This window comes from Rhinolophus ferrumequinum, chromosome 9 (assembly GCF_004115265.2).
Source record: "Rhinolophus ferrumequinum isolate MPI-CBG mRhiFer1 chromosome 9, mRhiFer1_v1.p, whole genome shotgun sequence".
NCBI lineage: Eukaryota > Metazoa > Chordata > Mammalia > Chiroptera > Rhinolophidae > Rhinolophus > Rhinolophus ferrumequinum.
The window spans coordinates 2,367,403-2,655,760 of record NC_046292.1 but is presented as its reverse complement, the minus strand read 5'-3'; positions in this window follow the sequence as shown (position 1 = coordinate 2,655,760).

Below are 288,358 nucleotides of genomic sequence, written 5' to 3'. Positions count from 1 at the left end.
GTTTACTGCCCCCAGTTGGGTACCTGACACTGTGTGCCTCCTTATAGCACGCCAAACCCCCAACCCCCCTCCCCGCCCGCCCCCCCCCCCCGCCACCTGGGAGCAGCACTCCCTCCCTGTTACTTATAGGAGAGACCTTCCAGAGAATGGAGCCCTCACGGAGCAGGAATGAAAGCCATGCCACACAGCCCACGTTCTGTCATTCTGTGGCTCAGTCTGTGGCTCACGCTGGGGCCCCGAGGGCACTTCAGAGCATCCTGGGGTGGGGAGAGGGCCGGAAGCATCCGGAGGCCAGTGGGACAGACCCTTCTGGGGGTGGCCCAGCATCAGCTCCTGCTGAGGCCCAGCACCTAGACCCTGCGGGACCCCGGACGGAGATGTTGCATCTGGGTGACGGGCTCCCCCTGCACAAATGGGAGAGACCTCCATACGGCCTTGTTCTCTGCTCTGCTCAGGGGCTCCCCCAACACTCTTAGGAGGGAGTCTGATCCCATCCCCCACGCAGGTCCTCGGCCCGTGACCGGAGGGCCCAGGGACCCTGCTGCTGCAGCCCTGAGAAGACTTTGACCTTGGTTGTCAAAGCGGCTGTCACTGTGTGCTGATCCCACAGACTGATTAACAAGAGTGGAGAGGGAAACAAGGACAGGGCACTGAGGTCGGAGGGCAGGGCTGCCGTCGGGGAGGGAGGAAGGAGGGCAAGGCAGGGGCTGGGGCCATGAGAACTTCAATCCCGGGCCTCAGACCACCTGGCTACCAGGTCTCACCGTGCCTGGGCTGTCTCTGGTTCTCTACCCACCTGTCCTGGGCACAGGGACCCCCACAGTGAACAGTGACGGGAGGCTGCCCTCCCCCAGCTCTGTGCTGGCAATTGTCCACCATCAGGGTTCTCTCTCCTAATTGAATGCAGCTGAAATGACAGCTCCTCGCCTTGTGTTTTATCTATTGGAAAAGGAAGGAAAACACTTCAGATTGTGAGGGGAACAAAGGAGAGTTAATAATCAGGGAGCTGCCTGGAGGCCCATTGAAAGACAAAGCTGGTCCCTGATTAGCCCCTGGAGTTGAGGGGAGAGAGGCCCACGGGATCTGGAGTGTCATTTTGTTGTCTCTGCTGGCAGGGCTCCTCCGAATTGCTATTTAAATTATTCAGCATGTTTAAGCACAATTTGACTCGGGTTTTGGGTATTGTCAGGCTGGGTGATTCAGCTGAGGGGCCACCTATGTGGCCCTGGGGCTGGACAGAGCTCACCCCGTTGTCCCTAAGGGGTGTCACTCTCCCTGTCTCCAGCAGTATCTGTATTTTGCTGCCCACCATCCGTTCTCCTCTTTTGGGAAGGCACACCCACACTTCCTTCCAGAATTCCCACCCCCTACTCTCCCAGGGGTCTCAGCCAATCAGCAGTTCCGCTCTCCCTGGCCACAGGAAGTCTTCACAGGCTGCGCTAGACTGAAGCCAGACCGACCTGAGTGACCTTCTGGCCATCTTCTGGGTAGGGTAGGAAGGAGACCAGACGAGTCTCCCTGGGGACAGGGCACAGGAAGGGCACAGGCCTGGACACCAGTGGCTCAACAGTCATTTTGTAATTGCAAGAGGAAAATTGGGCCTCAGAATGAATTCCCCTGAAAGCAGTGAGGAGAGACCAAGAGAAATCAGGCATAGGAGGGAGGGTGTTGTGGGCTGACGTGTGTCCCCCCAAATTCATGCCCACATGCACGCAGAATGCGTGGTCTTTGCAGACGTAATTAGTTAAGGGCGGTCACACTGGAGTGGAGTAATCCCTAAGCCCAATGTCACTGGTGTCCTTATAAGAAGAGAGAAGGACACACAGAGACACACAGAGGGAAGAAACACATATGACGACAGAACCAGAGATTGGAGTGATGTGTCTACAAGCCCAGCATTGCCGGAAGCCACCAGAAGCCAGGAGAGCAGGAAGGACCCTCCCCTAGAGCCTCCAGAGGGAGCACGGCCCTGCTGACACCTGGATTTCAGACAAGGTCAGGCATCTAGCTGCCGGGGCTATGAGACAATAAACACTTGTGACCTTAAGTCAGCCCCTTTGAGGCGCTTTATTACCACAGTCCCAGGGAACTGGGAGGGTCTCGATGAGTCATTGAGTGTTGGGGCTTTTCCACCTGAGGACCATGGGGGTCAGGACAGTTCATAAACACTCTGCCAGGGTTTGGCCAATTTGCAGTGAGGTTTTGGTGATCTGTAACCAAAGGATTCCTAGTTGACACACTCTCCCAAATAAGGGAAGAGATATGTCTGGTTGGAGCAGAGAAACACGTGCTCCAGCCACACAATGAGCACGCCCCAGGCATCCCTCCCCCGAGGTGCCTTCTTGGCCCCAAATGATGACTAAAGAAGACCTTCCTTCAAGGAGTTCAGTGCTACAGGAGAAGGAGAAGGATGTAGCCACAGAACTAAAACACAGGCCACCACAGAAAAGCTGCTGCAGGAATTCACAGATGGTTCAACCCCTTCGGGCTGGTCTGATCATCGAAGCCTGTACTTAGCAAGTAATGTGTAAAATGAGTCATTTTGATGCCTCATCCTAACTGATTGGGGAAAATATATTATTTCTGGGCAACATTTTAATGTCCCACACATTCCTTCAGCTTGCATTACTAAAGTTCGTAAAAATGGAGTTCCTGGTGATAGAGAAGAAAACACTGACTCCCTCTTGCTAAGGCCCTTTTCTCAAAGGATGGAGCTGAGCTTGGCGGTTCACTTCTCAGTTTTACTCAGTAAAGGAGGAAAGACCACCATGTTGGGGTACCCACGTGCAGGAGTCTGGACTGTGTGTTTTCAGATTCAATGTTTATAACAACCTGACGAGAAACATATTACCTGTGTGTTTCAGCTCAGGAAATAATAGACTTCAAGTAGTTCAATGTTTGCCAAGATGACACAACTGGGCAGTAATTGAGTGCAGCTCTGTCTGTTTCTAAAATGCATGCTTGTGGTCTTCTTTAAAACAAAAACAAAATCATGCTTCATCTCTAGAAGTTTTCAAAGAAAAGAAGCCCAGCGTGCTGGTGGCCTGACGTAAAGTCACATGGAAGGTCTGGGGCAGAACTAAAGGTACACAGAGGGCTCACCTGGCTGAGTCCCAGCTCCCCATCTGTGCTGCCTTTTTCTTCCCTGTATTTTCTAAAACGTTCCACAAAAATCTCAACACCGGGAGGCCATTCTCAGAAGACGTATTTGCATCTTGCTTTTCTAGCAATAAAAGAAACTGAGTGTTCACTTTCTCCCACTTCAAGAAGGAACAGAATAGAAATGCGTTCGAATTGCCGAGAGCCTGGTCCTTCTCACTCCTGGGCAGGATAAACAGACTTTCATTTTCAATCTCTCTCATCTGAGCTTTTCCCCCATGACAATCTGTGCACACCACAGCTGGAGGAAGCATTACGGAAGGTAAACGGGCTTCTGGGTCCCCAGGGGCTGGACACTGAGCCACATACTGACACACATGCCAGGGAGAGAGCAGCCAGGATGGCCAGGGACTGACCTGGGAGGACCACGGGGCACCCATCCCCTGCCCCTTTCCTCAGCAGCCCCCCTCCAGAGGGACTGGAGGCATTTGTCATTGGAGGTGGGTGTGACAATCAAGTCAGTGCACCCCTCTGCAGAAGAAGGGAGAGAGGGCCCATGGCTGCATCTCCTGGCTGGGGAAACGCCATGGTTTCAATCTGGGGGCTGCTTGCTGGTCTCCATGCCCTCCTCCTCAAATCCCCTGGCACAGCCTCCCAGCTGGCCTTCCCATCCAGCAGCTGTGCCTCCGCAGGGTGTCTGCCACCCCCTCCTCCTGAGCACAGGGCTGCCCTGGAAGACGGAAGTGCTATTTTTCTAGACCATCACCAAGGTCCTACCTTTACATATTGCGAGTATCCCTGCCACCAGCTCCCGCGGACGCCATGCTGCTGCGAGGGGTGGTCTGACCAGCCTGTAAGGCACGCACGGGCCCTCCCTTTATCCACACTGGGAAGTGTCTCGGGTCTAGAAAACTCACAAGGCCACATGAAGTGTGCTGAATGGTGGCCCAAAGGCATGAACGTGTCCCAATCCGTCAACCTGGGAATGTGAGCTTCTGTGGCAGCAGGATCCTGAGAGGAGGAGCTGATCCTGACTTAGCCAGGTAGACCCTGCCCAAAACCGTGTGTGTCTCTACGAGAGCGAGGCGAAGGGAGTTTTGAGACAGATGCACAGAGAGCAGAAGCCGTGGGAGATGAGGCTGAGATAGAAGTGATGATGCGGCCAGAAGCCCAGGGTCGCCTGCGGCTGGGAGAGGCAGAAAGAGCAACGTGAGACTCTCAGGCAACCAGCAAAAAGAGAGACATTCCCTGAGAGTTGGTCGGAGGGAGGCAGCTCTGTGGAGGGCGAGCGGAACTCCTCAGGGAAAGGAAATGTCCGGGACAAACTCCCTCCCTGGGGAAGGAGCGGGGCCCAGTCCACGTAGGGTCATGGTGGCCAGGCCACCGGGGTAGGTTTTATTCTAAGCACTCAGAGTCTTTTGGGGAGGACAGTGATGGATATGATTGACATTAAAAACAAACAAGTTAAGCACAGCCTGCTCTGGAGGTGGCTGATAGAAAATAGACTCTGGGACATGTGGCAGGCCCGCAGAGGGACAATCCTAGGGCTGGGGCAGGAAACAGGGCCTGTCTGGGCCAGTTGAGCTGACGCACTTGATGTATTTCCAGTGGGGAAGGGAAGCACGCAGCTGGATGTGCAGTCTGGAGCCCCCACGGGGCAGGGATCCTGTGGCCCGGCAGCTCCTGGGCATCATTTAAAGGCAGGGATGGACAATAAACTTAGGATGGTAGAGACAGAGACAGGAAGATGTAAGGGGGACACCTGGGTGCTCCAACTTGTAAAGACTGGGCCCAGGAAGAGAAGCCAGCAGAGCAGGTAGGGAGGGAGCGGTGGTGAGGGAGCCAGGAGCCGGGGGGCGGTGGAAGCGAGAGCTGGGAGAGTTTCAAGGAGGGAAGGCCCGCTGTGCTAAATGCTGCTGAAAGCTCCAATATTACGAGGGCACTCGAGTCCCTTCTATTCAGCCACGTGGAAGTCCTTGGCGACCTTGAGAAGGTTGGTTTTCAGTTGTGAGGATGGAATTGACCAGGTGCCAGACAGGTGGTGGCTGCTGATGAGAAGCAAGAATTCCTGGAAGCAACTTGCCCCAAAGCTTGGCCGAGTGCCCCTCGTGCCAGCTACCCTTTCCGAGAGAAGTTATTCCACGGTCACACCCGAGGTCTTCCAGCCCTGACATCTGTTGTAAGTCCTGGCATGTCTGTGAGGAGCTCGTTCCCAGGTGCATCGTACAGCCTCGGTTTTCCCCGCTCCGTAAAGCGCTGGGTCGCCCGGGAGCTACAGAAATAACATCCTATTTGTTCCTTTCCAGAGGCCTCGTCAGCACCTGAGCCAGCTGCGGGCACCAATCGTGGGGTCTCATCGTGTTGTGAAGACGCCCTGAGAAGGACAGTGATCCAAGATGTGCAGACAACACCCCAATTAAAACACGGGCCAAAGACCTGTGCAGACCCCTCACCATGAAAGACATACAGATGGTGAGTAAGCGTGTGAAAAGATGTCATCTTATGTCATCAGAGAAATGCAAATTACAACAACAAGGAGAGACCACCACACAGCTACTGGAACAGCTAAAATCCGGACACCGACACCAGCAAACGCGGGTGAGGACCTGGAGCAGCAGGAATCTCGTCATTGCTGGTGGGGACGCACGTGGTGCGGCATGTTGGAAGACCATCTGGCATTCCCTTAGAAAACTAAACACGGTCTCACCGTGTGATCCAGCGCCCTTGGCATGTGCCTAAAGGAGCTGAACACTCACGTCCACACAAAAACACACACACCGATGTTTACAGCAGCTCTATTCACAACCACCCACACTTGGAAATAAGCAACATGTCCGTCGGTAGGTGATGGATAAATAAATGTGCAACCAGACGATGGGCTATCATTCGGCGCTAAAACGAAATGAGCTACCAAGCCATGAAACAGGAAGGAACCTTACATGCATGTGACTAAGTGACAGAAGCCAGTCTGAAAAGGGTGTAGGAGTCCAACTCTGTAACATTCTGCAAAAGGCAACACTATGGAGACGCTGAAAAGATCCGTGCTTGCCAGAGGTTGGCGGCGGGGAGGGGTGCATACACAGAGCACAGAGCCTGCTTAGGGCAGTGAAAACACTCTGTGCGACACTGCAATGGTGCGTACACATCATGACACATTTGTCCTAACCTCCAGAATTCCAGCAGCAACAGGGAACCGTGATGTGAACTGTGGACCCTGGGTGACGACGACGTGCCAATGAAGGTTAATTGATTATAACGGACGTGCCATCTGCTGCTGCGGGATTTGCCGGGGTGGGGGGGAGGCAGTGTGTGTGCGGGGGCTGCGGGCACCTGGGACATCTCTTTACCTTCTGCTCAATTTTGCTGTGAACCTCAAAGTGCTCGAGGAAATCAATTCTATATATAACAAGAAAGACACCCGAATGTGTCCGGATGGCTGGATGGGCCCTGCAACGCCATGAGTGGTATCAGGTCACGGGTACAAACCACAGGCTGGGAGCAGGAGCCCAAAATTCCGAAGTTCCTTTGCCAGACGTCATTACACTAAGACTAGAAGGGAGGCCACCTGGTCAAGCATTTCCTACTCGTTGCTTCAATGCAGTTATGAGACACTACGTATGATGCATCCCGTTCACACACATATATATGCGTCGGTGCACAGACTCTTGTTTCTGTCCGTGTGCAGTAAATAACTGCAAACCCACAGCTACTTCATGTTTTCCTATGTGACTCCCCTATGTCTGAAAATCTTCTCAGACTCATTCCAAGGGGATGCCCCCAAAATGCAGCTGGACTTGAACAATAAGTTCTGACATTTTCCTGTCGATGGCAGATGATAGAGATTACAAAAACGTGAAAGCAAACCCCTTTGGGGGGGGTGATGCCAGTGTGGCCCCCAGTGGGTACTGGGAACGTGGGAGCTCTGCATGGTGAAAGCCTGGGCATCCCCTCCCTGCAGCCAAACCCCCTTCCCCCAGGGATGCCCCAGGGTCTCCTGGGTTCATGTAACATCAAGCAAGGCTGGGAACTGTTCCCAAAACAATAAGAAGCCTCTTTGCACCTGGAAGACAGAGGCCCACACTTCTACTTCTGCCCCCCCGCCCCCCGCCGAGAACGCACCCTCCCCTAATCGCGCCGATCGGCCTGAGCCTCCTGGTACCCCCTCACTAGATCTGCCATCGGGGGCCCAGCCTTTCACACCAACCCCTCCAGCCGTGGGTCTTGCCTTGGCACTCGTGGCCTTCACGTCCTCTGCCCGGCTGAGCTCCAGCCCCTACAGCACTGTAGACATAAAGAATAACACGGGAAGTGGAAATCTGAGGTTCTTTGCCAAAACCTCCCTCTGGAGACAAGTCTGGCTCCTGTAAGACACGGTGCTGACTGCTTTGTCCCCCCACCTTTTCTGGTTGAAGGCTGCCAGGGCTTCTCCGCCAGTGCCTCCGTGGCTCCACCCCAGCTGTGCTCTGCCCACGCGGGGCTCCCACTTCACCTGAGGTCCCCACTACTTGCCTAGAAACTCACATGCAAGAGGCCCTTGGTAGCCATTGTTAGATGGCCCGATTACTTAAAATAAAATTTGCTAAGCGAACCGATCTGGCCTGCTCAGGGCTTAGCCATTCGTCACAACACAGGGGCCATTAACAATGAAATGTCCTTTTCTAAGGTTTTCCAGGGAAGGTGCTCCTTCACCTCAGTTATAGGATTAGTTTTTCTGCACAGCCCACGGGAAGGTCAGCTCTGGCCATCCTCATTTCCCCACGTCCACATTCAGTCTTTTTCATTACACAAATCTCTCTCTTGCTGCCTGCGTCTGCATGCTGTTATCTGTGATGCTTCGGCCATGAGCCATCCAGAAAATCTTAATTCTCAGGCTTTCAAAGGGATGGTGTTTTGCCAGCTGATAATGCAGGTTTTTATGACACCGTGGGGTGCAGTCCCTTTTCTTGCAAACAGAAGATTGCTAAAAAACAATTGGCAGCCTACCAGGTGGACAAGTGTGAACAAATAAAGCAGAGGCAATGCCAGCAGGAGGATGAAGTGGTCAAGGAGACGGCATGGGCCTGGGGTGGTGCCAAGGGCAAGTCCAGGTACGTGGCCTGGCCTCTGGTGCCACGCGGCCTGGCTCCCGTCGTCGGGCCCTCAGCTCAGGTGTCTGCCCGGTGGAGCCAGTCCATTCTCAGGAGAGCTCTTTTCAGGAGCCTGGGCTCATCCAGGACAAAGCCTAGTTATGCTGCGGGTGGGGGCGGGGTGCTGCCTGCTCCTCGGTTTGCTCTTGCTGTGAAGGAGGTAGGAGTGGGAGGGCGCGTGTGCTGCCTGGGAAGGCTGCCCCTTTGTGACCCAGCTTTATAGCCTCTTTGTCCCATAGAAAGTCTGCTATTTGGCAAAATGGAAATGAATGCCCGTTGGGGGGGTTATCACGGAGGTCACCTGGGAGCCCTTGTCGTCAGTGTGTGGGTGAGACCACTCGGGGTTCTAGAACTCTCTGGGAGAGAATAATGTGTGCCCATCAGGGTCCAGGGGCCTAGAGGACCCCTGCCTCTCGATAGGACAACGTGAGGCTGTGGCTCAGGGGCCCCCCTCATTCAGGTGGGGGTGCGTTACTTGGCCTGCCAGGACAAAGCAGCCCCCATAGGGATTCTGTCCTGACGCAGGGGACCAGGGAGGCCGCACGGCCCGCACACGCCACCCTGGGCTGTACAGCTGGTAGTGAGAACTCTGGATCGCCAGGTAGACTGGGGGGAGCCTCTCCCACAAACAACGCCCGCTGCCTCCTCTTGCTCCTGCTCACAAGCCCGAAGGTGCTGACACCTGACTCTCTGGCTTTCTCAGTGGCAATGGTGACGTCCGTCCCAGAGCACCTCACCTGACAGTAACAGGATGAACGGGAACCGACTAGAAATCACCCCCTTAGCTTGGGGCATCAGGTGGCTCATGAGGCAGCCAGTGTGATTTCATTCATTTCAAGACAGAAAGGAAGAGGCAGGGAGAGGGTGAGCTGACTTCCCAGGACAGCCGCGTCCGGAGGGAGGCGATGACCCTGAGGTCCAGTGCTTTGTTTCCACTCACTGGTAGGACAGGAGGGTGGCAGCGGGGCCGGAGGTACTGGGTCGAATTGCAGGGGTGCTGACCTGTGGGGCACCCCGGGCACAGACTCCCCCTTTCACAGTTCAAAAGTGACTTAGGAACCTGTCTTGGGGCCTGAAGGTGATGACTGGGGCAACAGTAAAAATGGACAGTTTAAAAAACAATTTTTTTTCTTTGTGCTTTCTCAACGTCATTTGACCACAGAGGGCTGATATTTCAGGCCACGTCCTGGGGTGGCCCTGGAAAGGTTGTGAAAATCCCGGTCCCAGTTTTCAAGGGCTCCCCTACCCAGGACAGCAAGTCCCCGGCAACACATGCTCGAATGTCTGAAATGGGTAGAAATCTTTCTGGAGAGGGAGGGAGGGAGGGGACAGCAGACATGAGGCCTGGAAGGGCAGTGGAACAGAGAGCCACACAACTGGGGCACAGAGGAAGCTCTCCTTGGGGCAGCGGGGCCGGTGGGGCAGAGTCCAGGGTTCATGCATCTGGTGTAGAGCCTGTGGCCTAGGGCGCAAGGGGTCTACAGGCCACAGAATCAGGCGGACTGGGTTTCGTGGTTGCTCTGAGTTCCTGGGCGCCTTGTTCAAGCCCTCCGAGTTTCAGTTCCCTTTGGATTTTGTCAGTGCTGAAAGAATTAGTGTATATACAGGACCTAGTGAGCCTTGGCACCAAGTGTGGCCTTGGTCACCACAGGGTGTCACGTGGGGTCTCTGGTCCCGCTCCTGAGCTACTTCATTAAACGTGACTTCCATGTTATGACACAACGCGGTGAGGAACATCCAGCCCACACGGCCGGCTGTAGCCTTCGCCTCCTCCTGCAACCGCTCAGCCAGAGCCTGCAGGGCCCTCTCCACGCTGGCCGGAGAGCCATCCATGTCCTCCCACCCCTCCTTGGGGGTCCAACTCCTGAGAACAGTGGCCACCGGACACCACACACTGTGTGGGGGCCACACGTCCTCCTGCCCAGAGTCAGACTCCATTCCTACCTGGTCGGAATCCTGCTCGCCGCGCCAGGTGCCTGAGGGGGTGGAGGCCTCCGTGTAAGATGTCCACAACCCCTGGAGCCTAAGGCCGCAGCACATCACCAAAAGGAAGGCGACACCCTCCATGGCCAAGAGGGTGGTGTGCCAGCTGGAGACTCAAGTCTCCCAGGCTGACCGGCCTACCGTTCCTGGCGCCGCTCCTCACGGGCCTCCCGAAGCTGAGCTTTCATACGTATAAACTGCTCCATTACCCCTCTGGGCATTCTGGCCGGTGCCGTACTCTGCTCCCTGCGCCATTTGTCACGCGGGGTGTCATGCAGGGTCTCTGGTCCCGCTCCCCACATAAGAACGCAGGACATGGTGAGGCCAAAAAGGAACACCCACGGAGCCATAGATAGGGGAGTCACACCACTATATTCTCCCTGGCGGCTGGGTTGGAGACACAGGGAGCAGGAGCCACACGATCCGCAGCCTGCCATTTTCTTCTCTGCCAACCACCCCCCTTGCTGACTGCAATCCCCGCTTGCTAGCTCAGCCACGGCAGTTATATCAGTGGCCAACGGCTCACTGGTTACAGCTGACGGCCAACTAGTCACAGCTGATGGCCATTTACTACCTGAGCCAGCACCTTTCCACGTGAGGCCGAGAGCCTGGAAGCCGCTCTCTGGGACTCTGTCCCCACAGTCACCGTGCATGCAGGCTCCAGGCCTGTGTCACCAGACAGCACACAGCATCCCAGGGGTGGCCCAGGGCTCCGCTCGTGGGGGAGGAGAAGTTATCTCTTGCTGTCTGTCAGAATCCTCAAGATGTGTCCCCAGGATCCATTTAATCAGAAACCCCCTTGCGTGGACAGCTTCACTCAGCAGCACACGTAACTGGCACCGGCTGTGAGCCAGGCCCTGTGACAGGTTCTAGGCTGCACTGGGCTGTTCCAGAACCCGCAGGATGGGGCGTCGCCGTGACTGAGCTTCAGAGCTGTCTCTGATCGAGTGACGTGGCCTGGACACTGCCCTTCCGTGGCCCCCGTCTCACATGTCTGGGGGCCAGCCTCGGCTGCGGAAGACCATCCAGGTGTGGGCATTCCCAGGTCCGCCTCTATGGAAATGTGGGGCCAGGGGCGGGGCGGAGGCCGGAATTCGGGCTGTTCTGCGGCTCCCAGGTCTCACGGCTGTTCCCTGCATCCCCAAACCTCGGTCCCTCGGGTGCGGGCTTTGTGTGGACTGGGGCCCTCTGCCCTGTGCATCTGTGGACCCCTGCAAGCGGGCACCTGGTCTGTGTGTCCGGGTTGCCTGGCCCCGAGCTGGAGACGGTGCAGTCATCACGGAGTCGATAAAGACTTGCTGCAAGCTTTCCTTAAGTCGTCCGTCTCCTGGGCAACTCAACCATGATTTTATTTACAAACATTGTGAGGATATTAAGCAGCCCAAGAACTTTATTAGCTGAAATGAGGTTCTCTTCTGTGTGTCACAGTGAATTCTCCTGGGGTCTAAATTGCTCTGGATCATGGCCGGTTTCTCGTCTGCTAGACTCGATGGCCACCTGCCGCAAAAGGAAAAGGGAGGCCCACGGCCTGTCCGTGTGCCTGCGTTTGGGGTGCAACACGCTATGCACGTACACACACATACGCACACTCACGTGTGGTTTCAGCACCCACTGGGGCTTTTCCCCAGGGCACTGATGAGAACGCACGTGAGCCTCTGGGAGATGCAGATGACGTCATCCTCAGAAAGTCCTGCTTCTCGCCTCAGGACACTGGTGGGCGCGTCTGGCTTCCCACGCTCCCAGAGCCAGCTCTGTGCCCATCTGGCTTGTCTGGGGTGAGGTCTGTGGGCTCCGATACCCCCGAGAGAAGAGAGGAGCCCTCGGGGCGCCCACTATATCCCTGTCCAGGGACCTAGCACCCCTCTCTGGGAGGGGAAATGCCAGGACTGGCTGAGGGGCTGCAGGGGAACCTGCCTGCTTGGTGCCGGGCGAGGGGCAGATTCAAAGGTCAGGAGACGGAGCTGGGGACAGTGGAGGGGCTGTGATGAATGGCTCTGGGAGCTGAGGTTCCCTCATAAGGTCAGTTAACACCTGCGGGGGAGCTTCTTTGTAACATAAATCTGGGCCGACTCAAGGTTGTCCTGTGACCATCTCATGGATTCCACCTCACCCACCTCCTCTGAGCCTGGGACACTGGCCACGACACCGGCTCGCAGGCCTGGCTCAGCCTCTGGTGGACAGCTGAGAAGCCCAGTGGTGGAGGTGACTGGTTGGCAACACTCACCACTGATCACATGCCTTGAGGTGGGAGGACGCCCCAGACCCCTGCTGCAGGCGGTGGGGGCCGGGATGAAGCATCGGTCTCACCACGTCGGTCCCCAAGCCCTGCAAGGGTGGCCCCAAGTCTTGATCATAACACAGCCTCCGACATTCCTAGGATTTGGAGTTCCAGCAGGTGGCACGGAGGGAGAGGTGACAGCTGCCTCTACTCCCCTTATGGACCCACTTTGTCCTTGCAGGGAACGCCCTTGGCCAACTCCTCTAGGCTGGTGATTTTGGAGCGCTTCACTTGTTATCCTCCGAATTGTAAACTAAGCAGTTGGCCCCATGTGTACCAGCTTGGGTTTTTTTGGAGTATTTTATTTTATTTTGTTTTATTCTGAATGAATATCTTGCCATCCAGTGAGACTGTGCCCTCAGGTGTCCTCTGGCCCTGCCAGTCAGGTCAGGACAGGAGAGAGTCTTGGGGCACAGGCCACACTGTTTTGGGGTGTGCCCAGGCCGTGGTCTGTGCGAGCAGGGTGGCAGCCTGGGACACATCTGTGCATTGGTGCCTGATGTGAGTTCTGGGATTGCAGGATGGGGTGAGCCCTTGTCTCCCCAGAAGATGCCAGAGCTGTATCTGCCCCAGGCATGGGGCCTGGGCCCAGGGGACGCCCCAGGAGCAGGGCAGCTGACAGCAGCAGGAGGGCCCAGGTGCACTGGGGACTCTGATGGCCACAGTTTCCACTAGGGGGCTCAGGCACACAGCCGTCCCCAGCTCCTGCAGGAGGCGAGGTCACCCGGCGGCACAGCTGTGCTCCCTCAGGGGGACTGCCCAGGGTCCTGGCCAGCCTGCGTGCTCGTCTCCAGAGGGACTGGCACACCTAAGGGCACGCTCGGTGTCAGCACACGTGTCCACGTGCGTCCCCTCCCAGCTGCTCTAATGCTCCTTTGTCTGTTTGTGTTTTCCTTCTTCTAATGCCGGGGGTGTTGTAACTCCCAGAGCTGCTTCTGGGGCTCTCTGCCTGCTTTCGTCCCACTGGGGCGGGGTGGGAGGGTCGGGGGTGAGGAGCAGAGACAGCGGAGGCTGTGCACAGCCCCCATGCCCGACTCTGGGCACCAGGGCCTCTACGGCCACCTCGTCAAAGGCTCACAAACTCATCCGGTGGTGGCATCAGCTAATCTATCCATGGTAGACGCTCAGCACTCTGCTAATTTAACTGAATGGTTAGGCTTCTGAAATAAGCCCTCCCTCAGGAGCCAGCGGGGCGGAAGGAGGCCTTCTCTGACCCCGGGGGATACAGGGAACCGGTGATTCCTCTCCCGGGATCACTTGGCTGCAGATGACTTGGTCCCACGGGGCAACAATCCCTCTATTTTATCATCTGCACCTTTAGCTTAAAGAATCTGATCCTGTATTTCTTTGCTAATGGGAAAATCTGTCGCAGTTTTTCTTCCCCCCAGAAAAAGAATCCTAATAATCTTACCGCATCTTAAAGCAGCACACACAACCAATCCTTGCCTTGGTCCAGCGTCTCAGGCAGAACCAGCCTCAGGGCCGAGCCTGTGTCTGACCCTGGTCTGGCCAGGGCCTGCCTTTGGGGACTCCCCAGAGGAAGTCCCAGCTGCAGAGACAGGAGGAGGTGGGCCTGTGACTTGGGGGGCAGAGTACTTTTCTGGGCTGGACCAGCCGGATGAGGTACAGAGGGACAGGAGACCAGGCACGTCCCACAGACACAGAGAAGAAGCTGCGTGGCCATCTGTGGCTGAGTCTTCAGGTCCCTGTTACTCTATGCAGTGACACGTCCCATCCTAACACGCAGTGGGCACCGCTGTCTGCCTCCGCCTCGGGCTAGGTCTTCCCTCCTGGCCAACTCCAGGCCCACAGGACAAGACAACGTCATGTCCTCCAAGGGCTCCTTGGAGGGCAACCTCCCGCTCCCCGAAATAAATAGATGAATCTTCAAATTATATTCTTCACACTGGCAAATTACATGTTAAGTCTCTCTCCATCCTCTGATCCTCACGTTGTTTCTTGGAGATGTGTTTGGGGAAGCGGGGACGGTCCAGAGGAGTCGTTTGTCTCAGCCCAAATTGTAGAATTGGTGAAAACAAAATATTTATGTTCTTTGTACCCAGCTTGTTTTTCCTGTTTTCCTGCAAGACAAGAGGTCAGAGCCCCCGTGAGCGAGCAGATTGTTGACTTCCATGTCTGAAAACACCCAACATATTTCCCATTAAGGCCCCCTGCTCCACTCCCTTTGTTCTGCCTGGTGGAAGGAACTGTCTGTGTTCCAGAAACTGAATTTCAAATTAGATTATTTGAGTGAAATCAGCAGCTGTTGATTCAGAAGAAATGAGGGGCCGGTGTCATCAAATCCTTGTCAAGAAGAGATCTCAGGAGAACATCTGTCCCCATCGCCTGGGTGCCCAGGCGAAACCCAGCAGGACAGATGTTTCATTCTCCTACTGCAGGCCCCTGCAGACAGATGCTGCCTCTTCTCAGGCCACCTACTGCTGGCTGGCCATTTATAGAAGAATTTGTTTGAGTTGAGCTCCTGCGTGTGGGGAATAATGGCTTTCAGGGCAAATTATTTGGGTGGAGAGAGCGATAGTATTTGTTCGTTTCCTGGAAATGGCTCGTGAGCCACAGCAAAGCACTACTAGCATATGGGACGTAGGAGTCAGCCAAGAAACCTGCAGATGTCCATTCACAGGTGTTCGCAGGGAAGCTTTCAGATGCAGCCCTGTGATGTTAAATTTGCATCAACTTGCTTGAGCCGCAGTGCTCAGGTATGTGGTCAAACATTGCTCTGGATGTGTTCTGTGAGGGTGTTTTGGGATGAGACTGACGTTTAAATCAGTGGACTTGAGTGAAGCAGATTGCCCTCCCCAGTGGGGTGGGCCTCATCCAATCAGTTGAAGGCCTGCCTAGAACAAAAGGCTGACTTTCTTCTGAGCAAGAGAGAATTCTGCCAGCAAACTGGCTTCGGACTTCGTTTGCAACGTCAGCCCTTCCTGGTTCACCAGCAACGGCCTGTGGACTCAAGCTCTCCAAGGGCCTCATCACCATCATGGTCCAAAAAACTCAGCATCTTCCCACTAAACTTCAGTGCTTGCTTCCCCCCCATTGGAACGTGAGAGCTAATTTTCACTAGCCAGAGAAGGGAACGCAATCAATTTCACGAGGAGGTCGTAAACATTTTTCATTCCTTTTCAGTTGCCTTGCAACTGAAACTTTTTCCTGTGTGTGGGGGAGGTGGGGGGACATTGTGGGAGGAGGTGGAATTGTCCATCTTTATGGAACTTGATGGAAAGCAGAGTTACTTCCCATCAGAAAAGCTGAAAATGCCAGCTATTCACGTCCCCTGGACTCCACCAATCAGATGTCCTCACCCGACCTTCAATGTGATGCAGGGGAAGGACCCCGCGAGGGCTTCCTGTGGCCGTGGCATTGTGGCAAACGTGAGTTCCTGGAGCGGTACAAGTGACCATGCTATCGGTGACAACTTTGACGATGCAAACTGTAGCATGTGGCCCTTCACAGCAGCGTTGTCACTGGAGCCGTGCACTGGAAGGAGACGCAGAGGGGGTCTGATGACTCGTGGAACCCTCGCCCTCTGAACCCCACTGAAAGTCCCTGCCAGCTGAGCAGCACCATCTCCCCGCTCTGACAAAGTGGTCCCCACCGTGTGCGAAGCTTCCCTCACGGCCCTGCCTGATGAGCACAGCGAGGAGAAGCCATGCCCACACACACCATCCCGTTCTCCGGGCCTTCCAACCTGTACATCCACGACAGGAACAAATATAAACTGAAATGCCCGAAGAATCACAAGGTTGCGTTCCTTTATATCAGGGAAAAAATATTGCAACTCTAATCTTGTCCAATAAAACCAAGGCCCACAAAAAGTCATAAAGCATAAAACCAATTATGTGTTAGGTTGAAAGCATACAAATATTCAGTATATTGTCTGGTGATTTTTAAAACATGAAAAAATCTCTAAAGAATAGTAAGCAATCAATAACCACAAAATTAAGGACAGGAATTATGTCTGGGGGTAACGGAGGGGGGCACTCGATCCCAAGGTGCTAGTCCAAGCAAGAAAGAACATAATATCGAACAGGCTAGTGTGTCCCTAACATGGGTGCACACATCAGAGACTTCGATCGCAGCGTGCTGGGTCAGACCTCTGGAAATGGTACTGATTACTTGCTGAGCAGGTTGAATAAAACCTGGACCAACATTTCACCAGAGGCTTGCCCTAACGAAGCTGGCGTGTCAGCCTTGTTTTGATTACTGTGGAGGAAGGAACCCAAGATGAGGAAGGTTAAAATACTGGAGTGGGTTTATCACCCACACTCCTTCTCCTTAATTTGCTCTACAACAAGGGCTCAGAGAACTCCCTTCACTAAAGCGTTAAGAAACATTTTGTTGACAGCAGTGCCCGGAACTTGAAGAAGAACCTCGGTGCTGTTGTCTGAGGCTGGGGATGTGGAGATGCTGCAGCAGAATGGGCCTCCCTGATTTAAATAGGAAGTTCAGGATCCTGGGTGGCAGGACAGGGCGACACTTCACCATTCAGGGGACGTGGTTACGTCCTAGGCACCAAAGGGACTGATTGGAATCGTCTGGAATGGGACGTAAGTTATTGGAGGGAGCTCCCTGATGGTGGATTCCCAGGGAACAAATAGGTAGACGGCACCTGAGATCCATATGCACGGGCCTGATGGAGAGACCGTAAACTGAGCCGTGAGAGGCGGAGTCTCGGCCCTCCCTAAACCCCCTGAGTCCCGTCAGCTATCTTGAATGAGGAGTGGGCTACCCACGCTGGAGGACGCATCTGGGAATAATAACCTTACAAATAAGAACTGTACATTTTCTTCCTAACTCTATCCCGAAAGGCCGGCAGCCTCTTAACACGTCGGCTCTGCCCTGGGGGAAGGGAAATGCTCTGATCTCAGGCTGCTGTCGGACCTGGGCCCAGGGCACACTCATCGTGGTTAGAGTGTCATGGAAATCAAGGGACACCGGGAGAGTTACCTGTACCCCCACTCTGGTGTGTCCAGGGGAACCTCGGAGCAGCTGGTTTCTGAGTGTCTAATGGGAAGAAATACATCAGGAAGAGGTGAAAGGCCCACGTCCGTACTGATCCACGAAGTCAGAGCTGTAGCTGCAGGGAGGGCGGCGGGAAAGCAGTGACTGTTCGTGCGGACATTTTGTGATTCTCAAGCCACAAGGGGGAAAGCTGAATAAAAGGGTATGATGCTGGCTTAAGTGACACACGTTGACCATGAAGGGGACAGAGGTTGTTACCAAACGGTGGGAGGATGGAGGGGTGTGGAATCTAGGGGACCCCCTGGGTGGCTCCTGGGGCTGCCAAGGCTAGTGGTGAGAGTTAATGAAACACCAGGCAGGCAGCTCCAGCAAAGGCTCAGCTGCCTCGGGAACAGAGGGCTGAAACACGCCACCAAGTAAAGCGCCTGACCAGCTGAAATAGCGGCCGGAAGCAGAGGGGACGGGTGGTGGACGAGGGGAGTCATGAGTGAATCCAGGGTCTCCACACCACGTACGGGCATGAGGACCCTAGCAGCATATACTCGGATATTCTGACTTCCAGAGTCATGTATATACTTTTGGTAATTTCCTTTCTTTTTTTTTTTTATATTTTGTTTTACTAATTTCCCTCTTCTTTTCTTTCCATTTGTTTCATGGTTATCTATAGGGTCTGATGGTTGCTTTTATGGTTTAGACCTCAGGTTACAGAGCATCCAGATTAGGTTATGATCAAACGTGGACACAAGGAATGATTAACAGGACTTGGCCATCCGTTTTTTAAAAAAGGAGCGAGTTTTCATTATACCAGAGAGAAGAATGTGGGGTGGGAGCGTTGTTTAAGAAGTACACGGGTGGAATGAAGGGTAGGTGCTCAGATTGAGAGGCCAATTGGTGGGCTGTAGTAGGTGTTGCCGTTTTTCTTCTTCTGTCCATCTTTTTAACTTCCTTCCTACATGTGGGCGTTTCCCTTACCGGTCTTGGTAGGAGGCAGAGACACCTTTCATACAGAAGCAGACGCGGCGGATAGTCACAACTTTAGCCTTCCTTGTGGCACGCGTCCCTGACCTACAGTCTGCCAACTGGATGCATTTGCCCAGACATGGAGTCAGGAGCAGACGACATAAGGAAGGGGTACAGACAGGGGACCGTCTGTGGGAGGAGAGAGTTTCCAGAGCTTTCCTGGGGCACCAGGGCTGCCGTGCTTGTGGCGGCAGTGTCCTGCCTCTAACACTGGTGGTTGCTGGCAGCACAAACGTCAACAGCTGAGTGCCAGTGCCAGGGGCAGTGGTGCCCCAGGGGCCCTGCGGCAGGGGTCTGCGTGCCGTCCATGGCTATCGGGTGCTGAGCCTGGTTCCGCTCCCAACAACGTCATGAGCTGTCCAGCCTCCTGAGCAAACTCCTTTTCTGCTTGAAGAATCACGACCTTGGTTTCTGTTGCTTGCAACTAAGAACCTTGGATACTACCAGAGGAGAGAGGCAGGTGAACCCCCTTTCTGCAAACAGAAACTTGCATTCCCTAATGATACACCCGCAGGCTGAAGACATCAATGTCATTAATATTGAAATTGGCAATGAGGACCTCAAGGTCTGAGGTCACGAATTCACTATTTTTTTTTTTTTCTGATCAAAAGTTAACATTTCTCTCCAGCAATCTGGCATAGACTTGGAGTGGATGTTCAAATCGTTCTTATATTTTTTCTTAAACTCTTTCTTTGCAATAAATATCAGCTGATAAATGCAACTAGACAGTAAGAGTGATGATGGGAAGCTTAACGCACGATGTGCGCTTGGTCAGTGGCCAGGGCTGACTCCTCCCAGGTGCAGTGGGGCTGTCGCTGTGGGGTCTCAGGGCAGCGTCACTCACACCAATGGCACGGCTGAGCGTCACAGCAATGGTCCAGGAGCATGACATTCACCCTGCAGGCCACACACAGAGCACAGAAGGGCTTGGTCCTTTCAGGAAATCCCAGCGGCAACCAGTAGCAGGAATTAGTCTATGAACGCATCCGAGAGTTCCCACAGACGGAGCACGGAGAACGTTGGAAAGCAGAGTGGGGTTTTGTTTGTGTGGTTATTAGAAAACAAGGTACAAACTGAGCTTGGAGTCTTCCAGCAGAATTTCCCAAACTGGCTTTTGCAGCACACCACGTCCGGGGGATGTTAACCATTACTGCAAGAATAAAAGCTCTGTGATCAAAGTTCGGAAACCTCCTCTGTGCAAACAAAACAATGGGCAGGTTCCTCTACACAGTTTCTCCTTTCATCGCTGTGACGGTTGATTTTAGGTGTCACCCTGGCTGGGTCACAAGACCCAGATATTTTTTTCTTCTTTACATTAAAGTTTATTGGGGTGACAATTGTTAGTAAAGTTACATAGATTTCAGGTGTACAATTCTGTATTACATCATCTATAAATCCCATTGTGTGCTCACCACCCAGAGTCAGTTCTCCTTCCATCACCATATATTTGATCCCCCTTACCCTCATCTCCCACCCCCTCCACCCTTACCCTCTGGTAACCACTAAACTACTGTGTCTATGAGTTTTTGTTTACTCATTTGTTTGTCTTGTTCTTTTGTTGTTTTTGGTTTATATACCACATATCAGTGAAATCAAATAGCTCTCTGCTTTTTCTGTCTGACTTATTTCGCTTAGCATTATAATCTCAAGATCCATCCATGTTGTCACAAATGGTCTTATTTCATCTTTTCTTACCGCCGAATAGTATTCCATTGTGTATATATATCACAATTTCTTCATCCATTCATCTATCGAAGGACATTTTGGTTGTTTCCATGTCTTGGCCACTGTAAATAAAGCTGCAATGAACATTGGAGCACACGTGTCTTTATGGATAAATGTTTTCAGATTTTTTGGGTAGATACCCAGGAGAGGGATTGCTGGGTCATATGGTAATTCTATTCGTAATTTTTTGAGGAACCTCACGACCGAGATATTTGGCCAGACACTATTCTAGATGTTTCTGTGAAGGCATTTTTTGGGGGAGAGGTTTAGCATTTAGATTAGTAGACATTCAGTGAAGCAGATTACCCTCGGGTGGGTCTCGTCCAATCAGTTGAAGGCCTTAGGAGAAAAAAACCGATGTCCCCAGGCTGTCCCCAGGCTGCTTTTCATTCAAGGTGCAACATCAACTCTTCCTTGGGTTTCCAGCCTGCCGCCTGCCCTGCAAATTTTGGACATGCCAGCTCTGCAAGAGAGGGACTCACACACATAGTGTTGGTCCTGTGTCTCTGGAGAACCCTGACTAATACAACCCCTCACACGCTTTCCTCAGCCCTCTGCCTAGGGCATCCATTCCTATCCTTCTACTGAGCCTGCCCTTGTTAAGGTCACCAATGGCCTCCATGAAACAGTGGCACCTTCTATGCTTTTATCTTATTTGAACTTTCAGCAGAATTGGACTCATTCAACACTACTTCCTTCTTGAAACCTGTCTCTTCTTGACGTTAGTGACCCCACAGACTTCTAGGTTTTCTCCCACGTCGTGGGAAATTCTTACTCAGTCTCCTGTGTCACTTCCTAACCCTTTGATTGACCTCCAAATACTGTAAGGTCTCAGATCTCCGCTACATGGTCTTTCTATCTGATGCTATCCTTTGTGAAGACTGACTGTTGCTCTTTCTTTGCTGCTGGTTCTCTCCTCTTGCTTTCAGCACAGCTCGCGCTGTGGGTTTTTCTCCTACATCGGTGGCTTTTCCTTCTCTTGTGCTTTGAGGTCCCTCCTGTTCCCCCACAGCTTCCTAAAGTTGGAGTGCCAAAGAGCGTAGACCTTGGCATTCTCCTCTTCTCATGCATATTTACTCCCTGCGTGATCAATTTCATGGTTTTGAAAAACATCTCTATGTCAATACCTCCATATTCACATCTTCAGGCAAGACCTTCTCCAAAAGTCCAAATTCCTGTATCCAACTGCCTTCTCAATGACAGCACATCTGCAACTTGACCAGAATCTTTCCCCCAGACTTCTGTAGCGAAACGCTCAGTCAACATCTTTACCTAGACAGCTAATATTTCAAATTCAACATGTCAAAACTTAACTCCTAATCTCTTTCCAACTTCCCCCCAAAGACGTCAATTCCATCCTTCCAGTTTCTCAGGCCACAGACCTTGGAGTCACCCACGAAGGCTCTCCCTGCCCCCACCTACGGTCTCTCAGGGCACCTTGTTGGCTCTCCTTTAAAACATCTGTCACACAGTAGGTTGTGACAGATGAGCTTATTTGGCATGATCTCTTTTGTATAGAACAACTTCTGTGTAGACAATTTTGCATACAACATTTCTTTTGTGTAAAAAAATCAGGAAAAATAGCTTTAAATAAAACAGCTGTTTGAAGACAACTGAGTGCAATAAAGGTAGCAGGGACATGTGGACAATTCCAGAGAGAAGGCCGGCTCGGGGAGGAGAGCCAAGAATTTGGCATGGCTTTTTTTACTTGAAGCATCTGCTAATGTGATGCAAGGAGGCTGAGAAGCTAAGACGCTGAGCAGAGCTCTTTTCCAGTCTCACGGGGCTGGGCCCGGGAAGCATGCTCAAAGCTGTCAAGTCGGACGCGTTCCAGTAAACACCTGGACATCAGGGGAAGGCCCAGGAAGGGCCTGGAACCTGGCAATGAGAGCAGACCGGAAACAGACTGGCCTCTCCCCTCCCCCGTCTAATAATAAAGAGGAAGAAGTAACAGCAACAGCAAAACCATGAACCTTCATGTCAAACCATGAAACAAACTTCAAACTGGATGCAGTGATCTTCCCACACTCCAGAGAGAAGAGAGCACGGAGAAGAGGACCCAATGTGGGCTGCTTTCCCTCTGGAGGCATTTGCCAATTTATTCGCCGAAGTCTTAAGGTTGAAAAACCAGGAAGAAAATAGTGGTTAAGAAGTTGAGGAGCTAAGCACAGCGTTTGGTAACTTCTCCGTGTCAGGAAGATAAAATTAAAGCTCATGACCCACCAAATGCGAGAGGCTCTGCTAAACACATCTGGCTTTCGATGTCTTATTGCTGAAGAAGGCACAAGACCTAAATAAAAATCAAGAGACAAACAGACAACAGAAACAAACCCACAGTGATTTACAGATGCTGAGATTTCAGACACGGACCTTAACGCAATTATGATTAATATGTTCAGGAAGCGTAAGAACAAGATAATAGAAGTTTGGCAGCCAACTGGAAACTATAAAAATAAATCAACAGGCAATTGTAGAACTTAGAAATAAACATCCACAAATTATGCACCTAAGACAAATGCGATGGAAAATGGGCAAATGGTTTAAACAGGCGCTTCACAGGCGAGGATATCCAGATTGGCCCGTAGAACATGAAAATGTGCTCATTCTCATCAATCATCAAGGGAACAAAACCTGAAGTCCCAGGAGGAGGGTACCACTACAGACATTAAAAAGCCTGCCCATAGCAGGTGGGGAGAAACAGAACCCCTCTTAGCCCGAGGAAGGGAGAATAACACAGTCCCAGCACTTTGGAAAAGTGCTAGGTAGTATCTACTGAAGGTGAGGGGACACAGTATTCCGACCCAGAAGCTCCAGTCCTGGGTGTATGCACAGCAGAAACGCACACAGAAAATGTTGGGACCGCGTTACTCATAATGGTGAACCCCGAAGCCCATCCACTACGGAATGCGCAAATGACTGCGGTGTATTCTGCACAGCGGCACAGAGTGAACTCGTGCTGCAACCAACCACCGATGACCCTTCTGTGACGTCGAACAAATGCAGCCATATGCAGGGGAATACACGATACCGAACTCTGGTGCATAAATTCAAAACCAGACACATGTACTCTATGGCTTTAGCAGTCAGGATGCCAGGTGCCTTTGGGAAGTGGGTGGTGGGGTTGGTGAGGGGAGACGGTGCTAGGGAGACCTTCTAGAACCAGATGGAAAATACACGGATGACGTGTTCAGCTTCTGATGATTCATTGAGTTGTATACTCACGGTTTTCTGCACAGTCCTATATGCATAAACATTTAGGTGTATGATGCTTTTCAAAGGAACAGGAACATAGATGCAGCAGGCACCCGCCCCTCATAACCCCCACTATTGTCACTCTGTCTGGGTCCTTGCTGCCTTTCTGACCCCATGTCACATGGCTCTGTCCTTCACCGACTCCACTCCATTGTTCAGTTTCTTTCTGTTCCTTGAACCCATCATTCTCATTCTTCCCCGGAGTCTGCACTTGCAATGGCAGCCTCTGCACCTGGAAGGGTCCTGCCCCTCATTGTCCCTTGGCTGAACTCTGCTGGGTTCCTGCCTTGACCTCCCCTTGTACAGTAACCAGCCTGTGACTCTGGGTCATTTTTATCCTCTGCACCGCAGCTCACTCACCGGTGTTGTTCTCCTTCCTTCGTTCCCGTCTCTCCCTCAGATGGACCTCCAGGACACCACACGTTGTCTCATTCCTACGGCGTTCTGCCTACATATGAACATAATTGGGTGTGAAATGAATACGTTTAGAAGATGCCGCCCACAGTGTCCCTGTCTTGGGAGCCCTAACCTACGTCAGCACGTTACTATTTGTAAGAAGCCCGAAAGCAGCAGAAGAAACACACTGAGCTTTCACCTGGGATTTCCCAGCCATTTGGAACACAGGACACCATTTTCACGTCACACCTCGTGACGCCCTCGTCAGGACACACTGCCTCCACGGGTTGTCAGCCTTCCTCGCTGAGTGTTACCCTCACGCGAGCTCGTGTCCATGACAACCCTGGAGGCTGAGCCTTTGTTACCCCAGTTTTAAACATGAAGGGACCTGGGTGTGCCAGGTGCTCCCCATGTGATGCGGGGAGCTCCTCATGGAGCTGGGACACCACTGCTTCCATCTGGCTCCAGACCCTGCCTCGACCCCTCAGTTGGGTGACCCCATGGGAAATCCCAACCGCACACAGAGGCTGACGTCCCCCATCAGCTCCCCCTGCTTGGGTGGACAGTTGAAATGAGGGCTCCCCCGTGAAGGTGAACCACAGCCTCGCCTTGCACTTCTCCATCCCCGTCACGCTCCAGGTCATGGCTGAGGGCAGGGGGACACATCCCCAGCTCATTGTCACAGCCTCAGAATTGCACTTTATGAAACTCTTGGCCAAACAGACATGAAAAGGTGGCAAGTCTTAACCAATCCCCAGTCTGCCCAAGGGGATAATTTATTAAGCCGACAAACTGACCACCAAAGTCTGCTTCAAGCCATTAATTAGCAGGCATTCCGGAAGCTTCTCTCCCACTTGGGCTTTAATCCTTGCATTGCACCAACTCTTGCTCTGTGTCTGCTGCACCCAGGGTGCGTGCAGGAGAGGGAGCGCGGCTCTGAACAGCGCCAATGGTTGTTCTCAGGGACCAACTCCCCGGGAAACCCCTCCCCCACAGTGGCACAAATGACATTTCTCACTGGACACATGAATTCACTGACGGTGAAGGTTGTCCCTTCCCTTCCATTTTCAAACCTGTTCAACTGTAAAATAACAGTGATGAATAGGCTTTCCTCAGCTTTTACTGTCTCCTGGGTTCCCTCAAGTCTGAAATGATGGACAGGAAGCCGAAATGCCCAAATCCTTCAAGAGCCACAGTGAAAACCATAGAAATCCGAACACAGGCTCACAGTCCAGCTTCCCTTGCCCGGAGGAACTGAGAAGAGGGCTCCCCAGGCCAGGGCTTCCTGACTCCCGAAAACACTGTGCTGTGGGGGCCTGGCCTCTACCCACCTGCCCCCCAGCCCAAGGTCTTGGGGGAAAGGGGTGCAAAATTTCTCCCAGTTGCGAACCGGTGGTCTAGATTAGTGAACATTCTGAAACAGAATATTTGAAAGGAAATGGGGACGAATTCATCAGATGACATTGAATCACCGAAACTTTCCCCTTAGGTGCTCGCTCATTTTGATAAGAATATTCGTCTCCTCGGTCAGCAGGTAACTTTGAGGACTAAGCCTCACGAGAGTCCCAGATTACGTCCAGTCCCGCCTCACAGTCCAGGAGAAAGCCAGATGAGGTAGGCTGGTGACTGGCCAATCAGTTATAGGCAAAATTAAGGCTGTGTGTTTCCAGTCTTCGCAAACAGGCCGCCGACTAGAGGGAGCTACACCTCCCTTCCGCAATCTTGTTTGCATTATAAATTGGTTTGGCCAAAGCTTCCCTTCACCGTAGCCCCTTTCTATCTAAATTACCATAAATTTCAAATGAGTGGCGTACACACCAATAAGTCTTCCCCTCGTTTCCAGTTCGCTGGCAAAACAAGCTGGGAATGGAGTCTGGGCAGCAGTGGCTCACGTCACTGCCAATGTGGCTTCATACGGGTCGCCTGGGGGGAGTGAAGGCTGCCCTGGGGGGCGACTGAAAACAGCTTTTCGGGACTCCGAAGTTTAAAATCAAAATGGTTCGAGGGGCTTGGCATTTCGAGCCAGCATCAACCTCTTTGCCCTCTGTGAGGTTTATTAACAAGGCAGCATGTCCTACTTTTGAAAACAATTTCAAAAGGAGTCCAGCGGCTTGTACATTAGGGAAGGGCACGTAAGGCGATGGACGTAGAGGTATTTTCCCAATAAAATGTGTTTTACTGGAAAATAAGGTAATTTTGTTGTGTGCACTTAAGAAAGAAAATTACGCCCCATGAATCCGGACCGCAGTTCCACATCCCATCTCCAAATGGAACTGGGGTCATCCGTGAGAAGAAAGGTTTCCACTCACTTCTCTCTCCCCACGTTTTTGGTTCAGAGACATGAGCTTTCCACAGAGTGAGTCTCTGAGGCGTGCTGTCATCGGTCACTCCCAGCTGACTTGTTTTCAGCTGTGATGATTGTACGGCCCCCACCTCCCAGTGCCCTTTAAAACTTTCTCCAGCGGCAGGTCAAATCTAAAAGCATCAAATAGCAGCAGAGACAAACCTCAGTATTGTTGGTTAAAACATGGACAGTGTCCACGGATCAGAAGGCTTGGTGTAGGTGTGTGCACACGATGCTTTCTTTCCATACTCTGCCATTTCTTATGAAATGTCCTTGGGATGCCCTTCACCCAAAGGAAAGGGCATCCAAATGCAAACGATTGAAAAGTAGAAGAGAACATTCTGGAAGTCTTGCCTGCCTGCCTTTCCAAATGGGTCCTGTCTGTGATCTTGTCCTATGGAAGGAAGGCGCCATGGACGCTGTCATCTCCCACTAGCATGGAGATAAAATGGACGTTCACAAGAACAAGGCCCCATGGAAAATAGGAAGTGAGGGGAAAAGCAGGAAATGTCATCATTCCTATTGGTTTTCCCACTATTGGGTTATCAAGCAGGGGCGGGGTGGGACGCACCCAAATCTCCAAGAAGTGGTGAGGGGTGAGGGGACATTTGTTATGCAAGTCTTCCTACCCCAAGTCCTGAGATGGCCCTACAGGGATGCCTGCCCTCCTCCTCGACGGCCTGAGAATCACGGCAGAATTCAGCACAGTTATTACCGCTGAGGGAATCGTGCTTATGGCAGGGGTGGGGGTGGGGGGCAGAAGTGAGGGGGGCTCCTTCTGCCCCTGTGAGGTCCCTTCCCCTCCTGGAAAGGTCCCTCCGATGTTCTGCAGGTCCCCTGCAGTTGTGACAAGCACAGCTCACAGCTCTCTCTTCCTCCAGTGACCTAATTTGCTTTGTTCTTTCACTTTTCACTTAGAGTTCTTTCTGAGCATGAATTGGACATAAAGGGTGTAAAATAAATGTTTTTAGGCACCAAAGTTGTCTCCCAAATGGAGCGTGATACGAATAACTAACATCCCCACTGCCTGTAAAACCGCACTGTTCCAAGTGCTTCTTCTTCTTCTTTTTTTCTTTTAATTTATTGGGGTGACAATTGTTAGTAAAATTACATGGATTTCAGGTGTACAATTCTGTATTACATCATCTATAAATCCCATTGTGTGCTCACCACCCGGAGTCAGTTCTCCTTCCATCACCATATATTTGATCCCCCTGACCCTCACCTCCCACCCCCCACCCCCTTACTTTGATATTATAAATGAACAACAGCCCTGGCCGTCCCATCTGCACCACTTCCCCAAAAGCACGAGAATAGTCCGTTGAGCAAGCAGAGCCTGTTACCTCGGACAGAAAGGCAGACATCAAAGGAAGGCAAAGGTCAGTGTTGGTAAGGTTTGGGGTCTGGGTTTGAGTGGTGTAAGGTGGCTTTTTCAATGCATAGATCCAGCTGGCAGGTCCCTGATATAATAGTTTAGGACTGGCAGACACAGCCAGGCCAGCGTCTTGGGCTAAATTTTGATGAATAAACAATTGTTTAGTAAATCAACGGGTTTGCCCAGACGAGCAAACATTGTTCAGCTAAATAGATTTTCAGGCCATCACTGAAGCATTTTCAGCTATACCTTCCTGGGCAAGAACATTGCAGGACTACTAGTATAGCTTCCTTTGGGACAAGTCCCTTAGTTAGGTGTTGGTAACGAAGCCATGGGGTCTGCAAGTGTCTCAGGTCTCAACCGTTTCAACAGCCTTTTGTGGTATCGCAGGTACGATTATTGCCCACTGTTCTACCACTGAACAAAGTAAGGCACAGAGATGTTCAGTAACTTGCCCAAAGGAACACAGTTAGTAAGTGGCTGAGCAGAGATTTGAACCTGCGCTGTCCGTGTTCTTGATCCTTATATTATTCGACCCTGTGCAAAAACAAGTCCAAACAATGTACACGAGAAGCAGAAGTCAGAGAAATCTCTAGAGAAAGGTGAGCTTTCCACGAAGCCCACAGTTTCATTAGAAGTGACAGGAGTGTAACTTCAGGTAACAGGAGATTTCTCCTTTCTGCACCCGTGTGAGACAGCCCTGCACCGAGGGGGACACGAGAGAGGATGAGAATGCCTCTGTCCTGTGTTCTTTAACGGAACAGAAAGGAGCCACCCCGAGGGGAAAAGCCTGCGGACTGAAATATGTGGGGCTCCCAGATAAGTAAGTCACGCCTTTATTTCTACCCCAGGGTTGGTAAGGAGAGCAGCGCGTGGCCTGACAACACGTTCTCGTTTGCCCAAGCCCAGCCCCTCAGACGGGTCCGAGCCCGTCCTCCATTGTCCCCCACCTCCGGCCATTGCAGAGAAACGAGGCTGGTGCACAAGAAGCAAACGCACTCCTCAGAGAGTCACAGCGCTCTGAATTCCTGGTCAGGCTACAAGAGCTGTAGGGATGAGGGAAGGAGGTCACCAGAAGAGCACCGCAGGCTGGGACAGTGTGGCGGCCAGAGAAGAAAGTTATGGTTTGCAGGTAGGAAACACACACACAGGGGCAGAAGTTTGGACCGGACCACAGAGGCCTTGGGGAGCCACTGAAGTTTCTAGAACAAGGGAGCACTTAGCAAGGAAGATTGAAATGCACATCAGAAAGGCAGTGACGCGAACGACTCTTGATTTCTAGGACTCGCAGGATGGTGTGGACGGACAGCGGGTCCTTGGTAAACGATTAGAGAAAGAGCGTTTTTACTCAGATGCATCGGGGCGAGAGGTGAGCATTCTATCTGGTCCGCGGTCACCTCCTCTGGAAGCAAGTGCATGTGTGATCGCCCCGGGAGGAGGGACCCCCTGAGCCAGGGGCTGTCAGCAAGCGTGACCTCATGCTGGCACAGGCAAAGAGGCTACCTCTCCCATATATAAAATCGATTCTGCTCTATATTCAAAAGCTCTCAAACGTGAGAGGAGCAATCTGTCTTAGTTTACGGCTGCGGGAGGTGGAAAGGAAAGCTGCCGTGTGAAACAACCCAGCGGTGAGGAGCCGAAGGTCATTTCCATAAGGTGCATCAGCGTCCTGTGCCCAGTCAGCTGCGGGAGCTGCGGCAGGACAGACAGCGCGGCTGGTCACAGCGCGGCGGGATCTGTCCCAGGCGCAGGCCGTCTGGCCCCTCGCTGAGGCTGTGCCTCGTGGCAGGATGCTGTGTTGCTCTTTGCTGGTGTCCCCCCCACACATACACACACAAATTCCTCTATTGAAATCCTGAGCTCCCAGGACCTCAGAATGTGACTCTACTTGGAGGTAAGGCCTTTCTAAAGGTCATCGAGTTAAAACGAGGTCACTGTGTGGGTCCTAACCCAGTCTGACTGGTGTCCTCACAAGAAGAGATTAGGACACAGAGAGAACCACGTGAGAACACACTGAAAAGGCCGCCCAGCGTTTACACGTCAAGGAGAGGCCTCAGGAGAAGTCAACCCTGTTATCACCTTGATCTTGAACTTCTGGCCTCCAGAACCAAGAGAATGAATTTCCATTGTTGAAGTCACCCAACCTATGGTACTTTGTCACGGTGGCCCCAGCGAATTCATACTGGTGGTTGACGTGTAGGTCCCCGTTCCCTAGCGGAAGTCCGCAGTCAGTCACGCAGCTGGTGACAAATGAGCTGCTCACAGCATGGACAATCAAACTTCATAAAACCTCACACCTTCAAAAATTACTTCCTGGAAAAGGGTGAAATACGAGACTTTGTATATGAATAAATCAGAGTCCTTGGTAGAAATCGCCATCGGGCCTCAACAACATGTGTCATGGCCCGTCCGTGTCTTGCTGTGCATTCTGAAGGGGTCTTCCTGTCCTGTCTTCCTCCCTGGGCTTCTCCTTACCCTCCCCACTGATTCTGCCCAGCGCTGGGAGGCCCTTGGAGTGGCCGGCTCGTAGACCTGTTTATCCATCGAGAGGGTGGAAGCAGACGGGGAGTCACAGGAAGACGGACAGTCACGAGGACACTTCAGCCAGAGTCCGCTTCATATTCTGCCTATAAATCAACTACTCGGTCATATTTGATGGCCGAGGTCCCGAGGACCTGAGTGATTTTGTTTAGGCGACTGCCCCCTGCCCCAACCCTGTCCCACCTGGAAAGGGCCGGTGAGTCAGAACGCTCAGGACAGTCCCGCATCCACTCACCAGAAACCAATGACAGGATCACCGCACCGTGCTCTCCCTTTGCTCTCTAGCTCCTAAGACGCAGGTTCTCCCTGCAGCTTAATTAGCCCGCCTGGGCCCTGTGCTCCTGTCTAGGGTCTTCACTCACTTCCAGGGCTGCAGTGGGCAGGCGGAAAAGGGCGGTTATCGCGGAGTCGGGGAAAGCTGAAGAAGTCAGCAGAAACTCTGCTTGCCCAGGTAGCGAGAGGGTTAATTGGCTCCTGGCCACTCGGAAAAGGAGCGCCTGGGTCACCCTGGAGGCGTGTGCTTCAGAACAGAAACTGACCGACCAGGGAGAGCAACTGCCCATAACCCCACTTACCCACGAATAATAAGACTCAGCAGACACCTTCAAGGTGTGGGTCATATTTGTACCCGCTCAGCAGTTTCCTCGAAAAGTCAGCTATTTCTATCCATCATCACCACCCTGGACTTGATGGAAACCAGATGCGGTTGTTCTCCTCAGCCAGGGTCTCCTGGAACCGCGTCCCTTTTATGAACACAGGTGTTAAATCCTGAGAGGAAAACAGTTCATTCAGTGCTCACTGAAGGAGACAGGGCGCTGGGAGGTACCCACCGGGCGTCATCTTGTGAAGACCCTCCAGCTGCTCTTGGGCACCAGAGAGCCCGGGTGGCAGTGGTGTCACCTGGTGATCATAAATGGTGGCCCAGTTGGGATTTGGTTAGTGCATAACTCACATTCTCTTGGGGTCCCCATCACTGTCCCCACACGGGTTCTGCTGCTTCTTTCATGTGTCCCCTCTTCCCTGTCCAGGGCCTTGTGGGACGGGGCAACTACCCTTATGAAAGGTATTTTTGCAGAGTCCCAACCTCTGGGACCTGTGTTTTGTCTGCCCGGGCCGACCTGCGCATCCCATCCAGGTGGTTTCCAGGATAAGTCGACCTGCCACCTCTCCTGGGAATGTGTTTGCACGTGCTCTTGGCCTCCTGGAACCCAAGTGCTTGTCCCCTCCTTGCAGGCATTGAAAAGACTACGAGAGGGCCCCATATCAAACAGCCAAGTTAGACGCTGGAGAGCCAGGACAAGAACTGGCTCGGCTTTGAAGTGTCCCATGAGTTTCTCAGGTGCATCTGGGGCTGAGAACAGTCATCCTACCCTAAGTGTCTAGACGGTCAGCTGTCCCCATAACTTGGCCAGCTGGGAGGAAAAGCCAGGGGCATCCAGTCCCTTGGGCCTGCTGCTGGTGGGATACCTCGGCATGGAGAGGCCGAGGCAAGGATGAGGGGTGAAAAGAGAAGGAAGCAGGGTTTTACTGAGTGCCTGTTTGTGTCAGGGGCTCAGCAAGGTGTTTACAGATGTCCCGACATTGAATCCTTTCAGTGGCCCTTGCATATTAAGTATCATTTTCTCAGTATGGATGAGGATTAGAGGTGGCCAGAAAGATTCTTTGCCACTCCTCCCCTGGAGAGATGGAGTCCTCGCTGCCACACTTGAATCTGAGTAGACTCGGTGATGGCTTGTCTCGTGCACGACGGCAGAATTCACCGTGTATCTCTCTGAGACAGGCCCTTTGGGCATCTTCCGTTTCCTTCATCTTAGAATGTTCGGTCTTTGGAAAGCCACTCGCCATGTCACAGTCAAGTGCTCTAGACAGCCATGCTGCAGGGATGTTGAAGCCAGCCATTTGCAAGGCCACGTGGAGACAGAGGTGCGCCCCGCCCACACCCCAGCCCCAGTCCTGCCAGCCGTCCCCACTTAGGTGTCCAAGTGAAGAGGCCAGTTTGACCTCCCGACCCAGCCAAGCCTTGGGGTGACTCTAGACAGAGCCATACCACCCCGAGAGATACTCAGTAAAAACCACCACACTGAGCCCAGCCAACCGACAGAACGACGGGAAGCATTATTAATTTTTTGGGGGGTGGCTTGATGAGAACACTGACTTATACCGATTGTCCTAATACAGAGAGGGAGGCGCAAAAAGATTAAGTAACGTATCGGAGGCCCCGAGATTATTAAAAGGCTAGGTTCAGATTGAAATGGGGATTTGCCTGACTTCGAAGTTCACTTCTCTTGCCAAACTGTAACCCTGTCTAATACAATAGCCACGCTAGAGTCAGAATTTACTGCTCAGTCTACATTGGGGAAAGGTCTGTAAATCACCCCGAATGCCTGCTGCCACCACCACTGTCTAACTCCAGTCGGGCTCACTGAGCCCCTTTTGCTCCTCCGTTTGTACCCGCACACTCCGAAGTTGTCCCCGCCCTGCCCCCGAGAATGGCGCTCTGGCACCCTCTCTGGCTCCGCAGCTGCCCCTGGAGCGACGTCCCTGACCGCTGTGCATGGGCTGGAGCCCCGTTGATGAGGAATATTAATCAGGCTGCGGCAGGAGGCTTCTGCCTGCTGTTCCGATGAGCGTGTACTCTCAGATATGCCATTACGCCCTAATGAGCTGCTCCAAAGCATCAACTTCCCAGCGACCCAGCTGCTGCAAGGGTCGTTATGGCTTCACTGCAGAGATAAAAAACACCCAGAAAATTCCTGAAACTGATCTTACACTATGCTTTCCTACGAAGCAATCTGGCTCTCTGCTGCCAACTGATTAAACCGTGAAGGTCATTTTCACGGGGAGAGCAGAGCAGCAAGGGCAGGGCGATGACTGGGAGCCCCTCCTTCTTCTGACCTGGGGCTGATGGGTGATGCCGGCCGCAGTCAGGGCTCCGGGCGTCTGTAGAGGCACAGAGCTTTGGCCTGAACTGCCCAGCCCCAGCTCTCCCGTTCCCCGACGCCCCAGACTTGGTCAACACATTACCTTCTCTGCTTGCTGTTGGGAGTCACAGACCCAGGGGCATCTGAACTGCCAATGGGTAAGAAACAATGGCACTGAAAGGCAGGAGCCCATCCTGCAAAATGGTGCCAGCCTCCAACACCACCGGTGGAAATCCATCCAAGAGACGGATCAGCCACATGGCTTTGTTTGGGCCAAAGAAAAGGCATCAAGTTCCGGGGTCAAAGGCACCTTAGACATGGGGATGCCTCCTCTCTGGTCTTACTGACGACGATGGTGACGATGACGGTGGTGATGACACTGGCAACAGTGATAAGAACCAGGAGGAATAATACTTATTGAAGGCACTTACCTGCACCCGGTACTTACTGAAAAGGAATTATTCCTGGTAGTCCTCACACTTCCCAAAGTGGGAGGTGCCATGGTGTCCCCAGGGTGAGCGACCTCCCCGAAGCCACACAGCCAGGAGCGATGGCTCGGGGACTCAGGCACCCGACTATCCCTGAGCACAAACCCTCCATCAGCAGAATCCCCTGGACTTTCTCTGTGTTCCTCCCGGCCTCGCGTGGCTTCTTCCTCCGGGTTTTACGAGAGTTACAAGGGACCTAGATAAGGATACAGCTTGGGAAAGAGCGTCCTCTTTACAGCACATTTTGAACCACATGTTGTTTTTCCCAAGGTTGGCAGAACTGTCTGAATCTTTGAAAGTTGTTTTGCAACATGGAACAATCACACAATATCAACAAAAAGCCCTTCCTTGGCCCAGGTACGGCTGAGAATCTGGGAAACAGGCCCACGCCGTACATAATTCTATATACTTTTACTGCTGTGTGTCAAGACCACCACTTTGCCTGTGTGTGTGAGGATACGGGGAGACCCAATGTCACCCACCCGACACAACGTTAAAAACATTTCCCCACAAATATAGCCTGATGCATTATTAACATACTGTTAAATACACTTACATGGTTGTAGAAAAAAATGAGTTCTATCCACATGCAAAATTATTTTATTATGTGCATATATTAGAAGATTAAGTAGTCAAATAACCAAATACAGCAACAATAACTTGCTAGGCTTTTTTCAGACGATTTTGCTTGTGATATGTTGATTAAACTCAAGTTCATTATTCCAGATAATATTGACCTACTTTGCTCCATTTAATTTCACCCAAACAGCACTTCCATATATTCTCATAACCATCAAAACTGTCCCGTCCTTGATAGATGGGTGTCTCGCGTGAAACTGCAGCTTTCAGGCCAACGGCTCGTGTAGCAAGGAATTTGCAGATGACAAAGCTCCCTCCCTTCAAAACAGAGCCACAAGGTCAAAAGCCCCACCCCTGGCCATGCCGGCTACCGTGATATGTCGTGTCCGCTGATTTCGGGACATCAGTGGGAGACAAGTTGGAAATGTCTCGCTCTGGGGAGATTGCTCAGGAAACTCATGGAGGTAGGAGGGTTTTCATTCACCCCTGCCCACCATTCCCTCGCACGCCGCATTGCTTCAGAGATCAGACGCACGCCAGCAGGGTTGCTTAGTAGTCATCCACTAAACCGGACAGAAAGCACAACAGTCCAGCCAATCTGGGTCCTTGAACATGGACGGTGCTTGCCTGTCACTGAACCCACGCCGTTCCCACCTCCCTGGACAGTCCCTTCCCTCCATCCCTCCTCGATAACTTGGACGTCTGCTGGAACATCTCCCCAAGGCCAGGCCAGCTATTCCGTGTGGTCCCATCAACCCCCACAATACTCGGGCCATGAAATCACCATTGCCTGCTCCTCTGTCCCAACAAGACTCCGAGCTCTGTGCTCAGGGACCTCGCCTGCTTAACTGTGACGCCTCCACATTGACAGAGAGTCTGGACTACTGCAGCTGCCCGATATACATGGATGAATGAAGTGGATTTAGGACACAGACTCCTGGAACTTACGACCTGAGAGAACCTTTCAGTTCCTGTTCCCCATGCCCTCAGTCAGCGAACGCCTAAAGCCCTGAGGACAGTCTGCCCTGTTCGGCAAGTTTTCACAAGAATTGACAAAACTGGGGAGTACTGTAGTCTCCCCTTATGCACGGTTTTGCTTTCTGCAGTTTCAGTTACCGCGGTCAGCTGTAGTCCCAAAATTCCAGAACTAAACAATTCATGTTTTAAATCACATGCCGTTCTGAGCAGCGTCGTGAAATCTCGTGCTGTCCCACTACTTTCCACCCGGCACATGAAGCATCCCCAGCATATCGACACTGTATGTTCTCTTGGCCCAGGAATTACTGAGTAGCCATCTTATTGTCTGATTGACTATTGTTGTATTGCAGTGCTTGGGTTCAAATAACCCTTATTTTGCTTAATGATACCACATTCACAAAACTTTTATTACAGTACATTGTTATAATGGTTCTTTTTTATTAGTTGTTGTTAAGCTCTTACTGTGACTAATTGATAAATTAAACCTCATCATGGTACGTACATATAGGAAAATGCATAGTAAGGCTAGGTACTGATTCCATGGTCTCAGGAATCCACTGGGCGTCTTGGGATGTATCCCATGTGGATAAGGGAGGACTACTGTATGCCATCTATCATGAAGGGAAAGTCTCTCTCGGATAGGCTCGAAAGTTGTTTTGGTGTTCATTAAGAAATGTGTTAGCCACGCCTTCCTACCATCAAGTTACTCATTCATTTGTTCATTCAATAAACATGTATGAAGAATCAACGCCAAAAGTTGGAAAACAAAGATTATACTGGAGATAGAGTTTAAATCCTTCCCAGGCCAATAAGAAAACAAGGGAGTAAGCCAGTCGGTTTAATGCAGGGTCCACACTCTGGGATGGAAGTTTGACCAGGCAGAGGGCATGAGCTGTGAGAATCAGCCTTGCTAGAACCCATCACGCAGTGGCATGCACCTACCCAGTCATCGGATGCTTGCCCACACAGGCTCAGAGCCCCCAGGCCCTCTCAGGACCCACCAGGCACCCTCCCTGAGCTGTGGTGGCTGGAGACCTTGGCGGGGGAGTGCTGGGACCAAGCTGATTGCCAGGAACCTGCAAGCTCTAACCTTCCTTTGGCCTTGAGATGCTTTAGGTGGCAATCGGCTTGGCCAAAAACAAGAGACTTATTTTGTTTTTCTCTGAGCTACTTAAAATCTCATCGCCAATACAGTTGCATCAGTCTTCACAGACCCGCTGGAAGCAACAAAGTGGCCGGTCATTTACACGGGCCATGTGGCTGCGTCTTCACTGAGGTCAAACCGTGTGACCGAGACTCCTCCTCATCTCTGTGGAACATGTGGCCTTTGCCCCAAGAAGGATGGTTTTCACCAGAAGCTCAAAAGCTGACGTGATTCTTTCAGGCCAGAACGAACAGAGCAAAGCCTGCATCCTGATTTTCTATTTACCAAATTGAAGGTGGAGAAAGCAAAACGTAACATTTCTAGACTGTGTTTCTGTTCAGCGCTGGGCTTTCCCCGGTTTGGGATGAGTCTTCACAAAAGCTCACAAACGTTTTTTTTTTAACAGAAAAAGGAAGAGGTTGATCCTTGTTAAGATTTCCCTGCATTCTCACGAGACACGAAAGCCAAATGAGATGCAGTCCAGATACGTCTCTTCATCTTCCCCTCAAAACGCAGGTTCAAAGTTTGCTTTCTGTAGGCTGGTAGCTTAACTAATCCTTGGTGTGTTGAACAGAAGTGAAAGCCCAAAGAGCCTGCACGTTTCATTTGCTTAAACGAAGGTCTACACCAGTGGTTCTCCAACTTCTTGGTCTCTAAAACTCTTTGTGTTCTAAAAAAATATTGAGGACCCCAAAGAGCTTTGATTTATATGTACTCATATGTATCCTATTAGAAATTAAACCTGAGAAAAAACTGAAGTATTTATTATTTCATTAAAAATAATAAGCCTATTACATAGTAAATATTTTAATAAAATAACTATATTTTATAAAACAAAAACATTAGGAAGAAGAGTAGCATTATTTCACAATTGTTGCAATTCTTTTTCATCTCTGGCTTAATGGAAGACAGCTGAACTCTCCCGCCTGCTTTTTCATTCATCTAATTCAATACTACATGTCATGTAACTTCTGGAAAACTCTGCTGTACACCCATGCTAGAATGAGAGTGAATAGGGCTAATGGCATCTCAGCGTCCTGATGAAAATGGTTTTGACCCCGACGACCCCCCACGAAGGGTCTGCTGGATTCCTAGGAGTCCTTGGACCACCTTTTGTGGATCGTGACTCTGCACACTTTTCAGGTATAAGCACCTCAGCAGTGGAAAGGCTTAAGACTTTGAAACCCTGCGTGTGAATGCCTATCCTACCACTTACTAGCTGTGTGACCTTGGGCAAGTCATAAACCCTTCTGACCATACCGACCTCTTCATCTCTAACATGGGACTGATTGTGCCGACTTCTGGTTGTTATGAAGGTTGACAAGATGCAGGTATACTGATAACACAGCACTCGGCTCACAGCTGGCTTCATAACTCTTCTTTACCAGGATGCTTCCTTCCATGTGCAGTGACCTTCTTACCCACCCCTGCCCTCTCTTCCCCAGGGAGACAAGTGACTTATCTGATTGGTAAATTGGGAGATAAAACACTGAGACTGCTCCTAAAAGAACACGTGTTCTCCTCTGCTCCTCTCAGGCCCCATGAGGGGAGTCCTGGGCTGGGTGGGCAGCTCTGCCCAGCACTGCCAGCTTATCAGGCTCCCAGTTGGAGCTGCGTCATCCTACCTGACCTCTACCAGTAAGACGGGTCCAATGTTAGCCTCCATGGGCTACTGTTTCTTTGTTTTGTTTCTCAATTTGGTCAGAACCAGGGTTGGGGCAGGAAATAAAGTCATGATGGGGCATCAGAAGACCCCAACATCTATTATCATCACATCATCACCTCCATCATCACCATCACCATCACCATCACCATCATCACCACCACCATCCTCACCATCACCACCATCATCACCATCATCACCATCACCATCCTCACCATCATCACCACCATCCTCACCATCACCATCATCACCACCATCATCACCATCACCACCATCACCACCACCATCACCATCCTCACCATCATCACCATCATCATCACCATCACCATCATCACCATCATCACCACCATCATCACCATCCTCATCCTCATCCATAACACTAGAGCCACTTAATTTTGTAAAAATACTTGAGAAGCAAGTACCTCCCACCCTGCAATGTCTACATACCAACCTTTTAAGTCTGCTTCAAGTTGTACAAAAATAAAACACTTTAAAATGCTTTCATAATCTAGGAATATCAATTAGACTCGGGATTAAGGGGTTATTGATAAATTGAATCTTGGGATTTCAATAACCACTTACACGATGGAAAAATTAATGTCAGTTAATTATTTCACAGGCAACATCAGCAGCCATAGCTAGGATGAAATGAATTCTTGCCCATGTACGAGAAATTTAAGAACAGGAATTGGAGAACGTGGCTGAATTTCAGTAATCCTCTTGCTCATTTTCTGTGGTCATTGTATTCCTTCAAAGGCTCACACATAGTTCTCCTAAAGCAGAGCTGAAAGGATGACTCGGTGCCCTGCCCTGGAGAACAGCCAACCTTGAAAATGCCCAGAAAGCTTGGTTCTGGACTAGGATGCCAGGATGGCCATCTGTACACTGGCTGCCAGGGTTTTATGGGCCTCATTTCTGGGTCATGACCCTCTGCCTTCTCTCATCTCTGAGAACACTTCACATTGGTTTATGATGTTGGATGAGGTTCCAAATTCATTTCTAATTCAGTTGAGGAGGTATTTGAGCTTCTTAATGTAGGCAATTGGCTCCCAAGGTCGCAGTTTTAGGAAACTTTTCCTCCCCGGCCCCCAGGGCCAGTTAGTCATTGTTATATTAACACAGTTGGGCCACCACGAGGGGTCAGTTGGGTCCCAGAGGCCGGGGACAGCTCAGAGCGCCCTCATTAGCAACTATCACAGGAACCCGGTTGGGGCATAAACCGCTAGATCCACTTAATCAAATGGAGCCAACTAACTTCCACTTTATGACCAGGAAGTGGCTCCTGCTGTGGTCAGACTCTGCGCTGGGAAGGAACTCTGCCCGGACCTCAGGAGCAGGGAGCCCGCAGCCTGGTTTCTGTGTGGGGTTCTTCCCGGCAACCCTTCATAGCGCCTCTTCAACAGCACTAAACCTAAACCCATCTGGGGGTGCCTGACAACTCCAGCCCCCCAGAAGCATCCATCTTTCACATATTGTCCAGCAAATGCTTCTGGTGCAGGCCCCCTCCCCTAGTTTGCCTTGTAGGAGAGGAGCCACTGCGTAGGGTGACAAAGGGCACGTGTGGTTATATCCTCTGTGCACCGTGTGTCTGCAGATTCCTGAAGACCTGAGCCAGGAGGGTGAGGGGGCAACTCCAGCATGGCCTGTGCTGTTCCCAGTTACAGCCTCTCCTCCCCCTACTCCGAGCCCCACCCCAGAGCCACCTGCCGCAGGTCTCTCCCAAGAGCCTGGCTCTCCCTTGGTTGGTCCCCAGCCAAGGACAAATGCATTCGCCCTGGGAGGGGCTTTGGCCGGTGGGCGGATGACCTCTGGTGACTTAAATTCAGTCGTGCTCCAGGACAGTCTCCCCTGACAGTGAAATCCTTGGGCATTAAGAGGGGCTGGAGAAATTTGGGCCCCGAGTCCTCGGCCTTATCCACATGCTTCCTGTCCTGGTTTATAAGATTAGTTGTACCAGTGAGAGGAAACTCCCCAGAAATGCCTAGCTCTATCTGAGCTCTCTTCAGAACAATGAGGCAGCTGGCCCAGGTGCCTCCTCCAAGGGTCTTCAAATGCTGATTTTAGCCTAGTGTTTTTTTGTTCGGGTAACAAACATAGGCCAGGGATCACTCTAGGTGAGGGAGTACAGAGATGAAAAGGGCATGGCCGTAGGTGGGTTCAATACAGGTGCCCGAATAGCCTGATATCAAGTTCTCAGGACATGTGGCCAGAGCAGAGACGATGGGTTTGGAGGAGGAGAAGGTTCGGGGGGCAGTGGGGAGTCAGGGAAGGCCTCACGGAGGAGGTGCCCTTTCTGAAGGGTTTTCAACGAATGACTTAGGGTAGACTAGATACACAACGTAACAACCAGCAGGGGGCAGGAGAGAGCAAAGGTAGTAGTTTGCAGTCACCTGGGGGTGAGTAAGAATGGGAGGAACCAATGGAAGAGAGACCTGGGCATACAGTTGGCTTCCTCTGTGATTGGCTGGATATGCAGGATGAGTGAGAGGAGAAGACAGAGACAACACCCAGGTTTCTGGTTCTGGCGGCTGAGTCAATGGTGGCAGTACATTCATTACGTGTTGAGTTCAGGCATGTGTCGTTGTGAAGGGAGCGGGGCATGCAAGTGGAGAGGCCTATTCAAAGAAGGGAAGGAAGTGTCATTGGCAGATGGTGCAGCGACCTTTCGAAATGTGACCAACCAGAAGGCAAGTGGCTGGGATGAAGGCGGGTCTTATGGGTTCGTGGCCAGACCTCACCTAGCCCTGGCGGTTGCCATCTCACAGAATCGTCAAAGGGAACATGTAGTTGTTTGAAGGAATGAAAAAAGGATTGAGACCTCAGTCTTCCTCGCTCTCGGAGCCTGCTCCTATGCCCTGGTTTGTGAACCTCCATGGGAGGGGGTGGAGGAGTTCAGTGTGTGTAGATCAAAGCTGGGCCCCCCCCCAAAAGGACTGATACGTCCCCAGAGTTCACAGCCTGTGGAAACAACATCCCAGTTGCCACATTTTCTTCTCTTTATTCTCAGATGGACAAGTCCTTTTAAAAATGTAAATTCCCACAAGAAAGTTCCCTTTTTTTTTTACCTCTCATCCATCACTTACACCTCCCCGTACACACCGAGCCTAAGAAATGTTATGATCAGAGAGAGGTCTAGGAGGGCACGGATTTCTTACAGAAACAAGAAAGGAGCGTCAGAGAAGAAAAACAGCAAACGACACCAAACCTAGAGCACAGAGGCACAAATCCCCAACTTGCAAATGTTGCCTGAGGCTTTGGGTAGAAACACCAACGCAGAGAACTTGAAGACGTCAGATGCATAGAGTTTGGGTTGTTTGGGTCTCACTACCAAGTCTGGACTCAGAGGTTACAGTGCTTAATGCCAAGGAAAAGGCTGGCTGATGTCATTTAGGATCCTGTTTGGATTTTTCTGAGCTCTACACAATAATTGAATCCCCAGACACTTAGCAGAAGCTGACCACACATGGCGAAATTATTTCTTGGTCATAAACTGAAAAGTTAATTGGCTTCATTTCTTTATATAGATTCAATTATTTAAGCAACAGTGAATCTTGCAGAGGTACTTACAAATCGGGGATGACTACGGGAGATGAAGGTTTGAAGCACGCTACCCAGAGGCCTTGCAAATGGCCACCAAGGAGCTTGCAGATTGGGAAGGGATTTATTTGTGCTTATAAAATATAAAAACTGCCCTCCGTGGTGTGATTAGATTTGATGCAACCAGCTTATTAAAAATTAATGCGGCCAAGAAATGATGCCCGCTTGTACGGTGCAATTCAGAATTGTTGGGGACAACAGGGGCAGTTGATTTGAGAGAGCAGGTCCAGAGCCCACCATTGACTCCGCCGCTCAGAGAAAGCAGCTAAACCCCAGACCGAGGCCATCTTTGCCTCCAATTACTGCTCAGTGACATTTTCCCCTTCAACACGGCTCACTGTTGGGCTCTAAATGAAAAGGTTAATTCCTAAATCACAGAGGAAACAGTGTCATGGCTGGATTCATCCCTAAGCTGCGGGCTTCCTTGTACACAGTAGACATCTGTGGGTTTAGTTCAAAGACTGCCTCCTACCATGTCCTTTCTCCCCTCCCGCTTTGGCCCTGACTCTCAATGTTAATCATTCCCAGAACAAAGCGTCAGTAATTAGCTGAGCGTACGACCCAACCTCTAACCCTCTTCCTGTTGCTTTAATAAAAGTTACTTCAAATTGCCCTGTGGCGCGGGCATGTTATGCCCTTGCATGCTTCCTCTAGTACGTGCGAATCTCCTTCTGAAAGAACATGCTTAGAAGTAGAATGAGTCATTAACCTTAACCCACAATTTCTCTAAAGCGAAGATATTTAAAACTGCAGAGTGAGGTGGGTTAATTAGGAGCCAATGTCTATCTTTTCTTCCAGCAAATGAAGATAAGCCCTGAGATCAACGAGGTGAGGGTCACAGGCACGCTTAAGGGGTGGGGTGGGGGTATCCACCTTTGCAGGTTGGATTTTTCTCTGATGAAAGCAGAAAAAGACACACACCCCATCATTTGGTCCTGCAGAGACTCACTCTGAGAATAAGGGAGAAGGTCACAGAATCAGATTTGGGGGTGGGTGTTGTCTGTCCTCAGAGAGAAACATTTATGCCGGTGTGGAGCTGTCCCAAGGACCCAGTGCTGAAAGCATTGAGGTAAAATGACACCGGGTACATCTTGACACACCGACACATATTACCCTTGTTTTTCCCCCAGCGTCCAGAGCGGGCCATGTTGAAGAGCAGATAATTTGAGACAATATATCGAATGCCTGTCTGAGCAAAAAACTACAGGTTCACTTCAACTTTTACTGTTAATATTGTGAATCACTGTTTGGCCACTAGTTCCACCATCCAGTATGTGGCACATCTAGGCCTGAGGCTTATGGACAAAATGTCAAGAGACATCTTACAGGATGATGCGTTTCCCAATGTTTTAAATGAACGAAGGGCCTAGAAGGCAGGCAAACCACTGACACCTAATCTTCCATGCCAGGACCCTTCCGTTGCCCGAGTGTCACACACCATTTCCAGAGCCGTGTGTGGAGAGCTGTGTCTCCCTCTGATGTCAGCCTCTATCACGGAGCTCCTCTCCACACGATTGCAGGATGACATGGTGACTCTCCCGTTTATACAACATGTCTATACCCTCCTTGACTTTTCAAAAAAAAAATCATTTGACGTGAAAAGCACATAATCTACTGGAAACGTGGAATTAATTCGATTTATCTATGCTTCAGCCTTTCCAGAATTAACTTATGAAATGTTTGCCAGTAAAATTATGAACATGTAACTCTGAAGATAATGAGTCAGTTGAGGATATTTAATTACTGGCAGAACTACACTATTTACACTAACGTCGTGTCTGCAGCTCTATTCTCACGTGCGAGGTGTCACTGAGGGTTTTCACGTCTAGCCCCTTCTGATGGTTCAGATAATTATTTTCACCTGAAAGGACAAAACGTTTGGAACACATGGAGTCGTTGGCTCTTGACCGGATGGGCATTTTTGGATTCTACGCCTGTATTGACAGAGAAGTCACCAGTGAGGGCTGATTGATGGCCATCCTCTATGTGCTGTGAAGTAGACATGACTCAGAGCAAGCCTTGAAAACTTCGCCCGGCTCCCTTCCTGTGAAGGGTAACTCGGGTGAGGCTCCATTAGCAACGCCAGTTCTCTGTGGAACCTATGAGAGCCCCGTGAGGAGCGAGAACTCCACAGCAGAGAGCCCCAGTGACCTCTGAGTTCTTGCTAGAGAGTACAACCTAGTCCAACGAGTGGCGTTTGCTGTATGTTTACTCAACCATTCAGTGCTGGTGTGGACTGAGAGAACTCCCCATCTGTGGGTCACCGCTGAGCAGTAAATACTCCGCCAACTTTCTCCCAACAAATTCTACTCCCCTGCAGGAAATCTAGACAGGGTTTGGAGCAGTTTGCCGGGAGCAGGCTTTCACGTTCTAATCTCTCAAAGAGGACTGTATGCAACCAAACATGGCAGCGCCGTCCACCAGGCTCTTGATAATGCTTCTTCTCTAGCCAGACTGGAAATAAATGATTTTCATCTCATGATAGCGGAGGTTAGAAGACTGCCTGAGCAGCAGGGTGGCCCTGGGGAGAGGCAGAGCCTCTGAGGGGACGCCTTAGCAAGGACACCCCTCAGCGTGGCTGCTTTCTTCTTGAATGGAGCAGCTTATAGGGGCAGAGCTGACCTGGTCTGAGAGAGCTAAACGTCACAGATTTAGATAAGTGTTAATTTCATGACATCCACCCTGAGCTCCTACAGGATGCCAGCCCGGACGAGCCATGGTGGTGGTGGTGTGTGCGTGTGTAAGGAAGTGTAGGCTATATTGCCCGAATCCCTGGAGCTTACTACTTGGGGAAACAAATTTCACATATATTATCAACTAGAAGAGAATATGAGACAGAATGTGAGGGCAAAACTAAGTGGTCCACGCTCACTTAGGGGTTTCGGATCCAGAGAAAGTCTCCCCCGCTCCGTGCCCCCCTTTTGCAGTAACATGAGACGCTGAGGGAGGGACTCGGTCCAGTTAGAGAAAACGGGAGGAGGAGGCCTGGGGGAAACTTCTATTGGGAGTTAAGAGTCTAAGCTCAGTCCCTGTAAACGCTGTGGGAAGCACAGGTGCTTTTAACCATGGGGTGGCCCCGCTCAGACCTCTGGGCAGTGCGGCTTGTGCAGCTTTACCTCTGGTGGGACAAAATGCCCCCCAGTTCCTTCTGGACAGCGTCACTGGGCAAAGGAATGCTGAGCGCACACAGCCCTCCCAATTCTAACCTTTCAGGGTCTTCCCAGGAGATCATTGGTGCCCTGCCCTCTTCTGGGAGCCAAGTTGCAGCCATGCGGTGACTGCCCCCGACCAGCAGCTTCTGGTCTGTCAGCAGCTGTGCCTCCTTACAGAGGAGCCCATGTGATCGGGAGCCATGCACTGATTGCCGGGCTCTCGTGGAAGTGAGGTGACCTTGTGGCCCCTCAGAACGTGTGAACTCTCATACAGTCGTCCCCTCTCATCCATAGGAGACATGTTCCAAGACCTCCAGCGGATGCCTGAAACCTCAGATAGTACAAAGCCCTATTGACGCTATGTTTTTTCCTGTCCCTACGTACACTTTATGGCTTCTCTCTGTCATATCCAAATTGCCAGCATCACTACTCTTGCACTTTGGGGGCCATTATGAAGTCAGATACGGGTGACTTGAACACATCACTGGGATAGCGTGACAGTCGATCTGTTCACTGAGACGTCTACTCAGTGACCACCGGGCAGGGAGGTGTGGGACAAAGGGATGGTTCACGTCCTGAGGGGGATGCAGTGGGATGGCATGAGATTTCATCACACTACTAAGAATAGCATGCAATTAAAAACTTATGAATTATTTATTTCTGGAATTTTCCATTTAATATTTTTGGACTGCCGTTGACCACCGGTAACTGAAACCGCAGAGAGCAAACCCGCAGATAAAGGGGGACTACTGTATACATGGAAACACAGATGTAATGAGGTCAGCATCCTTAGGCTGCCTGGATGCATTCAGCAAAGTTGGACAAAGTTCCTGTATTTACTCTCCTGTCCTGGCTACAGCCAACCTTGGGTCTCACAAACCAACATCTGGTTCTCCTGCATTTTCTCCACCATGGCTGGGGTATGGGTCAGAGTAGCAACCAGCGCATGTCTGCCTAACGGAAGAGTCTACCGGTGGCATGGCCCTCTGTCTCCATTTCCCTGGGATGCTCCAAGCTCTCCAAGACCAGGCGGAAGAGAGACAAAGCTGTGAAACAGGAAGACTGTCATTTTTTTTTTTTTAAAGGAAGAAATAGAGCTCCATCGCTCTGAGCCAGACTGTGGGATTCCCAAATCTAATGCAAAATGCTGAGATTTGAAATGCAGCTAATGTTTTTCCAGGAAGGTCTATAGTTCTTCACGCTCAGAAACAAGGAAGCCAATTTCATGCTTCAGAGAATGGGCAGACGGTCTGTGAGGTCAGGAAAGGACGCCTTCACCTGGGTGGGTGACAAACGTGAGAAGCTGCAAGCTTTGCCTCCCTGGAGACCTGCAGAGTGGCCAGAAACAGACGCTGGAATCGTGGGACACGGAGGAAATGCAACCACTAAAACCAAGTCCTGCAAAAGATGGGGAAGGGGAAATTGATGGTTTTAATACCCCACCCTCCCGTTCACTTTTAATAACAATGCTGCCTTTGCAATATTAGTTCTGTTAATCCTTACCTCATTCCATTTGCTTTTGTTTTCACACACTTGTGCTGTAATTTTCAATTTAATTAGTTGCAGCTCGGCTCGGTGGCAACAGGTCCTGGTTTATCTTTGCAGCTAATACTGCTAATTGTTTATCCAGCCTTCAGTAATATCTCATTAACTTTATAGGCTATCGTTTCCACATCATCTACAGAATTAATTTTCTGCAAAACTAGAGACATTGGTACTTGCGAACATTTTAAAAAACAACAAAACCAAACAGACAAAAATGAGCGGCGGGGAGAGAGAGAGAAGAGAAAGTACCTGGCAAGTTGGAGAAGCCAGGGATCACATTGTGCGGAGGTACCCCTGAGGGAAATCATGTCTGATCATGGCCTTTCCTTTAATTTTTTTAAAAAGGCGCCACCGAAGCCATCCATCATTTTTATAACAGCCATTATCTGTAAGGCGTTTCTGGATACACAGAGAAAAGATGAAATGTGCATGTAAAATATTTAGGGTGGCAACACAAGGTGAGGCCCTTCGATCACTGGCCTGAATACAATGAAGTTGTTATCCAGATGATTTTTATGGCTTCCATCTTGATATCTCAGAACATTTCATAACGACACCCCCTTCCTCCAGAGAATGAGAAATTCAGACCATAACAGCGTCTGATTTACCTCTAATCCACCGTAATCTCGTCTAAGAGTTTGACGCCTGGTTCTGCCCTCCTTCCTCACCCCTCCCCTGCCATTTATGAACCAACATGCAAAATGTTTGCCGTTCATGTACTCCTCCCCCACCTTGCTCCAGAGAGCTGGCCTCTTTGTGGCCTTTCTGGTCCCTGGTCTTCAAGACCAAAAAGATACCTTGTGCCTCTGCACACTCCCTGCCACCACCCTTGGACCACATGGATTGAATGTCCCCTTCTTCTGAGTTGCAGAGAGCAAGAAATGACCTCCATTCTTTGTCAGAAGCACAAGGGAGCTTTGCTAATACAATGTCCCCACAGACTAGCCGGCCTGGTAACAGCAGTCGTGGCTCCCTTTGCCTGATTTCCGGGGACACAATAGCTCACGGTTCTGTATGTGTCTGTTTTCTAAGGGGCCCGAGGATCCGTCCTTCTCTTTGGAGGGATGTGTGGATCCCCACCAGGGATGTGTTTCACTATGGCCGTGCTGGGAGCCCGGATGGCTGAGGCACACTGGTGAGTCCTGCTGCAGCCAGCCCTGCTCACGGTGTCCCACCCTGGAAGCTTCTCCTCAGACCATCGCATCCTTTGCCTGGTAGCTTGTTCTGCTGGTCGTTGATTGCAAACCCCCCTCGGGGGGACAGGAGAAGCACAGGAATGAGAAATGCATTTATTCCAAATGCATCCAAATTGTTGAGGTTTCAGGCTACTTGTGAGATCATAAAGAGTCACAGCATCCCAGCCCCATATGTATGAAGTCCCAAATGGCCAGGAAATCAGCAAAAGTCTTCGAGACGCTTTGGTGACATGATGAGGCAAGACACTCATTGATGACCCATGGTGCTAAGAAAATAGCTTGATAAATAAGCATCTGTTCCCTCATTTATATTGTCTTTGGGGACAGCAAGTGCGATTCTCCTCTCCTCTCTCTCTCCTCTCATCTTCTCTTCACTTCTCTCCTCTTCTCTTCTCTCCTCTTCTCTCTCTCTCTCTCTCTCTCTCTCCCCCTCCTCTCTTGGTTTGCTCCCTCTCAGTTTCTCTTGCTTTCTCTCTTTCCGTAGAGGGTTTCCTCTATGGGGGGAGGAGGAAATTAAAAAGTCAGCAGAGGAAGCAGGACCAGCACTCTCTAGGTCTCTGTGCTGTCGGTTCACCACCCAAAACAAGGAGGCTGTGTGTCTTTTTCTTATTGGACTATGAACTGAAGGGATATGAGCCTAATTTAACAGGTTGCTCTGGCTCCTATTTTCATAAGGACTGGAGGGGTCAAGGTCAAACCAGGGACGCAGTAAACATTCAGGTCAGAGACGATAGCATCCTGGACCTGGCTGGTGAGCAGTGGAGGTCGTAGGAGTGGCCAAATCTGTGTGTTCTCAAGATACAGACAACAGGAAGCCCTTACAGGAGAGATGCGGGACACGGGAGAGAAGAGAAGAACTAGAAATGGTGCCATATTCATTTGGCCAAGGAACGACAGTGTGACATTTCTATCAACTTTGTATGAACACTTAACTTTATAGGGATTGTATTATACTGTGTGTGTGTGTGCGTCACTTCGCAACTGCCTTTTTATCACTCAACAATTTGTTTTGAGATCCCTCCATCAATAGATTAGATAGATAGATAGATAGATAGATAGATAGATAGATAGATAGATAGACAGACAGACAGACAGACAGACAGACAGACAGACAGACAGACAGATCGATAGATAGATAGATAGATAGATAGATAGATAGATAGATAAAGTAGATGCAGAGGCTGACATACAAGAGGTTGGACAATTAAGTTCAAGAACTTTGCTGTAATAATGTTGCTAACCTTTTTTTATATCAGAGGGATTATTCATTATGAATTTGTACCAACTGGACAACAGTTAATCAAATTTACTATGTGGAAGTGCTCAAAAGGCTGCATGAGAAAGTTAGACGACCTGAACTTTCGCCAACAATCCATGGCTCTTGCATCACGACAATGCACCAGTTCACACCACACTGTCTGTGAGGGAGTTTATAGCCAGTAAACAAAAATTATATTGGAACACCCTCCCTACTCGCCTTATCTGGCCCCCAATGACTTCTTTCTTTACTTGAAGATAAAGGAAATATTGAAAGGAAGACATTTTGATGACATTCAGGACATCAAGGTTAATACAAGGTTAATGACAGCTCTGATGGCCATTCCAGAAAAAGAGTTCCAAAATTGCTTTGAAGGGTGGACTAGGCGCTGCCATCAGTGCATAGCTTCCCAAGGGAAGTACTTCAAAGGTGACCTAGTGATATTCAGCAATGAGGTGTGTAGGACTTTCTCTAGGATGAGTTTGCGAACTTAAGTGTCAGACCTTGTAGATACAAATACAAATATAGGCGTAGGTGTGTGTATACAGATGGATAGACACAGATTTATTAAAGGTGTAGACACAGGTACAGGTATCGGTATTGACATAGATAGATGTTACTGTAGATATAGATAGATACAGGCGTAACGTATTTCATTAATTATGTTTTCTGTAATGTTTTAAAATAAATATTTTGTAATTTTCTCCATAAAATTCCTGTACATCTATTAGATACATCCTCCCCTTTTTTTTTTTTTTTAGTTTCCATTTACAAAAGCAACAAAAGTGTAAATGACATCTGATTTTCCTTGCTGATGTATGGTATGAAATTGTTTTTTCTACAGTGTTCTGATATTTGTCCGTTTGTCAAGAAATAGTATTGACTTGTACTATATGTTAGATACCATTCCAAGAGCTGGGACTACACAAATATCCAAAACAGACTCAGTGCTGTCCCTCATGGAGCTGACCCTGCTCTGGGGTAAGGGGGACAGTACACAAACCAGTAAATACAGTCGCATGCTAGTTCAGATGGTGGGCAATGCCACAGAGAAAATAACGCCGGCGCCGGGAACGGGGAATGGCTGTCTGGGACTGTCCGCTGAAAGCCTGCTCCAGGGACGTGGCCGGGAGGGAGCTGGCAGAAGCACTGGCCTCAGGGGAGCCCTGCACATGCTAAGGGTCCTCAAGAACCACTGGGGGCGACCCCATGGCTGGAGCCCAGCGAGCCAAGCGGAGCGTGGTAGGAGCCGGATCCGAGCGCAGCCAGGGCCTTCCACCGTCTTTGCAGGGCTGGCTCCTGTGTTTGCTCAGAGACAAGAATCCCTTCCTCACCGGGGCCTTCCAGGACCACAGGCACGGCCATCGCCAGGTCTGTGCTCTTATCTTGGACCCACACATCACTAACTGGTGATATTCTATGCTTATCCCAACTACTCTACTGGCTGGAATGTCTCCTTACAAAGACGCTCCCTGTCATCAGAAGGGTAGTCCACATAACGCCTGATTATTTTCTTTTATTAACAGTTCTCAAATAAGGAGTTGGTTCGCTAACATTTTCCAAAAGTGACAATGAGTTTTAGATTTTTTTTTTGGTTTTTTTATTTTATTTATTTTATTTTGTGTTTGTTCCTTGTATCACTATGACGTCATGAATTTAAATACTTTTTAATGTGTTTCAGTTGATTACTGTTGTTATTCTTAATAGTAATTAAATTGTTTCCATCTGTGGCCAATGGAAATCTCTTCAAGTTGGTTCCTGAAATTTGTTGGAGGAGGAGGAGGATAATTCCGGTTATTATTACACGACCATGCTCGCCTTTGATAGCTTCGTTCTGATATGACAAGGTGATCTGAACACATCTTGTCCCTTTCTTCCCTCATATTTGAAATAAGCCATTTATCTAAGGAGCCGAGTCACTCACCTGGGTGCCAGGAGTGCTTCCTGGTACTAGATGTGTCATTATGTCTAGTTCTTTAGTGGACACAGTTAAGAAAAATTTAATGAGAAAGTGCATCACTAATTTTTATGGATATTTTAGTTTAGTCAGAACTGTGCAATATTTACTAAGCGCCATCAATTCTACATCTGTATCTTATTTCTCCCGCAATGAAAATCTCCATTTTCACGACACCAACATAATTGCTTATTCTCCTTATCCTAGAATACACACATGAGCGTCTCAGAAAAATAGCAACAACTGTACCACCAAAAATATGACTCTGAGAACAGCATTTCTACGTGTATTTTACCTAGGATATATCCTACCAGGGATCATAGTCTAATTAATTTGAAGTCATTTAAAATAGCTAATTTCCATGGTTATGCAATGCAACTCAGTATACGGTTAAGTTCATTCATTTCGTTTTGCTTTAGGCGTCCACAGATTGCTTTGGGTCTTTGATCCGTTTTTAATTAATTTTTGTCTATGGTGTGAGTTAGGGGTCCAACTTCATTTTTTACATGTAAATATCCAGTTGAGTTGCATTTTTATTTAATTTTATTTTACATTGCATCAAATATTTACGTAGCTCCGAAGTCAAATCTATGAAATAATTTATGTTCAGACATCCGATACTATCCCTCTAGTCTCTCCCCATAGGTCACCTTTTCTTTTATAGTTTATGTTTTATCCTTCCACTAATTTTTAATAAAATAAACAAACACATATCTGTTTTGAACATGTTCTGTTTTGGAATAATTTTAGATTTATAGACAAGTTGCTCAGAGAACACAGAGAGTTCCCCTGTTTCTCACCCAGCTTTCCCTAATGTCAACATGTTCGTAAGCAGGGTACGTAAGACTGGTTCATACTAATAAGTACATTACAGACTTGATGTAGATTTTGCCAATGTGTTTACTAATCCCCATTTCCTGTTTTAGGATCCAGTCCAGCACAGCACTCCGCATTTAGCTGCCCTTATAGGAGCTTTCATCCTATAATCCGTGGTCGTTCCTCAGTCTTCCTTGCATGTCGTGACTTGCCCTTCTGACATGGTCAGGAATCTCCTAGAATCCCCCTCCTTTCGTGTTTCTTGTTTTTTCTCATGATTAGACGGAGGGTTATGGGTTTAGGGAAAAAGACCACAGAAGTGAAGCACCCTTCTTTTCACATCATATTGGAGCTACCTGATGGGTGTCGACAGGACTTATCATGGGAACAGTCACCTTGACCACTTGGCTAAGGGCGGTCTAGCAGATTTGTCCCCTGCGAAGTTACCCTTCTATCCTTTCCACACTCTATGCTTTGGAAATGAGTCACCAAGTCCAGCCCACGCTCACGGAGAGGGAAATTTAAGCTCCACCTGCAGGAGAAGGGCTCCCAATATTTATTCGTTGGGATTCTTTGGTAAGGAAGATTTGTCCCATTTATTTATTTATTTATTCAGTTATTATTTCTAGCAGCAGGAACTCAGGGCTTATTGATTTCATTCTTTAGGTTATAATCTAGTATTGTCAGTATTTTGTGGTGTGGATTGTCCCAGCTATAGCCATCTTTCAGGCTGGCTCCTGCATGCTTTTGACGTGCAAATGTACGTTTTTAATACAAGCAAACATCCATCTTCTTGTTTTCACTTATCTCCACATCCTAGAGACGGCTTCACTGCCAACAAAGACACAGTCCTCATTCCTCTTACAGCTGCAAATAATCCAGTGTGTGGATGAACCATGGTGCGTTCTGTCATTCTGCAGCGACAGACACATGGATTGTGACCGACCTCTGCTTTCAGATGCTGTGTGATGAGTCAGCCCAGGCCTGTGTCTTTTCGTGTTTCCCCTGGTGCATCTTCGGGGATAGATCCTAGAGGTGGATTCCTCAGACACAGGGTACTTGTGTGCAAGACTTGACTACATTTTGCCAAATCCCCCTTCAAAGGAGTTACACTCATACTATTTAGAGTTTCCACCAGCAATGTTTTCCCAACAGTGGAACCAACAAAGTGCGTTGCCAACTTCTTCCTTCTGCCAACCTGCTGGGAGACCATACACACCTGTGCAAAGCTGGTTACACCTGTGTGAGCTCAGCCGCAGTCGAGTGGGCCACAAAATCTGACATGAAAGATAGACAATGGGAGAATAATTCATGGTGGGGGAGCTTTAACAACTCCCCCCACACACACACCCAGGCAATCTCTGAATAAACCTTAGCGCAGCATGAGGCCGGGCTCAAAACCACCGGATTAGACAGAGTATTGCTATGCTTGCCTTTAATATGCGAACGTCTGCTCACATAGGCAGGTGACAGGCAGGTCTGGCAGGGGATGTGCCTGGCAGTCCCCAGGGGGTTCCTGCTGACCCTCAGACACCCTGATGGGGAATCAGCACCTGCTGGTTGTTCCAGAAGAAGAAAAGGAGGCTCAGAAAAGCCCAGGGTGAGCCCTGGGCTCACAACACACCGATATTTGACCTCAAGGTTTCTAACTTTCAGGAACATTGTTCTTGAGCTGGTAAATGAAACCAGTATCAGAAGCATCTACCTGTGTGTCTTAGACCAGCTCGGGCTGCTGCGACAAGGTCCCATAGGCGGGTGGCTTATGAACAACAGACATTCTCTGCTCACAGTTCTGGGGGCTGGAAGTCCAAGATGAAGGTCCCGGCAGGTTCAGTGTCGGGTGAGGCCCCGCCTACTGGTCCACAGATGGCGTCTTCTCGCTGTGTCCTCACAGGGCAGAATGGGGAGGGAGCTCTCTGGGGCCCCTTCTGTAAGGCGCTGATCCCCTTCCTGGGGGCCCCACCCACGTGACCTCATCACCTCCCAGAGGCCCCAGATCCTAACACCATCACCTTGGGCGTTAGGATTTTAACACACGATTTTGTGAACACAAATGTTCAGTCCGTCACACTTTGCTTGGGATGTGGCCTTTTGGATCCCAAATCTGCTTAAATGTCCTTTGAATGTTGCACCTGGTCTCTGAATCTGGGACGGCCTCTGGCTGACACGCACACTCTGTTGCCAGGAGCTCTGGCCACAGCCTCGCCCCACCCCCACCCAGCTTGTGTTTTCTGGCTTCTCCCATTTCTCCACGGTCAGCTGAACAGAAGGAAGAGGCCCTGTATTCTGCCGTCTGTCTCCTGCTTCCGTCCCAGACGAGGTATTAAACGTATCTTGAACACACTGCATTTCCAGCACTGCTCATCACTCCACTGGTGAGTGTGTGTTCACACACGAGACTCTTCTGGCTGAAGAAAGAACACGTACCACCTGCAGTGAGTTCTATGGGCTTCTCTCTCCCGGCCCCATGAATGGTTGCGAAGAAGCTGTCAGAGATGGAGTTGGAACTTGTAGGTTTGACTTTGCACTGAAAGATGGAATAGCTCATCGCTGTCTGTGAGCTTCTCTACTCTCCTTTCTCACATCCACCCTTTTTTCCCGGTTTGATTTCTATCACCAGTGCCTTTGGCACCTCCGTGTTCCAGGCAGAGACCTGGAAGTTTCTAAATGAGTGCCTTCCCCAGGGCGAGGCCCATTTAGGACGCCGATGACAGCACCAACACCCAGACTTTCTGGCCTCTGCACAGCCATGCAGCCCCCAGGCAACGCCTGCAGAGACGTCACCCTAAAAGGACCTCTTTCTGATTTTAAACAAAATCTCTGAAATGGCACACTGCAATCAAGCTGATTAGGCATCAGCGAGGTAATCGAATAGCACCCAACGAAACAACAACATCACTACTACGTGGGTTACGGAGCACATGCTGTGCCCAGGGACTGTGAGCGAACATCACAGGGCCTGTGGGGGACGCCTTGGCATCCTGCCCTGTGCTCAAGGAGACCGAGGCTGAGTGAGGTTGGACAACGTACCCAGGACCAGCCAGCCCGTGAGGACTGCTGCTGCCACCCCCCACTGGTGGGAGGTCCTGAGGCTGAACTCAAGCCCTTGCCCAGCGATGAAGCTGCCTGGGCTGACACTGGGCCCTCACGGAAGAGACCCCGGTCTCAGCTCTCAAGGGAGATGGAAATGTGTCCACTTGTGCGTGACTCACAGGAAGGAGGGCGCACAACGGCACATGTCCTCTTAAGGGGTTTGTGTGTACAGCTCAAACCCCATAAACCTTAGGACGATGCCAGTCAGGGTTCTCCTGAGAAACAGAACCAATAGGATAAATAAATATGTACATAAAGAGAGGCTTATCTTAAGGATTTGGCTCTTAGCATCGTGGAGACTGGAAAGTCCAAAAGCTGCAGAGCAGGCCATGTGACGGAGACCCAGGGAAGAGCTGCAGCCCGGGCTTTCCTCTCCCTTGGGTCTGAGTCGTTTTCTTCAGGCCTTCGACGGATTGGACGAGGCCCACCTCGTCATGAAGGATAATCTGCTTTGCTGAGTAGCTACTGAGTCCGTGGCAATTCCACCCAAAAAATGTGTTTGCGAAAACATCTAGAATAGTGTGTGACCAAATACCTGGGGACCATGGCTGAGCCAGGTGGACACATGAATTAGCCATCGCAGGGACTTTGTCTACCTCTGCCATTACCCTTGACCGACTGGGACGCCTGGTTCCCAGGGGCCTGGACAGGAAACCCCGGGCAGCATCCTTGAGCATCCGCAGGTAAGACCACACAGCTGCCCCATGCCAACCAACGATGGTACAACCATCGTTTGTACCATCAACCAACGATTGGTCTCCAGTTGATTAATCTCAGATCGATAACGTATTCTCTGCTTAGAACTGGCCTGTCATCACCAGACCTTTTGAAGCTTCTTTGGGCCGAGACCCGGAGCCGGCTTCTGCTTCTAAATGTCTATCTTCTGTGGGATTTGGCCACGGGCAGAGGCCCGGGAATGGAACGGGTAGGGTCAGTCCCTCCCCAGGGAATTAGCTGAATTTGGAGACACCATCGGAAAGCTCGAGGTTCGTGAGACTGTTCCATGTATTGCTTTAAATGTCACCCTGTTTCCGCTCACCCTCCTGTTTTGGGGGAACAGATCCGTTTAGACACGCGAGATGCCTTCCAATTAGTCAGCAGAACCTTTCACCTCGACTCAGCCAGTCGAGGGTGGTATCGACTCCACCAGGATTAGATTTTACAAACTTCTCACTAAGCGCTGGATTTAGCATCACCCCTGGACCAAAGGCTGGTTCTGCTAGCCAACAAACTTGTGAGCACAAAGGGTATTTTTAAAAATAGCTTCCAGATATGCAGTGAGCTAATAAAAGCCTGAGGACGTCTGGTGGAGATGGGTCATTTCTGTTCAGCGTTACCCCATTTCTGTTCAGCTCTTGTCGGAAATGCTCTACAGATGCCCGTTTTCAACTGTTGCTTACACATTTCACAGCAACTGCTTCTAAGCCGCCTTGATCTTTCTATGCGGGATGTAACCCTCCACCTTTCCCGCTGCCTTTGATGCCGCTCGCTGTGTGCAGGCAGCTCTCCACAGCGGCCCTTGTGACAGAATCGACAGCAGAAGCCATCGCCTGTGGATTCCCAACCAGCAGACGTACAGACACTTGCACGTGTCAACGTGGCTGCTCGTCTCATGGGTCTCCACGCCCTGCAAGAACCGCACTTCCCCACCACGGAAGAATTATTGCATCTCCCTTAAAAGCCTAACAAGAGCGAAGTCTAACGAGATGGAACCGCGGTAGAAATTTAGCAGAGATTCCCTCTGCTCCAGCCTCTGAGCTTTTGAACGTACCTTTGAGGTCCCTGGGGGGCTGAGAGCTTCAGAGTCCGATGGTGCCGGGCTGCCCACGTGTAACAGCTGTGCCGTCCTGGCTGGGCGAGGGAAGACCGCCCTGCCACCTCTGTCCCTCCACGGTCAAATCACACAGCAGTGGGCTTTCATGGGTCCTGCAAGCATCGGAGACCCAGGGCAACTTTGGTGACCTTGCATACAGAGTCCCAGAATCTTGAAACAAACCAAAAAGTGACAGCATGTGCGGGCGATGGCATCTTCCGCCTCCTGGGCTCCATTGAGGAGTGGTCGGTCCACCAGCTCACGTGCAGGGGGCAGTCCCATCTTCTCCTGCACCACCAGCAGGCTCGGCTGGCCGGCAGGGCGTGCCTTCCCACAGCTTCCTGTTTTTCCAGGGCTCTTTCCATCCTGTGCTCTTTCTTCTTCCGGCTTTCCCAGCTGAAAACCCTGGGGCTTTTCCTTACCCAGGAATCCTCACTGAGACGTGGGGTCCTGCAGTAGGAAATAAGGTCACCAGTGAGAATGACCTGGAGGGGACTCAGGCAGCTGCTAAGCACAAGAAGACAGACACAGGCATCCAGCTGGGGCGCGAGCTGCCAGGATACAGCCCATTCTAGGCCCAGGTGTCCTGCTGTTTTACCAAGAGGAGAAGAGACCTGAGCTCTGCCTCCTGCAAAGACCACTGGCAGGAATGGCGTCCACCCCACGGAGAAGCAGGAGAGCCATGGGGTCCCCAGGACCCCTCCTGCTGATCCCCCTCTGCCTCTTGGAGGAAATTGACTCCTGTTCTCTCTGTCACACCCTCTGGTGGCATCTCCTTGTCCCCGAGACCCCTGAACTTGGCCTGATCCAGAACCAGCTTTACTTAGCTCTCCTGAGGCTGGTCACGGTGGGGCCAGCAGAGCCATGTGACTTTGGTTGGCAACAATTTAATCACATTTCCCAGTCTCCCTACAACCTTGTTCTGATAAAATGAGGGAAGGGGGTCTTGTGTTAATTCTGGATTCCTCACCTTCCACGCCCCTGTCCCCAGCCCTCCACCACCCCCACCCCCACCCCCAAGGGCTTAGGAAACGTTTCTTCCAATAGGAGACAACTTTAGAAAAGGAAATAAAATGCAGGAGTGGCCCCTCATTTCCATTCAATGCACGAGGCATAACTGGCACCAGCTTTCTGGGGTGTGGAAACCAGAGCTCACGCACGAACTGAGAACCCTGGGTGTGCGGGCACCGGGTGGAGTTCTAAGTATGTGACACCGACAGAGGCGGAAGGAGCGTGAGACCCTCTGGCCGGGGTACTAGGGGCCGGCCCCAACTTTAAGGGACTGCTCTGGGGCGGGAGAGGGCTGTCCTTGAGGCCAGCTGCGCACGCTCCCCCTGGAGACGCCTCTGCTGGCCGCATTTCTGCGCAGACATATCAGTCAGGGGGAGAGCTGGCTCCTGATTTGGGAAATAATCAGGGGCATTGTCTGCAAAGGGCCTGCAAATGGCGGTAAACCAGCCGGCCAGCTTATTAAACAAGATAAATGAGCCACTGCGAGAAACGAGCCACTGCTCGCTCAGAGACGGCAGGCGGAAAGGGCACAGCAGTTTTAATTAACTTGTTAACTTCCCAGTCTTTGCTGTCAGCCCATTTCAGAGTATGAGGCAGATAGACCCGCATCCCAGCCTGCAGTCAGGTCTAAAACGTTCCCCTTTTGTCCTCTTTCTATCGTCACATGCAAGCAGGTGTCTCAGGTGTGACAGGGAGAGAAGACACCTGTCCTGCTCTTATCTCGTGCTCCTTGGACGCCTTTCCCCGGGTCCCGTGAACCTGCAGTGTCCCTCCCTATCCTCTCTCAAGGAGAGGTGGGCCAGACCCCAGCACGGGGAGCCCCCTGAGACCCCAGGGAGAGCACACTCTTCCCGGACATGGAACCATTGAAATCTGGGCATTGCTTTATACTTTTTGTCTTGTGCACGAGGCAGAATTGTTCTGCCTTGAGTTCCCCCTTGAGTTGATGTGAAAGGCAGCGTACAGAGATTTTCGTTTGAGCATTCCTTCGTCTACAATAAGCCGCATATCCCGGAAATCACCCGATTAGTTTGCAGGCGTCTTCTTTATTCTTCTCACAGTTGCCTGTCACTGCGTGCTGTGGGTGTCCCATAGTTTACTCGACTGTCCTCTCTGTGAGCATTTAGGCTGTCCCAATTACCCACAGTGCTGTCACAAAGAACCTGGTGCGTATTTATTTTACATCACTGAGTACATCTTCAGGGTAAGTTTCTAGAAGAGGTTCCTAGGTCAAAGAGGAACCGCGTACGGGCGTTTGTTAGGTCTTGCTGAATTTCCCCGCATGAGCCACTTTGGGCACTGCTCTAATTTGCTCCTAGAGCTGGTCCCCGGGGGTAGATTTGGGGCTAGAGTCTGTGAACACTGAACAACTGAATCACGCGACATAATAAGAGCAAGAACCAGAAATTAATGGTTTTCTCCTGCAACGTAGGGATTTGGCGACCTTCCAAGCTCTCCAGGGTATTGTAACACTAACAGCGGGGACTGTGACCTTTACTTTGCAATAACTTTGCAGTAACTTTGTTATTTCTGAACACTGTCACTGGTGAGTAAGCCACCCGATCCCTAACCGTGCTTCACCCCCATTTTGTCAGATGAGATGCACTTTCAATGCGAAGCCTAGAAATTTCCCCCAAAGGCAAAGCGCAGACTTGTGGTTAGCACAGAAAATAGGTGTTTCCACTTGATTTGGACCTTGAACGGGGAGGGTGCCTTGTTACAGGCAATTAAAAGTGAGATTGATACGAAAGCATCAAGTCGTGCAAGCAAGTCCAACACAGTTTGCACTTTTCTTTGCAGTGCCTTGTTTGATGCTTAAAACATACGGAGTCGGTCCTCATTATTGGTGGATGCCGTATGTGCAAACGCCCCTTCTCTCTAAACTGTGGCTGGAACCCCCAAATCGGTCAGTGGGGCATTGCAGTCATTCTCAGACACGTGCGGAGTGGCCCAGCGAGCACGTTCCCAGGGGAGGTCCAACAAGGTGAGGCTCCACCGTGGTTTAGCTCAGACTACAAGGGGCCTTTCTAGGCTCTATTTAGTGCCACGTGTTTCTGCAGTTTTGTACTTTTGATTGGCGGCTTTGCTATTTAAAATGGAGCCCACGCACAGCACAGGTGTCCTACGCACAAGATGGAGAAGAGACGTGTGTTCGATAAGCCTCATTCAGGTTCTCGTTACCAATGCTGTTGGTCACGAGGTCAATTTTAAGGCGTCAAAACTAGATATGAAACAATGTGTCTTTCAACAGAAACACACAGAGAACTGGGATCTGTATCATATGTTGATGGAAGCATTGTGACCAGAAGCTGGCAGGAATCCTAACCCCGTGTGTCCTCTTGGAGTGAAGGGTCAGTGCTCACTAATTCAGGGTCTGTTGTGGCCTTATCATCCATATCTGCTGCAAATAACAAGAAGTGACTGTAAAGTCAGCGTTCTCCTCTTTGGTTTCCTTGCCAACGCTCAAGGCATATGTATGGCACACCTAACACGTGGTCTGTCAGCAGATTCTTGGGTGAAGGGACTGGCCCAACTTCTCCACTCACCCCAACTCTTGTGATCACACGGCTTCCGGGTGATGGTCTCATTCAGACTCCAATATCAAACAGGACGGAATCCTTCCAGTAGTGGCTGTGTGTCTCAGAGCCACACAGTAGGGCTGACTTGGCAGAGAACGTCTGTAGTGTCGGACAATTTATCAGGAAGACAATAGTTTCTCCCGGTGCCATGAGGCACAGAGCATGGGGGGGGGGGGGCTATTGGTGTTCCAAGCTTCAATTCGGAAAACAGTTGGCAAGGTCTTCTGGACGCCCAGCACTGAAGGGGCATGAGGGATAAAAGACAAGCAAGCCACGCTCCCTGCTCCAAGGACGTGGAGCCCCGTGGGAGAGGAAGGCAGCTGCGCCAGGAATCACACAGCACGGCGTGGGTGCTAAGATAGCGTCGTCTGAGACGCAGAGGAACACACATCCTGTAAAGGGCCACAGAGCTGTCACCCATGACCCACACTGAGGAGGGAGGGGCTAGAGCCCTGCCCCCCCCCCACCTGTGCATTCCTCTTGCCGCCTTGTCCGTCATCGCCAGCGCACTCCACACCCAGCCCGTTAGATTGACACAGCATTTCCCTGTCTGGGCTGAGTTCCTTCCATTTCCCACCATGTTCTCACGGTGGTGGAGGAGATGGGGTGGGGGTGGGCAGCACAAAGACTGTCCCTCTCCGGGGATGAGGACACTGGCCCAGAAAGTTGCAACCGCGTAGCCACGGCCTCGCAGGAAGTGAGCACCGGCCAAGACACCACGACTAAAAGTGGGAATGGCCTCGGCGTGCTTTTCTCCCTCCATGTCTGAGCAAAGCCCCCTTAAGTGGCACGCGCCTCCGGTCACCTTCCTGCTGGCTCAGGCAGTTCCAGTTGAAGCCATCGGGAGCTCCTTGTAGCGTGAGCCCCCAAATAATGGTGCTTGGGTGCCATTTTAAATAGCAAAGCCACTTTGGGGGTCCCTGTGCAGCCCCGTCAGCAGGTGAGGCCCCCTTTGCTTTCACAGCCCATCCAGTCACCCCTCCTGTGACCAAGAAGCAGATAAATCAGGGGCTTGTTTTGAAATTCGTCATTTTCGTTGTGAGAACATTTGGCAAACTCTGCCCCATGGGTTCGGGACCAATCAGAATACACATCGTAGACCCGTCCTCAGAGCCCCGGGATGCTTGTGCCAACCTGTTTTAATTTGTGTTCTCATTGTCATCACCATCACCACCATCATTGTCCTAAATTTCAATCCACAGTGGACGGCATGTGGAGCTCCATCCTCTGCCCACCACCAAAATGCTGCCCACCCCCCACCCCCCGCAGGGTCCCTGAGTCCCACCTGTGCCCCTGACAGCTGCTCTTTATGAGGACTGCATTCTATTCCAGGATGTTGACAGTCGTGGGATGGGGACTAGAAGCAGAGGAGAACGGGGAAATGGTTTGGAAGGGTAAATATTGGACTCATTTCGCCGGCTCTGTGTTTCCATCTTAATGAAGGACCAGGGCAAAGGGAATCGCTGATCAGTTTCTGAACATGCCAGGAGATGGAAGAGTCAGAAAAGACACTAAAAGCTCAGTGTGAATTTCTACATGGTCTTTCACCTCTACACGGGCAGATCCTTCTAGAAGCTTCAGTCCGTCCTTATAATGGGCTAACGTGGACCCACTCCCCAGGTGATGGCTTTTGCCCAGTTTCTCTGAAGGACTTGTGAGTCCCAGACCCGTGGTTCTTAGGGCAGGGTCTGGGATCAGCGGCCTCAGCATCATCCAGGAACTCATTACAAATGCAAATTATTGGGCTGCACGCGACCTCCTGACTGATCTTCAGGGGAAGGTGCCCAGGCCACCTGCTTTCACAAACCTTCAGGCGATTCTGATGTGTGCTCAAGTTTGGGAACCTCGGTTCTAGACAGAATGGACGAGACCCGTTGCCCTGCCAACTACTTTTGGCCCTACTTTTGTACCCTTCCCAGAACAGGTAAACGACCAACATGGGGAAGCCTCACTAACCAAAAGGTTGTAAATTCCTTCTGGTTGAGTTGAAATTCACATTTTCCATTATCGGTGAACAAAGGGGCTTAGTAAGGAAATGAAATAGATGAATAAAATTACAAGAGAGCTATTCAAAGGGAAAAAAACTGTTTTGGGGGCACTTTATTACATTAATTGTCTACATGCAAATCATTTCTTCTAATTACAAATGAGTCTTCATTATGGAAGCAGATACACTGAAACACTTTGAATACTCAAGTCAGCTCATTACTCGGGCTTGAATGTGATCAAACCAAAAATACCCTCTGATCTGGACCTCAATTATTCAGGCCATTTCACTCTCAAAGCAGCAAGTAATCTCCTAGAATGAGCATCTGAGGAAAGAACACTTTGTTTTTATTGATAAATTGCTAATAAAATGTCCACGCTGTTAGCCCTTCCAACTTCAGATGTATAGTTGCAACGGCACCTGAAAAATAACAAATGAAGAAAGACTTGCAATCAAGTGTGCCCTGGCCAATAGTCTCATCAGACAAAGTGACAGAAAGTCTCAGGAGATCGGAGCATGCAAATAGGAGAACTTTTCCCTACCCTTGTATTGACTCTGGCTTCCAAAATCAATTTTCTTTATTAGCTGATGTATCTCTGCAAAAGACTTTGTGCATGGAATCCGGATAAATTATTTAAGCAGTAAATTGTTTCCATTCTAACCGGTAATAGCAGGAAGATTTAATAGGATATAGTAGAAGCTAAGGGCTTGGGACAAGGTCACCCTGGAAGGGAAAATATGATCTTAATGAACCCAGAAAGGTATACTTTGAGGTCAGAACCAGACAGGACGTTTCCCCTGCACACCTGCAGGGGGCGCTGCTGTCTTGTACTGTCCGTGTGGTTCGGCAGTCTATGAGTGGCCTTCTATACCCTGCAACCGGGTAATTAAGTCTCACAACGTGTTGTGTCCAATCAAAAGCACCAGAATGTGGGTGACAAGGCATGTTTCTTCATATCCCCAAGTCCTTTGTTGGGTGTCAGAATTCTCCAGAGTCACAGAACCGATAGGTTGCGTGTGTAGATATAGATGATATACATACAGACATAGGCGTAGAGCTATCTCAGAGAGATTTACTCAACGGCACTGGCTGACATGGTTGTGGGGGTTGGCAAGCCTGGCAGAGTAGAGACTCAGGGAAGAGTCGATATTGCAGTCCTGAGTCCAAAGGCAGCCTGTCGGCAGAGTGCCTTCCTCTTTGGGGAATCTCATCTTTTCTTCTTCAGGCCTTCAACTGATGAGATGAGGCCCAACCCCATTGTGGAGATAACCTGCTTTACCCAAAGTCTACTGATTGAAATGTTCATTTCATCTAAAAAATATCTCCATAGCAACATCCATCCAGACTGGTGTTTGACCGAGCAACGGGGCACCATATCCTAGCCAAGTTGACATAAAATTAAGCATCACAGGGGACATCTGCTACTTCTGTGTGCTGGCCTCCTTTCCTCCTTTTGTGGGTAACCCCACCCACATTTTCCTTGAGGAGCCTACTCTCCCTCCACTCAATCCTTGGATCCCTGTGTTTGGGTAGATAGACTCAACATTTAGTGCCAGGCGTACACATCTGAGCCAGCCTGACCAATCATCTTACTCCTTCGGCATCCCCGCCCTCACCACCTGCAAGCCGTGGGGATTGGTTTTGGGGTAGAAACATGACCCAGGCTGGCCAATCAGAGCATTTCCCCCCCTCCCCCCACTACCCGCCATTGTTGTGGATCCAGGGTTGGGCTGTAACCCAAGTCGTCCCAATGAAACCCCAGTCCAGTGAGTTTGTGTGAACTATGAGGACGAAAGGAAAACTTCAAGAGCTCCGACATCATTTGAACCCCTGACCCAATGCAATGGGTCTGGATTTTTCCATTAGGAGACTGTAAGCTTGCCTGCTAGCTTGAGGAGGGCAGGGCCCGGGTGAGTTCACATCTCCATCTGCTGTGCTTAGAACTATACCTGGCACATAGTAGAAGCTCAGTGACCCTCTGCTTAATGAATGAAGCACCGATGCCCCTTTCTTGGTTAACTCAGCTGGGTGTCTGTCCCTGGTAGACAAGCCTCATTACCACATGTCTGCCTGAACCACACTGCAGCCTGGGACAATGGACCATGGTCTCCACCGAGATGGCCATCTTAAAACCCAAAGGCAACTCTAGTTTTCGATCCAAGTCATAGTTTAGCTCACTCAAACGTAAGCTGATTGGCAAAAACAAGCTCAGAGGTTTTTCTCCCTCCATAAGTGACACTGATATACTCCTGAAGCTTGTCCTTCCAAAAACCTGCCAATGTTTCAGTGCAAATCAGTTCCTAACAAAAGAGAGGCTTGGCTGATGCTCCAGAATAAAATACTCCCTCAATTCAAACCTCTGGTGTTCAGGTTTGATCAAGAGATTCACAACTGAATTTAAAGTTCTCACAACAAATGAGTTTCAGAACTCACGTTGTCTTTGCATAAAGAATCGGAGTTCCCTCGTGTCCGACAACCGACGGAATTTATTGGCAGAAACCGGCAGAAGATGGCTGCATAGATGAGACACCAAACCTTGAGAGTGTTGGGTGAGCAGGGCTTATGGGCATGGTGGGGACAGAGGGGGCTGTGTGGTGGTGGGGGGTGGAGGGATCCATGCAGGTGAGAGAAGGGGGGGGTCCGTGCAAGGTGAGAAATTGAGGGGTTCATGCATAGTGACAGGTGGAAGATCTTGGCGTGGGAGACCTCCTCCTTGGCGGGGGGACCAAACACCCTGTTTGCTCAGTCCTGAGGGTTACCTGGATGTAGGACTTTCGGTGCTGTGACTGGGACAGTCCCGGGCCACCTGGGCTTTGTGCTGATGGGTCCCTCAGTCCAAGGCGACACACACACGCCCCTCTCCCTGCACTCTGAAGTTTCACTGCTCCAGCAGGAGGAAAACACCCACTAACACTACTGATGGACATTGCATTCAGGAAAAGGTGGCCGTGTCAGCAATGACTGGTCCATGGTCATCTGACTGAGGTCACCTCACAGGAAAGCGTGGAAGTGGAAGGGCGGTGACAGGTATCTGGAGGTGAGAAGTGCCAAATTTAAATTTAGTAGTGGTTGGTGATTTCATTTTTCAGTGTGACTCACAGTCGGTCTCTGAGGTGGCGCCGCTCACACTCTGCGCCTCCGAGTTTCACTCCTTCGCCGGCACAGCCTCGCGAGCTGCCCGAGTGTCCGGATCAACAGCCAGTGAGAACTGGGGGCCGTTCGGCCATTCGCGGCCTCGGGGTTATTTAGGACAAGCATCATTTGGCCCCCAGGGTGCCAGCACAGGTTCACCGGTGATCCTGGACCACGCTCATTCCCACGTCGCTCAGCCCACACTGTTTCCCGTCGGCCATGGCGCCTGGAGCAGCCGTGGACAGAGGGACCCCGCTTCTGTGCACCGAGGCCAGCCCCGGGTGTCGTCCCCTGAGCCACCTCACCCCCAGTCCTCATCAGAGACCCTCCACCATCCAGAACATTTGCTTCTCAGCTGTCTGGGTTTTCCCCACCTCCCGGATTGTTGTTTAGGGCTGGAGCCTGATCAGCCCCTGTAGCCCGATCTGGATTCGTTTCTTGTGGCTGTCGTAACAAAATACCACAAACTGAGAAGTTCCAAGCAACTGAAGTTTATTCTCTCTGAGTTCCAGAGGCCAGAACTCTGAAATCAGGGTGTCATGCAGGGTGTCACGCGGGAGGTTCCAGGAGAGGCGCCTTCCTGCCTCCTGCAGCTCCTGGCGTTCCTCGGCGGGCAGACCCATCACTCCAGTCACATGGCCACCTTTTCCCCGTGTCTCATCATCTGGCCTCGTGCGTGTATCCAGATTTCCCCCTTTCATAAAGACAGCCATGGTACCAGATTAGGGCCCACCAGAATGCCCCTTTCCATCTTGGTCGCCTCTGTGAAGACCTTATTTCCAAACAGAGTCATATTGTGAGCAGTGGGGGTGGAGGCTCCAACATGCCTTTCGGGAGACAATTCATCTCATAGCCCCTTCGGTTCCCACACAGACGCGTCTGCTCAGCACTAGAGAGCGATCAGAACGTCAGCCAGACGAGTGCCTGTGCAGGTAGACCGTGTGGTGGGGCTTGTCAGGCTGATGGTCTGGCTGTGTCCCCGTCATTCACGCCAGTGGCCGTTATTGGGCAGCCAGGTTGAGAAGGCTGTGACCGGCCACCTGGACACTTGTCTTTCGACCCACCTCCAACGCTGTAATGACGCCGGCAGCACCAGGCCACCCAACCACTCAGAACTGCCCATTTTGAAGGGCCCATGTGGAGAAACGTAAGTGGGCACCGCCGACCAGAACAAATGGGGTGCTGATTGGCCCCCCACAGCCACCTGCCAAATCACAGAGGATGCCTCATGCTTGCAGGTGACGTTGGTGGAGCTTGTCACATGCTGCCCTTTTTATTCCCACCTCTCTACCTGGGATGATTCTTTGAGGGGCTTCCAACTCTAGGGGTGCAGCTGATCTCAGACTCAGAAGCGAGGGTCGCCCGAGAGAGCCCTCTGATGTAAGCAAGCTGTGAAATGCTCCCCATCCTGAGGACGACTTATCTGGGCAGCCCGACCCATCTCCTTGAATGTGAGGGAGCCGAGGGGCCACCTGTGGCCTGATGCAGAGCTGCGGAGGCCTGCCAGGGGTGCTGGGCTATGGCAAGCCATGCTCCTTCCAGCTGCCCACCTCCAGGCGGCAGGGACAGGCCTTGTATTTCCTATGGCACCCGGGCGGAGCAGTCAGGGTGCAGCTGTGCTCCGTCCAGCCCTGGCTCCTGCAGACAGCTCAGCGACAGGGCTCAGAGTTTGGGCTAAGAAGCCCAAAGTGGACGACGGTTTAAGGGAACCACAAGTGGGCAGCTTGCATGAATAAACCTCACGCTCCATGCATGCTTGATCAACCTTTTGTTCCTTGTTTAGGAATTGATGCAAAGGTATCGAACTGTCCAGAGCAAGGCTGCCTGTCGTCCGCACTTGGTAGAGGCCGGAGGTTTGATTTATTAATGCATTTTGGGCAGACGTGCACTTGGCATTGACAGAGTCCCTGTGTTTTTCTCAGGATGAATGATTAATGCCTTATTGGCTAAATGGTTTAGCATATTTACCGGAGTCCTTCCTGCTTCTCAGATTCACCCTATCCTGCTGCACTGTGTATCGGTATTGCTTTCCTCGTGTATCAAGCGCTGTCTCTAACCCATGCGGTCTAGACCAGCTGACTTGCTGCGCTCAGAGCTGCACGTGCCTCACGTTCTGCAATTCAGTTTCACTTTTGTAACTAACTTTTGCAAATAAAAAGCTGTAGTGTGACAGACACACACAGGCCCCTGCTTCCGATGGCTTTGTGCTTTGCTGGACAAACAGTATGTTTGCTCAGGGCTGTTCCCTGGAATGTCGCCCTCGGACCAGCAGCCCCAGCTCCCACCTCCTGTGTGCTCCACCCCCAGCATCTCACCACCCATCATGCACCACTGCCCATGGGCTTCCTGCCGTCTCCCTTCACCTGGGTCAGAGCCAAGAGAGTGCTCACTGCCTCCCACCTCTCCAGGTAAACCACCGCCCTCCGGGCCCCCAGATATGTGCCTGCAGCAGAAACATGCACGGGGCAGGCAGTGCGGGGACCCCCGAGGAGCCTAGAGCAACCAGCTGGCACCTCACTGCTAGCCATCAGACCGTGGACTCAGGGAAGGAATGGCAGCCTTCCTTGGGAAAAACACTGAACATGTCAAAACATCAAGGCTTTTGACTGTGAATGGAGAAAAGGGCGGCTCACGGTGGTGGCGATTAATATGCCCAATTTTTCCGCACAAAGCTGTTTCAAATCTGTCTCAAGCTGTTCCTTATTAAGCTCTTTAACATTAAAAATGTTCCATATTTAAAGCTGAGGTGGGTGCAAACACTGGCGGGGGCGGTGGGTGGGGGGAGGGGGCACTGATGCTCGCCCACCAGTAAAAGCCGGGTTTTTTCAGGAGGGGCAGCTGGCCTCAGCCACCAGGCACCTGGCACTGTCCCCTGCCCAGGCGAGGTGGGTGACACGAGGCGTTACACCTGAGCCCTGCCCACAGTCACGTCCCCACTCCTCTCTCTGCGCTCACTCTCCTTTTGTGATTTTTCTGGCTCAGGGGTCTGCAAACCAGGGCTGCTGCCCACTCCAACCCACCGCCTGGCTCTGTACAGCCTGCGAGCTAAGAATGGCATTTACATTTCCAAATGGTTGGAGAAAAAGAAAATCAGAAAAAGATAATGTTTTGTGACATGTGAAAATGATACGAGATTCAAGTTTCAGCATCCACGAATAAAGTTTTATTGGCACACAGCCACGCTCACTCATTTACATATTGTCTCAGGCCACGGTCCCCACCCCCACAACTCAGAGCTAAGCAGCTGGGAGAGGCGCCACAGCCCACAGAGGCTAACCATGTACTATCTGGCCCTTTCCAGAAAAAATGTGCCGAGCCCTGCCTTAGAGAAATAGTGGGACCGGAAGGAAGAGGGGTGAGGCTGGGGTGTGCAGCAGGCTTCAGCCACAGTTTGATTGGAATAAGGGTTTGAGGATGGTTTTGGACTACGTGTTTGTGTCCCTCCAAATTCATATATTGAGCCCCAACCCCCCAAGGTGATGGTGTTAGAAGGTGGGGCCTCTGGGAGGTGCTGAGGTCATGAGGGTGGAGCCCTCGTGAGTGGGGTTATAAGTGGGACTATAAAAGGCTCCCCCGGAAGCTCCCTCACCCTACCTGCCGTGTGAGGAAACAGCGAGAAGGGCCACCTGCTGAGAAAGCCCCAGTCCACTTTCTCTCAGGTCCAGACACCTCTAACTGGACCAACAAACCTGACACCAGCAGCCACACCTGTAGAGCCGGAGGCGTGGGAAGCAGCTCCTTTCTAAGCGGCTCACTCACAGCCCTGGTGGTGTCGCCGCCTGCCTGCAACATGGGAAGGCACATCCTTCTGGGGACTTGCCCGCTAACGGACGCTGACTCCCGACCAGTGTCCAAACACTGCCAACATCGCCTGCACCTCTGCTGTGCCTGCCACAGGCATTGGAGGCATTGGAGTGGACCCGGAAGTCAGCCCGGACAAAGCTGGAGAGAGTCTGGAGCCCTGAGCTGCCTCCCAGACCCTGGCACTGCCCCTACATGGCCTGGCAACTGCTTACCCCTTCGTCTGGAGAGCAGAAGGTATAATCTGGAATATCGTGGAGATCCTGGCTTCAGACCCACCCCCAAAGGCAACGAGCACCCAGGACGGACGCTTGGGCTCACTGAACACCCAAAGAGGAGACCACAGGCTCCAGGAAGTGGAGACGGGGCCTGCTTTGTCCTCTCTTCAAGAATGGCCACCGCCCCGACCCACGAGGCCGGCTGCTACCATCAGGCAGCCACGCCGCCGTGGGGAGTTCCTTCCAGCAAACTCATCAAGCCCCAGCTGCTTTCCCCCAACGAGGGCTGTGCCTTTCCCTCCAGAGGCCGTTTTGCTGGGACGGAGCTCATTTGTCGACGGGGTAAAGGAACTCTGCCCTCTCCACTTGGTGGCTTTACACGCACGTTGTACTTAGACAGTCCATCTTGCCTCATTCACCCAGCCAAGCACGAATAGAAGTCGGTTCAATTAACAGGACGGAACCAAACAGGGCACACGTGGGAAAGAAGGGCCATCCTTCAGGTTCCTGGGCCCTTGTACCTAGATCCTGAGGGAGAAAGCAGGGCGGTGGGGGCTGCTTGGGTGTCCCCCACCCCCACCCAAGTTGAGTGGATGAGGCTGATCCCAGTGCAGCCTCCGTGACCCCCCGGAATAGTTCTCGTCCCCCAGCTGGTCGCACAGAAGTCTTGATCAGAACCGCATCCATAGGCACGGCCCCTGTGCCATGTCAGGGCTTTTCCGGAGACAGTAATCGTGCCGGAATATCGGGGGTTGTGAGGCCCTCACCCTGACGTAGGCACAGGCTGCTCGCCCCAGAACCAACTCCCCCGCCACCAGCTCGTCCCAGGCTCCCTGAGCGAGAGGTCTCCAAGTCCTCAGGGAGCCCACACACCCTCTGCTGTCCCCACAACACAGAGGGCTCTCCAGCAAGAGCCGTCCATGGGTGCCGAAGGCCTGTTGGCTAGTGTTACGGTTTTTCTTGCACTGCTCCTTGTCGGTGCCATGAGAATATCAGGATGACCCCGTCGGCCATTGATGAGGAAGTATGTGAGAATTCGAGGCTGCCCTCTGAAATCAATATGAAATCTTACTACTGCTGCAGACTGGGCATGGATGCCCAACCCCAAATGCTCTTGTTGAAATTCTAATGCCTGAGGTGATGGCATTGGGAGGTGACGAGGCCATGCGGGTGGAGTCCTGGTGATGGAAGTAGTGCCCTTCTAAAAGGGACCCCAGAGAGCTCTCCTGCCCCTTCCACCTCATGAGGACACAGCGAGAAGCTGCAGTCTGTCAACCAGGAAGCGGGGCCTCACCAGACGCCGAATCTGCCCGAGACTTGATCGCAGACTCCAGCCTCCAGAGCTGTGCGAGATGAGTCGTACTGTGTCTATGCCAACTTATCTGTGGTTTTCTGTTACAACAGTCCCCAGGCCCCCTCCTCATCCCACCGCATTGGGCGTTAGAACCCCACCACGAATGCCGGGGACACAGCATGCCGTCTGTGACCCCACGCAAGCAGCCCCACTGACTGGCCAGTGACCAACACAGCTCTCTCTCAAGAGCCCTGGCTAAGAGACACCCAGGAGGCAGCTGGTTGGCTGCAGAAGCTGAGGTGAAAGGCCAGTGGATTGCCAGCAAAGCTGCAGGTGATCAGTACAAATGGCGGAGATGGGGGAGGACACAGGTGTGTGGGGGCAGCAGACAGGGAACCAGGAGGCCGGGAGAGAGAGCCAGGGGGACCTCAGGCGAGTACACGCCCCATGCCTCTGTCTGCTCCCAGCCCCCAGTTCTGGTCCTCCCCACTCCCAGCTGCAGGGTGACCTCCAGACCCCGAGTATAACTTTCCTGATTTGAGTCAGTTCCAGGGAGTTCCTTTTCCTTGCAACTGATAGAAATTTGGACCCACAGTGTCTCGTCCAGAGCTGACTCCCAGGTCAAAGCACAGGCAGGTGGCAGCTGCTAGAGCTTTCTGTCTCAATGAAAGGTGCCCTGGTCCTCAAGGACTGCAGCTGGCATGGTCAGAAAGTAGAGGCACGCAGACGTGGCTCCTGGGCCAGTCCTGCCTCCTATGGGCTGTGTGGCACTGGGGTGATCCCGTGACATCTCTGAGCCTTGGAGCCCTCTGTCATGATGCCCTCCCTCTCCAGAGCCCACTGTGAGAAGTGAATGAGATAACATGGGTGGGTACTGGGTGCAGTGTCTGACACACCTGATTTCACAGGTGTGCTCCAGCGAAGGTGTCAAGAAGCCGGAAGTGATTCTTGCAAGTGCTGGGCACGGACAGGGGAGGATGAGACTGAGGAGGCAGAGAAAGTTGGGAGTGCAGGAGGAGGGGGGGGACCTGGCAGAGGACGGCCTGAGGGAGGGAGGGAAGCAAGAGGGGCCTGGGGTCCCCAAGCAGCCTGGGTCTCACACCTGCCTCTGGTGTCACCAGCTTGCCTCCCTCCAGGCTCCTCCCAGCAAATCTATTTGGCCTGAGCTGGTGTGGGCCGGGCTTCTGCCTCTGACAGCCCTGACCCCGGACAATGTTGGGTGCACAGCAGATTGCAAAGCCCCGACCTTGGACGATTTGACCCTGGAGGGGTGGGCCTGGGGGTAGCTTTAAGACTTGGATTTGGAGGGAGCAGGCGGTGGTCCCAGGGGCTGCTCCTTGTGAAATGGGGGTGACAAAGCATAGACCACCTTCGTGCTCTGTTTGGAGGAGATACCACTTGTGAACCATCACAAGTTTTCTCAAAGAAAGGGTGTTCTTATCACTGTGACCAAGGCCTGCCCACCTCCATTCATAACTCGCCTTGAGTCAACACCCGTCCACCCGCCCCCGCCACTGTGTCGCTTCAGCACCGAGAGCTGGAAGCAGACAGTTTGCTGAATGGTGGTTTTTTCCCTCTTTTATTTTTTGTCTGGGAGAAAATGTCCTGCCAGCACGTTTTACGGATGCCCGTGACTTTCATTTCAGCCACATCACAAAAAGAACAGGATGCCCTGGTGTCACCTTCCGCTGCTCCCCACCTGGAATGTAAATATCTTTCTGTCACCTCCTGTGAGGCGTGACAAGGCTGCAGCTCCCCGTCCCCCCCATCTCCCCCAGGAGACAGTTGTCAGCCGCTCACGGGTGCTGCAGATGTACTGCAGGAGTCAGAACAGCCCTTCCACCTCTCTGGCCTCCTTCCTGCCATCCTACAGCCCAACGCCTGTCCTCCCCGCCCCCCAGCAGGTGGCCCAGCTGGAGGCCACTCAGCCTGGACCTGGGAGAAGGCTCTTCCTGGGAGGAAGATCTGAGCTGAGTTTGCAGGACGTGACAGAGTGTCCTGGAGACTCCGGGGGACGGTCTCTCACTGTGTCCTAGACAGTCGACATCCTGAGGCCTCTTCCTTCTCCTTATGCTAAGATGTGCTTGCGACACCAGTAGGGGGATAAGCTCAGCCTTTTGGGGACCAGGCAGGACCCACGGGGCTGCTCTCTGCAAACCACCAGAAGTGTGGGTTTCCCACACCAAGCGATTCTGCGACCCGGCCGCCACCCTCCAGTTCAGTTCAGGTCCGACGGTGTCCCCCTGGGGTTAGTGTCAGGCCCGCAGGTGGAGGGCTCCGTCCCACGGGACTGCCCCCACTTCAGACGCCCATCGAAAGTTCAAGGCTGACACCCGTGCTTCTGACCGACCAGTTACAAGGCAGGGGCTCCACAAACCCCTCCTCGGGTTGGATGATTTGCCATGACAGCTCACAGAACTCAGGGAAACACTTCATGTTACCGATTTATGACAGCGGATTTAAAAGGATACAGATGAACGTCTGGATGAAAAGGTACGCAGGGCGGGTCTGGCAGGGCCCGAGCACAGGAGCTTCTGACCCGACGAGTTGGGGTGCGTCACCCTCTTGGCATGTGGATGTGTTCACCAACCTGGAGTCTCCCCAAACCTCAGGCCTTAGGCATTTCCATGGAGGCGGCTTCCTCACTGCAGCCCCTTCCCGTCTCCGGAAGACGGGGGTGGGGGCGAGCTGACCGCGCCAAGCTTCGAATAATTAGGACTTGGTTTTTCTGGTGACCATCCAGGAGCCCACACAGAGTCACCTCATTAGAACAAAAGATGCTCCTATCACCCAGGAAATTCCGAAGGGTTTAGACTGTCTGTGCCAGGAGCCGGTGGCGGGGACCAGTACACATCCCTTTGCTGTTATTTCACAGTCGGAGGCTGCAGGTGGAACCCCCCACACAGGCGGAATCCTGCAGCTCCTGATTTGTATCTGGCTCATTTCACTTAATATTCGGTCCTCCAGGTCCGCCACGTCGTAACACAGGGCAGGGCTCTCTTCCTTATCTCAGGCTGAATTACATTCCGTTGTATGGATCCCCCCCTTTTTTTTTTTTATCCATCCATCTATTGATGGGCATGTAGGCGGTTCCCACATCTTGGGTATTGCGATACGGGGTATCCAAAATCCTCAAACTCACTGAAGCAAAGAACGGACTGGTGGCTTTGTAGGGGTCGGGGGTCGGGGCTGGAGAGTTCTTCTTCAGTGGATGTGACGCTTCGGGGATGCCAGCTGACTCAGCTGTCGCTACAGCAGTGCCACGCTTAGCCCGTGTGGTGCAGGTAACATCTGCTAAGAGGGCAGATCTCAGGGTACGTGCTCTGACCCGATAAATAAAACATCCATGGGCTCCTCCAGCTCCCAGCAGGAAAGCCGTGGGCACCGACTCCCCCACCCTACGCGGACCCAGGCCTGGAGCCTTGGGCCTGCACGTTTACCTCTAACTCACACTGGAAACTCCAGCCTCAACAGTGTTCCCTCTTTGATCCGAATCGCACTCCCGTGCCTGGCTGCCTTGACTGTGTCCATCTGTGTCTAGGATACTGGCTCCAGCAGGAGCAAATCTGTGAAGCACAAAAAAACCTTACCCTTGGGGGTCCTACAATGACCACTTTGTCTGTATCGGAGCCCCTGACGAGCAGACCTGCCCCCGCTCATTGAAGAAAATGTTCCTTTCCTCACAGAAATGAACGGCCACCTATCAGCGACGGTAATGTCTCAGCTATCGTCTTGTGACCCACCGTCCAGCCCAGAGAGCCTGCACCTGGGGACATCCCACCTCGGAAAGTACAGACCCTCCTTATCCGTGGGTTCACCTGGAACCAATCATAGACTGAAAGTATTTGGGGGAAAAAAAAAAAGTTACATTGTTGCTGCCCTATATGAACAGACTTTTTGTTTGTCATTATTCCCTAAACAATACAGCACAACCACAGCATAAAACAATTAAGAGTCTCACTGGCGTAGGTATTGTAAGTAATCTGTACGTGGGAGGACGTCGTGGGTTTTCGGCAAATACTCTACCCCGTTCCATACAAGGGACCAGAACAGCCTGGGACGTGGGTATCCCGGGGGGTCCTGGAAGCCACCCCACTAGTGAGCTCTGAGTGCGGGGAAGCGTGGCACTCATTTCCTCTGGTCTAGAGCAACATTCAGGCTGGGGAGGCGGGCAGAGAGCTCTGAATATTCATGACATGCAAATCGCAGGCAATGTGACGACCATCAGCCATTCACCTGCTCCCTCTCCTCCCAGGCCCCTGCCTTCCTCATAAGGTCCTGCTTCCCCCACTGCTGAAGCTGTTCCAGGTGACCAAGCTCTAGATGTGACAAGGCACTCGGAGAGCTGTCGTGGAGGCGTGTCTCGTCTTCCTTGCGGGCACTGCAGCTAACACCACGTTCAGGGCAGAGGGGCAGCTGGTATTGCTTTCGGGAGGTTCTGATGGTCCCCGAGCAGCAGCTGTTAGGGCATGAGTGGCTTTCCTCTGTCTCCTGCCACTTGTCACCTGGTTTTCTTTATCGTATTTCAGATCTTGAAAGTCAGAAAGGTGGAGAGGCACCGGAGCTGGGGATTCTCCCCGCTTGTCTGCGTCACGCTCATCTCGTGGAGATTTGGGGAAAAGCCAAGAGATCCCAGCCATGCGATTTGGGTGGACTCATCCCAAGAAGGCCGTGCAGTCAGAAGGGGCCCCGCGCTCGCAGGGGCTGAGCCCACATGTGGCTTTAATGCTCTGCTGTTGCCACCTTGAAATTCTTCAGGATTTTTGGGTGAGGGGCCCTGCATTGTCCTGTTGCACTGGGCCCTGCAAATTAGGGAGCTGGTCCTGGACCGCAGCGTGGACGGTGAAAGGAAAACCCTGCACCGCGGCATAAGGCAACCGAGTGTCCGCTCCAGGCAGGGCCGGGTAGCTGACTTCAGCTGTGATGACCCCACAGGGGAAACTGAGGAAGCCCTGAGCGAGGACCCATCCTCACCCTGGTGATCAGCCCTCGTACCGTCCATCCCCAAGGACACTGTGGGACATGAACAGTGGCAGTTCTCACCTCTGTCCCCTTAGGTGGATAGAACCTAAAATAAATGGTAATGTCACTAACACATATGCAAATGTCACCTGCTCAGAATTCAATGAGCCGGTTTCTGCACAGATATATCTGTTCCACGCCAGATCTTATATGAGGTCTGACAATTAAGTTTGCAACCTTGTTGCAATGATGTTGCTAACCTGTTTTGATATCAGAGGGATTATTCATTATGAATTTGTTCCAACTGGACAAACAGGTAACCAGGTTTACTATTTGGAAGTGCTGGAAAGGCTGCATGAAAAAGTTAGACGACCTGAATTTTTCACCAACAATTCATGGCTCTTGCATCACGACAATGCACCAGCTCACACAGCACTGTCTGGGAAGGAGTTTTTAGCCAGTAAACAAATAACTGTATTGGAACACCCTCCCTACTCACCTGATCTGGCCCCCAGTAACTTCTGTCTTTACCCAAAGATAAAGGAAACATTGAAAGGAAGACATTTTGATGACATTCAGGACATCAAGGATAATACGACGACGGCTCTGATGGCCATTCCAGAAAAAGAGTTCCAAAATAGCTTTGAAGGGTGGACTAGGCGCTGGCATCGGTGCATAGCTTCCCAAGGGGAGGACTTCGAAGGTGACCGTAGTGATATTCAGCAATGAGGTATGCAGCACTTTTTCTAGGATGAGTTCACGAACTTAAGTGTCAGAACTCATATAAGGTTCTCATTTAAGTTTTCTCAGTGGTTCCCTAATGCCTTTTGCAGCCAATTTTTAAAACTCAGCATCTGATCATATATCAGGCGTTGCATTTAGTTGACGTGACTCTTTTCTAATTAAGTCTAGAAGAGCTCCCCTGGTTCATTATCTGTGTATTTATCTTTGTTGTCGTGACGTATACAAAGCATTGTTAAATGTACCAGTTGAACTATTTTAAGTGAACAGTTCGGTGGCATTAAGTACAAATGCTTTGTTGTGCAGGCGTCACCACCGTCATCTCTAGAACTCTTGTTGTCTTCTCCACATGAAACTCTGTCCTCATTAAATACTCACTCCTCATCCCCCTCCCACAGCCCCTGGCACCACCATCTTCTCTTTGTCTTTGTGGGTCTGACTCCTCTAAGTAACTCATGAGAGTGGAATCACACAGTGTTTGTCTTTTTGTGTCTGGCTCATTTCGCCGAGCATAATGTCATCCAGGTCCATCCACGTTGCAGAGTGTCAGGTCCTCCTTCCTTTTCCAGGCTGAGTAATATTCCACTGTGCAGAGGGACCACACGTCGCTTACCCATCCAGCTGCCCGTGGACACGGGGTGGCCTCCCCCTTTTGGCGATTGTGAATCATGGTCTGTGTGCATGTGTTGCCAAGTCTCTGTTGAAGCCCCTGCTGTTCGTTCCTTTGGGTCTGCCCCCAGAAGTGGGATTGCTGGGCCACGTGGTAATTCCATGGTCACTGCTCACAGTGGCTGCTCTGTGACACCCCACAGCAGTGTGCAGGGCTCCGGCTCCCCACACCTTTGCCAACACTTGTGATGTTCTTTTCCTGGTTTTTTGTGTGTTTTAGAATGACCTTCTTACTGGGTGTGAAGTGGTATCTCCTTGCGGTATTTTTTTTAATGACTGACATGTTGAAGCATCCAGGACCACTGTTTTGTGGCGGGCCCCACTGCCGGGGTTTTTCTGCCTGTTTCCTCAAAGCTGAATTCAGTCGAAGCATTTTTGTCCCGAGGCTGCGGACCTCTCAGTACACACGATATTGGTCTGCCCCGTTACTGGTCCAAAGGTGCCACCAGATGTCTTCAGTGAAAGCCCCTCGCCACCATCGGGGTCACCGGGGGGCTGTGAGTGGATGCTCCGTGATGGGACAAGTGTCGGGCTCACCACAGCTCCTGCCAGAGCCAGCCTCAGGGGGTGGCCCTTGTTCTCCCCAGTGGTACAACAGTGGCTGCAGAACAGCAAGGTTCTAATTTCATCCTTCCTGAAACACCTATTACCTATTCGCTGTCTCTTTCTACAAAATACTTTTTCGCCACAACCTTATTTTGAGCATCCGTAGGGGCTCGTGGAGTTTTAATTTCAGTGTCTTATAATGCGCTAGTCCATCATTCTTCCAGTTGTCCGACAGGAGCCCTGCAAGCCGGTCCTGTGTCCTTCCGACACCTCATTGCCTTGCTCTCTGGGGACCCCCGAGCTCAGCTGTTTTCCAAGGAGCCCTGGCTCCCTTAGTGGGGAGCAGTATTTTGACACGGACATGGCAGTGGGCACGGGGCTATTCTTTGCTTTCCAGACCTTTCAGGAAAGGTTTCTGAAGAAATCAATGGACGGTGTGTAGATTTTTCGGAGTTCTTTTAACCAAGTTTTGTAACAAGGCTGTTACAAAGGAATTAAAGTGTCCTCGAGGCAAACAACATTTTGTCCCACCTAGAGAACGGCAGTAGAGGCAAAAGAATAGTAGACAGTCTTTATATGAAGTGACAAGACGGAGTCTCCCAGGAATCAGTGCTGAGATCAGACGCATGTGAAATGTTGCCGGTTTTCCAAAAGCGTCACTGTGCAGTCATTTCTTCACATTGGGAAGTGACACTACACATTTGTCTCAGGTAAAAGCTGCAAGCCCACAGGACGCATGGGGAGCAGGTTTCACAAGGTGATAAAATGGGCAGAATGGCAGTATGGGGGCTCTGGTGCCAGCAAGCGCGAAGCAACACTTTGGGGGAAAACAACCCAAGCTCCCCTTTGAAGGGACGGTGCTGAGCCATCAGTTATAACCCCAGAATGAGACGTCACCTTTGATAAAAGTGGTGGTGTCATCTCCACCAGCACTCCTGAGACAGAGTTATCCTCCCGCCGTGTCCCCCTGGAATGTGGCCGACAGCAGCACAGTCGGGCTGTGCATGTCACCAGCAGCACCACCGACTATGAGCCCTGTGGGGACAGAGTCCCAGAGAGCGGCTTCCAGGCTCTTGGCCTCACGTGGAAAGGTGCTGGCTCAGGTAGTAAATGGCCATCAGCTGTGACTAGTTGGCCATTAGCTGTAACCAGTTAGCCGTTGGCCACTGATATAACTGCCGTGGCTGAGCTAGCAAGGGCGGATTGCAGCTAGCAAGTGGGGTTGGTGGGCAGAGAAGAAAATGGCAGGCTGCGGATCGTGTGGATCCTGCTTCCTGTCTACAACCCAGCCGCCAGCGAGAATATAGTGGTACGACTCCCCTGTCGGTGACTCCGTGGGTGTTCCTTTTTGGCCTCACCATGTCCTTTGTTCTTGTGCAGGGAGTGGGAGCTGAGACCCCGCATGACAAGCCCTTCGAGGGTTATTTGTTGGGCATCTACGCTGGGCCAGCCCTGGAGGAACAATGAAGAGCAACTGCAGACGAAGCAAACAAACCCCACGTGGCCTCCATGGAGCTTGGAGTCCAGGGCAGGAGGCAGGCACCCGGCGATCACAGCAGATGCCCGGGCTCGCGGATGCCAACGCAGGTGCTGCAGAGGAGAGGCTTCCTGTGCTAGTGGGCGCTGACGGTCCCCGAGGCCAAGTCTGGGTGCTACACGAAGGCAGGATTATGCCGAGACCTGAAAGATGAGAGGGGATGGACAGTGCTCCAGGCCGGACAACAGCATGTGCAAAGGCCCTGAGGCGGTTGTGGAGAATATAGAGCAGGAGAGACAGAAAGAGTCACATGAGGAGAACAGAGAGTGGCGGGAGATGAGCAGAAAAAGGAAGCAGGGGTTGGTTTAGTAAAATTAAATTGAATTCAGGGGGCACATGGTGTTGTTTTAAGTATATTTAAGAAGGTAACCGAGTGCTGGGTGGATACTTATTTCCCCCTTCTAATGTTTACTCTTATTTGGGGGGTGTCTCTATTTCATACAACACCGTGACCTCCTGCAATGGACTGAATTGTGTGCCCCAGATTCCTATGTGGGAGTCCTCGGTGTGAGGTTATTTGGAGGTGGGGCCTGCGGGAGGTGTTAGGGTTGTCGGGAGTCACGAGGGCGGGGCCCACGATGGGGTTAGTATCCTGATAAGAAGAAGAAAAGACTAGAGCTCCGCACCACAGGAGGACACAGCGAGAAGGCGGCCGTCTGCAAGCCTGGAAGAGAGGCCTCGCCAGGAAGCACATCTGCTGGCCCCTTGATGTGAGATGTCCCCGCCCCCAGCACGGCAAGAGATAAATATCTGTTTAAGCCACCCGGTCTAGGGTATTTGCTATGACAACCCGAGTTGATGGAGAAGCCTTCAATTTTGGGAGGGCAGGTTCTGCCCCAAGACAGAGGCCTGTCGACGTTCAGGCCCCTGTGAGTTGTAAGTCAGGCCATGGGATTTGGGGTCCACACAGGGAGTTCATGTCTGCCCTTCCCCTGAGACTTCGTCTCTGTCACGACCATGCGTGATAAAGCTGGCGTTTTGTTCTCCATCCGCCTGAGCCCTTTGTTTGTCCCAGAATTGTTTCTCAACCTGGCTGGGGAAAGGAGTGTCATTTGCGGCTCCTCTAGTATCCCATGCTGGGGGCAGATGTGTAACTTGGCTATTTTGTGCAGGAGGCCAGAAGTTAGGAAAGCAATAAGGGAGATCTCAGCGTCACCCCGGTAATGGATGGGGGACTTGGAGTTCAGCGATGGTGGTGGAGACAGAGTTTGGGTGGGTCAGAGCACAACCCAGGAGGCCAACGGGAGGATTTGACGCTGTTAGTGGTGGGTCAGACCCATCCGAGGCGTCTGGATAAACGGGAGAAGGCTCTGGAGGGTGACCCCAGCCAGGTGGGGCATGGAGCTGCTCCTCCCTCTACTGGACAATATGTCCTGTGTTTCTACCTTGTCCCTGGAGGGGTTCTAGAAGCTGGGACCACAGTGACAAATGAGCTCAAGCAGCTATACTCTTGGGGGTGGTGGTGGGTGGAGAACAGACTATAAACGAACAAGTCAGTAAGCGACCCAATCTCTGGCGGTGATTCCTGCTTTGGAGGAGAGTCAAGATCCTGAGTTTGGAATTGCACCCTTGAGCCTGAGGCATCTTAGAAATATTTAAGGGGGACGCCGAGGGCCACCAGCAGCGTCTCCTTCTTTATCCGGGCACCCACCCAGCTCCTGCGGCTGGTGAATGGGTTTATGTTTATTGAATTAAGTTGTATTCAGGAGGCAAGGGGTGTTGTTTTAAGTAAATAAAGGTCAAGGGTGAAGTCTCCCTGGAAATGAGAACCAGCCCTGAGGAGGTGATGACCTTGACGTGTCCTTGGGCACTTGTCTGGTTGGGATTGGACTAGTTAGAACAACATAGCTTAAAGAGAGACGTGCTTCTTTGCGTAATCACCACAACTGGGGAGGGGTTGGCCCCAGACTCCGTTGCACAAGACAACAAAGGAACTTTGGTTTACGTTGTTCTTCGTCCATATTTTCCCTGAAAGACGTTTCAGGTAAAGAAGAAGCATCAGGGTAGGTTTTGGGTCCCCCACTCTCCCCTTGCCACAAATTCTCCTAAGGCACAACTCACATCGAGGGCTGAGTTTGCTCTAAGTGCTTGGCATGAACTATATAATTAAAATGTAATATAAGGTAAGCATAACAATTACTCCTATTTCCACGTGGAGAAACTGAGGCACAATGGGAGAAGCAGCTTGCCCAAGTTGGCACAGCTAGTGAGTGGTAGGACCTGAGTTTGAACGCAGGTTCAAATTCTGGCTGCAGAATGAACACTGTGTCACTTGTCTAAGTACCAAGTGGCCCCCAGCGATCACACCTCCCTGAGGACCGAGCTTCACAGCCGCCCACTGAGAAGCATGTTGGTTCCCTTACAACATCTCCAGTCATCGTCACTGCATTGACTCTACCTCACTGCCCAGGAAAGCTCAAGGTTTTCCGTAACTTTGGAAATTCGTGTTCACTTCCTCTTCCAGGTCTGTGATGAAGGAGAGCAATCATGCATGTCTTAGCAAAGACGTCTGGGAATCTTACTTTGGGTATTTTACATCTTGGGGTTCCCAAGTTTTGGGGAATTTTCCCAAGTTTTTCTTGTTGTGTTCAGTGGGTGACATCTTCAATTTTCCCTGATCTGGGTACACCCTTCCAAAGAAGTCCAATGAAGTCATAAAACTGGCACCTGAGAGTCCCAGCACACGACATCCGGACTTCCCGTGGGTTAAAATTAAGAATAAAGCTCTTAATATGTGCTCCCAGCCCCTCAGGGACGGAGGGGACGCACACAGCAAAACAGGACCTGATTTAAGAATTTCTCCGGGAACGTCACAGGAAGCCCTCCTCCCGTCTCTGCCCATCGCCCGTCCTGGAGGAGACACTCAGAGCATATTTGTCCCACACGAAGTGACAAATGTTTTCTGAGCAGCATTGTGATATTGTGGTTTATAAGAAATATACACTTGAAGAAGAGAGGGTCTTCTTCCCCTCTCTGCACAGAGCTCCTAAACCCCTGGTTTCCTAAGCAATGAAAGTCATGAGTGTCTTTTGTTATGTTAGTGAGGTGACTGGAACCACAGCTGGTGATGGCGGCTGGATGCCACTTGGAGCCCACCATGTGGTTAGAGGGTTGAAACTTTCTGTTCCCCCCTTCCCCCCAACCCCCACGCTCCAGGAGGGGAAGGGGCTGGAGGTTGAATGAATCTCCAATGGCCAATGAATTAATCCCTCATGTCTGTGTAGTGAAGCTTCCATAGAAACCCAACAGGGCCAAGAGCTTCCGGGTTGGAGAACACATCCACGCAGGGAGGGGGACGCACCCCAACTCCACAGGACAGAAGCTCCTGTGCTCGGGACCCTCCCTGACTTCGAACTGTGTCTCTTCGTCTGGCTGTTCATCTGTGTCCTTCATCACAGCCCTTAATAAACTGACAAATGTAACTAAGTGTTTCCCTGAGTTCTGAGAGCCACTCGAACAAATGAATGGAACCCGAGGAGGGGGTCGCGGGCACCTCTGACTTACAGCCAATGGGTGAGAAGCACAGGTGACAACCTGGACTTGCAATCGGCCCCCGAGGTGGGGGAGGGGCAGTCACGTGGGCACGGAGCCCTTCACCTGTGGGATCTGACGCTGCCTCCAGGTAGACAGTGCCAGAATTGAGTTAAATGGTAGGACACCCAGCTGGCGTCGCAGAGAACTGCTTGGTGGGGAGGAAACCCTCACACATATCTGGTGGCAAAAATGTAATGTTCTACGTGAGAGTAAAGAAAGACTCACGGGGAAGAAACACATAGTAGAAAGGAAGTGGCTTTTTCCCTACTTAGGAAAGGGAAAAAGCTGAGTTTTCTTTTTCCTTTATGAGCACATATGCACATGAGCTGCAGGAGACACTGGGGTAAAGAAAACAAGCAGAGGAAGCTCGCACGCAGCTTATGCCTTGATACAGGAGGCGGAGAATACATTAAAGAGAACACAGATTGGGTACCAAGTGGTAATGATGCTTCAAGACAGAATAAGGTGGGAGGAGGGTGGGAGAGAACAGAACAGCTCCCTGTGGACCGGAGGGTTTGGGGAGGGGGGCTGAGGAAATGGCCTTTCAGGGGAGAGCTCAGACTTCAGGGCAAACCCCCGCCCATCTCCAGGGACAGGAGGGGGCATTGTGGGGGCAGGGAAGGTGTTCCTTCTTCATCTGCATTTGGTAGACGGCTTTAACATGCTTTTATGTTCAGGCAGGTCGTGGCTTTTTCTGGCTCTGCTTTTTACAGCAGTTCTCGTTAACACTGAGAAAAACCATCATAGATTTGGGAAAAGGTCAAAGAGCATGAAAAACAAATGGCAGAGGGGACGTGAGGGCTTCCATGGGAATATATAAATATTTAAAGAGGAGGCAGCCAAGTACAAATAGTTCCAGCACGCTCTGTCTCAGCGTCCTTACCATGGTCGTGGTAACTATGGCCCTCCTTAAATATTCCTTGATATCAAATCTTGCAGATATTCACCAAATCTTAAGACATTCTCTAGGGAAAAGTAGCTTCCAATCAACCTCAGCTCGTTAACCAACAGAAGTGGTCCTACTAAAACTAAGTGGCCCAGAGGCATTTGGACTGACGAATGGAGCCCTACCAGGCTGTTAGAGGGAAAATGGGGTCCTACCCCGCCATCCGGGGCGATGACGTAGAGAAAGCAACTGGCAAAGCACGTTTCCTTCCGCTGTTAAGAGACAGGACCTCAGGCTGGATGCAAAATTCCTTCGATTCAACGTAGCCGCGTGCTGTCTTCTAAAGCTATTTCCACATTCAGTCATTTTGAATAATTTTTTTCTTTAGCCATGTTTCTAACAAGGAGTTACATGACAAAGAGTCGGGCAGGGAGGAAGCCGGAATCCTTGGAATTTCCGCAGTTACCAGAGCGTCTTTGTTATTCATGGGCCTCTGGGGTCACCCCTGGGTTTATGCTGGACAGGTGACCTGGCTCAGGACGGGGGCTGATCACAGGACGCTCAACGTGACTGGAAGATGAGGGGAGCTGCCGTGAGGTGATGTCAGCCCGACCTCCGGAAGGGGAGGTGAGGGGAGGTGGATGAAGGCTGAGTCGGAGGGCCACCGTGCACAAGACGAAACCCCATAAAGACTTTGGACAGCATGGTGGCGTGATGCTTCCCGGTCACTGGGCTCCTTGATGTGCCAGGAGGTGACACGTACTGATCCCACGGGACAAGGCTTGGAAGTTCCATGTTTACAGACTCCTCAGGCCTCTCCCTCTGTCCTTCGTCTGTCTGTTCCTGAGTTGTAGCCTTTATGATACAACGACAATCATACATATGGCACCCTTTGGTTCTCCGGGTCATTGTAGTAGACAGTCTAATCCAAGGGGGTCCTGGGAACCCCCACATTTGTAGACAGTTGGCTAGGTGTGTGGGCAACCTGGGGATCCCCAAAGTGCGGCTGGGCTGAAGTGGGGCCTTCTTAGGAAGGACTGGGCCCTTCGCCGGTGGGGTCTGCACTAACTCCAGGTGGTCAGTGCCAGGCTGACCGCAGCACACCAGCTGGGGCGGGCACAGAATCAAGGTGATGACGTTCAAGCGTGTCCCCACCGGGTGCATGTCCCCGCTGGGTGCAGCACGTGACTCAGTGTGCCAACTTAATCACAATGGCTGGACGGGCTCCAGAAGCCATGATGGGGAAATGATATGGAGCTGGGCCCGCAAATTGAGCAATTAATTATCTCCCAATCAGGACCAATTCATCTTGTCATCACAAAGGCCTGCATGGGAAAGGGCACTTTTAGCAGGCTGGCAACTTCCCGGGACACCAGGGACACGTCTGGGGCGTCATGTTCACTGGTCATGGGAGGGAAAACGCTCTCCGTCAGGGGACTGAGCCCCCAGCCCACCTGGTTTCCGCACGCGTGGCTCAGGATGAGTTCGTGTTCCCGCAGCGTCAGCATTTCTGGCTCCCTTTGGTACGTGGACGAGGAGGCCAGCAGGTCAGCCAGCGGAAACAGTTCTTTCCTGGTCCCTCTCTGCTTGTTAAGTCTTGTCTTATGAGCGTTTCCACGCTCCACACCTGACCACATCTCCAGTGGGCGTGCGTGCGTGCCCACACACATGCTGGCCTCACTCCCACGGGGCCGGCAGCCTTCACGCAGCCCTCAGGTACACCCAGGGCCGCCCAGGGCATGTCTGCTCTGCTGGGACGTGGAACAACAGTTCCAAATGACTGAAGGTGGCAAGTGATTCCGCGTGGTGGGTAACACATGCAGTCTGACGGTGGGGAAAGTTGTCTACGTCCAAGAAGACCTTGCCGTCCATTTTTCCGCTTTGTCAGTGAAGGGGGCTGGGAGGCAGGAGCCCCCAGTGGGGGTCGGGGAGCCTCACTTAGGAAGAACCTCACCTCCTCGGGTGTCAAGGTGACTTTTCAAGCGTTTTACATTCTCCTTACTTCCCGAGCAGGTGCCACGTCGGGACCAGGTGAGTGACAAGTCCCAGCAATTTATCACGCGTCCTGCAACCTCTAGAGCAATCCATCAGCGACAGGAAATCAACAGAGCGGCGGCAATCTCGCTGTTTCCCCACAGTGACTGTTTTGTCAACTTCCCAGCGTCTGGGCCCAATATCAATATCTGCTTTTATTCACTCGTCCCCTTCCAAAGGCGCTCACTGGATCTCACGCACATAAACACTATAATTTTATGTACTTACCATGATATATGGTTCCTTTACTATACTCCCTGTCTTCTAATAGACACTGTATATTATATATTTTACGTATGTACATAAGAAGTCTGACAATTAAGTTCGCGAACGTGTTGCAACGCTGTTGCTGACCTTTTTTGATATCAGAGGGATTATTCATTATGAATTTGTACCAACTAGACAAACAGTTAACCAGGTTTACTATTTGGAAGTGCTGAAAAGGCTGCATGAAAAAGTTAGACGACCTGAGCTTTTCGCCAACAGTTCGTAGCTCTTGCATCACGACAATGCAGCAGCTCAAACGGCACTGTCTGTGAGGGAGTTTTTAGCCAGTAAACAAATAACTGTATTGGAACACCCTCCCTACTCACCTGATCTGGCCCCCAATGACTTCTTTCTTTACTTGAAGATAAAAGAAATATTGAAAGGAAGACATTTTGATGACATTCAGGACATCAAGGGTAATACGACGACAGCTCTGATGGCCATTCCAGAAAAAGAGTTCCAAAATTGCTCTGAAGAGTGGACTAGGCGCTGGCGTCGGTGCATAGCTTCCCAAGGAGAGTACTTCAAAGGTGACCATAGTGATATTCAGCAATGACGTATGTAGCACTTTTTCTAGATGAGTTCGCAAAGTTAACTGTCAGAGCCTTGTACATACACACACACAAATGTAATAGGCCTGCGTTGGTTAGTTCTGTTCATGTCTGTCATTTGACGCATTGCTTGTTGGTTTGTATTTTTGTTTGTTTGTTTCTCCAATCTCCACCCAAAGCAATGCCTGACCTGCCACTGCCCCCATTATAAAATGTTTGGCTAAGAACCGGATGAGACAAAGGTGACTAAGGCCCAGTAACACCCTCAGCTCAAGGAGTTCTGGGGTCTGGTGGGAAAGGAAGGCAAGGGTGTTCGAGGTCTGTCTGGACTTTGTACAGGGACCACTGTTCAGTCTTGAAAATCTGCAGAAACACTCAAACTGGGGAGGCAGGAAAGATTCGTGTCAGCCCAGAGACTGCAAAGGATCAAGATGCGCAAAAGCGAGGTCGCCCCGAGTCAGGAATACGAGACGGAAATTCTAAATGGAGAAAAGAGCGTGAAGCAAGACAGCTCGCCCCCCTCCCTGTCCCCACCCCTCCTCCTTCCGTCCTTGGAACTGAAATAATCTTAGACACTAGAAACCATGGAATCATTTGTCTCCGTGTCACATCCACCATCTCTCCAAGCCCCAAATGGCAGTGGCACGAGGCGCTGAGGAGGAATGCAGATGGGGCATTCGGTCTGCCCAGCTCCTGGGGAGACCTCCAAGCGGGAGTCCAGGGAAGTGTTCCCCCACTTTGGGTGTGGATGTGAATTGTTGGGGCGCAAATGGGGAAGGAAGACCAGAACTCCAGCCTTGGGATTTCAGTCTCTCGACCCAGAGAGGGGACAGCAGGGGGCCGCCATGGGGGCCAGAGGGAGGAAAGCGGTCACCAGTTGAACACTGCTGTGCTGTCCCGTGAGACGAGGACAGACGTGCAACCATGGTCTCAGGCCATGTGGCATCGTGCTCTCCTCCAACCATCGGGAAGTGATGTGGGAACAGAAGGTTCCGGAGCAGGTGGGAGGTCGGGAGGCAGAACAGTGTGCCAGGACCAGTCTGCAGAGAAGGCTGGCTGGGAATGGAAGCAGAGAGAAGGGGAGACGTGGACGGGACGGTGGGCCAGGGAAGAGGGGCGGCTCCAAAACGTGGCTGAGTGTCGATGTAACCGACACATTGGACAGAGAAAGGATGGATGCAGGAGAGAAAGGATGTAGCATCAGGACAAGTCTGTCCTAGGGGGGTGTCACCTGGAGCTGGGGCTGCCAACTCTCGCAAATAAAAATACACGAAGCACAGACAAATTTGAGTTTTCGATAAACAACAAATTATTTTTTCGCATAAGCGTGTCCCATGCGCTAGTTGGGGTATACTTATGCTGCAGTATATTAGTCATTGCTTCTCTAAAACCCACATTTAGCTGGTGCCCTGTGTTTTGTCCAGCAACCTTATCACATTCAGAGTTCGCCTGTGTAGGAGGCATGGTGCGTCTTCCATCAGACATTCATTTATTCATTCAACTGCTATTTAGTGTGCACCTACTATGCACCAGACCTTGATCTGGGGATACAGCCATGGTAAGACCAGCAAAGCCTCTGCCTACAAGGGGAGACAGACGGGGAACACACAAACACATTCAGAAAATTAAAGCAAGTTAAACGAAGTAAAATGGAACATACGAGGTCTGAGGATTAAGTTCATGAGCTCATCCTAGAACAACTGCTCCATACCTCATTGCTGAATATCACTATGATCACCTTCGAAGTCCTCCCCTTGGGAAGCTATGCACCGACGCCAGCGCCTAGTCCACCCTTTAAAGCCATTTTAGAACTCTTTTTCTGGGATGGCCATCAGAGCTGTCATTAACCTTGTATTAACCTTGATGTCCCGAATGTCATCAAAATGTCTTCCTTTCAGTATTTCCTTTATCTTTGGGTAAAGAAAGAAGTCACTGGGGGCCAGATCAGGTGAGTAGGGAGGGTGTTCCAATACAGTTATTTGTTTACTGGCTAAAAACTCCCTCACAGACAGTGTCGTGTGAGCTGGTGCATTGTCGTGATGCAAGAGCCATGAATTGTTGGCGAAAAGTTCAGGTCGTCTAACTTGTTCATGCAGCCTTTTCAGCACTTCCACATAGTAAATTTGGTTAACTGTTTGTCCAGTTGGTACAAATTCATAATGAATAATCCCTCTGATATCAAAACAGGTTAGCAACATCGTTGCAAACAAGTTCGTGTGAACTTAATTGTCAGACCTTGTTTCCCAAGGAAGTGGAACCAGGACCGTAAAGGAGCTCTCACTTCTGCGTGGGATCTGAAAGTGTCAAACTCACAGAAGCAGAGAGCAGACTTGTTGCCGGGGGCTGGCGGAGGCGGAATGAGGAGAGCTGGTCAGTGGGTCCGGGCCTTCAGTCACTAGGTGAGTAAGTTCTGGAGACCTCACGGACCAGCATCGTGACCACCGTTACCATATTGCAAACCTGAAATCTGCTGAGGCCGTCGAAGTAGGTGGTCTCGCCACACACCGTGTGTCGGAACAATGTGAGGTGACGTGCCCAGCATGTTCGCTGCGGTAACCGTCTCACAGTGTGCACGTCTGTTAGAACCTCCGGCTGCACACTCTAAGTATAAGCGATAGGCATTTGTCAATTACGTCTCAGTAAAGCTGGAAAAAACAAACGAAAGACGAGAAGTGACAGTACGGGTGGGGCGGGCATTGCATGCCAGGGGTTTGCGGACTGAAAGTGAAAGATGCCACAGCCGTCAGCCATCACACACAGTGCATCCCAAAGGTCTCCCCGGCTTTAAAACCACCTCGAGGACACAGGAACCTCGCCGTGGAGTGCGCATGGCCTCTCCGAACCAACTCAGAGGAAGAGCACGCATGTGTCTCATGACAGTTCACTCACCCTCCATCCTGCCTTCCGTGCTCTACCCGCCAGCTGGGGACAATATGACCACCCACCCTGGTACCTGGTTATCCCGGTCACCTGCTAGTAGGGGGCCAGGAACAAGACCCCCAAATCCTCTGCTGCAGGCAGCAGCCCAGGGACTAGACTTGGGGAGGGGACAGAGGCAGCCAGGGTCCCCGAGCCAGGGAGACATGTCCAACGTTCACTGAGTGGGCTTTGGGCCACAGAGCCAGCGCAGCACCCATGCCAACCGCCCCCTCCACGTGCTTCCCGCCCAAGTCCCGTCCCCCCGGGAATAACCTAATTATGCTGCTGGCGCCCAACGAGGGGAGTGGACAAGGATTCACGTGCAGCCCTCTACACTCCCGTTAGTGGGTTTTCCTAACTCGCTGCTGTGTTGCTTCTGATCGATGAGCATGAACGGATCTTTACGGGAAGATGAAGGGAAAAGGTCTCAGGGTAGCTGGGCTGCTTCGGGCACCACCTGGGCAGACACTTGGAAGGCACGGGGGGCCTGGCTTTCGGCATTTGTTTGCGTCTGCAAAGTCCTCACTGAAGCTTAGGCGCAGGCCTCTGCAGGGCGTGAGCCCTCCTTGCCTGGCTCCTGGACACACCAAAGCCTTGGAGGCTGTTTAACTGTCAGGTGGAGGCAGGAGCTGGAGTGTTTACCTCCCCACACACCCCCACCCAGAAGAGGCCACTACAGCCTGCACTGGGGGCTGCTCACCTCTTACCAGATTCTGTCCCCTTCGTGTCCCTGGGGAGGCGAGGCTGGATAGGGGCTAGTGGTGGTTTTGAGTTAAATGCACTACAAACATGTTTTTGGGCTGCGTTCTGGGAGGCCCCAGGAGCCCAGGAGGGCAGGGGGGTGGCCATCCAGCAGCTTCAGCCCAGAGGAAGGAGACAGGGATCCCAAGAGCTTCCTCAGCGGCCTGAGCCTGAGCACCCCAAAGCTGGGCCCTTCACTGACGCCTCTCAGGTCCCCCCCCCCCCCCCCGACCAGGCTCCTTCAGGTCCCACAATCCTGACTCAGGAAAAGGCTCTGCCTTCCCCTCTCCCCCTTCTCCTCCTTTTCCTCCTCCTCCCTCGCCCTTCCCTCTGGCCCCCGCCCCAGGCTCTCCTTCAGAAGAGACGCCAAATCCCAGCCAGGAGCCCCGGTGTCGGTGTCGTCTGAGACCCTTCTTCCTCCCCTTCAGCCTGTGCTCTGAGTCCTGTGGCCTCGCCACTGAAGAGCTGTCACATCTCTGTCCTCTCGACCTCTGCTGTGGACCAGGCTGGCATCTCTCTCCCTGCACTGCAGCAGTGGCCTCTTAGATGGTCTCCCCGCATCCGTTCTGGGGCCCACCCTTCACCCTCCCAATCTTTGTCTCCAAACAGCCACCAAAGTGACCTTTCCGAATGACCAGCTGGTTATCTCTGTGTCCCCACCCCCACCCCTCGTCACCCCTCTGCCTTCAGCCCTCAGTGACTGTGTGGGGACTGCCGGCTCCCCCTATACTCGCTCCCCCTTCCCTTGGGCAACCGGACTGTGCACGAGTTACTGGGCACGTGGCCACTTTCCAGGCGGCTTTCCAGTCGGGCAGCTCAGCTCTGGACGGTGGAAGGACAGGAGAGGGACCTGAGCAAGTGCAGCTCAGTCCTCAAAGGGAACTGCATGCCCACTGCTCCCTCTCTCCGTGCGGCCAGCTGGAGCTGCTGGGTGCGGTTGGCCAGCATTCACCAAGCCCCCCCGGACAGCACCACCCTTCAGGGGTCACTGGACAGCAGCCGGAAGGAAACTGGGGCTGCAGATGACTCATGGAGCACAGCTTCCCACACCCCTGGGCACCTGCCTGCCAGAACTGTTCCATCAAAGACAAATGGACCTTCTCTCAGGTCTAGAGTTCTGTTGGTCAGCCTCTATTACGGCAGCTGACCCGACGGCACACACGCCTGCCCATTTTTCTTAAGACCGATGCCCAAACCCCAGCCCTGCTTGGCTGGGCCCCACCTCCGTCGGCAGCCTCCAGCCTCAGTTGTGCCTCCCTCACCTTCTGCCCCTTGGACTTGCTCAGATCTGCGACCGCCGCCCTTCCTCCTGCCCAGGCCTTTGCACGGGTCCTCCTGTCACCCTGCCCCCCACATGGTCAGCTGATGCTGGTCCTTTGGGGCTCATCTCACATGCCGTTCCTCGGGGAGCCCTCTGAGCCCCCTCAGTGGGGCCTGAAACTGTCATTGAGTCCGTTAGTCTCCCAGCAGCCATGTGCTCTTCTCACTTCTCTCAATCGGGAACGGGCATTTGTTATTAATGTTTTGATTATTTCATCAAGACTTGCGTTACGGGTTGAACTGTGTCTCCACAAAGATATATTCAAGTCCCAACCCCCAGGACCTGTGGGTGTCACCTGCTTTAGAAATCGGGTCTTTGCAGATGTAAGTTAGTGAAGATGAGGTCAGTAGGGTGGGCACTGCTCCAATGGCTGGTGTCCTCATAAGAAGACAGAGGCACGCAGAGAGTACCGTCCCCGGGACGACATGGACCCAGAGACACAGGGAGCGGGCCATGGGACAGAGGCAGAGACAGGAGTGACGCAGCCACAAGCTGAGGAACGCCAAGGGGTGCCGGCCACCACTGGCAGCTGGCGAGGGGCCTGGAACGGCGTCTCCCTGAGTCCCCAGGGGGAACCGACCCTGCTGAGACCTGGGTCTCAGACTTCCGGCCTCCAGTACTGTGAGCAATACATTTGTGCTGTTTCAGCCCCTGCTTCTGGCACTTAGTCGGCAACCCCAGGACACTTGCACGGCCTGTCGTCTTTACCAGGTGGCCAGCGTGAGGAGGGCAGGGCTGGGTCTCCAGCTCCTGGGGCAAGAGGGACGCCTTCCCTAGATAATGAGGCAAAGTGTAGTAACACTTAGTGACTTCACAGGGTAGCTATGAAACGGACGAGGACGAGGAGACGCAGTGGGGCCGGGGGGCCGGGAGCCTCACAGATGCACCCAAGTCCGGCCGGGCCGTCCTGCAGGGACCTGCCAACGCCGCTACCACCACGTGTCCTTCCTTTTGCTTCTGCCTCAGCTCTCTTCCCCTCTGTCCTTCCCTTTTGCTTTGGGATTCTCTTTCTTTCCTCCTTTCTCTGTCCCCTGGACGCTGGAGGCTGGTAAGTGCCCCCAGGCCGTTGCTCCCTGATGGCCCAGGTGTCCCACAGTCAGGCTGCTGGACGGTCTGTCTGTGGCACCCTCGTGACTGGACTGACTCTACCCCCAGGCAGAGCTGCGGCCAGACCAGGCCAGGAAGCAAAGTCTACTTCCCAAGTGTGCGTGACGCTCGGTAGGAAGGGCGGCCTGGTGGGACTGCCTTCCCTAGTGTGAGCACGGGAACGGGCTGCCCTCCGCCTTGGGTCTGGTGGCCTCATCCGTTAGGGAAAGCACTGGGCGGACTCTGGAGGTCAGCTGCCCAGGCGAATGCCGCCTCCTTCCCGGATGTGAGCTCTCGGCTGTCGCTTAACCTGCGAGCGCCGGAGGATGGAGGTGGTACTGGTGATTAATGAGCCAATCCATTACAGTGTTTGGCGCGGTGAGGCTGGCACGGCCGAAGTGCCAGTTAAGATTCAGAGATTCTCGTGGTCTTGAGGACGCAACGGGATGTGGGGCCCAGGGGACACGGGGGGGGGTCCCATGGGTGGGGTGGGCTCCGGGGAAGACAGGCCAGGACAGCAGGAGGGCGGGGGTTCTGCATGCCCCCAGCAGCCCAGTGTGGCAGGAAGTGCAAGGGCTTTTCGTTTTCGTTTTTATTTTGAGGTGCAACTCATATAACAGAAAGTGAACTTTTTAAAATGCACAGATTCAGTGGCGTTTAGCACCTTCACAGTTGTACAACCACCACCTCTATCTAGTTCCAAAGCATTGTCGCCACCCCGAAAGGAAATCCTGTACCCAATAAACACGCAAAGCCTTGATTCATTCAACGCTCTCATTCATGCCACAGGCAGGGAGGGAGGGTCACTGTGTCGTCTTTTTCTTTTCTTAGGCAGCCAGAAGGTGCCGGCCCGTGGAGTCAGGCGGAGGATGGGACTCAGCGCCAACCAGGGCACAGCACTGCCTCCGGCATCCCCTCCTTCACCCCAGGAACTTGGAGCAGAACACTTGGGGTCTGGGTGTGAGCCTAGGGGCAAGGTCCCCCCAACCCAGGCCTCTAAAAAGTGTTGCTGTCAATACTCAACTCTCTCAACCCATCAGCTGTTCCAGCCGAAATGCAAACAAGCTGGTTCTGTCTGGTTGAGCGTTTCTGAAATAGCACCCTCTGCAGCCCCTCTTGCTTCGCTGGGGCTGAGCCTCTCCAGAGTCAGAGCAATTTGTTGCCATGACAACCCTCCCTCCCACTCCAGGACATTTAAATACCAGTCTTCTTCCGCCTGCTTCTCCTCAGGGGACTCTGCAAAGTGGCTTCAGTGAGGCAGAGAGGGTGGCAGGTCCTGTCTTCTGATTCTGGAAACGCAGGGTCACTCTTCCACCTGGTCTGGGGACTCGCTCAGCTGGGTCTCTCAGAGGCCTGCGTCCTTTCTCGTTTGGCTTTATGTTGTTCCGTCACAAAGACACGAAACAAACTATGGAAGAGTGGGAAGTGAGCGTAGGGTTGTTTTCCCACTGGGAAAACCGAGACCCCGAGGGAGAGTGCCATGGCTGTCATGCAGGAGTAGTGCCCAAATGAGGGGCCAGTCCAGAGTCTGTGCTTTATGCCACTCCCGCCCCAGGCCCGAAGTGTGTCCAGATGTGATCCATTTCCCAATCAGCAGGCGACTCCCCAGAACCCAGGGCCTGGCTCAGTGGAGGAAAAGGCTCTGTTTCCGAGTCTGCAGCACCCCAGGCTCAGGAAGCGGCCTCGGGATAGTGGGCGAGGCTCGGCTTAAGGCACCAGAGACCCCACGGCCTTGCTTGGTGGAGAACCACGTGAATGGGGGGATTAATTCTGGAAAACCCACTAAGAAGAAAGCTCTGTGTCCTCCCAGCTTCTACTGAAAGTGTGCTTTTCCTCTAAGTATCGACACAGCCCCGGTGATATATTTATTCTGGGAAATCCTTTTGCCCAAGCCGGGGTCTTACCTTTAAGTCCATTCTGACTAACACAGTGGTTGTCACATGCGAATAACTTTGATTTTATATTAAAATCAAGCTGAAGGCTTTCCCAACTCATGAGAGAAGACCTCTGTCTGAGGCCATACCTGCCCCTTCAACCTGTTTCTTTCAGGACCTTTTTTAAAAGCAGTACCACCACTTTTGAATCCAGTCCCTGGCCTCCCTTTTTCGGTTGTGTGACCTTGTTATGTTAACATACCAATTAAACACGAGAGATGAATCAGCTAAGCTGGACTCATTTATACAGATCAAAAGGCTGCAGGCTACCAGGTGGGAAAACGGCCATAAATAGAGTCGTGGGAGGGCTAGGCCTCTTTTTCCCAGCTGTATTTGCAGAAGGAAGAGGAAAGGGGTCTTGCTCATGATTTGGTTGGTCAGACGTTCGGGAAGGGCCGAGCTGTGGGGCTGTCTCTGGTCCACGTGGAGTCCCTGGGGCGCTTCCGCCCATGCACGGGTCCCGGGCGTTCCTGGGTGTTGCTCCCTCTCCACGGTGCCTGCATCTCCACGTGGCTCATGATGCTTGCAGCACCAAGTGCCAGGGCCGTCAACTGGACTCCCTGCGGCTGGAGCCTCGCACTTCAGAGCTGTTTACAGAACAGAAGAGGAGCCTGGACTCCAGGTGTGCAAGGGGACTCAGAAGAATTAGAGGGAAAATCCCAACAATGAGGATGGTGAGGAGTGACATGCCCTGGGTTCCCCCTCCTCCTACGTCTTTTTCCCATAAATGTCATGCTTCCGGGGAGTATAACCAAGAAAGTTCAAGATCATAATATTAGAAATCGACTTCCTTTTTTTCCTTTTGACATTTTGATATAAAACTGGAAGAGGATGAAGGTTCTCACAGGAGTGCTGAGGTCCTGTCGTGGGTGAGTGTTCCCCAGGTAGCTTTTGGCAGCTCCCCTTGGCATCAAGTTGCCAATGTTTAAGCTGAGTCACACTATGGCCGTGTGACGCATCCATCGCCAGGGCCAGTATCTCAGTAACGGGTCTCATGTCACAAACCCCACAACTTAGCCCAATGGGAAGCACAAGTGAGGTAGATACAAATAACAAGAAGTGAAATAAAGCGAAAAAAATGGCGCAGAAGTGGTGACACAGGGTGCCCCAGGGTGTGGGGAAAGACTGTTGGATGAGGTCACAGAAAGTTTCACGGAGGAGGTGACACCAAGTCCTGAGTGACGAATAGGAAGCAGCCATACCGTGGTACGGGAACCCAGAAATCCAGACATAGGGAATAGCAGGTGCAAAGTTCACTACGCAAGAATGAACTTGCGCCTGTTTGAGCAACGGCAAGGCCAGCGTGGCTGGGGCAGCGCAAACGGTGGGAGATGGAGGAGCCATCTTTCATCTCTCGAGGTTCAGCTCAGCTGTCTCCATAGATCAGCTTTCCCTGAGCATCCGGGGCAAAGATGTCCCTGCCCCCAGCCCGGCCCCCTGGTCACTCTCCGTCTGACCCCTGCCTCAGTCCATTCAGGCAGCAGGACCAGAACACCAGAGACCAGGTGGCTTATAAACAACAGACATTCATTTCTCACAGTTCTGGAGGCTGGAGGTCCCAGGGCAAGGAGCCCAGAGATTCGGTGTCTGGTGAGGACCCTTCAAGCTGACAATGTTTGTTCCGTGCCAGATCAACGTCTGAGTTTCTCCGCTGACCCCAATCGTCTCCTACTGGCTCGTGGACTTATTCGGATTCATCGGCCAACAGCGCCAACCATAATAATAATAGCTGGCCGTACCTGAGTACTTTCTAGAGCAGTGCTAGCCGCCAGGCTAACTTAATACGCGTGAGTTCACTTAGTCTTCCCAGCATGCTCCGTGGAAGATTCTATCACAATCCCCTTCTACTGATAAAGGCACTGAGGCACAGAGAAGTCAAATGACTTGTCCATGGTCACAGTTTCCAAGTAGTGGCTTGGGACCAGTTTCCCTGCTCTTCACTCTTGTACTAAAATGCCTTTGCAAAAAGCTAGAAAGTTCTGGATAACCAGCAGACATTGTGCCTCCACGGGGACCAAGGTTGTCTGAGAACAGACTCAGAAGAGAGGGTAGCGGAGCTGAGCGGGGCCAGGGTTCTGATGACATCACTGATGACATCACTGATCCTTGAAGCCCGTCCCGCTGGACTTTTAAGATGCACGAGCCAATGAGTTGACCTTTCTTGCTTAAGCCACTTCGAGTTAGACTTTCACTCCCCTGTGACGTCCTAGTTACTCTCAGAAGGGCTCCGGCCTGGAGGAGGATGTGGCAGTGGCTGTCTCATGGCTCCTCAGATGGAGACAGATGGAGACAGAATCTGCCTGGACAGCGAGGGGAGGACCTGCCGTGGGATACCTATTGGTACTGAGGGAAGCAACTGTATTTCTTATGAGATCACCTTTCACCCCACGGAGAACCTGGGGTCTGAACCAACCCTAAATAAACCCTCAAAAATCTGCCTGCCTTTATCCTGTGACTTTTAACATCAATGACCGTGTCACCATGTTGCATTGAGTGTGTAAATCATGAGTGGAACGAGGTTGTGTCTTCCAGCCAGATGGCCCCGGGGGTTCGGCCACGAGACAGTTATTGACTCCTTCAGATTCCCTACGATCGTTCAGACCCCTCTTAGCCCCAAACCTCAGGAGCTCGGTTGTTTCCACCTGGTTGCTTCAATGAACAGCTCACCTTGGACCAAGACTGTGTGTCTTCCCTCTCTTAGGAAACGTAATGAATTTCCCATCCCCGATTTTGAACCAAACTCAACTTCCAAACTCTCTCCGGTGACTTCCATCTGGGTTAGTCGTTTGGCCTCTTGGTATCAGGTCTCCTCTTTGAAAGAGAGACATAAACGTTCCCCCGTACTTCCCAGGAGGACTGATGGAATGAATTAATGTTTGTAAAGGGTTTTGCCATCCTATGTGTCTTTGATATCAGAGGATGAAAGGGTATGAGCGACAGTGAGAAACACCAGATTCAGCAGGGGAAAAGAGAAAACAATTCTCTGTTTGCTAACATCTGTGCACAGCGACTTCATTCTGACATTTAACAAAGTTCTTTTAAGTTTTTCCAAGTTCAATGCACGTATGTCAGTGTCGTCCCTTTGAGGGAGCCATCCAAAATAAATTTTTAACAAACTTTTATCCAAACCAAGGATGGAGTAGAAGTCTCTTTCTTGTCAATCAGACACTTAACTGTTGTTGGAGGCCCTGCTTTGTGGTGAGACTCCACTGGCTCCCCACCCAGCTGGCGGGCCCCCCACCCTAGACTGTGAGTCCCCTTTCTGTTCTAAGGAAAGCAGGGTGCAGTGGTTACTAATTTGCTTTTCCTGAAGAGGAGACAGTGTCTGCTCCCTCCACACAATTTCACCTCTTGAAGTCCTAACCCCCAAAACGCCACAACATGACCGTATTTGGAGAGAGAGTCTTTACAGTGGTGATTAAGGTGAGATGAGGTCAAACCTGACTGGTATCCTTATAAGAAGAGGAGATGAAGACACAGGCACCCACAGAGGGTCGACCACGTGCAGACAGAGGGAGAGGATGGTACACGCCTAGGAGAGAGGCCTCAGGAGAGACCAAGCTGCCCACACCTTGGTCTTGGACCCCCAGCCTCCAGGATGCGAGACCATAATCCCTGCTGTTTAAGTCGCCCCATTTGTGGTCCTTTGTTACAGCAGCCTCAGGAGAGTTAGGCAGTGTCTGAGCCCAAGCACTTTCTTCCCCAAATTTCTTTGTGATTAGTGAACGCAGGAGGGAACCTCAGGGCAAAAGATTCAAGTGTGTGGCTGAGAACTATGTCACAAGTGCCTGAGGGGTCTGTCCTCTGTGGTCACTCGGTACTATTTGGGGCAGTAATTTGGGTAACAACTGACATGGAGGCTCATTTCTTGCAGGAAGGACTAGTTTTTTCTTCTAAGTCATTTCATTCAAATCTTTGTTTCAAACCCGCATGCTCTGGTGTATTCGAAAACAGAGCCAAATTCCTGTCCATGTTGCTCTAGAAGAGGCACCTGGGTAAATGTCTTCAATATCTTTTCTCTCTTGCACCCCTCCCCATCCCCAGAGAAATTCTCTTACCCCCGGGCGTCAACAATCTTTAGTGATTGTTTTTTTTTATATAATAAGTAAGGCCACAAGTTCTTTGCTGCTCCTCCAGTCAAGAGTTGGAGTCTGTTTCCCATCCCTTGACCCTGAGGCTGGGGTGGGGGTGGGACGTGTGACTTGTTTTAACCAACAGAATGTGGTGATGACATGTGTGAGTTTAGGAGTAATATTAGCCAGGGCTCGCAAAGAAATAGAACCAATAGGAGACGGACGAGAGATAGATGGATAGACGGATGGATGGATGGATAGATAGATGATAGACAGACGAGAGATAGACGGACGGATGGATGGATAGATAGATAGATAGATAGATAGATAGATAGATAGATAGATAGATATAGACATTCACTACAAGGAATTGGCCCACATAATTATGGAAGCTGAGTCCCATTGTCTGTCATCTGCAAGCTGGAGACCCAGGAAGGCCATGTAATTACAAATTCAAAAGCCCCAGCACCACAGAGCTGACGGCAGAAGTCCAGGTCTGGAAACCCGAGAACCAGGAGAACCGACGGTGCCAGTTCTAGTCTGAGTTCCAAGGTCTGAGAAGCAGGAGTGCCGGTGGCGTGCTTCCAGTCCACGGGCAGGAGGAGACCGATGTCCGCTCGGTCAGTCAGGCAGAGCTCGTGGCCCTTCCTCCATTTTTCTGTTCTATTCAAGTCCTCAACGGATTGGACAAGGCCCACCCACGCGGTATGCCCCACTCACTCAGTCCACACTTCAAATGTTATTCTCTCCTGGAAACACCCTCAGCGGCACACCCAGAAGTAAGGTGCTACCTACTGTCTGGACCTTCTGTGACACAGTCAGCTTGACACATACAGTTAACCACCATAGGATGCTTTGCTTCTTTCACCTTCACCTCTTAAAATGCTTCCTGAGACCACCACACCAGGAAGAAGCCTGGGACGAAAAGACACATGAAGTTGTCCCCACTGAGGCCGGCCCCACGTGAGCCCTGAGCTGGGTCCCGCTCCAAAGCGTGCCCAGACGAACGCAGCCACTCTGCTGCTCCCTGGGCTAGGACAATCATGGGGACTCTCAAATCACTGTTGGTTTAAGCCACTAATTTTGGACTGGTTTGCGGTAACTGGAGCACTGCCCCTCCACTCGGTCTATGAAAAAAGAAAGCCAATCTGAATTTGATGAAAAATGGACTTTCAGGAATTTTTTAAAAAATCTGGTTATATAATCTTTTTCAGACTAATGAAACCAAGACGCTGTTCAATAAAATTGTTAGGGGACATGGGGCCCTACAGCAATCATTTAAAATAATTTGTAATATTATGTAAATTGCATGCAAACAACGCTTCCCAAACACTGGGAAACAATTGATTCTTTCAATAATTCAAACAATGCCCCTGAAATCCTTTGCAGCGTGATTTGCTTAGCAAAGTAGGTTGTCATAACTCGGTCCAAGGAGGCTTTGACTGGCCTTGTGGTGCCACCAGGAACTCTGCACCACCGGGCCTGGCGGGGCTGACACAGGGATGTCTGCTGTGCGTCCTCCTTTATCTCCCCCTAGGGGGCCTTTTTGTTCCGAAGTAATTTGTTAACTTAGCATATTTCCCAGAAACGCTCACATTGGACTTTGAAATTTGTCTCAGCACACACCAGAGATGTTTGTAGCAATTTCCTAAGATACTCTCAGGGTAAGGAATTCCACGGTGTGTGTCTGCGTGCATGTGTGTGTACGTGAGTGTGAGTGTGTCTGCATTTGTGTGTCTGTGTCTTTATGTGTGTGACTGTGTGCAATATGTCTGCATGTGTCTTGTGTGCAAGTGTGTACGAGGACGTCTGTGTGTGTGTGTGCCTATGTCTGTGTGTGTCTGTGTGCACATTTGTGTACATCTGTGTGCACAGACATACAATTGTCCTGAGCTCCGTCTAACTGGGAAGGTGCCTTAGTTGTGTGTGTGGGGACACCATGCAAAGGTCATGTTACTGTCCCTAACCAGCAGTGTGGCTTCAGGTCCCTCCTGCCTAGTTGGTTGTTTGCTCTGTGTCACTGTCCCACTTCAGGAATGCAGCTCGCTGGAGTGGGATGGATGGCGCTGATTTAAAAGGTAAAGTAACCACTGCCAGCCCTGGAAAACAAAGACCAAAACCTCCCGTGAAGCCTCTGGTGTCCTTCACCCATAGCTGGACAGCCTGTAGCCGTCGGGGGAGATCCACAAAAGCCGGGAGACCTTCCAGGAAGTACAAAGCGGCGCGATACATCCACGGGACTTGATAAAAGAGAAACGGCAAATAATTGAAGACGAAAGGACTGCTGTCATCAGAATGGCCTGTTTGAACGTGTGTGGAGTTGCGAGGTTCGCGTCTGCCAGCTCGGAGGACACCCCTTCTCCTAATTAGCCTGGGAGGTTATCTCCTTTGTGGTTGAATGGCAACAGCCCCTCCGTCGGTTCTAGGGAGAACGATCAAAGAGGGATTTAATTAAATTTTCCCATTTAATTTTCTTCTTTCATTTTTACTGTCTCTTTTTGCTCAAAACATGCTATTCTCAGGGAGCTGAAAAGTTGCTCAAGAGAGCAGAACGCACTAGAAGGGGAGAGAAATGGGAGCTCTACGGGTTTTCTTTAAAGGGCCCAAATCGCTCCATCTTCACTCAGCTCAAAACGTGTAATTTAGGGCAGCGACTGGATTATGAATGGACTGCCCCAGCCGTGAATTAAACGTGCGGCCAAGGGCTTGGATCCCACGCGTCCCCAGCACGTACCCTGGCACGGAGGCAGACGGGGGAGCGCAGAGCGCAGGCCAGCGCCACCTGTGCCACCTGCTTCCCTGACTGAGTGTGAGCCGTGGTGTCACAAAAGGCACAGCCCTCATGCAGGTGACACCTTCCATTCCCACAACACACGGTCAGTGTGCGTGATGCTGTACAGGAAATGCCCACAGGTAATGTCCGAGTGAAATAGGATCTTTGTGAGGTTTGTTATTTGGGGGCGGAAAGGCGACAGGTCTTCGGGCTTCTTCCTCTCTGCCCTGAGGCCAGTGACCGTCACCCATCCTGCCCTTGGAGAGAAACACCCCGTTATTTGTGTGGGTGGAGTCAGTGGGAGGATGCGGCTCTGAGCTGGTGCCCAGCGAAGCCTGCTGGCTGGGGTTAGTGAAATGCGGCACCTGGACCTCCCTGGGGGGCCACATCTGTCCACGGGCTAAGGGCTGCGTGTGGGGTGCGCCCCCTGCACACTCTGTGACCAGCGTCCTCCCGAGCCAGTGGCCTCACTGGACAGATCGGCGTAACGTCTCCTTAAGGGACAGAGATCCCTTTCCTCCTGGAGCACCACTGCCATACTCCTCACCCAGCTGTTTGTTACCCACTCGTGGGAGCAGACCCTCCCCAAGGAGATCTCCCAGAAGACGTGTAACAGCCTGATTGGAACTGAATTCGAATCCAGGCAGAGCCTCATGTCTGACCGGCAAGGTAGTCAGACACGTCCCCCAATTCCAGCAGCCCACCCCCCACTCCAGACGTCACTGAGTGGGGGTGAGTTCTGGCTGACATGTCCCAGGGGAGCTGAGTCCTGGGTTATGGAGCAAGGTGTCTTCTTACTCCAGAGTGCTGGCGAGGGCACCTGGCACTTTTTAGGGAGTGACTTGTGTTTCCCAAAAGATATGAAGAGGTGAAGTCCTAACCCTTGGTACCTGTGAATGTGACCTGACTTGGGCAAAGGATCTTCGTTGGTGGAAGTGGGTTAAGACGCGGTCGTAATGGGTTCGGGTGAGTCCTATTTCAATCTCTGAAGCCCTTACAAGAAGAAAACAGTCACACACAGAGGGAAGAGACCAGGTGAAGACGGAGGCAGAAACTGCAGGGGCGTATCCACAAGCCACGGAATACTAGAGATGTCGGGAGTCATTAATCAGTGTTACAAGGACACACGTCTTCATTTCTCCCGGGCGTATATGTAGGAGCGGAAAGTCCGGTCGGTTTTCCTCTGAACGTCAAGGCCAGGCACGGCTAAGGGCCTGTCCCCCAACAGAGGTGAGTGATCCCAGGGCTTCACCTGTAATTCTCAAGCCTCTTTTGGTCACGAGGCACCCTGCATCTTTTCTTTGGCCCAAACAGGAGAAAAGCTTGGGTACCCCGCCCCCCATTTCATTTCCATATATATGCGGCTTGTTCTTACAAGGGGAAATGCCAACTGTTGATTAGTAGAAAAGCCCACTTTCCTGAAAGTCACCTCTCACTCCGCGGTAACTACTGTTTCATCCAGCCTGCGTCTCAGAGTGGACGCACGGACTCCACCGCCACGCCCTCACCTGCCCGCCTGTTCCTGGGAGTTGACACTAACTAAGTAAGGAGTCATCCTGAGGTTTCAGTGATAAGCCAGACCTCCCATCTCCCCTTCCTCAGGCCAGGCTATGTCCCCGGCCCCCCCAGGGACTTTGCGTGGGTATTTGTGAAAGATAATGGTGAGCTGGAAAAAAAGGCTTCACCAAACCTTCTGGCCTATTCTACTGTTTATTTTTTCAGTGACTTCAACCTTTTCCCAGAGACCAAGGTGGTGGATGTTTTATTTCCTGTCGCTCTTTTCACACCCTGGCCGGCAGAGACCCGCATTGGGATTTCCGGGAAGCGGTGCCGGAACCATCAAATCATTTCCAGAAGACTTCAAGGAGGAAATGAGGGGGAGCTGGGAGGTCCCCCGCGGCAGAGATGCACAGGAGACAGTCCCGTAGGCTGGGGGTCCCCAGCGCCACAAACACTGTTTATGGCTGATAAAGCAGCAGCAGCACCGGACACATACACAAAACTCGAGTCTCACCGTTCCAGGTTCAAAATCACCTCCCTGGGTTTTTCTGTTTTGTTGGCGTGTTGGTTTGTTTGTTTTACCATTTCTGTTCTTCAGATGAGGACAATGGCGCATTGGAAAAGTCAAAATACTTCACTACCTCTTTTATTTATATCATGTCCAAGAGCCAAACGTCTTGACCGGAGCCCAAAGCTCCTTTCAGCCAAGACGGCTCTTACTCTCTGTGGCTCCAGTCTGCGGCTTCGGATATCCGAGCTGCATTTATCGGGCCTGCGTTTTGCTTTGCACATTTTAACTTGGCTTTGAAAGTATTATAATATTGATTTTACAGTCTTCTTGGTCTGCTCGGGAGTCATCCATTTTTCTCCCAGGTCTCCGACAGGTCTGCCGACCCCCGGCTGGTCAGCTGTCCTGGCTGCACCCACTGTGCCCTGGACCCCGCGCCCACAGCCTCCTTCACTTCTTCTTCTCATTCCTCCTGCAGGCCAGATCTGGCGTGGCTCTCGGCACCAGAACTTCCTGGCATCTGCTCCTGCCCTCCGGAACATTTTGCCCTTCCTGGGAACACGCCTTGGAGCGTGCCGACGTCTGGGCTTCCTCCTACGCGTGCATCCTGCAAACCGCCCCTCAGTGCCCAGGCCTCGCAGCACCTTCCCCTGCACCCAGGTTAGCTGTGAGCGTCGGTGTCACACAGGCAAGCAGCTTCTTTGCACGGGAACTAAAAATAACTCCTGCCACCCGGTCAGCTCTAAAATTGTTCTGTAACTGTCCCTGTCCCCACTTTCATTTTCTTAAGCATTCAATTAAATTAAGCTGCTAGCAGCACGCACATTTTAATTTTCCTGTTTTATGCCTGATAATAAATAGTGACAAGGTAACAGGATGCCCTCCTCTGGGCCTTCTCCTCTCCCTCTCACCCCCCATGTCTCTGCATCTTGTTCCCTGAGTGTGTCTGAGTGTCCTGAGGTCCTCGAGCCCCAAGGACAAGGCAGGACCCGGTGGGCGGGAGGGGCCTTGACTTTGCACCGCTTTCTTCCCGGGCTGGCGGGATGGGTTGGGAGCTCAAGGACAGCAGTGCCTCTCCTGGATGAAAACCACGGGCAGATGCACGCAGGCCGGGCTCCTGGACTCGGCTCGTCTCCAGCGGGCAGAGGACAGAGGCCAGAGCACAGAGAGGGCAGCCCCGGGTCCGAGGTTCCAGCCGGGAGCCGATGCCTCTGCGCAGGTTAGCTCAGGCTTCACATGTCCCCACGGCAGGGCAACCCAGCGAGCCAAGTGTCCCTTGGCAGGGGCTGAGGTACTCTTGTCACGTGGGGAGTGCCCAGGGACGGGCATCTGGTTTGATGGAAAAGTAACACTGGTGGAAAGAAAAGCACCAATTATGGAATGATTTCTCTAGGTCAGGTTTTGTTCTAAACCCGTTAGCTACATTATTTTATTTAATCTTCAGAATTCCAAGACAGGTGTCAGTGTTGCCTTTGGAAAGGAGGAAATCTGATGACGTTCTGAGGAGCCCAATAATGTCCCCAGGTGAGGGGTGGCACCAGAACTCAAACACAGATTGAAGTCCCGTTTTTGTTTTGTTTTTTCGGTCAAACCATCTGTCCCTGTTTTTTCTTCCCCAAGGAGGCCTCACTGGTATTTATGGAATAACTGTTTCAAACTGGTGAGAATTTGGCCAGTCCTCCCACTGATGTCTCTGGAGGCGTGACTCGCTGAGATCAGTAGGTTTAGGGCACCAGTTTAAGGAAACCCCAAAAGGGCAACGTCGGGGGAATGACTATTTTAGTTTAATCCCCTTCCCAAATCTTATTAGCTATGGGTTCTTTGCCCAGCCTCAGTATTTCATCTTTAAAATGGGTTCAGCTGCTCTAACAAGAAGACCCCAGACAGCAGTGGCTTCCAGAAGACGGACGCTCGCTCTTTGCTCACATAACAATCACAGGTAGGTGGCCTGGTTCTACGAGCTCATTCCTCCTACCTCTCAATTGTCTGCTGGGGAATTGTCCTCCGTGAGGTTGAAGCGGGCCCACCATTCCTTGTCACAGTCCAGCTGATGGGAAGAGAGGGGGAAACAAGTGGAGAGCAAGCCGCATCCTTTAGCAGAAATGACAGGGATTTGCCCTCCTCACTTCCTTCTGGTCAATTTCTGATGGTGACAATATAGTCCAGTGGCCAAGTCTAGCTGCAAGGAACACTTGGAATAGAGTCTCTCGCCGGGCAGCTGTGTGTCCTGTTAAACCTCAGAGGAGGCAGATCCAGTGTGTTTTTCCAACCTCACCAAATGATTCTCCAATTCTTAGTGGACACTGCCTGGGTGTCCTACAAATTGAACGCGATTTTAACACCATGTACCCAAAGGGAGCATCAAATCCCACAGGTGAAGGGCTCAGTCCCACAAGACTGGGCCACCTTCAAATGCCAATCATATGTCCAGGTTGTCACCTGTGCTTCTGACTGACCTATAAACCAGAGGACCCCGTGACACCCTCTTCAGGGTTGATTAATTTCCTAGAGCAGCTCAGAGAACTCAGAGAAACACTTACAGGTACCACTTTATGAAGGAATACGATAAAGGACACAGATGAGCAGCCAGATGGAGATGTACGTAGGGTGTGGTCGGGTCCGGTCCCGGCAGCAGGAGCTTCTGTCCCATGGAGTTGGTATACAGCACCCTCCCGGCATGTGGGTGTTTTCACCCCGAAGCTCCCCAAACCCCGTTTTTTTCAGGGGTGGGCATGGAGGCTTCATGATATAGGCGTGATTGATTCGCTCGTGGCCACCTGCCATCCATTCAACCTCCCCCCTTCCCTCCCAGGACATGCAGAGGTGGGACTGAAAGTTCCAACTCTCTCCTTAGGGTCGGTTCCCCTGGCAACCAGCCCCCATCCTTAGGTAACCTAGTGGCTCTCAGAAACCTACTTCACTAACATAACAAAGGACACCTTTATTGTTCTCATCACTTAGGAAATTCCTAGGGTTTTAAGAGCTCTGTGCCAGGAACTGGGATGAAGGCAAATTATATATTTCTTATTATACATCAAAATGTAACAGCAGACGTCTATTGCTAAAAGGAAAAGGGGAAAATGGATGCTGGGGATAATTAGCAATCTCTGCCCAAAGCAGTAATCCTGGACCCATAGGCTTTCTGGGAAGATTAAATGAGACATGCATAGGAAGCTCTGAGTATAAAAACGGACATTTTCTAAGCCTCCTGAGAAGGTTTTATTACTATCATCACCATCGTCATCACCACCATTACCACCATCACCACCATCACCACCATCACCACCATCGTCATCACCACCATCATCACCATCGTCATCACCACCATCACCACCATCATCACCACCATCATCACCATCATCATCACCACCATCACCACCATCACCACCATCACCACCACCACCATCACCATCATCACCATCATCATCACCACCATCACCCCCACCACCATCACCACCATCACCACCATCATCACCACCATCATCACCATCATCATCACCACCATTACCACCATCACCACCATCACCACCATCACCACCATCGTCATCACCACCATCATCACCATCGTCATCACCACCATCACCACCATCATCACCATCACCATCATCATCATCACCACCATCACCACCATCACCACCACCACCATCACCACCACCATCACCATCATCACCATCATCATCACCACCATCACCCCCACCACCATCACCACCATCACCACCATCGTCATCACCACCATCATCACCATCACCATCATCATCATCACCACCATCACCACCATCACCACCACCATCACCATCATCACCATCATCATCACCACCATCACCCCCACCACCATCACCACCATCACCACCATCATCACCATCGTCATCACCACCATCACCACCATCACCACCATCATCACCATCGTCATCACCACCATCACCACCATCACCACCATCATCACCATCGTCATCACCACCATCACCACCATCACCACCACCATCACCATCACCACCATCATAATCTTATTCATCATCTCAGGTAACACCTATCAACCACCAGCAAAGGTAATAACTGGGCTGGTATTAACACTCCTGTTCTCTAGTCACTGGTGTATCTTCCTAATCACTGTTGCCTCCATTTGCCTTCAAAATTCAAGTGTAAACCGAAGCCTCCTTGTCCTTACGTCAGGTTCAGTAAATGCTAGTTTGATACACTAATTCTTGCAGGTTTTAAAAACAGTTTTGATTATAAGAAATTCACAGCAAGCCTTGTAAATATGTGTCTAGTTTTTAAATGGCATACTCTTTGACCTAGCAACTTCACTTTTGAGATTTTTTTACGTGAAGGAAATAACCACAGAGAAGCTGACATTTATCTACCGAGATGTTTCTCCCAGCAATATTTATAACCTCTGAAAAATTGGAAACTAACCAAATGTTGGATAATAGAAGCATGGTAAAATGAATTATATCACACCCATATGATGAAATACTACATTGCTTTTAAAAATTATGTTGTCAGAGAATGTTGAAATATATGGAAAATAACCATGATACATTTGTTAAATGAAAAAGCAGATTTCAAAACAGTATGTGAAATTATCATCTCAGTCTGTGGGGGAAAAGCAATTATCAGTGAAGAATGTGGGTTCTGGAAACTGAAAGATGTTAACCCTCCCATTCTGCCATGCCCCGAAAGTAGGACCTTGGGCAACTCACATAAACTTTGTGCTTCAGTTTCCTCATTTGCAAACTGAGATTATAATAATACCCTCGTCAGAGGTACCGGGTAGAACCCTTTCCCCCTCCCTCAATGCAGCACCCCTGGCAGGTGGCTTCTGTTTGGAGGCCGGTGAAGGGGGCCCTCACCGCCCCCTCCTGCCCCCCCCCCCCGCCCCGTACTATCTATAATAATAGCCAATCTAAGTGCAAATGACACTGTCAGTGAAAGGAACCCACCTGGAGACTTTCATTCTTAAGGACCAGTGTCCTTAAGACACTTTCATTCTTAAGGACCAGTTTGATAGGTACGCGCATTTGCTGTATCTTTTCTGGATCCCCAGAAAATGCTCCTTAATTGTTCCTGGAGCCATTTGCAGACTAACCCAGGAGTGAGATGTTGACATTCAGTCACCCTGGGTTCCTGGTCAGGGATTGAGGACAGACTGTGGCACAGCTTAGTTATGGAAAGGGAACCGAACAGACTCCCAAGAACAGGTTCCACATGGGGTAACTTAAGAAAACGTCAGGTGCAGGGTCTGGCGTCAAGCTGGAGATGGAGAAACGCTCAGAAAATCAGCTTCAGCTCTGCCACCAAAGAATCAGGTGACCTTGAGCAAGTCACTGAGCTCAAGCTGTCAGCTCCCTTGGCTGAGAAAGGAGAGATGGAGAGCAGTGAGTGTCTTAAGCATTTTTTTAAGGCAGGGTGGCCCTTTATTTACATGCCTTCTGATGCCAAAGGACAGACAAGGTGCCAAACAAACAAGGGAAGATGCTGTAAGGGAGGTAACGGGGAGGGGACCCAAAGCACCCCCCTCCTTGACTGCACCCCGGGTCAGGAGGGTCTGTGGGAACTAGCTGAGTCTCTGCCTTCCTCTTTATTGCACCATAAAATTCATGCTGCAGAATTCTGCATGACGACCAAAGGTGGGAGCAACCCGAACGCCCATCAGCGGGCGATCGCACAGACAAGCTGGGGAATGTTTATCCATGAAATATTAGTCGTAAAAGGAGCGAAGCCCAGGTACGCCCTACAATGGGGATAAACCCGGAAACATCACACCAAAGAAAAGGAGCCAGTTACCAAAGGCCACACACACGCTGTGTGACCGTATTTATACGAAACGTCCAGAACAGTAAGTCCTTAGAGACAAAAACTAGATTGGTGGTTGCCAGAGACTGGGGCCAGGAGAATGGGGCAGTGACAGCTAACGGGTACAGGTTTCCTTTTGGGGTGAAGAAAATGTTCTGGAACCAGATAGACATGCTGGCTGCACAGAAGCGGGGATACACTAAACGAAACTGTGCCATTTGAATGCAGAATTGTTCACTTTCAAATGGTTAATTATATTTGACATGAATTGGAGTGCAATAAGAAAATCCAAAACAAAATAATAGCAACATCTATGCCCCAAAGGGGACGGACGCTCTGCTAACATCCAGGGAGTGACGAGCCGAGCACTGAATGTTCCTCTGCTTGCTTCAGCCTCTCTCGGGGGAAAGCGCCCTGTCTCTGGGGTCACCTGCCAGGACAGCCCCGTCCCTGGGCTCCTGGTCTGATGCTTTTCCCTTCCTCACGCTGGGGCACATGGCTGCTCAGGGCTCTGCCGAAGGACACTGGGCATGTGCCCATGGCCAGGGCGGGGTAGTGACCTCCCAAGACGCTGCTTGAAGGAGGAGTGGCAGTCACTGTCCATGTGACCCACACCCAGACAGGTGGGGGAGGGGCATTGCAGGGAGCCCTGTCTCCTCCCCCAACCACCCCTCCTCCGTGCAGGTGAGGCTCCTAAGCCAGGAGTGGGGGGCCCCTGAGAGGGCTGATGTACTAAACGTGGCCGAGACAAGACAGTAACATGATCAGGTTTGCACTTTTGGGGGGGCGCCCCATTTGTAGTTGGGAGGCGAGGTTGGAGCAGGGGTTTGAGTAGGGCAGGGACACCGGGGTGGCCAGGTGAGGGGATATCAGGTTCCAAGGGAAGGTGAAGCCAGGGAGTGCGGAGAGAGGGTGGGGTCAGGAGCCAGGAGCGGGAGGAGTGACTGAAGCGCTTCAGTGTCACCAAGTTCATTGCGCCAGGTTTGGGGGGGACAGGGATCCATGCAGCCCAGCCCCTGCTCAATGCCTCCCATCATGAAGGTGGAGGGTCAGTGGAATCAGATGAGGAGGAAAATGAGCTTGGCACGTGGGGAGTCTTAGGTCTCTTCTGTGGGGCGTCTGCTGAACCCTCACAACTAACAACCTTATACCATGTGACCTGTCACCATGTACAAAGGAGGCAACTGAGGCACGGAGGGGCTGGCTCACGGCCGCAGTCTGTTTGGGCTGCTCTCACAGAGTATCATAGGTGGGGGCTTCAACAGCAAACATTTCTCTCTCCCGGTTCTGGAAGCTGCCGTCCAAGAGCAAGGCTGGGGCTGATTCGGTGTCTGGGGAGGCCCCGCTTCCTGGTCCACAGATGGCGTCTTCTCGCTGTGTCCTCACAGGGCAGAAGGGGGAGGGAGCTCTCTGGGGCCCCTTCTGTAAGGGCGCTGATCCCCTTCCTGAGGGCCCCACCCGCGTGACCTCATCACCTCCCAGAGGCCCCACCTCCTAACACCATCACATTAGGGGTTAGGGCTTCAGCATATGGATTTGGGGGGAGCATCAACATTCAGTCTACAGTAGTCACACGACCAGGAACTGGGTTCAAATCCACACATCACACCCCATCATTTGCATGTCGCCAGTTGACTCCACTGCACTCTGGGGCCAGCCTTCAAGAGAGAAAGTGTAATAAAACATAGTTTGGGGGGAATTTCTCTGAGCTGTCGTCGACATGTAGCACTGGGCACGTTGAAGGTGTCCCACGTGCTGATCTGACGCACTGACAGATTACGAAGTGGTCACCATCATGCTGGCCGACACCCCCACCACGTCACATAGTCACCGTTTCCTTTGGGCTGAGAACATCTGAGATCTACTCTCATAGCCACTTTCAAGCAGACAACCCCGTTTTGTTGACTGTAATCATCCTGCTGAAATGAGGTCCCCACAACTTGTACATCGTACAACTGGAATTTGTACTTTTTGATGACATCTCCCCACTGCCCCCCACCTCCCAGTTCCTGGTAACCACCACTCAGCTGTCTGTTTCTCCAAGTTCAGCTTTTTTAGATTCCACATAGAAGTGAGATCATACGGTATTTGTCTTCCGCTGTCTGACTCATCTCACTGAACATAATGCCCTCAAGGTCCATTTATATTGTCGCAAATCACAGGATGTCCTTTTCTCTTGGGGCTGAGTAACATTCCAGTATATAATACACCAAATCTTCTTTATCTATTCGTCCATTGATGGGCCCTTAGGGTGTTTCCATATCTTGGCTCTTGTAAATAATGCTGCAGTGAACATGGGAGTACAGATATCTCTTCAAGATCCTAATTTCATTTCCTTTGACTAAACACCCGGAAATGGGATTGCTGGGTTGTAGGGCAACTCCATTTTTAATTTTTTGAGGAACCTCCATACCATTTTCCATTTTCATCCATTTACATTCCCACCAACAGTGCACAAGAGTTCCCTTTTCTCCACATCCTCGCCAGCACTTGTCATTATCTGACTTTCTGGTAACAGCCATTCTAACAGACGTGAGGCGATATCTCAGTGTGGTTTTGATTTGCATTTTCCTTAGTGACATTGAGCGTCTTTTCATGTGCCTGAGGGCCGTTTGTATGTCTTCCTCGGAAAAGTATCTATTCAGTTCCTCTGCTCATTTTTAAACCAGATTTTTTGGTTGTTTTGCTATTCAGTTGCATGAGTTCTTAATATATTTTGGATATTAATGCCTTATTTACAAATATTTTCTCATACATAATTTTAAAACATCTATAAATACTCATTTTAATTTTCCTTTTGTGGGAAAGTTGACACCCATGGTTCGGGACAATAGATGAAACCTCATCCGCAGCTACTATTGCATTCCAATGTTCAGATGTTTGATACTGAAAAAATATTTAGCGATTTTTTTAAAAAATTCAAATAAATTGACTAAGGCTTAATCAAGCAATTCATTTAAGCATCTCTGGAAGTGGAATGCATAAAAAGTATGCAAATCCCCCAGTAATCCACACCCTTGCAAACGGCCTCTGGGGAGCTGGTTCTTACGCCAATATGACCAGAGTGAAAGGAGCCAGTGACTACTTTTGTGGGTGGACCTTGTTTTTCTTCATAAGTTGATTTTCACCTCAAAGACAGAAGTCTTCACAAATGGTCCGTACGCGCCCAACAACACAGCTTTCTTGTAAGTCTGGATTTCTTTCTCCCGTTTCTGAACAAAGAGTTCGCTTTAGACCCACTCATGAGTGCAGACTGCTGGAGACAGTTCCTCCCACCCGTGGGCAGGGAGCACCACAGGGTGGGAAATTCCTGGAGACTGCGCCCAGAGCCCAGAAGTCTGCCAAGCAGCCCCCAGACATTCACAGTCAGTGGGGCTGTGCGTTCCCAGCGAGACTCCCGCCTCATTCATTTAACTGAACTGGTAACTCCAAAGCCATTTCACAATTAGTCGTATTTCCGGCAGGGGAATTCAGCCATTGGTAAATTCCAACCCTGGGCTTGAACGAAGAACCCCTGAAAACCTTCCTTTTAATGGCAGTTGTACTGAGCGGGCAGTTGTGCAGTGAGCGGTTTCCCATTTGGGCTGAACCCTCAGAGGCCGTTTGGGCTGAACCCTCAGAGGCCATTTGGGCTGAACCCTCAGAGGCCGTTTGGGCTGAACCCTCAGAGGCCGTCAACGCCCCCGATCGGGGTGCCACTCAGACCCAGTGTTCCACTGCATTTGAGTCACGCATCACATTTCGCAGAGTGATTTCCAGCATCACGTGTGACTGCCACAGCTGGCTTCCTGGTAGATGGGGAGGCTGGTGGTATCTGTGTTCGCAGATGAAGAAACTGAGGCAGGTAATTGCCTTCGGTCATTGTGGTCAGTCGCACCTACTGTAGCCAGTAAGCGGTAGGACAAAGGGGATCAGAACACTCCACCCAAAAATATACTGCTTTGGCGAAAAGGTTACTTGGGGTGCAAAGCAATTGAGAAACAGCCGATGGGGGCAGACTCTCTGCCCCCCATTTCCCTGTGTGGTGCCCCCTCTCTGCCAGGAGGGGAAACACAACCTTTACCATTGAAGATGAAGATGGGCTGAGGTGGGTCTACACACACCAACCTTCCGGAAACATCCTTATATTTCATTACTTTTCCCCATACATTTACCTAACTGCTACTTGCCTCCCCCCCAGAAGCCCAAACCCCTTTTGCGTTGCCTTGTCACATCTCCACATTTTATCACCCTTTGTTGGATGGTGAATAAGTCCCTGGGCCTAACCAACCACCTACTTGGGTCCTCACTTCATCTTCCTTGAGGCCTTTGTGTGCAGGTGTAATAGACCTTTGCTCCTGTGAATCTGTCCTAGCAGTTTGACTCACGGGCCCCAGCCACTGAAAGTAAAAGGACAGAGGGAAAGTGTCCCCTCTGTAAGGGCCATCACCGGCCACCTGGAGATTGGGCAGCATAGGCTGCCATGATACGAAACGCGTGTGTTTTATGTTTCAGAGGTTGGTACCGTCAGCAACCTTCCATGTAAAAGGGTCAGATAATAGACAGTTTGGGTTTGGGTGCCACACAGGTCTCTGTCACCACAACTCAGCTGTCATTGTGATTTCAAAGCAGTCATAGATAATATGTAACCAAATGAGCATCAGTGTGTGCCAATAAAACTTTATTTACAAAACTGGCAGCGGGGCCAGATGACAGATTTGGCCGATGGGCAGTCGTTTGCTGACCCTTGATCTATGGGGTGACACTAAAATACGGATTCCTGTTCCCATGAGTGTAACCAAATCATGAAAGCCTTCCCAAAGGTGTGCTCTTCCGCCAAATGCCATCGCTCTGTTCCACACAGAGTAACTGTCATCTTGAAACAGGATGGCTGCCGAGTGACCGCTGACCTCTGTCCCATATCTGACTCCTGCCAGCCAGCACGACCTTGGTGGCCCCACACCAGGCCCTCACCTCTCCCTCCTGCTGAGCCTCTCATCTTTAGGTAGGGTGCCATGCACCTCAGTTTACGGGGAACAGCCTCAGGACAGGCCTGTGGTCCCAGCAGGGTTATGACAGCATCTGTTCGCTCTCGCAGCAGGCCTGGTGGGGATGTCAAGTCACACATCCACTCCATCAGTACGTGTCATGGGCCTGTGTGGACTGAGAGCTTCTGTGTGCCAGGCACGGTACCAGGCTCTGGACAGACAAAGACCAATGAGATAAAGGGGTATTGTATGTACATTGTATACATGTGTCTGTGTATAATGTATGCACACCATTGCATATACACACAATGTATATACACACAATGTATACACAATAGTGTGCACACATACAGGCACACAAGGTAGACACAATATTATTTATATGCACACGTGCACATGCAGTGTATATACACTATTTCTATAGTCACACAGGGCACATACACCACTATATAGGTGACTTCTCAGCATGTATATATAACCCTTGTGTCAAGTAGCCCTGGCGTAGTGGAGGACACAAACACCATGATGGCAGGGACATTCCAGTGCCATGAGAGCAAGCAGAGGAGGCTTCCTGGAGGAAGGGGCATCTGGACAGAATCCTACAGGATGCAGAAGAGTTAGTCAAGCAAAGGAAGAATCCGGAGTTTGACCCGCCAGCGCAGGGACAGCGCTCCTAAGGTTCCAGCTCGTTTGTGGGAAGTACTTCCTTCCAGAGTCTGGGGTAGTTGGGAAGCAGGATTCCCTCTGTGCTGGGGGTAGCGGGGATGTCTACTTACTTCCTTAGTATAAAACACTTCGTTCACGCTAGCCTGCATTTTTCTTTATTAATACTAGGCCTCATAATTTACATTTAATTTGTAGTGGTTTAATATCTAACTATGAACCTCTAATTAACTCTTCCTCTCGTAGCGAATAGGCTCACTCTTGCTGAACAGGCAAAGACCAGCCCCCATGTAATCGAGTAACGCAGCGCCTGGCTCCTCCAAACAGCCTCTCACAACAGAGCAGGAAGCAGACCACACCCCCTCCGTCTCCTGTTGGGGACAACCTGCTTAGTCGTGTTATTTGAAGAGACCTGGTGGAGGACCCTGTCTGGTGTCCACAAACACTCTCTATGTGCAGCCCATACAGCTGCCCTTTGTCACCACGTGTCCCCACGACCCTGCAGCCAGAGCCACAATGACTCGAAAGACATGGAGGGGACCAGGTGGTGGAGTTAATATTTGCGCAGCACAAATGTGTGTAAATAATTCGGTACATGGTAAATGCTCTCTCTACAATACATAACGCATGACATCTAGCACACAACTATAACAGAAAACTCACATCAATATGTGTATGTATTAGTTTTCTGTTGCTGCTGTGACAAATGATCACATACTTTGTGACCCAAAACGACACCGTCCGCTGTCTTAGAGTTCAGTGGGACCCTCTACTGAAATCAAGGTGTCCGCCAAGCCCAACTCTTGTCTGGACAATGGGAGGAAGGGTCTTTGGGGAAGGTACTGCTTCCAAGTTGATTCAAATCATTGACCGAACTCAGTCCCTTGTGATTAGAAGACTGAGGTCCCGTTTCCTTGCTGGCTCAGCTGGGGGCTGGTCTTTGCACCTAGAAGCCACCAAAATCCCTCCTCACGCTTTCCTCGTGACCCTCCAGCAATGGTAGGTGGGTCGAGGGCCTCTCACACTTGGACTCTCTGAATCCTTCATCTGCTTTGAAGGGTTCATGTGGCTACGTTAGCTCTCCTGGTTAATTCAGCGTAATATCCCTGTTTAAAGTCAGCTGATGAGTCACCTTTGTTCCATCTACAGGTTCCCTCACAGCAGTACCCAGACCAGTGTGTGAATTAGCAGGGTGTGGAAACCGTCAGGAATCTGCCCAGCCCGATTTCTAGCCACATACACATAATCTAGTGAGGTCTGCTAACACCAGCCACGAAATAGGTGGACCTCATGCAAGCCCCACGAGAAAGGGAGCTAAAATAGGCCCTGATTTAAGGAAAGCACATGACAAACATATGATTACATGATTACAAAGGGAGAAATGTGTACTTATCCACTTAGCAGAGTTTTATTACTCAATTTGAATGTCAGTTTTCTGAACGTCTGCTTTCTCATGGCCGTGACAGACAGCTGTCAAAAACTAGGGTCTAAAGCCATACGTTGTTCCAAGAGAATGTACCAAACGGGGTGAGACATTCCTGTGGGAACCACCCCAGAAGAGGGTAAAGTGTGGGCAGCGACTGAGTGGACGGGTTCAGAATCCAACTCACAGCTTCCCGCAGCACTGCTCACCGTCCACCGCAGCACTGCTCACCGTAGCCCCAACGTGGAAAAAACCCCAACGGCCTCTGCTGGGTGGCAAACACAGTGTGGTCTACCCATGCAATGGGCCATTATTCATCCGCAAAAAGGAATGCAATTTGATTCATGTTACAACATGGATGTACTTTGCAAACATTATCCTAAGTGAAAAAAAATCCGAACACAAAACACCATATGTCATAAGATTCCATTCATACGAAAGGTCCAGAACTGGCAAACCTATAGGAATAGAAAGTACACCGGTGGTTGCTGGGAGAATGGGAATGATTGCTAAGGGGTAGGTATAGTGATCTAGTCAGGGGTGGGAGTGAGGGAAGCATTTTAAATGTAAATAGTGGGGATGGTAGTACAACTGTTTAAATACACTAAAAATCACTGGATATCCTAAAACCCACATTAAAAGGGACTGTTTTATGTTACGTGAATTACTGTCTGCCTCAGTGAAGCTTTGACCCACCCTCCACGTTGAATGTTTTGGGCTTGGTCCTCTCCACGATGATGCAGGTTTTATGCAAGAAAAAGACACGCTCAGCTTTGCATTTTATACTCATTTCTTCGTGCACAGGCACATGCATTCAACGTGTTGCCAATCTGTGGAGTTCCAGCCAGAGCGCCAGGCGCAGGGATCCAGCAAAGAGTGAGGCGCCCCCATCCTGAACCTGGCGGGGGGAGCCGACAGCAACCCACTGATGACCACAGACTGTCACAGACAGATGCTAAGACACGAATTGCTGCCCCTATAAATTTTTATTAAATAATGATTTGTGTAAGTGCTCTGGGAAAAGCACGGGGTGTGCTGCAAGAATAAACGGGAGAGACGGGAACCACACTGGTCTGGGAGGATGTGCACGGCTTTCCTGAGACAATGACTCTCAGCTGTGATCCACAGAATGAACAGGCTGCAGCAGTGAAGGAACAGGAGGTAAGGCAGAGCTGGGGGTGGAGGGCAGAGCTGGGGGTGGAGGGCAGAGCTGGGGGTGGAGGGCAGAGCTGGGGGTGGAGGGCAGAGCAGGTACACAGGGCTGGAGGCGAGAAGGGTCATGGACATTCAGACAGTCGAAGGTCTTGGGAGGCAGACGAACAAGAAGGTTGAACGGGGCGGGGGAGGATAGCACTGGACCCCAGGGCCGTGGAGGGTCCACGTAAGGATCTGGGACTTTAAACTAAGAGCAAAGGGAGAAGCCAAAAAAGTTTTAAGCAAGGTCATGGTGTAGTCATGTTTGTGTTTAGAAAGTGATTCTGGAGGACCTGTGATTCTGGCAAGATGAGAGACCAAATCCGTCTTCGTCTGTTGGGGCAGCTGTAACAGAACACCACTACAGGTGGGGGGCGAATAAACCACACAGACGGAGTGTGTACGATTCTGGAGGCTGTGAAGGCAAGAGCAGGGCCCCAGTGAACTGGGTCTAGTGAGGCTGGCTTCCGGGTTCACAGACGGCCTTCTTGCTGGCCTCACGTGGAGGAAGGGGTGACAGAGCTCCCTGGGGCCCCTTCTGTAAGGGCACTGGTCCCATTCACAAGGGCTCCACCCACACGACCTCAGCACCGCCCACAGGCCCCACCTCCGACCGCCATCACGTTGGGGGTGAGGCGTCAACATATGAAATGTAGGGGAATGCAACCATTCGGACCATAGTAAAACAATCAATAATAACCCCAGATATGCTGGATGAAATATAACAAAACGTATTTTACATGCATATTTGAGCTTCCAAGAAAAAAACAAACCACCACCACCACCAGCACCACCACCGGTCTCAGGCATGACAAGGGGAGTGAAAGCCAGAGTGACAAGCTAAGGCTGGTGCTCCTTCGTAAAATAGATGTATGAGAGGGCAGGTGAAGTGAGCAGGTGCGGTCGATGTGTGAGGGGTCAGGTGAGGGGGCAGGTGAGGTCAGGGGAAGGGGTCAGGTGAGCGGGCAGGTGGGGTGAGCAGGTGAGGCGGAGGTGAGTGGGGGCCGGTAGGCTTGCAAATATAAGCCTCAGCTTTAACAAGTGAGTGTCAACAGCAGGTAAGGCTGAGAGCCCAGCCAAACTGGAGAGTTGGAAGCAAGACCCCCAAATAAAAATGCACCCCTTAACTGTTGTAACCTCAGTGACGGTGTGAACACCATTCGTACAGGGACACATGAGAAAGTTCAAATGTCTCTGTCTGCCTTTCAGGATTTAAAAAAAAAAAAAATCTGTCTGAACAAAAATAGCCTGGAGCTGTGCCAGTGGCAGGTGATCAGGGCTATATTATCAACCTGGTCTAGGATTCCTCCAGAATGTGTGACAGCAGCAGAGAATCGCTCCCGAGGGACCCTCCCCCACCCTCACAAGTGAATACAGTGCTGTGATAAAGACGAGTGTCCAGTCAACCACCCAAACCCGTCAGGACTCATCCTGCCCTGAGGGGTCAGAACAGACCCCCTCCTCCAGGCCCCCTCCTCCATCCAGCTGCATCTCCACCTCCTGCCAGCACAGTCTCTCCCTGTGCTCATCTCAGGAGGTGACAAGGCCACGTTTCCAGGGACTCGCGAAGAGATCCCTGGAGTCGTCCTTACCAGCCCCTCCCACCACCCTTCACACCTAACCCCATTCCTAGTTAAACAACAGAACAAAATAAACCCCCGACATGTGGAAGAGAATTTCCTGATCTTGTAAACCTCCAAAAGCAAAGTCACTGCTGTTTACAAACTGCGGGCCGCTGTGTATTTTAGGGCTGTGAAATCATTTTGGGTGAAAGAAAACATCCTAGATGTTAAATTATTAAATGTAGCATATTTAATGAAAGAATGAAATAGAACAGGATGGAACAGGCTAAAATATGGCAGGGAAAGATAGGACACGGTGGGGTGGGGTGGGGTAGAGCAGAGCAGGGCAGGGCAGAATAGTCAGAATTAGTCGCATGTAGTCAAAAGATGTCTCATCCGTTGTAGTTTTATGTGTGTTTATACATGTGTATGGGTCACAGACTCACAGTGTGCATGTGTGTCTGAGTGTGTGTGTGAATGTGTGAGTGTGTGTGTGTGAGAGTGTGTGTGTGTGTCTGAGTGTGTGTGTGAATGTGTGAGTGTGTGTGTGTGAGAGTGTGTGTGAGTGTGTGTGAATGTGTGAGTGTGAGTGTGTGTGAGTGTGTGTGTGTGTGTGAATGTGTGAGTGTGTGTGTGAGAGTGTGTGTGAGTGTGTGTGAATGTGTGAGTGTGTGTGTGTGAGAGTGTGTGTGTGTGTCTGAGTGTGTGTGAATGTGTGAGTGTGTGTGTGTGAGAGTGTGTATGAGTGTGTGTGAATGTGTGAGTGTGAGTGTGTGTGTGAGTGTGTGTGTGTGTGAGTGTGTGTGTGTGTGAGTGTGTGTGTGTGTGTGTGTGTGTGTGTGTTCGCTCAGGGCCGTGAGAGCCTCTGTGATCCAGCCTGTGCATCAGAACACGGGTGGCAAACGTTAACACTTTACAGAGACGTGCCGGCAACAGTCACTTTAAAATCAGCACGGAGACGACGATGGGCATTTGTATTCAGCACTGAGCTGGAGGTCCTGGCCGGCACAGTAAGACAAGAAAACGAAGTGAACGTTACAAGGATTGAAGAGGAAGAAACAGAACTCATCGTTATTTGCAGGGGTGACTGGCACACAGAAAGCCCCGGAGAAGAGACTCCTCGGCTTGTAATGTCCGTGCAGCGGCTGGTACAAGGCCCCACACTCACACTTGGCAATGTGCCTGCAGGCCAGCAACAAACAAGAACAAAAAATAATACTTTTTAAAAATGCCATTTACAGGAGGGAAAAACACAAGGGATGGAGAATAAATCCCACAAAACATATGCAAGATTTCACAAAGATAACTACTTTTGGTGAAGGCAGTGAAAGCAAACCTAAATAAATAAAGAAGATATAACACCTTACACTGAAGGGTTCTATTCCCCCAAGATTCTCATGCTAAAAACTCGCCCCCAGGGTGATGGTGGCAGGAGGTGTGGCCTCTGGGAGGTCATGAGGGTGGGCCCTCGTGAATGGGATTAGTGCCGTAATAAGAGGGAACCCAGAGACTTCCCTTTGGCCTTCTCTTCCGCCGTCTGAGGATACAACATGAGAACGGCTACCTATGAACCCGGTAAGCCGGTCCTCACCAGACATTGGATCTGCCGGCACCTTGACCTTGGACCTCCAGTCTCCACAACCACGAGAAATAAATGTCTGTTGTTTGTAAGTCACTCAGTCTGTGATAGTCTGTCGTAGCTTCCGGAACGGACTATAAAAATCTGATCATGAAACTAATATCAGATTACACACAAACTTCTGCAAATCAAGAAAGAACACAAACCACCCAGTGGAAAAGGGGGCGCGGATGGCAGCTGTCCCCCAATAGGGCTGAGATCTCAGTCGTTTGACCACAGATTGACCCTTGGATTAATAGAAAGCCTGCGGTTGAGAAGCTGTCTGTGGTAGTGGGATTTGGAAGCTAACCGGCCATCCATCACGAGAGGGATGGACCCGTGGAGGGTGATGGGCAACGGGAGAGAGATGCACGGGGCAGAGAAAGATTGAACAATAGAAACCGGGGGCTCAGAAAAAAGCAAGGCACAAAGGGACACGATCAATGATGTCAACTTTGCAAGGATTTATGCCTACTGAATGACAAATGCCAAACTCGTTCCCGTGGGTGGCTGTGACGATGGAGAGATATGAAAATATCACAGAAACGTAACTGGAGGCAAAGTCAACAAGACCTGAAGATGGCTCAGGTGTGTGGGAGAGATATAAGAGATAAAGGGACAAGGGTGACGTCCCAGGTTTCTGAACAAGCCCCTGGTTGGGTGATGATGTCATTTCTCATCATGGAACCTCCTGGAAAAGGAGAAGATGGTGGACGTCCCATGAGGACATGGTGGGAAGTGTGACTTCTGTTTTGGACGTGGTGAGGGGTAGACAAGTTGTGCCGTGTGTGGTCCACATGGAAATATCCAGTGTGACATTAAAGACATTGGAATTCTAGAGCTGGCAGTGTGCTCTGGAGTGGGGATCTGGTTTAGGGAATGGTGGGCTTCCGGGCACACGCGATTATCCAGGGAGGGGTGTGGAATGAGTCTGTCGTCAGGCTGCTGGCACGGAAGACCAATGGGACAACGGTGCATTCCCGTGGGCAACTGGCTTCCTGATGAAAACCTGTTTGGGTCAAACCCTGGGCTCCTGCTCAGTGAGCTTCCCCAAACCTCCACGTTCCAGGCGTGTCCTCCCTGGGAGGCAGCCCGTTATGGCTTCTCTCTGGACGACACCTGTCCCACCTGCCTTTCCGCTTTGCTCACCTGTCCCATGGAGCCTCTGCTGAGCCTGCAGTGGAAGCTGGGAAGAACAGTTGTATCTAGCTCAGTCTCTCTTCGAGCAACATCCAATGGGGAGCCAAGCCTGCTGTGGAGACGACCGTGCTCTCACATGGCTGTCCCTCTGTGTGTGTCTATGCCCTGGTCTGTTTTCATAAGGACACCATACTGTGCTTTGTCCATGTTGTCCTACTGGATTAGGGCCCACCCATACGACCTCTGTAAAGGCCGTACCTCCTAATAACGTCAATGTATAAATTTGGGGGGGTGGAGGGCACAGTCAGCCACACCCTCTAGAATCTCAATGGAGGAACGGTTCCCAGAATCCCCTCACTACCCGTTGGGCCAACTCACCCCACGGTGAGCCATGACACAGGGCCCCAGGCCAGAGCTGTGTCTGGTGGGTAAATAAGATATCATCTCGTTTTGTCGTTTGCTGTATTTGTCAGCATTTTAACATTGTAATCTTTTCCCAATTTATTTTCTCATTCTACAGAAACATACATGTTCAAATATGTGTTTTCTTAAAGAGGGCATTTAAAATTGAACAACTTTCAGGCCTCAGCAAATCCATATCTGCTCTTCATCTGCCTACCTGGTGTTTTCAGGGGTAAAGGTGCTGAAGCAAAAAAATAAAATAAAACATAATATTCACATGAAAGCACCCAGTCCAAGAGAGCAGATGGTGAAAAGTTGGCTTGGCTGACAGTTTGACATGCCCTTCAGATGCCCGGCGTATCTTACAAGCCCACTTAAGACCCAAACCTTCTATTAAGGAGTCTGTTTATGTCAGAGGTCAGACACGTTTTCTGGAAAGAGCAAGATGGTAAATATTTGGGGTTTGGTGGCCAAGTGGTCTCTGAGGCAACTACTCAACTCTGCTGTTCTTGCATGAAAGCAGCTACAGACAACACAGAAATGAATGGGCGTCGCTATGTTTCCATAAAACTTTATTTACAAAAATAGGGCAAGGGCCGGATTTGTCCTGGAGGCTAAAGTTGCCAACCTCTGGTTTTTGTATCTGTTACACACTCCTTTGTGGGCTAGTGAGCCAGACAGTTATCTGGTCCGCATTTTCATTTCCTTAGTTAGGTTTCTCCCCCTTCAAAGAGCACGATCTACAATTTGGTGAACAACCCACCCATATTCATTTATTTCAGATCCTTCCCGGGAAATATCAGGAGTGCCAAAAAACTGTAGACAAGTGGACACTTTGGTCACCGTTGCTCAAGCAGGAGTTCGCCGTCATCAGGAGAGTCTGGACGCTGACGGGAACCACTTTGAGCACCTCTTGTAACTGCAGACGTCAAATGTGACTTGTATTCATCTTTTGTTATCGGTATATACTGAGTAGTACAATTTTAATACAGTTTTCCTTTCTTAAAATGTGTACACCTTTTTTGGGACTCTCTGCATATCCAGAGAGGGTTAGACTTACCCCAGGTGCCTCTTATTAAGAAAGAACAAATTCCTTTGGAAGGAAAGGCAAAAACAAGAAACAACAAGCCTTGTGAAGGCTCCTTGTCACAAGAACCTTCACTTGATTCTGTGTGGTGCTTGACACCCCTCACTCCCTCGCACACACACTTTCTTATTCTCTCTGGGCCCTGTCCGTCACGTCTCAAAAGGGGACAAATGAGGACAAGGAGCGGCCAGCTGGCTGTGCTCACATTACACAGTCGTTTTCTGGACACGTGACTGGTCTCCCGACCCCTCTCCAGCACCCTCGCTGTTGGTGGCAGGATTAACCCTCCTTCCTCGTTAAGGGCTGGGAGAAATGGCAGCGAGACCTGTCCTCTTCCTCCTCGGTCTCCCAAGCCAACCTGCCATTCTCCAAAGCCTGGGAACAAGGCAAGTCTGACGGTGCTCAGAATGGTTTAAAAATGAGCCGAAGCCGAAGGGAAGAAACCGCCAGGGGAGTCATAGCATGAATGGATCACAGATTTTAGATAGGTCACCCTTCATGTGTTCTGAGTTAGCGAGGCTTCTTCCACGATTTCTTAGCCTGGAAAAGTAAGAAAACACTTCGTTTTCCTGGACGAGGACTTTCCCATAAATCTGGGACTGCCTGGTGGAGTCGCACCAGGATGGGGGCACTGTCTGCCATTGCTGGTGACCTGCCCCCTGCTGGCCGTCCTAACACCACCTCCTGGCAGATTTGCAGCGGGAACATATGAGGGGGCACTGGGAGAGGTGGCAGGAGGTGACCCATCCCCCAATGTCCCCAAAGTAAGCAACGGTGCTAACGACACCTCGCCCACCAGGACCTGTGCCATCGGACGCCAGCAAGCTGAGAAGCCCTCAAAACATTTCGCGCCAAGCCCAGCGGGTCCCTTCTGGAACAAGCTGGGGCCTCTCCCTCACGGAACTGCAGGTTACACTGCGCTGGAAACTGGTCTCTTTTTCATCCAAATTGAGAATCGGAGAAAAAGCCCCAAGGCTGTGGACACAACCAGGTTCCTTCTCCTGCTACTCTTGGGTTTGTCACTTGGGAAGGTCTTACATTAAGACGCTCTCATTTCAGGAATGGGAATTTGTGTCTCAAAGAACAGGCCCCAAGGCCACCACCAGAGCCCAGGGTCTCTGATTCTCAATGGAGATAGGCCTCAGGACCACTCTTATAGGCTCAACATTCCACAGGGACAGAGGGTTTGATAAATGCTACTCGTGCACCGTGGCTCTGAGGCACAGTGACCCTGAGGGGGTCCTCTCAGCTCTAGGACCATGCTGACCTCCTTCCCGGCCAGGTCACGACCTCACACACACACATCTCGGCCATCACGGGTCACCATTGCGCTCAGACCGAGAAAGTGTCCTCAGTGGCTCTCCTCTGGCACTCTCTCCTTCTTTGTGAAAATGGCAGAGGTGACTTTTTAAAGACATAATAAGGCCAGGGGCTCACATGTACCTACCACACGGACACATGGCTAGGATCACATGCCCCTGCCCCCGCCGGGCCACTGTTAACTGTGGACGCCTCCCCTGAGCTCTGAGCAGGTTTTCTGGCAGAGCCCCGGGTGGATTGCAGGATTCCCCCCAAGCCTGTTCTGCAACCACTCAATGAACAAAGGTTTCTATGTCAAAAAAGAGGGAATCACTGCACACATGTCAGCTGCCATCGTAAGAATGCTGCGTGGGCCACCGCCTCAGTCGCTCAGTGGCGTCCACGGCCCACATGTCTGCAGCTCAGCCAGAGTTTGGCCGGTCCAGGCTGGCCTCAGCTGGGCCGGGCTCCCAGCTGTGGGTTCCCCGTCGGGGCCACCTGGCTTGTACCCACTTGCATTAGTGGCTACCCCGAGGTATTTTTCTTGTGGTGAAAGAGGGCAAAGCCAATCCCACATTGCACTTCAAACCCTACTTGGTCACATCCTCGAACATCTTATGGGGCATAGAAAGTGGTTCGGCCACAACCGAGTGAGCAGCGATCGGGCATGGCAGCCGGCCCACTGAGCGAGGACACTGCGGTGGGGGGGAGCAGGGCTGAGACCCAAATCCCGTGGGACAGTCTCAGACCTGCTTTGAGACTCACGATACACAACACACAGAAGTGCTGAGACGCCCCTGAGTGACCAAACTTGTCACCAGCATTCCCCGTATTTTTAAACGTGTCCTGTATTCAGAGAGTATCCTTTATAACCTATGTAAGCAGCTCCCCGCAGGACACATATGGAGAACATAACCTAATAATATATAGAGAATAGGGAATTTCTCACCGGCAAGCCCAGTTCCAGCAGAGTTCCATCGTCTCCTGCATTGAAGAAGCCACTTACCCTCCCACATTTCCGGTCGCTCGTGTCTAAAATGGGGAGGAGATGTGTCCTGCAGCCTGCTGGGCTGTGAGGAAAACAGGTGACATGACAGGTGACAGCTCCATGGTTTAGGCACAGCTGTCAGTGCAGTCAGCGGTGAGCTACGCGGATGTTTGAACTACGAGGTGTAGGACTGGACTGGTCCCAAGAACTCTCCAGAAAGAATGCCAGTGACTGGGGTTGTGTCTCTGTGTGGTTTCTGATCACTCTGTTCTGCCAACATTCCAACCCATATGCCACGGGTTGTGACAGTTTCTTTATAGGGTGTGTGACACTCCATAAATATTTCAGACTGAGAAAAGTACTTTGGGCACCTAATTATTGGAGCTGTCCCCATCTCAGCAAAGAGCACGGCTGTCACTGTCATGACATGTAAGGTCCGGTCATTGTTTCTCTGTGCAAACCTCCACAGCTCAGATCCTCACAACTCCAGCGTGTCTTCTCCAGTGGATTTGCAGACTTCCTGCCCCAAATGAGGACTGGGGACGAGAGGGTGACATAAACCAGCTTTCACTTGGAAAGGCTGCATAGCACACAAGCCCCGGGGCTCGGGGGCTTTCCTTCTCTTTCGGGGCCAGCATGGCTCTGCTTCACGTGTCTCCATTCCCTGGTGGGGCCCCATGGCCCTGGGAAGGAGCAGGACAGGCGTTGGGAGCGTGAGTTCCTTCTCAGAAGCTTCTCTGATAAGACAACCCCATGTCTGCTCATATTCCCGTCAGCCACCAGGGCTCCCTGTTTAGACGGCGGAGGTTAAGTCTGCTGGTTAGGAAACTTCTGTGATGGAGGCACTGCTTTCCTAGTCCTCCAGGGCTATAAACGACATATGTGAGATCGCGACTCCAGGGCAGCTGGCTCAGACCCTCTCCTGCTGGGAGCCCCAGCGCAGTGAACAGCTGAGGGCCCCACTCCCCACCAGACTGCACAGCACGGGGTCTCCAGGCTCCCTCCCCGTCCACGCCTTTGTCACAGCCTGTGGCAGAGCGCCCCTCCCCTCTGCCCAGCTGAGGTCCAGACCTCTGACCTGTGCTGAAGGGGTGGGGGGTGCAGACATGGGCAGAGATGGCTGTGTCTCGTCGAGCCGAGACAGGCCCACGTGTGGTTTCCACAGAAGCATAAACATGTTCGAGGCACAGCCACCTGTTGTACAACAGAAACATCTGAGAGGAGAAGTGATGAAGCTGAACCTGATCTATCTGGCAGCGTCTTCAACAAAAAGGCCGGGTTTCCTCCAAGCCATCAGGACAGTGACGGCCATGGCGAGTTCACTCGGCGGACAGCTGAGCTGCTGTTTCTACTGTGAAATGCCATATATGCAAAAGCAGAAAGCAGGGAGCTGAACCGGGCAGTTATCGTAAAACTCAGGAGGTCAGCAGTCTAGGTGACATGTGCTGTGTACCGCCGTCCAAAGCCACCGCCTGGCTCTGACTGCCCCAGAGGTGGACACTGCTCTGGGTTCATCCCCGTGGTCTCCAGTCACGTGGGTTTTCTGTGATGGGCCACGTCCACTCTGATGGAGAATCCCAGCTGTTACTGTAACTGTGCACTGACCACCAGCCCCACGCACACAGACGGGCACACACTCACACACCCTCAAACACACACTCAATGGATGGCTGGGTGATGGGACATACGAGTGCCAGATTGTTCTGCGTTGAAATCAGGGGCCCCGCAAATGTCAGATGCGTCTCTCTGAGCAAATCACTGAAACCCTCTGGCCTTTGGCTCAGAGCGGATGGTGACATCAGCCTCATGGGGCCAGAGGCCCTGAGGCTGACCCATTTGTCAGTGACCCCGAAGCACAGAGCCCCTTGCCCTCGCCCCAGAGCTGGTGAGGGGACAGACCCGGGAGCAGTATGCACACCAGCCATTGCCTGACATCACGGACAACTGGGCACCTTCCCGCAGACACTGAAAGGTGTTTTCTCAGAAGCAAGTCTTCCTAAAGAAGTGTGTTTTCATCACTGTAACAAACATTTGTAAGGCAATACACTGCCTACGGCTGTGGCTCTGGCACACAAGTCATTCAACGCAGACACCTGCAATGGGCCATGCCTGCCGTGTGCCAGCCCTGTCCTCGCCCTGGGCACAGAGTGGCAAGGAATTAAATGCATAAGAAATTAGTACAAGGCATCTCCGTGCTGATCAACTACAGGAAGAAAGCTAGAGCAAGGAAGGGAGAGAGGACAGGGAGCAGCTTGGAGGAGCTGCCAGACAAGACCTATCCATAAGTGACATTTGGGCGCTCATGTAGAAGACCAAGGAACCAGCCAAGAAGTTCTAAGGGGACAGAGCTCCCGGAGGAGGCAACAGAAGAGGCGATGGCTCAGAGCCTGGCCTGTGGGAGGACACGCAGAGCAAGCAGAGGCCTAGGAGGCGAGGGAAGGCTTGCCTGTACTTCTAGGGGAGTCTAGAAACCACGAGAAGCTGAGGAGCGTCGTGAGAGGACTCATCTTTGACAGCACGACCCACACTGCTTTGTAGGAAGATGTCCCCGGAGAAGCCCGGGCAGGTTTGGGACGACTCAGGGAGGACACACCACAAAGGGACAGGTGACAGGAGGCAAACGGACAGTTTGCGGGCGGAACACAGACAGGAAACAAGGCTCCCAAGAAATGATGAAATCTTCTAACTAAAGAGGATACTTTCCTGGGAAAACAAAATTAGTGAAGGGAGCGGGGGGATCTGAGTGCCGTCAGTGCAGGCACACGGAACCATTTCTCCAGGATCTGGTTCAGACTCCCCTTTAAGACTTGCTGTGAGCCGCGGCCAGAGACCCAGGTCTGCGTCTCCTACACATGTCGACGGAATTGGCTTCGAGCCAAACAGCCTGTTCTGTTCACTTTGGCCCAATCTCAGGGCCAACAACGTGGAAAGAATTCCCCACGCAGAGATAAAATACTGAAACACAGAAGGAAGGAAGGGGCAGCAGGCTGTGTGAAAACGGCTCCATCATCCTGAATCGGCGCCTTCCGTCGCTGGTTTGTCATTCACCCTGATAGATATAAAATTATCATCTGAAGAAAGAATGTTAACAAAGCTGACATTTCCCCATCAGTCAACTTAATTCACGATATAATGTTTTCTCGATCCAATTATGTTTGGCTCTGACTGACAAGCCATTGAAATCTGTTGTCCATGTGGAAAAATGCATTAAAAGGGCTTGTGATCACTTATCCCACCGAGAGCTGCCGCTTCCGACTGGGAAGCGTGTTCATGCGACATCTAGCCGGGAAGATGGTCCTCGCAGACCGAGGGGGCTCCGACGTCCCGGAGGTGCCGGAGTCGCTGGGTTGTGACAGCTCAGTGGGCAAGGCCCTTTTTAAAGGTGTTAAAGAAAAAAACTCTTCTGACACTTGTCAAAACGGTAAAGAAGACATGATTCGAGATGCTTGGATGGGGGGAGAGAGATTGACTTGAGCGCCAAAGACGCTGAGGATTTGCAGCCAAGGAGCAGAACAAGGGGGTCGGCGGATGGAAAATCACTGAGATGGGACCCAGGGAAGAGGAGTCTCACGAAAATAACTTGGCAGGATCCTTGCCATTACCAGTCTGGGCAACGCAAAAATAGGACCAGGACCAAAAAGGGGGCTCCACGGGCCTCACTCAAGTTTGGGCAAGGAGAGTCTTTGTCAGAAGACACCAGTCCCATTGGATTAGGGCCACCCCAGTGACCCCATCTCAGCCCGATCATCTGCAAAGACCCAACCTCCAGATAAGGTCAGTCACAGGTACCGGGACGTAGGACCTCAACATCTTTTGGGGGGACACAATTCACCCCATAACAGAAGGTATTCTTCATTCCTCACCTTAAAAAAACTCCGACAAGGAGGGGGGGGTCAGCAGGTCAGTTTCCCCAGAAACAGAGCCTGAGACAGATCGGTTCCTGGGTGACTGTGCTCAGGACAAACTCTGAAAGGGGGTGAAAAAAGGGGCAGGAGGCGGGAAGAGCCGCGCAGGGCGGCGGTCTCAGGCAGAGAGGTCTCGTCCCGCGTCAGTTGGTCCCAGAGAGTGTGTAACCTCCCCTGTATGAGGCCTCCTGCCACTGAGGGCAGTTCTCCTGGAGAGGGGACAGCTGAGCCCCCGAGACAGCTCAGCACTGGCGGTTGGTCGCCGGCCTGTGGGGTCGGGCAGAAGAAATCGTGCTCAGAGGCCCCCGCCTGCGCCAGCCGGGTGCCCGCGGGAGCTGCTGGGCCCCCATGCAAACCACCAAGAGCGAATGGCCTTTGATGAAATCAAGTGACAGTGACAAAAGCCCTGGTATGTCTTTTCTATTCCCCAGCTGCAGCAGCGATGTCCTAAAGAGGTTTCTGTTGACCAAGTGTGATTTATCTAACCCGGGGGAAGGGGCAGAAAGTGGCAGCCCCGACTCAGGACTCTGCTCGGTCAAAATCCGTATTTGCTGCAGACGTCCCCATGGGACGTCATCTCCGTCCGCTTGGAGGCAGTGACCAAGTTTGTTCCAAATTGCTTTAAAATGAAGCAATAATCTTTCCCCCGTTCTGAGATTGGGGACAAACAACTTTGTTTCAAAAGGATTTTTTTTTTTCCAAACCTTCAAGGGTTATACTGCAAGTGGCACAAAACAGACCCTTTTTGGGGGGTACTTATTTAAAAAAAAAAAAAAAAAAAGTAGTTTGAATGTGTGTGACAGGATGGGAGACAGGTGAACAGATTTGATTAATTTCTTGAAAATCTTAAAAAGAAAAGTGTTTTCCCAAACCGTAAGCAGAATGACCCCAAATCTTGGGAAGATGAAATTTTTGGTCAACTTAAAAAGAAAAAAAAATCATTCTTCACATATTTATACTGCTTGGTTTCCATGGGAACCTATCGAGGAACTCTCTGATGCGTAGAGAACTTCTATTTTTATATTAACCCTTCATGTTACAAACAAAGGAAACAGAGGGGGCCAGGGAGGGGCCAGTTTAAGGACCCCACGTTTTGTTTCCAGACCTCGGACAGTGCTGGGGTTGGAGAAGCAGCACGCCAACACTTGTCTGAAAGCAGAAAGCAAACGGAGTGTGTGGTCCCCCTAGAATCAGAGAAAGTAACTACCGTGAGTACCTCTCACTCAGTCCACTTCCATCTGTACTGTGGGGACTTCTAGCCACGGACCAGCTTTTCGTGCCGGGATCTGCGGGGCCCTGGGCTGGGAGACACGAGGGCGAAGCAGGGAGAGAACGTGAGGAAGTGGGTATCGTCCTGGGTGTGCCATCTGGCTCATCCACGGCCTAGGCCCCCAGCCTGGGTTTCCTGCAGCCTGGGCACCCCGGGAGGACGTGGGAGCCATCGGACTGTGGACGAGGACACGTCAGGCCACGTCGGGGCCTAACCAGTTTCACAGACTCCTGGTACGTTTAAATGTAGTCTCCTTTCCTACAGGTGCAAGAAAGGAAAGGCTTGCCTTAGAAGAAACAAAGATTTCATCAACAGGGAACGTGACACAGAATATGGCTTCATTTATGCTTCTAGACCCGCGCGGTGGTGGTGGGAGGGAAACACCATCCCCAAAACAAAAACAAAGCAGCAACACCGGTGAGTAAACACGAGTGGGTTGTTTCAGGTCACATTTCCCCCCAAAATAAACCTATTTTAAAAATAATATGTGAATCAAACAGCCACAGGAAGCTGATGAACCCAAATGGAAGCACCTGCTTTTCCTACACAAGAAACTAAAATAAACTCACTGTAATGAAAATCAAGTTCAAAACTGATTGCCTGATTAATGAAATGCTTACTGATTGGTTGTGCTCAGAAATGTGTCCGCTGTCTTTTCCATTGATTGATTGCAGAAGAAAGACAGGAGGTCCCCTGCCTGGCCAGCCCGGGAGGCGCCTGGGGGAGAGGGCTCCGAGGACAACTGTCACACGCGTCACTGTAATGGAGCGGTGTCCTAGCTCAGCTCCCCAGGGCCTTGGGACAAGGCGGCCTTCTCGGCCCAGCTCTGGCCCTGCCTTTCTTTGATTCTTAGAGGCGCAGATACCTGGCTGGGGGTCAACAGGGTGGTCGCAGGGTGATTTTCTGACAGATTGCTAAGTTGCTGGGACCATGGAAGGCAGCCCTGTCCTGCGTGGCCCTCGTCACTGTTGTAATTTCACATCTATTTCACTGGCATTGTCTCCCCAGCCAGACTGTAAGCTCCATGAGGCCAGGGACCCAACGACCTGGTTTTCTCTCCCACCAAACATTTTATATTGAGCACCTATTCAGAGGCTGGCATATAATAATAACTCAATAAAGATTTGTTGAATAAAATTAATCCTTAAGAAGAAGAGAGCAATTACTAATATTGGGTTAGTTTTATATCGTTATTGGGACAAATTACACCAAATAGTGGCGTAAATAAAACAACACAGATATATTGCCCTACAATCCTGGAGCTCAGAAGTCTGAGGGGTCTCACGGGGTAGAGTCAAGGTGTGGGCAGGACCGGTTCCTTTCTGGAGAATCCAGGGGAGAATCCACTGCCTTGTGTTCCCCAGTTTCTAGAAGCCTCCTGCACTCCTTGGCTGGTGGCCTGGTCTCCCATCTTACAAACCAGCAATATCAGGCCAAGTCTGCCTCACGCTGTCCTCTGTCTGACCCTCTCTGCTTCCATCGTCCACTTGTAAGGATGCTTTTGATGACGTGGGACCCACCCAGACAATCCAGGATGACCTCCCGTCTCCAGGTCAGCCAATGAGCAAACTTAATCCCACCTACAACCTTCATTCTCCTTTTCCACAGAAGGTCATTCGTGCACAGGTACCGGGGACCAGGACATGGACATATCTGGCAGGCATTATTCTACCTACCACAAATATCATCAGACAAAGTAGAACTTTCTGGAAGCAAAAAGGAGGAGACTCTATCAAGATGGTGTTTCATTTGTCCCTAGCGCCAAGCAGAGGGGATCTATAGTAGGTGTTCAATTAATAAATGTTTGTGGAATAGATTCATGTCCTATGACCGTCTGCCCCAAAATGACCACCTGTTCTGTGCTGCTAATAGCACATCGTTGGACTAGAAAGGAAACAAACTAGAACCACAGTTCGAGCCTTAAACTGTGGACTCCTTGGTGACGGTAACAGGCGCACAGCCGTCACAACTCCCTGACATTCCGGCAGCATTTTCAAATCCACCAAGTCTTTTGGAACTGAGTCCCTGAGGGTGCTAATTACTCTTTCCATTTTGCAGAATGACAAATGCAAGTTCAACGCCGAGTAACTTGGCCAAGACCAAATGGCAGGGCCACGTCTTTGTAATCCCTGTCGAGAGCCCGTCCCCTTCCACCACTCTGCCTCACTCTGAACAAGTAGATACAGTGGCCAATTTCTGGTCGTGTGACAGAGACTAAAAACGCTGGAGGTGAGACCAGTATGTCCAGGCGTCAGGAAAATGTCTGTGGTGGGCAGAGACATGGAGAAGGGGAGCAGGTCTGACTGGCTACACGAGGGGACGCTAGGAACAAACTGATGCTGTGTCCTTGGAACGCAAGGACGCCCTACACTTGGATCACAACCAGCCCTTTCTACATCATTGTTCCCCGTTCCCGCCCCTGCCCCGGCCCCAGTTACTTCATCCTCCATCTCACTCTCCACCTGCTAAGACTGTTCATCCCCGAGACCAGCTGACCTACCTCAGAAATCCAACATGGACTAGAAGCCACATCAGTGTGTGGGGAACCCACCTAACATCGTTCTCCTGGTTTATCCTGCTTGAAACTGACAGTCTCCAAGAGAACGGGGGGGGGGGGGGTGAAGAGGGACGGGAGGGCAGGAGGGAGGGAGGGGGAAGGGAGAGCAGAAGGAGGGGGGCGGGAGGGAGGGGAAGGGAGAGCAGAAGGAGGGAGGGAGGGAGGGGAAGGGAGAGCAGAAGGGGGAAGACGAGCAGGGACAGAACACATTCTTGACCGCCTTGGGTTCTGTCGTTGGCTTTTCCTGTGACTGATGAGAACAACCTCTTGACTTCTAAAGAAAAACCCCTGGAGAATCTTTCTTTACCTCCCTATTTCTCGGTGGCCCACGCATTGCCTTTTTCAGATTTTCTGAAAGAATATTCATAAGGAACCGCAAGCTATAAAACCCCAGGAAACGCGAGTCGAACTGCCTTCGCCCAGCCTCTGTCATGTCTGAGACGGGGGATTTCCAGGTGTCCGGCTGCCCGACCCTCGTGAGAGTGGCACTGTCACTAACCAAGGAGGGAACGCGCTACATTCTAAGGCTCTGGCAGGTCTGCATGGCACACAGAGCTCGACCCAGACCTGAGGAGTCCAGACGCCTGGCTCGGGCAGAGTGACAAAGAAACTGAGGACAGAGCCCTGCCCGTGTGAAACGATTTCCTTGAGGAAAAGGTTCCGAGCGACCCATGAAGTGAGCAGAGGCCATTAACACTCATTCCCCAACGTGTAATTGTCACATCACTGTGCACAACCGAACGGCGGGAATGATGGAAAGGATAGAATTTACGTAATCCCATCAGGAAGCAGGGCCAGTCAGCCGAGGTCCCCACTGATGTGACGATGGATTCAATCCAGCATATTCACTGCTCCCGGCCAGGCTTGAGGTCGGGCTCAGAGACTGACCGAGTGAATGCGATCGAGAGAATGAGACGGGGGACAATCCTGCAGCACGGGGACACACCAATTGTCATGAGCGTCAGGAATGAGAAGAACAGGAGGTCCCAGGAGACAAAAACACCGGGGGAACCTGCCATAGGGACCCCCCCCACCCCCTGTACCTCTTGGTCCTTTTGTATTTTCTTCCCAGCAGTTCTCACTGTCTGAAATTATTTCCTTGGTTGAATTATTTTTTTTTTTAAGCAATGCAACTTTTTAAAAAACATGTTACCATGGAAAATTTTAAATACATATATAAGTAGACAGAACAATCTAATGAATCTCTTTCTGGCCACCCCTGCCTGCCACGTGTTTGGAGCAAATCCGAGATCCCGCCTCTGGAGAGATTTCAATATGTACTTCTAAAAGATAGGAAACTGTTTTTAAAGTATATAACCATATGAAAAGGGCTCAACATCACTAATCACCAGGGAAATACTAATTAAAACCACAGTGAGGTACCAGCTCACTCCTGTCAGAATGGCCATCATCAATAAATCAACAGATAACAAGTGTTGGCGAGGACGTGGAGAACAGGGAACCCTCGTGCCCTGTTGGTGGGCTTGCAGATTGGTGCAGCCACTATGGAAACCAGTATGGCGGTTCCTCAACAAATTAAACATAGACTTACCTTATGACCCAGCAATTCCACCTCTGGGTATTTATCCGAAGAAAACAAAAACACTCATTCCAAAAGATATACACGTATGCGTCTCTATGTTCACTGCAGCGTTACTTAAACAGCCAAGCTGTGGAAGCAATCTAGGTGACGATCGATGGATGAGTGGAAACAGAAGACATGGTACGTATACAAAAGGGAGCATTCCTCAGCCATAAAAAAGAATGAAATCTTGCCATTTGCGACACTATAGATGGACCGAGAGGGCATTATGCTGAGTGAAAGAAGTCACGTACCATGTGATCTCACTTCGATGTGGAATCCAAACAAACAAATGAACAAACAAAACAAACTGGAAACTGGCCCATTGATACAGGGAGCAAGCTGATGGTTGCCAAAGGCGAGGAAGGCGGGAGGATGAGAAGAAGCCAAATAAAGCGAGTACCCGCAATACTGTTAGTTTACAAACTAACAAAAATTCTTTAAAACGATCAAGTATCAAGCCAGTCAGTGTTCAAATTTCCAGTTGTCCCCATACGAAGGGCCACACGCGGCAGGTGACCCGTGTCTTAAGTCTGTTAACCCACCAGATGCCCTATGGTACTCTCTCTCCCTTCCTTCTGTTTATTGAAGAAACCAGCTCTGTTGTCCGACAGTTTCCCTGGCCTGGATTTGGTGGATGCAGCCCCCGCTGCCATAAAGCACGTCCACGTGTCTTCTGTAGTTCCTGGAATTAACTGCTTCCTGAGCGAATTAACTGCTTCCTGAGCAGCACCAGCCCCTCATTAGAACGCAAATTAAACGAGGGTCGATGGTCCTCTACTGCCTCCCTACTTCCAACACAGTTTAAAACCCTCTCTCCATGCTCGAAATTATTTGCTGAATGAGCAAACGTGTGAACTACGAGACGCATAATAAATGCTAGGTCTTTCCAATCCACAGAGGCCCCATGCACTGAAAGACGTGTCGACACGGATGACCTCTGGGTGGTAAGGTTGTTTGGTGGGACTTTGGCTATTGGGGGCCCCCACCCCTTTTGTAATCGTTCCCGCAGTCTAACACCATGCCGTTTTTCACACCATGTTTCTGGGACAGACTTGGTGCTACGTTAAAATGAGATCAGACAGCTGGATTTTCAGGAAGAAACGTGACCACTCATGGCTTCGACACAAGCCGTGTGGCATGTCACAGTTCTTGCAATGCCCTTTAGCTCACAGAAGACGCGCTCCACTGTGGCTGAGCAGATTCTGGGGATGCAAGATGACAGTGACACTCTGTGTTTCTCCCATTTCCTCGTGGCCTCGCGGGAAGGGTGCACTGAAACGAAACATCTCTATTGCCTTGTACTCCAAAAGCACCCACGGGGTGTTCACCAGGGGCTTTGAACACAAGCATTGTCAGAGAGTAGTTGGATTACTTGTATTTGAGTCGATAGGGCAAATTGATCTCTAAGCCACTGGCTTGAATAATTACATGCAATACTCCAGGTTTTCACAGGTTCATCTCTCTTCCCCTGAAGGATGTGATACCTTCACCAACCGAATCCCTTCTTGGCAACGTGTTGGCTGTAAGCTGTGCGAAGTCAGTGCAATTACAAACTCAGGGTCAGTGGCCTCCCTGAGCTCCCAGACCTGCTGCAAGAGATTCGGACACACTCAGGGCAGGAGCCAGAAATGCCCAGAGGGGTCAGCTCGGGAAAGGCACGCGTTCGTTCTCTCCCCCTCTCACGGGCACCCACGTACCCACACAGAACCACTGGTTTGACAAGCGCACCGTCACTAATTCAGCTCCGACTTTTCCAGTTGTTTATCATGTCAGGCAGTGGCTAAGAAGTAGAACTGGAGATGGGGATTGTTGATCACCTTTTCCCACATCCATGGGCCTGTGTCTGCCGTGACTTCGTTCAACGTTTCGTTAGAACCGGCGGCGCCAACAGCCCACCCAGGAGCAGCCTCGATACCTCCCTGTACAGTGCCTGCCTCGCCCACTGGCAGAGCTGGCACTCGATTTGCATGAGGCTGCCCTGCTGGCTCCACCCACTCCTGTTCGGCAGCCCCCTCTCCAAACCCTGACGAGGAGCCCTCTGTGTGGCTCTGGTAGCCTTCTGCCACCAGCAGCCTTGCTCCTTCCAGCACTGGACAGCTCCCTCTCTACCCTGGGGGAGGAGACACATAGTCCCCTAAAACACAAGAGATGGAGAAACTGACTCCCTGGACTAACCCTCCACTGACCCAGGGCAGTGGGGGGCCTGGGACTGAACTTCTGGGCAACTGTGCACCTCAGTTCAAACTTGAACTGTGCTCCCTGTCCCAATACCACAAAGGTCAATTAGATGTGTATTTTGAGGTGCTTTTCTATGCTCCAAAAAAAAGGATTTCACTCTCCGTGAAGCCATGGCAGAAACATGTAGCGGGAAGGGACAAAAGCTGTGGGCAGGCTGGGCTCTGGGGCCAAGAGTCCGTCAGAAGTGGTTGGGGTTTGACACCTAAGATTGACAGAGACCCAGACATCCCCGTGTGGTGGGACCCCCCAGCCAGGTTCACAGATGAAACCAGGAGCCAGTGGCAGGAGGACAGGGAGAGCTGGGAAGCAGAGCGGCCACGTGGTGAGGACGTGGGGATTTGGGCTAATGGCCCTTCAGCTCCACGATTCCGTCTTTCCCCTCCCGGACTTCATCACGGGCTGCGGACCGGGGGCCTACAACACAGCGCTGGTCTGGACCAGGATTCTCAGGGACCAAGAAAAAGCAACTGTGACACCCATAAGAGTGAGAGAGAGAAAGGAGAGACCCCCCCCCCCCCCCCCGCTTAGTACCAGATTCCAGCGAGCTGAGGACGACGACACTGACACACAATCAGCTTAAGGCATCCAGCACCAAAGAAACGCAAACATTAGGAAAACCTCAGAACTGACTCTAAAATACCTTTAAGAGCCCCAGAGAGGTTAAAAAAAAAAAAAGAAAAGGAATGAAATCCAAAAAGGAACAAAAGGTTATGAATCCGATTCACAGGAATTAAAAACAGAACTTTTTTTAAATGCCCAAATAAAGATCCTAGAATTGAAAAATACAGTCATTGGAAAAAAAGTCTGAAAACCACAAATGGATGTGAACCTGGTCAGAGACAGATGTGTGAACTGGAAGATAGTATCGTGAAGCTCATTCTGAAGGTAGCACATGGACATAAAACGTGAAGACAGATGGAAGAAAAAGAAATACAAGGAGAAAAACTGAGGTCCCATCACACATGAAGGAGAGAATAAGGAAATGGCAAAGAAACAATATATGAAAAAAGCATGGCTGGAAAAATTTCAAGATTCGATAAAAAAAAAAAAGCCATGGGCTTTCAGTTAATGAGCACACTGGGTGTGAGCAGGAAAAATATAAACAAATTATAATGAAATTTTCTTACAGAACAGAAAAATAAATTGGAGCTACCAAAAAGGAAAAACAAAAACACATATTATTACAAAGGCATGACGACTAACTGACAACATAACGTCTCCTTGGCAACAGCAGATGCCAAAAGACAATGAATAAATGGTCTCCGAGGGGTAAGGAAACTAACAGTGAGTAACATTCGAGGCACCCTGTGAAATTTTTGTCCAAGAATGAGGGAAATGAAATGAAAAACATGCTTTGTCACCCTCAGATCAGTACAGAGAAAACTACTAAAGGATGCATTTCAGCAAGAAAAATGAATATTAGAGGAGAAAGAGTGGCCTGCCAGAGACAATTTTGAGCAAAGAAACTCATAAAAATATTTCAGTACATCTATTTAATCACTAATTAGAATTTTTATATAAGAATATTGAATTAAAATTCCAGACAGGAATGTAAAGTTAGAACAACTGGAGAAGGAGAAATACGTCAAATAACTTAGACTGTTAGAAAAATAAACAGTTACTATGGTAACAATATAAAGTATACTAGTTTAAATATACAGAGAGATATCATACCTTCCAAACTAGAAGTGGAAAAGGATATAAGAAAACTTCATCAAAACAACCAAAATCAGGAAAGGAGAAAAAAATGGAAGCAATATAAATATAAAACAAAATTAAGTGGACAGAGATAAATATAAATATATCGCTATAATAAATGCGACTATCAAAATTACCTATAAAAAGCAGAGACTATCTGACTGGATAATAAAAATCCGGTTACGTGCATTTAAGACAGACCAAAAGCCAAATACAAGAAATATGTATGATAAACAAATGGAAAAATATGTGCTAAGATACATACATAGCGTAACTGATGGTTAAAGAACAAATCACAATAGAATAAACTATTTAGAACTGATTGCAAGATAGGCCACGAAATATCGAACTTACGAGACATAGCTAGAGCTCTCCCTAAAAGGAAATTTATAACTTTCAATAGATTTTTTAAAGTTATAAAATAAATGAGCTGATCATTAATTCAAGAACCTACGAAAATAAGAGGAGAGGAGAAGGAACAACTAGATAGAACAGAAAATAAGCGAACACAAAAGACAAACAAAATATGAATGATCCATAAAACCTATACCTGTTTCCTTGAAAGAAACTATTTAATAGTTAACTGAGTGCAAAGGTAAAGGGTAAAAAATAAAAAAGTCATAAATAAATAGAAAAGTTAAAAAGAGTTTGCAACTCCAGATAAACAAGAATGTTAAAATCATAAGAATATTACGAATAGCTTTTGCCAATAGTTTGAAAACCTTAAGGAGATAGACAGTTTTCTAGGTGAAAATTATAAAACCATTCAGACACAGGTTCTGGGGAGTCTCAAAGGAGAGTTTTACAAAAGCTACAAGGAACAGAAAGTTCTATTATACAAATTGTTCCAGAGAACAGAAGAAGTAAATAAAATACCTGACTCATTTTTGACACCACTATAATTGGATATCAAAACTGGACCAGGACATTATGAGAACAGAAAATTACAGGCCAGTCTCACAAAGAACATAGATGCAAGAGTCCCAGATAAAATACTTCAAAATTGAATCTCACCATGTATTAACAAATGGTACGTCGTGGGTTTATTTATCCTGGGAAGTAAGAGGCTGTTCGTTCAGGCAAGAGTCTAGCACTGTCACTGGTAGACCTGCCTCTCCAGGAAAAAGGGTGGCCAGAGCCAGGACGGTACCTGCCACCTCCACCCCGCCCTGCGGCATTCACCATCCAATGCAAGTATAAAAACAAACAAACAAAACAACCACAAGAACCAGAGTCCTCCTAGCAAATCCAGGAGGGAAGAAACAAACATCCTCTGTTTGATAAAGAGTAACAAACCTCAGTTTTATGTCTAACTAGTACATCGTTTTGTACACCTGAAACTAATAAAAAAAAAAAAGTTACTACAACCACCACCTATTTAACTTGTGAATCAGGCAGCAGAAATGGAGACTAAAAAGATACAGAAATAAACCAGGTATCATGTCTGATTTAAGACTACAACTAATACCGATTACCTCCAATTTTTACTATCTTTGCATTCATAAAATAATTTTACTGTTTTCACTGGTTTTTCTTTTAATAATCAATGCAATACTATAGATTTCAGTTAAAAATAAATTTTGTTACTGTCAAAAAAAAAAAAAAAGCAGGGGGTTGGGGGAGGAGGAGAAAGGAAAAGGAGAAGATGGAAACATCAAATTTCCAGTGAAACTTGAGCGTGTGCTTACCGGTAGCAGAACTTCTGAGGTGGCTGTTGTCACCGTCCTTCCGACAGTTCCTGGAGGTGCTGGCCTTGCCTTAGAGAAACAGAATGAACAAGAGGCATGAGGATTGGGACAAAAGAGACTCAGCTGCCATTGTTCGTAGAGGAGTTGACTGTCTACAGAGGACATTCCGACAGGCTCTACCGGCAACCTATTAGAATAAGTGAATTCATTCTGGATCAATCAATATACAAAAACCAAAAATAGTTCTGTACGTTAGAAAAGCCCATCAGAAAGTGTAACAGAAAAGAATTTACCAAAACTACAAGTTACCTTGGAATAAATCTAAGTAAAGATGAGCTAGGAAAGATATTTATGAAATTTTATGGAAGGACCTAAAAGAAGACCTGAATAAATGAGGCAACACACTGTGGCACAGTTAGAAAGGGTGATGTCATAAAGAAATTGGCACTTCCTAAAATTAATCTATAATTTCAAAAGAAATCCCAATAAAAATTCACAATCAGAAGTTTTGTCATACTCGCTACACCAATTCTTGCTAAAATGCATATAGAAGAATAAATTCAAAGAATAATTGTAAATATGCTGGGGAAAAAGAAAGAAAATGGTGTATGCCTGGCCCCACCAGATATCAAGCTTCTCCACAGCAAGTAAGTGGCTATTGTGTTTGGGTAGGAACGAGATCTATAGAACAGAACAAAAAGCTCAGAAATACACCTATGTGAAACTTTGGCATAAGGTACATAGGACACCCACCCTAACATCCAGCTACCCCATCTTACAACATCCAGATTTTGTCTGGGTACTTGGCTACTTGGCATTCTCAAACTCCTGACGTCTGGCCAAGGGCTGAAGCAGAAATTCTGCATGGTGGCTTAGAATACCGGGACACTGTCCTTACCCACTTTCCCCACTTGCTCCCACCATGCTGCTTGGAGCCTACATGGATGGTGGGCTTCATCACAAACCACGAGGGCCAGGGCCATGCCCTGGGGACACAGGAGCTGAAGTCCTGGAGCAGAACTCCGCCCAGCCCAGGAAAGTCTGGCTCCAGACGCAACACAAGAGAGAAACACAGGCCTGTCCTGTGTCAGCCATGGATCTTGCGGTGTGTATGTCTCAGAGTAGATTTTCATCGTAACTGATACAGAAGGCTTTACAAACGAGTGAGGCCACTCACTAAACGTACAGGGACAATCCTCTACCCGCGTGGAAAGAAAACAGTTAGAGGCTCGCATCAGGTACAGAAACAAAGTCCAGACGGAGTTCAAAACCCACATGGAAAATAAAACTGGAAGACAAGTTGCAGACGTTACAGGCTACCTTTAGCACACCAGCGGAGGAGAGGGGATCTTCAACAGGAACACAGCGGAAATTATCCAGGGAAAAGTTAACACGTTTGACTACATCCACTTATTACTTCTCTAGAACAGGCAACCACGGGCGGAAGACAGAAATGAATGAAGCAGCCATGAGGAGACAATATGGTGATTATAAGACGATCCACAAAGGATCGTCTTCATAATACATGAAGGACGTCTACAAACCCTAAGAAAAAGACACGCACCCACAGAACGGGCAAAGGCTGTCCACAGATGAGCTGCCGTGGAGGAGCCGGGTCTGCTGAACACAGACGCAGACTCTAGCGGCACTAGGCATCGGGGGACAGGAGTGAAAAACAACATGAGGCGCCGGCAGGTCCCACACAAGTCGCGTACAAAGCCTGCTGTGACAGACAGCAACGGGAAGGTGGTACCCAGGCCGGGTGGGCAGGGAAGTCTTTATTGAGACCTGAAAAACAGGAAGGTGCGGCCTCGTAAGAGCTGGGCAAAGAACATTCTGGGCAGGACACCGCAAGGGCGCAGCCCTGGGTCAGCAAGACTGGGCTCCACGGGGAGGTCTGTGCGTGAGTCTCCCGGTGAGCGAAGGGCAGAGCAGTGGGAATTGGGACCCGGGGGTCCCGGCCACCTGCAGGGGCTCCAGCCTCGTCTGTCACTCTGTAGCCCTGAGCCCTGCCTCGGTCTTACCTGCATTCCCAGCCTGGATGGATGGCTGGGTGCAAGCAGCTGTCTGCTGGGCCACGGCCGCTCCCCAGAGGGCACCAGGCCCTGCTGGCCCATCCCTCGTACACTCTGCCTCTCCCCCCACGTGTGGGGTGGACTCCAGGCCACTTGCTGTTCCTCAACAACCACAGGCAACACTTCTCCCGACTGAGCTCATTGGTTCTTGCCCTTCTACCCACCGGCAGTTCCCTTCCCACTTGATTTCCCCTGGGGAAGGAGTCCTCTCTGTGCAGGCTCACACCCTCCCTGCAGCGGGAAGGCCCAGCTCCAGGTGCTCTTTCGTCCTGCCCGCATCCTGAAGCGCAGGTGTGTGTGTGCACGGCAGCTCCACAGAACCAGAGGGAGGGCCCAAGTCCGACAGCCGGGGATCGAGCCCACATGGTGGCTATCGCTGCAGATCTCAGAGCTTCGCATCCCTACCCGGTCAGTGGGAAGCAAGTAACACTGAGCCCACAGAGAGGAGGCCCACGTCCTCGACGGGGAGCTGCCTGCACCATGTCAGGGGACAGCAAGGTCAGGGGTTGAGTCTGTCTGATGGCCTTCTCCCGTTCTGCCGGCTCGATCTAAAGCGGGACATGGTCTGTTTGAATCTCCTTACGTGTGTGCAACAGTAGCTAGAGATTTAAAGTAAACCGGGAAACGTTACCAAGATACGCACACATTTGTTGAATGAGTGAATTTGTTGTGAATGAGTGAATGAGAGAATGAATGAATGAATGAAGAAAAGGAGGCAGCAGAGCCCACAGCACAAACAGGAGTCTGGGAGAACCGCCGGGCGGTCCCAGGGCTAACACTGCCAGCTCCGCCCCCACGACTCTGGCCCATCCTCACTACACATGACGGGTGCGGGCCCCCCATGGTTGTGTGGATGTGCAGACTTTCGAGATCACCTAGATGAAAGCAGGTGACCGACGCTGTCAGCTGTTTTCACTGCTTTAACCTCGTTTTATGGTCACAATCGTTCTGCTATTCTGAGCTAGGGCAATCTAGGTGGCCTGACACCTGTCTAAAAGTCCAGCTTTAAGGTGTGTTAGAGATTTCCAGGTTCTCCTCACACCCGTGAGGCCACGTGACAGTGGCTCCACCTTGATGTTTTTCCCCTGCCTTCTCTCTGGGGCAACTTGGAATAACACCTCCCTCAACAAGATGCCTGGGTTTGGGGGGCCCGGTGAAGGGGGTTCCTAGTAGCTGAATTACCAGGAATATCTTCTTTGAATTGTAAATATCCCGGTCCCTCTCCTGACTTAGCTGGTTATGTTACCAGGACGGCAGCAGCTGCCACCACGTGGGGCTCGCAGCACAGATGGCCACACACCTGGGCAAAAGGGAGGCAGAAGGCGCAGGCAGGACAGAACTGTGGCTGTAACTCCCTCAGGAGTAGCTGCTGGGGTTTCTCTTCTGGGTTTGGTTAGGTTTGCCTCTGCCCCCTTGAGGCCCGCTGGGTCCCCTCCTGCAGCCCTAGCCCCTTAGGAGCCTGCTGGGGTGGACATAAACTATCCTTCAGGCAGTCCCCTGGGAAGCTGGACTTGTCCGGACTTCAGCCCTGATGCATGAGACACAGCCGTAAATGCGAGCGCTGGCAGGAGTGATGGGCTACGACAAGGTCACCCTGAAGGTACAAAAGTGACGGTTCAGTCACCGTGCTCAGGGATGATGGACGCGCCTGCAGCCCATGGAAGATGAGATTCTGGGGAGCACACATTGTGGCAGAGGCAGCCAAGGCATCTGGGCTTCCCGTGATCCTTTGGGGCTGATGCGGGGTCCTAGCTGGAACACCTCCCCCACCTGCTTTTCCACCAAAGGACTGGAGGGGAGTCCTCCAGCACCAACGTCATTCAGCAAAAGCATTTGGGGAATAGTCAAACGCAAAATATCGTTCACAGTTAAAAAGAGCCACGGTGGCCCACTTGATATTCACACACACTCCTGGGCTCTCAAACGCCGTGCCTGTGTCTTGCTGATCCCACCACCCAGCTGAGCTCTGGGTGCACAGCCTTTCAGACCCTCACCAAGGCGGTCTGTCATTTGAAGCTTCCTCTGCTCTGCCCGGCGAACACCAGCTTTGTAGACTGACTGTTCCTGCATCTCCCTCCAGCATCCACTCATGCTCGATCGTGGACCCAGCTCCCACCCCGGTGTGCTCTGCAGAGTTGGGGAGGAACCTGGGTTCGTGCTGCCATCTGGTCCCTCCTCCACGCCAAGGGGGGTGACAACAGTAGCACACAGGGCGGACGTGGGAGTGGTGAGGAGGTGCCTGGCTCACAGCGGCTAGAAACTAAACTGTACAGGTAGCGCTCACCGGGAAACATTCACTGCTTTCTGCTGTCCCTCTCCTCTCTGGGTAAGCAGACAAGGCCACATGTTCCCATGCTAGGGGGACAATGACGGAGGACAGAGACCCAGGATGGGGAGTGGCCAGCTGGGCAGCATTGTGGAGAACAGAGAATCGCAAGTGTTACTGCTTCCACTGGTGTGGGGCTTGCTGACTCTGGAGACCCGGGCTGCATATTGGAGGCACCTGCATTCTAAAGGCACAGAGGCGAAGATCCCCCAAACCGACTAACTCAGAATCTCTGGGCCCTGGGGCCCGGGACGGGGTTCCCGTTACCATTCCACGGGAAAGACTAGGGGCTGGCCACTCCTAATACTCACGGGATTCGCAGATCAGCGGGGAGTGCTTCTCAAGGCTTCTAAAAAGCGGCAGAAAACAGCATCCCACCTACCTGAAGTTCAGAACAATGACGTTGTCATTCGTACAACACAGCTGTGTCACCATGTGCCATTCGCCATCACACTAACGGGAGCTTTCTGATGGCTCCCAGTGCGTTCAGAGACCCCGGGAATGGCCCCACTAGCCTGCCCCTCCGCGGCCTCCCGGGAAAGCCCTGCCTCTCCCTCATTGAAATGCTCCTTTTAATGAGAGTTATTTGTTTAAAAAAAGGCAAAGGATCTCATCTGATCCTCAGATGCAGACAATATCTTAGGACTTTAAGGCTCTTTGGGGAACAATTTGCGTGTCAGGTTTGCTTTTTATTGCTTTTTATTGGCTGTGGGGACTGTTGGAAAGAAAATGAGGACTATTTATCATGCACAGAGGAAAGTCTGCCACAGAACACAGTGGATGGCTGTCACCTGGAGGGAAAGGCAGCCAGGGGACGTTATCGGGAGCCAATAAGTCACCGGGTGAAAGCAGTGAAGGACAAGTGTGTTGGAAGGGTGCCCAGCATGCAAGCCCAGTGAGCCTCCACACGTCCATCAAGGTAACAGCCATTCACGGACGTGGTAGGTCAGACATCCCCATGTGTGTTAACACAGGATGCTTTCGATCGAGGGCAGAGAGCCACACACCTGGATGCACCTTCTGACATGGGGTCTAAACTGTGAAACACGGCCTGAGCTGCTCACCTCCAGGCTGAAATCCTCAAGGGTGTTGAGGACCCAGAGAAGTTGGGGCAGAGACACGTGGCCAACTCATGTTTCACAAGACAATGCGCAAGAGAAGCCCCGCCCTTCCCCATGAAGCCCTGTCATGCAGGGTGTCAGGCGGGGTCCCTAGTTCCACTCCCCACATAAGAACGCAGGATATGGTGAGGCCAAAAAGGGACACTCACGGAGCCATAGATAGGGGAGTCACACCACTGTATTCCCGCTGGCGGCTGGGTTGGAGCACAGGAAGCAGGAGCCACACTATCCGCAACCTGCCGTCCACTTCTCTCTGCCAACCAACCCCACTTGCTAACTGCAATCCGCGCTTGCTGGCTTAGCCACCACCATCTTCTTGCCAGCCCCCATTTTTTTGCTAGCGTAGCCACGGCAGTTATATTAGTGGCCAATGGCTCACTGGTTACAGGTGATGGCCAACTAGCCACAGCTGATGGCCATCCAGTCACAGTTGATGGCCATTTACTACCCGAGTGAGCACCTTTCCACGTGAGGCCGAGAGCCTGGAAACTGTACTCCTGTCCCCGCAACCCCAAGAAAAGGCATTTCCTGGAGGAACTAGGGTACAAAAAAGTCAGCATCCTCCATCCTGTTTGTGTGTGAGGTCCGAGCCTCACTCCCTGTGATGTGAAGATGACTGGTCAGTATGACTGTTATCAGGACAACCATGAAGCTTCCCAGAATGTCTGGCTTCTGTCCGCACCTGCCTTCCAGTTGTCATGAAGCAGGAGCGGGCGCCCAGTGGCTTCATGTACAATTGCCATTACCACGTGCTAAAGGCCCCCACCTGACGGCTAGCTGGCACTCAGGGGTTGCCCAGGCACAAACCCGGCTGTACCAGCCCTTCTGCTTTCCGTCCAGACGCCTTTGCTGGACCCACCTGCTCCCAGACCCAAAGCAGGAAGTAGAGAAGGCGCATGTGCAAATATATGCAAACCCAGGGGCCCACTGGCACTTGCTATGTGCCAAAGACCCGTGGATTTAACCCAGGGCTCCTACTCCTAGAGCCACGTTCTCCAATGTGCTCACCGCTACCCCACCCGTGGCTGTTTACGTGACTTCAATGAGTTCAAATTAAAGACAATTAGAAGGTGCGATTCTCAGCTGCGCCAGCCATATTGAGCGTTGGTGGCCACGTGTGGCTGGTGGCTACCGGGTAGGCCAGCGAAGCGGTGGGAAGTCCCCCAGCACGCACTGCGCTGAGCAGCCCGGGGTGCACCGGGGAGACACAGGACCCAGCAGAAGGGCCGCCCGGGGGCAGCCCTCCAGGGGGACGTCCGCTGCTCTCACCAGCTCCTCAGAGGCATTTGGGTTCAACAGACCAAGGGACCAAGCAATCGCAGGGCGTCCTAGGACCCAGCGGAAGGGGTCTCCTCCCTTGCCTGGGGCCACCCAGTGACCAGGCCCAGGAGCTAATCCGGTTTTCTGGCTCTTTTGCTGTGTTCCCTGGCCCTGGAGAATGAGTCCAAGGCTCGGGAAAAGGCTTGTCTCCTGGCAAAGATGTGAGATTCCTGACGAAAGGCCAGAGGACCCACCTGGAGGGGCTGCCCCGGGGTCCCTCATGAACGGTGCCCTTTGCCGCCGACTTTGGAGCAGCAATTCCAGGTCTCACGGCCCGTCTTGGAGAAAGCTGCCGGACTTGGAGTGCTGTTCGTTTTTCTGCAGGGTGGGCGCTCGCCTATTTTCCCCTCCACTGGGAGAGAACTCTGGAAGCCATGAACAATTGCTCGTTAAGCGCTTCGCGGGTCCTCCGTGTGATATGCTCCATGGAACAGGCGCAGCTGCTGAACTGAACTCACGGTCAGGTGACACGGTAACCAGAGCCGACGTTTTTGTCCCTAACCAAAGCGGGCAAAGGGGGAAAGTCACACTTGGGCTAACACTGGGGTGCTGGAGCCTTCAGGGTAATCCATCCACAGGGACGGTCCTTCTCAACCAGTGAGGCTGGAGGAGGAGGGAAGGTGCCCAGAGCTCAGGCAGGCGTGGGCGGGCGGACCTCCAAGGACAGAACCGGAAAGGCACCGGTGCCTCATGCAAGCCCCGCCCGCACCACGCCTGCAACACGGAGTTATGTAGTCATCTGTTCAGTGGTTGCCAATAACAACCTGGTTCCTGGAAAATAAGACTGAAAAAAGGTGCATAAGACTTTCCCAAGCTTGCTCAGCACCATCGGAGCTGCTCAGTCACCGGAGCAGTGTCTGAACCCCCCTCCACCTCGTCAGAACCTTTGAGGGGCCCATCGCTGCCCAGCCTCGCTCTGGGACGTGGGGCACACCACCCCTGGACACCTTCTGGCGTAGCCCTCGCTGCTCCGGCATCCTCACTTACACGCGTCCCTTTCTTGGGACTGTCCTCCGTCATTGCTGAAGAATTTGGAAGTCAGGCCACATTAACAGGAAGGAGGCTGAGCTGGCCCCGAACTAATACCTGCACCTGTAATTGAGAGGCCACTCCAACCTTGCCTGGTCACGTCACCAGGGGGGTTATTTAAATTGTGAATGACCAATAACTGATCACATTGACTCAGTTGCCCTTCCCCCAGGCCTGACTGCTGGCGATTTCGGGCCCAAGGTCTCAGAAGTTATTAATTGAATGCAGCCCACCCCTCAGCGTGTGCGTGGAAACACTGGTGTTCTATACCATTTCACGTACTTCATAAATGCAGTGATCGACCTCACGTGTCTTAATCCGTGTCAGTCACAGAACCAGGATTGGCCGCGTTTAACTCATAAAATTAGTTCTGGGAAGTCTGCGTTTGGACCAAGGGAGAGAGGGAGGAGAGAAGACTTTTGCAGCTTTCCCAGGGTGGGGGGAGAGACCACAGACCCCGACATGAAATTAAGGCTGTCTGTGACCCTCTCTCGGGAAGCTTTTGATGCATAACATCCAAGCCTCACTCTGTTTTTAAAAAGAGGAAAAAGAGAACGTTTAGAAGCAGGACAAAATTCCGACCTGCACCAAAAATATCGGCATCAGGTCCATATTCATGACTCAGTTGGTGTGAAAAGAAGGCATTCTTGTTATCACAGCTCAGTCCTATGAGCTCAGTAACCAAAATAGGATGTTTGGCAACCAGTCAAGTGCAATCAGTCACTGCACAGAAATCGAATTGAGGACTCAGCCCAGAGCGGCTGAGCTGGCTGTGATGCTTGCAGCTTCTGCCTGCCCCGGCCTGGTTCCAGGGCTCAGAATAAAACCTGAGCTTTTACTGGAATTGGGACACTGGAGGGTAAAGGTGCAGGGGCAGGGGGGCTCGTCTGGACCCCCATCGAGATATGCTCTCGGCTTGTTGTCACCGCTTGGCTGTGCACACGGCGGGAATCACTTTTCCCTCTCCCATCGCCACTGATGACAACACTCAGTGTTTGTGCTTCTGGGGAGATCAGCCCCGACTGTGCCCGGGAAAGCCAGGAGCTATTGTCGGACACTTAACACGCTGCTCGGCCAGGTCTGCCGGTCGCTGCTTTTCAGGCCACTCACTGATTTCAGAAAAGCTGGTTCCTCTCTGGGGTGGCCACTTGTCACTGGAAGGAAAGAAGTGTGTTCACTCACGCAGCCCCCGCAAGCTGTCCGTCCTCAGGTCTCCTCATGCCCACACCTGGACCAGGAGTCACAAAGGGACCGGTACACAAAGGGGCTTGGATTGATGTCCCGACCTTGCTCCTGTGTGACCTGAGTTGTCCCCTGACCTTGTGGATGCACAGCTTCCTCATCGGGGACAAATCAGACAATACGCACAGCTCTCAGTGGGCGGGAACATCCGGGAACGTTGCAGACTCATGTTAGGACTCAGCCACCAGCACCCCTGCAGCCAGCCCCAGGACCCGCCCTGCTGGGCACCCACATCCTGATGGTAAGAGACTCACCCCACTGGGGATTCATTCCTCACCTGGTGCAGGTATGTGTGGGCAAGGGGACAGGGCAATGGGAGGGGTGTGACATAACCAGGCTGCGTCTGCCTGCTTTCCTGCAGCACAAACACAGCTCAGGACAGCTCCCTGGTGCGGGGGGGGGTGTCTTACAGAAACGGGGCCACACAGGCCATAATGTCCTCAGGGCATGTGAACCTCCCTCGAGAGACTCGCGGGATCTCTGTCCAGAGCTGCCTCAGAACAGTCAGGAATCACCTGCCCCCAGGTGGGCCTGCAGGAATGGCACAGGGGCTGTGGGCTCAGCTGGGCACAGCTGGCCAGCAGGTCTCACACATGGGTCTGCAGTGCACACCGTCCCACCCAAGGTGGCCTAGGGACGTCCTGAGGCTGGGAGCTGCCTTGGGCCTATGTTCTCCTCCCTCCCCATTCCCTGTCTCCCTTCCTTCCTTCTTTCCTTCCTCTGTTTTCTCTTTTATTTTTTGCTCTTTAAAGTGTAATTTACATACAGTGAAATTGAAATGCAAAGGTTCTGAGGGCAGTTTTATACATCAAGACAAACACACGCACCCACGTAAACACGTGCACCCCCATCAAGACACGGACCATTCCATTCCCAGGCCCCCAGAAAGTACCCACGTCATCTTTCCACTCGGCGCCCCTACCCCCTGCCCCAGGCGCCCGCTGCCCTGCTTCCTGCCCACAAACTGGTTTCCTCTCTTCTAGAATGTCATGAAGATGGAACCGCACGGTGAACAGTCTTCTACGTCAGCATCTGCAGCTCATCGAGCTTCCACGATCCACTCTGGTCCCGCGAGCTGCCGACTGTTCCCTTATCTCTGAGGAATATCCCAGGTGATCATGTGCCAGGCTCGGTCTATCCCCTCCCATCTTGATGGGCGTTAGAGAAGACAGTGAATGAAGTCACTGCGCAACTTCCCACGCACCTTTGGGAGAACGTGTGTTTCGTTCTCTCAGGTGGAAACAGGGTTGCTGGTCAGAGAGGAGATGCAGGTTGCACTTTATAAAACTCAGCGATGGTTTTCCAGAGTCGCAGCACCTTCTGCCCCGCTCCCAGCAGCACTGAGAGGCCCCCCTGCTCCGACACCCACCTTAGTCCCCGTAGCTCACTGTGTGGCACCAATAAGCCCTAGTGACGGGAACACTGCAGCCATCACACTAGGAAACTTGTGGGATGAAATGCCCCGTCAGGGTCCTGTTGTCTTAAAGGCTGCCGCCGGGGGCAAGAAACAACCCACAGACCGACACGCTGACAGATTCTTACTGAAAGGTGAGCCATGGATGTGGCCTCCATGCTGTCAGCTCCCTGTCAGGACCAGGCCCATCCTCCAGCCAAGACTAATGAAAGCCCACAGCCATAGACACGCCACCCTCTGAGAACGTGTCGGGAATGAAAGCACAGCTGGAGCTGAGGTCGCACATGGGTCCCCACCCACCTCACTGCACCCACCCAACCCAGAGGATGGGCCCCACTGCCTGGCCTGCACTGGCTTCTCTTTTTACTGGCTGGGTGACCTTGGGCAAGTCTCTTAAGCTGTTGGTGCTTCTGTTTCCTTGACTGTAAAATAAGGATGATAAAGTGCCACCTCATGGGACACAGGGAAGATTCACAGACAGAGAGAGAGAGAGAGAGAGAACCCAATGCGTAGGACAGCCCCTGCCACACAGGAAGTGGACGTTGGCCATGATGGGAGCGACCACGGTGAAGATGGGGAAGTCGGTGGTGACAGTGGCCTGGATTACTGCCTGCCTAACCCCTCCACTCCAGCCCTGTTTCCAATGATGAGAAGCTCATCCAGGGTGATCTTCTCATGACTCAACTCTGATCATGATGTCCCCTTCACGAAGTCTGCCACCCGCCCCCCACCATCTTGAGCACAAGGTCCAGACACAGGACATGGCTCTTTGTGACCTGACACATGCTGCTTTTCCAGTTCATCACCCCTGTGAGTTCACACAAGCCCTGTGGTCCAGCCATGCAGCCAAATCCTGCAACCCCAACCCCTGGGCCATGGCGTCCCAGTGCATTTGTAAATCTTCTGCCTGAAGTGTCTGCCTGGCTAACTGTCACGCTCCTTTCTAGGTTAAATCTCCTCCAAGAAGCTTTCCCTGACTTTCCCGCATTGAACCACCACGCCCTCTCGGCTACAGTAACGCCTTGTGCACACGCTGCTTCGGCATTTTGCATGTTGCTGTGATCTTCTGAGTAGAAGTGGGCCCTTCCTGAGCAGGGAAGTGGCTTAGGATTCCTGTTTCTGCCCAGCACACAGAAAGGGCTCAGTAATCATTGCTGAATGGATACCTGGGTGGATGGGTGGATGCGGGAGCGTGTAGGTGGATGCATGTGGCAGGGGATGGATGGATGGATGGTGGGTGGGTGGATGGTGGATAGATAGGGGCTAGATGGGTACATGGAGGGATGGTTGCAGTGGACGGATGGGCAAGTGTGTGTGAGTAGATGAATGGACAGGTAGCAGTGGTGAGACTGGATTAAATATCAGTGCATGTGCCACACAGGACATGGTGACATTCTCATCTCACATCCACCCTTGATATGGTCCCTTTGTAGTGAGAGTCCTCAGATACAGCGTGGTCTCAACCAAATCGTTTTTTAAATAGTTAGACAGGAGCAGAAGGATGACGAGCCTCCTGCTTCTTTCTCTTCCTGTATGAACCCATCCTGACCTCCACCATTAGACTAGCCTTTCCGAGATATCTCTCCCTGTTTGATCCTTTTCCAGCCACTACTTCCTACCTTCCCCGCCACTGCCCGTAACCAGGGGCTCTGGAATCCTAGTAACAGCTGCACTGAGACTGAGGCCATTGGCTACAGAATGTTTGGAAACTGTGTGTGCTGACAAATGGCCCATCTCGAGCCATTGGAGTGAGGTGATGAACACACGTCGTAGCAGCAACAAGTGTATGCTGAGCACCGATCACGTGCCAGACGCCTCACTGAGGGCTTCGCAACTCACACCGGATGCCACACAAGACGCAGCCTCCCAACTGCTTGTTTTCACTGGAGACTTTGTCCAGGGTACAGCTCTCCCTTTGGATCAGTTCAATCTTGCGACCCTGGATTCTGCAAGTGTCAGGGGCCGCCTGTGAGGAAGGTCACCTAAGGCCCTTCTCGCCTTAACTGAAGGTGAATCTAGCAACATCTCCTGGCTGGGGGCCACTCACCATCCTCTAGCAGAGAGCAGACACACACCCACAATGTGGGAAGGAGGGCGGGAGCAGGGACTTCTTTAAAAGTGTGCAGGAGCTCCTGTCTTCTTATTGGAGCTGCTGCCATGGTGTCCGTGGTCAATTTATTGTGCTGGATGAGCAAACCCACCAACAGCCCTGCCAGGGACTTGTGAGGAGCCAAGGCACAGCGACGTGGTGATTAGCACAGCTTGTCCTAAAAGCCAAATTTATGATTAGGGGATTAGCAGGGAACAGAGCCCATCTGCAGGTTCCCTTGTGGCAGAGCCAAGAGCTCTATGGCCTTGAGATCAGGCCAGACCAACAGCCCAAGGCCTGGAGCCATTAGAGCTGCTTAGATGTCGTGTCCACCAGGGACTAAAACCAGGAATGACACAGCCAATCTCTCTGCCTCTCTCTCCAGGGCCATTCCCACTGGCTCACCAGTCTTCAAAAACCTGCCTGTAACACCTCACAAAGACTCCTCCATTGACCAAACTTTAGTTAGGCTCCTCTGAGCCCTCTTCTCGATGAGACTTTGATGTTGGCCCGCCTTTAGCAAGAATCCACACAGGCCAGTATAGCAAGAAACGACCCTTGATGTCTCCTCTTAGTAATTTTCCGTTCACTGGCCCCTGACTCTGCCCATTAGCTAGAAATCCTCACTTGGCCCTGCTGCATTCAGAGTTGAGTGCACGCTCTCTCCCCTACTGCAATAGTCTTGAATAAAGTCTCCCTTACCTTGTGAACAAGTGTCAGAACAGTTTTTCGCACACCACACGCTTCCCTCCATTTACTACCCCTTTGTTTAGCAACTTTCATCGCAAAGCTTCACCGACCCTCTCTAGGCCCCACTGACCAGTATTTCTTAAACTTATGGGAAATGTGCTTCTATCTTTGCTGTCCTGTTGAACGGGCATCTGTCTAGTCACCCCGGACTCCATGTCACCAACTCCAATGGCCACTTCTGTGTTTTCATCGACTTATCCTCTCAGCAGCACTCAGCATGGTGGTCCACTCGCTCCTTTCAACACTTTATTTACTCAGTTCCTAGGACATGTCCCTATCCATGTCCTTCCTCCAGCTCCCTGACCACTCCTCCTCAGTCTCCCCGGCTTGTTGCTCATCGTCTCCCTGAATTCTGAGTATTTGACTATCCAGAGCTCTTCCCCAGCCTCTCTTCTTTTCTCTGTTTACCCTCATGCCTTAGGAGACCTCAGACAGTCCCATGCCTTTAAATACCAAAACACGCTGATAACGCATGAGATTTACCTCCTTGCTTCCCAGGAGTTCAAGACTTGTATATTTAACGGACAACTCCATATTTGCATTGGGATGTCCAATAAATCTCAAACGTTCTCTGTGTAAAGCAAAAACACTGATTCCCCGCCTCCACACGCACACACAAAAACTTTCATTCCTCAGCCTCCTCTTTCAATCATTCATTCATTCATCAAGAACCCATTGAGTACCCACTGTGAGCAAGCACTGTACTAGGTGCTGAGGACACTGCAGTGAATAGAAGAGAGAAAAATCTCTTTCTAGTAAATGGCAGCGACACGATGTACCCAGTTCCTCAAGACAAAGGCCTAAAGCTATCATTGGTTATTTTCTTTCCATACATTAGTTGTTCTTAATTGGGTGATTTTTCCCGCAAGGGACATTAGGCAAGGTCTAGAGACAATTTGGTTGTCATAATTGGGGAAGGGGTGCTATTGGCATCTAGTGTGTAGAGGTCAGGGATTCTGCTAAAATCTGACAGAATACACGATAGTCCCCACACACAATAAAAAATGACCTAGTCCAAAATGTTGTAGTGCCAAGTTTGGAAAACGCTGTCCTACACTCAACCCACCAACACACACCATGCCTTTACTTCCAACATATGTCCCAATCTTACTTCTTTCCACATCCGTGGCCACCAACCTGCTACACACTGCCACTGTGTCTCACGTGGTCATTGCAACAGGCTATTTGGACATTGAATTTTCTGTGTTTTTTCGCTAGGCCTTATCGCTTTGTCATTAGGGGTTGTGTTTTCATTTTCTGTATCCCAAGCAACTATCAGAGAATTTGGAATTTCTTCATGTATATTATCATTATTATCACAATCTTCACCACCATCATCATCACTCTTCACCATCATCACCATCATCATCATCACTGTCACTTACCATCACCACCACCATCACCACCATCACCATCATCACCACCATCGTCACCATCACTACCACCACCATCACCACCATCACCACCATCACCACCATCATCACCATCACCATCCCTGCAACTTATTGAGTTTGAACCTGTTATCGGCCCTGTGCTGGGTTCTTTACACACACCATCTCATATAATCCCTCAACATCTGTCTAGGGTAGACATTATTGCCCTAATTTCACTGACAATGCTTTATTAGCTAAGAGATTAAATGCCCAAACTCTGGAATCAGGCTGCCTGGTTCTGTCAAATTACCCCTGTGTGTCTTTAGGGTAAGTTATTTAACCTCAGTCTTCCTCAGTTCCTAACCTATAAAATGGGTAAATGGTAGGGCCCACATCACAGAGCTACTGGAAGGGTTCCAAGAGATGGTCCATGGGAAGCAATTAGCCTGGTGCTTGGTAAGCAGTGAGTACTCAAAATTGTCAGCCAGTCTATCAGGTAATTTTAAAAAACTAATGATACGGAGACTTGCAGGGGTTAAGTGCTGTGCTTAAAGTCATATTGGAAGTGATTGACCCATAAGTCACACAGCCACACAAGGCCTCCTGCTAGGACCAGGAAATGCCCGCTGGAAAACGATTTAGTGAACCGGTAAGTGGCCACCAAGACAGACCACCTGGCCCCTTTGCTCAAGGGAGTCCAGGGAGGCAGGGCCCTTCCTCCTTCATTTCTAGACAATGTTCTAGGAACAGCAAAAGCCCTGACTTAGGTTCTCACTGTTTCTACAGCAGTGACCTTCAGACATCTCTCTGCTGTCTTCTCTGTGCCTGACATCACCATTTTAGAGGAAACATGAGACGGAATTCCCTCCTCCCTCCTCTCGTTCTGCCAGACGCCACCCTAATCCTCCTCTTCCTCACCCTGCTGACTCCTGTGCAGCTGCTCCTAAAGCCCCACCTCCAGCCTTCTAAGAACAGAGACGAGAAGGCTGTGATGTGTCAATGACATTTGCTCCACTGTAAATTAGCTTGTCTGCACGGCTGGAGAAATTACTCTGAAGGAAAGTTGCTTAAAGTTCATTTTTGATTACAGTGATACAGCAGCCATTGTACGGGCCCTTTGCCAGCTGAGCAGATGAAAAAGAAAAGGCACCATTAGCTCCAAGCCACGGGCACTGCCTCAGCCCAAAGAGGAATCTGTACTTGACCTGGGGGAGGCACGTGCCGTGGGAACTCTGAGCTGGGCCCAGGGATGGCCTCTGAGATCCACTCAGAAGCTCCTTCCCTCACAAAGGCCGCCGAGAATTGCACGCAGGGTGGAATAGGCGCCATCTCTCGTTGCCTTCCCCCCTACAAACAGGCCATGCTATTTGTTCAGTGTTCCACCTGAGTGACATGCTGTTCCCTCCTTTCCAACTTTTACACATCTGGCAAACGGAGCTTGGGAGTCACGTCCTCCAGAAGCCTTCCATGAATCCCTTCTATGTGCATATTTTTAACCACTCCCATCCCCTCACGCGGCTTGCTGAGGGTCCCACGAGGCATGTCTGTGGAAGCTCCACCTAATAATATCTCTGCTCCTTGGAACATCCCTGAAGAACCCCCAGAAGGACAGGTAAATTCGTCGGCACCCTGGCTCCCACCTGATGACCCTCAGCTCTCCCTGGCCCCCCTGGAAAGCCACCTGAGGCTGACCCAGGATTGAAGGAGGAATTTGACACCAGAGAACCCAGTCTAGGCTGCAGAGGCAGACAGGGCCGGTCGTGCTGGCCTCCCGGTCCCGGCTCTCTCTCGCTTCCCTACCTGCCAAGGACCTCAGCCAGACACCAGGGGCCACCGTCAGCTCCCCGCTGCGCCCATCCCACGTCCGGCCCTAGGACCGCAGGCTCATTCGCGATTCTCTCATTGCCCCCACATCTCCACCCGCACCTGGCTCGGGATTGCATCACTTCCCATCTGTGCTCTCATTATAGCCCAGTGGGTCTCTCACGTTCTTCTCCTTAAATTATTTCTCAACATGGCAAAACCAGAGCGTTGTGTCAGAGGCTCCAACCTGACCACACCACTCCCTGGGCAGGCCCCTTCCATCCTGGTGCAATGCCTTGGGCCAGAACATTCCTTGACCTGGTGTGAAAAGTCCTTGCGTTGTCCCCGGTGGCCTTGAGCTTCCAGGGTGCCGTGTGGCCAAGAATTGCCAATCAACTTCTAACTGGGTTCAAGCAGCTGCAACCCCGCTTTACAAGTGTTTGCAATCTCAACCCTCATCTGCAGAGCGTGTTGGGCCGCTGACCATCGAGGCAGCAGCCCCTCCGGGGCCCTTCCTGGCAGCCCTTTCTCGATGGGTGGAGGATCATTCCGGAACTCAGTCTGCAGCAACCGCAGCCTGAGCAGCTTTCCCAGCTACGTGTGAATGTGAAAAGCATCAGGAGGCCTGGGCTACACTTCAAGCACCACAGCTGGGTTCACAGCGCCTGGCTCTCCCCAGGCCACCTGTTAACAGGCCTGGGCAGCGAGTGGCACGCCAGTCCCTGGGAAAGCTGCCTGGCCCATGAGGGCTCTGGGATGTCTTGGCAGACGTGCCACCTTACAAACTACCATATGCCGGAAGGAAGGAAGATGTGCTTTCTGTCTGGTAGGCATTTGAGGTGACGTCTCATGTGCTCGGGACAAGAGAGGCAACAAGAGTGTCCCCCACGGGTCTGCACGTCCTGCCAGCAGCACAGATGTCCGTACACGATGAGCACAGGAGCTCGAGTTGGGGACGGGACACCCAGCAGTATCGAGCACCACTGCAGCTTCAGATCGATCGTACCAGGTCATTCAACTGCACTGTGGGTTCACCTCGCAACAAGTCCCCTTGCAGAGCAGTGACAGCAGAGAAAGGCCAGTGATATGCAGCATCCTTTCATGGCTCAGAAGCTCACTGGGGTCCCCAGGCTGGCTGCAGAGCAGAGCCCACTGAGGCAGCTGTACTAGAGTCTTGGGGTGGCAGTGACGAAGTGCCACAGCCTGGAGGCTTAACCAACAGAAATGTAATGTCGCCCAGATCTGGAGACTGGAAGTCCCAGATGGAGATGCCGTTAGGTGAGGACTCTCTTGCTGGTCCTCACATGGCCACCTTCTCGCGGGGGTCCTCACACGGCTGCCTTTTCATGGGGTCCACATGTGGCCACCTTCTCACGGGGTCCACACACGGCTGCCTTCTCACGGGGTCCTCATGTGGCCGCCTTCTCATGTGGCCGCCTTTTCACAGGGTCCTCACACGGCCACCTTCTCACGGGGTCCTCACGTGGCAGAGACAGCGCTCCAATGTCTCTTCGTAGAAGGACACTCTCTTACCAGATCGAGGCCCCACCCACAGGACCTCATTTAACCTAAATGACCTTCTTATTGGCGCCCACCTCCTAATGGAGTCACGTAAGGGATTAGAGCATCGACATATGAGTTTGGGGGGACACAAGTCAATCCATAGCAACGAGCGACACTCACCGGGAAGGTGTCCGTGAACTAAAAGAGAAGATGACGCAGGGCTGAGAGCTGACCCCGAGGGACACGGGGCCGGGCTGGGGACCCAGCTCAGGAAAGCAGTGGGAGGCACACAGCAGGGAGCTGCCTCCCAGTGGGAGAGACAGACAGACAGATAGACAGACAGAGAAGGCAGGAACCAGGACACCGGCTTAGAGCTGGAGACAGAACGTCCCCGAGAGCTGGAGCCCCAACTCATTCAACTGCCTGACTTGGGGCTTCCTGAAGAGACCCCATGCCAGGCCCCCCACAGCCGAGTAGGAACCAGCCGAGTGACCACTTAATATGCCTCACTGCGATCCCAGCGACCTATTGAAATTTCCACGGGCAATGAAGTTGGGGAAATGTAATTATTTAAAATTGACACTGTGCTCTGACAAAAGCAAGTCTGAATAGACAGGGCTAAGCCACATGATTAATCCAATTAAGTAAAATGACTAAATGAACTTGAGCTGGGATTCAACAGAAAGGAAGGCTGGCTTGAGGAGCTCCAGGTGGCACATGCTGCCGGGGTAGAGAGGGTCCAGCCAGCAGCAAGGTCACTCAGGGACAAGGCCTGACTCCTTCGTCCTGGGTCCTGGAAATCCCATCCAGCCCAGAGGACCTTGTGCTACTCGTTCGGATAGGGCATCTGTGCGCCTTGAGTGACATGTGTGTCTGAGAACAGCTCTGGGGAATGCCCCCATCTGTCATGCATTCAACACTTGTCCAGCGTTTCTAATGCCAGAAACTTGTGAGGTTGATAAAAGGGGGAGTAAGACACCCCCACCGCCATGACGGCTTTCCACAGTGCCTGGACCGAGCTGCACAGATCACAGACACTCCACCTGCTTTGTCCAGTGAGTGAGCGAGCGAGCGAGCGAGCGATAAGAAGGAATCACCAGGGGGAGGGGCGCGTTCCAGACACAGGGCCACACAGTAAATAAAAGGGCCAGAGGCTGGACAAAGCCGGGCACGTTCCCAGGGTGGCTTAACGGAGGCGAGTGTGGGTGGAGATGGCGAGAGGCAGGCTGTGCACTCCTGAAACGTCCTCTGGGGTCCCCTGGGAACTTGTGACAGCCCAGGCTCTGACTTCCTTTCCGGTCTGCAGGCGCAGAAGCCTCTTCCATCCAGTCTGCACCAACTCCCTGGATCTGCCCTTGTCCCCACAAGTCCTTTGTCCTAGGTGACAAGCTGTCCAGTCAGGACAGACTTTGTCCTAGGTGACAAGCTGTCCAGTGAGGACAGACTCTAACCTGACAATGAAAAGGTTTTACTCTCCTCTAATCTTTGCGTTTCAGCTCATCGTTGGACACAGACAGCCTGGGATGGAGAAGGAGCCAGGCAGACGGTCAGGCAGAAGCTCCACTCTCTCCGCCTGATCCTTACCAGGGAGCATCGCTCCCTCCACAGACTTCTCATTAGAACGAAGACCCGTCTAATCACCAAGTACACAACACCATTTCCGTGATGCTTACAGGCCTCTTGGCAGGCGGCAGAGCTCACACTCCTGGAGAGGTGGGTGCTGTTTAAATGCTCAGGGGAGGGGGGAGGAGGGAGCAGCTCCCCCCACCCCAGATGCCTCCCACCCGCCTCGGGGTAAAAAAACACCCACCGCAACGTGAACTGTAATTCAGGATCATGCTATCCGATCTACGTGAGCATTTCTATTTAAAGCAAAGCCCGAGCCCAGCGCACCCGTCGGCTCTGCCCGGTCTGTTCTCTGACAATGGAGAGACTCACCAGCAGTGAGTCTAGACAGATGGGGTGGAACAGCCCTCCTTCAGAAACAGCCTCTTGACCTGAGTCAAGCTGTGTGACCTGGAGCCAACCTCCCAGCCTCTCTGAGCCTCTTCAGGCCCATTTTCAGATGAAGTAATAGGTACCCCCTGGACTACACTCACAGAATCCAGCATAAATCCGACTGGATGAGAACATGAAAGCGCCTTTGGGGAAAGTGACAGGACCTCCTTACAGGGTGATTGTGAAAATCAAGTGGTTCCCCGATTAGCTTCCGGGACTGCTGTGACACACGCTGGGGGCTGAAACAACAGACCTTTCTTCCCTCCCAGTTCTGGAGGGCAGAAAGATCGAGGTGTCACAGGTCTGTGCTCCCTCTGAGAGTCTGGCTAGAAAACTCCCTTGCCTTTGTGGCTTCGGGTGGTGGCTGGCAATCCTTGGCTGGCAGATGCATCACTGGTCTCTGCCCGGTCTTCTGACGGCCTTCTCTACGTGTCCCTGCTCTCCCTTCTTATAAGGACCCCAGTCATTTCTTTAGGGCCACTGTAACCCAGAACAACCTTAACCGATAACATCTGCAAAGACCCAATTTCCAAATAAGGGTCGTTCTGAGGTTCAGGTGGACATGGATCTTTGGGGAACACTCTATTCCACTCACGACAGTTACTTTCTGCGAAGCACTTGGAAGAGTGCCTGGCATTTAACAAGAACTCTGCAAGTGCTGGCCATTACGATTTTTTAAATAACTACATGAACGCAAGCTGATTTAGTGATTTTTCTTACTCATACAAAATGCTGACTACGTATTTCCTTACTGGTGCTGTCCTGTGGTCCGCGGGAGCCCATCTCTGTGTGCCGTGGACAGAACACAAACGACTCAGGCGCGGCTCCACTTGCCCAGGGCACCCAGTCCTGCCCTCTGACGGGCTCAGCTGCTCTCCATCTCCCCACCATCGTGGTGTGGTTAGATAACCATCCATGGGAGACCCTGCATAATGATTTAAACTGTCCCATGGAGAAAAGGCAGAGAGGGGTTTTCCCTATTCTCAGCCTCAGTTTCCCCATCGAACGCCTCCAGTCTGAGCCCTCTCCCTCCCGTTGTTTTGGCAGATTAATGAAATAATAGCTATGGTGTGTGTTTTTAAGGATTTCACATACGTATTGGACTTATTGTTCTTACTGCTTTTTCCATATCCTGGCAATAGTGGGCACACGCGCCCAAGCTCCCCACTACCCCTCACCCTCGTGTGCTGATTCAATACGATTTACCCATAAAAGCCAGTAACCAGACCCCACCTAACTGCACCTAGTTAATTACACTTGGCAGAGGCTGAAGAAAACACCCCATGGCTGGCTGCGTAGTTTGGGAGCAAAAATACTCCGGATGTCTGCTCCGTGTGAATGCGGGGTGTCTGAAGCATGCCATGCACTAAAGGGACGTTACCCTACCATTCTGAGAGCTCCCAATTTCTCCCAAATGAGTAAAACTGTGGTGGGCGGAACAGGGCACCCTCGTTTCCCCAGAGCAGAAGGAGGGGGGCTGATTACCCAGCCCTTCAACAAACCCCACGCTCCTCACACACAGCTCAGGACACCCCCTTCTCGGCAGCAAGCCTGTGTACCTCATATCTGAATATCAGCAACCCCCCCGCAGGTGATCCTGAGGACTCATTTTCCACTGGCGCCAGGTTTCAGAAAGCTCCTGACTAAAGTTGAAAGCTACATAATGGGTGCCCGGTGGGTCCTTTCGCAAACGGAGGAGATTTTTCCCCTCGACCTCTTGTCCGCATAATCGAAATGAAGTGCTCTGTGTAAACGGATGCACAATAAACGTTTGAAAGGATAAGTCACGTTTGAAAACTCTGCGAACGTTGGAGAAAATACAGCCGCCCTGCTGTGAGAGCTGGCTCCCCTGCACAGATGTGTAAGACTCCCCGGTCCTTTGTTCCTGGGGGCCCGGTGAGCCTGAGCAGGACAGAGGGGACCCGCCCTGCACTCCCAGGAGCTGCAGGGACACACAGCCGACTCCCTCGGACACCAGTGACTCCCACACTGCAGGTGTTCAGTAAACATCACATCATTTGGGAGCCTCTTCGTCCTGACTGAACCAGACCCTCCAAGTACAGGAATACAACAGCTGCTGTGCTGTGTGACAGCAGAGGGTTTCGTCTGCTTTCCCGTGGCTGCTGCGGCCACCCTGGCTCTAGGCTGACTGTTACAACAGCCTGCGGCTGGATATTCTGACCTCTGTGTCACCCTGAAAGCACAGCTCTGACCTTCCCTCTCTCCTGCTCAGTGACCTCCTATAGCTCCCTATCACCTCTAGACTGGCCACGGGCACTAGGTCTCCTTGCTCCCTTGGAAACTGTTAACAAACAAGCCTGCTTCTGTGCCTTCCCCCAGCTCTGCCCTCTACCTGGGACGTCTTTGTCCCCTTCTCCATTCATTCGTTCAACTAATATTTCTTGAGCTCCCACCTAGGCACTGTCCTGGGTGCTGATCGCAGAGCCGCTGAAATCCCGTGGAGTTCTGAGAGCCAAGACCTCCTCCCGGGCAAGCTCCGCCCAAAGACCCCTCTTGGCCCAGGATGGTTGTGCCCAGTGCTGCCGGACACCCATCTTCTCTTCTGCCGCATGTGCCGTCGGTCCGTGCCGCACACGCATATGCGTCTCTTGTCTTGGACCCCAAGCTCCGGCGGGAGGGGACTTGGTCCTATTCATCCCTGTCTCCGCAGCTGCTTAGACTGGAGCCCAAACCCAGTGGGAGTTTGACAAATATGTTTTGAAAGAATGACGGGTCCTTTAATGGACCCGTTCTCACTGAGCTCAAGGGAGCCCCAGGGAAATGGAACACATGACAAGGATATGTTTACAGACAAATGAGAGCGAGGAAGGGAGTGAAACCAAACCGCTGGGACTAGGGGACAGTAGGGCTGGCCAATCAGAGGAGAGGCGAGAGCACAGAGCCCAGAGTCACAGGTCTACAGGCTCCAGGAAGACAGACCACGTCCCAGTCCTGTCTAACTTTCCAGATGACCTTACACGATATGGGTCTCTCTTTTCCTCTCCTCTCCTGTCCTTTTCTTCTATTTCTATCTCTAGCTCCCGATCTCCAGCTCACATTCCCTCCCTCTCCCTTCCTTCTCAAAAGCTGGGCCACCAGCAAAAGGACCCAGGAAAAGAGGCAAATACGTGGCATGTGCCGTGAGTCCCCCTGTGCAGGAGTACGTTCAGACACAGACACACACTCAGCGAGAAGGGCCATGTTCAGACACAGACACACAGTCAGCGAGAAGGGCCATGTTCAGACACAGACACACACTCAGCGAGAAGGGCCGTGATGAACCGGGCAGAGACAGGAGGGACCCGGCCACAAGCCCAGGAGCTGGGAGAGGCGGGAGGAGGAGGGCGTGCGGCCCTGCCACACCTGGATTTCACACTCTGGCCTCCAGCCTGTGCGAGAATAAAGTTCTGTGCTTTTCAGCCCCCAATGTGCGGTAAGTTGGGGAGGCCCCCCCTGAATCTCACACCACGTGTGTAACCTGAGCACCCCTTGGCGGGGAGAATAAACTTTAAAACACACAGACCTTCCCCTCCACCTCTTCTGTGGTTTCCCATTTCAATGAACATGAAATAAAAGTCCTTAACACGCACGGTCAGGGTCCAGGCCCCCGTGCGGCCCCCTGCCGCCTGCCCACCTCCTCTCCCACTGCCCCGACACGGCCACAGAAGCAGACGGCGCCCCCCTCCCCGCGGAGCCCAGGGAACTCCGCATTCTCTTCCCCACACAGTCTTGGTTCTGCAAGGCTGGAGAGCAGGACCAAAGAGCAACCTGAAGACACTCGTGCACCCGCACCCCACGGGAAACCCGGGCCCAAGCTTTGTTCCATGTACATCAGGCCTTTTGTTAAAACTAACGTGTTACCGATGGAGCTGGATGTGCCCCCCACCAAGGTGGCGTTTTCTTCCTGGCCAAGTTTTTATTCTCTTTCTGTCTCCCTTTCTCTTTCTCTCTCAATCTCACTCTTGTTTATCTTTTTTTTTTTTTTATTTATTGGGGTGACAATTGTTAGAAAAATTACATAGATTTCAGGTGTGCACTTCTGTATCACATCATCTATAAATCCCATTGTGTGTTCACCACTTCTTTATCTTGTTCTAGCTCTCTCCCTCTCTAAGTACATAAAAATACATATAAATATAAATAAATATATCTGCGTACACGTACAGAGAGTGCCAAAAAATGTATACGCATTTTAAGAAAGGAAAAAACTATTAAAATTGTAATACTCAATATATACCGATAACAACAGATGAGTACAAGTCACATTTGACTTCTGCGATGACAAGAGCTGCTCAAAGTGGTTCCCATCAGCGTCCAGACACTTCTGACGACAGTGAACTACTGCCTGAGCAACGCTGACCATACATTTGTTTGGCACTCCCGGTATATTCAATATATACCTATATGATAGCATTAACAGTACTTTATAAGTTCACAGAAATAACATAATACGCAAATCCTTTTACAACCTGCTTTTCTTTTATAGTTGAATTCTGAGCTCCATCCGTGTTGGGAAACAGCCGTGTAATTTATGTCTTAACTGCGCATGGCACTTGCCGTGGGTTGAGTCACCATTTACTTCTCCAAACTTCTCCCCATTCACGGACATTTAGGTTGGTCCCATCTCACAACAGCACATATCGGTACAACATTCAAAAAGTATCTTGAATATTCTTCTACGTGTCTCTAAGCTTGTGTGCAAATGTTTTCCCCGGTTTTATCCCCAAGAGGGATGTTACGGCCTGTTGAACATGTCTTTTCAATTTTACTGGATATTCTCAAATTGTTCTCTGTAAGGGTTGCTACAGTTTACACTCCCAGCAGCAGTGAACTCTCTCATGCATTCACACCCTCATTCATCCAACAGGTGATTACTGAACACCCACTATGTGGGCACAGCTCTGGGGAGACAGCCGTGGATGAATTATCCACGCTGTGGAGCAGCACTCGACAAACACCAGCCGTGGGGCCAGACTGGGATTCACAGCTCACAAATGGAGGGGGGCCTTGGGTGAGTTGTGTGACACCTTTGGGCCTCGGTTTCCTCATCTGCAATAGCTGGTAAAGTTGAAAATACATAAGCAGACACAGATACACACATAGATATAAATATACACAAGTGGATGGAGACGGCACAGGCAGAGGTAGAGATGGAGACAGAGAAATAAGAGATGAGATGGAGACGGAGATGGAGGCGGACATTGACATAGAGACAGACACAGACAGACAGACACAGAGATACATACAACCAGATATAAATATAGATACACACATGGGTATAGATAGGTACGAACAGATGTAAGCACAGACAGATACACAGACACAGATATGCACAATCAGATATAGCTATAAATACACACATAAGTATAGCTACGCTCAAGCAAAAAGCAGTGTCTTCTGTGCCTCAGTTTCCCCCATTGTGGTAACTGCCCCAAGGCTTGACGTGGAGGAAATGGAGATAAAATTCGTTCAGCACACTCAGTGCCAGGCACAAAGTCATGCCCACACTGGTGGCTACACTTATTTCCCGTGTGAATGGCTTGCCCCCAAAGGTCACAGGGTGGCACCCACTGTTGAACAAAGTTGGGGTTCTTGTCTCCCCACATGAGGGAAGCCACACTCCTCAGGGAGAGGGGGTTAGAGAGAACTTACCACAGATTTGGGCTGGTACTGGCTGACGTGGGGAAGGGATTTGGGCTTGGCTCTGGCCTGGATGCTGTCGGGGTGCGGGGTAACCGAGTGACATGGCGTCGGTAGTTCTTAGCTAGCGGGTGGGACCACACAGTGAGGTTATAGCCGGGGGTGACCGGGCATTGTGAGGCTCGGGCATTTCTGACTGTGCTCACAGGGGGGTCCCCTCTGACGCTGCTATGTCATGAAACCTTCGGTGATCAGCAGGAGAACGAATGCCAGGGAGTACCCGGCAGGACCAAGCCAGACCCCCACTGTCAGGGGCCCCTTCGCCCTCCTGCCAGACACACTGTCTGGTTTCGGTTCTTGTTCAAGTCACTCTTGGTGCTTCCAACAGCGGCTGGCCACCGTTTTCTTGTTTGCCCACCTGCCTATTTCTCCTCCCCACCAGTCAGGCCCCGCCTCGCAGGCTCAGCTCTGTGATTTGCAGGCAAGTCTCCACAGAGGAGGCTCTCCAGCCTCCCATGCTAGGAAATAGCTCAGGTCTTCCTTCCTGTAAAGCCGCAGGACTCCACAGCGCCCTTCCTCCGCTGGGTTCCCCAACACAGGGCACGTGCAGCAAACTGCTGCGTCCGTCTGGCCAGGGCTGGGGTCCAGCGAACAGAGTGAGCGGCTGAGAGACCTGCCGCCTGCAGGACAGGGTGTCGGCTCACGGTCAGGGACCTGGAGTAAATCCTGACTCAACCACTGCCCTGGGTTGAATAGTGACCCCAAAACTCATGTCCCCCCCCCGAGAACCTGTGAATGGGACCTTATTTGAAATAGGGTCTTTGCAGGCGTCAATAAGTTAAGATGAGGTGCCACTGGGTCAGGGTGGCCCTTAATCCAATGACAGGGGCCCTTGTAAGATGAGGAGGAACACACAGAAGAAGAGACGAGGCCATGTGACGAGGGAGGCAGAGGTCAGAGGACGGGTCTACAAGCAAGGAAGGGGGGCGGGGGCTGCAGCCAACAGAGCCTGGGGGGCGACCTGGAACGGGTTTTCTCCCAGAGTTCGGACGGAACGGACCCTGCCCACCTCTGGATTTTGAACTTCTGGTCTCCAGAACTGTGAGACTTCATTTCTGTCACTGTAGGCCCCCGTTGGCGGTATTTTGATATGACACCACAGGAAGCTCACGGTGACCCTGAAGCACGGTCCCATCACCTGCACCCCGGCTCTGGCCTCGCAGAGGACACCCTCACGGTGTGGTCACCCTGCCCTGGTGGGACCACAGCCCAGGAAGGGCAGCGCCGAGGCGCCCGGGCCTCCTCCATCGGGGGCTGCCGCTCGGGCGCCTGTCGCTGGCCCTGCAGGATGGCCGGCCCCGCTGCTCAGCCCATCGGCAGCCACTGGGTAATGACTGTCATTATGTGATTGTGGTGTCGCAGGGCCCGGTGATTTGTCATTGTTAACATTTATGAAGGGTTCCGTCCATCTGCAGAAAATGACGATAATAAAAAACTAGAGAAGCTCCCCTGTGATTGTCACGGGGCAGCTCAGTGCGAAGATTCCCAGAGTGGGGGCGGGGCTTCGACGATGAGAGACGGGCGGCGGTCAGAACGCCTTCAAACAAGCCTAAAGCCCTGGAAGATGTTTGACTGATGTGGACTGGCAAGTTCTACTTGAGAAACCAGAGAAGGTTAAGTCACTGTTCAGGACTTGTTACCAACGCATAGGGCACCGGGTCAGGCGGCGAGGGGCGTGGGGGAGGGGCGTGGGGAGGGGTGGGGTGTGGGGGAGGGGCGTGGGGTGGTGTGTGGGGGCGGGGCGTGGGGGAGGGGCGTGGGGGAGGAGCGTGGGGGCGGGGCGTGGGGAGGGGTAAAACGAAGGAATGGACTCATTCCTTGTGTCTGGCCTCAGGGACAAGATGACAGGACCAGTGTCCCGGGAACCAGTCGGTTTAGTCTTCCTTTGTTTTTAATCACTAAAACAAGAGGGAAGACAGCACGAGATGCGTGTCGCGCCGTCCGGCCCCTGCAGAATGTGGAAAGGCCCATCTTCCCTTGTGAGCCACAGCGAGGGCCAAACAGGAAGCTTCCACCTGTCAGGTGTCATCACATCCACCCGGGACGACACAGGAGCGCGAGCCCCGATGCAGTGCTTATAAGTAACAGACATCAGGCCATCGGGTCATCGGTGAGGCAGCCTCTGCGGCTCCCGGGCTCTGGCGAGCGCCTCTCTCAGCTGCTCTCTGTGGGTTTCCGGAGGTCACACCCCATCAACCCGCAGGGATGCTGCAAGTGTTGCCAGGTGACAGGGCGATAAATCTCCTCCAGATCCATGATTGAACCCACGCAGACCGGGTTTCCTGCCTGAAGTCGGTGGTTCAAGACAGGACACGGGATGCGTGGGGGGACATGAGCGGATGGAAACGGCCTTGCTGTGCCTCTTCTGAGAAATGACATTCCCCGAAATGAGCCCTCCCCAGGACCCACCAGATGGGCCTGATTCCAGAAGGAAAGGTTTTTCCAGCGTCTTCGTTCAGGACTCAGAGTTTCTGCAGTAAATAGGGTACCTGTAGGGCCAGGTCCTGAGTAAGACCCTAGCGTTCACGTCTGCGATCCATGCCACCAGCGCACAGGAGGCTCGGACCCCCATCATGGAGAGCCCTGGGCTTCCTCCTCCTTTCCTTCCCCTCATCCCAATCACTGCCTCCACCATGCACCCCACCGGTGAGCCAGGGCCGCTAAGGGACGGGACCCCAGCTCGCCAAGCTCCACACCTGCAGGTGCAAAAGTGACCCGACCACCAGATGCAGGAGCTGTCGGAGCTCCCTGGGACTCCGTGGCACATACCTGGTGTCAGATAAAAACACACTCCAAACATAGGTAAGGAGAGATTTGATTCTAAAGGACCATTGCAAAAGAGCAAAAGGGCTTATTGTTATGGGGGTGGGGCCTAAGGCAATGGGGGAGGAGCCTGATATAATAGGGGAGAGGCCTGTTATAATGGGGGCGGGGCCTATTATAATGAGGGCGGGTTACTGCAAAGTTGGGTGGTGGATATTGCCATGGAGGGAGTTCCAACCATGAGATGTACCAGCATCTGGAAGGTCCGGCTGAAAAGGCCTTTTCTTTTTAGAGAAGAGCAAAACAGGTGGTGGACAGCACAGGATATGGGAGGTGGGATAAAGGGTGTAGGTGCTGTGATGGAACCGAAAATAACTCACCCTGGGGCCAGCTGCCTGAGGCTCAGGGTGGACCAGCTTCAGGGGCCTGGGGGAAGGAGAGAATCTTAACCCAGCTTCACCAACACGTATTTTATTCCCATGGAGCAGTGGGGACGAAGCAGTCCATTGATGAGGCAAGATGGGAATTTGGGGACTTTGTGTCTGGCTTCCCCCCAGGTAACCGTGGGTCCCGGTAAGCCCTACTCAGGTGGGGAAGAGGGTTTGGCAGAGCCAATTGCAGGAGCACGACAGGGTGGGGGCGGAGCTCTTTTGCAGTCACTGTGGACCAGGATCACCAGGCTCAGGAAAAGGTCAACATGGATATTGGCCTGTGAGGCAGTCTGGACCCTGCATCACAAAACCAGCAGTTTTCTGTGTCTTGATAAATAGGTCAGAAGAGTCTGAGAACGGCGTCCACTGCCTCCAAAATCCAAAGGGGCCAACCAAGGCTCCTGCATCTTTCTCAGTCATGAGAAGCTCAAGGTGGCATGACCTATGCTTTATTGTGGAGGGGACGTCCCGGCAGGCCCCCAGGGCAGAGAAGCCTTCGCTGGACCTCTGACGCTCCACTGAGAAGCCGGCTGTGGAGTCTCACCTACAGCTTTGTTTCCGCCTTGTATGACCCTCCCCCCGGCCCCCGGCCGCCGGCCACTGGCTGAGGGCAGCGTCCTGATGGCGGGTGCGGCCATGACCTACCACAGGGCGCGGTGGCCCCCGCCGATGGAGAGCAAGTCTGCAGGCAGGGACAGCTCTGGGGCAGGGCCTGCCTCTCTAGACATGAGCAGCTATACAGAAACAGCATTTTCCTGCCGGCTTAGCACAGGACCCCAGGGGGCCGCGACTGCCAACCAACCACAGGACAGCAGCTGCGGGATGTGTGGCCGCTTCCAGGCTGGACCACTCCTGGCAGTGGCCAGCGTCTGTGCTGAACCGTATCACCTCCCGCATAGGGCCATCGAAGACAGGTCCCCAGAGGCCGGCCAGCTGCCAGCTGGTGGGTACGGGAAGGTAACAGACAGGATTGATATGTTTAATCTAACGCTGGGACTTCTCCAGTGGGAAGGACACTGCTCGTTTATCAGGATCAGACAGCTCCCCGGCCGACAGCTGTCCAGCCTCACCTTTCCTCTGTGGAGGGTTACGTTAGTAAACGCAGCCCCTGCAGTGGACAGGGCACTGAAGGGAAAACGCAGACCTTTGTCAAAGGTCTTAGATCACAGCGGGGGACCCCCAAGTGCAAACAAGGGGCTCCACGGGGTGCCCCGCCGGCCGGCTCTCCCCCGCCCCCTTCCACTGAGTAAAGAGAGTCGCCAGGGCCCAGCTTTCTCTGCCCGCTCGGCCTGCTGACCACACAGCCCGTGCAGGCAGCCTTCACCCTTACACGGCACCGTCCCCATAAACACAGCAAGGGGGGCGCACAGGTTTGAGGGTGAGGTTTGGGAGGCAGCAGTGATGTTAGGGCCACGCAGGGGAAGAACCCGTGTCAACAGCCTTTACACCTAAGGGGCATCAGAGGCAGCTGACTGTGCCCCCGTTGGCCCCCAGGCCTTTCCCCTCGAGGTCCGTGTCTCAGGGTCTCCCAGGACTGCGTTTTAAACGGGCTCCTGACATGGTGCTGCTGCACTCCAAAGTCTGAGAGCCGCTTGCCTGGCCAGTGTGGATGGGGAGGGATGGGTACCAGTGTCGCCCAAGACTTCCTGGCACCCCCTTGGCCTGGGGCACTGGGCACTGGGTCCTGACTCAGTCCCAGGTCTGCAGCCTTTTCAGCTGGAAGCAGGAGCCTGGGACCCCTACGCCCCATCACACAGCCAGCTGCCTCCGTGGAGAATGTATGAGTTGGTGGCACTGCTGTAACAACGTACAAAGATGGGCAGCTTACACAAAACAGACGTTTATCGTCTCCCATCCGGAGGCTGGATGTGGAGATCAAGGTGGGGGCAGGGTTAGTCTGTCCTGAGGCCTCTCTCCTCGGCGTGTACACAGCCGTCCTCTCCCTGTGTCCTCACAGGGTCATCCCTCTGTGTGTGCCTGTGTCCTCATCGCTTCTTAAAAGGACACCAGTCGCATTGGATTTGGGCCACCCTAACGACCTCATCTTAACTCACCTCTGTAGACGCTCTCTCCAGCCACAGAAGTCACACCCTGAGGTCCTGGGGTCAGGACTTCTGGCTGTGAACTGGGGACGGGGGACACGACGACTCAGCCTATGACAAGAGCTGAGGAGAAGCAAAGCAGCAGCAGCCGCAAAGCGACGTCTGCTGTGTGGTTTCCGGTCCTGCCCTAACTAAGTCACAGAGATGCAAAGCCACACCCTGGGGCGCAGGATGGTGGGTTCGGTTGACAGTGGCACAGAGCTGACAAACAGGAGAACAAAACTGGGAAGTCTGGGTCTGTGCGGGAGGCAGGGAGAAGGAAGGACGCAGTCGTGCTCGCTCCACGGCTCTCCCTCTAATCTCAGGGACGTTTCGTCCTACAGCTCACAGAGTAATTTCTAGAATAGAAGCCCCTTCTTCCGAATATGACTAGGGTACTTTTCCTGCTGCTCTATGAATGAAACCACTTCCTGTGCCCGTGAACTCTCACCCCAGCTATCTGTGCCCTGCATCCCTCCCCGGGGGGACGGGGTCCACCACAGAGGCACAAAGGTCCCTGGCCCTGCTTACTCACCCCGCGGGCAGTGGGGGGAGCGGTGCTCGGGACTTGGGGCTAACCTACTAAAAGTTCGGGCCTGGGTGTCCTCTATTCCTCTGCCCTGCCAAGCAGGGGAGGGTCTGTTCTGCCACCACAATTTATCCCAGGTGGACACCCAAGTTCTAAGCTGCAGAACCTGTGACCCCCAAACCACAGCCGTGCACTCCGACTGGGGCTCTTCCGGTGAAAGCTGACGTTTCATCTCCATCTGTAAGTTTCCTCTGGGTAGGCTGCTGGGACAACAGGAGATGGGGGGAGCTTCGAAGCCCCTTTGGCCCCAAGGTCACCCCTTTCAATGAAGGCACTGAGGCCTTCTCTGGACACACACTCTACGCTCCGCCACCCCCTCGGCCACGTATTAGAGACAATGCATCCAGGTTTCCTAGAACCTGAAGTTTATCCATGGTGTTCCAGGCTGAACCAACCCACCCCAGGCAGAAGCTACTAGCACTGGGGAGCGGGGGAAGGACCTCATTGTCTCTGGGCGGTTCCAGGTCCCCACTTGAGCCTCAGGTCCTTTGAAAGTCAGACGGAACCAATAAGGCCAAAGTCACAGGCCACTGGAGGATGACCTCCTGAGGACGTGGCCAAGTGGGAGGAACCACGCTGAGCATTTTACAGGAGATTCTGTTTAACTCTTGAACTTATCCAATGGGACAGGTGCTGCTATCGGCTCCATTTTAAAGATTCTCGTCCTTCCATCCCTCATCTCTGTGCGATGGACCCTCCCAGACACGCCGCTCCCCCATCGTGCCCAGGGCACCCCAGCCTGAGCCCCCATTTTTGACCACCCACGCTGCCCACGCCCTGCACACATGCTCTACAAGCCTCTGCAGGAGGGATTGAGTCTGTGTGTTCCATCCTTGTCACAGCCTGCAGTCAGCCTGGGGACCCTCTTCATCCCAGGACAGGAAGTGTCCACAAGGTAGACGGTGGAGATGGAAGGAGAGAAGGCAGGGCGTGCCACACGGCTCAAGAGAACCACAGTCCTTTCCTGCACGGACCTGACCAAGGAGTTCAGATTAACAGAATGTAAAGCTAGAAGGAGCCTGGCGGCCCCCAAACCAGATGCCTTGGGGTTCATACAGCTGCCCCCCGGGGGGCCTGGTCTGCAGGCTGTGAGGCTGGAGGAAGAGCAGGGGTCTCTGGAGGTCGGTCAGGAGCGGACCCCGCCCACCCCTCTCCACCTGTCGCACCTGAGCAAACCCCCTGAGCCCTGTCTTCACTTCCAAGAGAAAACTGCAGGCCCCACCCCTCTGCCCGTCTCTGGTCTGGCCTGAGCGAACTCTTGTCTAATTAGCCAGTGGCCCTGCCATCATTGGGGTAAGAGGAGCCAGGCTGGCCGACCTTCCCGGCATCGGCCCTCACCCAAATGCACATTTCTCTGGGCGTTTCACTGCATTTTCAAGCATTCCCCGCCCCCCCATATGCCTGGATTTAAAAGATTAAGCTTAAATCTTAAAGATTAAGCTTAAAGCATATCTGAAATAATTGAAATACATCCCAGACGCTGAGTAGCGTGCGGGAGCCTGAGGCAGGAGCCCGAGTGCCCAGACGCTGGAGGCAAAGCCAGCTCTGCCCCTTGACAGCTTTGTGGCCTGGGAGCCAGTCGGCTCCCTGGGCCCGGTGTCTCTTTCCGCAACAGGGAGGTGGTATGAGTGTCTTCCTCATAGGCTTGTATGAGGATGAAGCGAGTTGATGGGAAGAGTGACGTGTCATTAAGTGCCATTTAAGTGTGTGGGAATAAATAGAAATGAGTGTTTTGTCTGCTCACCAGTTCCAAGAGATCTCTACCTGCAGCCGCGGGAAGCTACCACCCGCCTCCCTAGAGAAAGCCCCCTACACCCTCTCCCCGCCGGGCATCCCGACTCCTTCAGCACAATGATGCTTAACTAGACACATCCTGTCTGCTTGGGCATAAAAAGCTGCCCGGGGCATTTAGGCAGGGAAAACAAATGGTTCTTTCCCGTCTCTCTCTGAAGTCCCAGTGTCCCCCAGGGATGAGACACTGAAGTATTTCACCATAGCTCTCCCCTGACGTGGCAGGAAGATAAACACAAACACTCTTCATGTGTCTGTGCAGCTGCGAGGCTGGCAGGGTGGCAGAGGCTCCAGCTCCAAAGGCAGGCAGGAGGCCTTTCTCCTGGGGGCAAAGGTTCAGAACTGCTGTCACCACACAGCCCCCCAGGAGCAACCCCAGCACCCAGGCTGCCCTTACCCTGTGCTTACCCCACTCCCCACTCCTGCCCCAGTCTACACCTTCTAAATCCTGGCAGGGCAGCTAAAGCTGCATACACAATCGGTTGTCACTTCTGTGCCCTATGGCTGAATTACCGTTGAATGTTTTGTGCAGGAAAGCACCTGGGCAGCATAGTGGCATCTGCAGGAGTGGATGGGGCACCGAGAGCTCAGGTGGGGGGACAGGCAGACAAATGGGAAGCTAACAGTCACAGAAGATGAAAGCCACACTTCTAGGTATCACAGTGGGGAAGAGGACCGCACATGAGAAAGTGCCCGATAGACGACAGGTCATCAGAGTAGGGAGTCAGGTGAATACGGACACTCGCCTCTACGTACCTCAATTTTTTTACCTAATTGGAATGATAATAATCCCTATAACACAGGGTTGTTATGAGGATTAAATGAGTTAATACACATACTGCCTGGAAAGAATAGTATTAGGTACAGCAGGTGCTATCTTTACCATCTCCATCATCACCGCCAACATCACCATCATCACCATCACCACCGTCACCACCATCATCACCATCAACAACATTATCATAATTATATCCTAGAAGGGAGAAACGAAGCTGGGCTCTAAAAGATGGGTTATTCTGAGATAGGAGAGAGGGTGAGGGAAGCAGGTCAGACAGGTGAAATGAGAGAGGTAAGGAATGGAGTCTGTGAAAGTGGAAGATTCTTGGGGCGAGGTTTATTGAAGGGCCAGCAGCAGGACCTGGTGACAAAGGTAGGCTACGGTCAACTGGCAGCAGTCTCATAGGAACCCAGAGTGTCCTGCTCCCCTGACTAGGAAAAGAGGGCCAGCTCTGCCCTTCTTTTCCTAGGAGCCAAATGTGGCACCCATGCTTGGGTGGTAAGCCCCACTCCATCACTGGAGCCCCACACTCACTTCCAGCAATGTGTGTAGACACAACATGCGGTCCAGAGTGTGTCTCCTTAGGCCCCCCTGTTTTACAGGAGCATGTCCCCCGCCCCCCGCAACTGTCTGCCGAGTGCTCTGGGCTTAACGGAGAGGCGCCCTGGGTTTCTTCTTAGAGGCTGATTGAAAAGTCTTCCTGGGTTGGGAATGAGAATGGCGTGATAATTAGCTGGCAGGCTGCGGTGACCAGGCCTCCAGCTCTGGACCGCTGTAATCGGGATAATGTGGGAGTTGATTTGTTCTCTCCAAAATGTACCATTATTGTTAGATTTCCCACTGGCTAGCTTTGGCAATAGTCATTTATGTCTCCTTCCCACCTGGGGGGACTCCTGATCCTTTCTCATGAAGGGACATGCATCCTCTGGCTGGGCTGTAAAAGCCTCATTACGGCTCTCAGCTGCATACTTGGTCTTTTTTCTCACTCTGGGTCACATTTCATTTTGGTTTAAATAATGAAACCAGCAGACCGGAGATTAGAGCCGTTAAATGATTTTTGCTCCCAGGAAACAGATGCCTGTCCAAGATACAAACTCACCCACAGCTCCGTGGACTCTGCACCAGCAGGACTGGAACAAGTGGACTGAACAGGGATGGGTGTGGCTTAGACAGTCGGAGCCTGGACTGCAAGAGAGATTGACAGAGCAAACACCAGGCCACACAGGGCGGACACTGGGCCATGGCCTGATGTGGGTTCCTCACCCACCACCAGGGTGAGCTCTGTCTGGAGGCAGGTAGGAGGTCCCAGGGGTGGAGGTGGACACCTTTGACCTTCATGGGGTGGCAAGATGACCCCCGGCCCGTTACGCTTTTTCCGTCTTCACATGGTCTACCTATCACAATGTGGAGGTCTACCTTCACAGTGGTCTTCCTGGGACCATTTTGCTGCTTCCATCGTGCAGACGAGGAAAAGGTTTGGAGATTCTTGACTCGACCAAGACATCCAAACCTCCTGTGGCCGGCCACACTACAGCCCTGTGCTCTTTGCCCCTCGCCAGCACACCGTCCTCACGGGGAGACCAGAGTCCCCATGGCCGATGACAAGCCCCAGGTGACATGTCAGCAGAAGCCCAACTCAGACTGTTCACTGCATGCTGTTCGATGTGACTTAACTCCAGTTCCCTTGTCCACAGAGGGACCTGCTCACTGGGAAGCAACAGCGTGATCTTGGGATCATTCTGAACTCTCGCTGCCTCAATTTCCTAATCTGTGAAGTGGGAGCAATAATGCCAGCACTGCAGGACAACTATTGAGATTAGTGTGTGTGTGTATATGTCCCTAAATCATTCTGACGACTAGGATTCCAGCAAGAAGAGCGGGCCACAGGTGAGCCACGCCCGCCCTCCCCTCTCTCGTTCAGACAAGTGTCCTGAGCAGCTCAGGGTACAGAGCGCTGGAGGAACGAGTGAATGTTATGCTAGGAGAGAGGGCTCATATTGGGAGGGGCCGGCACTCCCCAGAGACAGGAAGCTGCGCCCAGTGACCTCCTCAGGCTGTGACGTGGAGCAGACTGCAGGTCCCATTAAGCCGACTACAATTACCGTGTGTCCAGTGGCTAAAACGGGCTGGCTGAGCCAGGCAATTGTGCCCCCGAGGCAGGGGCCGGGTGCCCACTTCCTGAGTGGTCAGCCCTGCTTCAGCCATTCAAGGTGCCCAGCTCACTTGGGCCACAGACCCCAAAGGCCACAAGAAAGAGGACGTCACAGCTGCCCATCGGGGCTGGCCCAGGGCAGAAGTTCTCATTCTCCCTCCTCCTTCTCCTCCTCCATCAACACGGCAATTACTGGGTCCCAGTCCCCTTCTAAGCAGACCCCTGCCTTGCCATCCCCCGCTTCCTTTAGGCTCGGGGCCGTGGCCTGGCCTCTGCGGTCTCAGAACACGCCTTGCCTGCAGGTTCGGCTCAGCTGCCTTTGTCTCCAGTGATGTCCCCTTCAGCTCAGTCCTTGTGGCACAGAGTTAATTCTGGTGCTTGGCGGGTCCATCCCAGGTGGCCTTGAGCTCGAGAGCACAGCACCCAGCTCCACGGCTGGCACATCAGGGCGCCTTGTTGCTGGGTGATCTCTGCTACTGCGGCTGAAGCATACGTTCGTTCTCCATGTGTGTGATGCAGTGTCACGTGTGTGTCACGTGTGCGTGTGCATTTATGCTGGATCCCAGGCTGCTTGCGGGACAGGGTTCCGGCCTGACATCGCTGAGGCCACCAGATGCTGACGGTGGGGTCTGCAGGGGCCAGTGTGAGGGGCGGAATGCCTGTCTAGGGAAGGATGACGAAGGGAGGGAGAGGCCACAGAACAGGCCACCGTCCCACGAGCTCCAGCTCCTCTGTGGGTCCTGATCACCGACTGAGAAGCACTTTCATTTTCCTCTTAATAAAAAATAATGATTGAGACCCAATTCCCATTTTGTTTTTAAATTTATACTGAAAAGAGTATTAGAAATGAAACATTAATGGAATGTGAAAAATGAACTCTGCATTTCTCTCCCACTTACCAAATTGCTCGAGCTCACTGCGAGGCAAGAGAGCCCAGAAACGGAGCATTTCTACCCTGCACGCGTGGCTGGCTGCCGAGAAGCCAAGTACGTTTTATAGACTTTTTAATTTCCCGTGTATGTGCTTGATGTTCTGAGTCATTGTTTGCTTTCTTTTCCTACTTCCAAAGTGCTAAAAGCACGTATTCTTTTCCCTCAGAACAAAGTTCCTGGTTCCCATGCTGTGGCTCTCCCTGGAACCCAGCGGGCAAAGATGCTACCACCTGTGACTGCTTCCTGGGTGGGGGAGGGGGGCGCTGCCTTTTCCAGCCTCCTGTAGGAGTCAGGGTCCTCCAGAGAAACAGAACAGTCACATGCCTACGAGATGACTGTGAGGACAGCTGGGGACCCAGGGGAGCCGATGGTGTCGTTCCATTTTGAATCTGAAGGCAGGAAAAAGCTGACGCCCCAGCTGGAAGGCAGTCAGGAAGGAGGAGCTCCCCGTTGCTCGTGGAGGCTCAGCCTTCTCTTCTCTTCAGTCCTTCAACTGATCGGATGAGGCCCACCCACGTTCGGGAGGGCAACCTGCTTTACTCAGTTCGCCCATTTTGATGTCAGTCTCATCCAGAGACTCCCCCAGACACTCCCACGACAATGTTTGACCAAATGTCTGGGCCCCGTGGCCCAGCTGAGTCAACACATGAAATGAACCATCACACCTTCCCTCTGCCTTTCTCTTCCTTCTCATCTCAGCTGTCTTCTCCTCAGGCTGGACACTGAGGAACACAGCCCCTTTTCATGTGTATTTGTCTCCCTGGACCCTGCTGGCTCTTGCAGTGTGGTGGCCTGGCTTCTCCTTACTTGTTTTATTTTTCCTCTCTCTCTCATCGCCATTCCCACCTCGTCCTCACCTCCGTTTCCTCCTCAGATGTGGGACTCCTCAGGACGAGTGACGTGCCCTCACAAACAGCCCACCACTCTTTACTTGCCACCCCCCACCTTCCCTTGGCTTCACTGTTTCCCACCATTCAGAAGCCCTTCCCCGATGAACGAGGTCCCTGCCTACAGTGACACATGGCGGCAGCTTCCCGTTCACACCCAAGTGGGCTGCCATCTGTTCCCATCCCAAGACAAGAGTTTGGCGGCCGCATGGATAAGGCCCGGATGGAGCCTTGGGGAGGCTTGGCAAAGGATTTCACCCAAACGACCTTTATAAAGGGCTGTCTTACTCCAGCCCTGGATCTGCTTTGTTTGGCAGAAGAGCTACGTGGCCGTAACACGATCTTTTACTTTCACATGTCAAAAACAATCACTGAGGAAACAACGAAGAGGCACCAGGACAGAAATGTTAGGGACGTGAGAGCCCTGGCACAGCTACTGTTTTCACTTGGAGCAATCAGGTCTTCACTGAAAATCTCCCCATTAGCTACACGCATAAGCACTAAAGGAAAATGAAATGTGGGTGCAGCTAAGCAGAATATATTCAGGCCCCACGTGACCCCAGCGCTCAGCCAAGCAGAAACTCCCTGCAGCCCCGGAGCGGGGTCACGTGTGCGGGGGACTGTCCCAAACGGAAGGAGAAGCCAGTTGGGGTCCCTGCTGTCTTCATGCCGAGACTAGAAGCGGGTCATCCTTTGGGAGAAGGTGTCTGATAACACTGGAGGGGAAACAGGCGCCATGACGTCCCGGGAGCAGGACCCCGGACCCCATCCATAGCCCTCTCCTGGTTTGAGCTGTAGGGCTCCCTGGAGGATTGACACCGGAGGAGCCTCGGCCAACTTCTCGGGCTCAACTTTCGTCGCCGCTCGTGTCCCATGTCCTCAGCCCCAGACTCTGAGATGGAGTCTCCCCAAGGCTTCATTCTTCCCGAACCCGCATCCCCGACTAGTGTCACCTGTGGCCAGCCTAACGTCTTCAGTGACCTCAGATGGCGCCCCCTTCAATCCCAGAGTTATCCAACCCTGACAGTGCCCCCCGGCCTCGGCCTCCCGAGGGAGCGTGTGACAGGGGGCATTCACACCAGGATACGCTCCGGCGTGCGCTCAGGTTCGAGGCACAGATGAGACAGGCGGGGCACACAGAGGCACGTGGAAGTCAAATGAAGACGTGCTGGGAGAGTCTCCAGCAGACACAGCGGTCACCCACGTCCGACCTCTGAAAACACTCCCGTGCCCTCTCACCCGGCAGAGCCCTGTCTCCTCAGCTGAGCTGCCTCCTCTGCGGGGCGCTCCACCGGCTCTGGTGGCACCAACCCAGGTGCCCTCCCCACGTGCCCAGGCCTGCTTCTCTCACTGTGCCTCCACCTAAGCTCTCCGTCCTCCCTGGAATCCCCCTGGAAACGCTGACTCCCCAGCTCAGGTGTCCCCTCCTCCAGGAAGCTGGGCACGGTTGGGCATGTATCACCCTCACCTCTGTCCCCACAGCGTCTGGTGCACCTGTCCTATTGCCTGGCAATGATATATTCTGGGGCCTGCTCCCTAAGAGTGCCCAGTGCCCAGCAGGGTTTCTGGGACACAGCAGCTGCTCCTTCAATGTCTGTTGTACTGAATCAAACTGAGAAGGGTCAGGTCCCTCCTCCTGACACGGGCAGATCTGCTGTAAGAGAAGAGGGAGCCACAGGTGGGACATGGCAGAATGTGGCAGCTACACCCTTGGGCTTTGGGGTCAGCAGACCAGGCTCCACCCTGAGCTGGCTGGGTGATCGTGGGCCAGAGACCCAAAGTGTCTGCCTCAGAGGTCAGGCTGGCATCTGCCACCTCTGGGTGCTGAGCACGACAGGATACGGCAGGTGAAGCGCTGACCACAATGCCTGGTGCTGACACGTTGGCTGCTCGTGGCTAATTCCAACCTCACGCCTCCAATCCACGTCACTCTTAATCCCCAATCTGCTGGGAGGATGCAGCCATCATTGTCTCCTGGTCCCATGGAGGGTGTAAGGAGTGTGCAGGGACAAGCCCTGCCTGTCCCTTGGAAACATGGGGAACCACTCCACCCCATGAATGAAGCCACAGCCCCAAGGTGGGAGTGCAGAAAGGAGTTCTCATGGGGAGGGCAGCCAGGGTGCTCACATCGGGAGACCAGACCTTGGGGAGAGGCCAGAGGGAACGCAGTGGTCTGCCAAGGCCCTTCTCTGCTGCGGTCACTGGATGCTCTGCCCTGATCCGCTGGGTCCCTGGCACGTTCTGTGTGCACATCCCAGCACCCATGAGCTTTGCTCTTGCAGCCCCGGACCTGCAGCTCTCCCGAGGACTGAGCGTGGCCTGTGTTCTCATCGCCTCCTCCACTCTGTGGGGAGGAAAAGCCTCCAACTGAGGGTCATGGGATGGCTGGACACGAGACTGCCGACCCTGGACAGATGAGACGGACAGCAGAGTATTATTTACTCACAGCCCAGGGGAGAGACCTCGCCGCACACGGCTGCCCTCAGGCACAGAGCAAAACAGCAGGTGTGTGTGGGTGGGGGGGCAGGCTTCACAGGGACAGGGCGTTGGGGTGACTCCTGGCTCCCACCGGGGTGCATGATGGGCTCGCTTGAATAATTCCTAGGGCTGGTGGGGAGCGGAAGCCCACCACTCGGGGATCAGCAGCCTCTGTGCCTGGTCCCCGCCATAAGGAGGGTCATTTGGCTGGGGGACCGTATGCAGGGGAGCAGCATGGGGGAGGGGAGCTAGCTAACGGTTAGACCATTCCAGGCCCCTCTGGTCTCAGAGTTCAGCGGAGCACGTACAGTTGACTTCAGGCCTTTCCACACAGGCTGGTGGGGGCTGCGTCCCCTGCGAGATGGGACTGGACTCTCTTCCTCCCAAACCCCTCCCGCCGCCGCGGCCCCGGGGACGGCTGACTCGTGTAGGAAGCTAACTGCACAGCCTCCTGCGCCCAGCGGCACACAGGCGGCTCCCGCTCTCCAGAGCTCCCAGCAGGGCCAGGCTGAGGCTGGGCTTGGCCGAAAATGCTGCCTCTGCCTCACTTCTTTCTTTCCTCTATCACGTGCCCCCACCCAACGCCCTCACTGCTTTGTCCTGGAAGACCCAGTTCCTTGTCTCAGGGCCTGCTCTGGGGGGACTGACCCAGGACCAACGTCGTCCTTTGGGGACAACTTGACACCTGCAGAGCACGTCACACACGCCTCTGATCTGCTTCTCAGAATTAAGCCAACAACGCTCGTTAACCTCACTTTCTCCATGAGAAGACAGAGGCCCAGGGAGAGGCTGGGCTTCCCACGGCCGCACAGTGAATGGGGGAGGATGGGACCCACTCAGGCCTGAACTGTGCCTCCAACGTGGAGAGCCGGGTGCCCCGGGCGGCTTCTCATGAAGATGTCACCCTCAGCGGGAGACCCAGAGTCTCACCGGCCAGCTCCATCTTCCCACCCAAGTCTCCCCCGAACGCCTCTGCTCCCTAAGCTCTTCCCTGATCCCCACCATCGAAAGCCGTTCCTACTCAACCTCATCCTGTTTCGCTTCTTCTCTGCAGTTGCCGTGCTGATGTCTTCTCGTTGATTCATTTTCGGCTCATCTCCTACCACGAGGCCGTGAGCTCCAGGGCGGAGGCACAACTCTGATTGACTCACCAAGAGTTTGAGTCATGGGGTGGGCGTGCGATGCGTATTTGTTGAATAAGTGAAATAATTCATCTCATGCCGCCAGCTACTCCTGCCTGAGGAAACTGTTGCTAAGGATCTGACCACACTGACAGCATAACCGTCCGGGGGCCTTCTCCGGGGTCCACATGGAGAGATGCATGGCCCTCGGGGCGGAGAGGAACACACTCCATAGCAGAGTCATCAAACATCACCGTCACCTCCTTCCAAGAGGCCAGGGCCAGTGGTTGGCAGCGTGGGGCTCTTGTTCAGACGCCGAGAAAGGTTCGTGAGCAGCCTGGAAGGTGGGCACCGTGGGAGCCGGGAGGGGGATGGGTGTTTGGGGGCGGCGGTCCCAGCAGCCTTCGCCTTGGGAATGACAAAGGTAATCATACTTCAAAGGTGTTTGTCACCCTTCTTCCAAGAAGGGCGAAGCTGGAGAGGAAATGGTCCACGTGCAGCGGAATAATGAAGAGAACGCTGGGGAGGTCCCTGCGGTCATAAATGTTCATGTCCCACGAGACACATGAACGTGGCAACAGGGTCCCCGTTAGCCACTGCTCCCCCGGGAGTGACCAGTCACCCCTCGTGGGTCTCAGGCGTCTTCTGGGCAAGTCCCCTGGATTCGGCCTGAGTCAGTCTCAGTCAACGCCTATCGTCCCCTCACACACTTGGCTTAATCTATTCGTTTTCATCGTCTCACTGAAAACGTCCTGAGTAACTGCGTTTAGAAACAATATACTCTGGCCCCTCTCTAATTAGATCATTTGAAATCAGGCCAAATTGGGACGTAACTCTTTTTACATGCCTCGTCTTTATTCTTTGCTTGAAAAATTATTAACTAGTAAGTACCTTGGTGGTGAAAGGCGGTATTTATTCCCCCGTTAAATCCATAACAATTTACGTTGCTAAAAATAGAAGAGAAAATGAAGAGACTTAGAAAGCTCATTTCCCTTTCTCAGGTAACTAATACTCACATGGAGATAAATGCAGGATCAGCAGCCGGGGCTGAGTCATCACCTTGGACCCCCCTACGTGTCCTCCCTCCTCCCTCCAAGCCAATGCAACCCCTCGCCCAGCTCATGCCCGGGGTCCATCGCGATTTCCCAAGACGCACATTGCCTGTGGCATTTCACACTCCTGTCTCTAGCTAACGAGCATGTCTAAAATGTTGGCTAATATTTAGATATCAGCTCCACAGTCGCGTTCCTTCCAAGAACCCACCCGAAGCAAAATTTGGGGCAAGTCTTGGGGACACAAAGATGAAAACGCGTGGTCCAGGCCTGAGAACGCCAATAGCCTGATGGGCGGGCTTTATCATCCTAAAACAGAGGCTTGGATGTTGCACGGACTCCTCTGGAAGGGCGTCCCCCGCAGGAAGACCTTCCTTGGTCTTGGTCTGTTGGAGACTTGCTCTGAGCCACAGAGCCAGAGCCATAGGTAGTGTTTGGTTGTTTGTCAGGGGACGAGTGGACAGGTTCTGAGATCTGAAGACAGAATAGGCAGAGCTGGTAGACGACGGGTGGCCGGAGATGGGCCCACGGGTCCCCAGGGCTGTACAAAGGAGCCTGGTCTTTGTCCCTCAGGTAGCAAAGAGGGCTGGACACACAGGAGAAATCCCACATTTCACTGCAGGCGCCTGTGTCTCTGCCGCTTGCCTGCCTCACTGCCCATTTCCTGATTTGCTCTCACCCTGGCTTTACCGCCAGTGCCTGACACACAGCCCGGCCCCACATGGATGGGGCAGGCCCAGGCACAGAGCGGTCACGGCCAGGAAACTGCTCATGGAGCCAAAAGAGCACCTGCCCCGACTGTGCCTCTGTCCCCCTCAGCCGCCCCGGTCCCCCGCTCCAGTTCTTCCACACCCCTGCTCCCTGCCGCCACCAAATCCCCTGCTGATTGACAGGCTATGCTCATCGGGTCAAAGGTCCTTGGTCTGTGTTGCTCATCACTTTATCCCGCATGCCCAGAACAGTGCCTGGGACATGACTGGTTTTCCATCAAGTTTCCCTGAATGAATCAATGCCAAAGATGACCAGCGAGCCAGCGGTACACAGAGGACCAACACTGAGCACTGTCCTACGTGCTAAAAATGTACACTGTGCAAAGGCCCACTCTCCCCTCCAAGTAGGTGCTGGCCCTGGGCCCTGGGACCCGAGCAGAGGCCCTTAGTCATTTCTGGCGGGGAGAGAGAAGCAGGAGGGCATCCCGGCGGAGGTGATGGGATGGCTGGCGAATCCTGAGGGTCCATTGCTACACTGTGTTATTTTTGTATTGTGGTTTCCCGTGTCCACCGGAGGGGCCTGTGCCTTCTGTGCCTTTCGTTCTTCCTCTCTGAAACCCCTTCGCCTGGTGGCAGTTGATGATGGGGGAGATGGATGACAGCCGGGGGTGCACAAATCAATGGATGAGCTCCTATGACTGGTTATATTTTCAAACTGTCCCTGCCCATTCTTTCTCTCGCCTATGGCCACCGTCAGGTGCAAACCTAGTGACTGCCCCCTAGAAATTCAGGAGGAAGTCTGGTTCAGGTACTGGGTTCAGGGGGAAACAGTCATCCCCAGGACGGGCCTCCAAGGGAGGGGCCTTAGGGTCTGACCCTGAGACAGCTCCATGCCTGGAGCCTTCGGAAGAGGAAGGGGTGTACGGGTCACCACCCCCAGCCCCGCTCCCACTCAGAATACCACACCCACCCTGCTGCAGGGTGCTACACAGGGTCCACCTGGAGGGCTGGGGACCAGCACCCTCTCCGTCCTTGTCCTTCCAGCGAACAGCAGAAATGATGAGGGAGAGGGAGAGCTTTGTATGTCTTCAAAGAACGAATGATCAGATACCAGAAGAATAATTCAAAAGTTCATCACAGGCCTCCTACGTGTCAGAAACGGTTGGCGCAGGGGAGGCGATGATGTTCCCCCGTGGTCCCCGCCTTCCAGGAGCTCAGGAGTCAGGAGTCAGGCAGGAAGGAGGACATTACGTTCGTGAGGCCACCTGCCCGAGGACCCTACACGCAGCTGCAGGCTGGGGATAAGACACAGAGTGTCCCTCGCTGAGGCCTGCATCTTGGGTTTTTGTTTCTTGCCCCTGTGAGAGCTTTAAGAGGCCAATAGATCAACTCCTTTCCCTGACCCAGAGTTTGAATGAAGTCAATAGACAGAGACAGGAAGGATGCAGATTGTCACTGGTAAACGTTGGACAATGGAGCTCCCTGCGGGGCACAGTGGGGAGTCACCAGCTCTGCAGGGTGACTGCAGCACCCCCCACAAGTTCCCCCAGCACAGCGGGAGGGAAGACCAGGGCTCGCCCTGTAGGCCCCCCGCAGAGGGTCAGGTGGAGCCCACACACTGCTCTGCTCCTCTTCCCCTTTCAGGGCAGAGCAATGAAACCCTCACCTCTGCAGAAGCGAGAAGACATGCGCGCGCGCACGAATCCCGGGCACTGTTGGAGCCCTGACTGCGGACCAGTGGGAAACCTCTGAGCCCCGAGTGGGACAGGTGCGGGTCACATGGTCTCCTTGCAAACCGACTTGTCTTTGGTGGCTCGGACCACAACTGTAACCACCAACTACTTTTATTCCTTCTCCGTAGACCAGGAGCTGCGTGAAGGAGGGCAGGGCATCCTGCCTCCCGACCACTGCAGCCCCAGAACCCGGCACAGTGGCAGGTCTTCCAGGCTGGGCTACCTGCCCAGGCTTCTCGAGCATCAGCACTAAAAGTCCCACGTCCCGGGAAAGCCCTCCGTTCCAGGCCCACCGGGGTGATTACCCTTCCATGAGCACTCGTTGGCTGGGCCAATTCCCGGCTCACAGGGTTGGCCCCTCCTCCAGGGTGGCTGAGAAACAAACGTGAGCAGGCCACCAGCCACACCCGGGAGGACAGTCCCTGCTCACTTAACCCCCATGGCAGAGACCCATGCTTTGCACAGTGGGGTCTGCAGGTCCTCTCTTTTCACTTGGTGGCAGAAGGGTAGGTGGGGGGGTCATTGTCCCAAACACAGTTGTATTGGGGGGGAGGGGCTGCAGACCAGAGCCCTGAGGTTGCAGAAAATTCCCTGGGAACAGAACACCATCCATCCTTCATCCTCAGCAGACGCGAGAGCAATTCCAGAGAAAGATGCTGTGGACAGCACCTGTCCCGTGGCTCTCGTCAGCGACCAGGTCTGTGTGGTGTGCTGATCACTACACCAGCCTGAACGTGTAGTTATTTCTAATTCAGTGTCAGGAAGTGGATTTGCCTGTATGCAAAGCTCTCTACATTGTCAGGACGCTGACACATGGAATTCTCGAGAAAAGGCAGACGCGTCAGCACTTACGGGCATTTACGGGCGTCCACAGACCCTGGTGGGTGCCCACGGCACACAGACATGGCAGAGGCAGTTCCTGGGGGGCCTAAGGGATTCTGAGCCACAGTTCAGTCCTTGGGGATCTCGGTGATTACAGGCAAAAGAACTGGCTGGAAAGTCTTTCCCAAGTGTGCCACTAGCAAACGTGACAGCAAGGACAGGTGGGTGACCACGCCCGGGGGCGGGCCGGGTGCAGGTACACAGAAAGGACACCCAGGACAAGCGGGAATGCAGTGGGGCTTTAAGGAAAGGAAGTGCATGTGGAGTGAAAAGTAGGGGTTCCTGGGGTGCGGGCGTGGGGAGACAGCTGGAGGAGAACCCAGAGACTGGAAGCCGGTGTGGGTTGAGGATGGGGAGAGGACAGCAGCTGAGAGGACAAAGGATGGAAGGGGGAGGGGTCCAGTCCATTCTGAGCCACCTTCACCGTCGCCCCCCAGGTGGTCCCGTCACCAGAGCTTCCCTCCCTTTATGCTGGGGTTTGGGGGACCAGTTGTGAAACAAGGCACCGGGTGAGAGGGTGAGGCTGAGTAGATCCAGCAGGCTGGGAGCGAAGCTCAGACATGGGCCAAAGGGGGGCTCAGAATCCCCGGAATTCCTGGGGCCACAGGAGCAGGGTCTGCCCAGCACAGCCTCTGCGTGGTGGGGCAGCTGCAGGGCCTCCAGAAAGACAGGGGCCTGGACCCTGGCTCTCAGCCCCTGTCTCGCTCCCCAAGGACACAGGGGGAGGCGTGAGTGAGGGCAGAAGGGCAGCCTCCAGCCACAACTGTCCCCCGTCCCGTGCAGATTATGGCCGGAGAGAGTCGCCCCTGGCAGTCTAAGAAGTCACCACACACCAGGGGCCAGAACATCGGCCATTCCTTCTCTCCCGTGGCCCAGACAGGAGGCCAGGATCCAGGTAGCAGCAGGGCGGGCTCCTCCCGGAGGCTCTGAGGAGGGCCTGTCCCCGGCCGTCAGCGCCGGGTGCTGCTGACACCCTGCTGTCCTTGGCTTGCATCACCCCCGTTTGGGCCTCCAGGGTCACATGGCCTCGTCTCTGTCCTCTCCTCTCCTTATCACAATGTCAGTCATTGGCTTTGGGATCTACCCTAAATCCAGTACTATTTCATCTTGAGATCCTTAACTAATTATTTTAAATAATTACATATAATCACATATAGATACACGTGAGACCGTATTTCCAAATAAGGTCACATTCTGGGGTGCCAGGTAAACATGAACTTGTGGGGGACACAATTCTACCCACTTCAGAGTCCCCCCACCCTGGATCCCACACGGGGCAGCCTCGCAACTCGCTGGCTGTAGTTACATCAGCAGGGTCCCCCTCCCTGGGGCTCTTTCCCACCGGCCTACAAAGCTGCCGTGAGATCATAGAAATACAAAAACGATCACAGAAATACAAAATCCCAAGACCGCGTGGCCCCATCTCTCTACAGCCCCCTCTTGCCCCTCTTTGCAGCAAACTCCCCCGTTTCCTGTGTTCCTGTCTCCACATCCTTCCCTATCCCCCCAAGTGGGCTCACATCAACATGCCCCCCAGAAAGCCTCCCAGTGGGCCCAGCGACCACCCACATGTCGCCACTGCCCTTTTCTCCCCTGACTCAACCTCTCAGCACCGTTTGACACAGCTGAGGGGCTGGATGTGAAAAGGGACAAGGGGAGAGCACACAGGACCACAGAACTCTGACCCGGAAGCCAAAGCACACCCTCCAGCAATCGCCCAGAGCAGCCAGGACTCGGTCGGTCAAGGGCTACAGCCTCCCTGCCTTCACCTCTCTGCCAACCCACAGCCAAACACAGACGGACGAATGCGTCCCTAACCGATCGCACCAGACACTGCCCCTTTGCTACAGCAAGCTCCGTTTGTTCTCATTGGTGGTCTTCGTGTATTTCCACACAGCCAATTGCTTCTCTATGAAATGACCCCTTCTTTAAGCATCAAAGCTTCACGTGCCTCTTTCCCCATAATCCCCCTGCTTTCCCTGGGAGGTCTCCTTTGCTGAGTCTCCCTCATGTTCCCGCCCTGTAGGGCTGTGAATCCAGGCGTCTCTCTGTGCACGCTCTGCATGAGGGTCTCCCCCACGAATTCACACGCTGACGACTCTGATTTCTGTGCATCCAGCCTGACCTGCCCTGAGCTCCAGGTCCATACAGCTCCCCTCACCCAGAACGCATGCCTTTGGACAGCTGACACAAGTCTCACACCTGGCATGGCTATATTAGTCAGCAAGGTCCACAGCAATGCTGAGTAACAAACGACCCTGACTCAAAGGCTTCCGGCCATCAGCATGCACTCTCCTGCTCACGGTGCCTGGGGCCGACTGGCTTGTCTAGAATCAGGTGGGGGGTCCTGCTCCTCTGCTTCCTGCAGGCACATGGACCCCAGGCTACAAGGTAGGTACAAGTTCAACTACATGTGTTCACCACAAGCTGCAGGCTTAGGGGAAGCTCTTCCCGTGGGGATCCCTGGAACACATGAGGACAAAGTGCACTGGTGCACATAAGCCCTCAGCTTGTACGGTGTCAACCACATTCCTTTAGCCAAAGCAGGCCTCCTGGCCAAGGCAGGACAGCAAGGTCCCCTCCACTCACAGTGAGGGAACAAATATTTGCCAAACAGTAATCCGGAAAACAGAGGCATAATGATTGGCCCCGACAATACGACTATATATCCAGAATCCAAATTCACATACTAGTTACGAAATTAATCGGTGAATGCAGCAAAGTTGCAGGATACACGATTAGCACACAAAAGTAAATATTTCTGTGAACCTACCACAAACAATTGGAAAATAAAATTAAAATACCTATATCCATAGCATTAAAATTAACACGAGTGGAACTTGTACATTTCAAACCACGAAACATTGCTGAGAGAAACCAAAGGTCTAAATAAATGGAGAGAGCTCAGGGATGGGAAGAATTCATACCACAGTCAATTCTCCCCAAATTTAACTGTGGATTCACTGTGTTTCCTATCAAAATCCCAGCAGGCACTGGGAAATTGAGAAACTGGTTTTAAATTTTATATGGAAATAATAAAGGCCAAGAATAAATAGTTAAGACATTCTTGGGGGGAAAAAGAGTAAATTTGAAGGACTTACTCTACCTCATTTCAAGACACACTGTAAAGCTACAGTTATTAAGGTAACGTGGTGTTGGTAAAGAATAGGCAAACAGATCAACGGAACGAAGCAGTGACTCCAGAAATGTGTGTGTGTGTGTGTGTGTGCGCACATATAGATACACGTGGGAACTAATTTTTTTAAAAGGCACCAACACAATTCAATAGTCAAAGGAAAGTGTTTTCAATAAATGGCACCCAAATGACTGAAATCCACATAGAAATACAAAACCATGGACCCCTACCTTACACCACACACAAAAGTTAATCCAGGTGGGTCCTAAACCGAAACATGAAAGGCTGAGTCATAAAGCTTCCAGGAGAAAGCAGGGGAGGGGATCTTTGGGTGCACAAAAACACGTTGGGACACAAAAATTACACTCTCCATTACCAGCCAAAAAAATACTGTTTTTTCTGAATTTACGCATTTCATTCATCAAAAGACACAACTAAGAAAACGGAAATATGAGCTATAGTCTCAGAGAAAATATTTTCAACACATATGTCAGACAAAGAACTCACTCCCCGGATTTGTAAAGGACTCCCACAAATCATTAAGGAAAAAAGAGAGACGGCTGTCCTCCAAATGTGCCAGAGACTGGAACACACACTGAGCAAAACCACAGAATGGTCTACACACAGGAACGGACCCTACACACTTCCTCCACTTCACCAGCCATTAGGGCAACACAAACTACAACCAAAGAAAGGGTCTCTGCACACCCACCAGACTGGCAAAATCATAAACCCTGTTAGCCACCAGTGTCGGTGCAGGTGTGTGTCAACTGGAAAATATACCCATTGCCCGGGGTGTGTAGCGAGTTCAGACCACGTTGGAAAACTCTTTGATGGTTTCTTATGCTACTCAAGGTACATTTACCCTGAGACCCAGCAGTTCTGTTCTTGGGTATATGTCCAAGGTCAGTGAGTGCATATGTCCATCCCAAGACTGAATGTGTGTCCATTGCAGCTTGGTTCATAACACCAAAAACCTGGAAACAACCCAAATGACACCCATCAACAGAGATTAGATAAGTGCACCGTAGTCTACAGTCGATGGAATTTAACTCAGGAAGAAAAAAAGGAAAAAAAAGAACAAACTGCTAACACACACAGCAACCTGGATGAATCTCAAAACCGTTACGTGGAATAAGGAAATCAGACACAACACAGCCCAAACTGTGATCTCCTTTCTATGACGTTCAAGAGCAGACGAAACGCGTCTGTGGTGACGGGGATGAGCTCAGTGGTTGTCGGCACGGGTGGGCGCGGGCAGGCTGACCGCAAAGGGGGCGATGAAAATGTTCCGTATCCTGAGCTGGGTAAGATACAGCTGCCGACATCCAACGAGCGGCTCATTTAAAATTGTGCATCTTGCAGTATGTAGATTACGCCGCAATAAAGCACTGTTAAAATAACATTCTAAAAAAAACCCTGAGTGATCTGTTTAAAAAGAGCACACGAGAAGGAATCACTATGGAAGCTACTCCCTCTTGAGCCCGTTAGCTGGTGTGGCGCTCGGGGCCTTCCGTGCGTCGTCTCATTAGTGCAGTGGAAGTTTTTCTGGGGCCTGGAGAGATTTGGTGACGTTCCTAAGATCAGCCAGGCTGTGCAAAGCGGCCGAGCCAAAAGTACCAGGCAGGCATCCTGCATGTGGGACTTGGGCTCCACACTCCCTCTAAACCCCACGACACCAACGCACGGCACCACTGTGGTCCCATGCTAAAAGCAGGACGACAGACTCAGAAAGTCCAGCAGGCAGTGAGGAGAGAACCCAAGGCCGTGGGAGGGCAAAGCCTGGCCCCTCCCTGCCACCACCCGAGTGGCTTCAGCCTCGCAGGATGGGGCTGCTTGTTGCCCAGCTCCTGGCTGCCACCCCGAAAAACCGTGCAGCTGGGCCCGTCCTCAGCTGCCAGATGCAAACAGAAAAGGCCTCCGCACTTGGGAGGTGGCAGCAAGGATCAGAGATTCTGACATAGAAAAGGCTGTTTTCCGTGCGGACTCCTTGCAAACTCCCCGCTTCGCAGGAGCACCAGAGGCTCCCAGGGAACGCAGGTGTTTCTAGAATCATCGATCGACTAACTCAATGTTGGGAGTTAGAGAGCGTGCGGGACTTTGTGAGTTTCACTCTTCCTCCAGACTGGGAGCTCCAGCACCCAGCGCCATGGGGCACACGGGCGGCCCCCAGAAAATGCCCCCGGCGTGAATGAGTGAGCACGAGCGTTAGGCTCGTTGGCCAACGCTCTCCCCTCAGGTGGACCACCGACTCCGAGCTCCCCACCGGAGTGGCCAGCTGCCACCTGCTCATGCGGCTGAGGCAGAGGGGCCAGAGGGGGCCCCTGGGAGGGGCTTCGGAAGGCAGCCAGCAGTGGGTGTAGCCACAATGGCGAACCCAGGCCAAGCGCAGCAGGGACCTCATGGAGGAAAAGAAACATGTTTGTTCTTGTTGGGACATGTCATCCAGGGGACTGGCTGTGTGCTGGGCTCCGTCCAGCAGCTGTTGGAGATCCTGCCAGACAGAGCCAACGTCTCTTTCTCCCTCTGCTATGGTCATAGCGCAAGGCTGACACCCTGGTTCCTTGAACCCCTGCAGCCCAAGTCTATTGAGGCAAAATGTCCCAGCCTGTGAGGGCCCAAGGGACACTCCTCCTGTCCCTTGTCCGGGCTGGCTCTAACACGCAGGCCCCCGGGGACACCCAGGGACAGTAGACGGAGTCACTACTCGTCCTTAAGGGACCTCTGAATCTTGGCTTGGACACGAGAGGACAGCAGCGCTGGCCGAGTCCTGTCAATCAGGAGAGGAGGCTGGATTAGGGAAGCAGGGCTTCCTGAGAACGCCCGGCGGATGCACATGTTCTGTGACATGGCTGCCGAGCGCTTCACATGCGACCGGGGCTGGGGAACTTAACTTTCAATTGTATTTCATTGATCTAATTGTAAATTGATATGGTCGCTTGTGGCTACTGGCTGCCGAGTCTGACAGCAGAGCACAGGACCCTGGAGCCTCACCAACAGCTGGGTGAGCCTCCCGCCGAGGGCGCTGGCTTTGCCCTAATGCCCGGGGATAAAGGGGCTGGTTTTGATCTTCAAGGACGAGAACCAGCTCTGATCCCCTCCCGAGGATGGTGTCTGGGCCTGAAGTCCAAACCCCTCTGAGAAGACGCTAAGCCCTGTCCCGTGGGAGGAGGGAGGTGCCCAGGGGGTGTGCTGCTCTAGAGGGGACAGTCCTCCTGCCCAGCCCCCTCCCAGGGCACTCTGTGCAGGCCTGGAGCCCAGCGGGCCCAGAGGGACTGTGACGTCCCTCGGATCTGTACTGAAAATGGGAATAAAACGCTGGACACGAATCTCCCCAGCCCCTCCCAGCTGAGGCTCAGGAGGTGGCCGTGAGGGCTGCCGCAAGCTTTAGATCCTTCGTGTGGGACCTTTAAAACGATTCCCCCGAGAGCGGGAAGGTGGGCTGGCCCCCTGAACCGTCCCCATGCTGGGTGTGGACCGAGACTGCAGCAGTGCTGGCTGAGGCGGGGGTGGGGCTGTCCCCGAGGGAGCCCACCTTGTGGCACACACTTCACCAGGGCGCAGGTGGCCTCGCCAAGGGAACTGCGCCTGTTCTTCCCACCCAAAGCCCCGTAGCGCAAGGACATGGCATCTGCAGAAGGTGACCTGCGCTCTTCCTCACCAAATCCTGTCCCCACCCCTGCGGGCCGTGACAGCTGGAACAGGCCCCATTCTCAGGAACCCTTTTTTCAACTACATTTTTCAATGGCCTGTAAGTGGCTCTGTGTTCTCGCTGACATCCCTCCCTCCCGGCAGACACTGACTCAGGAAAGGAAACATATCGCTATGTCTCCTCCCCCGCTGTCTTTTTCTCAGGCACCAGTCTCCTTGTCAACAGGGAAAAGGGACTATTTTTTGATCTCAGGAAAGTCACCAAAGCCAAACGTTGTTCCCGTTGGGAAGCCAGGCGGGCCCCCTCCAAGTTCACCCAATGCCGCTGGCCGTCTGTCTGTCTACGCATCCTGCCTCTGTCAAAAGGGGTGCCAGGGAGAAGAGACTTTGATCCGTTATTCATACACCAAAGACGGGCCTCAGCTGTCGGGAGAAAGCTCCGCTGCGTGAGCCGAGTCACACTGGGAGAAAAGAATGTCAAGGCGGCTGCCAGCCTAGGGAGGGGACATGACCGCTTTGGTGACAGTGGGGAGGGTTCTGGGTTCCGCTGACTTTCCTTCTCTGTGCCTCTCAATGTCCAAATTACGGCCATTCCCACAAGAGAAACACCAGCTGCGTCTCTGCAGATTCCCTCCCTGACACACTGCTTTTGACGCGTCACTTTTATTCCAGCTCCTTTTCCCGCCCCTTTCACATCCAAAGTCAGATCCTGATTCCAGCTCCGAGCCAGCGTTTAGCTTCCATTAAGGGCAATCTGCACACATATGTATTTGTTTCCTTTTACCCCAAAAAACACCCCTCGCCCACAACACCCCCTCAGTCCCAAGGGCCCCGTGCTGGCTTTGCTGGGATGTCTTTATCTCCGCTGTGGGGACAGGACAGCAGCCCCGATGATGGAGGCCCTGGGGTTCTGGCAGAGGCTCAGCTCAGGCACAGACCACAAAGCAATGAGCGAGCAGTCCAGCGACACCCAGGGCTCCGTGTTTGCAGAGCCCATCAGGCGAGAGGGGAAAGCAACAGGCTGTCCTCCCAGAGGACGGCGTGGCGTCCAAGAAGACCTGCATGCAACCAGCATCACTGCCCCCTACAGCCTTGTTAAACGGCGCTACCATCCCCACTTTGGAGATGAGCAGACGGAGGGAAAGACGGAGCCGGAAACAGACCCCTCACCCCGTCCCTGTTGGAGCACAGCCTCAGTACCAGGCGGGTTAACTCACAGATCTGCCAGTCTGCTGCCGACCTGCCTGCCTGCCTTTCCACCCGTTCCCTCCGAGGTGGGAACGTGAGTCGGCAGCGCGTGGACACACACACACACACACACACACACACACGTGCGTGGGATTTGGCAATGCACCAACAGGAAGCAACCACAGGCAGACAGCCCAGTGTTTAGGTAAAAATCCATCTAGATCGGGAATTCTTAATCAGGGCTAAGGTCTTAGACGGACCTCAGGGTTTAACGGGGCGTCTGAAATCTTTGCACACTTGGTTGTGTGTGTCTGAGTAGCTTGGGGGGAGCTGAATCCTTTGATTAGAACTTCAGCGAGGCCTTGAGAGTTTCCATCCCCCCACGGGGAGGGGCGTGCTGAATGAGACCCCATCCTGGGGGAGGACCCTGAGCTCTCTGCGGTGCTCAGAGGTCCCCACCAGCCAGCAGCTCACTGAGGTCAGTCCCTACGTGGGGGGTGCCTTGGAGAAGGGGGCAGGGCACGCAGCAGCCCAGTGAACTTGGAGAAGCAAAGCCTCCCACGCCTTCAATGCCACACCGTGCAGCTGCCCCCATTTCTTGGGAACCCAGGCTCGTCCCCACTGGGCACTGATGCTGACGGGTTAAGCAGTAAGGTAGGGGGAGGCTATTGAAGCACTGAGCTGAGAATGTGTGATCACGCCCCCTGAGAGAAGAATGGAAGAAAGGTACCACACTTGAGGGCAGAAACTGGTCACTGGTCTTGAATTGCAATGCCGAGCTAGTTTGTGAAAGGGAAGGAGAGCGAGGGAAAGGTCAGGTAAGAATTAATGGAATACGAGAGGCCCAGCGAAGCCTGTGCATGAAAAACAAGTCGGGGTGCCGCCCTGGGATTCAATGGACACCAGCAGCAGCAGGCAGGGGGGCAGGGCAGACGTGTGCGTGCCCATGTCGGGCACAGTCTCCCCAGCCAGGCAGCAGCCTCGGCGGCTGGTGGGCCACGTCTGCCACACTACCTTCTGCAAAGAGCAGAGGGAGGCAGCCCTCCCGGGCTAGGAACTGGCTTCAGTAAGTAGCACGTGCTACAAATGCTGCACTCGTCCCTCATTTCCGAAGGGGACCGGAACGGCCAGCCCAAAAATGCTGCTTTGGCCGAGGGATCATTTTGAGTTAAAGACGATTAAGAAAACGCCGATACCAGGAAAGCTTTCTGCCTTCCCCTGCCTGCCTAAAACGACGTAAATGTGTCCTTCCTCTCCACCAGGAAGAACAGAAGTCACTGGACACAGCTCTAGACCCTAAAAGCCCAGATGTGGCAGCGGAGGAATTTACACAACAGCCTTACTAACTGGCCCTTGTCCTGGAGACGGTGGCTCTCCTCCTGAGAGGAATGGGGGCCACGTCAGACGTAGCACACAGAGCATGTCGGATGTGTGGGTGCCATCTGTCACTGAGGCCAGAGCTGCTGACCTGTCCCTACGGTCCAGTCATCTGCACCCTGGGCTGTGCCAAGTTGGGGGCATTCGGGGGCACGAGCCATCGTGTTCAGAATGGAGGAGCTGTGGTCTCTGACCCACAAACCTCGGCCCCAGTGGAGACAGGTGGATTCTGGGAAGCTGCTCCTGATGGCCTGAGTGGCCACAGCCAGCAGGCAGAGGACCCCGTCCACACACACACTGTCCCTCTGTGTGGTGACAAGGGTGCTGCAGCCAGGACACAGCAAGGACCACAGCTGACCCCAGGGTGTAGCCCCTTTGGCCTCATCCCCAACACACCTGCTGCTGGGACGAGATGCCTGGGTGCCTTTGCCCCACCCGCCGGGCACTGCTAACGAGGCCAACAAGTCAGTGGGGTGTGGGGGAGCAGAGGTGTGGAGCTCGTGCCAAGGAGTTTTCCTGGATCCTGCGTGGCCAGACGCCTTCACCCTTGATCTCGCCCAGGTGCCAGCCTCTGCATCCCCATCTTTGCCCTGTACCTGTGCCCTTTCAGGGGCTCGCTGGCCCTCAGCTGCAACACTCCAGCAGCTGACTGGTCTCCACACCCCAGGAACTCCCGTCTGGGTTCACACTGATGCTGGAACATGGATGCTCAGCCACCTGCCAGCCCACGAAAGTCCAAACACCCTCACCTGGCATCCAGGGGCCTGCACAACCAGGTCCTAGCGTCGTCTCACTCACTCACTCACTCACTCATTCGCTGCCTCACTCATTCATTATTGAAGTATTTACAGAGGACATGGTGGGCACCCAGGCCAGGAGCCGTGCCCAGAAGGATGGGCAGCCAGATAGCATCCAGGACCCCTGAGATGTCACAAGCTAGTAACAAAACAGGTACTTTGTCAACAGTTACAGGTCTGGCGGAACAAGCCTCAGTAGGGTTCTGGGTGAAGGAAATGACAGGAGCCTGGGGATGAAGGTGGGCTTGGGGACGGGGAGGCCTTGGGAGGCGGAGATGAGAGGACGTCTGGAGTGGAGAAGAAAGGCCAGTGTCCCGAGAGAGCCCGGCTCACAACAGACCTGCGCATCCACTCATGTACCATGTCTGCAGGGCTGGAGGGGAGGTCTGTGCACGTTTCCTCTGCCCACAGCCGCCACACACAAGAGGGACGAAGAGGACAGCAGGCTCCCACGCGCCCCGCGCTGGGCTCTTGAGGGTCCTTTCCCTCCCCAGGTCAGTGCGCGGCTCACCAAGCCTGAAATGCTGCCTGTGATCACAACCCAGAGCCCTGTCCTTTCTGGCTCCACCTTGCCCGTCGCAGGAAGGAGGCCATGGAAGGGCCCCCGAGGGAAGCAAAGAGGAGGCCCAGGCAGACACTTTGGCATGGGGAACGTCAGGCCTACGGGCTGCATCCTTTCTCTCTTCCCCCCCGGACCCCCGCCCCCACCTTACTCTCTAACTTTGTTCATGCAATTTCACAGGGCAGTTGGCCGTTCCCCTTGCAGAGAACACCAGTCAGGGCGATGATTTTCAGTGAAACGTTTTCGTTTTCCTCTGCGCCCTGGGACTGGACACTCCAGAGACAAACAAGGGGCCACTTTAAGAAACACACTAACATGCAGGTGTGACATTCAGGGACCATCACACCTCACAGCTGCTTCAGAGCCACTGAATTCCCGAAAGGTCTCAAAACAGAGCTCTGCCATATTTCTTCTGAAAGCAATTATTTGGGCAGAGCAGAGTGACCAGTCTCTGACCGCATCACCGTGGACAGCTAAGAGCAGGCAAACTGGCCCCACGGCCCCGGTCCCTAGGTCACCTCCCCCCCACGCCCCTGCTTCCCCGTGAAGAGGGCTGCAGTGTCCAGGGGGGACTCGGTCCAGGGCTGGGCTCTGTCTCCTGTCCAGACCATGATACTGAGCTGGAGACTGCACACACCACTCGTGCCCACATGGCCGCGGCCAGCGGTCAGGGCGCTGCTCTTGCTGTCCCAGCCTCCCTGAGGGTGCGATAAGCACACAGACGGCACACCAGGAGACTGGGAGTAACCTGGGGGGCGGCGCTCAGGGGCAGGTGCCTCGGACACCCTCCCATGCCTTCTGTCCCCACAGCCGATGGATCTGTGTGACACCAAAGTACGGAAACCCACCCCAGCCAGCGAGACATGGCATCACTTCCACACCCCACTTCCCATGAGCTGCAAACCCCGTTCCCTTCCCCTTCAAAGTGCACCTGGTAACAAATCCCTTGTGTGTTTCCGCAGACGCCTTGCCTGCTACCTCCTATCTCTTGCAGCCGAGTCCCTGCCGGCACCGAGGGCATCAGACTCTATTTCTTCTGCAAACAGTCGGTTATGCTTCCCCAGCCTGACCGCGATCTGTGCTGGGCCTCGGGAGCCATTCAGCGTCTCTGTGTGGAATGGATAAATGAATCAATCAATTTAGGGCAATTTAGTCCCTGGCGGGTGGGGCAGGGCCCTGAGCGGGAGGCTGGATTTCCTGCCCAGGATTCAAAGCTCACCGAAGGATAAGACAACAAGGCAGGAGGGGGTTGTGGGGGAGGTCACAGGTTGGGGGTTGGTGGGGTTTCCAAGACCTGGTGTGGACCCCAAGGGGCCACTTCGTAGTTGTGTGAACACAGACAATTCATTGCAGCTTTCTGAGCCTCAGTCTCTTCCTCTACAAAGTGGGTGTAATAACCCCCACCCCGCAGGCTTGCAGCCCAGAATGAGTGCCCTCGTGGGACGGACACTCCTGCTCTGTGATGAACACCCCGTACCAGGGAGACCAACATTCTGCTCCCTCAGCCCTGAGGTGCCGCCGCCCGTCCTGTATTAACCAAGCCTTTTATTTTCTCTCTTTCTGATGCTCTGACCCCTGGGGCCTGATGACCCTGGAGAGAGCACCCCTCTGGGCAGCTGACTCCTAGAGATAGGAAACGCCTTCATTATGCAAACTGATCGAGGCATAGCTCACACCCACCCACCTCCTGTCTCAGCTCCCACACCCAGGGCCACTGTCCCCCTGCCCCAATCACCCAGGCCAGGTGCAGGCAGTGAGGGGCAGCCCTATGCCCAGAGCCAGCTGAGGTTATTCTAACCGGCCAATCCTAGGCCTGCTCCTCCTGCCTCGCTGGTTCCTTTCCACAGAACCCACCGTCAAGCCCCTTGCCCGTGTGCCCCCCACCCTCCGTCCTGAGGTGCCCAGGGGCTTCCTGTGTGGCCCTGCAGGCATGCGTGCCTCCTGTTCCTGGGATCTGTGAGCATAAAACCCTCCTCCTTCCTGGCGGTCATTTCCACGTCTGTGCGTCTTACCATACCAGATTCGAACTCCTGGGGTTCGTTACAACTCCTGCCCCAGCTTCCTCCCCCACACGTGCAGACGCAGACGGACCCCTTGCAGGAAGGTCTGGGTGGAGCAAATGGACTAGGGGTCACGGCTTGTTTCTGGAATGCAGAAGGACACAGGGACACAGTCGGGGTGTGCTGTCTGGCCTGGACACAGACAGGCTTCGTCCCAGGCAGGGCCCCACCTGGAAGCCCCAACTAAGTGAGTCTCTCCCACCTTCCGGCCACCCGCTCCATCACTGCCTCCCCAACACTGACGCGGAGACGTAACTCCAGTGGCAGCCGGAATAACAGCAAACTGGTAATGACTTGTTTACGACCGCCTGTTCACATCAGACTCTTGCTTTTCCTTTTTCTTTTCTCTCTCTCTTTTTTTTTTTTTATTTCCAGAGACACTAATTCAAAAATGAAGCCCCAGGCAAAAGGATTCACCAGCAAAGATGGGGAATGAAATAGTCCCGGTTGACGTGTGTGTCGCCTGTTTCTTTTGCACATCCAGCCAAGGCCATTAGGAGGAGAGCATACGTGTGTGGGGGCAGGCTGGGGGAGGGGATGAGTCCAACCTTGCATGGACTCATCCCTCGCTCATGGGAGACAAGACGTGGCCTCACTCCCCGGCCGGGTCAGCTCCCCCACAGGGCAGGTGCTGGCCAGGAGCTGGCCGCTGGCTTCCTGCCCTGGCTGAGTCCCCAGCCCAGTGGGACAGACGATCTTTGCAGGTGAGGAAGCTTCCCTGAGCAGCTGCCTCGAGCATCACTGGGCAGCCGGTCCCACCCCACCCCTCCCCCGCCAGGCCGCAGGGGGAGGGGAGGACTTGCTTTTCTAAGATCGCTTCAAACCATGGAGGTCTTCAGCAGGGCGGAGCTGCTCCCCAAGCATGTTTGCCATCACTCTTCTGCAAGGAAGCTCATCCGGAAAACCTCGCGAGTATTTATCACTCTGGGAGCACTCGCTGTGGAAACAGGTTCCCAGAGATGGGCGGTAAGAGGATTGAACTCCAGGTGGGCCATCTGCACGCCCTCGCCCGCCTGTCTGAGCGTGATGGCAGGACTCTTTGTGGGTAGCGAGTCTGGCTTGGTATTCGGGAAGACTTAAACACCTAATTACAGGTTTTATGTTTTTCCCTGACAACCACTGAGAAAGCTGCCTTTAGCTCATGTCCCCTTTAAATGCTCTGTAGGGCAAATTCATTCCCTTTTTTTGGGGATACTTTGTTTAGTAACACAATTATTTCCACATAGAGGCAGGTCCTGAGTGAAAAATCGCTGTACACTTTGGAGGGTAAGTGGCAGCGGCTCCTCCTCACGCCCACTCCTTGGGGCGGGGGACTGGGTGGTCCAGTCCCAAGGAGATGGGTGAACTGCACCCCCCTTTCTCTGTTCCCTCCTCCTGCTCTTCTCTCCTTCCTGCTCGAGGCTCAGAGGCAATGCCATGTACCCAGTTGGTTGTTCAGAATTTGGAACATTCCCCGTGGAAGCCACAGGCTGGGTGGGTCCTCCTGTCACTTCCCAGACCCGCCTTCACTCACTGACCTCTGTCTTCCCAGGGCCTGGTGGGTCTCCCCGAGGTGGGAATGCACGGCCCAGCCCCCACTTCTCCCTGACCAGCTCCTTCTGGGCTTTCTGGCCGCAGCACATCAGGAAGGCGCTCCCCACCCTCTCTAAAAACGGCCGTCAAAGCCCCTCCCTGGCTGTTTGTTTCCTCTCCAATATTCACCACACTTAAAGTACCTTTATCTGTTTACTTGTTTATTTTCAGGTCCCTCCAATAAAATATGGGCTCGGTAGGACAGAGAAGCTGTCTGGTTTGTTCGTAACATGTTGCCAGCTCCTAGAACAGAGCCTCTAGGTGAGTATTCATGGGATAGAGGATGGATGAATGAGCAGTGGATAGATAGGTAGGTGGGTGGTGGTGGATGGATAGCTGGGTGGATGGAGGTGTTGGTGAATGGCTGGATGGATGTTGGCTAGGAGGGGATAGGTGGATGGATGGAGCAATAGTAAGAACAGCTAAGCCTTTCGTAGTGCTTACTCTGCATTGGTGTTAAACGCGGGGCTTCGCACATCTGTCCTTACAGAACCCTTCTGGAGTTGGCACTGTTATGGGCCCATTTTACGGATGAGGAGGCTGAAGCTGAGAGAGTTGAGTGGAGGTTCCTGGCGTCACAGAGCAGGATTACTGATGAAGCACTGAGGCCACGGAAGAGTTCAACAGATTTTAAAGTCCATTCTCTGTTTCTGTTTTAAGGACATCAACCAGATGATTGCTGTGAGGGGTGTCACCATCAGAGGACTCTCCACGAAATGGGGGACCTGGTTGAGCCACATGGGAGGTGGAGGACTGCCATGGAGAAAGGGACCACTCCCTATCCTCAGCTCCACTTGGAAACCTCCCTTGAAATCAGTAAGTTTTAGCACTGAGGCGGTGGACTGTTGTCACAGCGAGAGGAGGTCTCAGGGACAGAGGGCAGGACATAGTTGGTCTGAGCTGATTCAGGTCTGTAGGAAGGAGCTGGGACAGGCACCAAAGCAAAACTGATCCCCTGGCCAAACCAGACCCAGGCCACCAACTTGGCCAGTTCACCTGGGACTTTTCTGGTTATAGCACTGAAGTCCCACATCTGAGGGTTTGCCTGGTACTGTTCCAGTTTTAGAATCCAAAGTCCCGTATCCCAGAAAGCCCCTGAGTGCTGGGCAAACGGGGATGGGTGGTCACCCTTCCGGGTCCCCACGCAGAGAGGGGTGTTCTGGGGTCAAAGGCAAGGAACTGGGACTTTCGGGAAGAGGGAAGAGCATCATAACGCTTGCGTGAACCGGAAGCCCTGGCCCTGCCTCTGGGCAGAGCGCCGGTGCTCTCTGCTCCTCTGAGTGAGGTCGTCTTGGCCATGAGCAGTGACCTGCCAGCCGATTGTCATCCAAGTCCCTGGAGGCTGAGCAAGTTGGTCTTCAGAGTTTTCTTCTGTGTGTTCCTATTGAGTCCTGCTGTGGAAGGATTTCTTTGTACTCTATGAAGCAGTTGTTGTTGATGTCTTGTGAAAACCTTGAAATGTTTCCCCTGGGCTCCCGAGTCTGAGAGGGTGGCCCTGACCTGGGCTGACAGCTCAGTGCCTACAGGAGGGCGGTACGGGGACACGGGCCCCAGCCTTTCCTGCGGTCCCAGTTCGTTGCTGCTGTGGAAACTTGCTGACAAAGGCCCCGCCCCCTTTAGTGCATCACCCACCTTCCCCCAACGCGGCAACATTAGCTAATTTTTCCCATTAGCTTGCTAAGTCAGATCTGGTAAGAGAATGAGCAAAACATCTGAATTAGAGAATTGTTTTCACAAGCGTTTTGAGACATCAGGGTAGACGATGAAACAATGGGTAGGAGAATGAAACCGTTTGTTCGCACAGCCCCCCATGAGAGCCTGACATGGAATCCCACTGAGCAGAGCCAGGGACCCCCTTTAGACTCTGTGATTCTGCCCTTTAAGAAAAATCAACAAACTTCAGGCATGTCAGGTTCCGGGGTGAGAACAGCAAGGACAGTTTGGACGTCCACAGAAAAACCAAACTTTTCTCCTACTTTTTTGACGTATTTCTACTTTTTTTATCCTTTGACCATGAAGGTCTTGGCAACCGACCCAATTCCAGCCTCCTGGAGTCCCCAGGCACTGTCCCCAGAGACACTCCCAGGCCTGGAGGCGATGTCCTCAATTCTCCTGACAATTCAGTCTCCATCTTCTGCTGGAACCTGGGTCCCAATGGCGCCCTGGACTGCAATGTCCCCCTGTCTGTAATGGCCGAGGGCCGTTAGAAGTATAGCTGAATGCGCAGGGCAGACCTAGACTGCAGGTGAGCAGTCAAGCTCAGAGAGGCCAATCCACCTGACCGAGGCCACACAGCTCAGAGGCTGCAGAGCCAGGTTCCAGCAAACTGTGTGTGAACCTGCAGCCCGTGCCCTGCACCACTGCCTTACCCTGCCTCCCTAAAGGGCCGGGAACACAGTCACCAGTGAGACTTCAGTCATCCTGCAGTGGGAGAGGATGGGTTCTCCGAGGGAGAAAGGATCAGAGACGTCCTATTTCATGTTCTCTGAACTAATAACAACAACTAAGTATGGGTAGGCCGCAGGGGAGACAGCAGTGAACTTGAAAAAGCTCTGGCTTTGAGAAGCCCCTTTGACCAGACTCAGGTAACAGCATTGATACCTGTATGGGCCGGGGGACAGGCTGCTTTGCAGCTCAGGGGCCAGCAGGAGGCAGGCGGTTGCTGAGAACAACAGCACAGGCAGAGGACAGGGTGACACATCGCAGGGGAGAGCCCGAGATGGGGCGGGCGGGGGACCCCCAGGAAGGGGGGCTGCAAGACAATCACGTACGTGTGTGGCCCCAACAACTAACTGTGAAATAGAAGGAAACTCTCCAAGCGCACCAGTGCCGTCCTCACTGCATATTTCGCTGCCCCTTGTCACACGCTTGGCTAGAATGGTAATTTCAGTTAACTGACATGTTCTGCCATGGAGAATAATTACCTGCCCTTGATGGGCTTTCGTGGACAAACCCACGTTCCACAGAACCACACAGTGTGAGACCGTCTGCAGAGGCCCTGAGAGCAGGGTCTCCCGCGGGGGCCCCCTGCGTGCCGTTCACTGGTGCTTGTAAAACATCAAAGGAAATAACCCAACGGTGCCATGTTTCCATGCTTTTCAGGGGACAGTAGCCTGGCGCACTAAATAGTCTAGATAAACGCTATCCGGAGTAGTCGTGGCTCTCATTACTGAGCATGCGCTAGAAGCCAGGGCTGCACTTCACTCGTGCTTTCCTATACACGTAAACGCGCGCTCCGCCACAGAAAGTAGACCCTCCCGTCACAGTCAGCAAAGGGCGAGTTACTGAGCCTCTCGCAGTCCCATGTCACAGAGTTCTGAAGCCGCAAGCACAGGATTTGAACCTACGCACGACAGGCTGCAGAGCCGGGACGCGCATGCGCCGGAGGCGGAGCACACACGTGCACGAGCCCCTGGAAAGGTGTTTGTCAGAACCCGTGACAGCGGAACTTACTGTCACCCTGGGACCCCGGGATTCTGGTCGTGGATAAACACCCAGGGAAAAAATGAGTACCGGGATCCACCAAAAGAAATGCACCAGAACGCCCCTAATGATGAAAAGCTGGACATAACTCAAACGTCCAACAACAGAAGGATAGATACCCAAGTCCTGGTAAAGGCACGCAATGCGACTCTAGACAGCAATGAAAAACAACAAAAATCCTCTCTAGGCAAAAATGTGAACGAATCTCTCGCACAGAGTGTTGAGGAAACAGTCCCAAAAGAATAGTAATGCTACACGATTCGTTTAAATGATGTTGAAAATAGGCAAAAATCTCCTGTGGGGATAGAAGTCAAGAGTGGGGTTACTATGGGGGATAATGATGGGGTACCAGCTGGAGGGAGGCTTCTGGGGTGCAGGCGATGCCCTGGGCCTTGAGCATGGCGGTGGTTACACAGACATAGTCACTATAAAAAGTCATCAACATGCACATTTAAGCTTTATACAATTCACTGTGTGTGTTTGTATGTTAACCTAAAAAAGAAAAAATGAATAAACCTAAACTGGAGCTTAGCACGTCCTAAGCCAACAGGGCCCCTAGACTGCCAGAATCATCACTGAATCCACCTGTCTGCCCTCATCCTTCACTCAGCAACGGTTTATCGGGAGCGGCAACGTGTCAGCCCTGTTCCACGTGTGTGGACACAGTGCTAACTTCTGCTCTCATTGGGATTAGTGTCCTACAGGACATGCTGTGGAAGGCATACAAGATCAGGCAGAATTTTTCCTGATTCTAGAACATACTTGGTATGAACTTGTCTATTTATTGTGTATACAGCATGGAATTTTTTAAAAATTTAGTTGAGTCTTCTACTTTGGGGATTTCAATATCCAAGAATTTATTCTGTAGAGACAGAAGCCCCATTGAAATATAAAATATACTTCAACACTTAAAAAAAGAATCACCACCATCACCATCACCATCAACATCATCACCACCATCACCACCATCACCACCGTCACCACCGTCACCACCGTCACCATCACCACCATCGCCATCATCACCATCGTCCTCATCACCACCATCACCACCATCACCATCACCATCACTATAATCACCACCATCACCACCATCACCATCATCACGATCATCACCACCATCACCACCATCACTATAATCACCATCATCACCATCACCATCACTATAATCACCACCATCACCACCATCACCACCGTCACCACCGTCACCATCATCACAATCGTCATCATCACCATCACCACCATTACCACCATCACTATAATCACCATCATCACCATCATCACCATCATCACCACCATCACCACCATCACTATAATCACCATCATCACCACCATCACCACCATCGCCATCATCACCATCGTCCTCATCACCATCACCATCATCACCACCATCACCACCGTAACCATCATCACAATCGTCATCATCACCATCACCACCGTCACCACCGTCACCATCACCACCATCGCCATCATCACCATCGTCCTCATCACCACCATCACCACCGTCACCACCATCACTATAATCACCATCATCACCATCATCACCACCATCACCACCATCACCACCATCACTATAATCACCACCATCACCACCGTCACCACCGTCACCACCATCACTATAATCACCATTATCACCACCGTCACCACCATCACCATAATCACCATCATCACCACCATCACCACCATCACCACCATCACCACCATCACTATAATCACCACCATCACCACCGTCACCACCGTCACCACCATCACTATAATCACCATCATCACCATCATCACCACCATCACCACCATCACCACCGTCACCACCGTCACCATCATCACAATCATCATCACCATCATCACCATCGTCACCACCATCACCACCGTCACCATCATAGTAAATTACATAAAGCTTAGAGGCATGTGTTTTACACCATTTCCCAGAGGTTCCTTGTCGGCTTGCGCTCAGATACCGTAGTAGGAGCTGGATGGACAATGTACCTTTGGTAATGCCCTCCTTTCCCTCTATCAGTTCCCCATACCTCTCACAAATAAACAACTTGCACTTGAATTTTTGTCTCAGGACCTGCTTCTGGCGACAGCTTTAAAAAAGTGAGTCCTCCTAGGGTTGCTGTGTGGATTAAATGAGGTAAACCAAGTCAATTCTGGCACATAATAAGCAGTCAGTAAATGCTAAGTGTCATTGATCTTAAGAGGTCGTTGAGTTCTGTACTTTGCAGAAACGGGTTGTTGCAAGCACTAATGGAATTGGTGGGGCCATAGCCGTGGGCTTGGAAATCTTTTCTTATATAATATCTGACCTGCTTTCTCAGTGAATTCATCACTTCCTCCCTCCTGTCCAGGCTTCCCGGAGGGGAGGGTCTGGTCTTATTGATTTTGTATCCTGAGCACCTAACAGGGATGTTCATTAAATGAAAGTAGAACATTTGCTTTCCTGCAGCACTTCAGCCTTCCTTCTCCCAGCCCAAAGACAGCAGTGCCTGTGACCTGTGTTACTATGGGACCTTGACCTTGTCATTTGGCCTCTCTGGCCCTCCCATTATTTCTCACCTCTAAAATGACCCCGTGCCGTTGCCGTGGGGTAAGTTGAGACCATGAATTTAAAGTGCTTAGTTCACAGAGCCAGGAACAAGAACACACTTACTGAACATTTGCTTTTATTTTTTCTTGTAAGTCCCGTAGTTCTGCAGCAGCCACACCACCAACCTTGAATACAAGGTTCCAATCTCTAATCTTTAGGGGACCGCCAAGACCCACCGGCAAACACACCAGTGGGGATGGAGAGCATTGTCTCTCGGGATCAGATATGGAAGCTGCAGTCACTCCCAACCTCCGGGATTCATGTCCCTTTCTCCCTGGCAACCAATTAGCTTTCAGACACTGGTCCCCAGTGCTGTCTTTAATTGAAAACCCAAGTAACTTCGTCTTGTACACAACTGGTGTCCGCGATTCATGAAGCAGCAAATGGAGAGAACGCTCGCTGGTTCCGACTTCTCTCGACTGCTCATTTCCCTGGGATGCTAGCGCTGCATCAAGAGCCTGGGGCAGAGGCGTGGGACGAGGCTGGAGTGATGGAGACTTCTCCCTTAGTAAAAAGCAAGGTACAACATTTGCCAGAGAGAGAAGAGCTCAGGACGAGGAGACTTTAGGACTCCAGAGAAGGGCCTGTTGCTCTTCTCTGTTGAGAATGTCACCATAGACAGAGCTCAAGTAATATTTGTTGAAAGAATGATCTGATGAATAAATGTGATTGTCTAGGCAGGAAGGGACCCCTGCAGAGACCTGGCCCTTTTCCCTTCTTCATACCCAGGGAGAAAATATCGAATACAGGCTTTGGAATATGAGATTCAGGTCCAGGTCCACCATTTCTGGCTCTGTGATCTAAAGCACGTTTATGTACCTCCCTGAGCTGGGACTTTGTTGTTTGCAAAACAAAATTCATAAATCCCAACCAATGGCATTAACAGGAAGTCACTATGACAGCCCACTGAATTGAGCTGCAGGCAACAGGAAACCTTCCAACGGTGGCTGAAAAATGCAACGGGGTCTCATGCAATAATCATAGGTGTGGGCAGTCCTGAGCTGGTGGGATGACCAAAGGTGACATCTGAGACCCAAGGTCATCCCTTTTCTGCTCCATCATCACTGCTATGGCTTTTACGCTCCTTGCCCCAAGATGGCTGCTGTGCCTCCGGGCATCACATCTAGTTCCCAGGCAGGAATGAAAGGGAAAGCTGAAGGGGTGAAGGGCAAAGAGCCTTCTCACAGCAAGACTTTGCATTTTTATTTAAGAAGTATTACTCTCCCCAATAACTTTCATTTGGATCTCATTGGCTAAAACTGGGTCACGTGGGCATAGTTCCAGCTGGACACATCACATGTCACCTGGAACAAACCCAGATTCTGTGACTGAGGATGAAAGGGAAATGGACACTGGTGGCCAAGGAGCAGCATGTGTCCCTTTATGGTACATGGGAGGCACTGAATGCTAACCTACTGCTAATGCCATCATGTCCCGACCCAGGTCCCCATTCTGCTCACGCGGGGTGTGCACATCACATTATTGTCATAGCAACTTCCCCCCAGAGCACTAGGACATCTTGCAACTGCTGGACCACATTATGGATCTGAAATATTAGACTGTTCCACCCAACGCCAATTGCTCCTTTTTCTACAATCCTGTTTCATCCGAGTCCGTTTAAATCAACCAACAAACATTTATGCAGCTTTGTGTGCATCCAGTGTGATACCTGAGTCGTAGGAACGCCTAAGAGGGATGAGACGGCAATCCCCGGCACCACGGCTCTGCCAGCCACGCGGGGAGCTGCTGACTGAGGTTAATGGAATCTGTGTGCGGAGTGGTCATTACAGAAGCTACTACACGTGAGAATCTGGAAAGCGAGATTGCTCTGGGGCCATTTGTAAGGCTGCATACACAAGCACCCTCCAACGTGCTGTTAATTCTCTCCTATGTCTGCATCTTTTTCTCTCAAGGACACCAAATTCAGGCAGAGGAGGAGACGGGGAGAAAGAAAATGAAAGCAGGGAAGACAGAGGGAGCTATGCTTCCTCTAGAATGTGTGTAAATGGCGCATTTAGCTCCCAGCATCGTAATTACCAATAGCTCATGCGTCCGGTGGCTCCACAGGGAAAGGGGTCCAAAGCTCTAGATGGATCGTTCGCTGTCGCCCAGTGTTGTGATTCACAGAGCTTTCTGGTAGACCTCATGCGTGTTGGTGTGGATTTAGAAAGCGTTCTTTCTTGAATGTGCCTTCACAGGGACAATGCATCTCCCGCGAGCTCCCCACGTTTCCTCCGAAGGTGGTTGGCTGCAACGCCCTCCCCCACGAAGGCCCTCCCGGGGTCCCTCGCAGGATTCAGGGAGGGATCTGGGGGGATAACCACCTAAGCTGATCAGTTATTTATGGCCCAAATTTCCTGCAGGTGAAGGAAAGACGTTGGGAGAGGTCCAGTGGCTGGGAATCAATGACACGGCTGTGGTCTCTGGGACCCATCTTCGCCCCCAGCCCCGTGGTCTAGGCAGCACAGAGGCGATCCCAGCCAGACAGGGGCAGGCAGTGTGACAGGACTAGGAAGCGCAGGGCAGACAGGCGTCCTGGCCCAGCCCACACCAAGAGGTGAGTCGAAACCAGAACCCACAGCCTTGCTCCATGGCCCACCTGCCCAGAAGGAAGCAAGGGAAAGAAACCCAAACTCCAAAGAGATGTCAAGGCCAGGGACATGGAGGCGCTTCACATCCGCCCGTCCCGTGCCCACGTGCTGGCCCGCTGGCATCCCACGTCTCACACAAACCCAGACCTTGCCTGCAGCCCACGTCAGTGCACAGCTGGTCCTCAGCTGCCCTTCCAGAAGGCGCTTCACTGCCACTGCCCAGCGTGGGACACCAGGACCCTTGGGGGCAGCGCGCTGGTCCCCCTGCCAACGAATGGTGCGTCCAGGACAGGCCGGGAACTCGGGATTCAGTGACTGAGCCGGCCAGACAGGGCTGGGCCCAAGCTTTGTGCGGGACACAGGTGCATGGACGCTTCCAGCCCTCAGGAGACATACTGTCTATGAGCACACGTGAGGTACAGGAGTGCCACAGAAGGTCCCTCCGCATGACCGCGACACACAAAGCTCCACAGGGGCCCAGCGCTCAGCCTGGGTTTACACCTTTCCTCTGCCACTTCCCCACCGTGTGACCTCGCAGAAGTCATTCAACCCCTCTGACCCCCTGTGCCCCCATCTGGAACATGGAGTAACAGCAGTGCTCAGAGGTGTGTTTAGAAGGGGACTGAGACCGTGTGTGGGAAAGGCCCAGGGCCACCCAGGGACAGTGGCCTCCCTACTCCATCGTCATGACCCACCACGAAACACAGCCACGTGGCCCCGCAGACCTGTTCACAAGCCTTGCTAGCCTGCTTCCTGTCGTGCATTCTCCCTGCCGTTTCTGGGTAATTCTACCAGCCAAAGAGATTCTGTTGAACTTTACTTCTGCAGTTAGAGAGATGGGACATGGCAGCCGTCGGGGTGGTAGCTAATGCTTACTTAGGGCTTGCCAATGTCAACCAGCACGTCCACGCTGTTATTTCTGCGGCACACGCTGCACACGACACACCCGCCACGCCCGGGCTCACAGGACGCTTCTGCCTTGTCACTCTGTAAGCACACAGTGTATTCCTCAGCGGGCTGCACTCAGACATTCTGGGTTTCGATGCCGGCTCACCAGTTTTGAGGTGGGCGATCTCATCAGGCCATTTTACCTTTGAAAGCCTCAGTCCCTTCGCTGATAGACTGAGGGTAGTGATAGCAGCACCCGGCTCATAGGGTTTTGGCAGGTGTTGGAAATTGTGCTGGACTCGCCCCAGAGTGACCTCTGGGTTCCTGCCTCCCCCCGCCCCCCCGGATCCTTGCCTTGGTGTGATCCCTGCCCCTTAAATGTGGTGGGATTTGTGACCTGCTTGTAATAAATCAGACATGGCAAAGTGAAGGGACTTTGCAGACGTGTGTAAGGTTCCTAATCACTGGACTTTGAGTTCATCAAAGGGGAGAGCGTCCTGGTGGGCCTGGGGACATCAGGTGAGCCCCTTAAGAGAGGAGAGGAGCGCCTCCTGCAGGCAGAGGCTCCAAGCCACTGACCCTCTCTACTGCTGACCACAAAGAAGAGTGTCACCGTGAGTTCTGCAACTGCCAGGAAACGGTTCTGCCAACCACCTGGACAAACATAGAAGCAGACACTTGCCAGCTGAGCCTCCAATGAGAACATAGCCTGGTGGGCACCCTGCCTGCAGCCTGGTGAGCTCCTGGGCAGAGAACCCAGCGGAGCCACTGCTGGACTCCTGACCCCCAGAAACCACCCAATAACAAACAGATATTGCTGTGAGGTGTTGAATTTGTGGCAGCTGGTTATGCTGCGAGAGAAAACTCACATAGAAATCCACGTAGGACTGCTGTGTGGAATGCCCAAGTGGCTGTGGTATTATTAACCGTCACATAATTAGGTGGGTGTCACCTCTAAGGAGCAGCTGCCAACGTCACGTCCCGTTGGTTGTCCTGAGAACCGGCCCTAACAACCCGTGAGGGTTGTTATACCAGCTGCTGTCCCTTTCTCAGCTCACTGGTCACACCAAGAGACGATGTTCTGGCCAAAAGACTCTCCAAAGCCAGAACCCTGAAAAGTGGTCGATTTCCTGCAGCGGGTGACCTAAGGGGTTGTGTCCCCTGAACAGGCTTGAGGTTTTGTGACATGACATTCTCAGACATCTTTGCCTCCTTCTGAAGCCCAGTTTATTTTGAGCGGCAGTAACGAGTGTCCTGAGCCAGACGAAGTGGGCTGATCGGTACCCGTGTGCCAAGGTGACACATCAGCCGTCTCTGAAACCGACGTGCTCGTCTCTTCTCAGCATTAGAGTCTATCTATAATCACACCCAAGTCTGCAAGCCCCCAAGTCTGCACGTCAGCTGCTAAAACAGTCAGAACAACACAGTACCTAGTAAAGTAACCTGGTGCTAATGATCCCCCAAGCCCCACCGCTCCCCAAGATCTCGCCTCGTGTCAATGAAAGGCACACGTTTATCAAGTTTTAAATTGTCTTAGCATTAAAACGTCTTTAATGCGTATTAAGCTGCGTGTTCCAGATGCCTGTTCCTCCCAGGAACTGGAGGGACTCATGTGACTCCCTCATTCAAAGGGATTGTCAGGGTCTCTTTGGAAATTGTTTTTCACTCCTTTAGGATTTTACAGCTGCTTTTCTCATTATCTGCCACATAAAACTTTGTTCCAATGAAGTGGCCTGGAGGAGAATTAACTCAGGCAGAGAAGCCCAGCTTCAGAAACCAGTGTGGAGGAAGCCCAACTGCTAATCGGGGTGCACCACTAGGGGGAGGGGTCAGGGTCAGACAGAAGGGAGGTGTGGGGCCACCTAACACAGGACCCCGTGTGCTGAGCATGACCGAGACGCCAAGCCTGCCCTGATATCTCCCCCCACCTATGGCCACGGTGGTGAAGACATCGCCCCAAACCTACCCCTGGAGGTTTGAAAACCGGCCCAGACATTCCTCCAATGGAAGAGTAACACCTATATGCCCACAACCACCATGAATTAGTTGTTATGAATCAGGAAAGTTGACCCTTGAACAACATGGGTGGTTAAGGGTACCAACCCTCCCTCCATGCAGTCAAAAAGCTGTGTGTAACATTTGACTCCCCCAAAACTTAACTACTCATAGACTACTACTAACTGGAAGCCTTACTAATGAACATAAAGTTGATGAACACATATTTTGTATATGGATTATATACTGTATTCTTACAATGAAGTAAGCCAGAGAAAAGAGTGTTATTAAGAAAATCATAAGGAAAATAAAATGCGTTTACAGTACTTACTAACAAGGATCTGCATACACGTGGCCCCATGCAGTTCAAACCCATGTTGTTCAAGGGTCCACTGTGTATCAGTTTGGTTTCACTCACCCAGTAGGGTGGAGAGAATGGGTCAGGGTATAGAGGTAACTGTTCACAACAGGACCGGTAAACCAGACGCTCGAAATTGTCTGAGGGCAAATCAGCTCCAGTGTGATTCTTCCACCAGTTCTGTGGCCCCAAAAGCACATGGAGAAACCTAGGCCTTTCTGCTTCCGTATGAGAAACCAAAGCTGCAGCTTGAGTCATGGGCATAGCCCCTAGGAAGGCAAAGGCTCTGAATTCCTGCAGGGCCTAAAGCAGCCCTGAAATTAACTCAACATTTACCAAGCACTACCTATGTGCCTAGCCCTGAGCCAGGACCTGTGGGGATGAAAAAGTAAGTGTGGCAGAGCCTCATTCATTCATGAACTCATTCATTTATTCATCACCCACTTACTGAGTGTCTGTGATGTGCTAGGCCCCGGGGCTCTCTGAAGCTCTGCAGCCCTTCCGCAAGCCCACTCCTCTGAGAGCCGACCCAGGTAGAATTCTCTGACTTCTCGCCCACCGGCTACATTTCTTTCTTCCTTCTTTCACTGACTTGCCTCAGGAGCTGGTCCTTCTCAACCTGAGTAGAACAGACCAAGGTTTTGCCTCTGCCTGGGCCCTGGACCTCCCTTCCCGAGACTCTCCATGGAGGCACAGACAGAAGCCCTGCTGCATTGCTGCTGTAAATTTGAGCAGTGACAACAAAGAGTGGCAGTAAGAGCCACACACACCCTCCCTCTCATGCAAGCAGGGGTCACTGAGAGGGTGGTGGAACGCTCCAATTTTGCCAAAAGCATCTCCCACCACTTGGTCTTTTCAAGAAACATGGGCTGGTTTTTGATTAAAACAAACAAATAATCAAAGAGTACTTCTCAGAGACCTTTTCAGGTACAGAAGAATCCTAATCAGATTTTGTACACTCTCTGCTAAGAGGCTGCAGGTGCTGGACCCCTGTGGGCACAGAGGGATTAACTCAGATGTGACATTAGACCAGTCTCCCCTTGTGAGTCGCGGGAAGTGTTGGGTGGGGAACAAAAGTCATCAGGGTGAGTTGGAGTGTGGACCACTCCGCGTTAGCCTCCGCTGGGGGCGGGCTCTGGGCGCTGAGCCTGACGGCTGAGCCCTTGCCTTCCTGCACTGCCCGCCTCCACCCACACACCGTCTAATCCTGCTTTTGCAAATGAGGACAAACCTCCGAGCTACAAAAGATTTAAAGGTCTGAACCGAAGCAGAACATTTTTTCTGCACCCTGTCCAGTTACTTTCTGTTTGCGGTGGGAGGAGTGTGACATAGGACAAGGCTCCCGTATCGATTTCCAATAACCTCCTGGTCTCCTTTGGGCTGTCAGCAAGGAGGTGGCACATGGAAAATTGCATTTGACAACGACCTTGCGAAGCGGCTGCATCTGGACAAGCAGCCAGGGCAGCGTTTTTCCTCCTGGGCCCCCGACACCTCCTCGGACTCCGTTCCCACTTGGAGCTTTCCCAGGAAGGCAGGCTCAGGGGGCATCCCTGCCACTCCCTGACACACCCAGTCCCCCATCACAGGACAGCAGGCTTCCGTTAGATGCGGTCCTTAAAGCTCCAACCCTTAACGTCAGCCTGTTTGAAGGGCTTTCAAAGCAAGCCAGCTAACATGGGACCTACGAGCAATGCTTTACTTCCATGGGTAGTGTCCCCTCGGACCCCAGAATCCCACTGTGTTTTTCCTAAATCCAGCTTTTCGGGAGGTTGCATCTGGGAGGTGACTCGTAGGAGATACAAGCTCCCTGATCAGTCAACTCTGGGCAGCTGGGAGCTGTCACTAAGGGGACCCATGATTGTCGACTCTAAAGTGACCAAGTGGCAGCGGCCATGTGTCTGATAATGAGCCAAGAGCTTCTGTCGTCTGAGTTTCTGGCGAGACGCCATCAGTGCCGTGTGGAGGGGTCCGTCCTGGGTGCCCCCCGTGAACTCATCAGACTGTCTCACGCCTCCACTATGATTCTCATGAGCACCCACGTGCACTTTGGTAATTAATACCGGCCAAGAGCAAACACACAGTCACCGTCCACTCAGGCGGCCGCAACGGAATTCCAGGGGCGCGGAAGCTTAAACTACAGACACTGATTCCCGCAGTTCTGGAGGCTGAAGCCCAACCTTCAGGCTGCCGGCAAGGTCAGGTTCTGGCAGGAACTTGCTTCCTAGTTCGCAGATGCCCCCAAAGTAATGGCCGCCAGTCCCAGCCCTGTGGTGTGGGAGGCCCCTCGTCCACCGCATGCCCCCACCCAGAGTTTCCGGGACCCCTGACATCTAAACGGGTCGTGGTGGTCCCAGCTGACTCGCACCAGCCACCCTCCTCCCGACCGCCACAGCCACAGGGCTCTGCAAAGACACCCCGACCTTCCCCAGACTGCTCACAGTCTGCTCTCAGGATGGGAGGCGAGGACCAGGAGGCGGGAGGCGTCATGTGTACATCACTGGAATTTTTCATGAAGATCAATGTATGGGATTGAATTTGTTTTTAGGATTTAGGTTAGTTTGTAGAGGAGGAACTGGCACTTGCTTGTGAAAAAAAGCCAATGAGAGAAGGTGATGACCACAGCCTTGGGGAACCCCATGCCCTCGGGACAGTCAGAGGGTCCGTGGGACATGGAGATGTCCAGGTCTGACCTAGGTCTGTGGCCACCTGCGCCCAGAGCCAGGGAAGCAGTGGGGGACTCCAGGGCAGTGTCCCCATCGGGAGAGGGACACGTGGCGCTGGAGCAGAGGGTCAGGATGCTGATGAACATTTGGGAACGGGGCCTCTGTAGGATCCTCCGTGGTCAAGACTGGAGGGTGTGGCAGGGGAAGAGTCAAGTCTGCTCCCTGCGGTAGCATCGGCCTTGGACGCCTACAGAACTGCGAGAGCACAGCACTGTGGACACAACTGTCCCCCGACGCGTACCGCGACTGCCCACGGAGAACCCCCCCCCCGCCACACTCAGCTGTGCTCAGAGCATGACACCATTCCTGGGTGGTCCCACCAGGACCAGTGTGACCCAGTCACAGGTCCTGTCCCCATGGCCTCAGCAAGTAATTCACAGCCATGGGGTCCTCCCCACTCGTGAAATCCAAGGGGCATCTGATGATTACTGGGAGGGAAAAGCCTCTTTGCGCCTCTGCAGGAGCTACTGTTAGATTCAGTTGGTGTCATTCTTATGGACACAACATGGGAAAGGTGCAGCTCCGAGAGCTGCCACAGCCTTCGACAAGCGCTGTGGAGGCTCCCCGAGAACCACGTGACACTGGGAAGAGGGCGGGGCCACAGCCCTGAGCCCTGGGCCACCAGCGTCCCAGGCAAGAGCCGTCCACCTCTTCCAGGCAAGGAATCACCTTTATTCTTTAAGTCAGAGGAAGCAAGGGGTTGGGTTGGCTGCAACTTGCCCTAAAAAGGAGCCGTAAGTGATGCATGTGTCACAGTGAAAACGCACACTTGGGTGGCACTGGGACACCCACTAAGGACCACACAGGTCACCAAAGAGTCACTTTTCTGCTGAATCACATACATAGCTTCCTTGAAATCCCCATTTCCTGAGACCCAGGGAAGCTGGGCGGGGGTGGGTGGTCTAAGAGACCCCAGCCCCGAGTGCCATGGGCTTCTCTAGAGGACGAAGAGCTCTCTTGCTTACCCTGTTAAGTTTCCATGGAAAATAAAACTCCTGATAGCTTTTCTGGCATTTGCTCCCCAGCCGCCCACGTAAAGAAAACATTTATGGTTCAGCCTCTTTGGGTTGTGTCTTCATTGTGGGACTAAGTGGATGATGCCTGAGCCCTGGAGACCCCGACCACCTTCACAATCCAGCCAGCTGCTTGATGCAAAATAACGCACCTGCCGCCAAATGGCTGGGGCCAGAGCCAATTTCCACACAGTTGATACAGACGCACGTGACAAGAGCCGCGGCTTACGCCTCCTGGCACGGACACCGGTGATGGACGAAAGTGCCTAAGAGAGGCCCCATCCAGCCAGAGCAAGTAACCGACTCCCAGGACCGGGAGAGGCCTGGGTGTACCCCCAAAAACCGAAACCGTGTTCACCCCCAGGGGCGGCCTCCAGGACCTCTGCTCTTATTTATTCATCCCTTTTGCTGTTGGTGTTCTGCTTTCAGTCTTTTCTCCCTTTTTTGAAAAATCTGAGGGAGGGACAAAAAAAAAAAAGGAAGAGCAAACCTCAGCTATGTTGGACGGGATTTGTAAACAGAGCTTCAAAGACAGAGGTGAACGCCGTTCTCAGCCACGCAGCCTGGGCGGGAAAACAAAGCGGACGTCACTTAGCAGGAGATCCACGGTGCAGTGACACCAAGGCCTGGGGCACGCTGGCTTCTGTCACCCTCTCAGGGTGGCATTTGGAAGAATATATTGCTTCCAAGCTTCTGAAATACACTTTTGCTACATGAATTCAGTTTTCAAATCCTGTTCTTGAGGACAGAGGAGCATTTAAAATAAACACAGGTCTGAGGAGGAGACCCTGCTAACCTCAGGATGAGTTCAAATGAGAGCATCTCTCGTCGGGATAGTGGGACACAGCCTAAGTGACAGTGTTGGGAGCGTGTGGCAGCCTCTGTGTCCAAACAGGGAAGAGCACAGGGTAGACATGTGGGCCACTCCCCAGGCAGTTTCTAGAATGTTCTATAGGCCTCTGTTTGCTCGTTGTCCCTCTGGGATCTGTGTGCTTCCCCAGGAGCCCCGTCTCAGCAGCCTCCCGTCCCCCTGACCACCAGGGGTCAGCTCTCCTGGCCGTGTCCTCAGGCTCAGCTCTGCTCACCACGCCCTGGCCCACGAGCACACCTTGTCACCGTGAGGTTAAGGGCCCTGCGTGGACAGCAGCCAAGCTTTAGGTGTCCGTCTCTGACATCAAACGGTGGGCAGCGGTGCCAAGTGCCTCCGGATAAGTCGGGACATGAGCCCCCACTTAGCCGCTGCTCCACTCTGGCATCTGTGAGTCGGTGGGGCTCCCTGCGAGGCTGGTACCTTATCTGGCCTCTGCCCGATGCGTCCATTCGGCCAGTCAATGAACTAGAGCATTGGCTCCTTGAGGCCCGTTTGAATTGTACCTTTCACGGAAGGCAGCCAGCTCTCGGCAGCCAGACCCCCGACTCACACTGAGGTCTCCACTGGCCCCTGGAGGTGATGAATTTAGCCGCTTAGGACTGGAGGACTAAGAAGGGAACCCCAGTATCCTTAAGACCAACGCCCCGACACGTGACTAGGAGCACAAATACACCGCAGCCAAGCCACCTGAGCAAACTGCAGGGGAAGCCCGGCCTGGGCAGGCTCCCATGATGCACTTTGCCCAGGATGCCTTAGGAATGGAGGTGGTGCGTGACCGCGAAGGGACCAGGTTTGGGGTGAAACGGAGAGCGCTAGTCATAACGCCTCCCCCTACAGACGTAAGAAGCGTCTGCTGCTCTGCATCCTTCCCGCATACGGCCACCCATCCTGGCCGCAGCACTGAGTCAAAAGCAATGCAAGGAAAACAGCACTTTTTTCCTTTCCCAGTCGAGGGGTGGAGGCGGTAGCGGGTGTCCCCAATTTCTGCGAGGCGCGTGGCTGCTGCGTAGACGGCCCTGGCTGAGAATCCTCTGAGCTGACGCCTCACCCTGTTCGGTCACCGCGGCCACACAGTGCAGGAGTGGGCTCTTCATAGGTGCCCATAGGCTGGTCCACTGCCTTCTGTGTCCCACGGGCTGGCCCTGAAGGCCTGAGCTCCCTGCTTCCCGTGCTTCTGGCCCCAACGGGGCTCAGACAACCAGAGGCACCAGGAGGTGATGGAGATGGAAGAGGAAGGAGGGCTGTGGTGCCTCCACATCACAGGTAAGGACACTGAGGTTCAGCGAGACGTGTGTGTCACAGGAGAGACGGATCCAGAGAGCAAAGCCAGCGCTCGTGACGGCCACTCACCCGGGGCTCCTCTCGGAGAGGTCGGCCAGACCCAGCATCCTTTGCTGCACGTAGTGAATGGTCAGCTAACGGGGCGCCAGGAACAGCTCACCTGAGTCTTTGCTTCATGTTCTTCCTGAAAACTGTGAGACAAAGGGACAGAAGCATCTTCATGTAAGAAGAAGAAAGACAGCTCGTGAACACAGGACGCACCTGTCCCATTGCCCCTTGGTCCCTGAGTCCCAGGCTGGCGAGCGAAGTGGGTCCCGTCAGTCCTTACAGATTGTGGGTCGAGTCCTCCCATCCTTTCTCCACAGGAATCTCAGGGGCAGAAAGGCGAGGGGGCCCAGAATTAGTCAAAAGTACCAAATGCAGAGTTCATGCGCGCAGACAGGCGTCCTGGGAAGGAGCCCTGTGTGTGTGCAAAAATCTTGTAAAGATTCAAAGCCTCAGCAGCTGAGGCTAATGACAAAGAAAAGGGTCATTTAACTGTCCCCAAGCTGTGGCCAGTGGGCTGCATGGTTTTCCCACTAACGGCCTTACAGCCGCCCAGGGTAAGTGCTCCCAACGTCTTATTTTGCAGCGTGTCCCCTAGGCTGGTTAATTATGCAAAAAGGTCTCATTTTTAAGCCTTCCTGGTTTGACCGTTTGTGTTGGATGAAATCCTCAAGCTGTGTACAAATAATTCATATTAAAATAGATTGCCATCGATTCAGCAGTCAGCTGCTAAGTACGGGCTGGGCGCATGCCAGAAGCCATCGTTTTTGCCTGGACGGCAAAGCAATCATCTGATGAGAGTAAGCTATTTTAATTTTTATGAAACCATGATTACCATGTTTGCTTTTTGCAACAGATGAGGATTTGTGTCATTGGGGCACGTAATGGCACATGGAGTTCTAATGGACGGGCCAGTGGATTCGGCAGCGGTCCCCGGCATCCCCACTCCATCCACTTGTCCCTCCGGTGAAAAGGAGGTTTTACACAAGGCTTCCAGAGATGCTTCAGCCTGTGTCGGTCGGCAGCGTCCTCGTGTCTGGGAACCTGGGGAGTCAGGCCACCTAATGGTTTAAGTGGGGGCGAGGTCTGGGGGCAGTTTTGATTGTCGCAGCTGGGAGGAGACTCTTTCGTCTGGCGGTGGAAGGCAGGGGTGCTGCTAGACCCCCTGCAAGGCCCAGGATGGCCCCCAGGGCAGAGGGTTTTCTCGTCCCCAAGGTCAACTGCTAAGATCGTGAGCTTCTGTCCAGACCAAGAGAAGTAACAGCAGGTGTCTGCATCCCCAAGCGGTTGCCTGTTTGTCAGAGAAGATGGTCCCAGAGGCTACCAGCTCTCACCCTGCATCCTGGTCCACGGGACCTCGGTTTCCCACCCCTGTGCAAAGCCCCAGGTGAGTTAGGGGGCAGGTGGGGATTCTCCAAACAGTCTCATTTCTTTCTTGCCACATGAACTTCTTTTAAAGGGGAGCGCAGGGCGGGATTACAAGTCGATACGACCGTAGTGGGGATCAGTTTGGCCAGCACCCCCTGAAGCTGCCCGTGAAGCTAAGTAATGTGAAGTCCTTTGGCCTCAGACTCTGAGACACCCTGGTGATCCGCGGGATCGTGACACTGAAGGCCACGTGGGCTCGAGAATGCGGGGTCTCAGTTCTACAAGTCGGTGGCTCCATGTCTGATATCCCCCCGACAGAAATGCTGCCTCTACATGTCTGCCTGCTCCAGGCCATTGGCTGGGTTTCCCCACGGCTGCAGACACTCACTCACACTCTCACCCACCAAATTGACATCATTGGCCTGTCCTCTCCTGACCTCTAGACTCGGAAATCCACCTCCCACTGGACATTCTGGTCTGTCGTCCACTCAGCATCTTGCACTGAACATTATTAAAATACGCTTAATTTCCCCCTGTTATGAACTGAACTGTGTCCCCCAAATTCATATGTTGAAGTCCGTAACCCCAATGTGACTGTATTTGGGGACGGGCCCTCTAATGGGGTCTGACGGGGAGACCTGGTCCCATAGGCCTGGTGTCATGATGAGAGGAAGAGGTACCAGAGAGCTCCCCCCGCCCTCTCTACACACACACAGAAGGCAGCCGTCTGCACACCCAGGATGGAGCCCTCACCACACACCAAACCTGCCAGCTCTTTGATCTCTGACTTCCAGCCTCGAGACCGTGAGAAATAAATGTCTGCTGTTGAAGCCCCCCAGCCTATGGTGTTCTGTTGCAGTGGCCTGAGCTAACTAAGACACCCCAAACCCGCTTCCTGTTTTCCTCCTTGTCTCAGCAAACTGCCTCTCACCCCCACTGTGGCACGGGGCCCAGACCTTGCAGCCCCCTCACGCCTCTCTCTGCCTTTCTCTCTATTATCTACCTTCCCATCTGTCTGTTGTCAATCTGTCATCTATCTGTTATCTGTCTATCTCTCCATCCATCCATTTATCTATGTAGCGGCCGTATTTCCCCGAAAATAAGACCTAGACGGACCATCAGCTCTAATGCTTTTGGAGCAAAAATTAATATAAGACCCGGTCTTATTTTACTATAATGTAAGACCCTGTCTTATATAATATAATATAATATAATATAATATAATATAATATAATATAATATAATACCAGGCCTTATACTGATTTTTGCTCCAAAAGACACATTAGAGCTAATTATTTGTCTATGTCTTCTTTTCGGGGAAACAGGATATGTCTCCACGCATTTCTCTATTTATCTATCATCTATCATCTATTTATGTGTCCATCTAACATCTATCTATCTATCTATCTATCTATGCATCTAACACACACACACACACACACACACACACACACACACACCAATCTCTTCACAAATCCTGTTGGCTCCATTTCAAATAGATGCCAACTCAGTCACTTCTTGTGACTTCCGTTCGTTCGCTCCCAGTCTGTCACGTGCCTCCTGATTTCCACGAGAGCCTCTAACTGCTGTCTCCGTCTGCCCAGCCCCCTAACAGCTTGTCCGCGACACAACAACCAGAGTGAGCCCCCTAAAACAAAGGCAGTGCTGCCCTCTTGGGCCACTAGTGAGGCCACTAGTGACATCCTGCCTCCTGAGAACACCAGGCAGCATCTGCAGAGACCCCAAGACCCCCCCCCACACCTGCTCCTCCCACTTCTCAGGCTCATCCTTGCCCTGCTCCCTCTGCCCCAGGCACCGTGTGCAGGCCTCCTCCTGCCCCTGGGCCTCTGCATTTGCCGTGTCCTTTCCAGAAATGCCTCTCCCCGATGTCTGCAGGGCCCTTCCCTCGCTCCCTGCTGATGCCCCCCCAACCCTTTCCAAGACAGGACCTGCTCTCTGACCCTTACCTGGCTTCCCTTCTCTGCATAGCTACTGTCATAGAACAACAGAGGCTAGCAATAGAATTCTTGTGGCGGTTGGCGTGAAGCAAACCGCTCACGCGTCATCAATGAGAGTGCGAGCGGATGCTACTGTCTGGAGAAGAGTGCGCCCATGCGCTTTCGGTTACACTTGGATGTACTGCTTCGCGCATCTCTCAGCGTCTACCAAGGAGAAACTCTCCAAATGTGCACGTGGACACGTGCAAAGGTTTATTACACCGTTGCTCAGAACACTGAAACTTGGGGAAATATCCAAGTGCTCCAGCAGGGGGACGCTCAGCGCACGTAGCCGTGGGAATACTACGCAGCACCTAAGATGACAAGGCGGGTTCGGACGCGCCTGGTGAGACATCTCCGAGGCACACGGTGGAGTGTGACGGCAGGACGCAGAACATGCAGTGTTCAGAACCGTCACCCACACTCCCACCTCCAGGAATCCTCCTGCTGCAAATTCCAACAGAGATGGATAAATTATGCAAACAGACATAAATGTGCAGCTGGCTCTCCAGAAGGTGAGGGAAAACCCTGGAGGCTGAAACAGCACCCGAAACTGACAACCAGCGCTGTGACACCGGGGGGCGGGAGGGGGCACAGCTCGCGTGTGTGTCTGTGTGTGTGTGTGTGTGCGTGTCTGTGTGTGTGTCTGTGTGTGCCTGTGCATCTGTGCATGTGTATCTCTGTGTCTGTGAGTCTCTGTGTGCATGCATCTGTACATGTGTGTGTCTATGGGAAGGAACACATGTTGGTTTCTGCAGCCAGCACAGCATGTGTATGAGGCCATGGACCCCTGCTTGTTGGGAGCAGGGAGGTGGAGGTGTGAGCCCACCTGAGGGGCCTCTGCAGACAGTGAGCTGAGCAAGACCAGCTCTCCAACACAGGGCGACGAGGGACCTTGTGTGTCAGCCTGTGCTCTGTAGGGGAGGCGTCTGTGCAGGCCGCCCTCAAGGAAACACACATGCAGCCTTACACAGTCACACAGGCAGGAGCACGGAGGCTGAGGTAACACAGAGGCCCGTCCCCCACAGGTAGCAGAGGCTGGGCCGCACTGCAAGAAACCCTCCCCCGCCGCTGGAGGTTTCCACACATGAGTAGCAGTGATGGTGACAGGTACAGGCTGCTCTGTCCTAGGCGTTGTCACTCTAAAAGCGCTACCTGGATGAGCACGGGGAGCCTACACCACCACCTTATGCAGCAGCCACCCTCATCATTTCTGTGACAGATGTGCACATGGGCGTATCTCTCCAAGGTCACACAACTGCTCAGAGGCAGAGCCAGGGTGTGCCCCCCGCCCTCCGGCCCCAGTGTGCACTCTGCACCCCCACCCCTCACTGCACTGCCTGGCAAGGAGGCCTTAGTTGAGGAGGAACTGAGCCACAATCACAGAAACACAGGTAACTGTCACCAGGGGCGACAGTCCGAGAGCAAGGCAACGGTGACGCAGACCAGTCTCCGTGACGGCCCCACCAGGTGGAGACTGCACGTGGCACGTCTCAGACACACACGGTCACCTGCCTGGTTGCATATTCACCCAGCCTGGCTCCTGGAGAAGCACATGGATAAGCAAAGTGACTGTCCCACAAGCCTTAACCCCCGTGTGACACAGAACAGACACCCTACTGTGCATCACGCTGGCGTGGGAAAAGCTGAGACGCAAGTGAGAAGGGGGTGGGGAGCAGAGAGCCATTCAGGGGAGGGGCGGCTTCAGGAGGTCTGGCAAGGGACGTCCCGCTGGTGCTTGACAACTGTCCAGCGAGCACAGGGAGCAACGGACAGACTGTCGCGAGTGTTTAGAGGGAGAATGCTGGAAAAGAGGGTGTGGTGGCAATGACACACATGAAACAAGGCACAGAGCCACAGAGGAGAGGTGAGGTGCCACCTCTTTCCCCGTGGACCACCACTGAAATTTATAATCCCGTGAATGGGTTTAAAAGGCGAAGGAAGAAATGGGCAGCTGGAAGGAAGACCTAGAACCCAGCGGATATGGGGAAATGTAAAACTAAAACTTTCAAAGAGCAGTTAAGAGACGTGGGGATAAGATGAAAGGGGCCCAACAAATATCTAAATTTTCCAGAAAGGGAGCAGAGAATGAAGGAGAAGAAACATTAGAGAAAGTAAAGGAGTGAATTTTTCAGAATGGATGAAAGCGTACACTCCAGTGAGCTCAGGTCCCAAGAAGTATAAATAAATATAAAACCTGTCTGGTAGCACTAGAATGACACTGCAGAATCCCAAAGACAAAAAGACACCATTGTATGGATGAGAGAGAAAAGACAGATCGCCTGCAAAAGGGAAGAGGCTTAGACCTACAGCCCGGCTCAACACAACAACAGAACCCAGAGGAAACTAAGCCTGTCTCTGAATCATTAAACAGGTTTGTCCAAAAGTAAGAAATCGAATCCGGCGTTGGATACAACAGGGAAGAAAAACAGGAACACTGGCGTGCCTGAGGGCAGATCGAAACAGGCATCGATTACATAAAATAATAATGCAGGCTGCAAATGAAGAATGCCTCTAACCACACGAGATGCTTCCTTCCTGTGAAAGGTGTTTGATAAGCGTGACGTCAGGCCTCTCGCCAGCGCTTTCTGCACTTCACCTATCAGATTAGTCAATGTGGGGAGAATAACAGTCCCGCTCTGCCTTCCCCTCTTTCTTGGAACAAGCCTGAGTCTCCTCCAGTCCATGGCGCCCCAAGTCTTAGCTGGGCGGGTGTCTACATGGAGAACTTCCCGGGGTCGAAGGCTGCCTATGGCCAGGTTAGTCTGCTTAGGTCTGAAATTTGAGTTACTTGTTGATATGGACTAAATCTATGTGCCGCCCCCCCATTCATATGCTGAGGCCCTAACCCCAGTGTGATGGTATTTGGAGGTGGACCTCTGGGAGCACTTTGCCAGGTTGTCCTCCAACAGACTGGAGGTAATATGTTCATCTCCATCCTTATATTAATTTGATTTCAGAAACTGTCCAGAGCCCGGGTGGGAAAGAGAAAGGCTATACCCTGGAAGCCCCTCAGAGACGCCAGTGATGTGTATCTCAGGGGCATATAGAGACCGGCTACAACAAAAAGATTGGGCAACAAAAGCATGAGAGGCAAGAAGGTACGATCAAAGATAGAGTGTTGGTGTGCCACGTGCCGTGAGTGTGGAGAGGAGAGATTCTGCTTGCAAGCGTCCATGCCCGAATTATGATGTATATTTCGTCACAATGACACCTGTCCCCTAAATAACACTGTGACCACCCCATCCTTGTACTAGTTATCGTCCATATCTTTTTCTGTTTTTTTATATATAATTTTATATATAATTTCCTTATTTGTTATATCTATGTTTATATCCCCTGCTAGAGGGTAAGAACTACGGGCTGAGTCTCTGTTATGTTCAATGAGGGATCCCATATGCCTAGGACAGGGACCTATGAAACGTTACACATATTTGGTGAACACATAGATGAGTAGAAATATCATGTACAAATGCAAACCAATGAGGGGACAGAATTCAAAACATTGAATCCCACCAAAGCTGCAAAACATTAAAGACAAAGATCTTAAAAATAGAGAGGAAAAGACAACTGACTCAAAAGGAACAATTATGCTGACAGTAGCTTTGTCACGGTGACGACAGAAGCCAAGACCACCAAGTTACAGAAAGAGAAACCCATCCATCTAGAAGGACTCAATGAAATAAAGATACGTCTAAGCAAACAAAAATGGAGACTTGAGTAGTGTTAGTTAGGTCAGCTGCGGGCATGGTCAAAGCAGCCAGGAGCCAAGTCAGACCCCTCCTCACATGACGGAAACTGGGGCCCCTGGCGTTTCCCCGAAAAGGCAGCAGACCGTTGGTGCGATAAACAACTCCGGACGCAGCCGCTCGCGCCCGATCTGCGCTGGGGGGCCTGCTCATCTGCCACCTCACTCAGCCAACCCCCACCCCAAAAATCGCATATATGCCTCCCTCACTCTGCCCTGGGCACGACTTCACCGGCCCCGTCTGCGGACCACTGAACCTCACCCGGGGGCGCAGAATAAAGCACTCACCTTTCTCAAAAAAAAAAAAAATGGAGACTTGCCCTCAGCAAAGAATTACCTAGAGAAATACAAGGTCTGAAAATTACTTTCACAAACTTCTTGCAACAAACCAATGTTGGTAACCTGTTTTGATATCAGAGGGATTATTCATTATGAATTTGTACCAACTGGACAGTCAACCAAGTTTACTATTTGGAAGTGCTGAAAAGGCTGCGTGAAAAAGTCAGACAACATGAACTTTTCCCCAACAATTCATGGCTCTTGCATCACGACAATGCACCAGCTCACACGGCTCTGTCTGTGAGGGAGTTTTTAGCCAGTAAACAAATGACTGTATTGGAACACCCTCCCTATTCACCTGGCCCCCAGTGACCTCTTTCTTTACCCAAAGATAAAGGAAATATTGAGGGAAGACATTTTGATGACATTCAGGACATCAAGGGTAATACGACGACAGCTGATGGCCATTCCAGAAAAAGTTCCAAAACTGCTTTGAAGGGTGGACTAGACGCTGGTGTCAGTGCATAGCTTCCCAAGGGGAGTCCTTCGAAGGTGACCATAGTGATACTCAGCAATGAGGTATGGAGCACTTTTTCTAGGATGAGTTCGCGAACTTAACTGTCAGCCTCATACTTCAGGAATTAGGGAAGTGCCCTCAGAAGGAATGGATGAGACGCAAACATCTCTTTGGCTTGATTTTTCTTTCCTTACCAAGAGAACGCTCGTACATCACGAGCACAGTAACTCAGCTGACAGAATTACCGGGCCCAACCCTTTCCAAGCCTGGTTGTCACCTCTGGACGTCTGGCCTCTGTATAAGAACCTTTGTCCCACCCTGGCTTTTCCTACCCCCTAACGTTTGACCTCCACTTTATTTGCTCAGTGCACACTCATCGGACGAGCTCAGTAGATATTGGCTAGGGTGACGAGATGACGATGATGGCAGGAGCAAACGCGGCATTAGCAAACTAGCTTACTTCCCCAGGTCGTCGCAGCGTAAAACCAGTCCTGTGTGACAGCCAACGCTGTGGTTCAGCAGCCCCATCTATGACCAACTCAGAGCTGGAAAGGCCACCGTGGCCTCCGGCCCTGCAGGACAGCCCGGGGCCATCTGTGACAGGAACACCAGCTCACTCCAGTGACCACGAGCCTGGCACGTCCTCCACCCAGAATGTAACCCAGGGACAGTCGTTGGAGTCTTATTGGAATGCAATCCGAAAAACTCTGTCCTGAGCCCTTCCCTGATGACGTCCTCCTTCCACGCACTGCCGAAGGCCTCTGTGCACTGGGGTTTCCCACACAAATCGGTCTGTTTACACGTTTTCCCTCAAAACCCACCCGGCGCCACCCGCACCACTGGCCCCCAACTGCAGTGAGCGTGCGGTCACTCAGCCTGGGCTCTGGGAGTCCGTCTGCTCGAAGAGCATCTGCAGGTGACCTCAAACGCTCACACTTCCCTTGGTCCCCTTGCTGTGATGGCTTCTATTCAGCCCACCCCAGGGAAACCCCTCCAGCCACGTCCCCAGGCCCAGGGCTGCTCCCCACTACCCACCCACCCTACCCCACCCCCCGCCAGAACCCCTGCTGGGGCTCGAACCCAACTCATCCAATGCCATCCCCTGTCCCCAAGACCCCGGGAGCTCATAAGAAGGCCTGAAGTCTTCCAAACAAGGGTGGACATTTAGGCACTGGGCTGACTCCAGGGTAATTTGTTCTGGTCACTCATCCCACAGCCATCTGCTCGGTCCAGCAAGAGAGCCGCGCCTGGTTCCCGCCCTCAGCAAGCCTGACATCTCATCGTGACGGTTACATACACACACACACACACACACACACACACACGGTAGATGGTGACACATGTAAAATAGCTACATGAAAGTATTGATGGGCGCATAGGCCCACTGTCCTTCTCAACGTCACGGTCAATTCATGGTGGCAGGTAAGAATGCCAAGGCCACCAGGACAGCAGTGACCAGGGATGGTCATAAGGACTGAGATGGGTCCTTATGTGGAGTCAGTTTTGGAGGAGCAGGTGGGGAGAAGTCACAGAGTCATGGCACAGAGGGACACTGGGGGGGAGGGAAGGCCAGCATGACTGGGGCCACTGGACCCAACCAGCGTCCGTCTCATGCACGGAAACTAACTAAGTGCGAGTTTTCCCAAATGTGGCCACAGCGCGCTGCCCTGGGAGACATCAACAATGGCCCCAGAGTGAAGTGAGCTTGGGGAACCCTCAGGCTGTCCCCCCTTAGGAATCTGCCAGTCCCACTGCTCGCCGGAGCTCTGTGCAGCCTCGCAGGGAAGACACTGTTTGAGCTGCTTACACCCACACGTCTGACGCTCCCTCCTTCGTGTGTCCGGCAAGCGTGTGTGTGCAGTAGTGACGGTGCACGGGCACAGTGGTGGGACCTGGGCGGCGCGGTGGGCGAAGCTGACGCCTGCCCTCCCAGACCTGCTTCCCGGGGGCACACATGCGAGCAGGCAGTGACACTTGCTTCAGAGAACTAAGGAGGGCGCGGCGTGGTGACGTCCTGTTTACCTGGTGTGTGGCCCGGCTCCCTGAGGAGCAGAGCCCGAGCGGCATGAGGCCCGGCGTCCACCCACGTGAACGCACACTGCTTCTCATCCCTCTGAGAAGGCAGGAAAAGACCACACTCAGCAGGTCGGTGGCTGCACCAGGCGCCTGGGACTGTGCCGGCCCCCCCAGCACAGATGCCAAACCCAGCACAGCAGCCACAGTCAGGCCTGTTACCCAGTGAAGGCTGCGGCCGTCCGCTGCCACCTCTGCTTTCGTGAGCCCGCTGGTGAATTAGATGGGGGTCTGGTGGGGGCCACTCCTGTGTCCGTTAGGTGTTCAGGGGTGGCTGTCATTCCTCCACGCTACGTTTTTGATACATTATCTTGAGCAGAGGGGGCCAGCATTCCAGAAAATTTCAGAAACTCCCGCTCGGCCTTCTTCAGTACAGTAGCCCTACACCACAGGCCATGGACCAAATTGGGGGTTTGAACAACCCAAGTGGGTCCACTCCAACTGCAAGCTGGGAACCTGTGCTGGGGAATTACTGGGAAGGGTTCTTAGGGACAGCTCCTGGAAGGGAGGGAGTCAACAGAATCACACCTCACACAAGGTAGCAAATGAACCACCCTCCACCCTGTTTCTGATTGAGATGGCCTATTTTCAGCTACTTTAGCAATACGGTCAGGTGACCCCCGAGTCTTGCTGGCCTGGGAACCCTGCCATCACCTTGGTGACTCTGCCTATCTCTGCCATGGCCCAAGACTCGATGACCGGACAGCTGACCTCTCAGGTAACAGCCTCGTTCCCACAATGTCCAGTTCCAGGGGTCACCTTTGCCGTAGCTTCACAGTAGCCTTATTTGCTGACTGTAGTAGAAACAAGAGGAGGGGTGTCCCCAAGGAGCAACCCACCAATAGACGAGGGGATGGCTGGAGCTGGACAGCCGGGCTGGGGCACGGAGACCAGCCCCCCTACCGGGCTCCTTCAGAATCCTCCTCGTAGCCCATCTGCTTGTGCTCTGGGGCCCCCCAGCCGCAGTGGCTGCCCAGGCCAAATCCATATCAGAGCAATTAACTGGATAATTGCTCTAATGAGAGCACAGAATGAATCGCCAGGACTATTCTCACCCTGGAAAAAATAAATGGATATACTGCCCATCTACAGCTCTTTGGGGCTCTGCAGCTCCCTCTGTGATCTCCGCGGGCCTTCCTGGGAAGATCCGGTTCTCTGACGCTAGAAGAACTAGCAGGGAAAGGCGACAGCAGGGTTTTAGTCTATGGCCATGTGTTTGGGTGATGGCCACGACGAAGAGCCACAGTGTCCCGTTTGTAAGCACAGCGTTTCCCGCCAGCCTCCCCAGCGTGCAGTCTGACAACCACCACTTACAACGGGGAGGACGTGACTGAGTTACTAATCTTTCCGTCACTAGCATCTGCAGCCTTAGGACATTTTAAGGACTAAATGAGATAATACACAACCGTGACGCCGATCCGCCCCCAGCACAGGTACATGACACAACACTTGGAAAAGGTGATTTGTTTCTACTGCAGAGGAGGGGCAGCTCCCTCAGCCCCCATTTGTGGGGGTCACACAGCCCCGTATATCCTGTAGCTGAGCCCTCTGGAACACACAGTCTACGCCGAGGTCACTGGAGCAAGGAGGGGGGTGAGAGCTGGTGGCCAGTTCGGAAGGGCCAGGCCTGAACCTGGCTTACCCCACTCTGCTCACAGTCCACGGAGCACTCCGTCACGGCCCCCAGCCAAGTGCCAGAGAGAACAGGGACTGGGGACAACTAAGTAGCCATCTAGAGAAAAAAATAGATCTCCACCTCACACACGATGTCCCCAAAGTAAATCCAGATGAACCCAAGATGTAAATATAAAAAAATTAAAAGAGGAAATAATGAGTGATTGTTTGTATAACCTTCCAGCAGGAAAGGTTTCACCAAGTATATTATGAAACCCAGAAGCTCCAAAAGGAAACACTAATATTTGGTTATATAAAAATAAACAGTGTCTGCAGGGCAAAAAAACCATCAGAAGCAAGGTCGAAAGACTAATGTCAACAGCAAATGTTATAAAAGAAACAAAGGAAGGGGAGGGGGCGGGAGGAAGAAGGAAGGGGAAAACCTTAACTCATGGTACAGCATGAGGAACCCCTAAAAATCTGTAACAAAATCACCAGTTGTCCAGAAAAACAGGCCAAGAATAGGAAACGATGGTCCATAGCAGAAGTGGCACCATGGTTCTTAAACACGGCCAAGACATTCAACTTCACTCCTAATCGGAGAAACGCACGTTCAAACCCCAGACGGACAATGGTCAGAAATGTAAGCACAGGGTGGGGACACCGCCCTCCCCACCGTGCCAGGCGGGCTGGGCAAAGCGTGTCACTATCAGTGGCAACCTCCCTGCAGCCCCTGGGCCACGGAGAGCGTACCTACTGTTTTAACCAGAAACCGACTTCTAGATGTCTTTGAACGTTCTTCACTCAAGGGCAGAAAAAGTCACGTGCCCCCGGCTCTCCACTGCAGGATGGTCTGTAATAGCGAAAGGCTGAGCAAACAACCACATGTCCATCCACAGAGGACGGGCTGGTGGATTCTGACACATCACGTAAAGGACTGCGTGGCCACCATTGCCATACTGATGTGGCATTGGGTGTTTTAGCGACAGAAAGTCCTCCGAGACCACGAAGAGGGCAGGTGCGGCAGAGCACTACGAAAGGGAGGGCCTGGCATTCAAAGTCAGCGGGACAGCACCCTGGCCACCCGCGGCCTTAGCAGTGTGCACCCACGAGCCTGGGAAGAGAATCAGGAGACATCTGTAGCCCTCGGGACACGGGGAAGACGGACCCTCCACCGCATGGCCTTTGCATGAATTGCACTTGGATGGTGTGCATAAAACAAAACAATTTTTTTAAAAACCCACTTATCTGGAAGCCGCGGACCCTGGTAACAGCTCCTGGCTGCTGGTTCCACAGGAGCTGCCTGGGTCCTGATCTCTGGGCTTTGTCACATTTCCTCTCAAGAGCCAGAGGAGCTCCTCAAGACCCCAGGTTTGGAGAATATAGCCACAGAGGCGCTTTTAGTCTCTAGGACACAGGCCCAAGGGGACGTTGTGACAGGGGCTGTGCCCTACTCTCCCCAGCTCTGACTTATTTCTTCTCTCTTTCTGCCAGCGACTGCAGCTGAGCAGGAAAACATCGTCTCTGTTGCCCGTTGCCATTCTCAAACAAACAAAACCTCTGAGCTACACGAAACCCGTCTTGTGCCTGAACCACCCTAGGAAACGCAGTCTGGCCCATGACGCGGTGACTGGGTGAGGAGGGTTTGAAGCCCGCACAGTCGTAGGAAGCTGGTGTGAAGCAATCTGAGCGTCTCAGGGACAAACATGTGCCACCAAGTTGCTCAGCCCACCGAGAATTACGTTTTGAGGAGAAAGATCATCTGTTTTTATTCCGAGAGATTTCTAAGAATAACATTACCACCCATAAGCTTTTGGCAGTATCTTAGGAAAGCCCTGCTCAGATCCCACAGTAATACACGCCAGTGTTAGTGCTCTGGAAGCTTCCGGAAAACGTGTGCAATTACAGTGAAGACAATGGCTGAGATTTCTACAGCGCGCACAGCTGTCAGGTACAAGAGAACATTTCCGAACATCTCCTCCAACACCTGTGTTTATTTTTAAATGCATATATGTTTTCCCTGGAGAGTAAGGGAACAGAGGCAAACACATCAGACAGAGCTGACTCGCAGAGAATGGGATCAGATTGTTTGAGTAGCCCAGCACACCACACCGCACGCTGAGAGCAAATACCAATTAGAAACACATTATTTATCGGATCAAAACTTGATCGCTGACGGAAGCACAGCTGCAGAGCTACAGATAACGGGACCTACGTAAAAACTCAACGCCAGTCGGGAAAAGTAAAGGGGGTCAGCTGACCCACATGGGCACACGGACAGGAGGACACTGTGCAGATAATGACAGCTGCGGGCCCTCGGGCCAATTGATGTCCCAACAGGGGAGCTGCAGGTATTCCCACCTCCCAGGTGAACACAGAGCTTCTTTGGGGCTGTTTCCAGTGTCACCGGCAATGACCGGGGGTGGGGGGCCAGAGGTTGTAATCCGCCGTCACTGTCTGCCTGATCTCGCAACAGCTCATCCTCCTTGTCTTGGGTTATCTTTTAATTAAAATTAATCTGGAGGGAAATCTTTCATAAAATCCCTTTGGTCAACTTGGGGAAGGTGCCAGAGAACACAGAAGCTCTCTGGGCATCATGTTTCTCTGAAGTCCATCAACGGGACCTGCCCACGGCACCCCTGGTCCCAGAAGGGGAGATGGGGTAGACATGAAACAGCTGAGGTTCTGTGGCTTTCGTGCCCTTTCTTCTGTCTTAACCTGGGCTCTTTCTTAAGGCACAGGAGACGGCATGGGCTGTGGAGCCTGCAGACTTAGGTTCAAACCCCAGCCCCACCAAATCCCTCAGCTTCACTGAGCTCTGGTTCCCTCGTCTGTTAAAATAAATAGGGGGAACGGGATAGACCATAGCTTTTCATTCATTGTTGGTTTCTAAAAGTGTACATTCTGAAATATGTCATCCATCAAAAGAGTATGTGTAACATATTTATATAGAAATAAAACAAGCCCTGTCTACCCACCACCCAACTGAAGAACCATCCCCAATAATGGGGTGGGTCCCGGCCCTGCCCTGTTCCTCCCACACCCCAAGGCCCCCGCCCCCCTGAATTCTATGTGCCTCTACATCTTCCTCTTAGTTTCACCTCAACACATAGGTGTGGGTCCCTAAAAACATGGGGCTTATCTTGTTTCCCCGAAAATAAGACCTAGACGGACCATCAGCTCTAATGCGTCTTTTGGAGCAAAAATTAATATAAGACCTGGTCTTATTTTACCGTAATATAAGACTGGGTATAATATAATATAATATAATATAATATAATATAATATAATATAATATAATATAATATAATATAATAATATAATATTAGACCCGGTCTTATTTTACTATAAGACTCGGCTTTATCTAAGACCAGATCTCATATTAATTTTTGCTCCAAAAGACGCATTAGAGCTGATTGTCCAACTAGGTCTTATTTTCAGGGAAACATGGTAATTGTGCAGGGTTTTGAACCTTATGTAAGAGAGCTCCTATGCCTATTCTCCTGCAACTTGCTTTTATTGCCTGAACATTAGGAGTTTCTAAAATTTTTATTTTGAAATAGTTGTAAACTTACAGAATAATTGCAAGAACGGTACAAATAACTCCCAAATGCCCTTACCCCAAATTCAGCAATTTTTTAACCTTCTGCCACAATCACTTTATCTCATCCTCCATATATATTTTTTTTGTATATAGTTTTTCTGAATTATTTGAGAGTAAGCTGCACACATCATGCCCCTTTGCCCTTTAATATTTCAGGTGCATTTCCTAAGGAAAAAAAATATTCTCTTACATAACCACGGTCTAGTTATTAAATCTGAGAACTTAATCTGGGTTCAGTACTTTTATCACATCTACACTTTCTATTCCAATCCTGTGATTTTCCCAGTGACGTGCTTTGTAGCATTTCCCCCTCAGTGCATAATCCAGTTCAGGGGACACGCTGCACTTAGTAATCCGTCACTTTAGTCTCCGTTGCTGGAACAGCTCCTCTGTCTTGCTTTGATTTTCATAACACCAACAGTTTTGAAGGAGACACGCCAGTGATTCCACAAGATGGTCCCCACTGGGGTTTGTCTGGTGTTTGATTCAGCTTATGCACGTCTGGCCAGGACACCACCCACGTAATGCTGGGACCCACTCAGGCTTTACTTGCAGAGGGATGCTAAACCTCCCTGCCCCCGCCTTAGTGATGCCAACTCAAATCACCTTTCAAGCGTTGTCCGGCTTGAGACCACACAAGGACCTGTCCATCACCAACCCTCCACCTAACTTTGCATGCATTGACGACTCATCCCCAGACCAAACTTTACCAGGATTGCTGCAAAATGCCAACTGTGTTCTCCAGCACCTCCAGAGTATCAGTCAGCCCTCCTTTCTCCCTCATTCATTGAACTATTTATTTATCATCAGTGTGGATTCACAGTCCATTGCTGTCTTTATCTATTGCGATGCTCTTATTATCCCAGAGTTAGCCAGTGGGAGTCCCCCCCATGTCCTTTTGACATGTTGTCATTTTTTGATACATATTCTATCAGTTCTTAACTGAAATCTCCAGTTCCGACCCAGCCCTATATTTCCACTCTGCACTTCTGTTTTCCTCACTCACAGGGAGGAGAATCCTGCGTCCTGGTACCTCCACATATTTCCTTGTCTAGTCAATCCCACAATTGATATAAATAGTTCCAAAATTGCTACACCCTTGCCACCCCAAAACCAAGTCTCCTGAAACAGATTAGGTTGTTCTGCTGGTCTGTCCCTGGATCACGGTCCTGTGTTCAGTTTTTGTTTTTTGCTTTTTCCCCTTCGACGTGATATTATTCCATTGAAATACAGTTAGATCCAGCTGTTTCAGTGTTAGGGTTTTTTCCTCATCCTTGTTGATTGTTACATGTTGATTTTACCTCCTGCTGCCTTCCTGGTATGGGTGGCTCTGTATCCAAGAACGCACATGTTTAAGTCCTAACTTTCAGTCCTTAGAAGGCGACCTTATTTGGAAATGGGGTCACTGCGATGTAATTAGCTAAGATGAGGCCCATGCTCATGAGGTGGGAGGATCCAATAGGACTGGTATCCTTATCAAAAGGGGGATTTGGGACTTACGCATGCACAGGAAGAAGGCCAGGTGAACATGAAGACGGATGTCCGCTGATGATTAGAAGTCCAGGAACACCACAGGTTACCAGCAGCCACCAGAATCTAGCAGAGAGTCCTGGAACGGATTCTCCATCAGTCTCAGAGGGAACCCCCCCTGCCAACACCTTGATCTTGGACTTCTGGTCTCTGGACTGTGTGAGATTCAATTTCTGTTGTTCAAGCCGCCCAGTCTTTGTCACGGCAGCCTTCGCAAACTAATGCACTTCCTGAACTCTCTCATTGGGTTGAGTTACTACTATCATAATTCTCTAAGGATTTTTAGGGAGACCATCATAGCATCTGCTGGTTGAGATAGTCTTCCTTTTTTAAATTCTGAATTCTTGTCCTCTATTGTTCTCCCCTGCCCGACTGCAGTGCCAACGCCCGCAGTGAAGGGTGAGAGGGTGTGGCCATGTGGCCACCTCAGCTGGGACACAGCGTCCCTGATTCCTGCATTAATCCCCTTGCTGTACAGTGTCCCTCTGCATGTGCGTGCTGCTGTGACTCAGGCCTCCTCCCGTTGCTGACATGTGTGTTTTTGAGTGTCTCCCTCGTATGACGGTGCCGCTGTGAAGACCCTCGGCCTGTCTCCAGGCACATTCCCGGGCATATGGGCCCCCAGATATGAACAGCTTCTCTTCTACACACCAGAGATGCCAACTGGATTTCCAAAGCCGTTGTAACTGATTAATCTCTTACAAGCAGTGGTTCCACGTGCGCTTTGCTCCGCACCCTCACTGAGCTCTGCCAGCGTGGAGGGGACAGCTCACCAGTTTGGACTGCATCTCCCTTCCACTAATGAGGCAGAGCATCTGTTCAGAACAGTGAACCATGTATCGTCCTCCTAGAAAAACGCCAGTTCAGGTCTTCACTTTGGATGGCTTTTCAGGAGCTCTTTCCACATTCTTAATGCTGTTTCGTTGTCGGCTTCTTGCATTACAGGTATTTTCCTCCAGATACAGATTCCTATTCTTTGTCATCATATTCACTTTATGATATCTTCTGATGAACAGGCATTCTTAATTTTAATGTAGCCGAATTTGTGAATATTCTCTTTTATAGCCATGGTTAATTTTTATATCTTGTTTAAGAAACTCTTCCTACACTGTGGTCATAAAGATATTTTCCTTTATTGTCTTCTAAAACTCTTATTGGTTCTCCAATAAATTTGAATATTTGGATGATTTTCAATAAAAAGTTAAGAAAACTGACTAAAGACTAATAGAAAATCTGAATAAGTCAATGTCCGTTAAAGAAACAAATCAATTATCAGAAACCTCTCTTCTCCCTGCAGACAGCACAACAGAGAGATGGTTTGTATGAAATTTTTAACAAAACAAAGAATAGAACATGCTAAGATTTTTAATAATAATAATAATAATAATAATAATAATAATAATAATGGATTCATAGACTATACTAGAAGTGAAAATGTCCAACTCACTGTATAAGACTAGTATAAACTGTAAGACTAGTATAAACTTGATGACAAAACTTATAAAAACAGTAAAACTATAGATTAATTTCAAGTACAAATATATATATGGATACACACACACACACACACACACACACACACACACACACACACACAGAGGGTGCCCAAAAATGTATACACATTTTTAAGAAAGGAAAAACCTTTATTAAAATTATAATAACATGTACCGATAACAAAAGATGAATGTAAGTCAGGAGTATATATATTTTTTGGCCCTCTCAATATGTATATATTCCTTTAAAAACATATTAGCAAACCAAATACAACAGTGTGTGTGTTTTTTTTAAAGACTGTACATCATGACAAAGAAGAACGTCCCTGGAAGATAAGAATGTTCCAACATCTCCAGACCCCACAATACAATGAATATTTACATGAAAGAAGGAAACACATACAACGTCTCAGACTATAGATAGGCTCATCCTCACAGGTAATCAAGAAAACGCATATTAAAACAACATTGAAATTTCTCCCACTCATCAGATTAGCAAAAATTGCAGAAAAATCATGAAATTTTTGTAAATTTCATATGTTATAGTAGCTGAAATAAATGAACAAAAACCTAGATGGCTCAACATGGAAACATCTTTAAAAACCTAATGTTGAGTTTAAAAATTAAGTTTTAGGGTGACATATGATACTATTTTTATTAAATGTTAAAACTTCCAAAAATATTTTGTATTTAATGGATGCGAAATTAGAAGGTGACAAGCAGTTGATAAGCACAGGGACGAGCCGCGAAAATCTATTCTCCACACTCATGTGTGTGTTTAAAAATATTTCATTAACGGAGGACAGAGTTTCGGTTTTGCAAGATAAAAGGGTGCTGGCAGTGATGGTTGCACAACAATATAAATGTGCTCCTATTACTGACTGTACCCTTAGTAACGGTTAAGATGGGTATATTTTATGTTATGTGTATTTTACCACAATGAGAGACAGACAATAGACAGAGATGAAAGATAAAATATTTATAATAATAAAAATGTGAAGTAGTCACAGCCTAACAATGAAGCAGGCCTATTCTCGGTTTTTATCTAAGTTAAAAAAACATGTATATAGATAAAGCATCAAATGTGAAGTCGGGTCTCGGTAAATTGAGGGGGCACTATTTGTAGAAGCCCTGCCAGCTGACGTGTGACACGCGGGTACAGCTGTGTGCACACCGTCTCATGGACAAGGGCGCTGAGCGAGGGACCCTGTCTGGGGACCCGCGTCATCAGGCCAAACTCCAGCACACAAATGCTTGTTCACGCCTTTCTGCTTTGTCCGTCGACAGTACAGTGCCTCGGTTTCGTAGTGCCCTTACCATGGAATTAAACGTTCCAGCCCAAAATCGTGTGCCTGGTTACGCCTTGTGGCCGTTCGAATCGCTGTGGACCCCAGTCTCCTCATGCGATGCCCGCCCCGTCACTATTGCCAGGCTCTGGGCTCCGTCATGTAGGTCCCTGTCAAAATACATTTGTTTTTCAATTTAAACTCTGATGTGGGCCTCAGCCTGCAGCGAGGAACGCTGAACTGGACCCTGAGACCCTCCCATTTGGAAGCAAACACAAGATTTTACCCCCGAGCCCTCGTGCTTCCTTCATGGTGACGTGTCTCAGCCGTCTGGTGGCCCTGGCGTCTGTCACTACGCTCCTGCGATTACCCCCAGAAGCATCTCAGCATCAGACACACTTTTCAGGGGGCAAGGCACTTGCCTTTAATTAGAAGATGCTGGCTTGCCAGTTTAATAAACCTGCGCAATCCCAGAGGGAGAATCCAGGAAAACGGTGCCTCATCGGTCCTTATCACATACTCGCAACTTGAAATTAGACGACCGAGTAATAGAAGGCCAAACGCGGGGCAAGAGTTGCCCATCAGACTTGATCACCTTGTAGGGGACGGCAGAAGCCCCGGTGGGGACACCGTGGCTCCATGATGCTGGCCCGTGTCCTCCAGGAGCCCTGTTGCTCTTCATTCGTTCACTTCCCACCACCAGGTCGCCTGCGCTCAGTTCTCAGTGCCGTCCCTTATGTCTCCATTTGTGGGGAGCGGAGACACAGAAATGTCATTGCAGTGAGAGTCGGGGTGGGGGTGGCTCAGAGCATGATGGCCGAGGTGAAATTAACAACACTCTCTCCCATGTTTTCTGAGCCAGCGATGCTGCTGTCATTATGAACACCAGGACTTCACTCTTGGGGGCCTTTCACAAACGAACCTTCATTAAGGGAGCAACGCTCACAGGATCTCTAATTCTGAAGCATCCTGGACATTCGATGGCCGGAAATAACGTGCCCCTGGATTCCTTCCAGCTAAGCCACGAAATATAGCTCCCCCAGCCAAAAGAAGATTTACATGTATTTTAATATACAGAGGGTACCAGAAATATGCATACACATTTAAGAAAGGAAAAAAAAACTATTAAAATTGTAATACTCAATATATACCAATAACAAAAGATGAACACAAGTCACGTGTGACTTCTGCAATGACAAGAGGTGCTCAAGGTGGTTCCCATCAGCGTCCAGACACTTCTGATGACGGTGAACTACTGCTTGAGCAACGCTGACCACAGTGGCCACTTATATACATTTTTTGGCACCCCAGGTATATTTAAATTTATAAATCTATTTAAATATAATATACAAATATATTTATATGTATATATATATATATGTTTTTTAAACTTGTATGAAGTCCCCTTCCCCTGGGTCAGGAACCATCTCGGCATGATTTGGGGGCTGCCAGCTTCACTCGCCAGCGACCTGAACGCACTAACGTGTGCACGTGTGCAATGAGCTGGACCTTTATTTCTGAGAGGCGTCAGCCTTGGTTTGACCATCCCTCACTTCCCAGGAGATGCAGCTGCACGGTCGGAATGCCGTCATCCAGACCTTGTGGAGCTCACCACACTGTTCTCGTCTCAGAAAAGCGAACGGGAAGGCGTCCTTGTGTCCTCTCGCTGCTGTAGCAAATGATGGCCCCCGAGTGGCCTGGGACGACACTCACGAGTTACCTGACAATTCTGGAGCTCAGGATCTGGCATGGGTCTTGCGGGGATAAAGCTCCTTCTGGAGGCTCAAGGAGAGAACCTGTTCCCTTTCCTTTCCCAGAGTCAAGAGGCGTCTGGCCTTGACTCGTGGCCCCTTCCTCCATCTTCAAAGGGAGTCAGTCCACCCTCTGCTTCCCTTGTCGTCTCCTCCTCTGACTGTGACCCTCTGCTTCCCTCTTATGAGCACTTTTGTGATGACATTGGGCCCCCAGACACTCCAGTATCGTCCCCTCCGGTCAGGATCCTGGACTTAACGCCGTGTTCTTGAGCCATGTGAGGTCACAGATTCTCAGGTTCCAGGCATTCGGATGGGACAGCTCTGGGGGGGGGGACAGGTGGGGTGGCTTCCTTACCTTGTGCAATCAGAACCATTCTTTAGCTTTCCTAAGTTCTTCTGGGTCCCTGTGCTTATAGGCGTTTTCTGGGAAATCCATAAAATGGGTGTGCCTGTCTAAGACCTGTGCAGGAGTCACCAACCCCAAACTGTCAATACTTCTCACTCCTGCCAAGTTCGCTGCACCCCTCCAGGGCTCCTGTCCTCAGCTGACTCAGCTCCTTGTGGAGCCATCATAGCAACAGGTGCTTCGCCAATCACCGTGGCGGAAGGGAGGGCTGGGGCTTCGAGAACCAGCAATTAAACACTTTTACCTGAAGCATCCCCTCCACTCACACGTCCTCGGCCAGAGTAAGTCCACCCCTGAAGTGGACAGGAAGCGGAATCTCCCCAAGTGCACGGAGATGGAAGGAAAGCAGATTTTGGTGAATGACGCAAATGCCCACCGGGTTTAATCCTGATGGCCTGACTTGGACCACGGGCTCCAACCACGAGTCAGGCCCCTGTGTGATTTTTTTTCTGCAGCAAATGCAACAACAAACAATTTGGAACCTGAAACCAAAGCTCTTTTCCAGTCACAATGGAGATAGGAAGGAGACTTATGCGACCGTGGAAGGATACCCTGAAAGAAACAGATGTCCCTTTGTCCTTAGTAATCTGCGAAGTAAACAAGTCCACAGGCACTCAGGGGCATTCTTCCCAAAGGCACCTTGACGTGTCCTGTTCTCTAGCACGTCTGAGAGCTGGCTGGGCCCCATTCATCTCTGAGACTGCCAAACCCTGCATGCAGCCAAGGACGTCTGCCCGCCCCTCCCAGGTAGTTTTCAGGGTCGCTGGAGCTGTAGTCAGGAAGGGAGCTTCAGAGGCAGGACTCCCGCTCTTGAAACCCCTCAGGAGACTGGCGTCCTCTACCCTCCTGCTCTGACTCCAGTCATTCAGAGATAATCCACCGCAAACACAACAAACAAAAAACCCCGCATGCATGTAAAAGATTAGCACATGTCCCCTGACTGACTCATGAAAGGGGATCCACGCACAAGCAGCACCTCGGGCTGGCAGCTGAGTTACCAACCTGCGCCCACCAGGCCCGCTGCCTTTGTCCACGGGCAGATTCAGTGTCCACGAAACACCTTGAAAGACAACCGGCCCAGCCCCATGCCCACAGCCCTGATTCTGACATCCCTGGACTCCCACGGGACTGCCGGCTCACCCCTATATCACACCCCTTAATGAGCTGCCCACCGATTTACTCTTTTAATCCTCAAAACGGCCATCAAAGGCCACTTTCTCTTTCACACGGGAGGAAACGGGGGCCCAGAGGTGGTGAGTAACTTGCCCAAGGTGACTGTTTCGGATAGGACTGTGTCTCCCCCAAGAGGATATGCTGGCATCCTGACCCCCAGGGCCTCAGAGTGTGACCTTCAGGTAGTAGAGACAAGGTCACACTAGGGCAGGTGGGTCCTAATCCAATAAGACTGGTGTCCTCATCAAAAGGCGGGCATGTGAAGGCAAGATACACGGGCAGAACCCCCCGTGACAACAGAGGATTAGCAGGGGTGCATCTGAAAGCCAAGGAAACCACCAGAAAGGGGAAGAGGCAGGAAGGCCCTCCCCTAGGGCTGTCAGAGGGAGCGCAGCCCTACGCCACCTGATCTGGGACCACCAGCCTCCAGACTGTGCGAGAATAAATTCCTGTTGGTTTAGGGCCATCGGTTTGTGGTGCTTGGTTACAGCAACGTCCCAGCTAGGAAGGGGCAGAGCCGGGATTCGAACCCAGGCCCTGGCACTGGCGTCCGTGGTCATCGCCTGCTCTGCCCGCCTGCCTCCCACTGAAACTGTCTGTCCAGACCAAGAGACGAGGTCCCGAGAGGAGGTGAGCTGGCCAAGGTGGGGCCGTGCCAAGACCAGCAGCCTCCGTCTGCTGGCAGCACATCCACTCCACTCGTTCTAGAACCATCTCCACTGCCCGTCTGGGCTGCTCCCACAAACAGTGCGGACACATAGGAAGGCGGTCTGTGAGCAGGTGGACACAGAATAGGAAATGACTCATTGCTTATGGAGCTTCCTCAATGCCTTTGTACTACAGCCATGTCACCGTATCTTGATTATTTCATGTGGGAAACAAAAATATTCCTAAGTCTGTGGTTCTTGCCTATTCTGGGAGGTCACAGGTCACCTTGAGGATTTATGGACTCGTGCTGTCTCCCCAAGCACACAGACACACACACCCCGTCCACCACCTCTGCCGAGCCCTTTCTCTGCCATGTCCTTCCCCAAATGAATCAAGGCAGGAGCCTCCAGAGCTGGAGCTCCAGGGAGGGAGGAGGGCAGCCAGCGGAGGCTGCAGTGGCAAAAAACAATATTCATCCCGCGCTCCGGAATCAAAGGTCGCTCAGTGCCCTGGGCTGGCATTAAGGAAACAGGGACGCGGGTGGCCGCAGAGCTGCAGCTGCCTCATGCAAACTTAACCCATGGCGCTCTGGACTGCAAGGTGCACGGTCTCCAGAAAGACTAAATTGTCGGGGCGCCAAACGCCGGGCAAACAGAGCTGCCTTCCAGCCCCAGCCCAGCCCCCCTTCCCGGGCGGATCACCAACCTCGTGTGAAGTGGGTCAGCACGCCTGCCACACGGAGTTTCAGGAAGGAGCAGGTGGGGAAATGGATCTGGAAGCGCAGCACAGGCCCAGAAGCCTCAGGCCACGAGCTGGAGCTCAGTGGTCAGAGCAGAGATGAGCCCAGGGCCACGGAGCCACGGAGCTGGTGGATCGAGGCCCCGGGAAGGGAAACGACCAGGAAAGAGGACAGGAAGGGTTTCCAGGCAGGGAACCAGGCGCTCTGCTGGCCCGCAGCCCTGAGCAGCGCCGTCCCACCCCACCCACCTGAGCTGTATGCCCACCTGGGCTCAGCCTCAGTGGGACCCCAAGCGTGGGGCTCCCACAGAAGGAGCTGCATCCCACGAGCTGGGCCTGAGGACAGCACAACAGAGCCATGCCACCTGGTCCCTGTGGCTGTGGACCTACTGTGTGCTATGTGCTTTACTTTCATTATCACCTGAGCCTTCACAACAGGCCTGTGAGGGTCTCCACTGTGGGTAAAACCGTGTCCCCAAAAAAGACATGTTTCCATTCTCGTCCCGGTGCCTGTGAATGGAACTGTATTTGGAAATAGGGCCCTGGAGGATGCAATCTGGATACCAGGAGGTCACACAGGATGAAGTTCAATGACTGCTGTCTTTATAAAGAGAGCAAAGTCTGGACACAGATGCACACGAGGGGAGGTGGCCATGGGACGACAGAAGCAGACGCTGGGGTGAGGCAGCTCAGGCAAGACGTACCGAGGGTCGCTGGCAATCAGGCCAGAAGCTGGACGAGGCAGGAAGGAGCCTTCCCGAAAGCCTCCCGAGGCCCTCCGACACCTCGATCTCTGACTTCTGGCCTGCTGGCCTGCGAAAGGAGCAACATGCATCGTTTTAAACCTCCAGTTTGTGGTCATCTGTTAGGGTAGCCCCGGAAAACGAATCCAAGCTGCGTTAAGGTTTAGACGCAGACAGACCCAGAGGAAAATTTCTGCTCAGTCTCTTTCCAGCCATTGGACCTCGGACAAGTTACTCCAGCGCTCTCACTGCCCATTTCCTCGTCCTTATGGTGAGGACCGCTTAGCACCTGCGCGAGGGCTGCTGAGAGGATGTGACACACGACGTCACAGATGAAGGACGTGGCAGAGTGTGGGCCACGTGCAGACCCTCGGTACATTTCTGGCTCTTGATTCAAAGACTGATTTTCCACAGTGTCCATTCTCTGTGTCCTGAGACTCTCCTTCCCCTAATTAAAACACAAAAGCTATTTTCAATGGTGTACCAACGGACCAGGCGAGCCCCACATCTAAGAAGCAATGGAAACATCCCAGAGGCTGGAACCGAGAGCTCAGGTTATCCCAGGTCCCCCAGTCCATCTGCTCTCCTGACTGTCCACAGACGGCACTGCTAAGGTTGTGGGACACAGAACCACATCGAGAAGTCACTTCCAGCGTGTGGCCTTAGGACCACGGCCTCGACACCAAACGGCCGGTGGTATCTTCAGATGACCGCATCACCCAAGCTTCTCCCAGACCCAGAGAAATAACGCCTGCAAGTACAGACTGTGGGACCATGTCGTGTGACACGGGAGGTGCTGAGGTGCTGAGACCTCAGAGCGGCACCATGGCCCGCGTGACGGTACAGAAACACAGTCCGTGCGGCGTTTCTGGGATCCGCTGAGTAACATTGAGCAGAACACAGAGTAATTTCTGTGGACTCTGAGTTCCATCTCCGGTCCCCATCCGCCCCCCCACCCCGTCTACTTGCCATTTTCAATTTAAAGAACCACAGTGCAACAAAAGCTGGCGTGAACTTTAAATGGCATTCATCAGCAGCTAGGTTTCCTGGATTACATTATCGCGTCCCCCGAAACATGCAAATGGACGGTATTTTCACTGCCGAATGCTCTCATTATGCTTTCTGAGCATTGTGAACTCAGCCATGGGCTCAGAGAACTCTTCCTGACGTGAGCTTTCTGTAAACACACTGGCTCGTAATTAGCACAAGGAAGCAGCTCCCTCTGTTCAGTCCCTTGCCTTTGATTTGCCGTTTCCAAACACTCATCTAGAGAAAACTTCCCAGCAATGGGTGAAGGTGAAACCCCTTTACCTCTGAAGAACAGCCGGCCAGACGTGACATGTAATGGGCTGAGACGGCTTCAAAGGGGCCGTGACACCTGTGTCGCAGCCGGATCACCCCAAACAGCAGGCCCGCACCACTGCAATTACTCCTCCTAAATGGATGGGCTCAAATTTAACACCTCCAAAGATGCTAAATGAGGTACAATCAAAGGAGAGTAAATAAAAGTGCCCAGGAGTCGCCCATTAAAAAGAGACATGGCAGCGGGACCTACCTGGTGAGAAACACAGATGCTTCTAGATAAATTGGTTGTTTGTGAGGGCCTCTGTAACAACGTATCACAGAGTGGCTTAAACAACACAATGTATTGTCTCAGGGCTGCGAAGGCTGGAAGTTGAGATAACGATGTTGGCCGGGCCGCGCTTCCTCTGAAGGTGCTGGGGAAGGACCCGGCCCAGGACCCCTCCAGCTCCTGGTGGGTCCATGGTTTGTAGCAGCACCACCCCAGTCTTCAGTGGCGTTCCTCCTGTGCGTGTCTGTGCCCAGATTTCCCCTTTTTATAAGGACACCAGTCATATGGAGTGGGGCCCATCCTACTCCAGTGTGACCCCTCTGAACTAATTACGCCTGCAGGGACCCTATTTTCCAAATAAGTCACATCTGAGGTTCTGGGGTTGGGATTTCAACATAAGAATTGGGGGTGGAAGGGGGCCTGATTCAGCTCATAACAAGGTGAAGGAACTGTTCTAAACAATCCGTAAGAGAAGGGCCCTTCCTCCACCGTCGCAAGTCGTTCGCACATCCCAAGGGTCAAGCCAGCTCTTGGCTTGAAGTAACAAGTTAAACTCCCAGGAACTCACTTCCGATGTGTAGGTGTTGGCAGGTTGGCCCAGCCGTCCATCAGCCCGACTGATGTCAGGGCCCGGACGGGGTGCGGTGAGGAGACATCTCTGTGCAGGAGGAGGTCCGGCTGCCGCTCCGACCGCAGGGAGCCGTCCTTCGGTTGTGCCCCCAGCGGCCTTGCTTGCTTTCCTTGTCCCGATGCAGTTATGGGACGAGGTGCTGGCTGGAGCTGCTTCTAAAACCCACATTGGACACAAACTCGAATCTCAGTCAAAAGTAAACAAATAAACTAGGCTGCAGCTCTAAGAAGGCAGTTCACACCCCCACGGAATATGAGAAATCGGAAACCTTAATTGCTAAAGTGGAAAGTCCAATAAAGGTGCTTCAGTATTGTGGGAATATTTCATTTCCTTCTCCTTTGTTGCAAGCTACCCTCAGCAAGGAGAGCACAACGTTTTTCTTCTCTCTTGTGCAGGCTTTGATTTAAATCCAGCCCTAAAATGACCCGAGGCAAAGAAGAAAACTTCGGAGTGAGCAAAAGTTCCTTTCCATGTATAATTGGAGCAAATTGAAAGGGTCTTGTTCTGCGGGCCCTTTATTAAAAACTTTTCCCCAGAAGCTCCTTGCAGATGAGTTTTAGAGGGAGCTGACTTCTAAGTGTAAGCATGGGTCCCTGGGGCAGGGTGGGCGGCTTAACTTGACAAATAAAAATGTTTGCAAGACCGTTCTTGTCCCCTTTGGCTTTATGTGAAGCAACAACACTGATTTAGGGAAGTAACAAAATGCTTCCTTTAGTTGGCTGCTTTTTATTCATGGGGGAGGACACAAGAAGGAAAGCCCTGCATTGCCATAACGGAGACGAATCGATAGATTTGCAGCTTGGCTGCGTTATCCGCAGGCGGCCGGCCTAAATGGCAACTTGGCTGTGCTCACAGGCGGGCACGGCAGGGCTCCTCCCAGGCGATGACCACGCTGTACAAGGAAAACCGCCTCTCCAGAAAGGTCAGGCAGAAATCCGGGGCGAGGCTCGGAAACGCAACCAGGCCAGCTGGACGTCCTGACAAGTCCAAATGCAGACACTCCCACCTGGTGGGATCTTGCCTTAAAAATAGCACGACACAGAAATCTTCAGGAAGGGCTGGGCGGTCACTGAACAGTGTCCCAAAAGACTGCCTGCAGCAGGACTGACAGAATCCCCGAATCGCAGAGCTGGAAGGGCCCGTAGACGCAGAGCCCAAACCATCTCTCCAACGGGAAACAGCGAAAGGGGGACGAGACTCAGAGAAGAAGGGCAGGGGGCCTGAGGCTAAGCTGGCAGCTAAGCCAAGACATCCTGCAGCCATTGTGTCCCCCGCAGCTTCTCTGTCCATACCCTGAACCCCAGACGCACGCCTTCCAGTGCCTACATGACATCTCCACGACATTGAGATTTCTAAGAAGCACCTCACGTCTCCAATGCATCCCAAACGGCTCTCCGTATGCGCTTTGTCTTCCCAGGAAATGTTCTTCCAGGTGCTGGAGTCAAAAGCCTTGCAGGGGTCCTTGATTCCTGCCTTCCCCACAGCCCACATCTAATCCACCAGCAAATGCTATTCACTCTGCTTTCAAAACACACCCAGCGCCCAGCCCTGCTCACCACCGACCCAAGCCCCAGCGCCTCGCCCCTGGATCGCAGTGCTAGCCTCCGCTCCCCCTGCCTCTGTGGTTTACGCTCAATGCAGCCGCCAGGAAGAGCCTTATAAAGCGCGCGACCCGTCATGTCACTCGCCCAAACACCCTCCAATGGCATCTTCCCATCTCACTCAGGGACCTGCCCTATGCAGGCTGCTCACGACCCCCTGACCTCTGCTCCCGCCTCTCCTGTGGCCGTGACCCCTCCCAGGCAGCCTGGTGTCTCTTCATCCCTGGAGGACACTGTCCTTATGTCCCCGGTGCCCGGACACCCTTCTCCCACGGACCCACTTTCTTGGATGTCACCCTCTCCTGGATGCCCACCTCTCTATCCCCTCCCCTGCTCCATTTTTATCCTTAGCAATTATCACCACTCGATTAAAATACACCGTATGTACTTAATGGGTGGACAGTCTGTCTTCTGCAGCAGAGCCTGGGCTCCACGTGGGCAAGGATTCGTGTCTACCTCCGTGACTGGCGGCTCCGGGAAGAGTGCCCAGAGCATGGCAGGGGCTGGCGTGTGCGTGAGACGGAAGCCGCGGGGCTCACAGATGTCCTCACACAGACCGGCCCCGTGGTGTTGTTTCAATAGCACCTGCTGCCTGGAGCCACCTCTCTCCACCATCCTCTGCTTCCCCGGGGCTCTGCTCTGCCACCGAACGTTAGGGGGACGGACGGGGGACGGGGAGGAAAGGCAGCAGCAGCCCGGTCATGGCGCGCACGCCGCAGCGCCCATGGGAAAGCTCGCCAGTCCTTCGTTCTCCATGAGGACAAACGCTTTCTGATTACCCATAACGTCCCGGGGGCCCCTTGGGACATTCGGTCAAGGCCACAGCGCCATTTCCTATGACGCCACTGGTTAGGAGAATATGCCCAAGATCCAGGACGCGACGAGACTGAGTTACTGATCCACGTGACCGTGACGACCTCAAGGACAGAGGGAAACACAGATTTTTACAGCAAAGGGCAAGAACGTTTCCACAGAAGGACGGGGGCTCCACGTGGGGAGGAAAGGGGTCTTGAGAAACAAGAGTGACAGGTGCTGTCACGGCAGCAGGAAAAGCTCAGCCTTCAGGCGCGGCTCAGAGGCAGACGGCCCGGCTGGTGCTGACACGGAGGGTGGGAAGGACCTGAGCAGATGGCAGGGCGCCGAGAGGTCCCACTGAGACTGAACCAATACCACCCACCCCGTGTGCCCATCCTGACCAAGGAGGCCTGTTAACACAGGCAGGAGAGCAAACCCGTTAAAACCCATCAAGAGTCCCCAACAGAAAACCTGGGCCTGTTCCCCCAGAAGGGTGTGTCTGCTCAGTGACTCGGGGGCCACGGCCCCTTTCTAGAGAAATCCTGTAGGACTATGTTCCCCCTGAGATCACTTCTCCACATAGGTCCTCTGAAGTATTTAAGGCCGGCTCTCTCTGACGCTGAGTCGACATTCGGAGAAATGCAGAGGAAAAGGGGAAGAAGCATCAAGCCCTGGTGATCAGGTGACAATGGACAGCAAGGTCCCCAGAAACTCCTTCCCCAACAGGCAGGAGCAAAGCATTTTCCTCCAAGGCACCAACGCAGAGCCAAGGAGCTTCAAGGACATCGCCTGCCATTTTGCCGACTGAGTGACAATTTTCAAGTTGTTTAAAAGAGAGTTACAAGTAGCAACAAATTGGTCCTCTGAACTCCCCACTGAAATGATTGCTTCTTTCTGCAACTATTTATGTGAATCTCAGAGATCATTTGCCCAGTTTTTTCTGCAATGGCTGACAGTGGAGAGTTTTGCAGCTTTTCTCTCTCTCTCCTTCTTTCCTTTGCTAGTTTGTCTGCTCAGGAAAGTCAGGACTAACTAGGATGATACGCAAAACTTTCAATGCGTTTTCTTTATAGTTTCATAGGAACCAACGAATAAAGCAGCTTGGTGACAAAGTGCAGCCGTGAGCTGGCAGCAGTGAAGGAGTCCTCTCCCTGCATCTCTCAGCCCTTCGCTCACTCAAAGCCCCAGCATTCAGGGACCGTTGACACGTGTCTCATGGGCATGGTTTTAATCTATGGGCTCGGCAGGAGCTACATGGGCCATCCCTCAAGGGAGGGTGTCCTCACGAGGATGATGGGCTTTCTAGACACAGAAAGTTGCCACCTTGAGTCAGGAAATGCCCCCAGCCCGTGCCAGCCAGCCTCGGCTGAACACAGCCTCAAACATAAGAACCACGGGCTGGGGGAAGCGAGGGCCCTGCCAGGGCTCCGTGTTCTATTCCAGACATCCTGAGCGCCAGAGCACCTCCCACGAGGCGGGATCTGGGAAAGAGGGGTGGGTGTAGCAGTGGTGTGTCTTCCACCCACGAGCTCCGTTCCCAAACTTCTGAGTGTGGCAGGGACTGATCCTAGTGCCAAACCTACACACTACGTTTAGATCACATTTCCCAGCGTCCTTTGCATTACTGAGGGGTCCGGTGACAGTTCCAGCCAACGGGATGTGAGCACAGGGGATGGACTCACAGAAACCCATCCTGTGTGACTGTCCAGACGTCAGAGCGTAGCTGAGGGGTGAACGTCAGCAGTCGTGTCCTCATGAGGAATGAACACAAATGAGGGACCAACAGGCTGGTGCAGGCCGTCCGGTGGGGATTAGAGGAGCAGGATCATGGAGGCATTGGGGGGAAAGAGCTGGAAAAGCTCACTGGCTCAGGGACAGAACTAGCTACTGTCCTGCAGGGATACCGTTCTCTACTGGACAGGAAGCTGCAACTGACATGAACTTCACCCGACAGTAAAGAGCAAGTCACGTACAAGTACAAACCAAAGGAGGATGTGTGCTCTCACCGCTTCTCATCAGCATCGCACTGGACGTTCTGGCCATGGCATCAGTGGGAAAAAATAACGGAAGGCATCCAGGTTGGAAAGGAAGAAATAAACTGATCTCTACTTGCACATGATGTGATTCTGCATATTGAAAATCCTAAGGAACACACACACACTCACACACACACTCACACACACTCTCACACTCATATACTCAGACACACTCACAACACACTCACTCTCACACACACTCACACTCACAACCCTCACACCGCTCACACTCACAAACACACTCACACACTCAAACACTCAACCCTCACACACTCAGACACACTCACACACACACTCACAACCCTCACACACTCAGACACACACACTCTCACATACTCACACACACACTCACTCACACACACACACTCACACATACACTCTCACACACACACACTCACACTCAGACACACTCACAAACACACACACACTCTCACTCACAACCCTCACACACTCAGACACTCACAAACACACACACTCACATACTCACACACACTCACTTACACACACTCACACACACACACTCACACATACACTCTCACACACACACTCACACACTAGACACACTCACAAAACACACACACACACACCACTAAACTCCTAGGACCAGAAAACACATTCAACAAGGTGGCAGGATACAAAATCAACAGACAAAAGAAATCGATGGTATTTCTAGATGCCAGCGATGAACAATCCAAACATGAAATTAACAAATCAATGTCATTTATAGTACCATCAAAAAGAATAAAATATTTGTGAATAAATTTAACAGACGTGCAAGCCTTGTACACAAAAAGCGTAAGACAAGATTGAAATAAATTAAATAACTAAATAAATGGGAAGACATCTCAAGTTCATGGATCAGAAAACTTAACATTGTGAAAATGGCAATAATCCCCAAATCGATCTGCAGACTCACAGCAATCCCTATCAAAATCCCAGCTGCTTTTTTGGTTTTGTTGCGTATTGTTTCGTTTCGTTTTCACAGCACTAACAAGCTGACCCTAAAATTCATATAGAAATTCAAGCAAACCAGAATAACCAAACAAATCTTGAAAGAGAAGACAAAGGTTGGAGGACAGAGACGTCCCGATTTCCAAACTTAACGCGCAGTTTCAGGGACCAAGAAGTGTGGTTCTGACATAGGAGAGGACACAGATCAAAGGAACACGATCAAAAGTCCAAAAATGGACCTTACATTCACGGTCAGTGGACTTCTACAAGAGTGCCGCCACCACCCAAAGGGGACAGGACCGTCTTTTCCACAAACGATGCTGGGACCACAGGACGTCCACACACAAAAGAATGAAACTGGACTCCTACCTCTCACCACATACAAAATTAACTTAAATGGATCAAAGATCTAAATGGAAGAACCAAAACTATAATTCTCTTAGAAGAAAATCTCATGACTTGCGTTAGGCAATGGTTTCTTAGATAGGACACCAAAAGCACAAGCGAAGAAAAAGAAAACTAGGTAAATTGGACTGCATCAAAAAGTTAAACTTTTGTACTTCAAAGGGCACCATCAAGAAAGTTAAAAAACAACCTACAGAATGGGAGGAAATATTTGCAAATGCTATACCTGATAAGGGACTTTTATCCAGAAATCTAAAGAACGCTTACAGTTCAACACTAAAACGCTAAATATCCCAATTAAAAATTGGGCAGAGGCTTTGAATAGGTGTTTCTCTGAAGACACGCAAATGGCCAATAAGTGCATGACAAGACGCACACCACCATTAGTGAAGGTGCAAACCGCAACCACGAGATACCACCTCACACGCACACGGGTACCTCACAAAGGCTACGGGTCCAGGTGACTTAGCCCCAAATCCCTGTGAGTCAGCTGGTCCTGTGACAGGCAGTGGGGCAGGGGGAGGGCTAAAGGACCAGTGGCCTCCACGGTTAGTACAGCGGTGACCGTCATCCTCCGTGGACCCTACCGGAAGCTTGGAATGATGCCGCGTGGGGGCCCCTCTGTTACCAAGGACGGCAGCCGGCATCTCAGGACACAGCCCTGGATGTGTTCAGGAGTCTGTTACTGCCTTTTGCTCCCTGCGTGACCTTGGCCAATCCTGTCCCCTCCCTGGCTGGGGCCCGTTATTTGTGAAAGATGGTGCTAGGCGAGGTGGCCCAGGGCCCCTTCCAGCTCTAACACCCTTGTCAGTTTCTGCACTTTGCTCCTACTTTCCGTGACGCAAAGCTATCAGTCACAGCCTGCAAAGTGGTAGCCCCAAAGCGCCCGACGGAAAAGCTAATTAAAGGCTGGCAGTGTCAGGACACTGCAAACCGGGGCTACACATGGGTTATTTTTGAAAGATCGCCTCTCTCGTGACTCACAGAGCTTCCTGCCAGAATGTCAGGGCAGCCTGCACAACCACATGCCTGAAGCCCCAGAGCCGGGTGCGGCTCACTGCTCCGCCCAAGCTGCCCTCCCGGCCACGTCCGGGGGCCACGCTCTGGAGCACACAAGCTTCCAGAGGAGGCAGAGATGGATGGCACTGGCCCAGCCCGGGAAACAAGCCATCACCTGACACATCACACTCAGAGACTCGTCCACACATCCATTACCCTCCGAGTCAAAAACCTTTCCCGGCACAGAAAGGTTTGATATTGATTTCCTCTGTCACGCTGAGGTGTCAATGTGGGAGCATCTGGGAGGAGGGGCAGGGCCACTGAGGCAGGGCACGCCCACCGACCCGCTGTCTGACAGACGCTCCCTACACGGGTTTGGATTGCCTGGGACGAAAAGATCAAAGGCACTTCGTGTCATCCTGGGGCATGGACAGGGGACTGTACAGCAGCCACGCCTACCTGCTTGAGTTCATTTATATTCTGCAGGTGTCACATGGAGGGGAAGAATTATTACCGGCCAGTTGGTGCACTTCTGAGCGGTTCAGAATTGACTTTGTTTTCTGTTTGTCAGCAAGATAAATTCTTCGATTGGGATTGTCTGCTGCTCCCAGCAAGACCACACTCCATCTCTTAGCGACGTCTTTTATTGATCCTGCTTTCTTCTGCTGCACTGTCCTGCTGAAGGATACGTGCAGCTAACAGCTTATCCAGCACGAGACCACAAAGCCTAGAGGCCCCCCCAGACCCCCCAGGAGGTGAGGACCACCATCAACTGTGGAGGAAGAGTTTTATGGACACAAGAGGCTGTGGAATCCCACAGTGGGTCCCACTTTAGGCACATTGGTGGACGCTGTCCTTCTGCCTCAGCGGACTCCTGGCAGCTCGGAGCCCACGTGCCCTGTCACACTTATGGGCCCTGTCAGCACAGGAGCTAAACCCGCTCAACTCCAAAAAGGACCCAGAGGGATAGAAACTCCACCTACGTTACTGGCCACAGGAAGGAATGGTTTTGAAGGGACTGGCTTATCTCAGAGCTGGGGTCTGCGGAAGTGAGAGCCCCTGACACTGGCCGCGCATCCCGACAGGGGACCGCTCTGTCTCAAATGAAGAACAGGCATTTCCTGCAGGGAGGTGAGGCAGCAGGCTCAGCAGAGCAGGCTCACGGGAGGAGGAGGCAGGGGGTGGGTGACCTTCAGCCCCACCCCTCCTCCCACGTCTCCGGGCTCAGTCATTCAGAAGAGGAAACACACACAACAGCGGGAAGAAGGTGCAGGTTCGGCCCACGACAGCGCCTTCCCATCATGCACCAGGAATATAATCAAAGTACATGATCTCGTTTTCACAGCAGCCCCAGGAGGGAGGTCTCAGGCCCCTCTTTTAGAAGCAGGACAGTTGGGTCTCGGAGAGGTGACGTGTCATCCACAAAGTCACACAGCAGGGAGGTGACGAGCAGGAAGCAACCTGGCTGGGACTCTAGCACAACCTTTCATTTGGTTTTCAGCAAACGGCCACTGAGTGCGTCCTACGGCCACACTGTCCCAGCTGCTGAGCACTCGGTGAGTTTGCTTATCACACCCTGGGGTGTGAGTGCCACAGCTTGACCAACGCCTCTGCCAGCAGCCGGCCACCCAGGCTTTGGGGCACTCAGGGTGAGTGACAGAGCCCATCCTGTCCTCACAGAGGTCAGCCTCACGGGGGACACTGAAAGAGGGGATGTGGTCAGGGATAACGAGACGTGGAGGATTTCTGGTACCTGATACCAACTGGTATCACGGAAGGCTGCCTGGAGGAAGTGGTGTCTCTGCTGAGATAGAAAAAATGCCCAGCGTTGGCGGAAATGGATGGAGGGAGAAGAAGGTGCACCTGGCAGGGGGTCACCCATCAGGGAATGACAAGAGGTCAGGCTGCCTGGGTAGCGTGGGGCACAGGAGCATAGACAAGGGTCAGAGGTCAGAGGACACCATGTTGATGGTGTCTGAGAGGCACTGGGAGCTGGAGAGCTTTCACATGTGAGGGAGGGCGACACGATTAGATGTGAGCGCTCCTTCTGTTTCAATGGCACCACCACCGACCCAGCAGAGGCCAAGACCCCAGAGGCTCCTCAGCCACCCCCAACCCGACCGGCCTCTATCCTGTCCGTCCATCTGTTTATCAGCCCTTGGGGGCTGTAAAGAGCTGTCACCCTGGAGCCGCCTGCATGGGTTAGAATCCCAGCCTCACACAGTTTACATGGACAAGTGTTCAGGCCTCTTTGTGCGTCAGTTTGCTCATCTGCGAAATGGGCATAACTCTTAGCTCGAGTCCCTAACTCTTAGCTCAGCATCCAACACATAATTACAAACATGGGGCAACTATGAGTCCAGAGAAGTCCAGTGTGACCCCACAGCCAACCAGCGCTCCCCACCCACGCTACCACACACCCAAGACAGCCCGGGACACTTCTGGACATCGGGAAGGGCCTCCTGGAGTCCCCTCACTGGCTAGCACTTGCTGCCTCCCAGTTCTTCCCCACATCACAGCCCCACGGTTCTCCTCCCAAATAAACGAGGGAACAAGTCCTGTGGACCTGCAGAGGCATCCTACCATGTCTGAATAAACCGAGCCCTCCAGGCTCCCGGCCATGGATCCTGCCTCTTCCCCTCCAACTCTCCTCCCCTCCATCTCTCCTCCCCACCCCAGTCCTCTCCATCTCTCGTGAGGTCACACTCAGGTAGGGTGAGACCTAATCAATATGACTGACATACTTATAAGAAGTGAAGATAGAGATACACAGACAAAGCCGCATGACCACAGGGGCAGAGGCTGGAGTGATGCGGGCACAAGCCAAAGACTGCCGGCCACCACCAGGGAGGAGCTGCGAGAAGCAGGAAGGACCCTCACCTAGAGCCTCCGTAGGGAGCACGGCCCTTGATTTTGGACTTCTGGCCTCCAGAGCTGGAGGTGAATCAATTTCTGCTGTCTGAGCCCCTAGTTTGTGGCACCTTGATTTGGCACCCCCAGGACACCCCCAGATCAGCCTTCAAGGAGGTCAGAAAGGGCAGAGACGGTTTGTCAGGCGGGAGGAGGCGGGACGGGAGGGTGCAGCCTGGACTGAACTTTGGCCACGTACTTGGAGGAGCGTGACCACCCAGGGCTGCTGGGAAGGTGCTGACCACAGGGACCGGTCGGCTGGCAGCTCAGGGGGAGACTGGGTCCACGAGGCCCGCTCAGCACCAAGCGCCTCAGCCGGGGGCCACGTGCGTGAGAGGGATGTGCCAGCCCCTGTGGACGTGTCGTGAGGACTGAACGTGTCCATCTGTGTAAGCGCTTAGCCTGGAACCTCACACCCATGGGTGCCCCCTAAACATGAGCCATCGTCACCGGCACTGTCGTGGTCATAAATCCCCACACCAAGGTGCCCCGAGACGAAAGCGATCTCCAATAAACTGGGTAGCCTCCTCTTTTTGGAAATTCACAACACAAATGTGCACGTGAAAAGCGGCCTATTCTGAGGTCGCCCGTCCTGCTGCCCTCCACCAGCAGCCGGGAGAGGATGGACTCCACAGTCCAGGCAAGACACAGCGGTCTTTAGCGCAGTGATGAGAGTGGAGCAGGGGACAGGAGGTGGCTGAGGGACAGCGGGAGGGCCTGGCAGCGACCCGATGCAGACATGGGCGGGGGCGGGGGCTGGGGGCAAGCGCAGTAAAAGCTTCAGACAGAAGATGAGCTTTGGCAACTGGAGTCCAAGGGGCTGCAGGCTGTCAGGTGGGGGGGTGGGCAGAAAGACACACAGGCGTGGATAAAGAAACACCCCAGCTGTCCAATCCCGCACCAAACGCCCACAGGCGTGTAAGACAGTGTGGACTTTAGTGATGCTACATACACGGCACACGGACGGCACACGGATGGCACATGGACGGCACACGGACGCTGATTTGCTCTTCTGGCCTCACTTCTCCGTGGAGGCTGAGGGCCCGAGAGTGAGAAATGCACTTCCACAGGACACAGAGGGCGAGTCCCGTTTCCCGGGCAGCACCTGGCCGTGCTTCCAGCATCTTTCCCAGGGCGCCACCAACCAGCTCAGGGCGACGAGAGGAGCAGTTGGAAAGCCTCACTTCAGTCTTCAGCTTGGAACTTGGGTGGAGATGGGAGACAGGAAGCAGGGGCCGAGGAGGAGGTGGGGAGGGGTTGGGCGGTCACATTCGCCTCCTTTAGCTGCTCTCCACTCTGAACAGTGACAGAACAGCTCCCCAAATGCCTATTCCTGCCCTGAAGGAGTGGAAGCCAAGACAGACGGGGGGAGAAGAGGGGAGCTCGTCACATGTGGGGTGACGGATGCCTGGATCAAAACAGCCATTTGCCTCAAGCCCGGCTCCTGGCTCCAAGGCCAGGTTGCCACCGCTGCAGGTCTAAAAGGCACAGGGTCACGGGGCTCGCTGTCATCGGCACCTCTGTCCCCGAATCAAGCCCCCCCCACTCTGCCGGGGAGGTGACCACGGTCCCACCTCTGTGCCGTGACCCTGCCGCCCACAGCTCCCCGTTGGCAAATGACGAAAATGGGGCCAAATTTTCACTGACAAGATGTGTATCAAGAAAACAAATTAAGTCTAACATTTGTGCGGTGACAGCTGACCTTTGCATGATTAAAATGAATGGCTGCAAAGTGAGCCAGATTTAGATGTTTAAGTTAATGGAGCAATCTCCAAAACCAGGAGAAGTTTCTGGAGAGACGCCTTCTGACAAACCTGAAGGAGGAAGAAATGGTGACCACAGCCCAGTGCCACCTGCTGGCATGAAGAGGGGCTGCTGGTGTGGAGGAAGGTTGGGGCCAGGGGCATGGACCATAAACCAGCCTCTTCTCCCACCTGCTTATTTGTCACCAATAAGCTCAGTCCCCTTGACGATGTCCTTCATTGGGGCACTTGAAATACCAGTCCCTGGGGCTCTGGACACAGAACCAACTCTGCCTCCCCCAGCAAAGATGGAGAATCGCAATGAGCCCTGGCATCCAGGCAGGTCCCCACCTCTCTCCAGGAGCACGAACACTTTGAGGACAAACAAAGCCACCCCTCCCCAGAGGCCTTCCAGCTGGAAATTGGGTTTGAAAAGGGGGGAAAGCGTACTCGGAACCCCTTCCAAAGAGCTGTTCCCAACCTTGCGTCAGGAGTGCTCGCTGCTCCTGAGAAAGAGGCACAGAACGCGACTATACCGTCACGCAGTTGGGAACATCTTTGCCGGGGACGCAGGGCAGCTGCCTGGAGCCAGACGGTGCCTGACACGTGGGAGGGTTTCTTGGATGGCATCTCCTTTACTGTATTGCTCAGCCATTCAGGGGCTGACTGCCTTGTGAAATTAAAATATTTTCGACCTATTATCAAAACTTTGGTGACATCAAGCTTTTCTTGTTTTGTTTTGTGTGTCTGTTTGTACATGTGAGTGTGGGGTTTTGCAATGTGCACCTCCTGTACTCTCTAAGCGTTCTTGGTGGCCAGGGTCACAAAGGTGTGAGTCTCAGGGTGACATGGGACGCTCCCAGACCAGGAGATGATGACTAGCCCTTGTGGAGTCGTGGGCCCATCTATCCCCTGGGTCCCACATGGGTCCCACCCACGACCCTCACAAGGGGCAGCATGCCTGCCCCTCTCACCTGTGGGTGGAGCTCAGCCAGGTAAGGTGCTCTCTGCAGACAACAGGGTAGGAGACTTTTAATCCCATCGTATAGCCTGGGAAAAACTTGACTAATTACCCCCAAATGGGAGAGATATATATACCGTGTTTCCCCGAAAATAAGACCGGGTCTCACATTAATTTTCGCTCCAAAAGACGCATTAGGGCTTATGTTCAGGGGACGTCCTCCTGAAAAATCATGCTAGGGCTTATTTTCTGGTTAGGTCTTATTTTCGGGGAAACACGGTATAATCTTTATAATTGAACTTTTTAAGAAAACAGTACAATACAAAACTAAAATCTAAGGAAGTCCTATCTGTGACCTTAAGTATTTCTGCAATTTGAGGAAAGACTGCCACGCTTGAGTTTCCTAACCGATTTCTGCCAAATCTCTATTATTGTCCACTTTCGATAGGAGGGATTTATCAGTGAAATGTGCACTTTCCTGCCTTATTCATGTCAGTGGTGTGTGGCCGGAGAATCAAAGTGCTAGAACGGGTGGTCGCCTGGCTGTGCTCACAACTGACCTTTAAAAGCGCAGCGTCTGGAACCCTCTGTGATTCTTGCTCGTCTGGAACCCTCTGTGATTCTTGCTCTCTACTTTTCCCCACCCTCCCAAAGGCACCCAGCCCAACCCCCTCTGGAAGCTTCCCCAACCGGCCTGGTAGAAGCTCTGTTTATAAAGACAGTCTCACGGGGCTGTGCTTTGTCATCTCCCCATGGGTCCTTGACACTTCTCTTAGTTCTTGTCTCATTTGCATTCTTTGTGGGACCCAGCCCTAAGCTGCACAGGTGTGGCCCTCAGAGAACCCACAGGATCTGTTTCAACCTCTAGGAAACTCTTCTCACATGGCTGCTTGTCCTGGAAAGGGAGGATAAACACCGGTTCCCTCGGGAGATCACGGGTCCCTGGTCAAAACGACCGTGTCTAAGGAATTATTTATTTTCCTCTCCCACAGCACCCTCATGTAGCAGGTGGTCCGATCATTCTGCTAAGTGACAGGTGTAAGTGATGGAGGTGCCTTGGCCCTCTGATCACACCTAAGTTATTCTGACACACGTGGAACCTGTCAATGGGAAGCAGAGGGCCCAGGTCTGGTTTTGTGTGCAGAGGTGGGTGGAGCGGCTGGTACCGGATGCTAAGGAACCAAACCGACCTCTTTAGTAGCCTGTCCCCTTTCCCCTCCTCCTCCCAACGCCTCCCTTACTTCCACATGGCTATTTTGTACATTTTAATGCCTTCACCTTTTTCACTCGGCCCCCAAACCCTCTCCCATCTATCACCCCAACAAATCTAGTACCCATCTGACACCACACATAGTTATTACATATTACTTCCTATATCCACAGAAGTTCCTTGATAATGCAGATGATGATGAAGAGAAGAGGAAGGAGGAGGAAGAGGAGGAGGAGAGAAGAGGAGAAGAGAGAGGAAGAGGAGGAGGAGGAAGAGGAGGAGGAGGAGGAGAATCCAAGATGGCAGAGCAGATAAATGCTGCGCTTGCCTCATCCCATGAACACGTCAAAATTACAACAAATTACAGAACCAGCAACCTGGAGAACCACCTGAAGTCTCGCTGGACAGAAGTTTTATAACTAAGGACATAAAGAAGCCGTCTTGAGACAGGTAGGAGGGTGGAAACGCGAAATGGGCTGGTCCCACACTCACGTGTGGCAGATAAAAATTGGAAGGGCTATGGCGGCCACAGGGGTTCCCCACAAAGGAGTGAGGGACCCCAGCCCCACACCAGGCTCCCCAGCCAAGAGCACTGGTGCTGGGAAGAGGAGCCCCCACAACAGCTGGCTGTGAAAACCAGTGGGGACTCCAACCATCCGATGGGACGGAAGGCGGACAGAAACCCAGGCGTCCTCATAAAGGGCCCGTGCACAGATTCACTCACTCGCTCGCAGGCGCTCACCTTGGGCTCCAGCGGAGGGACGGTGACTCGGGGATGTTAGACACATCCGGGGGTGCAGATTGAGGTGTGTGGCTCGGGAGGAGGCCTGGAGGACCGTCCCCATTCTCCCTGTGTGGAGCCCTTCTCCAGTGCAGCCGGCAGGCGGGCGCCATCTTTCCCGTGTTGAGCCCGCCCCCTACGCTTACGGCCAAATCTGAATCTGATTGGCCTGATGAGCTCCGCTCTGCTGACTCACTAAACCCTGCCTCACCCAACTTGCTGCAGGACACTTTATCAGCAGCCAAACCTGCAGGGAGCTGGCAGGTGGCAGCCCGCCTCAGTATGTCCTAGCTTTTTGCGGAGCTACCCCAGGCCTGATACTGGTGGCAGCTGTCCTCCGTTCAAAGTATGGCCTCTCCCACGTGTCTCCAGATATAGCACAGGCAGGGACCAACCATGGATCACTTTCCAGCTCCTACCAGGTAATCCCTGGGCAGTCACAGGCAGTGGGCTACCTGGGCCTGCACTAGAGCCCCTCCTAAGAGGCCCCAAAATGAACATACTTGGAGGTTGGCTTCATACCACAGCAGAGCACCACCCAACTAGCCCCACAAGAGGCACACCCAAAGGGCGGTCTCAACAGGCACCAGAGCCCACAGGGGCAAATCCCACTCTGTGTGGTAAGTTCCCACGCACAGCAGCCTGTAAGCTGTGGACATGGCCAAACCCCACAGCCATCAGCCTGACAGTCATTCCCACCCACTGACATGTCAACAGCAATCAAGGCTCAACTATAACAGGACAGCACACATAAACCACAAGGGACACTGCTGTAGCACCCAGAGCAGGTGACCAGGGAGACTGTGCCAGGGCCCCACAGGGCACCTACTACATAAGGCCACCCGGCCAAGACTGGAAAACATAGCAGATCTACCTCATACATAGAAACAAACAGGCTGCCAAAATGAGGAAACAAAGAAATACATCCCAAATGAAAGAACAGGAGAAAATTCCAGAAACAGAACTAAACCAGAGAAAGAGTTCAAAACACTGGTTATAAGGATGCTCAAGGAACTTAGTGAGAACTTCAACAGAGAGATAACAAGCATGAAAAAAGACACAGAAACCATAAAAAAGATCCAGTCAGAAGTGAAGAATACAATAACTGAAATGAAGAATGCACTAGAAGGAATCACCAGCAGACTAGGTGAAGCAGAGGATTGAATCAATGATTTGGAAGACAAGGTTCCGGAAAAAAACACACTCGGAACAGCAAAAGGAAAAAAGAATTTTTTTAAACGATAGTTTAAGAGACCTCTGGGACACCATCAGGCATAACAACATTCGCATCATACATGTAGGGGTACCAGAAGGAGAAGAGAGAGAGCAAGGGATTGAGAACCTAGTTGAAGAAATAATGACTGAAAACTCCTAACCTAGGGGAAGGAATAGACGTACAAGCCAGGAAGCACAGAGTCCCAAACAAGAGGAATCCAAACAGGCCCACAGACGACACATTATAACTAAAATGGCAAAGTTAAAGACAAAGAGAGAATCCTAAAAGCAGCAAGAGAAAAGCAACTAGTAACTTACAAGGGAGCCCCATAAGATTGTCAACTGATTTCTCCACAGAAACTTTGCAGGCCAAAACGATTGGCACAAAATATTCATGTGATGAAAAAACAAGGCCCTACAACCAGGACTACTCTCCCCAGCAAGGGCTATCACTTAAAATCAAAGATAAAGGGCTTCCCAGACAAGAAAAAGCTAAAGGAGTTCATCACCACCAAACCAGTATTACAAGGAATGTTAGAGGGACTTCTTTAAGATGGAAAAAAAAAAAGACCAAAATTACGAAAAATAAAATGGCAATAATTACATATCTATCAACAAATACTTTTAATGTAAGTGAATTCAATGCTTCAATCAAAAATATAGTGTGGGGCCGGCCCGGTGGCTCAGGCGATTGGGAGCTCCGTGCTCCTAACTCCAAAGGCTTCGGGTTCGATTCCCACATGGGCCAGTGGGCTCTCAACCACAAGGTTGCCAGTTCAATTCCTCAAGTCCCGCAAGGGATGGCGGGCTCTGCCCTCTGCAGCTAAGATTGAACACGGCACCTTGAGCTGAGCTGCCTCCCGGATTGGCTCAGTTGGTTGGAGCGCGTCCTCTCAATCACAAGGTTGCCAGTTCAACTTCCCGCAAGGGATGGTTGCCCTGCAACTAGCAACAACAACTGGACCTGCAGCTGAGGTGCGCCCTGCACAACTAAGATTGAAAGGACAACAACTTGACTTGGGGGGGAAAAAAGGCCTGGAAGTACACACTGTTCCCCAATAAAGTCCTGTTCCCCCTCCCCAATAAATCTTAAAAAAAAAAAATAGGGTGGTTGAATGGATAAGAAAACAAAACCCTTACATATGCTGCCTACAAGAGACTCACTTCAGATTGAAAGACTCACACAGACTGAAAGCAAAGGGTGGAAAAAAGATATTTAATGACAATGGGAATGGAAAAAAAAATGCTGGGGTAGCAAGTACTTACACCAACAAAATTGACTTTAAAACAAAGGCTATAACAAGAGACAAAGGAGGACCCAGTAATCCCACTTCTGGGTATTTATCTGAAGAAACCCAAGATGCTAATTCAAGGGCACGTGTGCATCCATAAGTTCATTGCAGCAGTGTTTACAAAGGCCAAGATGTGGAGGCGGCCTGGGTGTCCATCAGTGGATGAGGGATGAAGAGGAGGTGGTACAGATACAATGGAATATTGCTCAGCCAGGGACGGGAACGGGTTCTCGCCATGTGCGGCAGCGCGGTTGGACCTGGAGGGAACTGGTGCAGAGAAAGACAGATGCAATGTGATCTCACTTCTCCGTGGAATCTAAAGAACAAAATAAACAAACAAACAAAACAGAAACACACTCATAGATACAAAGAACATTTTGATGGTTACCAGATGGGAGGGGGGTGGAGGAGGTGGGAGAAAAACAGGAAGGGACTAAGAAGTACAACCTGGTAGTTACAAAATAGCCATGGGGGTGTGAAGTAAAGCACTGGCAACATAGTCAACAATACGGTAATAACTCTGCATAGTGCCAGGTAGGTACTAGGCTAGTCGGGGGGGGGGGGGGGGGGGGGGGGGGGGGGGGGGGGGGGATCACTTCTAAAATTATACAAATGTCTAACCCACTATGCTGTACACCTGAAAATATATAAAACAATATTGAATGTCAACTGTAATTAAAAATTTTATAAAAGGGGGAGGTGAAGGGCAATAAGAGGTCCAGATTTCCAGACATAAAACAAATAAGTCACGGGATGTCGTGTGCAGCATGGGGAATAGAGTCAATAATATTGTGACAGCGTGGGACGGTGTCAGATGGTTGCTGGACTTATCATGGTGACCACTTCTTTAGGTCTATCAATGTTGAAAAACTGTGGTGTACACCTGAAACTGATATAATATTATGTGTTAGGTTTACTTTTTAATAAAAATCTTGAATAATAATAATAATAATGACCTTTGGCCTCCAGAACTGCAAGAGAACAGATTTTTCTTGTTTAAGCCCCTAGTTTGTGGCCCTTGGTTACAACATGCACAGGAAACTCATAAGGGCGATTATCACCTCAGTTTTACTAATGAAGAAACTTAGGCTCAGAGAGGTTAAGTGAGTTGCCCAAGGGCACAGAGCTAGTTGGTTAATGTGCAAATGCAGAAATACATTGAAAAGGAACGAGGTGTGCTCCGCCCACCCAGGGAATTGTCTGTCATGCTTTCAGGCCCCCAACTTTAAAAAAAAAAAAAAAAAAAAAACACTATCCTGACTTTTTTAATATATATAAATTTTATTGGGGAATATTGGGGGACAATGTGTTTCTCCAGGGCCCATCAGCTCCAAGTCGTCCTTCAACCTAGTTGTGGAGGGCGTAGCTCAGCTCCAAGTCGTCCTTCAACCTAGTTGTGGAGGGCGTAGCTCAGCTCCAAGTCCAGTCGCCGATCTCAATCTTTAGTTGCAGGGGGCGCAGCCCACCATCCCATGGAGGGAATTGAACCGGCAACCTTGTTGTTGAGAGCTCACAGTCTAACCAGCTGAGCCATCTGGCCTCCCCTCTGGAAGCTCAGCGGCAGCTGCTTGTCTTCAGTCTAGTTGTGGAGAGTGCAGCTCACTGGCCCATGTGGGAATTGAACCAGCAACCCTGTTGCTCAGAGCTCAAGCTCTAACTAACTGAGCCATCCGGCCGCCCCTTCAGGTCCCCAGCTTTGTCCTGTGTGGACGGAAACTTTTCTGGAAATAAATAATGCACTTCCCTGCCTCCCTGACCCAGGAGAACTCTGTAGGAGTAAAGTTCTCTGTGCACATGCACTACTCTGGTTACAGAGAACACAGTTTGGAGACGGTCGTTAAACCGTTTTTGTTTTCCTCTGTGGTGTCAGCCTGTCATTTGTCTTGTCTCATGGTGTCTGCCACTAACAGGCTCTTTGATGATTCACTCTCAGTTCTATGATAGACCAAAAACCAACTCACAGGGCTTTTTAGTAATTATGTGTTTTCAAAAAAAAATCATCATAAGAAAAATGATAACAGCTACGATTTATGACATCGATTACAGTGCTTTATATTTATTAACTCATTTAATGCTCACAAAACCCTAACAGACAGGTGCCATCACCATCACCACCATCACCGCCATCATCATCGTTCCCACGTTGCTGTTCAGTAAACCAAGGTCCAGGGAAGAGGAATGACTTGTTCGGGGAGACTGTTATAGGCTGAATTCTGTATCCCCCAAAATTCACATGTTGAAGTCCTAACCCCAATACCTCAGAATGCAATCGTATTTGGAGATAGGGTCTTTAAAGAGGTGACTAAAGTTAATGAGGTATACAGATGGCCCTAATCAAACCTGACTGGTGTCCTTATAAGAAGAGATCTGGGCCGGCCCGGTGGCTCAGGCGGTGGTTGGAGCTCCGTGCTCCTAACACCGAAGGCTGCCGGTTTGATTCCCACATGGGCCAGTGGGCTCTCAACCACAAGGCTGTCAGTTCAATTCCTCGAGTCCCGCAAGGGATGGTGTGCTGTGTCCCCTGCAACTAAAAAACGGCAACTGGACCTGGAGCTGAACGGCACCCTCCACAACTAAGATCAAAAGGACAACAACTTGACTTGGAAAAAAGTCCTGGAAGTACACACTGTTCCCCAATAAAGTCCTGTTCCCCTTCCCCAATAAAACCTTGAAAGAAAGAAAGAAGAGAGAGAGAGAGAGAGAGAGAGAGAGAGAGAGAGAGAGAGAGAGAGAGAGAGAGAGAGAAAGAAAGAAAGAAAGAAAGAAAGAAAGAAAGAAAGAAAGAAAGAAAGAAAGAAAGAAAGAAAGAAAGAAAGAAAGAAAGAAAGAAAGAAAAAGAAAGAAAGAAAGAAAGAAAAAAGAGAAAGAAGAGAAAGAAGAGAGATGGGCACACAAAGCGAGACCAGGAAAGCATGCGAGACCATGTGAGACACAGTGAGAAAACAGCTGTTTGCACGCAAGGAGGGAGTCTCGGGGGACACCAGCCCTGCCAACACCTTGATCTTGGATTTCTGGCCTCCAGGACTGGGAGACAATGAATTTGTGTTGTTTAAACCGCCCACCTGGTGGTATTTTGTCAGCCTCAGAACCCAGACAGCCAGTGGGAAACAACCAAATGCTGCTGGGAAGGCCGACATGAAGCCACTTTCACTCCTGAACACTGCAGAGCGGTAAGAGTAGCTCCCACAACAGAGGAGGCAAGCAGGCACTCACGAGGCCGGGAAGGGATGGGCCGACCCAGCCCACCGACCGAGGCGCCCCTGGGAATAAGGCGGAACTCACTGTAAACACTCAGCTCTTCCTGCCATGATCCTAGAGCAGGGGTGTCCAAACTGCGGCCCGCGGGCCAACTGCGGCCCGCTATCCATTGTTAATTGGCCCGCAGCAAATTCCAAAAATATATTTAGTTTACTTAAATAAACCAGGTGAGGCAACACGTACTTCACCTCGAGTGAGTGGCCCGGCTGTTTGTGTATTTTACCGCGTATGGCCCTTGGTAAAAAACATTGAAAAAAGTTTGGACACCCCTGTCCTAGAGGCTCCACACGCACTGCCTCCCAGACCCCTCTGAACCCGCACTGGAAGGAGACTTGCCCACGGTCTGACATCGCTGGATGTGCTCTGGAAAGTGATTTGCCCACGTCCAAACAGCCATAGCTGCAGGGCTGGGCCCAAACCCACAAGCCTGTAATTCTCCTGCCCAGAAGAAAAGAGCCAGAGTGGCCTGTGTGCCAGTGGCCCTCGCAGAGGGCTGTAAATCTAAGCAAAATAATGGCCTAGGGCACCAAAAGATGTGAGGCCAAAGGGGCTCTGAAAGAGAACGTAGCAAAGGAGCTGGGTGGAAGGCCGAGGGAAACAGCCACGCCCGTTTCCTAGACCAGGAAAGGAAAACAAGCAGCTGGCACCTACGCCAGCCTCCCCCGCCCTCCAGCTGGACTCCTGGCCAAGGCCACCTTCAGTCTCCATCCTGTCACCGGCTCTTGCTTACTGAAACATGACCACAAAACCCACCGAGTGCGTCCTGGACACCCCAGCTCCTTGAATAACACCAAGTTTAGGATTCTCACAGTCATGTCACCATTTTAGAGACTGGCAGCTCGGGACAACTCGACTTAATTTGAAGGCTGAGACTTACACGGAGAAAGCAGAGGATGGTGCAGAAGCTGGGAACTTCCATGGGGCTCCCGCAGGGAAGGAAAGGAAGAGCTAGGGAGGCTGGAACCTCAGGGAGAGAGAAGGACATGGATCGCGGGGCAAAGAGCCATGGCACGGCAGGGCCATGCTCGCAGGCATAGCTGCCCACGCACGCACACAGAAGGCAGGGCGCTGTGGCAGCTGAGCTAAAATGGGCATCGCCCAGAAGGCAGCTAGAAGAATCGCTGGGCTAGGGCAGGGAGGGGAGAGCCTTAGAAAGAAAGGGGAACCGAGTGAGAGGCAGCAAAACATGGTCAAGGCCAGACTGGAGAAGCACAGGGAGGGTGGACGCTGAGGCAGCAGCAGAAAGGACAGACACCTGGGGGAGAGCAAGCGGGGTTGCCAGGTGGGTGACACTGGGCCATTCACCACCAAACTGGGCACTCCGGGCATCTTGGGGGATGGAAAGGGGGCACTGCTGGTGCCTTTGTGCCACTGAGAGAAGGATGCCCTCCTCTGGGCGGACACAGCCTCTGCCAGAGCCCAGAGCTCAGCAAGAGACGTCGGCTAAAATCATCCAGGCAAGGTGGTGCAGTGCACAACCTGTGCAACCCCTGGCTGGGCACCCTCACTTAAGCATGGACAGGGTCTCTAAATGCTGGACAGGGAGAATGAGAGCGTTGGCTCAGACCGTGAGGGCTGCCTCAGAAAGTGCAGAGAGAGCCGGCTGGGCCTCCCAGGGCAAAGAGATGGCACAGAAAAATATGAAGCAACTCAACGTTCCTGAAGAAGGGAGTCGCCAGAAAAAGAATGGGACCAAAGAGGGGCGAAGAGTGCCGACAACCAGAAGTCTGAAGTCTCAGCTGTGCTGAGAGCTCTTGCTTCTCCCCTTCCACGCTCCACCTCCTCCAGGCAGGCCGCCGGGGCAGGCACCCCTCATCCTCAGCTCCTGCAGCAGCCTGTTGTCACCCTGTGAGGTGTGGGCTGCAGAGACAAGGACGCCCGTCCCAGGATCGGGAAGGCAGGAAACGCCACTGCCCAGCTCCGTCTCCCCTCCCCGTGCCCATGGCACAGCCGGAGGCCCCGTGAAGTCTTCCCTCACACCCTGGCTTCTCTGGGCACTTCCCAGTGTGAGTGACACCAAAAGTGACAGAGGGCCGCCTCACCTCCACCTGACATGCTCCACACAGAGGGCAGGGCCGTCCTGGGGAGGATTCGGGTGGGGAAGCTTCCAGACCTCCAGGCCATCTGCTTTCAGAAAAAGCTCTTGGCCAGGAATAACTCCACTGGAAATTCCAGGAAAAGACAGGCTTTTGTCGACTCCTTCTTACCCCAGTGCTAATCTGTCTTGCTGCTTACAAAAGATAAAACGTTGACACCTGCAGACACTCGAGGGTTTCCTGACGTTCTGGCCCCCAGGAGCGGGCAGGAGTGGGCCGGCCTGGGCGCTGCTCGGGGCCCTGGATCTTCCTCCCATCCATCTAGAGATCTTGCCTCTGGAGGGGCGTAATGGGGACACAAGAGCACATTTCACTTCACTAAAATGTCGTTTGTCAGGAACATGGCGACATAACTAGAGATGACCGCCCGGGGAACTCATCGTCACCGAGTGAGCGAGCGAAAGGCTGCGGGTCTGCTCCCGTGACATCTGGGAGGCTGGCGTTTTGTTTTCCTGCTTTTTTGTTTTCTTTCCCCCAAGGAAATGAGTCTGAGTTTCACAAACTTTCAAAAAGCTTCTGGACTCTGGAGCTGTAGGTAAATTAATGGGTCGTCCAGAGATGGAAAGGAGAGGACGGTGGTGAAAGAAGCCACCGTCTGAGGCGGGTGTTCAAGCAGGGTGGGCAGTGCTGGCAGAGTCCCATGCCCACCTCCATTGCAAGTGCCTCTGGTAGATGGGGGGCGGGGGGGCAGGTCCCCACAGCAGCTGGGCCCCGGGGGACACAGAGGACACTTGAGGCCTGACCTTGGACTTGATGTGGGAGGGGCTGAGGCTGTAGGAGCCGTTGGTTCAAAAGTGACCATGGACAGAAAGTGAAAGGTCAGCCGTCCCAATGTCACGCTCCAGATCACTGGTCAGCAGCGTCTACCGGACACGGTGGTAACAGACACCTCGCAATTGTTCATTGTCAATAGTTCTGAGTGTTAGAAAATTCATCCTGTGACGAACTAAAGAAGTGACTGAAATTATGAGTCATCAGGATCAACTATGGGGCATGTTACATAATGTTTTTCCTCACACAGCCTGACTGCATAGCTGTCACGCCCATTTAACAGATGAGAAAATTGAGGCTGACAGGTAACGGTGGTTCACTTGCTGACCTCATCCCCAGCACTGAGCTGCAGGCTTGGGTACGTCAGGTCCTTTAGAACTCACAGTCAGCGCCATCATTCCCATTTTACAGATGAGGAAATCGGGGCTCAGGAGTCCTCTCAGCGCACAGACGAGATGTTCCCTCACTTCGTAAGCTTTCGGGACGCCTTGTGGGAGGGCAATGTCAGCATTCCCAGGCCAGCAATAGCCCCGTCCCTCTTCTAAGCTGTGAGAACAATGACCGTGTTCTCTGCCTCTGCACTTTGCAGAGCTTATGTCCCAGAGTCACCCCAGTTTTGTTTCAGTGGCAGGTCCTGGGGGACGAACAGAAACGGTGGAGGAGGAAGGAGAACAGCTGGTGCCGGCGTTTTCCGATCCTCGCCCGGATCATTCTAGAAGCTGGGAGGCAGCTCACGAGTCCAGAACTAAGAGGCAGCACTGATGGGGAAACTCCTTTTTCTTCAACGTGCCGTCTCCGGCCCTCCTTAGACTCTGCGCTACCCGGAGGGCATTTAGGTGGCTGCTCTCTTCACAAAAAAACGGAATCGAGTTAATGAGCCAAACTGACGTCTGAATGAAGCAATACCTCACGTGTGCCTGAAATACAGAGGGGGCCAAAAAAACGTATACACATTTTAAAAACGGGAAAAGCTATTAAAATTGTAATACTCAACATACAGCGATAACAAAAGATGAACACAAGTCACGTGTGACTTCTGCAATTACAAGAGGTGCTCAGAATGGATCCCATCAGCGTCCAGACACTTCTGGTTACGGCAGAACTACTGCTTGAGAAACACTGACCAAAGTGTCCACTTGTATCCATTTTTTGGCACCCCCGGTATATACTGGGGGTGCCAAAAAAAATGTATACACATGACTTGTATTCATCTTCTGTTATATACCATTCATATGGTATATATTGAGTATTACAATTTTAATAGGTTTTTCCTTTCTTAAAATGTGTATACATTTTTTGGCACCCTCTGTGTTTATGTGTGTGTGAGCGTATAAATATAATTTAGGGCCCACTTTGCAAAACAATGGGGAAAAGTAGGTATAGAGATAGATACATGGCCCCTCTTTGCAGCCCCTTCATCGGGAAGGCTGAGGTAAGGAGGTTCCCTCCTCCTCCATAGCTCACTGGCCCCACCCCGTCCCTGTAACGTGGGTGACTGAGCCACCCAGGGGGGACAGACGGGGACCCTAGCAGCCCGGAACCCAGGGCCTTCTCAAGTTCCTGGACCACCCCACCCCTGCCTCTTCCCCACCAGCATCTGTCTTGCTGCTGTCGCTCCATTTTGCAGATGGGGAAACAGAGCAGCCTGTTCCCAGAAGGCTCCAGGCAGAAATCCGCTTCCTTTGCTTGTTCCCAAAAAGTTCCTTGTCAGTTATGAGTGAAGGCGCTCCCGGCACAGCAGACCCAGGGGACGTCAGCTGAGACCAACTGAGCGACTCCAGCTCCGGAACCTCACCTGGCCCTGGACGGTGAGCGGTGAGTGGGGGCGGAACTGGAGTAGGAGGCAGCGTCAGGGAGGAACCAGCTCGAGAGACCAGGTTCTGGAGGCTGCCCGAGAGCTTCAGAAAGGGACGTGGGCACGACTCAGCTGAGAAGCACGTGCAGACGTGTCCAGGGGCCCTGGCAGCCTGGTGACAACCATACAAGAAGGTCCTGGAGGACGGGGAGGAAATGGCAGCAAGTGCAGGCCCCTCCTCAGAGAAGCGTCGCTTTGGGGGCATCATGAAATGGGCAGAAGTGGGGGCGGGGATTTCGCTTTAACCAGAGACACAGCTCAATTGTCCTGATGCCAAAGACCATTACCAGGCCTCCGGGCTTCATGCAAGCGCCCCAACAGCCTGCAGCACTCTCCCCAGGCCCCCAGCCAGTGTCCGCAAAGCTGAGCTATCTCCCCGCCCTCCAAAGTCACTCGGTGGCTGCAGCCCTGAAGCCCTGGTCAGAGACCTGCTCCTGGAAAGCCCTGCCCCATCCTTCTGGGGGCCCGACACGCGAGACACCCACCCGCACTCACGCACGCACACACGCTGCAAGGTACGTGGCTCAGGGGGCTCGGTGTGGCTCCTTACAGCAAATACCAAAGAAATTGTTCGATGCATAAGGAATAAAGACACTGGTTCATGGAATATAAACACTCTAAATACTTCATCACAGAAAGCGGGGCCTGTACAACAAACATTCGCGACCAGGGAGCTTCTATCCAATGTGAGCCCTTGGTTTGTCGATTTAAATATTGAGTTTGATTGAGTGTAAAGTTTAACCTATGAGTCAAAGGTCAGACAGTCGTGTCAATTGAAAAACTGGGTGACAAGACAGCAGACAGCATCCTCTATGTTTGTTTTGCCCTGTGGCTTTTTCCAAGTGACAGAGGCTGGGCTTGAGGCAGCATCCCTGGGACAAGTGACATCAGTAATGAAAGGAAATCCTTCCAGCGAGCTGTCCCTTCTTTCCACTAAGATAAACCGGTTTCATTCCGGGTTTTCTTCTTAAAAGAGGTTTTGTTGTTTGGGTTTTTTTCCTATTGTGCCCAGGCTGGGAAAGGGGTCCTGTCACCTTTCCCATGGAAAGGAAACGCTGGCTGCCGACCTCCGAGTCTGCTCCCACAGCCTCGTCAGCCCAAGCGGCTTCCAGCCCGGGTCTCCTGGGGCAGCTGGTGGGGATGGAGAGAAGGGAAGGGCTGTCAGAATGGACATGTGGGGACGGTACAGGGCGGGAGGGGCAGGCAGAGGCCTGGAGCCCTTGCCGGCCCCTCCTCCATGGGTACCTTTTTCTCCCCCTCACCAGGCCAACCTCAGCCCCCCTTTCTTGTGCAGGATACCTAGCCCATCCAGGACCCCAGCACCCCCTCTCTGGAGTGGGGAATCTGGGAGAGAGGCTGTCCCTGGAGGCAGCTGTGCTTGGGCTGGGAGCCCAAGACGGGGGAGAATGACACCAGGTAGCTTAGAGGAGAGCTTGTCCGCGTCGCACTTCACGATCTATTCCAGAAAATGTCACAAGTGCTATGACAGACAGTGTCAGTTCCCAGGGCCTGAGGGAGCTGGAGCTGGAGCTGGAGCTCAGATCTGTGCAGAGCCCTGGGACCACGCACGGCTGTGGGCTCCACTGTCAGCTGGTAAAAACTGGAGAGTCGTGCCCGGGGGGGCAGCTCCTGGCTGCAGGCAAAGGTTCCTACATTCCCAGGCAGACGGCCCAGGCCTAGGAAGGGGAGCACCCACCCCCACACCCCCACTTCTCCCGGCAGGGGAGGGAGACTAACAGTTACAGAGCACTCAAGGTGTCCCCAGGCGTTTTGTCACTGAATCCTCTGACACAACGGGGAGACCTTGTGAATTGTCTCCCTGTGTGGTCCTGGCACTCAGCTGGGTGGGCCACAGTTTTCAATCCTGATGAAGTCCCTGGGAACAACTAGCCGCTGTGCCCCACTTTTGGATGAGCTCAGAGGAGCTGCCTGCCTCTGCCTCCGAAAACAAGAACCGCCTCTCGAGCTCGGCCCCCACCCCTCCTCGCCAGCATCAGCTGCTGCCCGCAGACCCCCCACAGCCCGTCCCAGGGAAGCCTCCAGACCTTGAGTAGCAAAGCCCGTACGTGGGGCGTGAGTACCCTAAAGAGATGCAGCACCGAAGTGGGATGGGATGGGGCGAGCCGTGTGCAAAGGCGCTTGCAGTGACAGTTACAAAGTTTAGACAAGACTGGTTTGCCCCAGGCTTTACAGGAAAGAATGTGGCCTGAAAGGCTTCAGGAGTTACTGGGCACGGGGGTCTCCTGGCTGATGAAGAAGGTCTGAGCGTGAGGGAGCTGGCGGTCGCACAATGTGAACTCACTAAGTGTCACTGAGTTGTGCACTTTAAAGGATTAAAGGCACGTGATATGAATTTCACTTCCATCAAAAGAGGCGAGACTCCTGCGGTGGCCCCTGGGGACTGGCAATAGTCATGTCCAGTTACATAAGGGGACCTATGTTGACAGAGCCCCAGACACCCATACCTGGCTTGCTCCAAACACTTGTGAGCACCTGAGAAGGGCCGCTCACGTGAGCCTCACCTCAGACAGGCCGCTCTTTGAGCTCCTTCTCCGGGTGCCTGCCCAGGGAGGTGCCAGGGATTTCAGAAGGAAAGGAAGGTCAGAGCAAATTCACTACCTGGCCGGAGGACCAAGGAGAGATCTGCACCAGCCACGACCCCCGCCTCTCAGGGCAGAGGTCCCAGAGGGAGACCCCAGGACCTCACAGCCCACCCTGGGGAGAAACAACGGACGAGAAACTCAGAGCTGGAGTCTGGACGTTGGGGGGAGGAGTCAATGTGCTCAGTGTCATAGAGGACCCCAGGGTCCCAACAGCAGGGGCGGAGGTGGGGCTCCTCTGACCTGTGGGGTCTCCCGGGAGGGAGGGCCCCATCTCCTCTCTGCTCTCAGGCCACTGCTGCAGGGCAGGACACTCAGCTCTCCCCCGGGAGTATAATTATCATTCAGAATAAAAAAGGGGGGTTAAAATAAAATGCCTATTGTTACGCCCAATCGACCGTCACGGGCCGTCAATGGCACAGAAACACGTCTGGGTCTGAGCTCCCACAGCCCCGTCCTTCTCCGAGAGAAGCGCCTGCACTTCCGTGTTCCAACGGCAAGCGGGGCACCCCCACCCCACCCCACCCTGGGGCTTTCCTCTGGCTCCGGCCTGCGTGGGGCTTTCTGGGTAAACACGCACACCTCACACTCAGACACGCATGCCTCTCACATGTGCAGCCTACACACACGCACACACGCACACACACGCACACGCACACACATACACGCACACGCACACACACGCACACACACACACACGCACGCACACACGCACGCACACACACACATACACGCACATGCATACGCACACACACAAACGCACCCACATGCGTACGCGTGCGTACACTCACACACGCACACACACACATGCACACGCATGCATACACATGCACACTCGTGCTCTGATCTCTCCAAAGGCCACCTCCTGTCACAGCCACGCTGTAAAATTTCATGCAAAGCAAACAAGTTGCATCTCCTTGATTACATTTTCTGATTTCTTAGAAAGCAGAATTGTAGTAATTGGTTTACATTAAGCAGCCTGCGATTTGAGCGAGGGAAACTAAATGGATACCGTTAGACGGGCTTCGCCGCAAACACAGCTACACGGCAGACGTTTGCAAATGCTTCTGAACACCGTCTTTGCAGGCAAATTGCCGTTTAAATCACTGGCTACAGTAGAAAAGCCATCCCGCCTGGGCGACGGAGCATGGCCTGGGCGGTTCCAAGTCCCAGGATCCTGGGCCCCGCTCGGCCGCCCGTCCTGTGAGGTCTGCTGCTGAGGTCAGGCTCCCTTGCGTCTTACGGGTCACTCAGATGTGTGGGTTGTGTGGGTTGGCCCAGCAAAGGACACTCCCCAGCTTCTCACCCGGCCACAGGCTCGGCTCAGCGGACGACTGCTCGGGAATGTGGGTTGTGCTTGGCCTTAAAAACTTACCCACCCATCTGCCACCAGCGCCAGACCCCAGACCCAGGAGAGCCCTGAGCCAACGGCCTCGCCCCTGAGGGAGCATCAAAAGGTCCCCCTTCAGACAGCAGGGGACCCCACTTGGGGTCTTCACCTGGCTGGCTCCCACCGTGCCTCCCGCAGCCCTTCACCACGAGCACCCACGCAGCTCCCTAAAGGCGGGGCCTCTCGTCTAGCCATCTAGGTGTCTCAGCCGTCTGCTCCCAAGTCTGTCCCCGGCAGTCTGAGGCTTAGGGCCACAAGTGTCATCCCAGGTCCATCGCTGGCAGAAGTCCATAGAGGACAACAGATTCTGTGAGTGGGTGTTTGTGCGGAGTCTGTGGGGCTGTCCCCAGGCCCGTCAGCACCTGCCCATTGCAAGTCACAGGGACCATTCGCTCTGGGGCAGGAGGACAGGGTGTGAGCACGAGGGCTGAGGAGGTTCTGTCCTGGGGGAGAATTGTCACTCAGTCGTCACCTCTAACACGCCAGCAAACGCTCCATGAAGAAGCACTCAGTCCCACAGCACCTCGGCCTTCGCAGCTCCCCAAGCTCCCCTGTGGGTTGTTTTATTGTCCCCAACTTGGGATGCAACACAGGGCAGACGGTGACTTCTTTCCTGCCCTATGGAGCTAGTATGAGTCCTGGTCCTGCCCCTGTAGCTAAATGGCCATGGGCAGGTCCTCATTTCCATCTTAGGAGACGCGGCCTGACTGATTCCAGGGTCGCTGCACCCTCCCCAGAGCAGGTTCTGGCTCGTTAAGTGGCAGCCATATCAGTGGCCACTGTGCAGGGACCTGTTGTGCTGCCTCCGTGGGGGGAGGTTAGTGTAGGTGAGACCAGGGAAGAGAAGTGTGGGGGCCGCCTCCACACACGTGAGAAATGAGCAAGAGAGAGAAGCGGTTTATAAGAAGCATTGTGTGTCACACCGGTCACCTGGCGTCCTTTGAAATGCGTCCTTGGAGGTTCAGGTTGGTGTTGCTTTGCATGAAGAGTTAGCTTCTTGGTGAGATGGGCTGGCCCAGCTCGTACGGGTCGCCTCACATCAAGGACCCACAAACACTCGTGGCCCTCTACGGGCCCTGCCCCCAGCCACTCGGAGGTTGCTCGCCCCTTCCTCTGGTCTCACGTACGCACAGGCTGAGCTCCGGCCCTCGCGCTCTGCAGTCCACATCCGTGATGACCCGCTCGTCCCAATCTGCCCGGGATTTTCCCGGTTTTAACACTGAAAGCCCAGTGTACCAGGAGCTTCCTCAGTCCCAGATAAACTAACAGCATTTGTCACTCTCTTCATTTCGGTGGCTGCTGCAGCACTTTGCCAGCTCAAGGCTGAGATTCCTTCAGAGGGGCCAGGGCCACCCCAGGGCAGAGGCAGAGCACCCCCACAGGTCCAGCTCAGTCTCCCCATGTATTTGGCTGTGTACCGCCAGCTCTGCCAGAGCAGAGGGTCCTGCCATGCCCCCCTGCACACACCCCCGGCACACCCCCGCACCTGGTGGCTTGGCCTTTGTGCGTCTCTCCAGGATGCCCAGCCTGCTCTGGAAGTTGGTTCCAGGCAGCACGTGGCTGGGTTGTGTAGAGTGAGGAATCCTGCAGTGTGTCTGGTGTATCATATTGTGTGGACGGAAGGAGAGCGCTACGCAGAAGGAATCACTGTGAAAAAACACCCGGGCTGTGGGGGAGAAACTCCCCCCAGCTCCTCCCCACACCCACCCTCTCTGGCAAGGGCACCCAGGTGTGGCAGGCAGGAAGGCAGGTGAGGGTCCCGGGGTTTCCTCCTGCCACTGAGGGGAAACCCACCCCACCTGCCCGCTTCAAACTCTCCCTCCCTTCCTCTCTGTCTCACTCTATTATCTTCTCCCCAAAGTTCTAATTACCTCTGTATCTCATGTGGATCCCCGAACCACCTCTCTCTCTCTCTCTCCACGGTGGGCCTGACAGTTGGAACAGAAGCCTTGGGAATGACAAATCTTCTTTATTAAAAGTCCTTTGTTTAAGAGCATCTACCCCGCCTTCTGTGTCAGGACGCTGCAGACACACAGAGAAAGGGGCAGGCTCATGTCACAGAGCAAAAGTGTCTTTAAAACAGCTATTCTTTTTCTTTTTCAGTTTTTTAAAAATGTTAACTGAATGAGAGAGCTTCTCCACTGGGTTTCCTTCTTCAAGTTGTTTTAAGCCAATAAAATGGAGTTTCTGTTGCAACCTTGGGATAGAGTCCCAGAAGTGGAAGTGAAGGGCAAATAACATTGGAAGCCACAGCGCTCCCGTCGTGCCCTCACTCACCAGCATTCACCAAACCCCTGGACAGGCACCAAGTGTCTGTCAGGCGCTGGGCCAGACACCCGCCAGCCCAGGGCAGGGCCCACCCTGCCCTCCGGAAGCTGAGTCCAGGGGAGAACTCGAGAGCCAGCATGTCCCAAGCTGAGAAAAGGGCCCGAGTGGATGGTGCCACTCTGGTCGGACACAAACAAAACTCTACAGAGAAACTTGCAGAATTCAGGGTTTATAAGGTTCCCATGGAATATACAATTTCTGCTGTAGATAAATTTATATTTTCAGAAATATGAAGAGTCATGTTAGCAATACAAATGTGGACTCCAAATTCCTAAAGGAGCAGGCTATGTGTTTCCATTTTCCAATTACCCCCGAGCCCAGCTTACCTGGGCACTGATAAGCCTGTTTCCTCCTAGGCCGGTGGTCTGAGTTTCATTTCTCCCTGCCACTCATCAGGCGGCCTCTCCCAGGAGTCCTGGCTCTGTGCAAGGGCCAGAGCCCGACCACCCATCAGGTGGGCCCAAAGCTTTCTGCCATCCCTGAGTGATCATTACAGCCCAGGACTTTGGCCTCCAGGTCTTGTGTTTGGACTCACAGCTCTGCCGCAAACACCTACAGCTTACAAGCTGCCTGTCCCGTGTTAGTTTCTAGGGGGTGGAGGGGGAAGGTGTCCTTTCTTTTCTTGTGAATGCCACTGTGTGTTTTCTCAGTGTTACAGTTCATCTGAGATTTCTTTATGTCTTCTGCAGGAGGAGTCCCTGTTAGCTCCAGCTACCATTTTCCTGGAACCAGACATATGTTTGCAGAATTCTGAATGTTTGCACACAACTGATGCATTTTTCCAATTATAAAAAATAATGCGCTCTCATAATGTTTGGAGAATGCAAAAAAACCCTAGAATGGTGAACAGAGGAGTCATTGGAAAGAAAGCTTCAGAAACTGAAAGCGTGGCTGTCACTGGTAACAATGTTTCATTCATAATGATGACAATTGAGGAAACCGCCACAACGGGTCTGAAGACACTGAAGAAACACTGTAACCTTCGCGCTGCCAAGCCGAGCGTGGCAGACAGTCTCCAGCGTCCCAGGCTTGGCTCGGAGCAGAGCTGCCTGCGGCGGAGTTCATCTGCCAAGGGCGTGGGAAAGAGCAGGAGAATCCTGAACCAGACCCCACCCTGGCCATCAATTGTCCAGCGACTTTAATGTGGATCGAGCAGAAAAGAAGATTTTATGTCAAACAATATCTCCGCAACCTTTATCCAAACGGTAACGTCACAGCATGCCATCCTGTCTCCTGGAAAAGGAAGCCAGGGTAGGATTTCTCACCTGGATGGTGTGTCCGGTCCTTGAAAGACACTTATCCCAGGTGAGGGGACCAGGGGCTTTGATAAATGACAGTTCTGAGTCGCAAAATTATTAGCAGGATGATTGGATTCCAGTGAAACAAAAGATTTTACTTTAATTTATATTGTAATGAAAGCTTGTAACAATACTGTACATGTCATAAACACAAACAGCACAATCTTATAAAAATTTAATCTTTATCTATTTTGGGGAGAAATAGTCCTGTCTGCCTAATTGAAGCATCTGTCATTCTGACATTAAATAGTGCAGCCGTGGTCCTTTTATTATATAGTGCATTTCTCACACACTGTTAAACTGAAATAACGCTGCTCGTTCATAATGAGGAGGCGGGGGATTCATCTAGAATCAGGGCTAAGGAGTGCTCTCTCTTTCCTGGATTGGCTGCCCTAAAGGGAGCTTCAGCTCATCACATCTCTCAACGCTCCAATAAGAGACGGATCAAATGAGCAACATTTAGACAGGCATTAGAAATGCGATTGCTGACAGTCAGTCATCTGCGTGTCCTGGGAACCGCTTTATGAGCCGCTCAGGTAGGCGGGGCCTTGGCTGAGCCAATGCTGAAAACCGAATCCCATTGACTATTTTTTAAGAGTCAAATATATCTCCCCAGAGCATCCCAGGCTTTGTTTACTCATCTATGAACATGTTTCAAAATATTTGACTCAACTTAGTCTCTCTTTGGAATTGGTTACCTGAATAAACAGTTTCCATAAAGACATAGACGTTCAATGGTTGAAATGACTTAAGAGTCGTTAACAGGAAGCATCTCGTGGGGGCTTGAGTGCCCTCTGCGGCCACCCGACAAAGCCATCCTCCACCCAGGGCTTAAACAGCTCCAGGGTTAAGAGATTGAGAATTCCCAGCTTTGAATCCTGGCTCCTCTGTGCAGTGCAGGGCATATTACACAGTCTCTGTGCTTCATCTTCCTTCTCTGAGAAATAGGGATCATAACAGCACTGAGTAACAGTACTAATGTTTCTTTTCTCATTTTCCACAGCATGCATTCCCTCTTTTATTTCTGAGTCAGAGCTGATTAAACATCTCTGTGCCTACTACCAAGCCAATGATACATCAGGAAAATCAAGATAATGATAATGATAGTGGTGGTAATGACAGCGGTGATAGTGATGGAGGTGATGGTGGTGAAGTGAGGACGATGGTGATGGTGGTGATGACGATGGTGGTGATGGTGGTGATGATGATGGTGGTGATGGTGGTGATGGTAGTGATGGTGATGACGATGGTGATGGTGGTAACGATGGTGGTGATGGTGGTGGCAATGGTGGTGGTGACAGTGATGACGATGGTGGTGATGGTGGTGGTGATGGTGGTGATGGTGATGGTGATGGTGGTGGTGATGATGGTGGTGATGGTGGTGATGGTAGTGATGGTGATGACGATGGTGATGGTGGTGACGATGGTGGTGATGGTGATGATGGTGGTGATGGTGATGGTGGTGATGGTAGTGATGGTGATGACGATGGTGATGGTGGTGATGGTGATGGTGGTGATGGTGGTGATGGTGATGACGATGGTGGTGATGGTGATGATGGTGATGGTGGTGATGATGGTGGTGATGGTGGTGGCAATGGTGGTGATGGTGGTGGTGATGGTGGTGGTGACGATGGTGATGGTGATGATGACAGCAAACCAACATTCATGTCATTTGCTAAGTTCCACCACTCTCTTAGGTACTTTCATGTATTCATTCCTTTTATCCCCACAACAACCTTGTGAGCTAGGGAACATTACTATAAATGAGGACGCTGGGGCTTCTGTTGGTTAATAACTTGCCTAAGGCCACCCACCTAGCTGGCGGCCTGACTGGGATTCAGACTTAGTAAGTGCTCCACTGATGACCGCTGCACAAATTCTTCTTGCAACGATCAGGCCAACTGGCTCCCTTTTCCCCAAGTGTCCAAGGGCCTGAGTCCTGAGCAGGCGTACTCCTGAGTACTTCTGGGCATCCCAAGGAAAGGAGACCGGATCCCAGGACCACCTGACCACAAATACTCTCACTCAAATAGGGCAACAAAGCCAACAGCCATGAATTTCCCAATCTCACACTCGGTAGAAAAAGGGTTATTTTCAGAAGGAAATGCTCACGTAAAAGATGAGTTATATTATATTGTTGGTACCAAATCCTGAGTGGATGATGCCTCATCCTGTGTACCCGCAGACATTTGAGCAAAGAAACTGGCTCAGCAGTCATTTATTTGTGGAGTACTAAAGGCCAGGCTGCTGATGGGCCCTTCTGTTGAAACGTTATATAGTTCCCAACATTTCCATTCAACCCCACTCACTGACCTGTGAGTCAGCAGGTGGAGGTTACAAGCCCAAAGTATTTATTGAAGTCTTTAAATTATAGTTTTAAATATTTGAATTATATCAACATTGCTCTTGGTTCTACTCGCTGTTATGTAATAGCTACCTGTATATTCTCTAAAAGGAACCAGATGTAAATTTCCATGAACCATGAACTGTGAAAACAGCACTGATGTATCTCAAGTCTAATGGAGAGTGAAAGACAGATTTGGCTTGTTTTCCAGTAACCTGTGGGTAGCAAGGGTTTTCAGAAGATAAGTCATTCAGCTCAGTATTTCAGAATAATCACATTGAATGTATGACCCTAAAGACCCTTTCGCTGGAGGTGAAGACTCTGTGAAATAGAGTGACGCTGACAGCTTCCAGCCATGCCACAGCCAACAGAAGCCGGGCTCGGAAGATGAAACGGAATGCAGAATTCCACTTGAGAACTAGATCGGTGCTGTGACTTTCAAAGGCCAGGGTCCCATGAGAGAAGTGTTCCCCTCCTGTCCCTGAAGACATCAAACACACACGTGCTCACACACACTCTTACACACACATATGTGGGCACACATACATGATTGAACTCACAGGCATGTGTACACATGCACACATGCTCACTCACACACATGTTCGTGCACACACACTGGCAGCTTCCCCAGTTTTTGCCCTATTTCCAACTTAGGACCAATCAGAGAAAGCTAAATGTGCTCCCCCAACCAATCACATTGGACACCCTATTTCTAGTCAGTGCCTCCAGCTCCCCCAGCCCACAGGCCCCAACAGGGAACACCCGAACCTTCCCTTTGTCACCATGAAGCCCCCCTCTCCTCTGCCTGACTTGAGTCGCCCCTGAACACAAGTGATGTGACCGACCCCCGCCACAGCACGCTCTGAACCAGCATCCTCCGCTGCTTCTCGTTTGCGTGGCCGCCGTTCTGTCCACACACTGAACATACCGGGCCAGTGGACACAGAAAGGCCTCAGGCAAAACGTCCTGGAGCAGGTGGGGTTGCCCCTAGCTGGGTCTCGGTTTCCCCCCTGGGATCCCTGCCTCTCTGTGTCCATCGCCAAACATGGGGACAAAGGAAGCAGGCATGGGGACAAGTAATCGAGAAGAAACATACTTTGCTCCCATCGGGGTTTGCAGCCCCTGGCCTGGAGGAGGCACCGGGTTATCGTGTCACACAGGACACGTGCTATTGTGAACGGAAACAGCCTTCTCACTCGTGATGCGGGAGCATGGGCGGCGTCATGGGGCTTCGGCCGCAGCTAAACCTTCTGCTCGCTAAGCGTCACCATGTTATCGAAACCACAGTTTGGTTCATGATCTCTCTGCCGTGCTCCTTGATGGCACAGCTCCCTCAGCGCTGCCCAGACTCGCCCCAGGGGAACCTCAGAGTCCAGACCATTCCGAGAGCGCAGCGGTTGGGAAGGCCCAGCATGGAAACCAGGGGTCTCGGGCTCTGCAGCCCCTCTGTCCTCGAGGAGAAGCCCCTGGACCAGCGGGAAGGGTGAGAGGCGAAGTGTGAGATTCTAAGAGTGTGTTGTTTCGAGTCCGGCTGCCCAGTACGAAGGTGGGAGGGAGTGTAGCTCTGGTGTCAGAACCAGAAACACGGCCCCCAGACTCGGGGAGCAAGAGAAGAATGTGGGGGGCCAAAGGAGTGGCTATCTCAGTCCGCTGGGCGGCTGTGACAGAAGACCATAGGCTGGGGGCGTAGAAGCAACAGGCATTCATCTCGCACAGCTCCGGAGGCTGGACGTCCAAGATAAAGTCCCGGGCAGATTCGGTGTCTGGTGAGGCCGGTTTCCTGGTGCGTGGATGGCAGACTATTCACTGTGTCCCCAGGGAGGTGATGGAAGGGGCCGGGGACACTAACCCCATCCTGAGGACTCCCCCTCGTGACCTACTCTCCTCCCCAAGGCCACACCTCCTGACACCATCGCACTGAGGGGTAGGGTTTCCACATGAGTTTTGGGGGTACACAAACCTTCAGGCCCTAACGGCCTCACCACACAGGGGATGATTAAGCTGGCCCCTGGCTATCCCCAAAGATCCTGGTCAAGAACTCGGGGACCAGGCCCCAGGAAATGCTGATAGGAAGGGAGCCGCTGGGTGGGAGAGTAGGAGGGGACAGGTCACAGGGGGTCACAGCAGTAGCACCGTGAGGCGTCAGAGGCAGGGCCCAGATTAGACCTGGCCAGCGCGTGGATGGGTTTCTGCAGGGAGTGTGAGCAGGACCGGGTGCAGGGGTGGGGCGGGGGGAGGAGGAAATGCAGGCAGCCAGCCAGGAGGTCAGAGGAAGAGAGGGGTGACAGAGGGTAGAGGTCAGAGGGGAAGGTGTGAACAAGCAGACACCGCACACGGGAGTGGGGGTGCGGGAGGCTGGAGCACAGTAGTTCCCTTCCCCGTCGTCCCCTCAGCCACCACTCAGAGCCCAAATTCAAGGGGTTTGACATCGACGCTCCAGCGCACCCTGGTCCGGGCCACACATGGCTCCTCCTTTGAGAGCACGGTGGGGGCCTGGCCATCGCTGGCCCTACTTAGGACAACAACAATAAAAATAATTAGGGATTTTCTGGAGTTTCAAACTACCTAGGTTGCTTCCTGGGATACAAAAACCAGGCAGCAGAAGTTCAAGTTAAACAGGGTTAGATACAAAGCCTAGAACTCAAGCCACCACTAGCCCCAAGCTGGGTGAACAGAGCCACAAAACCACAACATGGTGCATTGCAGTGACTAAGCATCACACCCACCTGTAACCCCCACCCCTTCCCGTCGTGAGGACACGACGAAAGTCTAACGACCAAACTGCTTCAGTTGGAATAAGTTATAATCTCCCAGCCACTCTGATGTTTGTGAGAAGAGCTAGTTGCCCATAAACCACCATGGACCCAAATCCAAGCCCCACAAGGGGACGCTGAGCCATCGGCAACTCCGTCTTTAGGAAGGGAGACCAAGAGGGCAGCGGGCGTCCTTAGCCCTGGAAAACGAAAGAGCCCACGTCCGCCCTTTTCCATCCCTTCAACACGTATCCGTGGCAGGACCCTGTGTGGCAGGTCCGATGCCTGAGGGGCCCCGGGCTTGAGCGCAGCAGGTTCTCGTGTCTGCTGACCGAGCCCGTCATGGAATCCCCGCAGCAGAGCAGTTAGTTGGTCAAGAGAAGGTGTGACCCATTGCACGTCCTCGCTCTGCTTCTGAGACAGAATTCACGGAAGGGGCTGACTGGCTGGGACCTACGAGACGTTGTCCGTGTGGCTCTCTGAATGCCGCAGCTGTTCTTGGTGAAGGAGACGGAGGAGGCGGGGACCGCGGGTAAAGCCAAGTGGCCAGATTTCAACAGGTTCCGAGCCCCCAATCTGTACAATCCCTCTCGTCCTCACTGAGGGTGTAAGGTCGAGAAAGATCATCCGTGTGGCTCCACGAAGGAGCATTTGATGAAGAGAGGACATTTGTGCTGGAGCTGCAGGGGAAAGACGTCACACGTCAGAGTGTGACAGACTCCAGTACTCAGAGATCTTGGATTTCCAGGGCCAAGTAAGTCCCCACATCCTGTGCCTTTACTCTTTTAAGCAGAGTTGATTTACCACGCGGATGCCTTAAGCATGGACCTTGTTAGACTGTGTGCATAAACAAATTTAAACATCAGGGGAAAAGCTGTCAGAACAGGGGCTCTGATATCTGGTTAAAAACACTGACGTCCACGTTACATGGATGGACTTAGCTTTGCAAAGGAGTCGGTTAAACAAACGCTGTTTGGATAATTTCATGATCTCTGGACATAACTGGAGGCCCCTGGGGTAGCAGAAAATTAGGCTTGGGAGTCACCTCTCTGAGCTTTTGGTACACGCGAAGGGACCTTGCCTGGAAGTGCTGGCTGCCAGCGGTGGATAAGAGCACTTCATCTTAACGGCAACAAAATGAAGAGTAAATGTTCCGAAAACAGGAACCTCTCCTCTCCGTCTCGCACTCCCGGCAAAGCCTGATGGATCGTTTCCTTCAGAATCAACGGGAAGTTTATTTAGAGTTTTGGAAGGGTGTTGGAGAGAGGGATGCGAACATCTCCCAGCTGTGTTTTCCTCACGCGGAGATCTGTAAATAATATTCTGCAATAACAGAAGTTATGAACCAACAGTTCATATGGAGAGGAGAAAATATTGGCAAATACAAATGCTTGGGATATAAGCAGTTATTCCTCATGAGACTGACAGATGGAAGCATATACCTTGTCCACCACGGGGGACAGCAGCCAGAGGGTGGGGGGTGGCGTTCAGAACCAGGGGAACCAGCCCCGCCTCAACCCAGGGCCTCAATCCATCTGTCAGCTGAGCCCTCCACGCATACACGAGGGGGCCACTTAATTGCTCATAAAAATGATTTGCGGGGCATTTCGTTTTTTAATAAACTATGGGGGCAGGGGAAGAGAAGATGAAGTTCCCCAGAGCCTTGGTATCCTACCTTTCAAAACAATAAGAGAAAGCCCGTGGACAGGAAGGATCCCCAGACGGCGCTGGGAGGGAGGGTGAGGTGGAGAGTGCGGGCAGAACACTTTCTACGGGGTGTTTGCCCACTGGTGGGGGGCACGCTGCTGCAGCCTTTTGTTCCCAAGCCACCCCTGCGTGCACACCCTCCTTCCAGGCTCAGTGTCTGTGGTCCCTGTCTGCTGCCTTCCCCATTCAGGGACCAGGAGACTGATCACTCCCCGAGTCCTGCAGGGGGTGGGGTGGGGGGCTACAGAGCCTCCCCATAAGCTTTCTCCTCCTATCTGCCCTTGGTGCACCTGGGAAGAGGAAGGCCTAATCCAAGGCGGGGCAGGGATTCTGCAGGCAAGCTCTCTGCTCATGACTTCTCCCAGTAATTGCACGATCCTGGAACACAGTAGGTGCTTTGCACATAATGTGCCAGCAAATAGGCACCCAGGGAGCAGCCAGGTCCCTTTTAGGGAAATCACACAGAATTATAAATATGCTGTAGAAATCTGCGGCGGGGAGGGACAGTGGGCAGCGGCCAATCATCCCCCGGCCTCTCTGTGGGTCGCATCTACGCCACCCCCCACGCACCCGGTGCCCCCAGCCCGCCCAGCACCTCTGCTCGCTGAAGACTTCCAGAAAGGCCAGCCAGACACCAGCCCAGCACCTGGCTACCCTCCCAGTGCCATCACGGCCCGGCCCACACCGAGCCTCCGCGGGCAAAGACATGTATCCCCAGCCGCCCAGACGAACACGTTTTACGGAGCTGTAAGTGATGTTATGCTAAATAGGAGCCAAGGTTATGGAGCAGGTCACGCAAGCTTTCTGCCCCTGGCCCAGACCCCGCTGCTTTCAATTGAGAGGCAACCCGGGGGGCCTGGAGTGACATCGACTTACATTAGGTCAAAACAAGTGAGCCTCTCCCCTCGCTGCTTCCCTCATAAAATGAGGCTAATGCCCCTCCGGCAACTGGAGTTCTTGCTCAACTGAAGTAAAGGACCGGCGCCTGGGTCGCTGAGAGGTAGTCATGAGGCTCTGTCCATCTCAGAAGCCCGAATGGCCACATCTGGACAACAGGCGGCTCACAGGCCAAGCCATTGACAACAGAAGAGGGAAAAGGCACCTCAAAATACGGACACACTCCCAAGTGGGCTCAGAGACCTGGCCCAGTCCCTCCAAACACCTATCAGTCAGGTATTCCCTCGAGAGCAGGCTCAGCTGTGGACGCTTTTTTTCCGGAAGATTCCATGAGGCTAACAATACAACATTCTCCCAGGGCAGCATGCAGACATTGGGAGTCCAGGACTGAGCAAGTTCAGAGGGCAGGGAGAGGGACATACATAGTAGGGACGTGGTGTGGTCCACACCTGGCACGCCGAGCAGAAGGCTCGCTCCGGAGGCTCCCAGGAGCTGACAGGCATCTTGGTCCTCTGCTTTCCAGAGACCTGGAGGAGTCATGCAATTTCATCCCTGAGAACAACACGTGAAGATGCAATCCCTCAGCAGGAGTACAGACTTTGAACTTGAGAAATAAGGGAAGGAACACTTTGCCAAGATTAAAAGAAATTAAATAAAAGTCAAGTCTCTTGGGTGAATGGAGCATTGTTAAGGACGGAGGGAGCGGGAAAGAGTCCAGAGACTAAGAGAGGAAGGAGAGACAACACCTCCCAAGTCTGTCAGTTTCCCCAGTAAGCAACACTGCAGTCCCCACTTGACCGAGGTCCTAGAACAGGACAAGCCTTCTCTCCCGTAGCTTCTCAAAGGGTAAATAAGTCAACCATCTCCTCCCACGTCTGCCTCTTCCCACCTGCCTTGCGCCCCAAAGCCATTGGGAACAATATCTCCTCGGCCAACCAATCCTGAAATAACAATCAATTCTTTTGCTGAAACTCGAATCTTTGCTAATAACATTCCACGCCCTGAGCTTGCCTGCCTGTCGCCTGTCTGCGACAAGAGTGTGCAGAGGCTCCCTGTCCCGGGAAAAAGGTCAGCTAAGACCTGCTTGGTGGAGAAAGCTGCCAGGGAAACCCCCCGCGGTGGTGGTGGGGGCCAAGTGGCCCAGGAGGGCGTCCCCAGCGGGGTGACGTGTGGACCCTGGCATGTCCTTTCCATGCCTCTGGTTTAGCCTTTGCAAATCCACGGTGAGTTACAGAAATAGAAACAGTAACTGAGAATCCCAGAAGTAATAGGCCATCCCTTAGGCAGGAAACAAAAAATAAATGCACCTTTTTGGGAGTGAGGTCAGGTCTTGGTCCCCAAGGAGAGGTCTTGAGCCTGTCCTCTTTCTAGATAGTGGAAAACGTTAGTCTCAGCTTGACACTGCACAGAAGCGAGTTCACGGAAGGCGTGGTTAATACCGGCAACACGGAGATGACGCCGAAGTCCACGGTCGGGGCTCCCCGTCCTGTCCCCCTGCGGGTGGGCACGGACCCCACACTCAGACATCAACTCCTGGGTCCGCGGACATTCGCTGCTGGGTAGCAATGCGCGTACCTGAACATTTGGGGTTCCTTCTCCACCACCACTAGACCTTTCTTACACAGTTACTATATGCTGGTCTATGTAAGTAACGGGGAAAAGGAGAGAAGAAGGCGTTACAGAGATCTGGGGCTCCAGAGGTCCACTGGGACGGGCCCGTTTATACTGGCGACTCTTAGCTGACTGTGCGACATTGGAGAGGTAAACACCCATGTCCTAGACAGCGCCCTCTCCCCTTCTGCCTTATACCAGCTCTGCAGGAAATACAAAACCCAAAGACATCAAAAGAGGCCACTATATGGACAGAAGCTCAGACTCTTTCTGCAACCCCCTACCACAAAGCCTTTGGGTCTGCACAAGCCACGGGAAGTCCGAAGGTGCTAGAAGCTTGGAGAGCCCCGGTGGACATGGCCAGTGTCCATCCATACACCTGCAGCCAAGAAGACAGCAGGAGGTATCACCGCTGTGGGCTAGCCACTCCCTAGCACGACGTGCCTCTCCTGCTCCCGACCACCTGGACCGCCTGTCAAAAGTGAGCAGTCCCCAGACCCAATATCACCCTTCGGAATCAGGACCTCCTGCATTTCGAGGTTCCCAGATGAATCTTATGCACGATCCGGTTTAAGAACACTGCCTCTCACTCCTGGGGCTTCCTTGCAGAGTCTACACCTGCACTAGTCAGTGTCCTGACACCACGGGGTCACCATGCCTTCTGGGCACCCCTTCTCCGGCATCTCTCCCAGAAATCCACAGTCTGAAAAGGCTTTGGCCCTCTGCCCCCTCCAGCTCTTAGAGAGGGTGGTTCCCCTGGGAATGACACCATCACCACGTAATGATTCATTCATGGCTGTCACCCACCTGACCCAGCCTGGCTAGTTCGCCACCAGATCACCAGTGCTGGGAGGCTCCTAGCACATTGCAAGGAGGGGACAGATGAGAGAGGTGGGTGGGAGATGAATGGATGAAAACCAACAAGCTTATTCTCACATGATTCACGACTCTCACACCCCGTCTTCTTTTACAATAATAGTAACCGCGGGCCCCGAGATCTTACAGCTTACAGGTATAAAGCGTTTAGTACACTCATTGCCCAGGACCCCACACCAGCTCAGAGCTCAGACATAGGTGAGAA